We start from the raw sequence: 224,493 nt of genomic DNA, 5'->3' as shown, positions 1-224,493 counted from the left end.
CAGGAAAGAAAGCACACTGACATATATGTATAGAATCTTTTCCTGAATATAGAAGTCTTTTTTCTGAATATTTTATCTTTTAGAAAACACTGGTAATCAAATTAACATTGGAAATCTAACAGAACTAAAGAAGTATTGTGAACTTTTTGACTCTGAAACTGAAAAATAAGACTGACCAAGATAACTGCTGTAGGTAACCCCTAACATCTTAAAATTCACCATTCAACATGTTTGCTCTGTGGCTGCCATGATTCATTTTACACATCACTTGAGTAGGAAGGTGTGACTATTATGACTCTTCTGTTGAATTTCTAAGTTTTCTTTTATCCTACATGCTCTTTGGAATTCATGGAACAATATATAACCATGAGTTTTAAGGGCAAAAAGTTAGGTAAAAATAGCTGTAGCTAAGGAGTGACTTTAACAGATTCTGCCTTCTCAGATGGTCCTAAATAAAATCCAGTGAATCATCAAATTTGTTTAAGAAATAAAATTGAGTATTTCCTAAGTTTAAATCTCTTTATTAAGTGCAATAAAAAAAGGATGTTTTAAAAGACCACAAAATCCAGTATAACAAGAGAAACTTAAATATATGACAGGGACAATAGTTTTTTGATTAATATTCCCAGCTTTGCCCCATTACCACTCCATCCCTCCTTTTAAGACATTTTTCTTCAGTTCCACTCTAATGAGAATTTACTTTTTGCTCGGCTGATTCCAAGGCGTTTTGTAACACAGAATTGAGAGACTAGATACACAGGTTAGAGTGATGAGGAAAAGGAAGATTTTTAAATAAAGAATCAATGCCAAAGTGTTCTTTCTTGGGAATAAACCAGGTAATGATTCAAACAGACCAAAAAAAAAAAATTTTAAGCTAACATGTTTAAGTCAACTTGCATAATTAAGAGCTAAGAATTAGAGGGAGGATTTAAAAAAAAGCAGTGAAATGAGATTCTTAAAAAAAGTTTGACAAGTAAGTAGCTTAAATGAAAAAGAATGAAACAGAATTGCAATGGAGACAAAATAATCTTTTTATAGGTTCTGAACTAGATCTTCTTTAATATCCTTAAAAAGACAAAAGTAAACACTAGGAATCCTTTTCAATTATTTCTAGTTGTTAGAGGAGACTTTTCTGAATTAGACTCCATACAAAGACAAGTCCCCATGGGACCCTAAAGTTTGTTAAAGAATATTCATTTGGTCGTGCATGCAGTGGCTCACTCCTGTAATCCTAGCACTCTGGGAGACTGAGGTGGAAGGATCATATGAGCTCAGGAGCTCGAGACCACACTGAGCAAGAGTGAGACCCCATCTCCACTAAAAATAGAGAGAAGTTAGCTGAACAACTAAAAATATACATAAAAAATTAGCCGGGCATGGTGGTGCATGCCTGTAGTCCCAGCTAATTGGGAGGCTGAGGCAGGAGGATGACTTGAGCCCAGGAGTTTGAGGTTGCTGTGAGCTAGGCTGACACCACGGCACTCTAGCCTGGGCAACAGAGCAAGACTCTGTCTCAAAAAAAAAAAAAAAAAAAAAGAATATTCATTTAATAGAAATAACACAAGTACATATATATCTAGAATGAATGTCTGAAAATGATAAGCAGTAATAGATGATCATGGCACATCCCATAGAGACAGATTCTGGGGAGGAATATCACTTTACAGGAAATACTATAGAGAAGAATGCACTGAAATTATATTTTGAAATATTTATTGATTTATTGATAAAAAATCATTTTATTTATATAATAATAATTTTTATTTTATTTATATTTATATAAGAATATACATTAATAATATGCATAATTATTGTATTTATATTTATATAATTATTATATAAATATAATTTATATTAATATAATTATAAATCAATAAATATTGACTTATTGATAAATATTTATTCATATGTATTAATAATATTAATAAATTAAATATTTCAATTTATATATTGAAATATATTTTAAAATATTTATTTTATTACAAAATTATATTTTGAAATATTTTGAAATATTCTCTTTCATTGAAGAAAGAGAAATTAGGCATTCTACATTAAAAAAAAACATAGACTAAGGTGCAAGGGCAGGAAAACATAAGATCATATTTTGATAAACAATCCTGGTTAGCTAGAGCACAGTACATAAGCGTTGAGTCAGAGGAGAGACCCTGTGCCAGGTGGAGGAGTGGAAATACAAGACCTTACAGAGGACGACCTGGAAGCTCCAAAGCTGATGACAGGCAGTGAGGATTTGAGGCTCTGCCTGACGTAGTCCAGCAGCGGCTGGCAGGCCTGCTCCAAGAGATCAGTCCGGGTCAAGAGTGTGAACATCTTGGAATGAGCCCCCTGAGCCACAGATGAGGTCCATGTAAGGAGCCTGACATAGAAGCGGAAGAATTCCCAAAGTAAGGGTTACATTTTGAAGGTAAGGCAAAGCGCTCGAGATGAAAGCAGACATAGGACTTGTTTCAAGGTTAAAAATTCAGCAGCTGAAAAAGCCAAAGGGCTGTCAGAAAATGAGAAATGGCTGAGATGCATACACCCAGGCAAAGACAGGATTCTTTCCGGCAGAGCAGCTGCTGATGTCCTTCATCCACACTTTCTCTTCGTGCCCTGATCCACCTCTCAGTTTTTAAAGGTGCCATGCCATATGTCAACACTGGCAACGTGAGGTTCAAGTACAAGAAAAAATTTTCTTTTTAATGTAACACCATAGGAAGAGAGTAGAAGAATCCATTGTATTTCTTAAGGGTAATAGTAATATTGTGTGCTGAACATGTATCACATGATTATATTACCTCTATTTTCATAATTACTCTGGACTATGAATATACTTATTTCCTTTTAAATGAACAATCCAAGATTCAGCAAGGTAAAGTAGCTTATCCAAGGCCATGAAGTTTTTCTATTGCAAAGCTAGGGAAGAAACTTATGTTTATCTTCTCTGATGACAATTCCCATGTTCTTTCAAGTGCACAAGAGCTGTCCAGCAGAAGAATAACATAAGCCAAACATGTACTTTTACATTTTCTAGTAGCCACATTAAAATTTTACAAAGCATTAAAATAACTCAATATATTTAAAATCTTATTTAGTATACATAATCAATACAAAAATTATTGATACATTCTTTTCCCTTACTGGCATGTCTTCAAAATCCAGTGTCTGTTTCACACGTATATCCCAATCCGGACTAGCCAAATTTCAAATATTCTGCCTACCATATTGCACAGCACAGAATGATACATCGTATTCTGCTTTCCAAGGATTAAGCAGAAAAACATTTCAGTCTGGGTGATGGAGTGTTCAGTGTAGATGTGTATATATAGTTCTTTCTCAGTGATTCTCAACTTTAGCTTTCTGTCAGAATCAGCTGGAAAACTTTTTAGAGATTAAGAACCGATCCAAATCTCCACAGATTTTCATTTTATTGTAGGTTGAGACACAGACATTAGAATTTTGTAAACTTTGTCTTAAAGTATAATAAATATTTAAAAGTGCACATAAGTGTACAATTTTATGGATTTTCCTAAAGTAAACACACTCAAATAACCAACATCCAGATAAGGATCTGAATATCCCAACACCCTAGAAGACCCTGTCATGTTCCCTCTAGTCACTGCTCTCTGAAAAATGCTATACCCACTGGGACTGGTAAATGGCAAATCCCCATCTGTCCTTCCAGAGCAAACTCTAGCATTCAGACAAGAATCGTTCCCTACTGCATTAATGTCCATTACAGGTTGCCCTTTCTGTAGAGTTCTATTGTCATGCTTCTCAGGTCAACCTGAAGCCCCAGAAATCATAACTCATTTGTCAACCTGCTTATCTTTTAGAGGTATCCACCAAGACAACATAGGTGCTTCAAACTGCTACATTCCCTGCTCCATGCAGGTCTAATCTCCATTCAGTCCTGGACCATCAAGCCGGCTCCATCTCCATTCAACTCTTCTTAGTTGCATGATCCCAGGAATTTGGTCCTCTACTCACCTTTCCTGAACTACAGATCTACTTATTTTCCCACCTGAGTTTTACCTCCTTAATTATCAACAGATCAGATGACAACTTTGTGAAGCCAATAACAAAGATTCAGTTTTCTACTGCACAAGCTTTGCTTTAAATCCCAGGCTTGCTCCCTTTTCCTTGGTACATAATTCCCCAACTTTTTGCTTTCACCCTGCTCATTACCACACAAATCCTCTGGTCCCATAAACTAAATTCTGTAGAAACAGCATTTGTTCTTTCTGTTGGTTATTTACTCCCCCCCAGTTTCATGTGATTTAAAATACATTTACTAAGAAAATTCAGAATTGCTGTCTTCAATGAGTGTTTCCTCATTGACATAAGGAGAAAATAATCATCAATTATGACACTTCCCAACTCTAATTAACCTGAGAAAATATAAAAGTAGATTGAATCCTTGAGCCCTATGCTACAGTAAGTCCTGAGTAAACAACTTCTAAATATATTAAATACCCAGCAATATTTTTCCCATTTGTTGGAATTACAATTGTCTCACAGTGTTGGTTTTTTCTCTGTTCTCGGAACAATGCTTTGTTATATGTTCAGCCCATACAAGAATATTTTGAATGAGTCTGATTCTGCAAAGACAGCATTCGCAGTTGAAAAAAGGAAAACATGACCATCTGTTCCCTTTCTTCATAGCTCAGTCTGGCAATATCTTAATACAACTGTCTTCTTCCTTCTTAAGTCCATCCTACTCAGCCCACCTGCCTCGTGCCACCAGTTTCCCGCTTGAGCTTCCTCACTTACATTGTGTCTCTCCATATTCCTGCCCTCCTACACACATATCACTACTTTCCTTCATTTTATGTCTTCATGATTCTTATAATCCTCAAACATCCCCAACCAGTTGCTCTCTGTTCTTCATCCTCCGAAGCCCAGCTTCCTTCCTCAATCCTTCTGCTTAGCCCTTTCTGCACTCTGCTCAGCCACTGCCCAACTTTATGAGGGAGAAAGAGTAAAAAAGGAAAGGTGATCCATACATAAGCTTCTAAGATATGATTCAATCTGAAGTCTGTTGGAAGTATGGAAATAACTCCTAGCTATTGGCAAAGACTGAGGGTATAAGGTAAAGTAGGAGATGAAGGATGCATAATTAGCATCGGTTGTAAGAATAATTTTTACCTGTATTATTATAGATTTCCACTGAGTCATTTATCAACTATGAGAGAGGTGGTAGGTGGTACTCAGTCTCAGTGCCACCAACTGTCACCACCACCAGAATCAGAACTTGTGCAATTTCCCCAAGCTTCAAAGAGACACCTTGATTTCTCCTCTGTCCATTTGGGGGAGCTCTAAATGACTGGCAATTTTAGAAAACACTTGGCAAAAAATTATATATATGTGTGTGTGTGTGTGTGTGTGTGTGTGTGTGTGTGTGTGTGTGTGTGTGTGTGTGTGTGAGAAGCTGAATTAAACAGCATGGGTTTAGAACTCACACTCCCTATTCATTAAATGTATGACTTTGGGCAATTTACTTAATCCGATTCTCAGTTTTTTATCTGTAAAAGAAAACAGTGATGGTATCTTTTAGGGATGTCCCTAAAAAAAACATTGAAAGAATGAGATTAATCAATATACATGTAAAGTTATTGAGAACAATGCCTGATACTTAGTGTAAATAAATATTAGCTGCTACTGTGGTTTTGTTATTATTTGAGCTATGTAGATTATAGTCTTAAATGATTCAGAGATCATATTCAAATGTCTGCACAGCAGTTTTACTCATTCATTTATTGAGCAAATATGAATGAGCTCCTTCCATGTCCCAGACCCTTTCAGGATGCTGACTATCCAGTGATTTAAACATAGGCATAAAACTTGTTTTAGTTGCATCCCACCAAACCAAATATTTAAATTAGAGGATTTCTTCTAGTCTATTCTTGGAAAGCCAAATTTTGAGGAGCAGAATGTTACTAATGATTTGAATCAGGAGTTGACAGAGGAAAGAAGAGAGAGGCAGAAACAGAGACAAAGCAAAGAGACAGAAAGAGAGGCAGAGAGAGGGAAACTACTTCAGGGCTATATTAGGGTCAACGTAAATTCAGCCCTAACTTTTTTTTTTTTTTGTACAACTGTTACCTTCACAGTTTCACAATGTTACTGGGTAGTAGAAGGGGACATAATGATATAAAATATAAAGCCATTGGGGAGTAACGTGGAAAGGACTGGGAAAAGCACTGGACAAACTTAGTCATTTGATGACATTGCTTTGGCGCCTCTGAGAGCTTCTTTCTTGTTCTTCCTCTGATTCTACTGCGGATAAAAATCCCATTCTCTTGGTTCCCCTGAGTAAAACTGAGACCAAGTAAAGAGTCTGGTAATCACCAAGGAGAACAAAAGGAAGAAAACCAGAGAGGGTATAGATTGATACTGACTGACTAAAGGAAAGTTTCTCATTTTTAATCTAGCTAATTTAGGCCCAGGATCTCCAGGCCCTAATATTATTCATGAGATCCTCTGGAAGATGAGATGCTACTTAGAAAATTTTCTGATTTTATCTATAGGTTCTTCCCCTCGTTTCACTTTCTAAACTAAGAGAGACTCTTCTTCCACTAGTTAGATACATCATGAAAAATATCTTTAAATAAATATCTACTTTCATATACAGCATTAATTATATGATCAACATAACACATGTTGTTCATACACAGAGAAGAAGTATTAATACTTTCTTGCCGATTTAAAAAGATGATCTCAAAGCCCTTATAATCTCAACCAAGATATATAGAGGTTATAATGCTTATCAATCTATTTACTTAATTAGAAAAGCTAACTTTTAAAATTGTTTATATCAATAGTAAAATAAAAAATATTTTCTTCTTAGCCCTAACAAAATTCCATATAACAGACATTCTGGTTGATCATATATTTACTATAATTGTCCTTGAATAAATATTTCTGTGCTAAATAAAGCACTTTTCTTAGATAGGAAAACTAAGTTATTTAATAATAATTAAACATGTCTTTTATATATTACAAGTGAAAGATAAAAATATACCTTCATATATTTCTACATTTCTGTATTTTCCATAGTTCTAGTTTTTAATCTGTATTTCTATGAATACTAACAAATGATAAGTAATAGATATCTGCCTCCTGGTGGCCATATGCACTTCTAAAAGGAAAAAATACCCCGTGTCTCTTAAAACACAACAAAAGGATTTTGTTTTAGAAAACTGCTTACTCTGAAAAGCAATGGGAGGTTGACTTGATACCAACAAGAGAAAAAGTCAACAGTGGCAGCCGATGTGACTGTCTTCCAAGGACATTGTGGGACACAACAGGTCCCCTTTTCATTTGATTGATGTGTAAACTATAAATTGCATGCACAAAAGCTTCAAAGAGTTCTCAGGAAAACCAGTTTGGAATGAATTAAAATGCATGCCAGGCAATTTTAATACATTTATTACAAATGTTTTTCCCTAATTCCCAAAGTCCTAAGACCATAGTTCAACTTGCCTTTATTACCTTTAGCCAAATGGAATGTGCTTCACATATGTTCTCTTTATCTAAAGTCTCTTTGGTCAGTCAGTTATGGCCAAACAAATGTATCCTTCTTTGTTCAGTTAAGTGTCTCTGTTTGGCAATAGAGTAAACTTCTTGGGAAGTACCAAACATGCCTTGACAGGAACATAGCATTGCTTACTAAAGCTACATGTGACAAATGCAGGAGGCTTTGCCAAAGTAATAATTTACTGAGGAGATTTTTTTAAAGTAAGAATAATCAAAATCTCAGTCAACTTTTGAAGCGTTGCCTCAGTAGAAAAAAATAGTAAAATATATTGCATTTGATGTAACTAATAGATATTTAACTTAAATACTTTGAGCTTTATCATATAGAGTGATTTTTCAATAGAAGAAACACATTTTGATAGATAATAAAAATAACTAAGATTATTATGTAATTTTGAGAATGCTAGATGAATTAATTCAAATCTAATTAAGCACTCAAATCACTTTTGATTGTAATATGAGGATTTCATAGGGGAAGTGGTACAGAAAATATTTATATTTTATTCCAAACATCTTACAATATTCCATTGGTTCGTGCTGGTCTGCAAATGGGAGAGGATTAAATGGACATTATTTTAATATAACTAATAAACATAACAAACAACTTAACCCAGATCAGTAACCTGAACATAACTAGTTATACAAGATATTTTGTTAAATTCTATCAGAAATGTTTCTTTCTTTTTTTTTAACTACTGTTTTGAGAATACAGTAGGGTTGTATTATCATACATGAATGCCCACTTAAACAACTGAAGAAACAATTGACAAGAAGAAATACTATATTTATAGAAATTATATATATACAGTCAGAGCTCCTTAGGCTCTTCTTGCCTATGGCAGTTTTTCACTTTCCTTGTTTTTAATGACTTGATAGTTTTCATGAGTATTGGGTTAAGTGTTTTGTAGGATGTCCCTCAATTCAATTTGTTTGATGTTTTTCTCATGATTGACTGAGGTTATGGGTTTGGGGGAAGAAGACTGAAAAATAAAGTGCTATTTTTATTATATCATATTAAGGATACATGCTATCACCATGACTTAGCACTCTTGACACTGACCTTGATCACCTGGCAGAAGTCATTTTTGTCAGGTTTCTCCCCTGTAAAGTTATTCTTTTTATTTTTCCCTTTTCTATACTGTACCCTTTAGAAAGAAGACATGATGTACAGCTCACACTAAGCTGTGGGGAGTTATGCAATGTCTCCTTTGGGCTAGAGTTTCTACATAATTTATTTGGCATTCTTATGCATGGGAGATTTGTCTCTTCTATTTATTTATTCAGTCATTTAAGGACTCATAGATATTTATTTTATACTTTAGGGTTATAATCCAGTACTACTTTATTTTGTTACACAAATAGTTACAACAGCTTTGGTCATTGGGAACTCTTTCAGTTGGCTCTTGTGCCCCTTTGACATATCCTAACTAGATGTGGGATGTTTTGTTTTTTTTTTTTTTTTACATTTTCTTACTCTCTGGTACTACAAAAAAATCCAGGCCCATCTTGAATGAATATTTCTTGCCCAGTCTTAGAATCAGGAAATGTCCTCCAAGGAGCCCTGGTTCTTTAATTAGAGAATAGTATTAGAAATCAAGATCTGAGTACTAGATGAACTTATTGCTACTGTGATCTTATTTATTTTAGGCCCTCTTTGCTGACACAACAGAGCAATATATGTAGGTGTATTGCTGGTTAATCACTAAGCTATATACACACGCACAGTTGAGTATCCCTTATCTGAAATGCTTGGGACCAGGAGTATTTTGAATTTTGGATATTTTTGGATTTTGTAATATTTGCATATGAATAATGAGATATCTTGGCGGTGAGACCCAAGTCTAAACATGAAATTCATTTATGTTTCATGTACACTTATATGCATTTCCTGAAGGTAATTTTATACAATATTTTTAATAATTTTGTTCATGAAATATACTTTTGATTGTGTTTCGACTGCAACCCATCACATAGGGTCAGATTTAGAATTTTCTACTTGTAGAGTTATGTCAGTGCTCAAAAAGTTTTGGATCTCTTAGGGATGTTCAACCTGTAAATATTTCTATATGTTATCATCTGTATCTATATTGCATTAAAAGTAAGTTCATACTGGTGTCTCCAACTCTAAACCTTTACTACATGGATCATTCTAGCCCCCTCCCCTGACTTATATATAAATTCCCATTTCCTCAATGAGAAACTTGGCTGCCACTATCCATCATCCATTTATTTAACTGTCCCATTCCAATTTACATATATAGTGGTATTAGAATTATTAGCCTGTTCCTACATGGAACACAAATTTACTAACTAAAGTATAGTACTTGTGTGTGCTATTTCTTTTGCCTTTAGTCTTTTAGACTCCATTTATTTCCAAAGTTACTAAAGTCAACACCACTACATACAGTGAGGTTGTATTGTGTATTTGTAATTCACCCAGATTTTCTTGTTACAATCTGCACTCTTCCTTGAGATCCCCTGACTCATTAAGTAAACTTTTAAAATTTGCATACATGAAAGCTCACTCTTTGGGCTGTAAAGTCCTGTGGGTTTTAACAAATTCATAATGATGTGTATGCATCCTTAAAGTATAATGCAGAATAATTTCACCAGCCTAAAAATCACCTATGCTTCACCTATTTACCAAGTCCCCCTACCCCAAGTCCTAGACAACCACTGATGTTTTGACTGTCTCATAGTTTTACCTTTTCCAGAATGACATATAATAGGAATTATATAGTATGTAGACTTTTCAGACTGGCTTCTTTCACTTGGCAATATGCATTTAAGTAATATGTACTTGTCCATGTATTTTATGACTTCATAGCTAATTTTTTATGGCTGAGTAATATTCTATCGTATGGATGTACCACAGTTTGTTTTTTCATTCACTTAGTGAAGGACATGTTGGTTGCTTTCAGTTTTTGGCAATTATGAAGAAAACCCCAGCAAATATTTGTATGAAGCTTTTGTGTAGACAAAAGTTTTCAACTCAATTGGGTAAATACCTAGGATCACGATTGCTAGAATATATGGTAAGACTATGTTTAGCTTTGAAAGAAGTTTCCAAGCTGCCTCCAAAGTGGTTGTACCATTGTGTCTTCCTACCAAAAATGAGTGAGAGTACCTGATACTCTATATTCTCACCAGCATTTGGTATTCTAAGTTTTTTTGGATTTTAGTCATTTTAATAGGTGTGTAGCCTTATCTCATTATTGTATACCATAAATTAATATTGTATATCATAGGTTACTATTCACATTTGAAACTTAGAACTATAGTGTTTCATTTAACTTCTTTGACAGTTGTATCTCTTCTCTTTTAAACTGAAGTTTTTTCCTTAATGACATTTCATATACGGTGTGTCAAAGAAAATAATTTATTATGCTATTTATATATTTAGAATATACACAGGCATATCAGGCAAATGATGTATGCTCACAAATACAAACATATATATATATATATATATATACAATATGATGAAAACAATGTTAGATTATGCAAATCTTTTTATTCTTAGACTACAACTTACTATGAATGTACAATTAAATATATCTTATAAAATCACTCAACTTCATACACAATTAGGTTCATTTATGTTGCTTTAATTTCAATTTAGCATTTATTAATATTGTGGGTGTTTCCAAAACAAAGTACAGTCCTCTCTCAGCATTCATGGGGAGATTGGTTTCAGCACCTGCCACAGATAACAAAATCTGTGGATGCTCAAGTCCATTATATATTTTTAAATGGTGTAGTATGTATATTTAGAAAAATTATTTCTATGTTTATGCCCTGATAAAACTTCCTCCCTTCCTCAAACACAACCATGGTATTATTTCATATTTTTTTCAATTACTGTCTGTTTTGAATTCATATATTTGAAATGCTACCACTAGCTTATATTAAATATTTATTTGCAGTTGAGTCTATTTCTGGAGCTTGTTTTTGGTTCTATTTTTGGTATGTCAAGCAAGGACACCATACTCTTTTAAAATTACTGAGATCTTACAATATGCTTTAATGTCTGCTAAGGTGAGTAGTCTATTACCTGCATTATTGCAACCCCTCCACAAGTTTTTTCTTAACTACTTGTTGCTTATTTATTCTCCCCAATTAATGTTACAATCAATTTTTCAGCTCCAGAAAAAAAAATCTGATGGTATTTTTATTGGAATCATGTAAAATTTTTAAGTTAACTTAGAAGAAGTTGACATCACTTTGATGCTGAGTTTTTCTTTCAGGGACATAATTTGTTTTCCATTTATTTAATTCTACTTTTGCATCTTACAGCAGTATTTTATAGTTTTTGTCAAATAGGTGTGGGGAATTTCTTTTCAAACTTTTAAGCCAAGTTTGAAATTTTTTTTAGTGTTGTTTGAATGGCTTTTGGTTTTTACTGCAGTAAATGGGATCTTTTATTCCATCAATTTCTAACTGGTTTTGTGTATGAAGACTACTGATGGTTACATATTGGCTCATTGTTTGTTGTACTTTTTGCACTGACACTTTTGAGTTTTTCTGATATATGATTGTACAATATTCAAATATAGATAGCTTTAACTCTTCTTTTCAAAATTTTTGCTACTACTTTTTTTCTATTTAATTGGCTACTATTTACAACTAAATAAAATAATAGTAAAGATAATGGACATCCTTATCCAGCATTTTCCTAGAAAGTCTCTACTACTTTCCCAATAACTAAGATGTTGGCTTTTGAGCTAATGTCTATATAAATTATCATGTTAAAGAGGTGTCCATCAATTCCTATTTAAGTATTAATATTTTTAACATGCATTGGAATTTCATGTCTTTCTTTATCTAGGAAGATGCTAGTATTATCTTCCTCAAGCTCTCTTTGGATTGATAGGTTTTAATTTACAGCTTCCTAATATAGAATTTCCCTTAGGTCCTTATAATACCGGTAAATCCTACTTTGCCATGGTTTTTGACTTTTTTCCACTCTTTGAATTTTTTTTAATTTTTAATTTTTATGGATACATAATAGTTGTACATATTGACTAGGCACATGTTGTATTTGGATACAAGTATATAATGTGTAATGATCTAATTAGGACATCCATTACCTGAAACATTTACATTTCTTTGTTGTAGGAACATTCCAATTCCACTCTTTTAAGTTATTTTGTAATATATAATAAATTATTGTTAACTATAGTCACTCTATTGTGCTACTGAACACTAGATCTCATCCCTTCTATTTTACTATATTTTTTTATCCATTAACCATCCCCTATTTACCTGTCAATCCCCTCTTTGCTTCCCAGTCTCTGGTAACCAGAGACTCTACTCTACTCTCTATCTCCACAAGTTAAACATTTTTAGCTACCACATATGAGTGAGAACATGTAATATTTGTCTTTCTGTGCCTGGCTTATTTCACTTAACATAATGTCCTCCAGTTACATCTATGCTGTTGTAAATGACAAGATTTCATTCTTTTATATGACTAAATAATATTCCATTGTATATATGTACCACATTGTCCATTCGTCCACTAATGGACACTTAGGCTGATTCTATATCTTGCCTACTATGAATAGTGCTGCGATAAACATGGCAGTGCAGATAACTTTTAGATATACTGATGTTCTTTCTTTTGGGTATATATCCAGCAGTGGAGTTGATGGATGCTAGATCATATAATAGTTGTGCTTTTAGGCTTTTGTTTTATTTTATTTTGTTTTGTTTTGTTTTTTGTTGTTTTTTTTTTGGAGACAGGGTCTTGCTCTGTCACCTGGGCTAGAGTGTAATGGCATCACCACAGAGCTCACTGCAATCTCAAACTCCTGGGCTCAAGCGATCCTCTTGACTAAGCCTCTTGAGTAGCTGGGACTACAGGTGCATGCCACCACACTTGGATAACTTTTCTATTTTCTGTAGAGACAGAGTCTCACTCTTACTCAGGCTGGTCTCAAACTCCTGGCCTCAAGAAATCCTCCCACTTCAGCCTAACAGTGCTAAGATTACAGGCGTGAGCCACCATGCCCCGATATTTTTAGTTTTTTGAGGAATCTCCATACTGTTCTCCACAGTGGTTGTCCTAATTTACATTCCTAACAGCAGCATACAAGGGTTCCCTTTTCTCCACTTTTCAAGAGCATCCATTACTGCCCATCTTTTTAATAAAAGTCATTTTAACTGGGGTGAGATATCTCATTATAGTTTAAATTTGCATTTCTCTGATGGTTAGTGGTGTTGAACATTTTTTCATATGCCTGTTGGCCATTTGTATGTCTTAAGAAATGTCTATTCAGATTTTTTACCAATTTTTAATTGAATTATTTCATTTTTTGCTACAGAGTTTGAGCTCCTTATATATTCTGGATATTCATCCCTTTTACAATGGATAATTAGAATATTTTTCTCCCATCCATAGGAATAAACTTGACCAAAGAAGTGAAAAATCTCTATAATGAAACTATATAACATTGATAAAAGAAATTGAAGAAGACACAAAAAAATTAAAAGATATTATGCTCATGGGTTGGAAGAATCAATATTGATAAAATGTCCATACTACCCAAAGCAGTCTACAGATTAAATGAAATCCCCATCAAAATACCAATGACATTCTACACAGAAAAAGTAGCAGTAATCCTAAAATATTTATGAAACTATAAAAGATTCAGAATAGCCAAAGCAATCCTGAGCAAAAAGAATAAATCTAGAGGCATTATATTATCTGATTTCAAATTATATTACAAATCTATAGTAACCAAAACAGCATAATATTGCCATAAAAACACACACATAGACCAATGAAACAGAATGGAGAACCAACAAAAAAAAATCCATGCATTTACAGTCAACTCATTTTCAACAAAGGCACCAAGAACATACATTGGGGAAAGGACAATCTCTGTAGTAAATGGTGCTGGGAAAACTAGATATCCACATGAAGAAGAAGGACAGTAAACCCCTGTCTCTCCCTACATACAAAAATCAAATCAAACCTAAACAAAGTATCTAAAAAACACATCATGCCTCCTTCAATCAGACCTGGATTTTATGTCATTGGAGAAGCGAAGGCGTTCCTCCTCTGAGGTCAAGAAAGATTCCCATGTCCAGGCTCTGGTTCTTGTTTTGAGAGGCTATATATCCCATTTAAAATTCTAAAGAATATTGATGTTTTATCTTTCAGAAAATATAAATAAGAATAAATTATGATTTAGCATTTGGTAAGGCCTTCTTGAAAAATAAATTGTATGAGAAATGCAGCTCCATGGTCTCATTGAAATAGTCACTTCTTATGACCTAAAAGCTTTGGCTCTTTATGAAATTAAATATTCAAAATGCAATATATTTGAGCCATATCACACAATATCCCATTTAAAAAATGCCTTCCCAGAGTTAGGATTATCTTTCAATGCTCAGCATTGAAAGGAGGTAAGTATTAAAAGAATTACCCATGATAAAAATATTTCTGTATTTTTAACTAGAATCATAGTTGAAGACATTGGGCAATGTCCCTTACACATGAGTCTATAGAATAAATTCCTTTTAAAGTTAATGTGAGGTCATAAAGAATGCATCATTTGAAGACATTACATGTAGTGTCAACTCCCTAGAAATTCTAGCCTGAGAAATAGGTGAGACATATAAGTTTTGAATTAAACAAAACAAATCAAACCAAGGAGTCACACAGAACGAAAGAGAATTGTGAAACTCAAGGGACATCTCTGACCACCCAAATTCTCCTGACTCCAACATTCAAACAACTTCTTTCCCTAACAGGATTCTAGAGTTCACAGATATACTTAGTGACTACCATTAACCTTAACCCTAACCCCACTGAGTGTAAATTTTTTGGCATCTCCTAGGTGCTCAATAAAGTTTTGTTTTTATCTTTGCTGCCAATTATACCTTTATATTCCACTTGATTTTCCACTTCACAGCATTTGTGCTCATGCAGCCAACATAATTATAGCCCATAGCTCTTGAATGACCAAATTATTTTCACAGGCACAGACTTGGAAAGGTTTAAAGTTGTGGACAGCTAGAGAAATCTGCATGAAATTTTTAGTCTAAGATTCATGAGATGTATACACTCAAATTTTAACATAAGGGATAGTATTTTTTGATTGTTCTCATCTACCATTTTTGCCAAGTTTAAGAAGAATAACAACTATCCATAATTTCTCTTCTCTTCACCTACCATACTGTATTCATATCACCTTCAAAGCAACAGAACTGGCAAATCTCACATTTCTGAATCTGCCTTCTGCTAACTCAAAAATGGACACTGCTGTACTACTGAAATAGTTCATTCTTTTCAAGTGCCAGGGTAAACTCTGGCTGATTCTGATAAAGTGATCTGAATTTTCAAGTATTGCACATGTCAGCATTCCAGTGAACAGCAAGCACAGAAGGGAGTTGTTTCCATTCACCAGAAAAACCCGCAGACTTGAGCTGACTTGTCTTGTGTGCTTAAGGAAACCACAAGTGGTGCTACTGTGCTGAGAACCAAAATACTTGCTGCTATTCCTAATAGAATTTAAATTTGTCTTCTGGCTGCCTTGCAGTTGTCGTTGTCTGTTAAGCAAGACACCAAATGGCCCCTTCATGTCCCAGGTTGCCTATCAAGACATTCTATTTGCTTCTGGGATAGAAAGCAACTTAATTTGAAGAATAACAGAATTATTATTCTTTCCTAATTTTGGCTGAAAATAACCACATTTATTTCATAAAAAAAATAGAAAACATATGATTGAGAATAATATGAGGTTTAGTAGTGAAGCTTTTGTTACAAGTGCCACAGATAACATTCCTCCTAGGAAAAAAAAAACTAGTATCTACAGTTGCCTTAAAAGATTTATTATCCTGAAGATATGGGGAAAAATAACATTAAACCTCTGTGGCAATTATTTTGATTTCAGTTGTGGTTGACTCTACCCTGCCACATTGCTCTGAAATTGTTCATAGACTAAATATTTTGCAAGTTTTATGGGCTATAAAATCTGACTATAATAAGAGGCACATACTGAGTATTGCTGCATATATACTATGGAGTATATTCTCCTTCTTAGCCCCTAAAATTGTGCAGATAAAATCAGTCTAAAGGAAATATCAATGGCAACCTTAAGAGAATAAGTTGTGTTACAAATGGATAATTTGGAAAGTCAGGAAGTAGGGATGGGATCAACATATGTTGAAGGTCTTCTCTGCACCTGGTCCTCATAGTAGCTTTGGGTGTTGAATGCTTTTATCCATTTTTTATATGAGAGGAGACTAAGATATTAAAAAATTAGTTCATTCCCAAACCTCTTATCAACTATAAATGGCCTATTGAATATTCAAATTCAATTCATTCTGTTAGAAACATTCTTTTACATGCTCCACAGAAAGGAATTAAACAGCTACCTCTATCTACCCTTGGTTATAATGGTTGTACAAGCATCGGGTTTATATTTAGCACCAACTGTTAACCATTGTTTCTTCAAGTCAATTCCATCACCATGCCTCCCCACCAGTCTCAGGCCCTATAAAATAGGATCCAAGGAGGACAATTAAACACCCTATGATAGAACAATAATTTTGGTAATAAGAAACTGATATATTATCCAATTTATGATATGTTTCTTATTCACAAAATATTCAGATTTTTGTGGCAGATATATCTTGCTTGGACAATCTAAATCATGTTAGGACCCCTCTGCTTCCCACCATCAGCCTCTGTTCATTCCTTTGTGTCTTTGTGTATACATCCATCGATTTTAAGTTATTTTGCACACAGCAACTATAATGTCTAATTTTATGTTCCTTCTGCTGGAAAGACCATCTTTTAGCATACTGTTTTGCATATATATATATAAGACATTTTTGATATTTGTTCTGATTTCATTAAATAAGACTATATGAGTAGCTCTGTTGTAAACAGCTAATAGTTTTGGTAATTTCAACTTCCATTACTTCAAAAGTTTTGATATTCAGCTTTATACATACTTTGTTGAGTATAACATATGGGCTGAAGTAAAAAAAAATGTACTAATTTTATGTCCTCTCTGGTCTCTGACCAATGTGTGACATCATGCTTGTTGATAAGCCCTGACAGAGGTACAAATGAGAATCTAAACATGATCCCTGGCCTACATTCACCACCAGTGAGTGATCAACATAGAAAGATCATATTCTAGGGATGCAACTATTTCAGCCTAAAGAGTTCAAGAGAAGACATGGCTGGAGGATATGGAGTTTAAGTATATATTACAAAATTCAGAACTGTAAATATAACATGAACAGAGAGTGAATATGATTCAGATTTGTTTTGCATATTCTGAGTAAGTCTTGAATTTGTGACATGATCAACGAAGCCTAGTAACAAACTTTGGGAGAGATGTTGGAAGCCAGTATTTATTCACGGGTGGTGTGATGAATGATGCAGCATCATGAATAAAGATATAACCAGATTTTTAAAATTGTATTTGGAAAGCATAGTGGAGACAAAATCTTTTTACTTTGTTCTTAATATGAACAGTTTTCCAAGAGCCATGGCATTATAATAACAGATACCTTTTTATTGTGATGGGAGGTATGTCATTAATCAAGAATGACACACTTGACAATAAAGAACATGAAGACATGGTTCTGTAACATGCACAGAATATATGGGGTCTAGATACTGCAAAGAAAATTCATGTGCACTGGCTGCACATTAAACAAAAGATAAGGGCCCCATTTACTACCTATTACCGTAAACTTAGATGAATAAATCTCTATGTATCACATGGGCCCATGAAATTTGTTACACGGTTTTTAAAAATAGAATTATTAATCTAGACCTCGCTTTTGACCTAGATGGAGGTAGCAACAGAAACTAGATTTTCCCTCATATCTTGTATGTACTGACAAAAAATTGGTAGCTATTTTTATCTGTGAATATGATGGATAGGATAAAATGTGAAAGAATAAGCAACTGAATACAATTTGGCATCGTCATCCTCATCATACTCTCCTATAAGGCATATTGTGTTCTCTTTTTCCTTTCTGTGGCAGCATAATCCTCAATTTGTTGTTTTTTTTCTCTTGCTTAGACTTTTCAGTGTCAAACCTATTCAGATTCATTTGATTCTTCTGATATTTTCTTGAGTAAAAGTTCCCAAAACTATCCTCAGAGCTACGCTTATGGCATATATGATTAAGAGAGGAAAAATTCCTGTAGGGAGGAAAACCTCCAAATATGTCATGTCATTCTAAATGGGCTGTCCCCTGGTTTTCTCCATGTGTCTGAAGAAGGAAATTATTAAAATATAATTAAGATGTTTGTGTTTCGATTTTTGACACACAACTTTGACTATTCATGTACCAAACAAGTTTCCTCTCCCCTTATGAATTTTACTGCTAGTCACAGTGTTCCCTAGAAATTCATATTAATTTATGTTTCTCAAAGGCTTTTGAATTATTCCTAAAAACAATTTTACACATAGGAAAAAAAACCAAAAAGCCTTCTTTTTATACATTTTATACATTTTTGTCAAGCTGGACTTTAAAATCTTTTCAAAACACTTAACAGGTTCAAAAATTGATTTGCAAAGTAATTTTACCACAAGGAAAAAAATAAAAATACATTGAAGTTGTTTATGGTTTCTTGTTCTCGAGAATGATACTAATCATGGATAGAAATTGGGGAATCTCATAAAAGAGATATTTGGGGGATTCTGATGCATTTCATTTTGAGTATCTTTTTAGGATCATGATAAAATATTTAAGAGAAAATATTCTACAGTCTATCAGAAATGAGGATACATAGAGTTCTAACTCAGCAACTATGTTGACATTATAGTTCCTCTTAGACCTAACCCTAAGATCTGGGCTTATGTCATTTTGAAAGTTTTAAAGATTACACTTTTTAAATGCCTTCTGTACTACCAATGGATTTCTGTACTAAGAATGAAGTACAGGACATATTTCTAAGACCGATCCATATTCTTGTTAGACCCAGGTTCCACTCTCCTTTCTCTAAAGTAAACAACAATAGATAGAATAATGCTCTACCTAGAGCATGTACATAACTTTCCCACTTTCTTTCTTTTATTGCAACTATTGGCAAAGGTCACATACTACAGTATTTACACTTTATCCAACTTCTACAATCTTCCATCCTTCCTTCAAACACTGTTTTTTGCCAAACCTCTATTTCATAGAAAGTTCCCAAATTTTGGAACACCGGAGTATTTTTACAGACCTTGGAAGCTCTAAATCATGACAAACAGGACATGAAAGTTGTCTACTTTATATGTATCTTTCATAACGCTTTCTGGGCGTATGCTAAACAATACTAATTTAAAAATAAAAATTAAATAATTAAAGAACAAAACAAACCTGTTCTCTTACAAAAGAGCTAAGCTGATGCTAATACGGATAGGAATGCATTTAGGAAAAAAAAAATCCTAAAATTACCTTTTGAGCATTTGTTAAGAGATTTATTTTATCATTTGCTTCTCAGAAGATATGCATTTCTGTTTTAGATGAGGACACAGACACAGAGAGGTATATATGTTATTGTTATTTGCCTCAAATCATATTAATAAGTAGGCACAACAGGGTTCAAAAACCAGACCTACAGTTTTTACTTAATTTCCGAATTATTTTAGCCATGTCTTATACCTTGATCAGAATCAAGAAAAATTTAAGAAATGTGAAATTTAAATATACACGTATAATATGGTACTGAAAATTATATATTTGTCAGAGACATCATGCAAAATAGATCTAGAAAATAATAACAGCATCTACTCTGGTTTTATTATTAAAATATAAACAGGTATTTCTAAACATATTCATTGTTAATAAGAAAAATGAAATAAAACGAACAGTCTCTAATACTCATAAATTTAGAATAAGGTTATCTTCTCCATGGGTAGAGATATTACCGTGTTTCCCCGAAAATAAGACAGGGTCTTATATTTATTTTTCCTCAAGAAGACACCCTAGGGTTTATTTTCAGGGGATGTGTTACTTTTTTTAAGTACAGTACAACAGTCTACATTTATTCAAATATAGTTAAGTCGTCTTCTTCTGGAACATCATCATAACTCTCCAATTCCCAAATTCCATCCTGAATTTCTTGCGACTCTATTTCCTTTAGAACTGTTGGCCCCAATCCCTCATGTGGAGCAATAGAGCTCTCATGGGGCAGATGAGAAGGGCTGCTCATCTTCTGTACTGCTCAGCCACGAAATGCGTGGGTTGTGCAGATATGCTGCGTAGCCACGCCATCACTAGGTCTTATTTTCAGGGTAGGGTTTATATTGCTTAGAAATGCTTAGAAATCCTGCTAGGGCTTATTTTATGGGTCGATCTTATTTTTGGGGAAACACAATAAATATGTTTAATTTCCTTTATTTAAAAGAATTTCCTGTGGTAAATATGTTTTATTTATTTTATTTAAAAGAAAAGTCAAATTAACTTTTTTTTTTGAGATAAAGTTTTGCTCTGTTGCCCAGGCTAGAGTGCCCTGGCATCAGCCTAGCTCACAGCAACCTCTAACTCCTGGGCTTAAGCAATCCTACTGCCTCAGCCTCTCGAGTAGCTGGGACTACAGGCATGCACCACTATGCCTGGCTAATTTTTTCTATATATATATATATTTTATTTTTTTTGAGACAGAGTCTGGCTTTGTTGCCCAGGCTAGAGTGAGTGCCATGGCATCATCCTAGCTCACAGCAACCTCAAACTCCTGGGCTCAAGCAATCCTCCTGCCTCAGCCTCCCGAGTAGCTGGGACTACAGGCATGCGCCACCATGCCCGGCTAATTTTTTCTATATATATTAGTTGGCCAATTAATTTCTTTCTATTTATAGTAGAGATGGGGTCTCGCTCTTGCTCAGGATGGTTTCGAACTCCTGACCTTGAGCAATCCGCCAGCCTCAGCCTCCCAGAGTGCTAGGATTACAGGCGTGAGCCACCGCGCCCGGCCTATATATTTTTAATTGTACAGCTAATTTCTTTCTAATTTTAGTAGAGACAGGGTCTCGCTCTTGCTCAGGCTGGTCTGAACTCCTGACTTTGGGCAAGCCTCCTGCCTCGGCCTCCCAGAGTGCTAGGATTACAGGTGTGAGGCACCTCGCCAGGCCAAGTTAAATTAACTTTTGATAAAATTCTATTTTTGTTATCTACTTCTACAGTGGTTTACCTATATTCCAGAAGATGATGCTAATTTATATGTAATCAGCTAGTCCCCAAAACTGTAATTATTTTAATAAAAGAAATTTTGCACATAAGTTTTTCTTCTTGTGTGTGGTTTCTCTCCTACTGCAGTTTCTCTTCCTAGTTAATTCCTAATGAAAAACCACTAGGGGGTAGCCAAGCATCATTTCTTTTTCTTCTCTTGTTCTGGTTACTAATATTATTTAGATTATATTAACATTGTACATATGTTTTAATATAAATTAATTCATTGCTATTCTTGAAGATTTTCCATTACTAGAATTGTTAGAACTGTTTGGATTCAATATAAATTAGTCACAAGAAATGGAAATATTTCTAAATCTCCCATTTTGCTTAGTCTTCAAGCATTTATTTGATTAAGCATTTGCAATCCTCTTAAAATTTAAATGAGGGTCAAATGTGAACTATGAATTGTTTACTTCACCAGAAGTATATTAGTGAGAGTTCTCTGGAGACACACAACCAAAGGATATATATTCTGGAAGAGATTTATTATAAATAATTGGCTCATGCTGGTTCTTATATTAACGGAGGTGATTATGGAGGCCAAGAAATTCCACAATTTGCCGCCTCTGCTAACTGGACATCCTGGAGAGCTAGTGATGTAATTCAGTGCAAATTCAATGCCTGAGAACAAGAAACCCCAGTGGCAAGGCAGGAGAATATAGCTATATGTCCGAGCTCTAGCAATTAGGCAAGAAGGGAAAAGTGGTGAATTCTTCCTTCCTCTAATTTTTTTTTTTCACATTCTCTTTGGGACTTCAATGAAGTAGATGATGCCCATTCACATTGGAGAGGACCATCTACTTTACTGTCTCCACTTATTCAAAAGCTAATCTCATTTGGAAACACCCTCATAGACACGCCAGAAATAACATATAATCTGGGCATCCCTTGGCATAGTAGTCAAGTCGATACATAAAATTGACCCTCACATGAAGTAAATTTTCTATTCCCTCTGGATTATGTATTATCTAAACACAATTTTGAAAATAAAATATGTAATTCTGAAAACAATGAGTTTTAGAATTTCTTAGCATTTAAAACACCATGTGCTAACATTAAAATAATTATAATAACAAGCAGTAGGTCTACTTTTAAAAAAGTAATTAATTAACTGATGGGCATACAGTTAAATTTCTGTTTTAATTTACTTTTTCCTAAAAATTTATCCTGAGTAATTCTAATAAAATAAAAATTATAATAGTATAATTTTATAGTACAATTATGAGAATTTAAAAGGAAAGAGTTTTTAATCCCAAGGGTCTGAAGTTTAAGAAACTTGAGAAAATGCAAATTAAATTATAGATTGACATTACTAAAACAATGAGGAACTGTACAAAAAAGAAGTATTTTATTTACAAAAATTGCATTAATATTAATTATTTAGACCAATAACAAAAGAAAGAGAAGTGGTTAAAAAAAAAGTACTTGCCTATCAATTCTCCCAGTTTGTACCATGAAGCAGGCTAATTATTAATAAAATCAATGTTTTCTTCTTATTTTTCAGACAAAGTGCGTATCTGGAGTCAAACTACAGAGTTTTGTCTGAATTTGGACTCTGTTATTTGCTAATTTTTGTGACCTTGAGAAAACTAGCTCACCTCTCTGAGCTACAGTTACCTTTACTCTCATATTGGGAGAATAAATAGTTCCTATCTCAGGGGATTGCTCAGTGAATTAGCTGTGATAATGTGTATGACACATTATGCAGCATGCCTGGCACAGAATTCTTACTCATAAATGTAGAATTATTATCACAGGATGAGCTCTGCATGTTGATGAGTGGGATGGACAAAACACATCATCTTTGTAGTACTTCTACCATTGTTTCACCCACAGATTAGTTACTGCTTTGTACTATTCCTTCTTCACTTTCAAATTCTCCCTCACAGGGTCTTCAAATGATCCCATTTCAAGGATTTTGGATGTTTAATTTAATTTAACAAATGTTTATGGAATTATAAATAATAATTGCAATGATTATAAACCCAAGCTTAGGGTATGGCATTATGCTGGATTCAATGAGGAATTGAAATAAAATATAAAAATATGGTCTCTATCCTCAAAGGTGAGAGGAGAGTGAGCTAGAGCAGTTGAGAGGAGAAAAAGGAGGGAAAGAAGGGGAGGAGGATAGAGGAGAGGAGGTGAGAGGAGAGGAGAGTGGAGAGGAGGTGATGGAAGGGGAGCAGGACAGAGGAGAGGAGGGGAGAGGAGGGAAGGGGAGAAGGACAAAGGTAGGAGGGAAGCGAAGGGAGCTAAAGTTTCCTCATTCAGGCAGTTTAAAGAGGTCATAAGATTATAGGCATGCGTAGTATACAGTAGCACTACCTATCATAGTACTCTCTATATTATACTGTAGTCACCTGCTTAATGCCTGTATTCACTAATGATCTTGAGGCCAACTATAAAAGACCTGAATTCAGGAGTATTCTTTACTCCTGAATCTTCCTGGCAATAGAAAGGATACAAAAATATTTGTTAAAGTAATAAATGAGAACCACCTTCTCTTCTTCAGGTGACATTATTTGATAAATTTTATTTTTAGCACAGTTCAAGTTTACAAAACAATTGGGCAGATAGTATAGAGAGTTTCCATATACCCCACATCAAATTTCCCCCATTATTAACATCTTGCATTAGTGTGGAACATTTGTTACAATTAATAAATCAATATTGATGTACTAATATTAACTAAAGTCTATACTTTTCCCAGATGTTTTTTTAGTTTTCATCTAATCTCTTTTCTGTGTTCTAGAATATCATCCAGGAAACCACATACCACTTAGTCCTCATGTCTCCTTAGGTGCTCTTCTCTGTGATAGTTTCTCAGACTTTCCTCGTTTTTGATAACCTAGAAAGTCTGAGGAATACAGGTCAGGTATTTTATAGAATTTCCTTCAATTGGAATCTGTCTGATGTTTTTCTTATGATTAGTCTTGGATTATGGGTTATGGGTCTGGACAAGAAAGATCACAGAGGTAAAGTGCCATTTTCATCACATCAAGGTATATACTATTGACGTGACTTATCGCTGTTGATGTTGACCTTGACATTAACCTTGGCTGTGGAGTGTTTATCAAGTTTTTCCACTGTAAAGTTACTTTTTTTAAAGTGCTAGTTTATATTATTTTATATTTATATTTTGTATATATGGTCAGATCCACTTTGTGTTGATCTTTCATTTCACTTCTCAAAAAAAATATTAGTTTTCTCATTTGTATGTTTTTTGAATCACTCTAATATAAATTTCTTCATGGCTGTAGGATGATTAAAATCAACAAAGGGCTAGTGACCCTGATCACTCACCATTATTTTTTTTAGACTATGTTTGCCCATCCTAGCCTTTGGAAATCTGATAATTTCTCCCTGATCATTCACTTAAATTTTTTATGAGATGGAAGAATTGATGGTGGTGGAGAAAAGAGAGGAAGTAGGAGAAGAACATGAGAGGTAAAAGAATACAGCCTAAAGGAGAGACACTACAGCTGAAAGACAACCACTGATAAAATGCAATTTTCAGGGTATGGGAGCTGAATCATGACAGCCAAAAAATAAGACCACATTCTAATCCTTGGAACCTGTGAACTTTACCTTATTTGGAAAAAGACTCTATGTAGGCTGGGCGCGGTGGCTCACGCCTATAATCCTAGCACTCGGGGAGGCCTAGGCGGGTGGATTGCTCAAGGTCAGGAATTTGAAACCAGCCTGAGCAAGAGCAAGACCCTGTCTCTACTAACAATAGAAAGAAATTAATTGGCCAACTAAAAATATATAGAAAAAATTAACTGGGCATGGTGGTGCATGCTTGTAGTCTCAGCTACTTGGGAGGCTGAGGCAGGAGGATTGCTTAAGCCAAAGAGTTTGAGGTTGCTGTGAGCTAGGCTGATGCCACAACACTTTAGCCAGGACAACAGAGTGAGACTCTGTCTCAAAAAAAAAAAAAAAGACTCTATGTAGATGTAATTAATGTAAGAGTTTTGATATGAGAAGATCATCCTAGATTATCTGACTGGGCCCTAAATCCAGTGATAAATATCAGTATAAGAGACACACAGAGGAGAAGGCCATGTTAAGACAGAGGCAGAGACTGGAGCAATGGTAGAAATAGAATCTCCATAGGGGCTCCAGAGAGAGTGTAACCCTGCAGAATTCCTGACTTCTGTCCTCCAGAATGGTGAGAAAATGAATTTCTGTTGTTTTAGCCAGCTAGTTTGTGCTAATTTTTTATGGCAACCCTAGGAAATTAAAACAGGAGGACTTCTTTTCAAATCATCAGTAACTGAGAAAGAATAAATAAGTGATTATTGACGGAAAACTGAAAGATTCATGTAAGAAATGTGTGTACTGAGTAACCCAGTTTTACATTAGGATAGAGACGGTCTCATCGAAGTGTCAGTGACATTTTAGATTTCAAAAGTACTCCTAGATTTTCTTTGGTTTTGTTTTCATGTTCGTTGTTGGTGCTACAGAACAGGTGAAGCTGACTTATGTATCACAGTTTAAGGAATTGGTTTCTTCTTCATCATTTTTTTTCACAATTGCAGCAGATTTCTGACAAATAAACTTTTTCTGGCCCCGTCCTCCCACCTAACTAGGGGTTGGCAGTACGTTTGCTTCCAGATGACATTCAGATGCTACACTTATCACTCCTGTGTACTGAAAACACATACCGTTCAGTGCCCCATTATTTTATTTCACGAAAAATCAGAAATTGGAGTTTATAAGACTCTAACAGTAATAAATTATTATTTGTCAGACATTTTGGTAGGTATGTTCATGTACTGTGAGATTTATTCCTCACAACAACCTTTCAAAGTGCTATTACTATCCCTTTCTTGCAGACGGACAAACTGAAGCCAATGAACTCGTTAAAAGCCATACAGCTGACAGGGGATAGGATTATAATTTTAACAGGGATCTGTCATTGTTCAGAGACACAGCATTTAATCAAAACAGGCCTTTTAAGCTGATAATCCACCCTATCTTAACAGTCTGGCACAGAGCCAATGCATAACTAATAGCATTTGAGATAGATTTATACTAACTGATGTAGCAATAAATCAAGTGATTAATACATAGGCCTTCAAAAATATGTCTGGGGATAAAACTACCCAAAGCTATTCCTTCTGAAAATGGCCACAGAGGACGACTAGAATCACAAAATGTTGATATTTTCAGATAGAATGGGTCTTGGAGTTAGTGCAAGATCTGTGTTTTATGAAAGAGGAAACTGAAAGCAGAGATCACAATTTGCTATTTTGTTTTGCCATCATAATTTTCAAAAGTTTACATGCAGTAAAGCAGGTTTTTTTTTTCTTTTTGGTATTTAGATCTTTGGCTTTTAAAACATGTATAGAGTCATATTGTCACCATAACAATCAGGATACACATTTCTATCACCACAAAATACTTCCTTGTGCTATCTCTTTATAGTCATACTCTCTCTCCCCTCCTACTCTTACTTCATAGCAACCACTGGTATGTTCTCTATCCCTGCAGGCTTGCCTTTTCTGTCATATAAATGAAATAATATGGAATGTAGCCTCTGCGGAATGGCTTCTTTCACTCAGCGAAATGCTTTTGCATTTGTTCATGTTGTTGACTGTATCAATAATTCTGTTATATCGCTGAGTAGTATTCCATTGTATGGCTACGCCACAGTTTATCTATTCAACTGTTGAAGAATGTTAGCGTTATGACAAAACTGTTATAACCAATTATGACAAAACTGTTATAAACATTCATGTATAGTTGTGGTCCCCAATCCCTGGGTTGGAGACTAGTACTGGTCCATGGCCTGTTAGGAACCCGGCCTAAGTGAACGAAGCTTCATCTGTATTTACAGCTGCTCCCCATCATTTATCATTTCTGCCCACCACCCTCTGGTCCTTAGAATAATTGTCTTCCATGAAACCAGTCCCTGGTGCCAAAAAGGTTGGAGACCGCTGATGTACAGGATTTTGTGTAAACATAAGTTTTCATTTATCTAGTATAAATAAACACTTAGGAGCATAATTGCTAGGTTAATTAGTTAGCTCTATATTCAACAGCAAAAGAGACCTCCAAACTATCTTGGAGTGGCTGTCACATTTTGCATTCACAATAACAAAATATTAGGTTTCTGGTTGCTCTGTATCCTTGCCAGCCCTTGGTATTATCAACTTGTTTGTTTTCATTTTAGCCATTCTAAAATGTGTATAATGGTGTGTAGTGGTATCTCATTGTGGTTTTATTTTGCATTTGCCCCATGAGCTATTCAGAACTGTGTTTGATTTTCAACTATTCCAGATGTGGGAATGGAATTTCCATATATCTTTTTTTATTGATTTCTAGTTTAATGCCATTATGTATAGGTAACTCACTGATTTTTTTTTACTGATGTTTTTTAATTCCTTTCAATTTGTTAACATTATCATTTATTTTGGTGATTGTTCCATGTGCCTTTGAAATAATTGACATTTCTGCTATTGTCGAATGGAATGTCCGTAAATGTCAATTACTTCTAGTTGATCGATGGTGTTTAATTTTTCAACATTTTTGATGAATGTTTTGTCTACTCATTCTATTAATTGCTTAGAGAAGAGAGTTGAAATCTGCAATTCTTATTTTGAATTTCTCTATATCTCCTTTCAGTTTCATCAGCATTTGCATCATGCATTTTGAAGCTCTATTGTTAGTTACATAATCTAATTGTTATATCTTCTTGGTGAATTGATGATTTTAATTATTATGTAAGATCACTCTTAATCTCTCATAGTTTTCCTTGCTGTGAAGTCTACATTGTCTATTGTTGATTAGTACTCAAGATTTCTTGTGATTAGTCTTTGCATGGTTTATGTTTCTCTACCCTTTTACTTTTAAACTACCAATTATATTCAAAGTGGGTTTCTTGGGAACAGCACATAGTTGGTTCTTTTTTAATCTATTTTACAGTACATCTTTTAAGTGGTGTATTGAAACCACATTTAAGGTAATTATTAATATGTTTGGAATTATGTCTAACATTTGTTTTATGTTGGTCTCTTCTGTTTTTTATTTCTCTGTTTCCCATTTCTTTCTTTTGGATTACCTGAATATTTTTTAGTAATTCATTTTAATTTATTATTTAGTTTTACCTATAACTATTTGTATAGTTACTTTAGTTGTTGTTCTAAGAATGCCAATGTACATACTTAACTTTTTGCATTATACTTAATATTAGTATTTTACCACTGCAAGTGGAATGTAATAATATTACTACCATAGAATCACCCTCCCCTTTATGTTGTGATCATCCTCTACTATACCTACAAAGTGAAGACCCTGTCATAATTGTTATTTATTTACTTATTTATTCATTTTTAAAACATTTTTTTTAGAGATGGTGGTCTTGCTAGTTGCCTCAGCTGTCCTTGAACTGGACTGAAGCAATCTTGCCACCTCAAGCTTCCCAAGTAGCTGGGACTATAGGTGTGCTCCACCATGCCCAGCCTAATTTTTGTTTTTAACTATCGTATGATATTAACATAGCATATTTTTTAAAAATTAAGAGGTGAAAGTTGCTCTATTATCTATACCCAGATATTTATTATATCTGTTATCTTCCCTGCATTCCTGATCTTCTAACTTATCCTCTGGTATCATTTTCCTTTCTCTTGAAAAACTTCCTTTAATATTTAAAGCAAGTCTGTTGGCAACAAATTCTCTTAGATTTTCTTTATGTATGCATGTGTTTTATTTTTGTTTTATTCCTGAATAAGAATATTTTCACTGAATGTGGAATTTTAGGTTGGCAGTTTTACTTCTTTTAACACTTTAAAATTGTTTTCCTACTGCCTTATATCTTCTGTTATTTCTGATGGAAACCCAGCCCATTGAAATCATTCCCCTCCCCCCACCTCCCCATATGTTATTTCATCTTTTTCTCTGGCTGCTTTCAAGATTCATTCTTGGTCTGGTTTTTTAGCAGTTTAATTATGATTAGTTTGGTTTTCTGTTTTAAAATGTCCATTTGATTCTTTTCTATGGCTTCTGTTTCTCTACTGAGAATTTCTATTTGACAGTACTTTTCCTCATTTCTTCAAGCATAGTTAATAATAGTTGCTTTAAAGTCTTTGATATTTTCAACATATGAGATATCTCAGCTTAATGCCTTCTAAGTGAACTTTCTCTTCAATTTCTTGAGATTTTCCCATGTGTTTTATGTTACATAACTTTGGCTTTAGTCTTCCCACTACCATGCACTCCCTGTCCCTGGGTCAGCCTCCAGGCAAGAGGATAGAGAGAAAAAATTAAAAGCAATGGAGATTCCCCCCATACTCTTCCAAACACAGTTCCCCTGTCAGAGAGAAAGATTCCCCTGCTTCAGAGATGGAGGTGCTTTCCTGGCCTGTGCTATTGCTCCACCATCATGGAATATATCTTTAGCACTGGAGCTTGAAGCATCTCCATACTGTTTTCCATAGAGGCTGTACTAATTTGCAGTCCCACCAACAGTGCATAAGCATTCCTTTCTTTCTGCATCCATGCCAGCATCTATCGTTTTTTAAATTTTTAATAATGCCCATTCTGACAGGGGTAAGGTGGCATCTCACTGTAGTTTTCATTTGCATTTCCCTGATGATTATGAGGTTAAGCATTTTTTACATGTTTGTTCTCTCATTTCTCTACCTTCATTTGAAAAACTTCTATTCATAGCTTTTGCCCATTTTTTTATGGAGTTGTTTGTTTTTTTTTTTTGCTGATTTCTTTGAGTTCCTTGTGCAATCTGATTATTAGTCCTTTGTTGTATGTATAGTATACAAATATATCTATTCAGTAGGTTGTCTATTCACTCTATTGATTATTTCCTTTGCTGTGCAAAAGCTTTTTATTAATAATTTAATAAAGTTCCATTTATTTATTTTTGTTGTTGTTACAAATCTACTATACATACAGGTTATATGGGAGTGGCATTTAGGGAATCAAAGAGAAGAGTCTGACTCTCATACTGGGATTACCATGGAGCATCGGAAAGGGACCAAGCACCAGTATAAGGCTGATAATTCAGCAGGACTGTGTTTTTGGAGTCAGTTGTGATGAAGAGAGTATAAGTCTGTAAGCTGGCAAAAACATCAAACTTCCCACATAAGAGACTGTTCAATTTAAAGGAACTTTCAAAGGACAAATTGACCTCAGGTGGGTCAATTCTGTTCTGAAATTATATAAAAGCTATGATGATACTGTAATTTTCAGCTAGACTCCACAGAATTACTGGGCAATTTTCTCATCATTTAGTTAGAGTGCAAAAGTAATTATGTAAGTTCTTTCTATTGTTGTCTCCGAGGAAGAACTATGAAGTAGTTGTTATGAAATTGTTTCACTCTTTGTAAAGAAAACAAATAGTGAAAATTCTAAGAGAAACATAGAAAATTCCTTTCCATTTTTGTATTTCTAACATCCATTTGTAAAAAATAAATCAATATACTTTATTTTTAATTTGAAAAAAATTTAACTTACTTTAAACTTCTTGGCTATGTTGGAATTACTAAGATATCTTTGAAAATAAAGATAATAATAAAGACATTTGAACCCCATAATATTTAGACTTCAGGTGTATATTCTATATGCCCAAATCTAGATCTAATTTTGTTTTCTTTTTTACTGCATGTATATAGAAAGTGTAAACCCTATAGTACCTATTTCAACTCTAGATGAAACATTCCTGAAGCCAGAATCCACATGCCTCAGTTAGGAATTTAATGAAAAATCTTGAAAGAATGAAGGACTATTGTCATTGTTTTTAAGCAAAACAGAGCTCACTATTATGTTATGCTAGATAGATAAGAAAAAGTTTATTGGATATCTACATACTCAAACTAGAAAATTTAGGTTATGCCTATTTTAATCTATATCTTTCTGTCCTCAAATTTAATTTTATCTGTTTATTTGCGAAGAAGAAGTCAAAATAGTACGACACAGTTTATAGTTCTAAGGAATTTTTACTTGTAACTTTGAGGCAATAACTATTGTAGGAACATACTTTTGTTTCTAAATCCTGTGTTTGTTCACTTAAAGTTGAATCCTATGTTGTAAAAGGTTATTAAGTTTGCCTACCAATGTTGTGATAATTAACTCAGTATCATTATTATTCTGTAATTTTCCATATACAAGTGGTTTGATTTTTAGAAAACATGAAAACTTTTAATTTTTCATATCTTGCTATAGTAATATCTGTAAAAACATGACTTTAATAATTCACTTCTAAAGAGCAACATAAATCTAAGTTTTTCTTTATCAAATACATCTCATATATTATTGAAACATGAATATTTAATATTAGTCTTCATTTTTAAGATTTCATCGTATTAATTAGCACATATATATTTTTTGTTTCAGCTTAACTTCTTTGCCAATTTTCTTATTTCTCCTAGTAGAATTGCTATTCTTTTGATTATATGTAGTGTAAAATATGAATTCATCTTGCTTTTCTAATTTGCCTTCAATCCAATTCTCATGTCTCTCCATAAATTGCTTTTATAAATTAGTTTTAGGAGAAAATTTCCTGAAGAATCAGAAAACTTCCTGATATCCGATCAAGAAATCTTATGACTCAGTGTATGTCTTCTCAATTGGAACAACTTTAACTGCCAGAAAGCATGGAGTTATGATTAACCCTCGATTATTATAGCCTTTTATTCTAAGTTAGGTAAAATTAGAAAATAAGCATTTAGCCAACAAGTATTTATTGAGCATGTATCATATGTGGTTGATTAAATCTAGTTTTTATTATATAATTTTATTTCTACATCTGAAGTTTTTAATAGTAAAATATATTTTAATGATGCTATTAGAAGTTTTCTCATATACTTCTGGGAGTAGGAAATCCATAAAGACAACATTAAAAAAATACATCTGACCCATTAACAAGTCCTGTGAATTCTTTCTCTTAAAGACTTATTATATTCTTTTGATTTCTAGTTATCTCAGGGAAGGTCTCACTCTGTCTCTGCCTTAGTCTTTTACACACACATTCTTTTTGTGTGACATTGAATACTAAGAGAAGTCATTGTGAATTATAATGACCTACACATTTTATGTCACTTTTAAATTCTCCAATAGTATGTCAGAAATAAATTCTGCTATGGATCAATCTGTGCTTTCACCCCAAATTCCTATGTTAAAACCCTAACCCCCAATGTGACTATATTTGGAGATAGGGCTTTTAGGATGTAATTTAAGGTTAAATGATGTCATAAGGGTAGGATACTAATCCAGTGTGATTGTTGGCATCATAGGAAGAGAAAGAGGGAGTAATCTCTCTTTCACTCTTTAGCATATAAAAACACAGCAAGAAGGTGGCCTTCAGCAAGCCATCAACAGATCTCTAGCCAGAAACTGGCTGTATTAACATGCTGATCTCAGACTTCAAGTCTCCAGAACTGTGAGAAAATAAATTACTGTTGTTTAAGTCACCTAGTCTATGGGATTTAGTTATAGCAGTCCAGGCTAATACAAAGCTTATGCTATGGAGTACAATCAAACTTTATTGCAGTGTTCCAATGGTGGTATCGGTACATCCAATAATAAAGTGGCACTTTGTTGTATATTTTGTTGTTTTTCATGGATAATCTACTTAAGATACCGCATTGATGGCTGGAGTTATTGGCAAGGGAAGATTTGTCTACTTGTCCTGGAGCATGATAATGTTACAGCAAATATTACAAACCACATTGTGGAATCTACCAACTTCGTTATCAATGATAGGCCAGCTCATGCTCATGTTAGACTTGAGTCATTTCTGTGTCCTTTTAAATAGTCACTCTGCTCCCTGTCTCTATCAGATATAGTAATCTGAAATGATACACTTTTAAAACTATTTCACTCTGTTAAAAAAATCATCAAGGCTGAAGGCCTATCATTCTCTATGAAATAAATTTTAATCTGAAGGCCTAACACTCATGATCCTCTGTAGTTTGGGTTTAATTTAAATTTCCCACATATAATAAATACTCTGTAAAAGCTTATATAATTAATTTTCCATTTTCAACATGTATTCATTATCCTCTGAACTTGCCATTATCCTGCCTGATTGTTTGCCTTTGTTCATCCTGTGATCAATCCTCAGCCCAAAATGCCTGTCATAATTCTACATGTCCTTTAAGAACAAAATACAAAATCTATCTCCTATAAGAAACTATTCCAATTCCAAACCATGTGGACATTTATTTCCCTATAACTCTTTTGTCTCTTCTCCTTTGACCTAAACTTTTCATTCTAGCATTTTTGTGTATTCGGTGCATGGGCTTTATTTCTAGCAAAAATGCTCCTGCTTGAGGAGGGCAATTCTTTGAAGAAGGAAGTATTTATGGATCATCAGCCAATGTTCTTAAAAGTGGGGGTAGATGTAACTTCCATAAAGGGAATTTTGGAAAGGCAATAACCATCTCCATTATGAAGGGACATTGATGTTTATGATAATAACTGAAGCACTAAAAAAGTTTTAAGAGCTGTCTTAAGATAGTTCAAGGAATTTTTCAAAGAAAGACTGACTGATATCCACTCTAATCTTTTATAATATCCAAATTCTTTGACAATTAGTGTTTCTTAAATTATATGTAAATTGTTTCTATGCATTAATTTACATATAATTTTGAAAATGGAATATTTATAGATAATATTTTATTATCTAGAATTTCTTTTTCTTCTAAAAAGATAAACCTTTTATGTTTTAAAAACAGAGCCAAAAGAGATTCTTATTTATGTTTTGTTGATTATCCATTAGCTGCTAAGAAACATAAATGTACATAGGCTTAAGAAACTCCACGTATCTTAGAAACAGCAAGCAAACAATTGTTGGAGTCATGTGAAAAACTCAGACAGACAATATATTAACACCAAACACATACTTTTGGTATCTATTCTATGTAAGAAGTAAAAAGTAAATAGAATGATGTATTTTCAATGTAAAAAATTCAAACAAGTCATTTATCTAGAAAGATACATTTGCAAACATGGACATTTGCATAAATAGTTAATGGCAGGTAATGCTAATTACATATGTAGCCACAATGAAAAATAGAACTTTAGCTTTTTACTTTTACTTATCTGTTCTTAAACAAAACCAAGTAAACAATTATAATAGTAATTAGCATATGTTTATAGGGTGAATTCGCATATACTTCTTTCCATTAAAAGGCAGCTGCAAAAACTAGAGTATCTAATGTTTGTTTTAAGAAAAAAAGCCATAAAGCTTTTAAAACCATGAAGAAATGCCAAGACATTCATTTAAGTGATTTGTAATAGGGTAATTTTTCTTCTTTGCTTTTAGTATAAATATCCTCACATCATTATCAACATTATATAATATTTATATGTAATACTTTATAACATTTTAAAGTAAGTTTTAAAGGCGTTAGGACTCTGCTATGATTAATGAAAACGATTCATAAAGGGAAAATGATTCTTGATATTTTTCTTTTTTTTCTGTTTCTCTTTTTCTAGGTAGGAAAAGGAACATCTGAAAACACTTGGCTATCCTGGAGAAAATAGGCAAAATTGGATAAAGCTAAAGTTCACAACTTCTCAAAACAGTTCTGGGCATTGATACCTATTCAAATTTTTATAACTACCTAGCAACATAAAAGAAACTAGGAAAAAAAGTTTTTGTTGTCCTCTCCCCTCTGTATCTAAATCATCTCTGTTTTCTTGTGATTAGTTTGGCTACAAATGCAGAACCACCCTTTCTTACCTCTTTCCCCTTTTAAAAAAATTGCTCAAGACAAAAATATTTCTGTCTCCTGTATGAGTTTAAATATTGATGATACAGATGCTAATAATCCAGTCTTCCTCTGTCTTTTAGCTCTCCTATGAATGGACTCTATTCCCAAAGTTACCTTATTGTCCAAGATGGCTATTCCAGCTCCAGCTACGATTTCCAAATGACATCCAAACAGAGAGACAAAAAAGAATGGCATATACTCTTTTTTTTTTTAAGACACTTAAAAATTACCCACAGGGAAGTTGCCAATCTTTAGTCACCTGGACTACTTAACTGCAAGAGAAGTTGAGGAATAGTTAATGAAGTTTAGTCATTATTCTACAAGTATATGCTCAGCTAAAATATTAGTGGTACTATTATGAGAAAAATAGGATAAAAATATAGAGGAAGGGTATCACAGAACAGCCAGCAGTCTCTGCACCTTCTCCAAATCTGCTGTTTCCCCTATTTTTTAGGCCTCCAGTGGACTCATCCTGTGTCCTGGTCATGCAAATCAAAGCCCTTCCTCTGCAACAACTTAACTAACTGCACCTCTTCCTCTAGTTCTGCTGCCAATCAGTATACCTACTTCTGCGGCAGTTGTCAGTTGCACCAAAAATCTAGTTAGAAGATAAATGTGTTTCTAATCAAGGTATGAACACCTAAATATGTAAAATCGTCCAAGGGAGAATTTTGTCTTTAAAACTAGAAACACATTTTATCTTTTGTCTACCCACTCACCATCCCAGCTGGTTAGTTTCCTAAAGAGAATACAATTAATAAAAGAGCATTACTGCAAATTCTCTAGACACTACATTTTCTCATTAGCATTAACACTCTTCCATCTACCAGTCCTAATTCATATATACACATCGCTGGTGAATTCAGCCATGCAAAGAACAATGCAACTTGCCACTGGAACGTATCTCGAAAGATTTCAAATACTGAATTGTTCTGATTGATTAAACAGAAAACAAAAGAAAAAAAAAGTAAAATGTATGCTATTTTTCCTGATGTTAAACTAGAATAGACCTTATTCCTAGACCTTATTCCTTGTTCCTAGAATAGACCTTATTTGATAATGATTTGGTTGGCTATCATTTTATTTAAGACTTTTGCATATATTGTTAGAAGGGAGACAATCTTATATTTTTTCACATATTGCTCTTACATTGCTTAGAATCAAGGTTACACTAGTCTTAGGAAATAAATTATGAGCCTTTCCTCTTTTTTTAATTTTATGGAACAACCTGGATACAACAGAGATTATCTTTGTCTTGAAATTTTGCTAAAACTCACCTGTAAATTATTCCCCATCTGGGGCATTAAAATGAAGAGATGTCTTTACCATTTCAATTTCATTAACAGTTTTCATTCTACTCAAGTTTAATTTTTGTTTCAATTTTTTTTATTTTAGCCAGAAAGATATTCAATTTCTCTGAGTTTTTGCATTTATGAGTATGAAAGTGTTCATAATATTATCTTATTTGTAAATCTGTTATGTCTGAATTTACTTCCTCAGTTTTGAGATGGTTTTGTGAAAACTGACTCATTATAAGGAGAAAAACAACATTGTATTCCTAATACATATCATATAAAAAGGTGATCTCCTGATGGAATAAAAACCTAATTAGAAAAGCTAACATTTATAACACTAATAGAAAAAGACAAGCAAATAGAAGTGAAATGAAATTCATTATAAACTCTGATGCATAATTTATAAAGAAAATATACTGATGGGCTTGACAGAATTAAAGTTAAGGCCTTCTGTTTAATGAAAGGCATCATAGACAAAATTATCAAATATTTGACAAACTAAATATTGAGAAAATATTTTTTAATAATTTGAAATCAGCAAGGGGTTAATATATAGAATATACAAGATACTTACACAAGCATAAGAAAAAGATGAGATTCCCAACATACAAATGAATAAAACTAGGCAATTTATTGAAAGTCAAATCTGAATTAGCAAGTATATGAAGAGATGAGCAACTTTTGACTCTCAATAAATTGGCAAAAATTAGAGGTAAGCCAACTATTAATAAGACATTGGAAGATGGGTAGTCTGTGTATTGCTGATGAGTGTGTACACTGGTACAGCAATTTAAGAGAGCAGTCTGGGTGAACTCAGCAGAAATCAATATGATCCAGTAACCTATTCCAGGGATGCATCCCAGAGAAACTTGAGCCTAGGTTCATAAGGGGACAGGCACAAAGATGTTCATTGTACCAGCAGGTTAGTGGCAACTGGGTGTGCACATCACTCCAGGAATTGGTAAGCAAAATGTGGTGGATGCATACTAAAATATTAACACTATCATTCATAAGCAATAAAGTTGTGTTACATACAGCAGCATGGGTGATTGAATGAATATTAAAATGTTAAAATAAGATTAAAATGAAATTTAAAAATTAAAATTAATTAAAAATTACAAACAGAATGAAGGGCATAGTATAATGCCATTTACATAAATTAAAAATGGATGCATACATAAAACACATCATGTACATCTCAAAGAATCACACATATCCAAAAACATCTGTAACAGAATGGTGCCTATCATGAGGAGGCTGGTAAATAGAGTTAAAATGGAAGATGAAGGGCAAAATAATAAAAAGGAAAAGAAAAAGGATACTTTTGCATGCACAGCTGAGGTATGTGCTGTGCACTGAGGAGTATCATTAACACAACACACTGCACTGAAGATTAAAAATATATAAATTATACAGCCATAATGCCTGTACTCTGTAACATAAACAGGAAAGAATGTTACACGTAAACCAAAGTATACACGCATACTCTCCTGCTTCTTTACTGACTGTCCCAGAACATGCCAGGATGGCATCATTTTCTTTGGGAAGCGTATGCCATCACCCCCTGGTCCACAGTGATCTCTACCTATCTGATAACATTCTTTCAAGATACAGTTTAAGTTTTACTTCTTTATAAAACCTTTTAAAGTTTTCCATTCATGTAAATGTCTTCCTAAAACCAATTGCATTTGAAAACTGTACCATAACATCTAAGACTTAAGAATTTATAGTCCTCTATTGCTCTGTATTATGTCTTACCCATGGCTTCCTTTACTAGATGTTAACTTCCTAGAAATCATACAAACTTCTTTGATGTTCTCTGTTCTGCCTAGAACAGTGTAACATACATAGGATCTTAACAAACATTTCAATTAATAGATTTTCAATTAGGATTTGGAATTGTGGTACAAAGGGATGGATAGGCAGGATCATAACTGAAGGTTGAAAAAAATTACCTTTTTCCAGTTGGAATTAAGTTTTAAAAGTGGAGAACAGAAATAGAATAATTGCTATCACACTGTGAATGGAGTAGCTCTCTAATCAATGAGAGAGATGAACTTTGTTTTAGTTTCTTTTCCTTTAAAGATCCCCTTTCCTTTTCTTGGTGTTTCTTGTGTAGGACATCTTTCCCTCAACAAATCTTCATATTTGACAGCAACCTATTTTTGCTTTCTGATTATCCCAGGCCATGATGAACTATCACAACTGTTCCCTTGAATTCTTAAAGAATTTTAACTGAAGTCTAAAAAATGAAACTAGTAATAGCCAACTCAGCCTTCCTCAATCTAGAACACTTTTAAGGGAAATAAATGTTTCTTTTTGATGAAAATTATCATTTTTTATGATTACCAAATGTATAAATTTATTTTTATATGTTAAATTGTGGCAGGTCATCCCTCTGGTAGACATGGAGGGGAAAAATGCCCAACATAGTAGAGTTGATAAACTAAGTTGTATTCTATCTGAGATTCAGAATCTCACTTAGCTGTGCTTGGCAAATGGTCTGAGTGAAAACCAAAGGTTTTCGCTGAAAAGGAACTTGAATTTTGTGCAAGATCCAACAAGAACTTGGAGCTTTGAAAGAAGACATATGTAGCTTGCTCAGCTTTTAGGAAGGGAATGATAGCTGAAGGGAACATAATGCAAAGTGGAAAGAATCATAAATATGATGTAATATGCCATGGGTTCCACATCTATTTTAGTTACTTACTGGTTTTGTAATCTCAACCAGGTCAAAAATATCTTTCAATTCTTTTCCTTTTTGTGTGATAAGGGGATGGGAAGATCTCTAATTCTTTTTGATTTATGAATATTTTTATCAGCTAAGAAGATTACTTTGCAGAAAAAAATAATTATGTACAGATAGGTATTTAAGAACATGAGAGAAGAAGTCGAACTTCATACATTTTAGTAACTGACTAGTGATGAAATAGACTTGAAGCAGAGAAATACAAAAAAAAAATTTGTATTTGTATTCAACAAATATTTCTTAAAGGAATGCACCAGAAAAATGGAATAGTCCAGAGAGTAAGTAAAACCAGAAGAGAGCACCAAGACCAAGGAAATTCTTAGGCCAAGCATATAGGAAGCAGAGGAAGGAACTTACAAAGGCAGATAGGAGATATCTTCTCTACCCAGGGATTAGTACCAGGGAAAACTACAGAGTCAGGTTAGCTGTAGCATAAAAGCGAAGACCAAGTATGTTCTAGAGGATTAAGATTCACAGTAGAAATGCCTATGCAATTATACATTAAACAACATGTCTGAACACTTAGGTGAGGCAAAGAAGGAGAGTGAGGAGCTCAATGAAATCATCATAGCCTTTTAGAATTAGACAGAAAAGAGTTTATATCTAAGCTTTACCATTCACTAACAGTATAAATATTAACAAGAAATTAATAATTTTTCTCCGAGACATCTGAAAATGAAAATTTTAATTCTGAAAAATAAAAATTACAGTATCTGCTTTCTAGAATTGTCTTGAAGATTAAACAAGTGAATATATGAAAAGGACCTAAAACATGCCTAACATGATTTATTCTTTATTGCTATTGTTATCATTATTATTGTAGATTTTCTGTCCAATAAGATGTGTATAAACAAACTCAGTATTTGTCCTGACTTCAGTTCAAGAACTTGTAATTTGTAAAGTAAATGACTGCCTTATTTTTGTATATTCTTCTATATGTGTTTTTTTTTCTCTTTAATGTTCTTTTAAAATCCTCCTCCCTACCACCAAATTCTAACTTTGTTTTAGCAGAAAGAAGGAAAAAAAGACCTTTTCATACTCAGTCCAGGATAGCTAAGTTGGCTGCCCAGGGTTTCAGATGAGCAGAAGTGTTAGCACAGAACCAGGAGCGGGGCAGAAGGAGGACATTCAGGCATGGTCGAAAGTGTTCTTTACGTTACTCCATACAAGACATGCACTCTACCGCATTCAAATGCACTTGGAGCACCTTCCCAGTTAAAGACTATGTCCTCCTCAAGTGTTCACTTTTTTAAACAATACCTTCATTTGAGTGGAGAGTAAGGATGAATATTGCTTTCTAAAAGTCACTGGTTTGGAAGATGAATCATTTTAACAGTAAAGTTAGATATGATGACCAAACTTTTCAATTAAAAAGATCAACGAGAAAATTAAGATTTGTTATGGGCAATACATTAATACTTATAAATTTTCAGTAGGCATACTCGAGTCAACAAACCACGCGGCTTGTTTATCACTGCTAAATCAAATTTTCAAAAAGAAATTTAGGTCTGGTGAAATGTGTTAGACTGTTAAGAAAAACTGTTAAAATAATTTGATTTAGTTTTGAAATTACCTTCACCCCCTAGGAGGTTTCGACTCCGTCAGGAACGGGCCTCATTCTGTTATGCGTAGGTTAGTTCTCCAGCTTAACACTCCCTGATCAAACATAGTTTTGAGGATACCTCATTCGTTATCAGGCCAGCAGACTATTTCAGTTTAAGGATGGTGAAGTATAGCTCTGGCCAGTGCAGGCCCACAGTAGCAAAAGGTGGAGGAAGGGCTAGGTTTCACTTCTAATTTTTGACACAAGCTTTCCCAGCAATCTCAGTTCCACAATCCCAGATAGAAAGTATGATTTCTCTAAGAAAAAGATGTCTTAACTGTGAAGCTGTGTGTGAAGTGGAAACTCAGGTAAAGCCGTGTGGCCAAACAGCAGAAAATGGAGTGGGTGCTGCACACAAGTGTGCACGACGTTTGTTTGGGTTGCTTGTTTGTTTAAGGAATCCGTTGAGAGGGATTGGTGAGGAGACAGACTTGCACTGACTGATCCAGGGACTGGTGATGGGGGAACCCGTAAGGCGCTGAGATACTGAGATAGGAGAATGAGGTGTGAGGGAAAACAAGGCTGGAGACGAACAAAGGCGCTGTTCGGTAGCAGACTGCAATTTGAAGCGGCTCAGGGATCCCGGGAGGACAAGCCCCAGAGCCGAGAGCCGGCAGGGACCGGCAGAGACCCCGGGAGGCAAGCCTCCGCCGCGGCCCCGCCCCCGGAGCCCCGCCCCAGCCCGGGCTCGGCCAATGGGAGCCCAGGATGTTAGCGGGTGGGAGGCGCGGCCGGGTAGCTACAGCCAGAGCTGGGCGGTGGCGGGCGCAGCCTGAGGAGTCTCGCTGAGCCCGAGGCGGTGGCGCAATGGACGGACTGGAAGGTGAGCGTTTGAAGGGATGCGGGTCGGGCGTCTAGAGCGGGCCCGGAGCAGCTGGGGAGTCCTGGACATCAGTACCAGGGAGGCAAGGGCAGGTCCGGAGCGGCGGACTCCGCCGCGCCTCCGGAGGCCCGGGCTGGCGGGAGCGGGGAGTCCCCGACGCGGTGGAGCGAATGACTCCCAGGCTGCCCCGCCTTAGACGGTCTTCAGCCGGGCTTGCCCACCCGAGCCTGAGCCTGCCTCTGGCACACGTCGGCAAGTCCCTTCCTACCATTTTCTGATCTTGCCTGACTACTGAGCCTCCTTTTGGTAATCTCAGTCTCCGGCCAGATTTTAATTCCCCTTGCAAACTGGACTCTCCATTAATGTCCACCGCCTCTCCAGCACCAGGCCAGCCTTTTCTGGGGCCCCGGGGTGTGTCTCCAACCTCAAGCTCCTGACACATTCCTTGGCCAATTTCCCTGGATAACCGTTTTTTACATTTCGACGGCATCTTTTATCAGAGGAATGCTAGAGCATCTCCTAAGGAAGTGTCACCGGCTAGCTTTAGAGCCCGTACAATAGATCGCCAGAAGGATTTAATGGCTTATTCACGACCGTTGTGTAAGGCAGAGCCAGCATTGGTTCCTTATCTTTGGGTTTATCCTTGTGCTGTAACCATGACTCCAGATTTTGCTTTGTTCCCAGTTCTTTCACTTTTTCTCTATTCTGTTTACTCGTTTTATCCTGTGTAATGACCGCATTCGCCTAAAAACAAAGGAAGAAAAAAGCCAACTAGCGTTGTCAACAACAGTTTCCAGGTTTTTTGATGAAGAACAAACCTTCAGAACTGATTAGCTCTTTTTTCCCCCTTCCTAATTTACGTGGATTCAGGTGGAATTAAGAATGAGCAGAGGCATTTAGCCCTGTCTAATGTTGCATACTAGAGAGTGAAATATTGTAGGTTGTGTTATGAAGTGAAAAGTGGTGGAGGTAACATTTTCAGCGTCCCAAGGTCACCCAAAAGCAAATGTAATAACTGAGGTGAGTTTATTTCACACTTTTGCTCCCTGTTAAAGCTTTCATAGTAAACACCTTGAGGATTATAAAGAATTTTGATAATTATGCATAGCTGCAGTATGCTTGGACCTGTGAAGTTCTTGTTCTTTGCTTACTTTATTAGGAAGATAATTCAAATTCCCATGAAATAAGAGATTGTAATGATAGTACAATTCCTTACTTTCAAGATACTTTTGTTTAGGGGACTTCTCAGGAGGCAACTTATTTTGTATTTTAATTATTTTAAAAATGTAGTATTATGGTCATAGTGGGTAGGTGCATTGTTTCTGAAATTCTCATAAGGTTATCATTATATATAATATGAATGAATATATATAAAGTGCTTTTGAGCAGTGTGCATATTATTATTTTATTCAACATTTGTTATTAAGGCAAAGATCTGATTTTTCACTTATGTATCCTAAGCAACTAACACAGTGTCTAACACAAAATACTCAATACATATTTGTTGTTAAATAAATACTTTGTCTATGATGGGCATCATTCTAGGCCCTGAGGATGCAGTAAAGGATCATAGCAGTCAAAGCGCCACACTCAATGAACCAGTATTTTAGTGGACCTTACATTTTAGCAGTGCTATGACATTACTATTGAAACCTTACTAAGAATGCTTTTAAAATATAGTGGAAACCTATTATAATACTCAGTTACATAGGTGGAGAAATACATGGATTCCATATGTATGGTCCTGTTTTATGCATGGACCCAGCTTTTGTTATAGCATGTTAAACAGTACTTGCTCTTTACTCTTTGGCTTTTTATTCCCTTACAAAATGAAATGCTATCATTAACGATAATGTGTTTAATTGTAATGAATTAGGCTGAAAAAACGAAGTTGCCCTTTTTGTAGGGCAAAACATTTGAATATTGGTAATTTCAACTTGTTCATCCGAATAAAGTAAAAGCTCTGAGAGTTTGCTATTAAACACAGTGTCTTTCTCCACACTCCTCCCACTTCCCCTAATAGATTACACTTCGTAAAGACCAAAACTTTGAATCTTAAGGTTACCGTTCATTGATTTATTTATTCATGCCTTCATTTAATAAACATTAATATAGTGACAAAATTTCTTACCTGTGTTGGAAGTTAAAGTCTAGTACTTTGAAAGTGTGTAATAAACATTATTTTTATATATTTAGTAAAAAAAATTCTTCAAAAGTTTGCTTAATGTGTTTGCTATTTGACATTAGATTGATGGTTCTAGTTGTAACCACTTACCAGACTTACCTTGGTTGTAAAACCAGAAAATATATGGATTTTTAAAAAATTCTATTGACAATATGTTACTCTTTCTTATAGCTTTTACATCATTTGCATATAGATCATATACAACTTGTATTATTTTTGGTCTTCTGGATCTTTTTTGCTTCCTGAATTCTCAAGGAATGTGCTATTAGGCCGAACACTATATTTTGAAATCAAATATAAGTTATTGCTCATGATTCTGTATTATCTATATCTGTGCACTTTTGAATTATGTGGGTAATTACAGTAAAGCCTTTAATTTCTTTTCATCTAAGGCTCATGCCCTACAGATCTATGTACAGGCAATAGAAGTATTTCTAGACTTGAGAAAGTTCCAATATCTTATCTTTTTCATCTGTGAAATGAAGAGGGAATAAAGTCTAAGCAGATTTTATCCTTATCTATAGTATTGTCATTCCCTTCTTAACACCCTGATAAATAGTTATAACAATTGTGGCAGGCCAGGCACTGTGGCTCACTTGTAATCCTAGCACTCTGGGAGGCCTAGGCAGGCGGATCGCTCCAGGTCAAGAGTTCGAAACCAGCCTGAGCAAGAGCGAGACCCCGTCTCTACTAAAAATAGAAAGAAAATTAATTGGACAACTAGAATATATAGAAAAAATTAGCCGAGCATGGTGGTGCATGCCTGTAGTCCCAGCTACTCGGAGGCTGAGGCAGAAGGATTGCTTGAGCCTAGGAGCTTGAGGTTGCTGTGAACTAGGCTGACACCACAGCACTCTGGCCTGGGCAACAGAGTGAGACTCTGTCTCAAAAAAAAACACAAAAAACCAAACCAAAAAAACAATTGTGGCAGAGATCAGCTCTCCATTCCTTTTAGACTGCTGAAATTATCAGACCTTAGTACTTCTCTCTAAAGTTTGTCTAGAAGTCTGATTGCTCTTCTGCTTTATTCTTCATCTAGTTGAAGACAGCCATCATGTCCCATCAAGGTTTCTGTTTTATTTTTCCCTAATGTCAACATGTACTAGTTTATGAATAATACTTCATCTTTTTTAACTTATCTAGCATTTATTGCTTTTCGGTACTAAGTTGGATGCCAGATATTTTAATAGCCAGTATATTGGAGAGGCCTGTATTCAAATCCTTCTTTAGTTTCCTTTTAGCTCTATGATTTAGGCAGTTTATTTAATCTGAACCTCAGTTTTCTCAGCTATAAAAAAATGGAGCTGTTAAATACTAAACTAACTGAACTGTATTAAGTATTAAATAATGTTACATATATAAAGCATCTAGCTAAGTGCCTAGTATATAGGAAACCCCCTCAGTACGTGCTTATTGGATTGATAAGGGAGCTTAAGAGTTGACCAATATAGGTAAAATATCGCATGCTTGGGAGGAGAGAAAGGACTTTACAGGTGGAAGAGCTTTATCAGCAGTGCCTTATACTGTTGAAAGGTCGAGCACGATGAGGATTTAAGAGGGGGCTTCTAATTGGACTAATGATAGATTAATGGTGATAAGTTACTTCCTTTTCTTGAGATCTTTACTCAATATCTCCTTACTAATGAAGCTTTCCCTGATTCCAGCCAGCCACTTCTCAAAGACTGTCCTCTCCCCTTCCTCTCTTTCTTGATTGTTCTTGGGATTCCTCTCCTTTCTTGATTGTGCTTATCACCACCAGACATTTTATACATTTGTTTTTATTCAGTTTTTCCCTATTAGAACAGTAAAAGCTCCGTAAGATCAGAGTCTTTGGTTTTTTTGATCCCTATATCTCTACCAAGAACAGTTTCTGTCTCACGCTAGGTACTCAACAAATACTTAACAACCAACGAATGGACCTGTTTTAATACAGTGATTGGCCTGATAAAGTTTGTGTGCAATTCAGATAGCAAGTGAATGAAAGATAGGAAGGGCCTAAGCAGAAAATGTAAGTCAGTGTTTTAAAAAATGTGCTATTTTAGGACATTGGTCCTAAATATCTCTTGAGGGTAGAAAGGATTTCTGATGAAATAAGTTTGGGGAAATAAAGGTAAACTAAACTGTCTTTTAAGACTGAGGAAGTTCTGCTTTACGAAGACCCATTTAACTTAGTTTTATATTGCATTTTCCACACATTTGACCATGGAGCAAGGGATTTGAGAGTGATTAGTAGTAGAAATGACAGGTCATGTTCAGTCTGGGTAGGAAGAGAAGTGCAGCCAGGAATGGAAATGCAAGTCATTCTGAGATAAAGATAGTGACTTAAAGGTAGAAGGTAGAAGTCTGTGGTTAGAAAAGGAACTTGAGTATTTTAAAAGTCCAGAGGTGGACTCTAAGATGTTTTGGCAGTAGTTTTGCTAAAGTAGAGTTCAGGTAACTAAAGTGCAGTGGTGGGTGAACGTTGTGTGTTGAGTAGGTTAATGTGAATGTTGAAAGGTTGAAGTCTCCCGGGATGAGCTAAAAAAGAAAAATCTTTTGAGATAGTGGATATTGTTGCACTGAAAGTAGATAGATTTTGGAAAGAATCTTGGGAAGAAAGTGGTATAACAGATGTGCTTCAAAAGAGAGGTTTCTTGAGCATTAAAGCTTAGATTCAGATTAGCTGTGATAGAATATAAGATTGACAGCAGTGAGGAGATAGACATTCTACAATGGAGGCCAAAAGTGTTAATTTCCAAGATTTCTTTTGAAAATATTCTCTCCTATTTCTTAAATATATACCTTTTAGAATGTCACAACTATTTTATATATTGTTTCACCTCACTTATATAGTTGTATTATATAAGGACATCATTTCAAGTCTTACTATTGTGCAGGCTTTGAAGTTGTGAAATACAGCAACTCAGTGTGGAATCGTGTGCTGGTTAAATTTTGTAAGGAGAGATTGGCTTCTTGAGAATTCTAGAATATTGAAGTACTTTATTGATTTGGTTCTGTCCATCAGTTTGAATGCTTCTTTCATCAGTGTTGGCTTTCTGCTACAATCTTCACTCATCTGAATATCATATCTCTACTGTAATTTTATAAGCTGCAAGATTTGCTAGTTTTTGCCACTTGGGTGAGGTTAGTGGAGTTTGCCTGCATGCCTGGGAAAGTAGTGTTTTTATTTCTATAGGTTGTGAATCCTCTCAAATTTTAAGGTAGATTGAGCAGATATTATCTTCACTTAACAGATATTAGCCTGAGTGTGCCAATATGATTGGTCATACATTTACTTCTAATTCATGTAGTGAAGACTTTTCCAACAAGAAAAGAGATGTCATGTCCTTTGCTGTAGGTCCTCTATGTAGACAACTGGAAATAATTTCCTCAACATAATCCATACTACGTGAAACATTCAATCTATCACCTGCAATTAATTTAATCATTCTTATATATGAACATCAAAAAAAATTTTTAACACCAGAAAGAAAAGTATCTTGTCATCCGCGTATTTTTCTTGCTAATATGGTCTTAAGGTAGATTTTGGTGAATTATAATACATTATAGATAAAAGGGAACCACTTGTGTCATTTAATCTAACTTCCTTATTTTATAGGAGCAGAATCTGAACTTTAGGTTAAATATTTCGCCCAGGGACTCATGGTTCTCAGTGATAGGGCTAGGACTTGAGCTTAGATAGTATAAGACAAATTCCAGTGCTGCTTCTACTACACTGTCATGTCTTTTAATGAATACCATTAGAATAAAGTGTAGCTTTTGACTCTAAGGCCTAAACTATTTATCATGACCTGGGTAGAAGTTCCCATTAATAAGGTTTTTCAGAATCATTTTATTAATAACATTTGATTTATCCAGGCACATGATGATTATATTGCTTTTAATCAAGTAAAAGTTATAGCTACCTCATCATTATTTAGTTAATTGTGCATGGGAGGTCAGAATACCTCAATTTACTGATCCAGTGACTCTTAATATAAATATCATATGTATAAAATAATTAACAATTCACATAATACATACAGTCTATATAACTAAGTGATCTTATCCATAAACCATTATACCTTCTATTATCTGGTGATAAACAAAACAAGATTTTTTTTTATTTCATATGCCTCAGATCATCTCAGGAAGTCGTTTAACCCATCACCAATGATAGTTCTTCATGCCTGGGAGATTAGTAAGGTAAATTTGGTTTTTAAAGTTTAGTAATTTACAATAGAGATAGTGCATACATTAAGATGATATGACAAATTGATTTCCTTGAAATAATTACAAAAAACCTATATTTCCAACAATATCAACTTGGTTATCCTTAAATCCTGACTTTTCTATATTTATCCTGGTCTTTTTGGCTTTGGTAACTAAGTCTTGTTCTCATTTTAATTGATAATTTTGCTTATTTCAAAATGAAATGAGACATTTTCACAAGAACTGATGACTTACCTATGAAACTGAGAGAAAACATTAAAATGTTAAGTTTTACAATTGACTTATAGAAATTATTTTAAATTCTTTTTTTTAAATTTTAGCATATTATGGGGGTACAAGTGTTAAGGTTACTTATATTGCCCATGCCCCTCTTCCCCCTCAGTTGTTACCTTGCTACTGAGTAGAAGTTCCTTCAGTAGGTCGTGCCATCGCAATGCATGCCCATGCCGTATTTTGTGAATTATAGGACGGTGTTCTATGACCAGCTCATATAAGAGGAAATTATAAGTTTATATGTATATATCTCATATACTTTATTTACTTTGGGTGAATAAATTCTATTTTAAAAAACTTATATTGAGATAATTACTTTTAAGTGCATTCTCTTTAATGGTAATTTATCTTGTTTTATACCTCCTAGTGATAATAATTTTCCTTTAAAGACATTTTAAACATGTTTGATAATTTGTGGGAATTAATTCCAAGAATTGAATTTTATTGTATTGTAATATTCTGGTTGCTGTTAAGTTTTAATTTTTTGTATAAAAATAGGAGATGATTTGGTTCTTAGATACAGTGAATAAATAAATCATATAGATTGTTAGCTTTATGAGAGTAATGATGATTGTGTTATTCCACCCTTCTGTTACTATTACTTGGTACAATGCTTGGCAAGTAGTAAGTGCTCAAGTAGGCACTCAGATTATTTCCATGTGTTAAATTGATTTTTCTCAATAGTTAATTTTTATAAGATTTTGCTTTGCCATCTATTTAACATATAGATAATGAAATATACTTTTAATTAATAAAATATGGTACATTTTAATATTTTATGTTCGTGAATTTTTAAATCATTGTTTGGTAGTTAAAAGAATATGTGGAAACTGTAAGCAAGCTTAGTAGGCTATTTAATAGCATGAGGTCTCACTCTATCATGTTGAAGACATTCTTAATGAACCTCGTGGATCCCACATAGCAACTGTGTCAACTTTCTGGATCATTAGCAAAGTTAAATGATCCCGATAAATGATATTGCCCTCTCTAAATTGTTTAGGTTCTGGACTAACCAGGCACATTTTTGCTTTTGTAGTGTCCACTACTTCACTTAAGCCACTATGGAACATTACCTTCTGAGATGACAAGTAGTCAGCATCTACCAGTAAACTAGGGCAATAGAGTACTAGGAGAATGAGAGAACAAAAACAGTTCTTCTCTTACTGTATTTGAATATATTCTAGCCAGTGTCTATTTTGGTTCACCTGATTAGTTTTCTTTGAACTCACTAAATGCCTTGAAATAGATTATGTGGAGTCATAGTATACTTTTTATGAGTTTGTTTATGTTACTTCTGAAGGGAAATGCTTTTCTACTTTCATATGATAAAATAATTTTAACAATCTATAAAATAATTCAGAAAATATGGGAAAGATATTTTTTTTAGAACATAAGTATGAAAATAAATGTAGGTTTGGTATTTAGCTAGAAAATAAAATGACAAATTGGCTCAGTTTTAGAATCCCAAAGAATTTAGTTATTTTTTTCTTAAAAAATTATTTTATTACTAACATTTGTTAAATCCAAGTACATGATGGTTATAATTTTAATCGAGTGAATGTTGTAGCCATCTCTTCATTAATTAATTAGTTAATTAATTGTGCTTGTCAGAATATCTCAATTTACTGGACCAATGATTCTTAATGTAAGTTTTATATGTATAAAATAATGAACAGTTCACACAATACTTGCAGTTTGCATTACTAGGAGATCTTATCCATAAAGCATTATCCCTTTTATCTGGTGATAAACAGACTGTCCTTTTTATTCTAGACTCCTCAGATCATCTCAGGATGCCACTTGACCCATTAACAATGGTATTTCTTTATGCCTTGAAGATTAATAAGATAAATTTGGTTTTTAAGTTTAGTAATTTAGAGTAGCGATAGCCTGCAAGAGGATATGACAAATTGATTTGGTTAAAATAGTTACAGGAAAACTAAGTATTTCCAGCAGTATCAACTCGATTATCTTGTGGGTTTTCTTTGTTTTGTTTTGTTTGTTTGCTTTTTGGAGACAGGGTCTTACTTTGTTGCTCAGGCTGAGGTACAGTGGCCCAGTCCTAGCTCATTGTAACCCTAAATTCCTGGGCTCCAGTGGTCTTACTGCCTCAGCCTCCCAAGTAACTGGGACTACAAACGTGTGCCACCATGTGTGGCTAATTCTTTAAAAATTTTTATTGGGGGGGTGGGTCTCGCCATATTTCCCACGCTGATCTGGAACTTCTGGCCTCCAGTGATCCTCTGGCCTTGCCTCCCAATGTGCTGGGATTACAAGTGTGAGCCATCATGACCAGCCCAACTTGGTTATCCTTAAATCATGACTCTTCTGTATTTATCCTGTTTTTTTTTTCCCCACCACTTTTTGACTTTGATAACTCTAAGTTTTGTGCCCATTTTAATGATAATTTTACTTCAAAAGGAAATGACATTTTCCACAAAAATTGACAATTTACCTATGAAACTATGAGAAAATGTTAACATTTGAAGTTTCATGATTTGAACTACAGAAATTATTTTAAATTCTTTTCTGTTTTAGAAAATGGAAGTATTGTCCAAGTTGGAGAATTGTTACCTTGCAAAATTTGTGGAAGAACATTCTTTCCAGTAGCATTGGTGAGTAGACTGATTTTGTACCTTTTCTCTTTGCAGTTTAAGGCATCTGTGATTTTTCAATACTTTAGGACAACTCTCGTGGGAAGAGCTTATGTGGAAATATTTGAAGAGTTATTGGGTCGTGTTCTTTGTTCTAGAGTCGTGGTTCCAACTATGTGGAACCAAGAATGTTCAACTCATTCTTCCAGAGTTCTCTTTCCTTTAGAGTTTGATTGGACTTCAGAACTCCTCTATTAAATTGTTAAATTATTCCTAGTTTTGTGGGACTATTACCAACCACAAACAAAAACACAAAAACAAAATAAAATACCTCTAGAAATAAGTATTAATGTATTTACAAATACAAAATTATATAATGTTTGGGGTTTGTTTTATAGTATTTCAGGACAAAAGCAGGGATAGATGAAACAAAATTGCTAAAATGTTGGTAATTTAGTTGTTGAAGCTGGATCATGACTTAAATGGGAGTTAATTATACTAGTATGTTTGAAGTATTCCAGAAAGTATTCCAAAGTATTTGAAGTATTCCAAAGTTTGAAGTATTCTAAAAGTTTTTTTCGGTATAAGAGTGTACCTAAAATTTATTATGCATTCTTCAGATACTTTTAGATACTTAGTATGTACAAATATTGAAACCCTTTTAACTGATCTTAATAAAAATTAGCCAATTATAATACATAGGGAATAATAAAAATCATGCTGATGTACCTTAAAGATGGTAGCTTCAAACAAAAATGCACATTTAGTGCTTGCTTCAGCAGTACATATACTAAAAATATACATTTATTAATAATTTTCAGGATAAAGAATTTTTCTATGAATATGGATCTGCTGAGTAGAGTTCTGCCACAATCCACTGTTCATCCTCTTACTAATTTCAGTTTATTTCTGTAAAGCAAAGTGAGGAATTAATTATACAAAGTGGCCTTCTGACTGCAAGCACCTATTAAATGATGACTTTTCTGTAATCCTTTAAAAACATCTTTTCTACACATTCAGTGATTTTTTTTTCTTATTAGTTTATTATTTTTGAAAGCATTCTGTTGAGTTTCACAGGCAAAAAATGCCCATTTTTGCCCTCATTTGTCTAGTATTTGATTTAGTGAAGTTATCACTTTAACAGCTACAACTTGAATTAATCAGGTTTGTAAACAAGGAGCACTTACACTTGACATATGCCAGAACATTTGTACAGGGGTCTACTGCCTGCTAACCTCATTTTTTTGAATACTTAAAGATTTTATTCTCATATTTATAATTACAGTGCTTGTTTGTTGAAATGAAAACTGAAAACAAGTATATAAAACAGTTGATTCCTGATTGTTTCTGAAAGCAAAAGAGTCTCTATGACATCAAATAAATCAGTTTTGGGGCTTCTTTTTTCCTAAAGTTTAATAATTCCATTTTGTTCAGCGTTTACCAAAACACAAAAGAAAGGAAGTGTGTTTAGCGCACTGATGTCATCAGTCAACATGCTTTATCTAGTAGTGGGAGAATGTTTGTTTATCTAATTGGTTAACTGGAGGTCAGTTAAGAGAGCTTCCATTGGAATCTCCTTAAAATGAATGAATGAATGATTGAGTTGGCAATTCTACTAAAAAACAAACAAATAAACAAAAATAAGAGGAGTGGAACAGTAGGTAACTCAAGAAATATACTAGGTGAAGAAAGGTAGAAAATTTGACTTCTAGAATGGAGAAAAGGGATTATTATGGGGGAAGAACACAGATCTGACCACTTTGCCCTATTATTTTGTATAAAGTTTATATTAGCATACTACTGTTATGTTAACTTTAGTAATCCAAACTACTATTAACTTTTGTAAATTTAACCATAATGGATTCTTCTCCATTTATATTGTTTTCTGGTATCTATGTTCAGGTATTTAGTAAAGACCCCCCGCCCCCTCACTGGATTAGCTTTGACTTGGTTACACTACTTTTCTTAGCAATGTGAAAACTGGAAGATATTGAATAACTGTTAATAAAATTTTACAAGACTGTCTTATGAGAAAGGTATAACATTTGGCATGTATTATATATATGTTTTAAAAGTTAATTTTAATTAAGGCAAGGTATATCTTTTATCTTCAGATTTTTAAATTGATCTCAGATTTTTAAAATGGTCTCAATTTAAAGTTTTATAATTTTCTGTAAGAAGAGAAAATGATACATTACATTTTTTCACTTAACAGAAAAAACATGGACCCATTTGCCAGAAAACCGCCACTAAAAAACGGAAGACTTTTGATTCAAGCAGACAAAGAGCTGAAGGAACTGATATTCCAACAGTAAAACCTCTTAAACCAAGGGTAAATATGAACAATATGAACCTTGCTATTATATATAGAAAAAAATTGTAATTACCTGTTATACTAAGATTAAAGAATAAACACAATTCTGTGTTATGTATTCAGTTTAGGAATTATCAAAAGCTTATAAAATAAGTTTTATTCTAAATAAAATTTTAAACTTCTGCAAAGTAGGAGTAGACCAAGGTGCCATCTCAAATTCCATTAATGACAGTGAGGTTTGTGTACCATTGGACCAACAATTGCTGTCACATGTGCTTTCTAAGTCATTGTTAAAAACTTTAGGTATAACTTAAGTTTTGAACTACTACTATCTCTTACCAGTAGTATAATTCCTATATACAGAATGTACAGCTATTATTTATAGACATTTTAGCATAATAGATATTGATTATCTTGACTTATTGACTGCCAGTATTTGTCATCTATATTTTGCCTTCTGGGGAAAAATTTTACCAGTTGTTCAGTTGTCCACATACAGCTGTTGTCAGCCCATTTTCTTTCTTGGAACCAAGGCAATGATAATCTCTTCTTAATACCTGTCAGATAGTCATCCCTTGATGTCTGTGGGGGATTGGTTCTAGGACCCACCCTTGGATTATCAAAATCTGTGGATTCTCAAATTCCTTATATAAAATGGTATAGTATTTGGATATAACTTACACATATCCTGTGTATACTTTATATTATCTCTAGATAACTTATAATACACAATACAATGGAAATGCTATGTAAACAGTTGTCATACTGCATTTTTTAAATTATTATTTTTGATCATTACTTTTTTCCTCATTTTTTTTACCCATGGTTGGTTGAACCCATGGATACCAAACCCACAGATATGGAAGGTTGACTGTATATTGCTAAGAATAAATTATTTGAATACTTCATCTGACATACCGTGTTTCCCCGAAAATAAGATAGGGTCTTATATTAATTTTTCCTCAAGAAGACACCCTAGGGCTTATTTTCAGGGGATGTGTTATTTTCCCTTCAAAGCCTCAGCTTGCAGCATGCACAGAATGGCTGGGACCTGACAGAAGGAGCCGACCTTGTTGGTGGGGCTGCCTGCACCTTTTGGGTCACCTCTAGGATGGTAGCTGTCATGATGGGGCTGATGAGAAGGGCTCCTCATCTTCTTTACTGCTCTGCAACGAAATGTATGGGTTGAGCAGATATGCTGTGTAGCCACGCCCATCACTAGGTTTTATTTTCAGGGTAGGGCTTATATTGTGCAAATGCTTAGAAATCCTGCTAGGGCTTATTTTATGGGTAGGTTTTATTTTCGGGGAAGCACAGTAGTTATAAAGAGTCATTTCAGGGAAATTATTGAAGATAAGTGCCTGATTGAATAGATTTTGAAACAAAACCCTACTTTTAATGGTAATAACGTCTTCCAGTTTTACAGGAAAACATTTCCCTATAGGGAAATTAATCTTACTAATAAAATCATTTGATGATAGAAAAATCAGATGTTCATCTTTAATTTTCAGTCTGTGAATATGTAAGGGAAGGATGATAAAATTTGAATAAGGTACATAAACCAATATTTCAATTTGTTTTTTAGTAACTTGGCAAATATATGATTATGTTAACTTAAGTTAGCTTAGGTAGTTAAACTAGCCCAATGGTTGGAGGCAGTATAATATAGTGGGTATGAAAACTGGCTCAAGAGTCAGAATGCCTGGATTTAACCCTGAGTCTGCTACATTCTATGTTATTTGGGGCAAGTTACTTAATCTAATTATCCTTCTATTTATGGGGTAAAATGGTAATAGTGGTAGTATTTATCTTGTGGGGTTATTGTGGGAATTACATTAGATCTCATAGTGGTGATCACAATAAACGTTATTCTTTTCTTTTATAATGAAGGGGGTTTGAATACTTAAAAATTAATTTCCAGAAAAAAAGTAAAAACCATGGCTTTACATTAAGTGATTTATTGCCTTGCTATTTAAAGTATGGTCCATATAGCAGTAATATCTGTTATTAGAGAACGTTTTAGAAATACAGAATCTCAGGTTCTTCCTAGACATACTGAATCTTCATTTCAACAAAATCCCTGGTGAGTCATATTTACATTAAAGTTTGAGAAGCAGTGTCTTAGAAAATTTGAACATTGTAGTGTAGTTCTCAATATATTTACCTTTATCAAAAAATCCTTCAAAATCACAAGCAGAGTGAGGGTAAAGCAACTACAAACTCCATTTTTGGAAAGACAGAAGGCAGGCATAATCCACAGATTACCAAATATATGTAAGGACTGCCCAAAGCAGTTGAGATCCAGGAGAAATTACCCATAAGAGGAAGTACAGGAAGTTGCTGGGTGTGGGCCATGGCTCAGATTCTGGAAATCTGCCACTTTAAAAGTGATTCCTTAAAGGCGAGAGGTCTCATCGGAGAATCTATTTCTCTTGTTTACTACAGCCAAGGTGGGAACTGGGATGAGCTGTAGGAATTTGGGTAGCCAGGAACTGGAATGAACAGGGATGAAATTGGATAAAAGCCAGGAGTGGGTAAAGGAGAGAAAAGGAACAGAGTCAAGGAGGCCTATTGGTAGAGGCCCTTGGAAAGCACTATAAAAATGCCCTACCTAAGATGAAGGGCATAACCTAAAAGGCTGTGTCCTTTTTTTGAAGTGGTTCTTGAGGGATTTAAAGGTAGCAGTAGCCCTCCTGGGCCAGTATTGTTTTAGAGAACCAGAAGAGGCAGGTGTACGTAATCACACAAAGACCCTTTATTTGCAGGAAATAGTCCGTATCTTGTGCAACTGAGAAGAGAGCTGCCGGTTTGTGTAGCCTGGAAGGCTATGCTGGGCCTCTCCTCCCTCAAGTCTCTTGCAAATACCTGTACCAGGAAAACTTAACTTATTCAGTAATGAATAATAAAACTCTTCTTAGCTCAGCACTGATAAAAGATACTATGGGCAAAAAGAGAAAAGAGCAGCAAAACTTACCAGTAGATGAGTAATACCATTGTGGAGCAGATTAATATTGTGATCAGATATTTTGCTATAGAATAAGAAACTTCAAAGAGTCACTTCAAACATCTAAATTTGCTATTTACTATTTCTACATCCATATTCATTATAGAAGTGGGTCTATAATTTTTCCTTTTTTCAAAGTTTTGCTGCTCTCAGAAAACTAGCTAGAAAGTTGTTTTCTTGTTTTCTATTCTCTGAATGAGTTTATATAAGCGTCATGCTATTTTTTCCTTAAATGTTTGCAAGAATTAAAAAATAAAGGCAGCTGAGCCAGCAGGTTTCTTTGTGGGGAGGAATAGATTTATTTTTTACAATAAATATAACACTTGTGATTTTCTATTTATTTTGGTATCTGTTTTGTTGTGTTTTCCAAGTAAATTGCCTGTTTCATTTTAATTATCAAATTGATTGAGATAAAGTTTCTTTATACTATCTTCTTTATTATGTTTGTATGAACTGTATGGCGTATTTCTATTCCCTAATAATTTGTGTTCTCTTTTTTCTTGATTAGTCTTGCATTATTGTGTTTTTAAAGAGCCATCTTTTGACTTTGTTGATTCAACACTTATTCTTGATATAAAAAATAAAGGCTTAATAGATATAGTTGGATATTTCAATAATATGACAAAATAAATCTTTGTAGCACATGAGCCAGCATGATGTTTAATGGAAAGACAATAGAGGTAGTCCTGTTAAAGTCAGGAACAAGATTAAGCTGCAACCAACACAGTACACGCCAGCTGATCCAGTTCAATAAGAACAAGAAATTACATGCATAAAGATGGAGGAAAAGAATGGGTAAAATGGTTATTATTAGAAGATGTGATATACCTGGAAAACCTAAGAAAATCAACTGAGAAATTACTGCAAACAATAAGGGAAAGGTGAAATAATGTGGTATAATGTTACTATCCATAAAGTACTAGGCATCATATATTCAGCAAACAACCTATTAACACATAAAAATGAGAAAAGACCTTATATTAAAGGACGAGACAAAATCTCGAATACTTAGGAATAAACCTTATGATAAAGATACAGGACTTTCACAAAGAATACTCAGAAAACCTACCAAAAGATACAAATGACCACTTCAAGTGGAAATATGGCCTAGGTGCTTGTATAGGTAGAATCAACATCATAAAGATTTTAAGTTTCCTAACTTGTTTATGAATGAAATGTTTAATTTTTCTAGTTAAAATATTTTTTAAAATTAGACAAGCTGATTCTAATGTTCCTATGGAAAATATATGTATGTGAATAACCAGGAAAAGATTGAAAAAGTAGCAGAGTAAAATAGGATTACTCTATCAGATATTAAAATATAAAGTTTCAATATTTGAAACACTGATACTGACACGGATAGTCAGAACAATGGAACAGAACATTAACAGAAATAGGCCCAAATCCATGAAGGAGTTTGGGGTGTGATAAAGGTAGTTATCTCAGTTCTGTGGGAGGTTGGGGAGTCAATAAAGGATAGTGGGACAACTGTATAGCTATGTTAAAAAACAAAGTAAAGTTAAATCATTTGTCTCATCATACACCAGGGTAAATTCCATATGAATAAAAATTTAAAATTTTTAAAACAACATTGTGGAAGTTCTAGAAGAAAACATGGGAGAATTTCATTTTTCTATCATGTGAGTTTGAGCATGGCTAAATATGACTGCAAATCTAGAGACCATAAAAGAAAAGATCTGAAAATTAAACCATATTTTAAAAATAATGCTGCATTTCAAAAGACTCATAGGCAAGGTCAAAAGACAAATTGTTGGTAGGAGGAAGGGGATAGTTCCTATAAAGAGTTACTATCAATAGAAATTGTGACAAGAAAGACCAATAACCCAATAAATGTTAATCAGGAACATAAACAGTTCACAAAAGAGGCAATACAAATGGTTCTTAACAATATGAAAAGATGCTCAATCTCACTAATTAGAAAAGAAAATCCAATTAAATCCACAGAGAGAGGACTATTTTTCACCTTTTTAGTGAGTTAATAACCCAAAAGTTTGATAACGTACTCTATTAGAGAGTCTATAGGAAAATAGGGACATATTCTTATCTTAGTCTGTTTTCTGCTGCTATAACAATATTGCAAACTGGTTAATCTCTGAAGAAAAGAAATGTATTCCTTACAGTTCTGGAGGCTGGGAAGTCTAAGAGCATGGCACTGGCATCTGGTGAGGACTTTCTTGCTGCATCATCCCGTGGTGGAAGAGCAAGCATGCATATGAGACAGAGAAAATAGGGGCCAAAAGTATCTTTTTATCAGGAGCCTACTTCTGTAATAACGAACCCACTCCTGGCATAAAAGCATTAATCCATTTGTTAGGGCAGAGCCCTTATGGCCTAATCACCTCTTAAATGCCCCTACATCTTAATATTGTATTCATGGTAATTAAATTTCAATGAGTTTTGGAGGGAGCATTCAAACCATAGCAGCACTCTTAGTAGCAGTCTAAATAGATGTAACACTTCAGAAAGCACTTAGCAGTGTTTGTCATGATAAGAATTGCATAAAAGATTGCATATGATACAATGCAATCACATAATGTTTCTCTTTAATATTATAAATTTGGAAAGGAATTCATTTAAGGACTCCTGATAAGAGAATATTCAAAATAATATGGCATTACTTCAAGTTTTATTTCAATTTACTAAAAAAATTGTGATACTTTTTTTTATTATTATTTATTTATAGCCAGAACCACCAAAGAAACCATCTAATTGGAGAAGAAAACATGAAGAATTCATTGCCACCATAAGAGCAGCTAAAGGCCTTGATCAGGCACTTAAAGAGGGTGGCAAACTTCCTCCTCCTCCTCCACCTTCTTATGATCCTGGTATATGGAATATTGTTGACAGAAATGTTCCTGTTGAGAGAAAATAATGATAGAGTTTTTGCATTTTAACTTATTATTAAACTTAATTTATAATGGTGAAACCTGATGAAGTATAATCTTTAAATGCTTTGGTATAAAATAATGTTGATAATCCAGGCATCTAGGTTTATAAAAACACATTAGAGCATAGAAGTGTGTTATCTTTTTATTTCAATATTCTTATTTAAATATAAAGCATTGTATGTCATTTAAAAATTATTTATAACTATTAAACGTTAATATTCCAGGAAATACTTTAACTGTGCTCAGATTGAAATGTAGTCATTCAGTAGGATTCATATAGTTATGTTACCTGGTTCTTTGGTATCTTTTCATTTGGGAAGGAAAAAAAAATCATAATGTTATTTCTAGAATGTATGTGGGAAGACTACAGTATAGATTGGTAGACCTAAATTATGCCTTAAATTCCTGCATTATTATATTTTCTTCAATTAGCAGATAAAAACAGTGAACGAAGCAGTTCATTGTTACCAAAAGCAAACCAAGACTTTGGTAACCCAGTATAAGATACTGAAAGACTTAAAGTAGCACTGATGGTGCTTTGATGTTGGTTATTAAGGCAGCTTATAGAGAGGTTGTTAATGTAATAAGATAGCTACATTAAAATTATGTTAGTTTTCTAGATTAAAGTTTATTTTCTAGAAAAGAGAAAGTTCTTTAGCAAATCGAGATATAATCATTTTTACATTTTATTATAGAAGAGAGGTTACAAAATTATTTCTATAAAGGGCCAGATAGTAAATATCTTAGGCTTTGTAGGTCACAGGGTCCACTATTACAACTACTCAGCTCTGTCACTATTCTACCAAAGAAGCAAGTTGTTTTTGTCAGGCCCAAGAGATTAAAACATTTTTTAAGTCCAAATTATACCAAAGAACTGGTACCTGGCCATAGACAGTATGTAAATACAGAACTGGCCATAGACAGTATGTAAATAAATAGGCATGGCTGTGTTTCCATAGAACTTTATAAAAACAGGCAGCAGGCAGGCAGGATTTGGCCCAGGGGCCATAGTTTGCCCACCCTTGTTCTAGAGTATTAGTAATTAAGCTTAATGTATGAATGTTTCCGGGATGCTCCAACTGGTCTTGGGTCTCCTCTGTTACTACCTTTATTTTCCCCATGAACTTGAGTTCTCTTTCTCTCTGCTTTGGAGGTATTTAGATATTGCATCTTACTCTACAGAATTATATTTCTTACGCCTAATATAAGTCAGAATAGGTACCAGTTCTTCGGTATAATTTGGACTTAAAAATTTTTTTAATCTCTTGGGCCTGGCAAAAACAACTTGCTTCTTTGGTAGAGGTTTTGGACCTACAGAGGACAAATTTCTGAGCTTCTGATGAATAAATGCAAAAGGGCAAACTCCTTATCAAAAAATAAACCTGTCAAAATAAATTAAGGATTTTTTTTTTTACACTACTAAATTTGACATCTATTCCCAGTGTCTCATTTAGTTCAGATCTCCTACAGTGCTACAAAATTTGGTTTAGGATAATTTTAAAAGAAGTTTAATTCACAGTATACTTTGTATTTTGGGAGAACATTTCATCTAGGAAACATTTGCTGTGTCTTAAATTTGAATTAATTATGTAGTGAGGTGTATTTTTATCACTTCTCCATCTGTTGGGAAGTTTAAGAGAAAATAACACTGTTTAAAGATGACTAAACTATTTCTTGACAGTTTTCAATTAGACGAAAGATTTTAATAGATGAGCCCATATTTTAAAAATGTATTTTAATGTTATGTGTTATTATTGCTCAACTAGTCTACACATATAAATGTGTATTTATTATGAAAACATATAGAAGCAAAAAAGAAATAACATTTTTCCTATACTTATTTTTTTGTACTGATGATTTATCTTATGTTCTTTTTTTCCCCTCCTCAAATTTGATTCAAAGCCAGGAGAAAATTGAAATTTATCATGTACTAGCAGACCTTTTCTTAAAATTCTTTACTAAATTCAGTCAGTCTAGGTGGTTATAAGGAAACAGAAGTTTTTGCTTTTCAGATGTTATTACTTATGTTATATATCTCAAATGATGTGTCTATAAAAACTTCTGATTTTTAGTGTACATTTCAAGTATTATGTTTTTAATATGTTTCTGTTTTTATCTATTTTAGATTATATCCAATGTCCATATTGCCAGAGGAGATTCAATGAAAATGCAGCTGATAGACATATAAATTTCTGTAAAGAACAGGCAGCACGTATTAGTAATAAAGGCAAATTTTCTGCTGATACCAAAGGAAAACCGACTTCTCGGACACAGGTGATGTGCTCAATTTTGGTTATTTCTACAAATAAATGAGAAAATGGCTCTTTCAAATGTATAGTTTTGTGCTTATAACACAGGACATTAAAATACCATTGTCCTGCTATACACACACACACACACACACACACACATATATATAAACACCTTTTTATAGGTTATCTGTTTAGTGGAAGAGCTTGGTACATAGTTTTTGTATTTTTCTGGTGTATATTAGAAATATTTTCTCCCATTCGGTGACTTGACTTTTTATTTTCTTTAAAGGTGTCTTTTGTAGAGGATATGTTTTAAAATTCAATCAGGTCTAATTTATTATTTCTTTTATAATACATTCTTTTTTGTGTTGTATCAAAGAAATCTTCTATATCAAGGTTGCAAAGATTTTTTTCCCTTATGTTTTCTAGAAGTTTATAGTTTTAGTTCTTGTATCTATGAATCATTTCAAGCTGACATCTGTGTATAGTATAATATTATATAAAGGGCAATTGTTAATTTTTTTATATGTGGATATTCTATTGTTTCAGCACCATTTGTTGAAAAGATTCTAAATTGCAAATAAATTTTCTAGGAATTTTGGTTGAAAATCAGTTAAATATATATGCATGGGTTTATTTCAGGACATACTGTTCTGTTGCATTGATTTATATGTCCTTTAATCAATACCAGCCTATTGCTATACCGAATATTGTACCTTAAGTCTTAAATCAGGTAATCTAAATTTTCCAACTTGAATTCCTTTTAAAAATTGCTTTGGCTATTCTAGGTTTATATTTATAGATAAATTTTATAAATGATGAAAAATTCTACAAAAAATGACTGCTAGTATTTGAGATTATATTATATCCATAAATCAATTTGGGAAGGATTATCATTTTAATAATACTGAATAGTCCAAATAATGAACTTGTTATATTTTCTACTTATTTGAGTGTTCTTTATTTTAACAATGTTTTATAGTTTTCAGTATAAGTCATATATTTATTGTATTAAATCTTTCCCTGAGTAGTCATGTATTTGGATGCTCTTGTAAGTGGAATTATATTTTATCTCACTTCCATTGTTAATTGCTTGTTTAGTCTGATATTTATAAAACTGGGTTTTTATATATTGATCTTGTACCATGCTATTTTGCTAAATTCACTTATTAATATAATATCTTTCTTACAGATTTCTTAGGAATTTTCTATGTATACAATCATGTCACCTGTAAATAAGGACAGTTCTATTTTCTCCTCTCCAGCCTTTTTTATTTTTTTGTGTGATTTACTGTATTATCTAGAACTTCTAGTGCAGTGTTGAATAGAAGTGATGGGAGCATACATTCTTGCCTTGTTTCTATGCTTAGGTGAAAAGCATTCTGTTTTTTACCATTGAGTATGTTGTTAGCTGTGGGTTTTTGTCTGTGTTCTTTGTCAAGTTAAGAAAGTTTTCTTCTCTTCTCTGGGACTTTTTTTTTCCTTCTGAACTATTGGTGGGTTTTGAATTTGTTGAATGCTCATTCTTTATGTGTTAAAATGAAGTATGTTTATTTTCCCTTATTCTATTAATATGATGTATTGCACTGATTGGTTTTCAGATATTAAGCCAAATTTGCATTCCATTAATACATTTCATTTCCTTATGAATTGTTATCCTTTTTATATAAGTTGATATATTGTTGGATTTGATATGCCAAAATTTTATTAATAATTTTTGCATCTATTGTCATGAGGAATACTGGTCTAGTTTGGCTAGTTTTGGTGTCAGGGTAATACTGGCCTCATAATGGGTTTGTGTTTATTTCCTCCTGTATTTTTTCAAAAAGTATTTGCAGTATTAGTATTATTCCTTTTTTGTATGTTTCCAACACTTCATCATTGAAGCCACCTAAGCATGGAATTTTCTTTTTTCTAAGTGTTTTAACTATTATATCAATTTCTTTGTAGATTCTTCTTGGTGTCAGTTTTGGCAGTTGCCATCATTCACATAATTTGTCTCTTTCCTGTATGTAGTTGAATTTATTGACTTGAAAATATTCTCTTTTAATGCCTCTAGAATTTTCAGTGACATCCTTTTACATTCCTGCTGCTAGTATTTTGTCTTTTGTTTTGTTCTCACTGATCAGTTTTTTTTTTCCTTGATCAGTTTAGCTAGAGGTTTATCAATTTTATTACATGTTTTCAAACAAAAAGCTTTTGGCTTCATTGCTCTAGCTGCATCTCACAGATCTTAATGTTTATTTTTATTATCATTCAATTCAAAATATTCTCTAATTTGTGGTTTCTTCTTTTACTCATAGTTTATTTCAAAATGAGTAATTTATTTCCAGATATTTGAGGCTTTTCTAGATGTTTTATTATTTATTTTTAATTCAATTTTGTTGTGGTCTGGAAACTTACTTGGTAAGATTTCCATCTTATTGAGATTTGTTTTATTGCCTAGCATATGGTCCTTTTTGGTGAATGTTACATGGTATTTGGGAAAAAAAGTCTCTTATGCAGTTGCTGAGTTTTGAGTTTTGTAATGTCACTTAGGTTAAAGTGGCTGATCTTTTATGTCCTTTCTGACTTTTTGTCTAGATGTTCCATCAGTTACTGAGGGGTATATGTTAAAATCTTCAACTATGATTGTGGGTTTTTTCTGTGTTTCTCATTATATTTGCCAGTTTTTGCTTCAGATATTTTGAATTTATCTTCTTATTTGTATTTACATTTTTAATTTGTCATCTTCATTTATTGACTTTTTTTTATTTCGGCATATTATAGGGGTACAGATTTTAAGATTTCAATAAATGCCCTTTCCCCCCCTCCCCCCACAAGTCTGAGTTTCCAGCATGACCATCCCCCCCAGATGGTGCACATCTCAGGCCGGAGTGGTGGCTCACGCCTGTAATCCTAGCACTCTGGGAGGCTGAGGTGGGCGGATTGCTGGAGGTCAGGAGTTCGAAAGGAGACTCTTTTATTATTATGAAATGCCCCTTTTTGCCTGTGGCAATTTTTCTTATGTTAAAGTGTATATCATCTGATAAGAATATAACCATTTCATCTTATGCTCATGTATTTTCTTTCTGTTCTCTAATTTAAATTTGTGTTTTTGTATCACTTGCAGGCAGCCTGTAATTGGTTCTTGATTTTCTTTGTGTGTGTTTTTTTTAAAATCTGATCTGATAACCTCATCTTATTGGTGGAAGTGCTTAGGCATTTACATTGGATGCAATTATTACTGATTTGGTTATGCTTAGGTCTGCTATGTTGCTGTCTGTTTTCTGTTTTGTCATTAATTTTTTTTTTTTTTATTCTTCCGTTACTTGTTTCTTATCCCTTTTGTCTTCATAAAATAAATTTTATTTTCTTTATTGGCTTTCTAGCTATAACTTTTTGTGTTTTTTTAAAATGTTCACTGTAGGAATAACAATGCATCTTTAACTTATCCCTATCTATGGGTATTTTTATTTACGTATCATCATCCTTAGTGCTACTGTTAAATGTATGTAATTCTGTAGTCATTATAAACGGATCAGTATTTTTGATGTGTATTGCTATACTTATTGCTTTATTTTTATTTACGTATTTATTTTACATTGTAAATTGGCAGATTATAGCTGTATATATTCATGGGGTACAAAGTGATATTATGATTTATGAATACAATGTAGAATAATGAAATCAAGCTAATTATCATATCCATTACCTCAAATCCTTATCCTTTTTGTGGTAAGAACATTTGAAATTTATTTTAATTTATTTATTTAATTTATTTATTTTAGATACTTCGAAATGTATGGTACATTATTATTTACTGCATTTGCCATGCTATAGAATTTATTTCAAAGTAAAAAAAAATAATAAAACTATTCCTCCTGTCTCATTGAGGATTATACCATTTAACCATAATTTCCCCACTTCCCCACATTCCCAGCCTCTGGTAACATTCTATTCTCTGCTTCTTTGAGTTACAGTGTTTTAGATTCCACATATAAGTTAGAACATGTAGTATCTGTATTTCCATGCCTGGCTTATTTCACTTAGCATAATATTCTCCATTCTATCCATATAGTTGGGTCCATGGGTACATAATATGTTATATCAATTCTTGTTTCTATTTGGTTCTTCTGCAAAGTGTTATTTCTTCTTTCTTTCTTTCTTTTTTTTTTTTTTTTGAAGGGAGGTTTCAGTAGGCAGTTAAACACAGCTGTGAGTTTTCCATGGTTTCTTGTCTCTTAAAATCATTTAAAAACAATCCTTTTGTTGTAATTGTTATCTGTAGGAGGGCTATATAGCCACTTCACTTTTCTACCATTATGTTTGTAATTTCTTATTTTGTTTTTAAATTCTTAAAGTTGGCTATTTTTCTAATTTATTGTTTCTTATAGTTTCCAATTTCCTGTTAACATTTTCATGGTTGTCTTTTATTTTTTTAAGTGTAGTAAGCATAATTGTATTTTAATATGTGTCTTATAATTGTAGTGTCAGGTGACTTTTATGGATGTGTCCCTGCTGTCTTCCCCCCCCCCATTCATGGTTCTTTGTATCCTTCCCTCCGTGATTATTATTGACTTTTGCTGCTTGTTACTCTTAAAATATTATTCATGATGATTATTCATGTGACATGCCTTTTTTCAGAGATTTGCACTTGTTCCTTTTAGGTATCTAAGAGTACTCACAGTCTGGAAATGTTTAAATTAAATTATTGGCTTTAGGCCGGGCGTGGTGGCTCACGCTTGTAATCCTAGCACTCTGGGAGGCCGAGGCGGGCGGATTGCTCAAGGTCAGGAGTTCAAAACCAGCCTGAGCGAGACCCCGTCTCTACTATAAAAATAGAAAGAAATCAATTGGCCAACTAATATATATATATATAAAAATTAGCCGGGCATGGTGGCTCGTGCCTGTAGTCCCAGCAACTCGGGAGGCTGAGGCAGCAGGATTGCTTGAGCCCAGGAGTTTGAGGTTGCTGTGAGCTAGGCTGATGCCATGGCACTCACTCTAGCCTAGGCAAGAAAGCGAGACTCTGTCTCAAAAAAAAAAAAAAAAAAAAAAAAAAATTATTGGCTTTAGTTTGTTTGACCAGCCTAATAACAAATTTATACAGCAAATCCATATGATAGCCAGGTTTTTATTACAATCTCACATGGTTTGGCTTGGCAATTCCTTCTTTCTCTCATCTGACATTCAGTGCTTTTACAGTGATATTTTTATACTTTCCTGAGCATTTTTAGTTGAAAGGTTGGTCTAAATAGTCCATTCTACCATTTAATCAGAAATGGATGTCCTAAACTTAGTTCTTTAAACTTTTTCCAATTTCAGTAAATAGTCTTTGTAAGTATAAATATTTTACTAATGAAATCTGTTAGATGTGATGAGTATAAATATACCAAGAAAACCCCTAACAAATATTATAATATGTATATGAATTTAATTGTATACATAGGCAATTTAGTTCTTTTGATTATTAAAATGGATTTATATAGAATTGTTGATTGATAGAGTCATCCTGAAAATCTTCATAATACCAACAGACTATTGTGGAATGGAAAGAATTCAGCTCAGAAGGAAAGAAGTAAGATTATCTAGGTAGCAGAGCAGCAAGATACTGAGAGGCGGGTGATTATGTTTTAAACAAGAGGCATTCAGTAAGAAAACTAACATGACTAGTTCTTGTTGAAAGTAATGGGAAATATTATAAGATATAAAGATAAGATTGGTCTAGGTTCTGCATATATCAGAGATCCCTGACAATAAAATTATTCTTAGTAAAACAGTGGGAAGACCTCATGTATAGAGGGGAGAAGCAAAGCACCTTTTGAAAGAAATATTCTGCCTTTTTATAAGTATTTTTAGGCCAGTAAGTGAATAATAATTTCTATTGTGTGCATAAAAATCTTTAGTCTCCAGTATGTGATGTTACTAGAGCCCTTTTTGCCCATGCCCTGCCTAAAGACTTGACCTCTCCATGTGTAATAGGCCACACCAGCACCCTTCGTTTATACTAATCATTTTGTTCCTTTTTGGTAGTTGACAGCACACAGTTGGAGCATGTCACCAGTCCTGGATCCTAATCTAATTTTATTGACTATGTTTAGTAGACATACCCTCTGGTAGCTTGACAAGTCTTTGTTAGGTCTTTTTTCCGTATTGCTATTAATTATAAAGTCTTTTCTAATGTCTTCATTGGTTTTTTAGTGGGAGAGACTGATATTACCAGATGCCTTTTTAGAGCAGAAACATGTCTAATGCTTTAAAGTACAGTATCTTTATGCAGTTCATACTTCTCCCAAAGTCTTCTAGTCATTGTTCATTTGAAAGACATTTACTGAAAAGTTTTGGTTTTCTTTTTTTCAAATGCTTAAGAGATTTCAGTTTCTGGCATAATAGTGCAAAATGTGCATGGCACTTTTTTTGTGACCCTTTATCAAGATTTAATTCTTTAAAAGTACATGTACTGAATTTGAAGGGTTAAAATTGGTTTTAGCTGGCTGTGCATGGTAGTAGTGCATCTTAAATTTCATACTGATTATTGTTTATAAAATATGATTTGATTTTGAAAATTAGGTTTAAAAGTCTATTTTTCACATAACATTTTAAGCAATTTAAATACTGTATTGTGCTAAATCCCAAGCACACATGCAAGTATAGTTGTCACGTTATATAGTTGAAGCATCAGGTTGGAACTAAGGTGGCATGAATTTTAAATTCCTGTGTTAAGTTGGGGCAAATTCATTTCTTTCTATTGGAGCAAGTAATCGATAAGATGTTTTTGTATTCAGGGAACTGAGCAAAGTTGGACTCAAAAAGAGGTAGTAAAATTAAATTAATAGTAATATCCATCTAGAGAGTAGAGAAAAAAATAAGATAAACCGAAATATCCAATCTTATTTCAGCCTGTACTCCATTCATCTGACATTCATTTTCTGGTGAGGATAGTGAAGTCAGAATTAGCTTGCTCTTTTCACATTGAAGAAATACATAGGCAGCTATAGCAAAACTTGTCCAGACTAGTATGTAATCTTATGAATTTTTATTAGTAGGAAATAGGGCTAAATTCTATATATGAAATATAAAACCATACTCGGGAGCAGGTAAAAATCTTGACCTTTAAAGGTGTACCATCAAGTGAGCATCATTAGGTGTTTCTAAGTTTTTCTAATGTTTTTTTGGTGTTTAAAATCTTATCATTGAGGAAATTTTTTCCCATTAGACTGTTTATTTATTATTTGTGTGCATGTGTGTCAATTGGGAAAAGTTGCTCTGAGTTTAACTTTTAGTACACCAGTTTTCAGAAGGAGCATATTTTGGGAAACCTCTCTCTAGGTGACATATTTCTCAATTTGGGTAATTGGGTAGCTAATAAAAAGACTGTTCATTTAAGGGGATATGAGCTTCTTTTTTTCCAATTTTTTTATTCTGGTATAATACACTTAACATAAAATTTACCATCTTAACCATTTTGGGTTGTGCAATTCAGTGGTATTAAATACATTAATAATGTTGTGCAACCATCACCACCATCCATTTCCATAAGTCTTTTCATCTTGTAAAACTGAAATTCTATACTAAACGAATGTTAGTTTTTGAACTACTATTAGTTTATAATCTATAATCAAAGATGATAAAATATCTTATTTTCATTATTTTAGTATAAGCCGCCTGCACTTAAAAAGTCAAATTCTCCTGGAACCACATCTTCAGGATCTTCACGATTACCACAGCCGAGTGGTGCTAGCAAAACTGTCATAGGTAATGAAATCCATAAAATAACTTGATTTGTTTTTAAAAACATGTTGGTGGAAAAGGAAATGATAATGGTAGTCTGTTTGGATTAATGAAATAGATTTATAATTAAGAGATGTGAAGGATAAATAATTATTTCTAGGTAAAAATAAAGTAATTTGGGTATTTTATTTTTTTAGCTTAAATGTCTATCCCTGATGTTATTGATGTATCATCTGTTCATAATAGTCCACCAAGTTCTTTTCTTGATTCTTTGACCATAGTATTTTCCCTTCCTTTTTACTTTAGCTTTTTATACCTTTCTGAACTTGACAGGTGTTTTTAATAGACAAATATTTAGTGGTTTGAAGAAGATGTTGGCCAATGAAGTATACCGTTGTCTGTATGTAAATTTAAAGAGAGAAATTTAGAAATTCTCAATGAAGGATGGTATATGTTCCCAGCAAATGTCATTTTTCAAAAAATTTTTTTCTTCATTGATAACTTTTGACTTATAGGCATAAAGAATATTACTAAAGCTTTGTTTTCTTTGTCAGATGATCAGTTTTATGTGATTTTTCTTTTTTAAAGTATTGTTAAAACTAATACCTTTTTTATTATAAGGTGTGCCTTCAGGTAAAGTGTCCTCAGTTAGCAGCTCTTTGGGAAACAAACTTCAGACCTTATCTCCCTCTCATAAAGGGATAGCAGTCCCTCAGGCAGGGTAAGTCTTCATTGAATTTAATTTATTAGTGATATGTATTTAAATGATATTAAGGTTTTATTTTGTTTAGGTAATTGGGTTTTTCATTGAACTTAATTTTCTAAGTTAGCATATTACTGATCAGGAGCATACTCATTGCTGTTGAGGATCTAAATTATAAACATTTTGGAAAATAATCTGGTGGTACTTATCAGGAGCCTTAAAAAATTTATATTTTTCAATGAATAATTTTACTTCTGAGAATCTAGTCTAAGGAAATAATTTGAAATATGAAAGGGTTTTATAGTAACTATAATTTGCTAAGCCCTATGTATCAGGCACTGTGCTAGACTTTTTGCATATATTTTTATTAAAACCACCCATGACCATAGAATAATAGAGTCAGAGAAGCAAAATAAAATCATATAGCTATTAAAAGTTAGAAACAGAATATAAATTAAGGTCTTTTGGGCTCTAAGCATTGTACTCTTTTCACATGTTTTTATTGTAACGTAAAAAAGAAAAAGTAAAATCACCTAAATGTCTAGCTTTGTTTGAAGAATAAATTATGAAAATCTACACAGGAATATTTTGCAACCATAAAATATATATACGTTTTAATAAGATGATTCTATAACGAGAGAAAGATATAGATACAAAACTCCATGTATAGAATGATGGAAACTATAAAAATATATGCAGACAAAAAAGATAAAATATCTTGAAATGTGAATAGTGGGGTGCTTCTTTTCATTTAATAAACTTTTTAAATATTTTCTTTCTACAGTTTTATATATAAGACTTTTAATGAAATAGCATAATTAAACTTTAATAATATATTTTAATATGGGAAAAGTTAATAACACTAGAGAATTTAATATAAAGCCACCAATTTCTAGAAACTCACTTTCTCTTCTATTTTGATAAATCAGAAAATGAAGGGATTGCCACAGGACCATTAGAATGAAGAATTATGTCTATATCTTCACATATACTGATATAATTGATGAAGGAAATATAGCTCATGTTATTTTCAAGTATAGGTCTTTTGTGGCTCACATTCACTTTGGTTTTTATGTGGGAAATATATATATATGGGTATCTGTGATATGAGAGTAACTACCAAAGTTTCTCAATTCAGACTACATAGAAAAAGCAAGACCTAAAAGGAATTTAAAGTAATTATCACTCATGGGAAAAAATGAACTAGCAAGATCTGATGAGTTAAATTTTTTTTCTTATTATTGTGCCTCCAGAAAGAAGAGATAGGCTATCTGTAAGAAAGAGACAGGTTATCAGTAGACTAGGTAGTTGAAAAGTAAAAGATTCACAAATTCCAGTGGTAACAAACTAATTTGATTTTTTTTCTTCTCTGGAATTGACTCATTGGATAGTTAAGTGAACTACAGATACAGCCGTACTTTAATTTTACAAAGCCTTTTAACCATTTACCAGGAAGAATTGCCTTCCATGCTAGGTTATAGTGTGTGTTTTTAGTATTGTTTATAGTTTTATTTACAGTTGATTATGAATTAAAAGCTGCTATTTTTCATACCTCTCCTGTCATACTGGTGATTTTATCAGTTGGCAATATTAAGTTGAACTGACACACTTTATTCTTAGATAGGGCATATGAAGCTGGCTGGTGTAATGAAAAGAAGTGCTGACTTGGAGTCAGAAAGCCAGGCTTCTATATCCTATGGTGCCATAAATATCTATATGACTTATATGATTTTGGACATATCTCTTTCTGTCTCACGTTGAAAACATTCTGTCCTTCTGCTTAAATGTTGAAAACTGATCTAAGAAAATCTGACCATCATATATATGATCCCTATGGGAAAATATGCTTTTACTAAGTTAGAGATTTTGAGCACAATAATTTTGTGAGGTGTGGACTGCTTATAATACCATTAAGATTAAAAATTTTTGGTTGTCCTATATCATGTAAAACTGTCAATCATATTTGTTCAGATTTTGATTGTCCATTTTATATAGAATCCTTACATGTTAAAAGAGGTTTTCCAACTATTTGTGTTTGCTTCTGGCCAAAATATTACTATACTAACTGGAACATTACTATATTAGTGTATTAAATTAGAACCATTCTCTGTCTCTATGGTTATCAGTTAAATAAAAAATAAATAAACAGGAAAGAGAGAAGGAAAGAAAGAAAGAACCATTCATGGCTGTTTAGTGGCCGAGTTTGTTCCTTTTTTTTTTTTTTTTTTTTTTAGAATTATTGAAGTAATGATTTATTTGTTTCCCTTACTATGTTGTAAGCTTCATGATGGCACAGACCATGTCTGCCTTGCTTCCAGACTCAACTATAAAGTCTAGCAGAATGCTTCGAATATAGGCCCACAATTATATTTTGGTGAATAAGTGAAAGAAAAGAAATTAAATCTCCCTCATCTGTAAACCTGTTGGCAGGTCATAGAATTACGGGTCCTGATACAAGTGAAAGAATTACTTGAAGTTGGTATGGCAACCATTATTTCAGTTTATACAGATGATGCAGGATTGAGTAAAGGTGTAGTTAAGACATCTGGTTAGCTGTAACATTCAAGAAATTTCTCAGCTTCTACTGAGATTAGTAAATGACATGTCAGTGACTTGTGATTATTTAAAACCTGGTGTATTAATATATAATCTTTATTGTGGTCCACTTTTATCTGTCATAGGAGTGATCTGTAATGTATTAGAGTCATGTCACATAAAAATTTCTTTTTATACTTGGAAAAATTCTTATGTTTGGTAGTTGACTTCTAGAAAACCTGTGGGTTAACTTTAACAGATTTTTTTTAAAAGAAAATACATGCAAGTGGAAAAATATTCCCTTCTTCTAAAAGATGATTGTCTTTATTTCTAGGAAATTCTAGAAGTAGAATGAAACACAGAGCTTTAAATAAATATTGTCCCATTTCAATTGTGTCATAGAGTTTACACAATCGTACCCTGAAAATTGTGTTTTCTTAACAGTTTACTACCAGTTTAAATGGATATTTAGTTAATAATTTTCAGTAGCTAAAATATTAGATTTCAGAGGTTTAGTTCTGTTCAGTAACTATGAAAACCATAATTTGGAGATCAACTATAATAGATGTGATAAAATTAGAAGAACATAATGCATGTGCAGAGCATTTTTTTAACTAAGTGAATTTGGTTTTTCATAAGTTCTTACATAAAAATGTTAAGAAGTAAATATCTTTAGTTTTTAAGTACATTTTTGTGTGAGTGCGAACATGTTTTTCTCATAAGCCGATATGTTGATTTGTGGGAATTGAGTATGTGTGGAGCATTATTTAAATTTTTATGAACATTTTTATCTTTTTTTTTTTTCTGTCCCTTCGCCAATTTTTTTTTTTTTTGGCATATTATGGGGGTAGAGATTTTAAAGTTTCAATAAATGCCCATTTGCCCCCTCCCCCCACAAGTCTGAGTCTCCATCATGACCATCCCCCAGATGGTGCACATCTCACTCATTATGTATGTATATACTCGCCCCCTCCCCCCTCCCACCTGCCCAATACCCTATTACTGTAGTATCTATGTGTCCACTTAGGTGCTACTCAGTTAATAACAGTTTGCTGGAGAATATATCTGGTGCTTGTTTCTCCATTCTGGGGATACTTCACTTAGTAGTATCGGTTCCAGCTCTAACCAGGAAAATATAAGATGTGCTATATCACCATTGTTTCTTAGAGCTGAATAGTACTCCATGGTATACATATACCACATTTTATTAATCCATTCTTGGATTGATGGGCACTTGGGCTGTTTCCACAGCCTTGCAATTATGAATTGTGCTGCTATAAACATTCGAGTGCAGGTGTCTTTTTTGTAGAGTGTCATTGGATCATTTGGGTAGATGCCCAGCAATGGGATTGCTGGATCAAATGGTAGATTCACTTGTATCGCTTTAAGGTATCTCCATATTGCTTTCCACAGAGGTTGAACTAGTTTGCAGTCCCACCAGCAGTGTAGGAGTGTTCCTCTCTCTCCGCAACCACGCCAGCATTTATTGTTTGGAGATTTTTTGATAAAGGCCATTCTCACTGGGGTTAAGTGATATCTCATTGTGGTTTTGATTTGCATTTCCCTGATGATTAGAGATGTTGAGCATTTTTTCATATGTTTGTTGGCCATTCTTCTGTCTTCTTTAGAAAAGTTTCTGTTCAAGTCCTTTGCCCACTTTTTAATGGGGTTATTTGATTTTTTCTTCCTGATTTTCGTGAGTTCTAAGTATATTCTAGTTATCAGTCCCTTATCGGATGCATAGGATGCAAAAATTTTCTCCCATTCTGTAGATTGTCTGTTAACGTTCACGACTATTTCTTTGGCGGTGCAGAAGCTTTGTAGTTTGATCATGTCCCATTTATTTATTTTTGTTGCTGCTGTGATTGCCTTTCGTGACTTCTTCATAAACTCTTTGCCCAGGCTGATGTCTAGGAGAGTGTTTCCAACTTTTTCCTCTAGAGTTCTAATAGTTTCATACCTTAGGTTTAAGTCTGTTATCCAGCGTGAGTTGGTTTTTGTGAGAGGTGAAAGGTGTGGGTCCTGTTTTAGCCTTCTATAGGTGGCTATCCAGTTTTCCCAGCACCATTTATTGAAAAGGGATTATTTTCCCCAGTGTATGTTTTTGTCTGCTTTGTCAAAGATTAGATGGCTATATGAGGATGGTTTTATATCAGGATTCTCAGATCTGTTCCACTGGTCAATATTCCTATTTTTGTGCCAATACCATATTGTTTTAATTACTACAGCTTTGTAGTATAGTTTGCTATCTGGCATATTAATGCCTCCCATTTTGTTTTTGTTGCCTAGAATTGCTCTTGATATTCGGGGTTTTCTCTGGTTCCATACGAAGCGTAAAATTATTTTTTCTATATCTGTGAAGAATGCTGATGGGATTTGAATAGGTATGGCATTGAATCTGTAGATCAGTTTGGGTAGTATAGACATTTTGATGATATTGAGTCTGCCGATCCATGAGCATGGTATGGATTTCCATCTGTTTACATCCTCTGCTATTTCCTTCCTCAGTGTTTCATAGTTCTCCCTGTAGAGGTCTTTTACATCCTTGGTTAAGTATATCCCTAGATACTTTAATTTCTTTGTTGCTATTGTGAAGGGAATTGAGTCTTTGATTTGGTTCTCAATTAGATTGTTGTTGGCGTATATGAATGCCTCTGATTTCTGTGTATTGATTTTGTATCCTGAGACTTTACTAAATTCATTGATCAGTTCCAGGAGATTCTTCGTTGAATCTTTGGGGTTTTCTAGATACAATATCATATCATCAGCAAACAGTGAAAGTTTGATCTCTTCTGTCCCTATTTGGATACCTTTGATTCCATTTTCCTGTCTGATTGCTGTAGCCAAGACTTCCAGCACTATGTTGAACAGAAGTGGAGATAGTGGGCAGCCTTGTCTGGTTCCAGTTCTAAGTGGGAATGATTTCAATTTTTCCCCATTCAGTATGATGTTGGCTATGGGTCTGTCATATATGGCTTGTATCATTTTTAGGTATGTCCCTTCTATGCCTATTTTCTTAAGTGTTCGTATCATGAAAAGGTGTTGAATTTTGTCAAAAGCTTTTTCTACATCTATTGAAAAAATCATGTGGTCTTTGTTTTTGCTTCTGTTTATGTAGTGAATTGAATTTATAGATTTACGTATGTTGAACCATCCCTGCATCCCTGGGATGAAGCTCACTTGATCATGGTGGATTATTTTTTTGATAAGTGTCTGGATTCGGTTAGCTAAGATTTTGTTGAAAATTTTTGCATCTATATTCATTAGGGATATTGGTCTGTAGTTTTCTTTTTTTGTTGCATCCTTTCCTGGTTTTGGTATCAGAGTAATATTCGCTTCATAAAAGGTGTCGGGGAGGTTTCCGTTCTTCTCGATGTTGTGGAATAATTTCTGCAAGATAGGTACTAGTTCTTCTTTGTAAGTATGGTAAAATTCAGGTGTGAAGCCATCTGGACCGGGACTTTTCTTTTTAGGGAGATTTTTAATTGCTGTTTCGATTTCAGCTGTTGAGATTGGTCTGTTCAGGGAATCTATTTCTTCCTGGTTGAGCCTAGGGAGGCTGTGTGTTTCTAGAAATTTGTCCGTTTCCTCCACATTTTCTAGTTTGTGTGCATAAGGATTTTTGTAGTATTCATAAATTGTATCTTGTATCTCTTTGGGATCAGTTGTGATATCTCCTTTTTTATTCCTGATGGAGCTTATTAGAGATTTCTCTTTTCTGCTTTTCGTTAGCTTAGCCAATGGTGTGTCAATTTTGTTTATTTTTTCAAAGAACCAACTTTTTGTTTTATTAATCTCCTGAATAGCTTCCTTGTTTTCAATTTCGTTTAGTTCTGATTTGATCTTGTTGATTTCACTTCTTCTGCTGGGTTTGGGGTTGGTCTGTTCTTCTTTTTCCAGCTCTTTGAGTCGTTTCATTAGATTGTCTATTTGTGATCTTTTTGTCTTTTGGTTATAGGCATTTATGGAGATAAACTTTCCTCTCAGAACTGCTTTAGCTGTGTCCCAGAGGAGTTGATAACTTGTCTCTCCATTGTCGTTTTCTTCATAGAATTTTTTTATTTCCGTCTTGATTTCTTCATTTATGAAGTAATCATTTAGTAGAAGGTTGTTTAATTTCCACGTTTTTGTGTAGAAATGTGAGTTTCTGTTAGGGTTGATTTCTACTTTTATTCCACAGTGATCTGAGAAGGTACATGGTATGATTTCTATTTTTTTAAATTTCTTGAGATTTTCTTTGTGTCCTAGGATATGGTCAATCTTAGAGAATGTCCCGTGAGCTGATGAGAAGAACGTATATTCAGTGGATTTTGGGTAGAATGTTCTGTAGATGTCAGTCATACCCAATTGTTCTAGAGTTTTGTTTAAGTCTATTATTTCTTTATTAATTTTCTGTTTGGAGGATCTGTCTCGTGCTGTCAGTGGGGTGTTGAAATCTCCGGCGATTATGGAGTTGCTATTAATCCATTTGCTTAGCTCCAGTAAGGTTTGCTTTATGAATCTGGGTGCACCTAAGTTGGGTGCATATATATTTAAAATTGTTATCTCTTCTTGTTGGACTGTGCCCTTCACCATTATATAATGACCCTCTTTGTCTTTTACTACTTTTGTTGGTTTAAAAACTAAATCGTCTGAAATTAGAACTGCCACACCAGCCTTCTTTTGGCTTCTATTTGCTTGGAATATTGATCTCCACTCTTTTATGTTTAGTCTATATGCATCCTTGCAGGTTAGATGTGTTTCCTGAAGACAGCATATACTTGGCCTGTATTTTCTTATCCATTCAGCTAGCCTATGTCTCTTGAGTGGAGAGTTTAAGCCATTCACATTTATTGAGAGAACTGATAGGTAAGGTAGATTACTGTTCATTCTTTTGGGTTGGATGTTGTTGCTATGATTTCTGTCTTGAGCCATTGTGATATCTGGCCTTTAATATCTTTGGGTTTTGGTTGTTTTTATATTCGTGGGTTATTATTATGATGTTCTGTGCGTAATGCTGTTTTAAGTACTTCTTGTAGGGCTGGTCTTGTCGTGGTGAATTCTCTGTTCCTTGGCTTGTCTGAGAATGTTTTTATTTCTCCTTCATATACGAAGCTTAGTTTTGCAGGGAATAATATTCTAGGCTGGGCATTGTTTTGTTTCAAAAGAGTGAGAATGGGGCCTCAGTCTCTCCTTGCTTGTAAAGGCTCATTAGAGAAGTCTGATGTTATTCGAATTGGCTTTCCCTTGTATGTTACTTGCTTCTTTTGTCTTACAGCTCTTAGAAGGGCCTCTTTAGTTGATACTTTGGTCATTCTGATGACTGCATGTCGTGACGTCTTCCTGTTTGCGTTGAATCTCCCAGGGGTCCTCTGAGCTTCTTGAACTTGTATATCAAGATTTTGAGCAAGGCCTGGGAAATTTTCCTCTATTATATCTTCAAACAGCTTGTCCAACCCTTGAGTGTTGTCTTCTTCCCCTTCTGGTAACCCTGTGACCCTCACATTAGGTTTCTTCACATAATCCCACAGCTCTTGTAGGCTTTGCTCTTTTCTCTTGTTTCTCTGCTGTATTTCTGGGACTGATTTATTTAATTGGAGGTGTTATCTTCAAGCTCTGAGATTCTTTCTTCTGTTTGATCTACCCTGTTCTTGAGACTTTCCACTGCATTTTGTAGTTCCTTGAATTGATTCTTCATTTCCAGGAGTTCGGTTACACTTTTCTTCATTGTGTCTATTTCTTTTCCCATATCCTGGAGGCTTTTTGTGGTTTCTTTGTGTTGGTTATTGAGTTGTTGTTGCAGCTGGGTGAGTGTTCTTATGATCCACATACGAAATTCCTCTTCTGTCATATTGGTTGCCTGATTTTGGTTGGTGTCTGTTTCTATGGGGCTGGTGCTCCTCTTTGGGGGTGTGTGTTCCGTTTGGTTCTTCATATTTCTGAGTTCTTTCGCTGATTTCTTCCCATGTCGATCAGTTGTTGTTTCTTTCCTTAAGTTATTGTTTGGGTATTCACACACCTTGCTTAGTTTCTGAGGCGTTAGGTGGTGTCTGTGGGTGAAATTGGACCACTCCCTGTATATTGAGTCAGTGGGTGCCATGAAAAGGCTGTGCAGGATGCCGTCCCTGTCAGTAGGTGGCGTTTGCTTGGAGGAACAGGCTATGCTGTTGATTTTTTGTAAGCCTGCCCTCAGGCCGTTAGCAGGGGTCAAAGTTCTGTTCTCTGCTTCCAGGGAAAGTTGTCAGGGCGGGGCTGGAATGGTCCCGCTCAGCCAGAAAGTCTGGGTGTGGGGGCGGGGCTGTCTGAGACCTGCAGTCTGGAGCGGGCCTCGCTTCTTTCCACCGTCCCCAAGTCTGCAGCTATTCCTGGGCCTCTGCCAGCAGGCCAGACCACAAGCCACCAGGCCTCCCAGGACTGTGATGTCGGCGGGGAGGTTCCCTGCACAGGAAAGCCACCTGGGTTGGGCGCACGGCCTCCTCCTGGGAGGTGGGTTGCCCTGTAGGATGCTGATCCGCCCCTGGAGGCACACACACCTCAGTAGGCTGTTCACGTATAACCCTTCTGTGCCCTGGGCAATGCTAGCCCTCGGTGCTGGGGATCTGGTCTGCAGGTCCCACCTCTAGATCCTAGAGTTCAAACTGTATCCCCACCAGGGAGAGGATTTCTGGTCCCAATTCACCCACAGGGAGCCCAAGCTGGGTCTATGTCTCTCAGCCTCTGAGTCGGCACCGTTCTCCTGGGAACACCGTGCCAGCAGCAACTGGGAGGGCGGGCGGGTAGGGAGCTCACAGTCTGAGTTCCCCTGAGTCAGCTGTAGGGTCCCAAAAGGGAAGGTCCTGTTCCCTGGAGGTGCGTCTGGCTGGTGGCTGTATTGTCTCTTTGGGCAGCCGTGGGTAGGGTCGGCGGAGGGGAGGAGGAGGCAATATGGCGCCTGCCGCGCGGCTGGGGTCTGTTCACACAGAGGTGCCTGGAGGAAGTTGGGAACCTGGTGCCACGTCTGCTACAGGCTCACTGCTGGCTGGCGGTGTCAGTCTCTGGGCTGGCGTCCGCAGGTCTCTCCACCCTCTGGGGAGCCCACCAGCAGTCCCATATGCAGGGGAGGGGAAACAGCAAATCCACCTACCCTTGCCGCTGGTCTCAGGGCTGCTCCGGTGGTCTCAGCCTCCAGTTCTCCCATTTTTATCTTTTATTATCAATCTAGAAATGCCTAAAACAACCTACAATTGCTACACAGCTTAGCTTATGTGGATAACACTGATAGAAACCATTGGATTAGGGAGCTAACTTTGCCATGGAATTGAGATACTAAATTACCTGTGCAGGATTGATGAATTTAGGATCAAAAGTAGAGGCATGACATGTTTCAAAACTCTGAATGCCTCAGAGCATCATTACTATAGAGGTCTACTAAGATACAAAATATCATCTGGTCAATTTTTTTCCCATTATTTCAGAAATCATATTTTTATTATATCTCAATCTGCTATGCTTGCTATAGTCTTACAAAATACTTTACAAGCTAGACTTATTTCCTAAGTGAATTCAGTCTCTTGATATCAACAGTAAACAATGACCTTTTCAAGGTTGAAGTTTATTTCAAGTCAGGAATAGGTTGATATCAATGCCAAATATTTCTTTAAAAGCTCACTCAGCCATGAGTATTTTGAAAGCCTGTAAAAGTATTATATATATAAAATTTTGATCATTATGAGATTTATAGATTTTGGTTTTGATTCATAGCCTAACCGTAGCAAATTAAGACAGAACATAAATTTAAGTGCTTTAAGCCTAAGAACAGCATTTCTAAATCTTAGCCTAAGGAACATTAGAATTGTATGTGTGGGTGTGTATATTATATATACATTTATATGAATTGAGTTGAATTTTATAATTTAAGTAATTGGTACAAATTATCATTGGAACATTTCCTTTAATTAGGTTTTTAAAGTGTGAAAATATTAGCAGTTCTCTCATGTGTGACATATGTAATATTTCCATTAGATAATTACCTTTAGATTTTTATTAGATTTTACACGTCTCCTTTATCAAATTTTAGTTTTTTTATATCACATGTAGAATTTGAGCACTTACAGTATTAGAGGAATCAGTTTTTAAAATATGGTATAAAATTTTCTAAATTTTAATTTCAGTAACTTTTTTTCTGAGAAAGAAAATAAGATCTTTCTCTTAGTCCTTTTTCCCCAAACCATGGTTGCTTTTTGTAAGGTAACCACTGTTTAGAACAAAAATGCTCTGATAAATTGTTTGAGGATTTAAAGAAAAATCTGATTAAAATTCTAAATAATTGAATTTTTAGTCTTTTACAAATTAAAAACAAATTTTAATTTCAAATGTTTTAGAAATTATGTCTAATATATTTATTTAATGAAGGCAGTTTTTAAAAATTTTAAAACCTAAGGTTAACACTACCATCTGCAAGGTATTAATATCAACTTTTATAACAAAATGCCTGCTATGTGTAGGATACTGAAAGGCCATAAAAATGAATAAGATGTGTGTGTCCTCGTAGACCCTTATAATCCAGAGAGATCAACAAATTCTTTTAGATACTAAGCTCCATAAGAGCAAACATCAAGTATTTTATAATTCGAGCATATCATACACTATGTCACAGAAGGTAGTACAGTGCCTGACACATAGTAGGTGCTCAGAGTTTATAGAAAAAGTGAATGAGTGAAGAAACGAGAGAATAAGCAAGTATCTCTTTAAATAGACTTTTAAAGTTAACAAGCAGTGATATGTTATTCCATAGTCATTTAAAATATTAATAGTTTCCTTGTTTCCTAATTTTCCCTGCTCCCTACTACGAATGGATGTTGGTTGCTGATAGTCTATATGATTCAATTATTTGTTGATATATTAATAAAACAGCAAATAAACCTGCAGTTTGACCTATTATCCTCTAGGTGGAGATCCTTTATAATTTTGGTTTAAAAAATGTATGTATGTTGTATTTAGACGAGAGAGAGAGAGAGAGAGAGAGAGAGAGAGAGAGAGAGAGAGAGAGAGAGAGAGAGAGGGAGGAGAGAAGAGAGAGAAAGAGCTTCAGATGGCATAGTCCATTAACATTTACATGTGAATTTTATAATTTCCATTCATGTTTTTTCACATAGGGTCAAGTTTTACTTTTCTCCAGATAAATTTCAGAAATTAAGTCATTCTTTGTTAGAAAACCATATGGGGTTATAAAGTCATATTGGATAAATATTATTCAGTTCTTTATTTCATATTTGGAATTTTAAAATGCAGGAAAATCATGAAAATAATAATGAAAAAGAAAATTTCTGTGAATTGAGGGAGGGGGCAAAGTTACATTATTTGTTAATAACAGCTTTCAGTTCACTTGTAGCTTCATGAAATTTCTTTGAAAGTTGTCCTTCCTTCCTTTATTGATTCCATTGCTCCACTGTGTATAAATGTGGCATTGTTTGGATGTACAGAGTAGACTACATAGTCAGAATTTTCCAATCTAATAATGGACATTGTATGAACTCTCTGAGGATTCTTTTGGACATTAGTTCTTATCCTGGAAGTCAGATAATTAAGGACTTGGGGAGTAGATTTCTGATGAACCAGAATAATGTCTTAAAAAAATTCTTTATATAGAGAAACAAACAGTAGCAATCTCCTTATGGGTACACCTTTATATATTTTAATAGTAAGATGGACAAGTTAGGCCCTCCACTTCGAACTGGAAGACATGTGCAAAGGTTGTATGACAGTGATACAAAATCATACAGTGCCATCAAAAGACATGAGTTATTACCCATTTACAAGTAAGTATTTGTAACTCAGTTGCTATTTTTCGAGATATTTCCTTAAAGGCTTTATATAATGGAGTACAATAACTTTTACTTTCCTATACTTTAAAAAATCTTAGTTTAATAATTTTTAAGCCAAAATGAGCTAAATAATCTTCTAAGTTTTAAATCATTTTGATTTTTGGTGAGCATTTTATTGTCCTAAATAAAACTTTTTATATCATACATTTTATTCCATTAAATATTAAAATCTTTAGGGAGTTTAAATTGTCACATTTATTAGTTGGTTTTTATGTTTTTAGGAATAATTAGTAGGCGATTTTTAGTAATTCAAAAGAAGAGTTTGAGCAAAACTGCCTATATAGCATATAGAATTGTTAGATTATCTTGTAGTTAAGCAGGTGATTAATTTATTATAAAAAGTCAGAAAAATATCTTAGGAAACATTCAGCTAGGGATCCTTAGGCTTTTTGTAAATTCCACATAAAACAGGTAAAGGATATGATACTGCCAGATACTCCTCTTTCAATGCTTGCCTTCCTGACTAAGAAGAGAGAGTATGGCTGTGGGAGTCATTTTGAAACTCCACTGCATGAGTATTCAAGGTTTACTAATTTAACTTATTAATTTAAAAACTAATGCCTATTACAACAATGTGCTTACTGTACATGTATGAAAAAAATAATAAATTTAACTAGATAAACAATAATATGGGAGAAAAAGTATTTAAGAAGAGAGAAAGAGGCTGGGTGTGGTGGCTCACGCCTATAATCCTAGCACTCTGGGAGGCGGAGGCCGGTGGATCGCTCAAGGTCAGGAGTTCAAAACCAGCCTGAGCAAGAGTGAGATGCTGTCTCTACTAAAAATAGAAAGAAATTAATTGGCCAACTAAAAACAATATATAGAAAAATTTAGCCAGGCATGGTGGCATATGCCTGTAGTCCCAGCTACTCAGGAGGTTGAGTGAAGCAGGAGGATCGCTTGAGCCCAGGAGTTTGAGGTTGCTGTGAGCTAGGCTGATGCCATGGCACTCTAGCTTGGGCAACAAAGTGAGACTCTGTCTCAAAAATAAAAAAAAAAAAAAAAAAAAAAAAAAAGAAGGGAGAAAGATGGGAGAAGTCTTTAAGATACTAGCAGCAGTCATGTTTTGTTTTTAAGTGATTCGTGATAAATCCTAGAAGGAAGGACTTTGCCATTTTGTTGTTGTTGTTGTTGTTGTTCTACTACCGCTCAAGCAAATATCTATACCTTCTGAAGCATATCTGAAAGAAAGAGTGACTAGCAGTAAGATAAAATCCAATTCTAAAATTAAATTTCCTTTTACTATTTGTTTGATCCATAGCAGGTGGGTTCTACAGCTAGGCTAAGAGTAAGTCTTTAGATTCTGTCCAGGAAGAAAAATGTACTGATTATGTGAGACTGAGGCAACCTATTTTAAGTACTAATCAAGAAAGGCAGCTCTTCACAATCTCTTGAATGGTTCTTGACATTGAGATTCTACCTTTTACATGATATTGCTAAAAATAAATGATAGGCATTTAAATAATGACGGTTATTAATGTTGATAACCTCTCTATTTTGCCCTAAATGTAAACATTTTGAACAATTTAAAATTCTTAATATGATGCAATTATGTGTGTATATTCATGAGTATGTTTGTGTCATCTGTACATCTCAGGTACTTTTTATATGAAGGTGATGGGATTTCTTAAAGACTGTTCTAGAGCTCCTGCCCCACACAAGTATCCTTCTCATTCAGATGCCATTCTTTGACAATGATTTTTTAGTGATTGAATTCCTAGAAAGGAACTATAGTAGTTTTACAACATCCCCAGAAGGGCTACACAAGGAATAGAGTAAACCTCATGGATAGACTTGGAGTGACCATTTGAGGAGGTCTAGGGCATTCCATTCATGTACCAAGTTGATTGTTTGCTTTTTGAAGTTTAGAAATAATTTAAAGAAGTAACTACTCAAAACAACCTCTATTTAAATGGCAGCACTGCATATCAAATGTGAGATTTGTAATATAAATCACTTGAGTTCAAGTTCAAGTACTACTCTGGCTACATAATAGCTTTGCAATTTACATAATCTCTTTGCACATACATTTCTTCAACTTTAAAATGGGAATAATATCTTCTGAAAGATTTGGGAGAAGTTATATAAAATGAAGTATGTATAGTGCCTGGCTTCATATTTGGCATGTAGTGGGTGTTTGAAAAATAGTAGATGTTGTTATTACCTGCATGTATTTTGGAAGCAGCTATTTAAAATTTTAGTGTACTCTCTCCTACTTTGCCATATAAGTAGAGTAAGAAGAAATTCAGCCAAAAGTTTAAGAACTTCTAATATGAAGGTATTTTTAAAAATATTCTACTTGTTCATATAACACAACATTGCCTACCTGTGAAATGAAAAGATTTAACTAAATCTTTGAAGAGTGGGAGGGAACTAATGCTTTACTGAACATCTAAACCCTAGCTCTGCAACATATGAGCGGCATCACCTTGGGTAAGTTACTTAAGGGCTCTTTTCCTCAGTTGCTTCATCTGTAAAATGGAGTTACTAATCCTATCTATTTCTAAGGATTAAATATATTTATGAATGCAAAATAATTAGAAATGTATGTGACATGTAAGCACTATCATATAGAAGTGTTAACTTATAGTAACAATAGCAGTAGTAACAGTATTGTTATCAACTACACTAAATGTTTATATAAATTGTCATTTATATCTCATAACCTTTCTGTAAGATAAAGATCATTTTATAAATGAGGGAACTCAACCTCAAGACTTACTTATCACAAAGCTGGTCAGTAGCAGTTGGCACTTGAATCTAGATTTATCTGAATCCTAAGAACTATACTTTTAGTGTTCAATCATCATTTAGCTTTCTAAGTTTTCTTTGATTCCTGAAGTTTCAAAATGGGGATTCAGGAATGATCCAACCAAAAGTTTTCTTCATACCAGATAGCCCAGGCTGTGTTGTTGGTCAAATTAAATCTTTAAAGGGAAAATTATATTAACCCATTTATTTTATTTGCTGTATCTAAGAATTTTTGTAAATTGAATATTATCCTTTAAAGTGACTATTTAATGATTCATTTTTTACCATAACCCATATGCTTAGAATAATAATAAAACTTGTGTTTTATTATTACTTGTGTAATATTAAAATATTATTTAACAGTTTATCCATAAGCATTTAACAGAATATATCTGTGTTTTGAGAGAACTATAAATTTAGACTTTAAAAAAAAAAGCTTGAAGCCTTCAGAAGGATTAACTTATAAATTTCATGTAAAGCATACATATATATATCTTCACCGATTCTACATACTATCAGGATAGTGTTAGTAAATGCAAAATCCTTTGGTGTATCCTTAGCATTAACTACTATTCGTTTTCAGATTTAAAGTAATTATTTGGACTTTAATCTTTTGAACTTCTCTGCGGCTTCTAATTATTTTTCTAATCATTCAAATAGGCAATTTGAGAAATAAATTGTTACTATTCAATACTTTTTAATTATTCCATCTCTTTCCCTCTTCTAGAACTAACATCAAATCTCGAAATTCCACACCACCCAGTTTGGCAAGAAATCCTGGTACATCAAGTGTGCTTACAAGCAAAAGAAAAACATATACTGAGAGCTACATAGCCAGGTATGTTTAGCTCTGCTATCCTAATAATTAAAATAAAACGTAAGTGCATATAGTTTTCTAAGGATCATATACAAAAGTAGGTAACGAGCTATTCATAAAAAAGCTGATTTTTCCTTTCCTATATATATGATTTAATCTGGCTTTTAAGTGGTACACTAGAGAAATACTTTGGGCATAAATAGTGTTTGCCTATATCTTGTTATCATTATTGTAGTAATTGTTCAAAGACAATTTGTTGAGTTCTGGATTCATTTGGGCTTTTGTTGTATTAATTTTAACTGCAACATGGTTATTTTTACCTGTACAAATGGAATAATAGACCCGTTGAACCACTGCTATTATTAATTTTGCACAATATTTTAATATTTAAATCTATTCACTGAAGTGATCATTTAGATACTTACCTTTCTAATCTGTTATGATATTTACTCAACTTTGGCATTCACTGTTTTTAGACATATAATGAACTCATCTCAATTATAAATATTTGGTTTTTGTATGTATATCCCAACTTATTCCAGAAAGTTTTAAGGCAGGGTACATAAATCCATGAAGTACAATACAACTTGAGAAGCAAAGACAATAAAATCTTACAAACAGCCGGAGAAAAAAATAGCATTACTTAGATAATGTGAAGATTACCTATACAGTACAGAGCTCACTTGTGCCACTAGGAGCCAAAAGATAATAGAATAAACATGTTGAGAGTATGGAGGGAGAATAACTGCAGATCTTGGATTGTATACTAGCTATACCATTAGTTCTCAAACTGTAATGTGTATCAGAGTCACCTGGAGGGATAATGAAAACAAACCCCACCCCAAGATTTCTGATTCAATAGGTCAGGAGTAGGTCAGAACATTTTGCATTTATAGCAAGTTTTCAGATGATGCTGATTCTACCAGATAGAAGATATCATTTTGTGAATCACTGACTTAAATTATTCCAAAAATGAAAGTGAAATAAAAATATTTTCAGAGAACAAGTATTGAGAAAATTAATGATCTGTATACTCCATTAAAGAAACATCCAAAGGCTGAATCTTAGGAAAGAGAAAAGTGACCAGAGGAGGAGGAAGAAATTTAAAAGGAGGAATATGAGCAAAGAAATTGGTAATATCTAAGCTCCTACTGAGTGTATGAAATAATAAAGATAAAACGGAATTAATGAAATAAAAAGATAATAAAGAGCACAAATTCCTAGAAAAATATCACTTATTAAAACTAATTTCAAATGAACTAGAAAACTAAACAAACTTATCATAATTAAAGAAATTGAATCCATAAATGACTACTCCTGTCTCCTCACAGTACATATGTGCACATGCATATAAAGTAATGTAATGATGGTTTTTCATGGTCAGTTATGCCAAACTTTTTCAGGAGAGAGCAGTAAGAAATAACAATCATCAACTTCTTTCAAAAGGTTAGTAAAATCTTGATACCCAGACTAATAAGAGGGAGTAAAGTTATAATTAATCACATGTATGAACTTGAAAATATATGAGAAAAACCTCTAAAAATTATAGCAAACCCAATCCATAAGCTTATGAAATTCATGAAACTTTAGATTTATCCTAGAAAATAAGATTGACATAACATTAGGAAATCTATTAATATAATTCATAACTGATTAAAGAATTAAAATATATTGGTCATTTCAATAGGGTATGGAAAAGGTATTCAATAAGATTCATCATCTATTCTTTTTTTTTTTTTTTTTTTTTTTGGCATATTATGGGGGTACAGATTTTAAGGTTTCAATAAATGCCCATTTCCCCCCCTCCCCCCAAAAGTCTGAGTCTCCATCATGACCATCCCCCAGATGGTGCACATCCCACTCACCATGTATGTATATACCCGCCCCCCTCCCCCCTCCCACCTGCCCAATACCCTATTACTGTAGCACCTATGTGTCCATTTAGGTGCTACTCAGTTAATACCAGTTTGCTGGAGAATATATCTGGTGCTTGTTTTTCCAATCTTGGGATACTTCACTTAGTAGTATGGGTTCCAGCTCTAACCAGGAAAATATAAGGTGTGCTATATCACCATTGTTTCTTAGAGCTGAATAGTACTCCATGGTGTACATATACCACATTTTATTAATCCATTCTTTGATTGATGGGCACTTGGGCTGTTTCCACAGCCTTGCAATTATGAATTGTGCTGCTATAAACATTCGAGTGCAGGTGTCTTTTTTGTAGAGTGTCACTGGATCATTTGGGTAGATGCCCAGCAATGGGATTGCTGGATCAAATGGTAGATTCACTTGTATCGCTTTAAGGTATCTCCATATTGCTTTCCACAGAGGTTGAACTAGTTTGCAGTCCCACCAGCAGTGTAGGAGTGTTCCTCTCTCTCCGCAACCACGCCAGCATTTATTGTTTGGAGATTTTTTGATAAAGGCCATTCTCACTGGGGTTAAGTGATATCTCATTGTGGTTTTGATTTGCATTTCCCTGATGATTAGAGATGTTGAGCATTTCTTCATATGTTTGTTGGCCATTCTTCTGTCTTCTTTAGAAAAATTTCTGTTCAAGTCCTTTGCCCACTTTTTAATGGGGTTATTTGATTTTTTCTTCCTAATTTTCGTGAGTTCTAAGTAGATTCTAGTTATCAGTCCCTTATCGGATGCATAGGATGCAAAAATTTTCTCCCATTCTGTAGGTTGTCTGTTTACTTTCATGACTATTTCTTTGGCTGTGCAGAAGCTTTGTAGTTTGATCATGTCCCATTTATTTATTTTTGTTGCTGCTGTGATTGCCTTTGGGGACTTCTTCATAAACTCTTTGCCCAGGCCGATGTCTAGGAGAGTGTTTCCAACTTTTTCCTCTAGAGTTCTAATAGTTTCATACCTTAGGTTTAAGTCTGTTATCCAGCGTGAGTTGGTTTTTGTGAGAGGTGAAAGGTGTGGGTCCTGTTTTAGCCTTCTACAGGTGGCTATCCAGTTTTCCCAGCACCATTTATTGAAGAGGGATTCTTTTCCCCAGCGTATGTTTTTGTCTGCTTTGTCAAAGATGAGATGGCTATATGAGGATGGTTTTATATCAGGATTCTCACATCTGTTCCACTGGTCTATATTCCTGTTTTTGTGCCAATACCATATTGTTTTAATTACTACAGCTTTGTAGTATAGTTTGATATCTGGCATATTAATGCCTCCCATTTTGTTTTTGTTGCCTAGAATTCCTCTTGATATTCGGGGTCTTCTTTGGTTCCATACAAAGCGTAAAATTATTTTTTCTATATCTGTGAAGAATGCTGATGGGATTTTAATAGGTATTGCATTGAATCTGTAGATCAGTTTGGGTAGTATAGACATTTTGATGATATTGAGTCTGCCGATCCACGAGCATGGTATGGATTTATTCTTAATAAGAACAAAAGCTTTTAAGAAATTACAAATGGAAGGGAATGTCATTAAAATGACAAAATATATTTGTTGCAACATATTAATACATTAATGTTCTTATTTAATGCTGACATATAACAAATATTTTCTATAAAAGCAGAAATAATACAAAAATGTCAGCTATAATCATTGCTATTTTATGAAGATATAGAAAATGTAGTAGGATAGTAAAAAACTAAAATTAGAAGATTTGGAAATAAAGGCACAAAAAACTATTTTTATGATAAAGCGATTATATATATATGTACATAAAACTTCCCTCAAAAGACAAATTATTAGTAAATAATAATGAAGTTTTAGTAAATTTTCTGGATATAAAGTCAGTATAATGAATGTTATTACAGTCTGTTTCTCAGCAACAAACAGAAAAAGCAGTTTTTGGAAAAATATAAACACATAAACATGCAAATTTAAGATTTCATAGGAATCAGTTTAAAGGCCAAGCAAGAACTTTAATTTTGATGGAAGAAATTACAAAACGTTCAAGATTTTTAAGAAAATCTAAATAGAGATAATAGAGATACCTCATTTTGTTCTGGGCTTCACATATATTGCATTTTTTACAAATTGAAGATTTGTGGCAAGCCTGTCTGGAGTAAATCTATAACACCATTTTTCTAACAGCATATGCTTACTTCGTGTCTTTTTGTCACATTTTGGTAATTCTGGCAATACTTCCAACTTTTTATTATTATTATACCTGTTAAGGTGATTTGTGATCAGTGACCTTTGATGTTACTATTGTCATTGTTTTGGGTCATCACAAAACCATGCCTATACAAGACATCAAACATAATTGATACATGTTGTGGGTGTTCTGACTGTTCCACGGACCAGTTGTTACATCATCTCCCTCACTTTCCTCTGGCTTCCCTATTTCCTGAGATACAATAATATTGAAATTGGCCCAGTAAATAACCCTACAATGGCGAATGGCCTCTATGTGTTCAAGTGAAAGGAGGAGTCACACCTCTCTCACTTTAAATTGAAAACTAGAAGTGATTAAGCTTAGTGAGGAAAGTATGTCAAAAGCCGAGATAGGCTGAAAGCTAGGTCCCTTGCACTAAACAGACTTTCAAATCTCATTATTCAAGAAATATATTTTGTGGCCCTATACCTGTCAAACACTGTGATTCTTCTGATGGATCTGGGCAAAGTAAATTAAAAACCTTTTGGAGGGGATTCACCATTCTTAATGCCATTTAGAACATTCGTGATTCATGAGAGAAAGTCAAAATATCAACAATAACAGGAGGTTGGAAGAAGTTGATTCCAGCCCTCATTGATGACTTTGAGAAATTCAAGCCTTTAGTGGACCGTGGACCAAGTAACTGCAGATATGTGAGGGAAACAGCAAGAGAACTAGAATTAGAAGTGGAGCCTGAAGGTATGACTGAATTGCTACCATCTCAGAATAAAATTTGAATGGATGAGGAGTTGCTTCTTATGTGTGAGCAAAAAAAAAGTGGTTTCTTTAAATGGAATCTACTCCTGGTGAAGATGCTGGGAACATGGTTGAAATGACAACTAAGGATTTATAATATTACATGAACTTAGTTGATAATGCACGGCATGGTATGAGAGGATTGACTCCAATTTTGGAAGAAGTTCTATTGAGGGTAAAATACTATCAGGCAGCTTCGTATGCTACCAAAAAATCTTTTGTGAAAGAAAGAGTAAATCTGTGCAGCAAACTTCGCTGTTGTCTTATTTGAAGAAATTGCCATGACTACCCCAGCCTTTAGCAGCCACCACTCTGATCCGTCAGCAGCCAACATCATAATTAATTAGTTGTAGTAATTAAGACAGTATGATACTGATTCAAGGATAGACAGATATCCTAATATAACAATCTACTGTTGTATAACAATAGAGCTGAAGGAAGCAGTTAAAAGAAGACCCTAGCCCCACAAATAATTGTAAATGTGCCACATTTCAGAGGTAGTGATGCAGATTTGGGAATTGGGGAGTGCTGGGACTATTGCACATGTGTATACTGAGAAAAACTATGTATTTATCTCACATCAAATATAGAAAAATCAGTTACATGTAAATTAAAGGCCTAAATATGGAAAGGAAAGCTATATCCACATTTTAGAATAAAATATAAGGAAGTCTCATTATTATCTAAGTTAGAAAAGGATTTCTTGAATAACTTAGCAAACACAAATAGTATAACAAAATATTGATACATTTGATCCTATTACACTGAAAAATTAGTGCTCCAAAAGACTCCAGGGATAAAATGATAGAGCATGACAGGTTGAGACTATACCTACTACATGCATAACCAACCAATTAATTTCCAGGATTTCTGGGGAATTTCTACAATAAAAATTTTAAAATGAACTCAGAGCTAGGTATTTTATCTGTAGCTATTATGAATGGGATTACTTTCTTGGTTTCTTTTCCAGATGGCTAGCTGTTGGTGTATAGAAATGCTACTGATTCTGTGTGTTGATTTTTATATCCTGCAACTTTACTGAATTTGTTTATCAGTTCTAATAGGTTTTTTTTTTTTTGGAGTCTTTAGATATCTCTAAATATAAGAAGATCATATTGTCTGCAAACAAAGATAATTTGACTACTTCCTTTCCAATTTAGATGCCCTTTATTTTTTTCTCTTGTCTGAGTGCTCAGCTTGAACTTCCAGTACTATGTTGAATAACAGTGGTGAAAGTATGTATCTTTGTCTTGTTCCACATCTCAGAGGAAAGGCTTTCAGTTTTTCTCTATTCAGTACGATAGTAGCTATGGGTCTGTCATATATGACTTTATTGTATTAAGTTTTTCTAAAAGTAACCAGAGAAGTGAAAGATCTCTATAATGAAAACTATAAAATATTGATGAAAGAAATTAAAGAGGACACAAATAAATGGAAAACTATTCCATGCTCATGGATTGGAAGAATCAATATTGTTGAAATGCCCATACTATCCAAAGCAATCTACAGATTCAGTGAAATCCCCATCAATATGACAATGACATTCTTCACAGAAATAAAAAAAATATCCCAAAATTTATGTGGAACTATAAAAGACCCTGAATACTCAAAGCCATCCTGAGCAAAAAGAACAAAACTGGAGGAAACACATTACCCAACTTCAAATTATACTACAGAGCTATAGCAACCCAAACAGCAGGTACTGATATAAAAACAGACACGTAGACCAATGGAACAGAATAGAGAACCCAGAAATAAATCCACACATCTGTAGTGAATTTATCTTGGATAAAATTGCCAAGAACATACATTGGGGAAAGGGTAGTCTCTTCAACAATTAGTGCTGGGAAAACTGGATATCCATATGCAGAAGAATGAAACTGGACCCTTATCTTTTACCATATACAAAAATGAAATCAAGGTGGACCAAAGACTTAAATCTAAGACCTAAAACTATGAAACTACTAAAAGAAAATATTGAAATAACACTTCAAGACCTTGATCTGGGCAAGGACATCTTGAGTAATATCCCCAAAGCACAGGCAACCTAAGCAAAATGAGACAAATGGGATCATATCAAGCCCAAAACCTTCTGCACAGTGAAGGAAACAATCAACAAAGTGAAGAGAACCCACAGAATGGGAGAAAATATTTACAAACTACCCATTTGACAAGAAATGAACTACAATATATAAGGAGCTCTAACAACTCAATAGGAAAAAATCAAATAATCTGAATAAAAAATGTGCAAAGTGTCTGTATAGACATTTCTCAAAACAAGACATACACCTGGCCAATAGGTATATAAAAAATGCTTGACATCATTATTCATCAAAGAAATGCAAATCAAAACTACAATGAGACATCCTCTCACCACAGTTAAAATGTCTTTTTATCAAAAAGACAGGTAGTAATGGATACTGGAGAGAATGTGAAGAAAGGGAAAACCTTGTACACTGTTGGTGGAAGTATAAATTAGTGTAAACACTATGGAGAACAGTACGGAGGTTCATCAAGAAACTAAGAATAGAACTACCATATGACCCAGTAATCCCACTGCTGGGTATATATCCCAAAGAAAGGAAATCAGTATATTGAAAATTTATCTGCACTCCCATGATTATTGTAGCACTACTCACATCTACTCACAAGATTTGGAATCAACCTAAGTGTCCATCAATGGATGAATAGATAAAGAAATTGTGGTATATATACATAATGATATATTATGTAGCCACAAAAAAGAATGAAATTTTGTTGTTTGCAACAACATAGATGGAACTGGATACCATTATGTTAAGTGAAATAAGCCAAGTACAGAAAGACAAATCTCACGTTTTCACTCATATGTGGGAGCTATATATTGAAAACAATTGATCTCAGGGAGACAGAGAATAGAATCATGGTTACCAGAGGCTGGAAGGGGTAGCCGAGAGGTGAGATGAAGTGAGATGGTTAATGGGTTCAAAAATATAGTTGAACAGAATGAACAATATTTGATAGCATGACAAAGTGATTAAAATCAACAATAAGTTAAGGTATACTTTAAAATAACTAAAACAGTGGAATTGAAATGTTCTTAACACAAAGAAATGATAAATTCCTGAGGTGACAGATACCGCACTTTCCCTGATTTTATTAATTCAAATTGTATGCCTGTATCAAAATATCACATATACTCATATAATTAAAAATTTTAAAAATGAACCCATATAGTAGAAAATGGCTTTGGATTTTGGTGGGGGTGAGGGATAGGTAACAGTTAATATACAGTTGGAATCCAAATGGCAAAAAACAAAAGAAAAACCAACATACGAAAAGATGTAGATGTTCAGCTTCACAAACAATGAGAAAAATATATATTAAATTCATGGCAGACTACCATTTCACTCAGCAAAAATGAAAAAACTCTTGACAATACATATGATATTGAGAAATCTCATATACTCTCAGTAAGGTTATAAATTTGCCAATCACTAGAGACATTAGGCAATATCTAGTTAAGTTGAAGTTTTGATATTTTGTTCAATATGTGTAAATGTTTAGATGAGAGTTGATTTCCTTAAATGTGCATACTGTAGTGTTGAAACGATCTTTTAATCTTTTAAAGTAGTTCTTATATATTTCATTGGCAATAAAACTGGTTTATTTTCCCTCGGCATTCTCTCTTTATTGGGGTTATGTCATCTAATTCATTAGTATCTTCTTTGTGGTTTAACCCTTTGCACTTGGATGTCGAGTGTGGATAATGTCAAGTGGATGATGAGAAAAAAGCAAGGGAGTGCAAAGGGTTAAAGGGATTATGCTGATGCTATAAATTTGCTCTCAATATCTAAGAGTATGTTTCTTTTTCTTCCTTTTTTTTTTTTAGCCACCACAACAGAAGGGTGTATGTTTATTAATGCAGGAGATTGTAGTAGTTCTACAAGCTCTCTCTAGTGGGGATGATAATAAAAAAGTAATATAAATTCTGACATTTTGTCTTATTTTTATCTCTGTGACTTTTAGATTGCCTAGTGGCTTTTACTAGAAAGTCTAGTGATTTTTTTTTTTTTTTTTTTTTTATCACCACTAACCTTCTTGTGTGAAAGAAGCACCCAAATTGGGGAACACCTAGAATTCTTTAAGAATTACCTCTGTGGAAAAAATAACTTTTTTCCTGATAATGTCATTCTTAAAATCCCTCCAGCTATTAAGAGTTCCCTTTCTGGTAACTTTAAAGTGAGTATCATGTTTTCAGAAGAATACATGCCAGGAGGGAATGTAAAGATGTTCTTACTGGATTCAAATAGCTGTTCCTCTAATTAATGTTTTATCAGTAGAATATGAATTTTTTCAATGGCTTCTATGATGAAACCTGTTATAATCTCAATCATTTTGCTCTAAACTTTTGTTACAGTGTATACTTTTTCTAGCATATAATTTACCTTTATTACTCAGTTATGTTAGTAAAGCCCACCCTGCCAGGGCATGCAGAGGAACTTGTTAAGTGTTCATTGCATTATAGTAATTTAATATTGAATAATATTAAATATTGGATAATATTGAAATTAATAAATACAGAAGTATCACCCCATAATCCCCTGACCAAGGAGAGAGAACTTGAACCAGAAGATCTTCATCTTTCCTCAGGCCTGGGTTCCAGTTTTGTCTTTATAGATAGTTTTGCAGAAGGGACTTTATAAATTTTCACTCTGTTCCCAGGATAGTAAATACCACAAAGAACAGATGGGAAGCATGGATGCTTCTGGTCATGATAAATTCTCCTAATGGGGTGAATTATAATGTTGGAACATTTGGAATTATAGCAACAGGGATTCCTTTTTTATTTGAACTAGAAGAATATTAAAATGAGATTAAGCAAGCTTTTAGTTATACTTACTATGTCCCGTTTCTCAAGGATTATGTGTTGAAACTACTGATGAGAACTTTGTTTTTCCATTCTTTCTGTACTTCTTCAGACCAGATGGAGACTATGCATCTTCACTTAATGGTGGAAATATTAAAAGCATTGAAGGAAATTCTTCTGGACACTTACCAAAGTTCTGCCATGAGTGTGGGACTAAATACCCTGTAGAATGGGCCAAGTTCTGCTGTGAATGTGGCATTCGAAGAATGATTCTGTGAACAAAATCCCAAAAGAAAAAGAGCCAAGTTCAGAGTTTTATGGTTATTGCTGCTTGAACAGCTAGAGCACTTCCTCTAGTTATTTTCTGCTAAAAATATTCAAAATACCTTTTTCAGTAATTTTTGGAGCATAATCTTTTGGCTATGTAATGTGTGTGTGTATATATGTGTACATATATTGTATATAATAAATACCTGATACCCCTCCTTGACTGTGCCCTTCAAGGAAATATTCACTTAACTGTCAGAAATAAATGGAATCATTAATTTAGGTATTATTAATACTTTTCTGTTGTTTCAAAGCACATTAAGTGTACTTCCATAATCTTTCATATTCTAGTGCTTAGTCCTTCAAGCTTTAGGATAATCATAACTTTGAACAAAAATTTGAGTAAATATTTCTATTGTGCCTGTCTTCAGGTACTATCATAGTAGATGGATGGTGGGAATTTTGTAAATGAAAAGAATGTTTTTAGTTACTATTAGGGATGAGAGGTCATTTTCCTGTTGAACTCTTTAAAACTTGTTTTATGAATCCTAAAAAATAAGAGAGAATAAAAACCCCTATTATACAATTTAAAGATCTTTGCTCATTCTGTGAAAATGTAATTATGCCATTTCCTTTTGAGAAACATACGCATAAGACTAAAAACAAATATATCCTATTTATAATGAAATGTTTTCATTTTATCTCTATGTATGAGTTGAACATATATTCTTTCTACTTCTAATTATGTTTTCAGGTTTCACTTTTTTTCCCATAACCTATCTGAAGAGTAGTTTTAATTAGCTACTTCATTTTTTGTGGTATTTGAAAATGTAATTATTTAGCATAAAATGCCCAAAATCCCTTGCAAAATTTTACATGTTTTTGTATCTGAATTTAGAAGAAATTATTTTAATTCATTTTAAAGCAAACCACCTCACTTAATAAATAGTGGTTGTGGTAATTATTAGTACAGAGCATGCAAGTAAAAAATATTTGAATTTTGGTTCACTGAAGTAGTTAAATGTAGTTATGATAGGTTAAGAGAATATCTAACTTTCCTACTCAGTTTCTTCTTCAGTGTTTAATGTTGAAACACCATTCACGTCACAATAAAAAACCACTGATAATGTATTATGCATAGCTGACTTATTATGTATACAAACATACACAAAAATTTAATTATTTTTTCTCTTTAACTTGACCAAAATACATCTTTTCATCATCATTGTCATCTTCAATGTAATAATATTTAATAGTAGATCTCCTTGATGGCTTGTGCAGCCATATTCAGTAATACTGTAGTGTTTTCTTTCTTTTGTACCTGAGAGAGCTTTGATCTTATTATAAAATTACAAGCAAATCTTTTAGATTCTATGTAATTTTTAGCTTTTTGCTTTTGATTATGGTCAACTGTAAGGATCAATGTAAAGATTTTTGGCTTGTAATTTCTCTGACATTTATTTATTTAGCTTTTTTCCGTTATTTTTTGTTTGATTTGGGGATGTAAATTTAGTAGTAATAGGAATTATCATTGTACTTACAGTTTCTTACTTATTTTTTATTAGTTTTTTCCCAGTTATCTTTATTCAGTCATATTGGTGAAAAAAATAGTTCAACTAGAATAAACTGTAGCAAATTTAGAAGACTAATGTAAATATTAAATTTCCATTTTAATAACTTCTGTCCTAATTGTTATAAATCATATGAAGAAGAACTTTAATCACTTGTTTTATCTAGGACTGAGCACTATTTTCTTTCAAATATTTTCTAGGACCACATAATTTTTTGTCTGCTCAAGGAAGGGGTAGATAAATGAGTTTAAATTAAATAATTGGCACATATTTGTTTCTCACTGAATTTTACAATAGCAAATAAATGCTATACCACATGGAAATGAGATGGTAAGAAATCATCCAATTCCAGAGCTCCAATTTTTACAAACAGTAGGTAAAATAAATTTATGACTTATGAAACATGTTGTGACAATGTATTTAAATATATTGCATATTTTATTTTCACATTGACTTGTGCAATAGTTTGGTTTTTAAGTAATCTTCCTATGCATCATTATTTTATTTTTATTTATTTTCACAAGTTTTCAACTGTGGTATAATAAAAAATGATTGTAATCTTAAATTAAAAATGTAAAAATTGCTAAAATGTTCCAAAAGTTATTAGCTTGAAAAAGTAAGTTTATTGTGGCTACTATTGTTTCTTGTCCACTATATGTTTTTTTATTGCAAATGACATTTTCACTTTTGAAGCTATTCAATAAAGACTTGAAGCATAAAAATACTAGTTGGTATTCACTGATGTCTTTTAGCCAGACATAGATATAAAGGATAGGAACCCACTGAAATATAAAGAAAGTATGCGCCATCAAAAATACAGATTTTTAGGCCGGGCGCAGTGGCTCACGCCTGTAATCCTAGCTCTCTGGGAGGCCGAGGCGGGCGGATCGCTCAAGGTCAGGAGTTCAAAACCAGCCTGAGCAAGAGCGAGACCCTGTCTCTACTATAAAAAATAGAAAGAAATTAATTGGCCAACTGATATGTATATAAAAAAATTAGCCGGGCATGGTGGCGCATGCCTGTAGTCCCAGCTACTCGGGAGGCTGAGGCAGAAGGATCGCTCGAGCCCAGGAGTTTGAGGTTGCTGTGAGCTAGGCTGACGCCACGGCACTCACTCTAGCCTGGACAACAAAGTGAGACTCTGTCTCAAAAAAAAAAAAATACAGATTTTTTAAAATGAGAAATCTGTATTTTTATACTGTCAACTTTTAAAAAATGTATTATCTTTTTAGATTGAAGTGTTTCATGACTTCAAGGTATTATAAATATGTTTTCATTAAAGATTTTTGAGGCATAGAAACATTTTCTTCATGGCCAATAAAGTTTAGCAATTGAAAACATTAATGATGTCAATTTTAATAGGAAACGTGGATATTTCTGCTTAAGTACTTATAAAGTTTAATGGCTATTTGTGATGGATTTAATGATTTAAATCATCTCCATATTTAGAACATTAAAAAGGAGTTACCTAGTGAAAATATCAGATTAGACATGTTTAATTTGTACTCAATTTTCCTTTGTTTAGAGGTGAACACTTACGTTGAAGTTCAGGAAATGAAAAAATAACAGACGTATACTGATACAGAGTCAACAGAACTTTTGGGTATTTATTTTCATTCCATGTATGTATGTATGTATTTTATATGGTAAGTATATTTTTAGTACTAAAGTAGGTGTTTTTTTTTTTTCCAACTCACTATATTATTGAATAGAGCAATGGATATTTATTAAAACAAAGTTAATGATAGCCAAACTCATTTTCATTTAGAAAATTTGTAGTTAAATATTCAGGATGCTCCTTATTTAACACATTGACTGCCACACTAGAAAAAAGTTTTTTTTGCCTTGGGGCCACAGTGTTTTGTTACAAAAATAGAATAAAAACTTTGGAAACAAAATGATCCTTTCTAATTTAATGAAAAATTTGTTACTTTTTATTGTTTTCTGTGCATGAGTTAAATGCAACTTGAAAAATAGTTCTCATGGCTCCCAAGGTGAAGAGATATGTGAGTTACATATGCTTCACAATGCCCTGGGCTCAAAACCAGTGTGAGTTAAATAGAACTCATATGGCAGTTAATGTGTTAAGTACAGTTTTGCTTAGTTTATATGTGAATTGCTTTTTTGCCACTAGAGGGTGCTTTTGGATAATTTAATACTACTAGCTTCCAATTATTTTAAAAGCCTCTCAGCAATATAGATAGGTATGATTTTTTTTTTTTTTTTGACCATATGAAATTGCAGAGGCAAAGGGTAGATTTTGGGGGATTTTAATAATACATATGTTGATATCTTAAAAACCTAGTTGAGCTTATTTGGGGCACCAGCATTGTAATAATTGATAAAAATATTTAATAGTTACACTTCACAATATTTTGTTAGCAAAATTACACATCTAAAGCATGCCATATTCACAGCACAATTCACAATTGCAAAGATAGGTAACAAACCTAAGTGCTCGTCAACTGATGAGTCAATAAAGAAAATGTGATATACGTATAACGTGGAATACGACTCAGCCATTAAAAAGAATGAAGTAATGTCTTTTGGAGCAACTTGGATGGAACTGGAGGCCATTATTTTAAGTGAAGTAACTCAGGAACAAAAAAACCAAACATCACATGTTCTCATAAGTGGGAGCTAAGGAATCATGGTTATACAGAGTGACTTAATGGACATTGGAGACTCAGAAGGGGGAAGGTGGGGGAGTCGGGATGAAAAATTACCTATTAACTACAATGTACACTATTCAGGTGACAGGTACACTTAAAGCCCAGACTTCACTTTACAATTCATTCATGTAACCGAAAACCATTTGTACCCCTTCAAGCTATTAGAATTTTTAAAAAGCATATCACTCATGTACAAATACTCCTTTAAATATTACTTTACACTAATATTTATGCATCTAAAGCATATCATATTTTCAGCACAATTTATCTTTTGAAAATCCTATGTTTGGTGAATTTTCTGTTTTAAACTTCACTGCTTCAAAATCATAGAGTTTAGTTTTCCATCCTTTATTACAGCTAGAATAGTCATGTGACTTGGGGCTACTGATCAGACTTGAATTCTGAAACAAGTAACGTGGAGCAGATACTGTGCAGTCTGCGCTTCCTAGTGAGTACTAGGAAATGTTAGTTGTACAACAGTTAAGTAAGTTACAATCTCCTCTAAGATACTAATATTTCATCTTAGTTGTACAACCATTTAATAAGTTTTAATCTTTTAAGGATACTAATATTTCGTCTTAGTTGTACAACTTAGTGATAATTTTATTTAAGATAAAGATCTTTTTTTTTTCCCTAATGCTCTAGATTAACTTAACATTACCTAACATATGAGAGTGGGAACTATTTAAATAGTAGCTAATAAGTGGACCAGCTAATGTGAAGTGCACAAAGCTAAAGCTTTATGCCTACCTTTAAAAAATGCTTCATATACTCTTCATGCTATGAAATGCTGGGGATCAAGAGAATAAATAACATGTGATTAAGTCCCTGCCCTCAAGTTGATATAACTTATTTGGAGGGAATGATATATAAACAGGTAATTACAACTTAGGAAAGAAAGAAGTGGTTTATTTTAATGGAACTTTTCTTTATTATGAAGGTACCAACAAAGTGCTGCAGAAGTATTGAAGAAGGACACGAGTTATACAGCTGACCATTTTCTGTTTTTTTTTTCTTTTTTTCTTCTCTGTTTCAATGCTTAGGCAGAGACCTGAAAGAATATGAACAAGAACCGCATTACCTTTTAGTGGGGAAAAGGGAAGTGGCAGTGGAAAGAATGTGTGTGTGGTAGGACCTGTTGGATTTGTAAAATGTGAATAGCTTCTACAGTCCTGAAGACTGAGGAAAAGCAACATTGAGTAAAAGTTATTGATGATTCCATCAGTTCAATCTTATATCCCATAACATAATCCTCCCCTCCTTTCCCTCTTCACAAACACCTCTATTTCTTTGCTTATTTTGAATTTACAGCAATTAGGCTGGGAATAGGAGATAGCCAGTGGTGCTGAGTACTGTTGCATACACTTGACAATGAAATGCTGATTTTTCACTAATCAAATCAGCAGTATTAATTTATTATAAAACTAAAAGCCCTCCATGGGGCATTAAGATGAAATTTAAGGTAGAATATATTTCCACCTTATTTAGTTATGGTAGAAATATAAATTTATAATAATTTTTGAAAAGATTGGCTAAATTTACTTTAAAAACCTTTAAAATATTGATGCCTTATAACCTAGTAATTTTATTTCTACAACACATTTCTTCTTAGGGAAACAATCTGAAATACAGAAGAATATTTATGCAGAACATGATTAATAATGCTATCTAGTGATAAAAATTGAAGTAAGTTTAGTAAATTAGTCATAAAAGCAATTGTGAATAATTTTAATGGCATAACAAGGCTATGCTTTATTGCTAGGAGGAAAAATTAAAATAGTGCATGTGTATAAAATATGATTCCAATTATATAAAAAAGTATACAGATAAAGGCTGGAAATATATTCTAATATATTGTGCTTATTTTTACTAAATGACAGTAAGTTAATTTTCTTTAAAGTTTTTATATTTTCAATTTTTAAAGGAATGCATGTTTTATAGTCTTTAAAAAGCAAAGAGTGGTTTTTCAGAATTGATCACTATCATGTGACAGTATTTTATCTAAAATTGCTACCTCTTCCATTGTTTTCTTTTTTTTTTTTTTTTTTTTTTTGAGCCAGAGTCTCACTTTGTTGCCCAGGCTAGAGTGAGTGCCGTGGCATCAGCCTAGCTCACAGCAACCTCAAACTCCTGGGCTCAGCAATCCTACTGCCTCAGCCTCTCGAGTAGCTGGGACTACAGGCATGCGTCACCATGCCCGGCTAATTTTTTGTATATATATATTTTTAGTTGGTCAATTAATTTCTTTCTATTTTTGGTAGAGACGGGTCTCACTCAGGCTGGTTTCGAACTCCTGACCTTGAGCAATCCGCCCGCCTCAGCCTCCCAGAGTGCTAGGATTACAGGCGTGAGCCACCGCGCCCGGCTGTCTTCCATTGTTTTCTAACATTCACAGATATAGATGATACCCTTGTATCATTTAAGCTAGGTTCTTGTTATAATACCTTTATTGCTGAAAGTGGTCTTGTCAAGTCTAGGTATAATTTTAAATGAAATTATTTTTCCTAAATTTCATTTAAGAGAACACTCTAAAACAGGGTTTTGGGTTTTATAATATTCTTGCCCTTTTTATCACCTATGATTTGAGGAGTCCAAAAATCAAGTAAATTTTTACTTCATAAAACATAAAATAAAAATTAAACTTGATCTAAATATTTACAAGGTGTTTTGCCATGCTGTTGTTGAGCTGGGGGAAAATATATGTGTATCTCTATATATCCATATCTATATCTATGTATTAAACATTTAGATCTGTTTTCACATATTTACCTATTTAAAACTTAAAAAAAAGTCTTCTTATTTTCTTCTATTATTTTAGTCAAGAAGAATTCTTTAAGAACCAGAAAAGTTTTTAAAAGTATATATATTTTACTACTTTTCCCAAACTTATGGTCCTTATAGGGAAAACTCATATAAACTCTGCAAGAAATATTAGGAATTTAAAAGTTTGTTTTAAACACTAATTATTGAACTGTGACATGCTATTCAATTAACTATTAATTTGAAATTTTAAAACAATAGGTTTTTCAATAATGTCTTAATAAAGACAAAATCAGAGCATCATTTGAATGAGCAACATGTGCTAGACTAGTCTGTACCCTCCCTGAGGCACCAAAGGTAGCAGTGGCAGAGAGTCAAGAAGTGACACCCTTATTGCAAGATGTAGCCTGTTCCCCATGACAGCACTTTAGCTGACTATACTCCGCTGGAGTAGTCAGTGATTATAATTTGCCATTGTGTCTGTCTGAACAGCCTCCAAACTTGACTATCTGGCTCTCCCAGGGATTCTGTGAATTTCCCAATAGCTTTTAATAAAGTCCTTTTTGTTTAAATAAACTATACTGGGATCTGCTATTTGCACTCAAAAATTCTTCAACAAATAAATTTGGTATAATCTCATGCTTCCCTTTTAAAATGTCTGTGTAATCGGGGAAATGTTAAAACCATATTCTACCAGAGGGAATCTTCAATATACCGAGTTAAGACACATTTCTTATCCCAATCATATAGTGTTAGATAATCACAAACTGAGTTTTAAGAAATATGCTTTGAGTAGGATTATACCTATCTTGTGGAACTAATTAAAGGATTATCAGAAATACATATAAAATCTTTGACATAATGTCTGATACTTAATAGACTCTCAGTAAAAAATATCAAGTATTATATAATTTTAGTTATATGTGCATATTATATGTTGATCAAATATTTAATTTCTGCCAGGCAGTGAATTATTCTAGGTGCAGTGAACAAAGCAGTCAAAAATCCCCGCCCTTTTGAAGTTCACATTCTAGTGGAGGAAGATTGAAAATAAAGACAATGAATAAGTAAATGTGCTTTATATTAGACTGTAACAATGCTATTGAAAAAAGTGGGGGAGGGGGCATTAAATGAGTGACATGACGAAGAATGGAAGTGAGTTACAACTTTAGGTAAGGTGTTTAGGAATGATTTTATTGAGAAAGTGATATTGAGGATAGACCTGAAAAAGTGAGTGAACCATTATTATTTATCTTTTTTGTCTCCTACACTTAATTGTTTATTGGATTATTTCCCCTTAACTTGTAGTGCTTTCTGTTAAAGAGTATTCAATATGGCTGAAATGTGCAAGTGGATAAGAAAGTATTTCATGCAGAGGATAAAATAAGTGCAAAGGCTCCGAGGTGGTAGCCTCGTACCTCTGGAATGGTATGTACATGGAGATGAGTTAAAAATTAAGTCAGGTAACCAGGCAGCCAGATTGTGTCTGCTGTAGAGGCCGTTAATTACTTTGGCTTACTCAGGGTAAGATAGGAATTGATCCAGCTTGAACATATGATCTGAATGTATGTTCTTTGGCCCCTAAATTAGTGAGATAAAAGCAAGAGAAAATGGTTGTCTCTCACTCTTCCCTAAAGTGGCCACATGTATTGATCAAATTAAGTATTCTTAGCACTCAGCTTTCAGAAAAGTATTAATATTACACTATCTAATGTAGAGTTGGAGCCACTGGAAACTTCCTTCCCACCTGAGTATAACACAAAAGGAGCAGTTTCCTAACTTCGCAACAGGTGCCCTCCAGTCTAATCTTCCATCCTTACACCCGCTTATTAAAAATAAAGCCCTATTTTCTATTGACTCATCTACTTTGTCTTGCTAAGAAGGCAAAGTTAGTCATTAATTCTACTTTCTTAATATAGTACCTAGTGTTCATAAACAAACTTATCTTTCATTCTTATTTGCTCATTCATCAGTGTTAAATAGTAGAACCTTTATATATAAGGGACAGAGATTCTTCTAAGTAATCTTGAGAAAAGGGATTTGACAGAAGGTGCATGTGGTTTAGAACTGGAAGGTCATTAGGTCCTAAGAAATGTCCAAACATCAGTCTATCTGTCAGCCTCTATGCTTCTCTTAGCTCATCTGTCCATTTTCTGTTATCTGACTTCTTCACTCACTACTCTGTATCTCTTTTGCTACTCTACTCCTTCAGCTTGCCAGTGTCCAACTTAATTAAATTTTATAACTTCCTATTTCAAGCTGATAAATACGTATCAAAATTTTCTGATGATAGTGTGATGAGTAGTTTAAAAAGGCAAATTCAATGCACCTATTATTTGCATAATACCAACTTCAGAAAGTAAGTTGATAGAAGCTTGGCTAGCTGAGTTACACAGAAGATAAATTAAGAATTTTAAAGGTGAGATTTCAAAAGTTTCTACATTCACAGAAGACATGATCTCTATTTTGCAGATGTCATTACTATGTAGAAAATCTCCATCTACAAAAAGCTAGAACAAGTGAGTTTAGTACAATCATAGGATACAAGGACAAGATACAAAAGTCAGTCATTCTTATATGCCAGCAATGAACTGTACAGATTTGAATTTTAAAATACTGTTTCTAATGGCACATATGTACATACACATCAAAATAAATAGTTATGCATATATCTGACAAATCATGTGTAGGATGTATATGCTTAAAACTATATAAAACACTAATGAGAGAAGCTAAAGAAGATCTAAATAGAGAAATATACCATGTTTCTTTTTTTTTTTCTTTTTTTTTTTCTTTGCCTGCAGAAAATGGACTTTTCTTTTTTTTTTATTTTTTTTTTATATACCATGTTTCTTAATGCAAAGGATAAACATAGTGAAGGTATCAATTCTTTCCCAATTTAATTTATAGACTTGAGGTAATTTGTCGAAATTCCAACAGGCATTTTTACTGATTTCACAGGCTGATTCTAAAGTATATATGGAAGGCAGAAGAATTGGAATAGCCAAAATAACTCTGAAAATGAAAAAAAAAATTGGAGGACTCTAATGACCCAATTTCTAGACATATAAAGCTATAGTATTCAAGACAGTGTGGTATTGGACAAAGGACAGACCCATAGATCACTGGAAGCATGTAGAGCACCCATAAATACACCTACACAAATACGGTCAACCAAATTTTACCGAAGTGCAAAGGCAATTTAGTTGGGAAAGCATAATCTTTTCAACACATGGTGCTGAAACAATTGGATGTACATATGCAAAAAAATGAAGCTTGATACATACCTTATGTTTTACACAAAAATAACTCACAATGAGTCATAGACCTAAATGTAAAATATTAATAAAAACTATAAAACTTCTAGAACAGTGATTTCAACTGGAGATGCTTTTGTCATCTCTTGGGACGGTATTCTACTAGTGTCTTGTGCCTAGAGACCAGGAATGCTGGTAAATATCCTACAGCGCAGCTACCTGCACAAAAAAGAATGTTAGTTTCTTAGTTTGGGTAAAAATACCATGGTTATCTACATTTCCCTTAAAGGAAAGGAAACTTGGTAAAGGGTATATGGAAATACTCTGTACTGTCTTTGTAACTCTTTTGTACATCTAAAATTATTTCAAAATAAAAAAGTTAAAACTTGTTTATCACCACTTTAGGGCAGTAGAGTACTTCATAGTCAAACATTTTGTGATAATTTCATAATTTATTTCTCTGAAGACTTCATGTACTTTAGCTGAAGTATTGTTTTGATGTCTTGCAAAATCACTTTAATTCTTTGATTAAATTTATGAAATGTGATAATATTGCCAGTCATGGCTATATGTTGAAAAATTGAGAACAGTAAAATATTTTCAAGTGTCTCCTCTTTGAAGGGGTTTCATCTTTTATCTAACTTATAATATTTTTCCACCAATCTTTCTGATTTCTCATAGAACTTGTTTTCTGAAATAATTTTGTTCCCTTGTCATTGACTGTTTCCGCTTCTGGAGTATCTGCTCCGTGAAGGCAGGGACTTCGTTGTAGCCCTGGGACCTGAACTGGCACATTAGAGATGGATGCTTAAATTCTTGTTAAGTAAATGAATTATCTGTATTTGCGTTGCATCTTCCTATTAAGTAATCTGTATTCAAAAGCTGGAGCTTCTTTAAACACCCACTTGGCTGTGAACAGATTAGTCCCAATCCTGGTATCAGATAATTTACTCAGAGTGAAACTAACACCTGTTTCTTAAGCAGAAAGATGTACTGGCTTACACATTAAGATTTTTCATGGCAAAAGACAAATTCATACTTTTTCAAAAGAAAAGATAGAATGGAAATATATTTGTCTTTTGCCATGAAAAATTTTATACTTTTGTGATAGATCATTCTTGTTCTACTAGAAGGCTTTTACCACACCTGATTGAATGCTCTGCAAAGTGAGCTGTTTCCATTTATGATAATATTTGAACCACTTCCAGAATATATTATAAGTTTTTCTGTCCAATTGAATTTTGGGGTAAAATGTTTTCATATGAATCAGATTATTTCAAATGTAAGAAAATTTGTGATGAGCATTGAAGGTGGAAATTGGCAAGCATATGTCCACCTCTTACATGGTAGCACATGGCAGGTTTTATTAAGAGTTACTTACTGCTCAGTTGAGCTGAGCAGTGGAGACACACATGAAGGAATGATAAGCTCCACCTGGGAAGGTATGAGAAGGCTTCAGAAAGGATGGGACCCTTAGACTGTGTCTTGAAGAAAAAGGAATAAATCATCAAGCAAGAGTAGCAAACCCTAAATTGTAAATGTTTCCACTTGTCTTAACTCTCTTCATGAATAATATGTATAGAAATTAATTCACTTTTAAAGTAGTATCTTATAGAACACTAACCTCTCCCCAACTTAGAAAATTTCTGCCTTCTACAGAAAAATCCACTTTCTCACTGTTTTTTATGTGGAGGATGAAAAACAAACCCTTCCTTATTCCACAAACAAAATAATGATTTAGCATCTTTCTCAAATATTTAGCTAATTTTGTGGGTCTAGGTGAACAAATATATTTTTATATTTAGACATTAAAAACTGTTAGAATTGACAATTATCAATGCACCTACTTATTTTATTGTCCTAAAATATTTTCATAGATTCTGTTATTTGGTCAGAATTGAAGCTGAGAGATGTTCACAACAAATAAAATTTAGAAATCAAAGAAAATTTCATGGATATTTTGAAAACACAAAGCTGTGGGGTCTGTCTTAAATAAGGTGTGTTTTATTTTCCTATCATATCTTTAAGTAAATTATATTTCAGTGTAGAAATGTATTTCCTAGACTATTTGAATGGAGTTTGATAATAGAATGGCATAATGCAATTCATCTTTACTAATTTACTGCCATATGTCTAGGTTTTCCCATTAGGAGCTGAAGGGAAGATAAAATATCATACATTCCTTTTAGGGAGAGAAAACATTTTAAATAAATTACTTAAATAATAACTATATTTAAAATAAAGTACTAAGATGAATCCGGTCAAATAATAATGCATGATACAGGGAATTAAGTGCTATGGGCAATCAAGGGAACCAATATTAACAACATCTAGAATTACCATGGAAGTCATAGAAAATGAGGAAAAAGGAATTGAGATGCCCCTGGAAATGTGAGCAGGATATGCATAAAATTGGAAGAACTTTCTAAGCAATAAGAACATAATAAAATTGTGAAGACTGCATTATAGAGCACCATAAAGACTGTCTGACTGAGAGCACAAGATGTGTGTTTCTGGAGAAATATTAATATAGTGTAGAAGGGCTGACACAATATACTTAAGCTGGCTGTCCGTGAAACTATGGCCTAATGCAAAGAAAGTAAGGCCTAGTTCAGGTTTCCCATGGATGAACTTTTAAAAAAATTATCTCAACCTTGAAAAGAGTATTTCTTTTAGCATATTCCTTGAAAGCATTTTTTAAAAGACTTTTAACTGAAACCCTTTGTATAAAGCAATATTCCCCTTGCTATTATATGAACCTTCTATTAATTATATTAACCTTTTGTTAGTATAGTGGTTTTTACGTAAAAGTGTGTTCTGTAGTCAAATAAGTTTTGGAAATGCTAAATTAATGTTAAATTTTTTTGAAGCTATATGAATGAATTTTCAGAGCCTTTAATATGCTTATATGATTTGTGAATCTCCAAGAGAAAATTTAGCTGATCTCAGAATTTAAAATCTTTCCTCTTATTTCTTTTTTCCTTTCTGTAGCATTGGTAAGGATTAGGGTTTCTTGGAACAAACTTTAGAAAATGATGATTTAAAGCATCTGTATACATACTGGAAATAAAATGTTCACTGAAACAAGTCTCTAATTGAGGAGTAGAGATACTAAAAATATAATATCCAAGATCATTATTAGCCAGCCTACTTTGCTAGTGGCTAGGAAACAAAGAAGGGAAATATAACCATAAATATGTGGGTAATTTAATGCAATTCATCTTTACTAATTTACTGCCATATGTAAATTCACAAGCATTTGGCACACAGAATCTGTTGCATAAACTTTTTTTGTAAGAATTTTCTCTAAAATTCAAATTTATCTTAACCAAATGATAAAAACCAAGGAAGAAAATTTTAACTCTTTTAACAAGATTTCAAAAAATATTGCCTCTTATTTTGCCACAATCTCAGAATTTTTTTTTAAACAATGTTACAGATAGCCTCCAAGGAAATACTTTCAAGGACAGTTTCAAGAGTTTACCTTTAGAAACAATTTCCTCATTTCTCTACCTGATGCTTTACCAATAGCATCATGAGGATAAAGCTGTACCACATACTTGACCATATTTTATGGTTTATGGTGGAAAGAACACAGCTTACTTAGAAAAGTCCATCTGAAGAAAGAAAGAAAGAAAACTTGGTAAAGAATCATTTGCTCCTAAAAAGTGCTAGTCAGCTCCTCTTCTGGAGTTAGCAGTGATAATTAAACAGAAATAATACTGGTGGACTCAAAGCTCCATTAATGGGGCAGTCCAGTGAATGCAGCTATCTGCACCAATGAGGATGAAATGCCATTTGAGTTGGGGAAAGTGAGAAGGAGCAGGAAGGTGTCACCACCACACATTGAGGGTGCCACCGGAGCATCTTCTGTAGATCAAATAAAGCAAGTCAGCATATAACTAAGCAAAAACGCAAACTGGGAGATGTTTTAGGGCTTTGGTCTTTCTAGAATAGTGTTTCCATTTCCCTTTATGAGTAAAACCTTTTTTTTAATTTAAGAATTTAACATAGAAAGTAGTGGTCCTGCTCTTACATAGTTTTGGGCCCCTGGTGTTGTGGTAATAAGGTATTAAAGGTCATATATTAAATGGAAGATCAAGTAGTGGTGTAGCATTAAAAATCTTGTCTTAAAAATTCTGGGATTTCATTAAATGGATCTGGCGGTATTAATACATAGGTAATTTATTTTATCAAAGGAGAAATGTTATCCAAAGTAAGCAATTTGAAGTACTGTATGAAAATATTTTTATATACAGATATAGTGTCAAAATTAAATATACACATTCCATTCATTGAAAGGCTAATATATATTATTCTCTTAAAATATACCTCCCAAATTGCAAAATCATTTAGACACGTTTTATTATACATAAATGACAAAAGTAACTCAGAACTAAGGTTTAACATCCATAGACTAGGTGGATTTCTATTTTTTTTAAAAAAGTGTCCCTTTTTTTTCATTTTAAAACATTTGCTATACCATGTATTGAAGGCATTTTGTTATATATTCATGTTCAATTACATCTCTTGATATCTCTCTTAAGTATCTTGGACGTCTTTATGCTCTTGCTTCTTTAACGTGCATGACTGTCTTGTTCTCATGGGCATTGTCCAGAGGCCACTGTTAACCCTAAACATCTCCAGCACAGCAGATGAGAATTTCTGTTCTTAATACAGTATATTGATTCATAGTGGACCATAAAATTATTTTAATAAGAAAGCAGTGTAAATTTTGAATTCTGTAACCTTTACATACTTCATAGATTTGATGTCTTCTCCTGAAATATTTAAACAGGTTTGAAAAGTATTATTGCAACTGATAACTTACATGAATTGTCTTATAAAACTCAGTAAAGAATTAATACCGATTGATATACGTCCACATACATATGAAATAGTTTGTTGATTGCAGCATTCAGTTTCCATTGCTTGTATCCATTTTCTAGTAATATAATATGGATTTCTTAATTTCTCTAATCCATTTTACCAGGATGCATTCAGTAACTTCCAGAAGGCATTCCACTCCAAAAAAAATTTCATAAGCAGATAGATTCTTGGAGGATGCAAGTAAAGTTCATATGTTTTTATATTGCCACTCCATATTTTTCAGTGTTCTTTAGTGCCCCTCAAAATTTTATTCCAACAAGTTTTTATCTTTTGTATTAGTCTCTTTAGGAAACACAAGCCATTCTGTTTTTTCTGTTCCTTTAAAGATTTATTTTCTTCCTGGAAAAATAGATTTTAAAAAGTTTTTTAACTTCACATTTTTATAAAAATGCACATTTTTAAAGATTCAATCTTTAATTTCCATCATGTTATGTTACACAGAAAATTTGGTATAATGAAAAAGGAGAATGATGCATGATATTTTTAAAACTATGATTTCTAATTGTGATAATTGATATGTAGAAAATTCAAGGTTGATATGGTTTAAGATTTAGGATTTATCAAAGAGCTATGTAAGCTAGCTGCTATATTCATACTATAACAATGGACATAATAATACTATTTAAACTTTAATGATAAAGATAGCTGTATATTACTCGAATTTATTTTTAATATGGAAAATGTATTTTTAGTGGAAGGAATAAATTACACAACAATATTCAGATTACTTTAGCAAAGATAAGGAGGACATACCTGATTGAGCTTGTGTCCTAAAGTCTACCCCAATAATCAAGCTTTCACTGGAGTATGGCAGATAACTGCCTCATAAGCTAGTTTTTAGCACCTGACAAGAATCTTAAAGAGAGCTACCTATACAATCTTTAGAAAATGGAGAAAAAGATATGTTACGTAGAAAAGACATATAAGGGATTAGCTCTGCATAGACTCAGCTATATTCCTCTGAGCCCTCTGACCTGGGGGAGTGGGATTCTACAGGGTAGGGTAATTCTTGATTTAGATAACAATCAGTTATTAGGTATTTTCTAGGTCAGGTATTGTGCTCAATACTTTAAATACAGAGCATCATTTTATCTGCTTAATAACCCTATGAACATGATGATTTCTCATTTCACAGATGAGGGAACTGGTCTACAAAGAGGATAAATAAACTGTTAGGGTCACACGTCAAGTAAGTATAATGACTGAGTCTTGAACTCATCTGTCCTATGTTCATTTTAGTCACAAACTTGGATCTCTTAGTTATATATTTAGTAACATTAGCACATACCTTTTGAATAATACATTTCAAAAATTAAACAACAGATTTCAAAGATAAATATGTGCAACAAAATTCATATATTACTTTTAGTGAAGGTTCCAGGATGTTTTAAAAGTACAAATTGAAGTTGAACTTGACTAAGCAGATTTTTAATATATAGATGTAAAAATTTCATATTTTCCTCAGAGGCAAAGAATGAGCACTCATTAAAAGGACAAAAATAAGGAGTCTTGATTTTATTTCTGTAATCCTGGGAACATAGATATTATTTCCTTTTGCTAAACTTTCTTTCCAAATTCTTCAAATTCTTTTAGTCAGAAGCCATCAGTACATTTATATTGCTTTTACATCATGTGTTCATTTTCATTCATTCCAAATCTTCCATTTCATATGGAATTCCTAGGGTTTCCCGAGTCCCAGGGTGTGCAGCCTCACCCTACTTCTCTAAAAGGATTAAGGAATTTCCATGCTCCATATATATATTAGTCAAATAACATAAATAATAATGAAAATATTAAAGAAGAAGCCATCACTCTCATGAACCAGATGGGCTCATTTTTTTATGCTCCACCTTAGTTAATACATACCTCATTTTAAAGATTAATCAGATTCAATTAGGTGTTCTACCTTTTTAATTCGTATTTTCCATATTGCTATATGATTTTAATAATATCTGATAGTTTGTATATGAATATATGTAAATACTTAAAAATTATATATTATTTACACTATACAATCCATACTAATAAGTGTAAGATAGATCCTCCTTGTTTAATTTTTATTTCTTTACAAATGATCAAAGATTTTTTTTCTTTTTTTTTTTTTTTTTTTTGAGACAGAGTCTCGCTTTCTTGCCTAGGCTAGTGTGAGTGCCGTGGCGTCAGCCTAGCTCACAGCAACCTCAAACTCCTGGGCTCAAGCAATCCTACTGCCTCAGCCTCCCGAGTTGCTGGGACTACAGGCACAAGCCACCATGCCCGGCTAATTTTTTATATATATATATTAGTTGGCCAATTAATTTCTTTCTATTTTTATAGTAGAGACGGGGTCTCGCTCAGGCTGGTTTTGAACTCCTGACCTTGAGCAATCCGCCTGCCTCAGCCTCCCAGAGTGCTAGGATTACAAGCGTGAGCCACCGCGCCCGGCCTTGGATTTTTTTTCTTTATGTACTTGTTTTCTAGTTTATTTTCAACTATATAAATTGTTCATTTCTTTTGCCCATTCTCTATTAATGTTTTAATGTTGTTTCTTTTTAAGAAAATAATACTCTGATATTTACCCTGGCTTCTTCTATTTTAAAATTGTGTTTTGTTTTTTTTTTAATGTAGTTTAAAGGAGTCCAGAGGTACCTCCCTTCTCCTTTTGTTAACATTATACTGAATATTTTCAAAACTAACCATAGTAAAGAAACAATTTAAAGAGAAACATTATGGAATTAAGTTGAGTGAAAAGTTGATGAGCCATAAAGAAAATTATAGTTACTCTTACCAAATTCTTTGTTGGTTGGGCTTCACTCAGGGAAGGAGATTTTCTTCCTTTAACCTTAAAAATAAAGTCACATTTAGAATATGGAATAGTAATCTTTTATTGCTCCTCTCATTGTTTGTAATTGCTAATTTTCATATTATTTTCAGCTCATCTAATTTATATGAGAACCTACTTTAAGTTTCTATTGTTAAGATAGTAGAATACTAATTTCATTTGTAAATATAATGTCAGGGAAAAGGAAGGAGTGAGAGAGGTTAATCTGAATACCTTGGGTCTATAATTTTGTAGGTATGCTTAGCAGTGCATTCATTGCCGTGAGGTCTAAAAAATTAACACAGAAGGGTATACTGACAGACAAAAAACTTGAATTTAAATCAACACGAAAATAATGTTTTCTTGAAATTGTCAAATTCTGGCCATATATTTTTACTAAGCTTCACTCAGCAGAAGCAAAATGAAATAAAACAATAGTCAAAAGTTCATAGCACATCTGGCTCATGGAGCAAATTCAGTGTAGCTGACTGTCTTTAACATCTTGCCTTATCATTTCAAGAAAGGGTGAACTGTATTGTTATTTTATGTTGTAACTTAATTTTATGTCAAGATTTAAATTATTCATGCATTTCCTTTCTGTACAGTTAGTTGATTTTGGAACCTGGTGATTCACACACAGCTCAACATATATGAGAAGGAGTTGCAAAAATATAGCATACTTATGACCTTTATTCTTTCCTAGGCCATAGGTGTTATCAATCAATCATCTGTTTTACACTCTTTTTAGCTGAGCCCAGACTCAAGGCTTATAATCAACATAGTATTTCCAATAGTCATAACTAATCAACTGAAGGTGCAAGCAACATTAAACCTATCAGCCATTCTTGCATTAGACAGAACTTTGAAATCACTATAAGTAGGATGTATTTCTGGTAGACTAGAGTTTAAAGTCTTCATGAATCTTGAGCTGAGACTTGAAGGATGCATAGAACAAGATAGATCAGATTTACTAAAAAAAAAAAAAAAAAAAAAAAGCCTAAAAATTCCCTTTAGGGGACAAATCTAAAAAGGGCCCAAAATTTAGAAATAAGGCTGGCAAATCTAGCACACTAAAAGAAGACTGGCTCCCATGAAGTATGTAAGGCAATGATAAATAAAGCTAAGTTATATAATCTCTATTTCAATCACTGTCAACAGAGTTCAAAGATAATCTTACCATTTTACCTTCTATGGGAAACTACTGGTACTCAAAGCAAAACAAAATTATTTTTTAAATTATAAAAATGTTTTTTAAACCACTTTGAAACCATAAGAAACCTTTTGACTTAGGGTGACAGCTGGTAAAATCTCTAAGAGGGGAATAATAATAATAAAAAAATAATAAAACATCACATTAAATACTGAAAACTTTTTAGAACTAAGTCCTTTACTTGAATTATGCCATTTAATCTTTTCTGCATTTTTCAGTGTAGCTCAAGACAATGCCTTCCAAATTTTGTTTTGTTGTTTTTAGTTAATAACTGCTAGTAGAATAGTAAGAAAAAATAGTTCTATATGTATCAAAATTATTAAAGCAAAAAAAAAAAAACTATTGGACATATATATACCCAGTTTTACCAAATAAAGATGTATGTTAAATACACTAGAATTCCTGTTTTATCGACTAGGAGTTCTTATAAATGTGTACATATATAGATTAAAACTAGTAATAAGTTTTACAGATAAAAATTTGCCATTCCTCACCCAATATATCACCTTAGACTCCTTGGAAGTTATTATGGCAACGAAGTATTCAGTCACTTATTTTTTACTCCCCTTTCACAAACTGTTAATTCACGGTAGCCAAGAATGAATAGATACTTTCCAAGTTCAGACTTTCCTCTTCTAGAATTGACTAAATATATCTCAACTTTAAGTAATAACAAGCACTTAGAATTCTATGATGATGGATATGATCTTAGTACAGGAATAGTTTATATATTTGTTTAAAGTAAACATTCCTTAGCTTACCTTGCTGGTGCAGTTCAACAGTTGTAATGTGCCTTGTGAAACCATTGATAAGTGGTGATCGAAATTGTCACTGTTATTCATTTTACGAAATTGCTTCAATTTGCGAGCAGCACGATATAGAAACGTACCTTCCTATTATAGGAAAAAGTCAGAAGGGCTGTGGTTCATATAAAATATTAAGAAATGATAAGCTTTCTTAAGGAGCCTAAAGCCAGAGCTGTTTTGCTAAGTAAATGCCCCACCTCTGCCCCAGCCTTCTATTCCAGTTAATCACGTGACTGACAAATAACAGAACAAAAACTGTTTAGCTCCTAGGTGACAGCATGGTGTGCCTAGAACTTGGTTTAATGATTATCTGACTCTTAAAGTCTTGTCTTTATTATGTATATGTGTTCTTATCTCTTAAGAGTGAATATATTACAAGATTATTCCATTTTAAACCAGATAAGCAAAAATGAAGGCTTTTGGAAGCAATAATGATGAAAGATAGGCATGATTTTTCTTAAATGTTATTGCTTGTACCTTTTGAGCTATGGGTGAATAGCTGGTAATAAGAAAATAGAGGGCCATAGTCACCTAAAACATGTTTGTTTGTTTTTTCAGATATTTAAAGTAAGAAATTATGAATAAAGACTTTATGGTTGTATTTTGAGATGCCATGAAGTTGACTCAGCTATTGTGAGTTTTAAAATAGCACACTAGTTTCTGTAGGAAGAAATGACTCAAACTTTTGGAGGTTCTGTAAATTGTAATATTATATCAACTAGAAATGGTAATCACTTAAAGATAAGCAAATATTGAAAAAAAAATTTCAAAATGCCCGCAACTAAATTATACCAATGACTAATGTTTGCATATGTGCAAGCAATCACTTTAACAAGTATTTTTCTATGTAAGAAATTCAGAAATAAATGATATGTGTATCTTTGACTTTAACAGTTCTAGTATTTTCAAGGTGAAAAATGGAATGGTAAAGCAGAAAAAAATTACCTAATAGGGTTTAGGGTTATTTGTAAAACAAAAGTATAAAGACCATAGTATAACTTAATAGATCGATGGGAATTGTGCGGTTACACCCAGAAGAATATGTTATTAATGTAATTAATATATTTGTCTAACAGAGGCACAAATATATAAGCTTCTATAAAAATCAAGCCTGAGTGACAAACAAACTCCAAATAATTATCATTACCTTATTATCATCACATAAATGTTTTTTAAAAAAGTTAGATTCATTATTCAGGCAATTGCTACCAATTTCTTTCATGCTGTCCTGTAATAAATAATATAAAATAATATGGTTAAAACTGAGGACTTTTCTAATATGTAGTAATTATAAAAATAATAATCTTATAATAGCTGACATTTATATGTAAATTTTAAGAAAAATAACTTTTGCCTAACACAGCTAACTAGGCACGAATAGTTTTATATAGTTGAAGAATAAACAAGTATATACACAAACCCTCACATATTTAGAGTACCTCCCAGACTTCATAATTGAATCCTAAAATTCACTAAGATAATCTGGCTTATTTAGGGAAATAAAAGTACCTATTTTAGAAGTTATACATATGAACAAAATACTGTAAAATTTGAAATCTTTAAGTTGAGATGGTTGTAAGAGGTTATTTGGTCCAATTTCCTGCCCCCATGAAAGAACAAGGAAGGGAATTTACACTAGAATGAATGGAAAAGCTCTTGACAGTGAGAGTTATGGTTGAATGAATTTCATTCTACAGCATTTTTAACAATTCAATGTGTCTGAGATGGTTGAGGTAGAAGTTTGCTGAAAAACAGTAGAATGGATTGTGTATGTATTGTAAATGTAGGCATAGAAAGCAGACTGGTACACACTCATTTTTCATTCTTTTTCTAAGAATGTAGTATAAGAAGGTGGAGATTACCTGAATCAAGAATTTAGTTGACATATTAGGAAGAACTTCGTAAGGATTGAGATTCTTTTTGTTGGACATAAGCTCTGTCCAACAAACTAGCAATCCCATGCTATCAGAGCTTCTAGAAGGACTTCAAGCAATCTTAGCATATATGATGTCACCAAAGAAACTAGATAAAAGGTGAAGCAATGTCAAAATTTGGTCATGGGTGTCTAATCTTCATCTGACTCTCAGAAAAATGTGCACTACTCTTATTACCTCTGAAAAACAAAAATGGTTTCTGGGTTTATCCTGTCTTTAAAATGTATATACTCTCTGTTTTACCTGCAGGAAGCAGTGTCTGAATATATAATAATTCATTTAACCATTCGACACTTACTTGGGACCAATGTTCAAGGTAACAAGCTCTCCATGGAAACAAAAATATGAAAACATGGTCCCAGTTTCCTGTTCCAGTTGATATAAAAGATGGATGCTGTATCCCTTGAACAAATTTATAACACTTCTTATCTTTGAAAAAGTATGCTTTTCAAAACAAGTTTTATTAGTGCCAACTACCCAAGTCATACTGCAAACATCTTGTGTAAAACATAAATTTTCTATAACTATCTTCACGTTGCCATTACACACATTCCTGAAAAAGTAGTGGAGAATTATTTGCCTATTAAGTCATTTTCCTACTGATGTCCATTTAATCTCAAGGACAAGAAATCATACATAAATTTTTCTTTCATAAAACATAGAACATTTAACTTTTGTCATGTCATCTTTTGAAAAAGAAAATAGACAAGTATGCAGCTAATCTATATGATATTTTCCAATTCACCATAAATGTTATATGAAAATATGTCACATAAGTAGTGCCAATTTTATGGAAGATTTTAACAAATTGCATGACACAGGAATATTTAAAAAGCCATATTGGTTAGGCCATTGTTCCAGGTAATTAGTAAAGCTAATTTTTTGGCAGATCTACAGAAAGATAATGTTATACCTATTGCTTTCTTTGCTAAATGTTTGATGCAGAATGTAAAGGTATTACTATACCCTTAAGACATTGACTCCTATAGAGGTGACAATTATTACTAACTAGTTGGCTTTAGTATATTTATAAAACATCTAATATAGGTCAATATTATAGGTCAATATAGGCCAATTACAGATGCTTTCTGAAATTGTTTTCATTCAAGCCCAATCAGAAGAGCTACTCAGAGTAAGAATTACACAATCAGAGAATTAGAAAGAACCTTAGATATCCATCTCTTGATTTAACAAAGAGTAGAATTACTTGACCAAGGTCATAATAATAGTTTCTCATATGCATCTTTACATATGTAAAACTTTCTTCAAATTTATTATGAATATGGAAAATCAAAAGAGAGAATCCAAGATCACATTGATGGAACTGCATTATTTTCTGGTATAAAACATCATTTTGTACAGTTGTTCCTATAATACATAATATCTGTTCAGGATGTAGAATCTGATCTTCTTTCATTTCAGCATAGTTTTCTTCTATCTTTGAATTTTTTTCTATTACATTTTAACTTTCTTATTTACAAACACTAATTACACATAAAATGGATTTTCATTTTTTCTTTTGTATACTTATCTTTTTAAAAAAATTTCATTTTCTGTGATTTTGTGATTTTCTGTGATTTTCTTTGATTTTGTCTACCATGTCTTTCATATATCTGTTTTAATAGGGCACTCATTTCTGGTTTTTATTTTATTCTCCATTTTTCCCCTAAATCTAAAGAGCTCACCTTTATTCTGTTATATCTTCTCTGATACTGTATTGTTTCTGCCTCTTTTTACTTTGGTTTCTTAGAGAAGGTTGAGAAAATTTTTGACATTTTCTACTGTTTTCATGGATAATCTTTTGATCTAAATTCTTCATTTTCCCTTTGCTTATTTATGCATTTATGTATTCATTCATTTGTTAATTTATTTTGGTAGTATCAATGCAGTGTCTCCTTTTTGATTTTCTGGTTATTTTCTGAAGGGATGCTAAAGTAGAGTAGATTATTGTTCACCCAATAAACAACATCTCCATCTACTCCATGGGAGGAGATACTAGTTTTCCAGGGCTGCTGTAACAAATTGCCAAAAATTTGGTGGCTCAAAACAATAAAAATTTATTCTCTCACATTTCTAGAGGCCAGACATCCCAAATCAACATGTCAGCTGGAGGCTCTGAAGAAGAATTCATTGCTTCTTTTGTCTTCCGGTGACTGCCGGCATTAGTGTTCATTAGCTTGTGACCTTATGGCTCCAGTCTCTGTCGCCATCTTCACATTCCCTTCTTTGTGTGTGTGTGTCATGTCTCCCCCTGCCTCTCTCTTATAAGGACACTTGTGATGGCATTTAGGGCCCACCTGGATAATCCATGATAATCTCACCACTTCAGAATCCTTAATTTAATCCTATCTGCAAAGACTTTTTTACTTTCTAAATTGTAAGAGATTAGAATTTGGTATCTGTGGGTGGTCAATATTTAGCCTACTACAGAAAACTATGTTCCTCTGCCCATTTATGTTATTTGACCAAAAGGCTTGCTTTACATAGTAGATATTAGTAAATTGGACAAAAGCATAGACTTCAAACATATCGCACAACTGTGTTTGACCCCTTGTGCTCTTGACTTTTAACATGAGGAGAAAAGCATCTGGTACCAACTTCTGTTTATTATCTATTACTACATAATAAATTGCCATAGAAGGTAGCTTGAAACAATAAACATTTATTATTGTGCAGTTTCTGAGGGTCAGAAATTTGGGGATGCTTAACTAGTAGCTTTTGGCTATACATCTTCCAGGAGGATGTTGGCCATGTTTATAGTCACCTGGGCTTGAATAGGACTGGAGCATCTATTCCCAAGGTGCCTCATTCCATACAGCTATTGGCAGGAGACCTCAGCCTCTCCACAGGCTTTCTTGAGTGTCCTCATAAGACGGCAGCTAATTTTCCTTCAAGCTTGCAATGCAAGCCAGAGCAAGGAAGAAGCCATATGCCTTTTATGACTTAGTCTTGGAAATCATACACTACCATCTCCACCATATTCTATTGGTTTGAAGTGAGCCACTAATTCCAGTCTACATTTGAGGGGAGAGAAATTAAGCTCCACCTCTTGAAAGAAGAAGTGTCAAAGAATTTGTGGGCATATGTTAAACTCCCTCATAGCTACTCCTCCATCTAGTGACCCAGAATGAAATATGTAGAGGTGATCAAACCCAAATGACCTGCATACCTTGAATCTAAGATGAATGTATATTGCTATATGCCTCTGTAGTTGTTTATTCTGTAGTAGAAGATGACTCACAGAGAAGTATTACTTTTTAGAACAATTAATTGTCTAAAAGGTGAGAAGGGGCAAAGGTAATGAACTGGGTCAGCTATTCATTCTTACCCAATTGCTATATCTCTGTCATAGTTCTCTTTTAAATTTTTATTTTTATGTTTTTCTCTTTAAGAAAGTTAATATGGCTCACAGTGAGTCTTCATGATTACCTTGGATAGAGCTAAGGAACTAATGTCTACTTATTGCTCAGAGTTGATTGCTACTCACTTTCTCTCCTCCTTCCATTCATTTTGTAGGGCCAGTTCTAAGGACTGGAAACTTTTGGCATAGAAAAGAAAGATTCAGTCTCAAGTCTCTTGCCAGTTTTTAAAAAATAATTTGGTTCTTACAGAAATATTCTTCATTTTTAATCATCACTATCACAACCCAGCCATGCCCCAAAGCTTGTACCACATGAAGGCTCATTTGGGGAACCTTTAAAAATATGCTGCTAATTTTTAGAGAATTAGTACTCAGTATGAAATTTGAAAATGGTATATATTGTTCTTGGAATCTTATTTGAATTGCTACAAATTTTGCCATTTGTCAAGGATATTAGCAGATTACAATATGAATTGGTACTTAATTACTAGTTTAAATGAAAAGTCATTTACTCTTTGATCATATACTTGTTAGGCATCTACCATGTGTCATTTAGTAGTGGAGCTACAACTATATTAAAAATCATATATGGCTCCTTCCCTCAAGAAGTTTCTGTTTGATGCTAAAGACAAACATTAATCCAATAACCATAATCAAAGACCAACATGATAACTCTTATAAATTAAATATATATATACTACCATGAAAGCCTATATAAGAAGATTTTACTTAGGGACCACAGAGAAGACTTCCCTGTAAGGGGACACTTCAACTGAAATCTGACACATGGGTAAAAGAGAATAGGGAATAATAGCTTAGGGAAAAAGAGAATAAAGGAGGATTAAAGATGTAGAAACCAGTATGCATGACTGCCTTGAAGTGAGAGGGAACTGGGCGGGTATGAGCCTGAAAAGAAGGGAATGGGAGAATGCAGGAATATGGCTGAGAGAGCAAGAAAAATCTCTGGTTCCACATGAAGCCAGGGGCAGTGGAAGAGACCAAGTTATGCATGGCCTTAAAGACATGTTGAGGAGGTTTGTCTTGATCTTAAAAGCAATAATTAATGATTGAATGTATTTCTATTTACAAACAGGGGATTGATAATCTCAGATTTACCTTTTTCAAAGATCATTATTGATAGCGGCATTCTGGGTGGTTTGGAAGTGTTCAAGAAAATATATGAGTGAATCTTTATGAGGCTATTATATAGTTAGTGCTCAACATAATAGTTTATTGGACTTGGTTGTAGGAGAGAATTTAGAGAAGTATGACTAGATTTGAGATGTATTTAGGAAGCAAATTTAAAGTGATTTGGAAATAGAAATTAAGAAAGACTGAGATTTCAAGGATGATTCCTGGGTTTTCTGGTTAGGCAATACAATAGTCAGATGGTCCTCAACTTACAGTAAGGCCACATCCCAATAAATCCATTATAAAGTCAAAAAATTGTTAAGTCAAACCATGGTAAGTTGGGGACTGGCTGTACCATATGCCATTCACTGAGACAGGGAATAGTAGAAGTGGAATGAATAAATTATATGTTTGGTTTTACACAGATTATGTTTAAGCTGACTTTCAAAGATCCAAGAGCAGATGTAACATAGATACATAGTGAATCTGAGGAGATTAAGAAGGAAAACCAAGGGAATTGACCGTTTTGAAGAGGTGGTAGTTCACAGTGTAAATGCCAACTAAAAGCCAATGTCAAGTAAGTTGAGGTTGTTCAGAATTTATCTATATAAAGAAAAAAACTAAAGTATGAAAAAAGCTAATAATAGAATGGTAAAATTAATGATAGAACATAAAAATGAAATATTAAGCAGATATTATGATGTTTGTTCTGAGGTTATATTTATAAAGAATATACCTGTATTAAAATATTAAGAGAAAAATATACTGTGTAGAAGCATATATTCAATTATGTATGTATATGTACATATATGAACACAAATTTGTAAGAGAAGCTCCTACAAATGGAGGTTAATTAACCTCCATTTAATTGACAGGTTAGGGATGATCAATATTCTCTATTCCTTTTATAAAAACATACTAGATTGGGCATGGTGGCTCATGCCTGTAATCTTGGCACTCTGGGAGGCTGAGGCAGAGGATCGCTTGAGGTCAGGAGTTGGGGACCAGCCTGAGCAAGAGCAAGACCCTGTCTCTACTAAAAATAGAAAAATTAGCCAGATGTTGTGAAGCATACATGTAGTCCTAGCTACTTGGGAGGCTGAAGCAGAAGAATCACTTACAACCCAGGAGTTTGAGGTTTCTGTGAGCTATCATGACGTCACTACACTCTATTCTGAGAGACAGAGAAAGACTCCATCTCAAAAAAAACCCCAAACCAAACCAAAACAAAGAAACCAAAACACCATACTAACTGATGCGTACAGAACATCGAACACTTCCAATTAGTAGTCTAGTTTCTGATATGCTTGTGTACTTTTGCTCTCACTATTTCAGTTGCATATGTACTAAGTCAATTTCTTAAACCAAATTATAATTATTACTTAATTATAATAATTAAATACTATATGAACCAATGAAGATTAGTATGAAAATAGAGTTGTTTTGAGGACTTCTAGTTTCCAGTCCAGCACGTAAGGAGCTTAGAAGTTGCCTCTCTATACTAACAAGTAAAAAATTGAACCCAATAAAACATCAACAACTCTTCTTAGTTCTGAGAAGTGAAGTTACAAGGCAAACTGCTTTCCTAAAGTTGAGAGACAGAGGAGTGGAGACAGAGAGGACCCCAAATTGGTGACAGAATCACAACTCAGTGAAGCAAAGACCTATGAGCAAGTCCTTCCACAAGAATCAGTATGCGGGTAGAAAAACTTCAACTATAATTGACAAATTACCAAATGCTCCGTGTGGGACAACTCTGAAAGTTAAAAACTACAGGGGAATCCAGTCATAGGGGGCCACACACTTTTGTGCATTTTACCTACAAGACCTGCTAGGTCCTAACTGTGAATATCAGAGAAAAAAAAAAATCCCCTTATGCTTCTGGCAGAACAGGAAACATTATGAAATAAGCCAGAGTATTCTTTATAAACTTTTAAAAAATTTTAATTATTATGGGTACATTATAGTTGTATGTATTTATAAGGTGCATGTGATGTTTTGATGCAGGCATATGTTCTATTTAACAAGGCCTACTCTCACGAGAAGTTATTTTACCAGAGCCTAGGTTTCTTCTGAGGTTTCCTCAGAACCTGACCTGCCTTGGGGGAGGTCCCTTCAGGTCCCTCTAGCTTTCCATGTGTTGGAAGGCCATCCTATTCCACCTAAGGGAGGGAAAAAACTGAGAAGCACTGGTAAAGTTCGCAGTCCTCATCAAAAGATGAACATATACAGGACTTCAGAACATTTCTCTTCCCTCTACACTTTACCATGACATCACTAAAGGCCTGTTTATCACAGTTCCTTTTACCCAGAACATCATAATAATGTTTTTAGTATGTCTTTTTAGGCAGACTAAAAAACCACACAGTTTGAAGAGACAGAGCAAGCATCATAACATAGATATGACAAGGATGTTGGAATGATCAGACCAAGTATTTTTAAAAATATATGATTAATATGTTAAGGGCTTTAATGACTAAAAAGTAGACAACAGGCAAGAACAGATGGATAGAGAGATGATAATTCTAAGAAAGAATCAGAACTGCTAGAGATCAAAAACACTGTCATGTAAGTGAAGTAAGCCTTTGATGGACTACTTAGTAGACTTTACATAGATGAGAAAAGATTCTTTGAGATTGAAGATAGGACAATAGAAACTTCCAAAACTGCATAGCAAGGAGGAAAAAGACTGGGAAAAAAAATCTCAATATGTGAGAACTATAGGACAACTATAAGACATTGAAAATATATATAATGGGAATATAAGAAAGGGAAGAAAGAGAGAAAGATAAACCAAAAGATAAAGAAAAAATCTGGGAAGAAACCAGAGAGGTGGGAAACAACTTACCTACAGAGGAATGAAGATAGGAATTTCCCTATTTAATAAATGATTGCTGGGAAAATTGGATAGCCACATGTAAAAGACTGAAACAGAATACACACCTCTCACCACTTACAAAAATCAACTCTCGATTGATAACAGACTTAAACCTAAGCCATGAAACTATAAGAATTCTAGACGAAAATATTGAAAAAACTCTTATAGACATCGGCTAAGGCAAAGAATTTATGAAGAAGACCCAAAAGCAATCACAGCAATAATAAAAATAAATAAATGGGACCTGAACAAATTAAAAAGCTTCTGCACACGTAAGGAAACTAAGTGAATAGACAATCTAAAAAATGGGAAAGAGTGAATAGACAATCTAAAGAATGGGAAAAAGTGAATAGACAATCTAAAGAATGGGAAAGAGTGAATAGACAATCTAAAGAATGGGAGAAAATATTTGCATGCTATACATCCAATAAAGGACTGATAACTAGAATCTATGAAGAACTCAAGCAAATCAGGGAGAAAAAAAAATCAAACAACTCCATTAAAAATTGGGCAAAAGACATGAACAGAAACTTTTCAAAAGAAGATAGACTAATGGCCAACAAACATGAAAAACGTTCAACATCTCTAATCATCAGGGAAATGCAAATCAAAACCACAATGAGATATCACTTTTCTCCAGTGAGAGTGGAGTCAAAAATTCCCTCCAAAAACCCACAAATGCTGGCATGGATGTGGAGACAGGAACACTCATATACGGTTGGTGGGACTACAAACTAGAACAAGTTCTATGGAAAGTAATTTGGAGATTCCTTAAAGAATTAAAAGTAGACCTACAATTTGATCCAGTAATCCTACTACTGTGTATTTACCCAATGGAAAAAAAGACATTTTATAAAAAAGACACTTGCATGTGAATATTTATAGCAGCACAATTCACAATTGCAACAGTGTGGAAACAACCCAAGTGCCCACCAATATATGAGTGGATTAATAAAATGTGGTATATATGTACCATGGAGTACTACTCAGCCATAAAAACTACCTCTTGTAGTTGAAGAGGTAGTTGGTGAACTACCTCTTGTATTATCCTGGATGGAACTGGAGACCATTCTAAGTGAAGTATCACAAGAATGGAAGAACATACCACCATATGTACTCACCATTAATATGGAACTAATTGATCAACACTTATGTGTGCATATGGAAATATTAATAACATTCATTAGTAATGGAGCAGGTGGAGGGGAGGAGGGAATGGGTAAATTCACACCTCCTGGGTACAATGCACATTATCTGGGTGATGGGCACACTTATAACTTTTACTCAAATAGTACAAAAGCAATTTATGTAACCAAAACTTTTGTACCCCCATAATATTCTGAAATAAAGAAAAATTACATCTGATTTCCCCTCAGAAATTATGCAAGTCAGAAGAGAGTAGAGTGAAATATTTAAAGTGTTAAGATTAAAAATTGCCACCTAGAATTCCATGCCCTTTGAAATTATCCTTCAAAAGTGAAGGAGAAATAAAGTTTTTCTCAGACAAACAAAATTTGAGAGAATTTGTTACCAGTAAACCTACCTGGCAAGAAATGTTAAAAGGAGTTCTTCGGGGAGAAGGAAAATTATTTAAGTCAGAAACATGTATCTATATAAAGAAAGGAAGAGTATCAGAGAATGAGTAAGTGAAGGTAAAATAGTTTCATTCTCTTTTTCCTTTTTTCCTTTTATTTTTAGTTGACACATAACAATTGTACATATTTATAGGAGTTAGAGTGAGATTTTAAAATATGATGTACAATGTGTAATAACCAAATCAGGATTATTAGTATAGGCATCCCCTCATTTATCACTTCTTTCTGTGGTGACATTGAAAATCCTCTCTTCCAGCTTTTTGGGAATATTCAATAAATTATACTTAACCATATTGACTCTACAGAGCTGCAGAACACCAGAATTCCCTTTTTCCAAATCAGCTATAATTTTGTATGAGTTAACCAATCTCTCCCCAACCTTCTCTCCACCAATCCGTACCCAGCCTCTAACACCCACATTTCTGCACTCTACTTCCATGAGCTCAATTATTTTTTTGGCTCCCACATGAGTGATAAAATGCAGTATGTACCTTTCTGTGCCTGACTTATTTTGCTTAATATAATTTCCTCCAGGTTCATCCATGTTGCTGTGAATGATGAAAGATTTCATTTTTCATCAGTATTTCATTCTGTTTTATGGCTGAATAATATTCTACTGGATATATACCATATTTTCTTGATCCATTCATTTGTTGAAAAACATTTAGGTAGATTCCGTATCTAGTTATTATAAACAGTACTACAGGAAACATTGGGGCACAGGTATCCCTTTGATATACTGATTTCATTTCCTTTTCATAAATAATAGTGGGATTGCTAGATAGCACAGTAGTTCTATTTTTAGTTTTTTTTTTTTTTCAAAACCTCTATACTGTTTTTCATAATGGCTGTACTAATTTACATTCCCAACAACAGTGTATAAGAGTTCCCTTTTGTCCACATCCCTACCAACATTTGTTATTTTTTTTTTGTCTTTCTGATAATCCATCCTAACTGGAGTGAGGTGAAATCTCACTCTAGTTTTGATTTGCATTTCCCTGATGATTAGGGATATTGTGTACTTTTTCGTATATGGTGGCCATTTATATATCTTCCTTTAAGAAATATCTATTCAAATCTTTGAACCTTTTTTTAAATCAGTTTATTATTATATTTTTGGTGGTGAACTATTTGAGTTCTTCATATATTCTCGATATTAATCCTTTGTTGAATAAATAGTTTTGTAAATATTTTCTACCATTCTACAGGTTGTCTCTTCATTCTTGTTGATTGTTTCCTTTGCTGTGAGAAACTTTTTAGTTTAATATAGTCTCATTTGTCTATTTTTGGTTTTTTTGTCTGTACTGTTGAAGTCTTAGTCATAAAAATCTTTGCCTGGACCAATGTCCTGAAGCATTTTCCTTATGTTTTCTTCTGGTGGTTTTATAGTTCCAGGTCTTACAGTTAAGTCTTTAATCCATTTTGAGTTTCTGTATATGATGAGAGATAGGGATGTAGTTTTATTCTTTTACATATGAATATCCAGTTTTCCCAGAATAATTTATTGAAGAACGTGTCATTTCTCCAATGTATGTTTTTGATGTCTTTTGAAAATATCAGTTGGCTGTAAATAAGGAGATTTATTTCTGGTTTCTCTATTCTGTCCTATTGCTCTGTGTGTCTGTCTGTATACCAATATCACGCTGTTTGGGATAATACAGTTTTTTAATATATTTTGAGTCAGATAGTGTGATGCTTGCAGCTTTTTATTTCTTTCTCAGTATATTTTGGCTATTTAGGCTCTTTTGTGGTTCCATACGAATTTTAGGATTTTTAAAAAAAATTTAAAAAATTTTAAAAAGAATGTCATTGATATTGTGATAGGGATTCCATTGAATCTGTAGATTACTTTGTGTAGTATGGTCATTTTAACAATTTAGTTCTTCCAATCCATGAACATGGGATGTCCTTTCATTTATTTGTGTTATCTTCAATTTCTTTCATCAGTTTTTTGTAGTTTTCATTGTAGAGGTTTTTTTTTTTTTTTTTTTTTTTTTTTACCTCTACAATGGTTAAATTTATTGCTAGGCTTTTTGATTTTGTTTCTTGGTTTGGATGTCTATACTTCTTGTAAGACTGGAGAATTGTTAAGTATTATTTAATTAAATAAGTTCTCTATGTCTTTTCCCATCTGTGTCTCTGGACTTATAAAATTCAAATATTTGTCTGTGGTATGGTATCTTATATATCAAGTAGGTTTTCTTCATTCTTTTTTAAAATTCTTTTTTCTATAGTTTTGTCTGAGTTATTTAAAAAGACCTATTTTCAAGTTGAGAAATTCTTTCTTCTGCTTGATCTGATCTATTGATGAAGCCCCTGGATGGCACAAGTGGCTGCTGGTATTGGCTGGCAGGGAAGGCTGAGCCTTAGGCTCCAGTATGGCCCATATGGGTTCTGGTTGCAGTGACAGTTGACTGATTGTCAGGTCCATAGGTGGTGTATGTGCTGCTGGTGGCAGTGGGCAGAGTGTACTGGTTCTCAGGCCCCTAGATGTCATGCACAAACACCAGCCCTGGCACCAGGCCTACCTACCCTTAGAACCCCAGATTGCATGCATACCTGACATGAAGGGCAGCCCTGTCCCCCAGCTCCCTAATGATATGCAGGGACATGAGGGTGGTGGAGCATGCAGACCTGTCCTCTGGCTCCCGAATGATACATGGTTGTGGGTAGGGGTGGCTTGTCCTCAGGCCCGAGCTTATGTTTCTTCTTCTTAATTGATCTAGCAGTTAAAGCAACAATGTATTTGATTATGTAGTCATATATATATATATATATATATATATATATATATATATATATATTTATGTGTAAGTAAAATTAATGACAGTAATTATAGAAAAGATGGGAGGGAGTAATTAGTAGGCTTTTAAAATTATAATGTACTTGCACTACAGGAGAAGTGGTATAGTGTTATTTGCCAGTATATGTTGGTTAGTTGTCTGTGTATACTATATTACAAATTCTAGGGCAATGAATAAAAAAGTAAAAAAAAGTATGATTAATATTTTGAGAAATAATAGATATTAAATTAATATAAAATGCTTAATGAAAACTACAAAAGAAGAAAAAGTTTGGGAGACAAAACATTTAAGGAAAAAATTATATTGATTATCTACAATAGCTTCTAAAAGACAGAAGCAGAAGAGACACTTCCTAATGTATTCTATAATGCAAGCATTATTCTAATACCAAAATCAGACAAAGATATTACTAGAAAAGAAACCTACAGATCAGAATCTCTTATGAACATAGATGCAAAAATCCTCAATAAAATCTTAGCAACTCAAAGCTTAACAATGTGTAAAGGTATACACCACAGCCATGTGGGATTTTCACATGGTATGCAAGGCTGGTTCAATATTTGAATATCAATTTATGCCATCCATCCATCACCTCAATAGGATAATGAAGAAAAATTACATTATCATATCAATAGATGATAAAAAGCATTTGACAAAATCCAGCACCCATTCTTTTGGTCTCCACAACTTGCCATCATGATTTGCCTCTCAAGAAGATGACCCTCATGCAATCACCACTTTCCTGGGTAAAGCTGTTTCTCTAATGAGAACCACTAATATTACCACTCCAGTTGTGGATAGCGGGCAGATCTTATTATGTCAAAAGGGTTTCTTTGGCTATTGCCTGGTTGTTAGAGCTCCCAAACTCTCATTGTAATGGACATTGTGGTTTTCATTCCATATCTATCTATCCCCCTCCTTCGTTCTTTGGCATTCATGTGTTTTTTAATGGAAGTTAATCCCACTCCCAACTCTAGGTTGGGATTCAATTGGTTTAAGACTTAGATACTAAATCAATAAGGATTATCTCATCTCCCTAACCAGGAGAATTTGCTCAACTAAACAAGGTCTGATGCAATTAGTACATAAGTATTATTTCATAGGTAATCTAAGCAGAGTATAGCTAGGACCGTAGTTAATTATAGACAAGGAAATAGATAATCCTTCTGGATATGACAGAAGGAAGAGGTCCTGGTGGCTAATGGTAAGCCACAGCATGAAGCTGAATGATACATGGAAAAAGGCAGAGCCCAAAGAATTGCAAAGAAATAAAGCTGAATTCCTAAGACACGATTGAAAGGATTCAGCTGCTTGACTTTCAGTTACGCAGACCAATAAATACTTTTTAATGTTTAAGCACATTTATGTTCTGTTTTCTACTACTTACATGTGAAACCATACTGACATTTATGAGAACTTAGACATACTGATGAAGCACACCTCTTCAGCTTGGAGGATCCATAACTGATGCCCTGAGTCTGGCTGCTCTAAAATCTATCTGCCTTTCTAATGCAGCCACTGTCACAAATGAATACCTATGGCTTGTTCTTGCCACCCCTTCACAAGGTCAGGGGGAGTTCACCATAAGATAAGAGCAGCTCTAGTTTTCTCTTAACTGAGATTTCTCAATCACGTCATTTCTAGCCCCAAAGAGAGGAGGGTGCTCCTCCTCCTGTGAAAAAGAAAAGTCAGACTTTCTATCCCAGGAATTGCTCTTCCCAGAATGAATGATGGTGCAAGCAAGATCTAAAAGTATCACCACTACCATTACACTCCACAATACCAGACAAAGCAGGTTCACAAACAGACTAAGTGGGAAAGCCAATGATCTGCAGAGCTAGCATGCAAACAGTTACAGAGCCCATGCAGTTACAAAGCCCATGCTTTTTTCTACTGCACCCAATTTTCCATACAAGTAATGTGAGCTTGATTCAAAAGTTTCAATCAACAGCGTTTAATATTTTTAAATTATTAATATGAATATAATATAAATATATATGTATAATAAAATATAAATATTTAAATTAATATTTTCTCATCAACATTATAATGAGCAATGTTGAATGAGAAGACATTATTCAAGGACCTACTGGACTTAAATTTCAGTATGTGACTATCTGAGGAGAAAGCCGGGGGAAATAGGAAATTTCAGAATGTAAAAACACAGAGCAAAGGAACTGTGGTAATAAGTAATTCCGTTTCGGTGTGATGTTGGGAGTGTGAAGGGCAATACAGAGTAATAATGAGGCTGTAAATGCAGACAGAGAAAAGATTATGATTCCCAAATGCCCAGTTAAGGAATTAGTCTGGCAATAGATAATGAGTAGTGTGGGGCGCGGTGACAACGCCATTACAAGATGGCGCCGATTTCCGGTGGCCCGCCTGTAGTAAACAAGTTCAGCGCATGCGCAGAGTAAGTCCTGGCCTGTTCTATAAGTATGCATATGAAGGATCTTAGCTTGGCCTATCAGTAATAACCCTCGCGCGCTCTTAACCTATCCCCATCACTTCCCTCCTTCCTTAGAGTATATAAGTGTGTGAGAGCTTGTGCTCAGGGTCTTCCGCATCATGTAAGTCTAAAGGGAACCCCATTAAAGCACTGTCAGAAGAACTCCAGTTGCCGCGTCTTCCTTGCTGGCGAGGCGGGCGCGACAAGTGGTGCCGAAACCTGGGAACCGAAACAACTTTGAGGCACCACTTGTCGCGCCCGCCTCGCCAGCAAGGAAAACGCGGCAACCGGAGTTCTTCTGACAGCGCTTTAATGGGGATTGCTTAACTGGTTACATGCGGAAGACGCCGAGGCGTTCTCAGCGGCTGCTTATAAAGGCAGTAAGTACACTGGGCATTGTCTGATTGGATAAGGCACTTGGAAGGGAGGAGACAAACTCTGCACATGCGCTGAGCACTTGTTTGTCAGACTAACAGCAGGGTTTGACCAGGAAGCGGGTGCCATCTTGGAATGGCGTTGCCACCGCGCCCCACAGAGTAGTAACCTACGGAAAGTTGTGAGCAGGGATATCACATGATCTTAGCCCTGCTTTTTGATGATTAGTACATGTTTGGGAAGTATTCATAATGTATTTCTGACTGAAATGCTTATCCACTTTGCCTGTAGAGGTGAATTACATGGTGGGTAGATGTGAATTATGGGAGAAATACAGAGTGAGGAGGAAGAAAGGCATAAGAATAAGAAGGAAGGCTATTTGTAAGAATTATGCCTCCCTGGAAATGTCAAACTGGGGTAAGTCCAGCTGAACTAGTCTAAAATTCACTATATTCTCAAATATGGTGTTTCAGAATAATATCCCCATGAAAGTGCCCTCCTTTTCCTGAAGATGAATATATATTTTCTATTTGTGAGATGCCTTTCCAACTTTACCAACACATTTTAGATACACATCTAAAATGGTATTTAATCTATTTGTGTTAATCAAGGTGTGTTTATGTAAGGTTGGGGACAAGAAATGGTGTTCCAGGAATTATGATTCAACAATTGGCAGAGTTCCCTAGATATCAATGTTCACGCCAAATATAGACACTGCATGATTGTTGAAAAACCTGGCAGCAAATTCACCTGTACTTAGAACAGTGCCACAGATCATTAAAGTATGCATATCCTACTCTGAATGTACAGAAAGGTTATTATGAAGTTCATCCAGGTCATCTATTCTCTGGGCATTGTGAATAGACTGCAATCCTACATCATTACAATGGAAAGAACTCTGAACCAGAGTTTGGATGACTGTGTCCACTATTGGCATTAAATAATTTTACAGCAGAAATGGAGCTCAGAGATCATACAAATCAAAATCTTAACTTTATGAATTAGAAAAAAGAGTCTCTAAAGCAGTTAACTGACTAGTCCAGAGTCTCATTGCCAAAGTGGCAAAGCTGGGTCTTTGACCCAAGCATTTTCACACCCAGTTCAGTGTTCTTCCTAGAGCATTGTGCTGACTTGATGCAGTCATTCCTTGAATTTCCTCATACGTAATATGAGTATGTCAGACTAGAGCTGTGGTTTTCATGTGTCATATTCCATACAGCTTTGGGGCTTCCCAAGGTGACTTGGGAGCCACTTAGAAGTGGACATAAGATAATGCAGGGTAGCCAGGGCTTGGGACCTCATTGGTGTTCTATGTAGGATTTTATTTCACAAAAGTTCATAGCTAAATAAAAATTTGAAAACCATAGGTATTAAAGACCTACTTATAAGTTTTATATAGTAGCCCCCCCCTTATCCTTGAGGGATATATTCCAAGACTCCCAGTGGATGACTGAAACTGTGAACCATACCAAACCCTACATACACAGTAATATGTGTTTCCTATACACACATACCTATGATAAAGTTTAATTTGTAAATTAGGCACAGTAAGAGATTAACAAAAATAGCTAACAATAAAATAGAACAATTATAACACTATGCCAGCATTACTACTCTTGTGTTTTGGGGCCATTATGAAGTAAAATATGGGTTACTTAAACACAAGCACTATAATACCATGACAATGGATCTAATAACTGAGACTGCTACTGACTATAATGTGGAGATGCTGAATGAAGGAATGATTCATGTCTCTAGCTAGATAGAGCAGGACAGAGCAAGATTTCATCATACTACTCACAATGGTGAGCAATTAAAAACTTATGAACTGTTTATTTCTGGAATTGTACAGTTAATATTTTTGGACCTTGGTTGAATGTGGGTAGCTGAAACTATGGAAAATAAAACCTTAATAAAGGAGGACTACCATAAAGGCAAAATCATCTTGAATATGTTTGAATTTTAGTAAAATTTTGCATTCATAAATCAAGCAATTTATAGCCAATTAAAAATATTATAGGTTTTTATTTGCATCTGTTCTTAAATATAGGAGATAGGACATTTAGAAAGCATTGCTGCTGACATTATTTCTAATATGAATAATTTTATAAGAACTATCACTTGTTGAATACCTAAGTTGCAGGCACTGTTCCATGACCTTTACATATATCAACTCATTACAATCCTTGTAATAACCCCATGAAGTGTGGGTACTTATTTTGCCCCTACTTTAGAAATAAAGCTAAAGCACAGAAAGATTAATTTATCCAATGTCACACAGGTAGCAAGTGGAAAATTCAGGCTCAATATTGACATAGGGTCCACTGGGTCATGACATAAATAGGTGCACCATAAATTACTCACTGGCAGATTAAAACATATCTGTGATCTTCATGGTAAACAGAAACCTTTCACCTACATAAGTTATACTTCTACCCTCATATTTCTCAACATCAATGACCATCTTTGAATTAATAACCTTGATAAATAATCATCATTAGTATAAAAACAACTAGAGAATAGTATTATTATTACAGGATCTATAAAATCTTGATTGGTTGTCTGGCTGAGATTCCTCTCTATGTGCACATATTTAAAAAGCCAGATTCAATAAAACTTATAATATTTAATGCTGACATAGATGTGGGTTCAAAACAAATAAAAAGTTACCAATATAGTAATTTTCACAAAATATCTGTTAAAGCATGGGAGTACTATGCACATTATTGTCCTCAAAGATGAACGTACTGCCTTAATAGAGGGCTAGCCAGGTATGAGTAAAATAAGTCTTGAAAATAATTTAAGGCACTAACTATAAAGGGAATTCTGAAGGGGTTTTATCCTTCACTAGGAGAGACTGTGCAATCATACTGTGGCTTTAGCATTCATCTCATTGTCCTAACTTAGGAAAGCTTCCTCTTTTCCTCCCCAGGGGCCATTTAAGTCCCACTACTCCCTGTGGGAACCTTCCTTTGAGAACTCCATCCTCTCACTTAGTATTTACTGCTTTTTATTTACTTGTTTCTAGTTCAACTACATTTTATCAATCTTCAAGATTTCCATTGTATTTTAATGAAGTAAAAAACTATTGTTTTAATGAGAATATTATTAGTCAGATACTCCTAAATTTTCGGAGGACATCACTTGCCTTCTGTAATATTTCACTATGGTTTTTAAAAAGTAACATGCCAACCAGCACAGCAGCTCAGGCCTGTAAGCCCAGCACTTTGGGAGGCCCAGGCAGGAGGAGGGATGATCGCTTCAACCCAGGATTTTGAGGCAGCAGTGAGCTATGATTGCACCACTGCACCCCAGCCTGGGTGACAGAGATCCTGTCAAAAAAAAAAAAAAAAAAAAAAAAAGGAACAGGGTGTAATCGACAGTGCCTATATTAATCTGTGGATGCTGAAAAAAAAAAAACAACCTAGATTTTTTAATGCTTTCCATCTCCAATTTATTTTATATGATCCACGTGAGTTAACTTTCTAAAGCTCAGATGTAATTCTACCACTCTGCAGTTAAAATACCTTCAAGGGCTCCCTATTACTATACCTAGCCTAAGAAGATAAAGTCCACATTCCTCAGCCTGGCATGTAAGGCCTTCCAAGATCTCATTATACCTAATTTCCAAATTTTCTACATTCAAATATCCATGTGAGTTTTAAGCCACAAGAGGCTAATAACTTTTAAAGCCCCCAGGTCAAATTAGTTGTTTTCCTTAAACATTTTAACTATAATTAGCAGCATTATCCCACTGTGTTGCAATTCTGTATTTAAGAGTCTAGCTCTCTGTCAAAACTTCACAGGATGGGGTAAGCAGTCTGGTAGACTGGTCTTTTTTTTTTATACCCATGTTCATTATTTAACAGCTTGCATACAAACATTAACAGGCGCTTCATACATGTATGCAAAGTTGAATTAAAAATATAGGATTCCAAGCTTTGAATCAAGTAATCCTCTCTGATGAAATTGCATTCTCTTTCATTTTTGCCCCTTTAAGACGTACCTATTCCTCAAAGTCCCATTCCTATTAGTTCCTAAAATTAAAATTGCAATTTTCCCCTTAGTCACTGGAGTTATTGGAGAAGGAAGCATATCACTAATCTTTGAATCGGCAGATTACAATTAGCAGATGCTTAATGAACCATAAGGAAACAGATTTTACAGGGATCTGGAAAAACTGATTGCGAACCTGCCAATGTCTGCACACTGATCATTTTAGGAGATTTTACTCACTCATCAGTCTTAAGATTAACATACAGTAATGGTTATATATTATCTTACAAGTGGCAATCTAATCAGCAATTAACAAATGTGCCAAATATGAATCTGTAATCACAAGTGATTATATGTTCTACTTTCTAACTGCCTTAGTACTTGCATAAATTTTATATATTGATTTCAACTTTAGGATCCATAGGATTTAATTAATGAGATGATGTGAGGGGCCAAGAACTAGATAGAATATATTCAAAGATTCTGGTGAGGTGATCACAAGTAGAACACAGATAAAGATTTACTAAAGAAAGATGTCAAGGAAAGCAACATAATCAAACATGGCAGACAAAACTGTCATGCAGAATCAGAAGAGAGCACTTTGTTCTGAGAACATAACTCTAAACACTATCTGTCTAGTCCAGTAACAATAAGCCATTGGGTAGGCTGTGAATATTTGTATTAGTAGCACATAAACCAGTAGTGGTGAGAAGTCATTGATATAACCAATATGGTAAAGACTACAAGTCACATAATGATTTTACAGTGTTATGCACTAAATATTTATGTCCCCCCTCCCCAAAATGCATATGTTGAAATCCTAACCATCAATGGTAAGAGGAGGTGAGGAAATTTGGAGGTAACTGAGTCATGAGAGTGGACCTCTCATGAATGGGATTAGTGCTCTTATAGAAAAGACAGTGTAGAGCTCTCTAGCCCATTTTCTGCCACATAAGAATATGAGAAATTGGCAGTTTGCAACTTGGAAGAGGTCCCTTACCAGAACTGACCACAGGACTTCGAGCATCCAAAACTGTGAGTAAAAAATTTCTGTTGTTTACAAGCCAGCTAGTCTATGAATTTTAATATAGCAGCCATAAATATCTAAGACAGTCACTTATGTATAGCAATACTTTTACATCATAATTTTGTTACATTGTATATATAATATATAATTTTATATTAAAGTATGATTTTATAATTTTTAAATTACATTTAAGTTTTTTAATGTAAATATGATAAAATATGTTCATTCATTCAGTCAATGAATATTTATGAGGGGTCTAGTCTATACCAGGTGATGTTCTAGATGTTGGTGACATAATGATTACCAATACAGAGCCTCTGCCCTCACAAGTATGATAATTTCAGATAGTAGTAGGAGCCATGAGGAAAACAAAAGAATATAATAAATTTGGGGGAGGCCACTCTAATTCTAGAAGGAGATGGATTTTATTCTTATCAATTGACCTTTTACTACAATGTGTGCCTTTTTCTCTTGGTTGCTTGGATTTGGTGTCAAGTAGTTCCCCTCCTCTCCATCTCCTCCTCCTCCTCGAAAAGGCTCACAAGCATTCTATTGCCTAAATTAACTTACGTAAGTTACTATCTGTGTACTTTATATTTGAGCAATAATTTGTATAGGTATAATTTTTTTTTAGTTACATTGTAATTCCCTAAGAATTATGTAGACATTATTCCTTTATTGTTTGCATTTAAATGTGGAAAATCTGAAGCCATTCTGATTCTTCCCAAAATGACTTGACCTTTAGAATTATTTTTCCTTTATCTTGAAATTCAGTCACTTCTCCAAGATATAACTTACTAACAATCGTTTTGCATCTATTTTTTTAATAGTACATGATGTTTCTTTATTCTGTTCATTCCATTTTTCCTTCATTTGGGAGAAAATTTTCTTCTATCATAGGTTATTTTCCTTTTCCATTTAATGGGTTCTCTTTTGTAGAAACAATTATCCATAAACTGGGATAATTGTCTCTCCTTATCTATTATTACTTCGACAAATGTTTTGTATTTATATTTTTACTTTGCATTTGTGGTGATTATGGCAAATCTATTTTGTTTTTCTTGTTTATTCTTCTCATTATTGCTAATGTTTTTGTAGGTCTAAAATGTGGGGAGAGCATACTTTTTGGATTTCAGTGCATCCTTGACTGAAACGTTGTTATGCAGTACATGACTGTATATGTTTGGTTTTTGTTCCTATTTCCTTACATACAACTCCTAAAGTTCTTAATCTGCAAAGTGATATCTTTTTATATGCTAATGAATTCATCAATGACGGGCACCATCTAGGTACCTTTAGGATGGGGACTGGTCGCTGGAAAAAATAAGGCAGGATTAGAGAGTTGGGACTTTCAGCCCATCTTCCAACCTGCAGGGAGGGGAGAGGGGTTGAAGGTTAAGTTGATCACCAATGGCCAGTTATTTAATCAATCATGCCTAACCCTTCAGATAGCTTCCAGATAGCTGAACATGTGGAAGTTCCTAGAGTGTGCTGTGCTCCTTCCCATTTATCACCCTATGCATCTCTTCACCTGTGCCCTTTGTGATATCTGTAACAATAAACAGGTAAGTGTAAGTGTTTCCTTGAGTTCTGTGGGCTGCTCTAGGAAATTAATTGAACCCAAAGAGGAGGGCATGGGATCCCCAATTTATAGCTGGTCAGAAACACAGGTAAAACAACCTGGGGCTTTTGATTGGCATCTGAAGTGGTGGGGGGAGAAGTCATGGGGACTGAGCCCTCAACTTAGGAATTTAAGGCTATTCCCCAGTAGACAGTGTCATAACTGAACTGAATTAGAAGCCACCCAGCTGGCATCCTCTGCAGAATAGGTTGTTTGCGTGGTATGTGGGGGAAAAATTCCCACACATTTCATCGCAGAAGGCTTCTACATTGATTGTTGTTCAGTGAGAGAATACAAAAGACAGTTTGCTTTGTTCTACAGGTACTGCCGGGCCCCCACATATGCATAGCCTTCCCCATTATCAACATTGCTATCTTTTAAACAGTTTGTTTTTTAAGTGCATCACAGGGTGTGGTGAGCCAATTTCTATGGGGTGAGAGTGATCATTTTGCCTTTGATGTTCCTGCCAATTGAGAGTGAAGTGTTTTCCTTTTGATAGAGACTATCCTGTTTCCTCACTTCCCTTGCCTTTCTCCAGCCAACATTTCCACTGCCTCTCTCCAAAGGGAAGTATCAATGAGGATTTTTTTTTTAGGATGTTGCCCATTTTGTCACCATTTATATGAGTTTCCTGGGACTGGTATAACAAATTTCCATGAATGGAGTGGCTTAAAAGAACAGAAATGTACTCTCTCACAGCTACAGAGACCAGAAGTCTGAAATCAAGGAGTCGGCAGAGTTGGTTCCCCTGGAGGTTCTGAGGTGACTCCATGGCTCTCTTCTAGCTTTTAGTGGCTGCTAGCAATCCTTGGTGTTCCTTGGTTTAGCCAAGTTGACACATAAAATTAACCACCAAAATAATATTTCTTTATTATTCTTTTACTATCCATGGGATCTGTAGTGATGGCTCCTTTTTCATTTCTGATATTAGTTGTTTGTGCCTTTTTTCTTATTTTCTTGGTTAGCATTGCTGGAGGCCTATCCATTTCTTTGTTGTTTTTGTTTTTCAAAGAATCAGCTTTTGGTTTTATTGAATTTTCTCTATTCATTTCTTGTTTTCAATTTCATCTCTAATTTTCATTGTTTCTTTTCTTCTGATTAATTGAGTTTTAATTTGGTCTCTTCTATTTTCCTAAAGTGAAAGCTTGGCCTATTGATTTTACATCTTTCTTCTTTTCTGACATGCGTATTTAATGCCGGAAGTGCTGCTTTCACTGTGTCCCACAAATTCTGCTAATATGTATTTTGTTTTCATTTAGTCAAAATATTTAAAAAATTTCCTTTGAGAATTCTTGTTTGACTCATATATTACCTAAAAGTCTGTTGTTTAACCTCCAAATATTTGGGGATTTTCCATGAATCTTTCTTATTTTATTGATTTCTAGTTTAATTACATTTTGGTTTGAGAGCATACTTTGCATGACTTCTACTTTATAAAACTTTATTAAAGTGTATATAATGGCTCAGAAGATATCCAATTTTGGCAAATATCTCATGTGACTTTGTGAAAACTGTGTATTATGCCATTGCAGAATGAAGTATTTATAAATGTCTATTAGATCTAGTTGATTTATGGTGCTTTTAAGTTCAACTATAGCCTTATTGATTTTTTGCCTGATGAATCCCAATTACTGATAAAAGGGTGTGGAAGTTTACAACTGTAAGAGTTTTATCTATTTCTTCTTACATTTTATCAGTTTTTGCCTCACAGGTTTTGACGCTGTTGTTAAGCACATATACAGTACGGATTCTTATATCTTCTTAGAGACATGACCACTTTATTATTATGTAACATACCCTCTATCCCTGTTATTCTTCCTTGCTCTGAAGTTGGCTTTGTCTGAAATAAATATAGCTACTCACACTTTGATTAGTGTTAATATGGCAGATCATTCCTCACCCCCTCACTTTTAATTTGTGTGTACCTTTATAATTAAAGTGGGTTTCTTATAGACAATGTATAGTGGTTCTTTCTTTTAAATCTGTTCAGTCTCTGTCTTTTAATTAATGTATTTTAATTTCATTTTTATAAATAGAAAGAAGGTTATTCATAAAACAAAAAGGTCTGCCTCTTAAAAAACAACTTCTCTTGTTAAATTACAACTGATGTAGTTATGCTGCTAAGTTAGTACTCAGGAAATTTGTTGTTTACCTAAGCATAACTTGATATAATGAAAAAACTAACCTTTACTGTAGTCAATTTACATCTTTTCTCTGTTAATTATAATCATTTAAACATAGTATATTTAGATATATTTTTAAAGCAATATTTGATTAGATTTTGATCCTTCTTTGGTTACTTCTGTTAGCAAATCAATCAAATGGAAGACCAAATCCTGACAGGTATTGGGGGAGTGAGACTTTAAAGTATTCAATAGTTTTTAAAAAGGAGAAAGTTGGTATCAGATTTGAATTTGGGACAGATAAATCAAAGTGTCAGTAAGGAGGTCAGATGCACATGGGAGGCAGGTCAGATGTACAAGATCAGCCAGAGGCCTAATGAAGGCTACAGAAGTGGTCCCATGAGATCTGACAACTACCTGAACTAAGACTTAGTAGTGGAACTCATTATATAGGTGTTAAAGATATGTATTAAACTATAGGATTTGGTGATGGATGAGATGAAGGGGCAAGGCTATCAGGGATGATTCCAGGCTTTGGGGATTGAAAGACTGGGAAAGTGCTAGTGTCATTACCTAAGATAGAGAATATAGGAGCAGGAATAGACCAAAAGTGATGATAATTATTTCACTATTATGCATGATGTGCCACAGTATATAGGGGTAGAGATTTCTAGTTGACATTTGAATTAAACAGTTTTAAATTTCATGAGAGAGATGTAGACCTGAGGCTATGGAGAGCTCTTAATATCAGTGAAAGACAGAAGCTAAATCTGTAAGGGTCCCTAGAATAGAGTCAGAGTAAATGATATTGAAAGTTATTTTATAAAAGTCTATTATAACTTATTAGTCATTAGATCTTATAAGCTCATAACATAAATGCAGGGCAGCCTGTTTGTACCTACAATTAGCCTAGATTATTCCTAGAAACTGGCCATTTCTAGCAGCCTTTATATTTAAACACAGTCTCTGTTCTGGTGACTAAGAGTTACACCGTTTATGCTATCCTGGATTAAGCTTAAGCCCATTATCCAAAGTGAGGCGACACAAGATCTGGAAAATGGGCTCCACATCTACTCGCCATCAAATTGGTACTGACTGACTAAAACTATGTTGCTCAAATGGTGGTAGTGTGCACAAGGGTTTCGGGGTGGGGAGGCCACATCTTAAGGATGTGGCGAGCATTGTGGAGGGGAAGGGAATACCTCTAACCCTTCTTAGGGAGAGGCAAAGAAATACAATGTAACCAAAATGTCAAAAAAACAACAAACCTTTTATCGAGTAGGGGTCAGGTGGGAGGGGGGAGGAGGGATGGGGGTATACTTACATAATGGGTGTGGTGTGCACCAACTGGGGGTTGGACACGCTTGAAGCGCTGGCACAGAGGGGACGAGGGGTGGCAGGGGCAATATATGTAACCCCAACAATATTTGTACCCCCATACTATAATGAAATAAAAGGAGGAAAATAAGATAAAATAAAAAGCAATTACCACAAAAGATTTAAAAAAAAAAGAGTTACATAGTTCATCCATATGAGTTATCTTAGATAAAATAATATTTATGAATAAAATAATATTGTATAACATACAAAACAGGTTCACATGAGATATCAGAAAGTACTTGACACTTGATTCATAATAAATTTCCAAAGAAATGTGTTCAAGAAAAAAATGACTTCCTAGCCTATTTGAAATGAGTTCTGGGTTCTCATTAGTTTATGGTTTTAATTATGATTCATATATAATTTATCAAATATTTGAAACACTACTATGTGTACAATACTGTGCTAATATTTTGTGAGATACAGAGATGAATCAAACATAAAATCTGTCCTTCATATGCTTACAGACTAATATAGGGAAATAAGACAACTACCTGTGTAAATGTACAAGGAGTACAGAGTTAGGAATAATACATAATTTTAAAATAAAATTAAGAATACAATTCCATTAACAAAAGCATTAAAGAGACATAAAATACTTAGGAACAAATTTAACAAAACAAGGGCAAAATTTATAGCTTGAAAACTACAAAACATTGTTGAAAGAAATTTAAAAAGATCTAAATAAATGGAAAAGCATCCATGTTCATGGATCAGAAGCATTTTAGGCATTATTAAGAAGATTATAATCCTAATTAATTTACAGGTACAACACAATCCCTATCAGAATCCCAGTTAACTTCTTTGTAGAAATTGATAAGCTAATTATAAAATTCATTTGGAATTTAAAGGGACCTGAACAACCAAAAAAAACTCAAAAAGGAAAGAACAAAATAGAAGGATTCAAACTTCCTTATTTCAAAACTCATTCCAAAACAATTGTAATAAAGACAGTTTGGTACTGGTATAGATATATAGTACTGGTATAGATATATCAACAGAGTAGGATTGAAGAGTCCAGAGATAGACCCCTACATCTCTGGTCAACTGATGTTTGATGTGTGTGCCAGGACTATTCCAAGGGCAAAGACTAGTTTTTTATTCTTCAAGTATGGCTTATGTATGGTGTTATAGAATAATTATTTCTCAATAAATTTCACACCAGCTCTTGACCACTCCCACCTTTGTGGACACATTTTACCCTGTGCAATTCTATTATATGGATGTGTCTACATAAAAAGAAAATATATATGCCAAAAGTAAGAGAAAAAAGTAAATGGCAATTGAAATATGTTTTCAACAAGTGAGATAATTATAAAATTATACTTAATATATAGCCTGTTCTTATCAAATGATAGGAATATCAATAAAATCCAATGGGAGAATGAGAAAGGATCTTTGGAGCTATAAGACAGGTGATATGCTGAAGCTCCTCACCAATTCTGTACAGTCTGTTGTTGTTTCTGTCATGCCACTCACTGGACCATGCTTATTTATGTGTGGAGTCACATGGTTTAATGATTGCACAATGACAGAACATCACCATGGAGCTTTATATTGTATTTGATTCTAAAGCTATTTAACACCAGAATCCCTAAAAAAAAATAGTAGGCAATCCATTGAATAAGTATCTGTAATTGAATCAATATAAAAGATCTTTAAAAACAGAGTTTAAGGACCAAACTTCTGATTTCAAAACTAAATACAAAGCTACAGTAATTAAGACTGTGTGATCCTGGCATAAGAATTTTAGATGAATGGATTTGGTTTCAATTGATTTTCAACAAGTATGCCAAGACAATTTAATGGGAAAATAGACTTTTCAATAAAAGATGCCAGAATGACTGGATAGTCACATGAAAAAGAATGAAGTTGGAGGCCTACTTCACATCATATACTAAAATTAACTCAAAATGTAAGACTCTTAGAAAAAAATATGGGTGTAATTCTTTGTGACCTTGAATTGAGTAATGGTTTCCTTGATATGACACCAAAAGCATGAGCAAAAAAGAAAGAATAAATGAATCGAACTTCATCAAAATTAAAAATGTTTGTGCTTCAAAAGACACTATCCAGAAAGTAAAAAAACAAACAAACAAAAAAAAACCAAAATAAGGCAAGAGGACAGAGCAAGTTGGCAAAATAGAAATGTCTGAGGATTGTCCCTACACATGAACACCAAATTCAACTATCCACTCAAGGAGGCACCTTCAGGGAGCCAAAAATAAAGTGAGAGAGATCACTAGACCCAGTTTTAACATTGTATCATGGAAAGAGGCACTGAAAAGGGTAGAAAATACAGTCTTACATTGCCTACACTATCCCTCCCTCACCCTCCAGTAGTATCCTGCCTGCCAGAGTGGAGAGAGACTCTGTGTGTGTTTGTGGGGGAGGTGCAGGTATGTGGTGGTGGAGAGTGGAGTGATTGTGGGACATTGCATTGGAACTCAGGGCTGCCCTATCACAGGGGAACACAGCAGCACTGGGCAATTCAAGTCCTGAATAGAATAAATGTTCACTGAATGAACAGACTATCACACCAGGATTGCTACTGGGAGGCAGAAGCTTGTGGGTAGAGAGCATAAGCAAAGATTTGGCTCTGCCTTTACAGACTAAGTAGCCCTGGGCCTCAGATTTTTCTCATAGGAGTGTTCACACATGGAAGGCACTTAGAAAATAAGAAGCACTAATACTAAATACTGATATTTAGAGAATATTAGTATTATTATGATCTCCCTGAGACTTAAACACTGTAATGTCTGTAAAGCATCTAGTACACAATGAGTGAGTAACTAAATTTTCTCTACCAATCATGTTGATATGAATAATTGATCGTGACTTTTTCTCCTCCCCTCAAATTTATCACCTCCTATTTACAGAAAACATTTGTAAGATTATCATGGCACTACTCAATTGGATTTATTAGCTGTATACTCTTCCACGTCTTGTGAATTAATCTCCTTAAAAAGAGTAGATGTGTTTTGTTTTTTAAAAATAGTATCATTGTTGCTGCTGTTGTTCCTGTTCTTGTTGTATATATTAATGAGATAAGTTCCTTTATATTTAAAAAAATGTGCCATAAATTTGTTGCATAAACTACTTCTTTTGCATTTCCAATAGCATCTTTTTTGTTTTTTTGGCAGAGCTTTACACACGTATATTTATTTATAAAAGTTGTTGACCTAATATTAGTTGGTTCTTTACCCAGATAATAAAATTAAATGGGAAACATCTTGACTCAAAAGATTAGTTCAGTTTCATCATAATGTATACCATGTCAAAAATAGCAAGGAATGTAAATGAGGCAATTATCATTTATTGTGTGCTTTTTTTCTTTTCAATTAGCAAAATCAGGGACCTCTGTGTTACAGTGTTCAATATCAACTTGAATTTCCCATATCACTCTAAAAGGTACAATACTGAATTCCCCAAGGCATCATGCCACTTCAGCATAAGTGTATGGAGGAGATAGTGGAATGAAAGGAGAAGACAGATTAGAAAATTTCTCTCATTTTTTTTCAGCATTTGAGAGAATTTTCCTTTGTCATTTGGGGCTTCATGCTGATTGAAAAAGGCTGGTTACTTATTACACCAATACATCACATTGTATTGACATCACATTGTATCTTAAAACTTAAATAACTTTGGTAGGTGACATGATTGTCTACGTAGAAAATACCAAAGAACCAACAACACAGCAAACTTCTAGAACTAATAAGTGATTATACTAAGGTTGCAGGATAAAAGTTAACATACAAAATCAATTGATTTTCTATATGCCAGCAATAAACCACTGGAATTCAAAATTGAAACACATTACTTATAATAACATTAAAAATATAAAATATTTAGTTATAAATTTAACAATACATGCACAGGATTCATTTAAGGAAAAGTACAAAACTCTGATGAAAGAAATCAAAGAGAGATCTAAATAATGGAGACATATTTCATGATAATGGGTAGGAAAACCCTATATTGTTAAAGATGTCAGCTAAGATGTGAGTTCAGACATCTCACTAAAGCCTACATACAGATGGAAATAAGTGTCTTAAAAGATGATCAACATCATATATTACTTGGTAATTAAAAATTAAAACAATAATGAGATACTACAAGACACCTATTAGAATGGCCAAAATGTAAAACACTGACAACATCAAATGCTGGCAGGGATGGAAGGCATTGAGATCTCATTCATTGCTGGTTAGAATGCAGAATGATAAAGCAACTTTGCAAGATAGTTTGGCAGTTTTATACAAAGCTAAACATAGACTTACCATATGATCCAGAAATTGTGTTCCTAATTGCTTACCCAAGATGAAAAGTTATGTGCACACAAAACCCTGCACATGCATGTTTCTAGCAGCTTTATACATAATTGCCGAAAATTGAAAGCAACCAAGACACATCCATCAATCCGCGAATAGATAAGCTGTAATATAGCCATTCGATGGAACATTATTTAGCAATAAGAAAAAATAAGGTATCAAGCCACAAAAAGTCATAGAAGAACCTTTGATGCACATTGATAAGTGAAAGAATTCAGTCTAAAAAGGCTACACACTGCATGATTTCAACTACATGACATTCTAGAAAAGTAAAAAATACGGAAATATAAACAGATCAGTAGTTACCAGGAATTCAGGGCAAGAAAAGGAAGGATGAATCAGTGGAACACAGGAGATTTTTAAGGCAGTAAAACTATTCTGTATGATGCAGTAATCATAGATACATGGCTTTTTAAAATTTCTTTTCTTCTGGCTTTAGCTTTGGTTTGCTCTTCCTTTTCTAGTTCCTTGAGAGGTGTCATTAGATTGGTAATTTGTGATCTTTCTGTCTTTTTGATATAGGCATTTAAGGCTATGAATTTTCACCTTAGGACTACTTTTGCTAAATCTCATTGATTTTGGTAGCTTGTGTCTCCTTTGTTCAATATGAGGAATCTTTTGATCTCCGTCTTAATTTCATTAGTGACTCAATAATCGTTCAGCAGCAGGTTGTGTATTTCCAAGACTTTGTGGAGAACTGAGTGTTTCTTTTGTAGTTGGTTTCTAGTTTTATTCCACTGTCATCTGAGAATGTACATAGGATGATTTTTACTTTTTTTAATTTATTGAGACATGTTTTGTGGCCTAAAATATGACCAATCTTGGAGAAGTTTCCATGTGCTGATGAGAAGAATGTATATTCAGTAGTTTTTGAGTAAAATGTTCTATAAATATCTGTTAGGCCCATTTTTTCTAGAGTCTCATTGAAGTACAGTGTTTTTTATTTATTTTCTGCTTGGATGATCTGTCAAGTTTTGTCAGTGAGGTGTTAAAGTCCTCAGCCATTACGATGCTGCTATGTATCTCTTTGCTTAGAACTAGTACGGTTTGCTTTATGAATGTGAGCACTCCTGTCTTGGGTGCATAAATATTTAGGATTGTTATGTCTTCTTTTTTAATTGTTTCCTTTACCATTATGTAATGACCATCTTTGTCTGTCTTTATTATTGCTGACTTAAAGTCAATTTTATATGATATGAGAATGGCTACACCTACTTTCTTTTGGTTTCCACTTGCATGGAATTTTTTTCCCATCCCTTCACCTTGAATCTGTGTGTTAGATGTGTTTTCTGGAGATAGCAGATACTTGGGTTGTATTTTTTCATTCATTCAACCATCCTGTGGCTCTTGAGGGGAGGCATTCAGACTGTTCACGTTGATTGATAGAATTGATATGTGAGATGTTGTCCTCTTCATCCCATTGGGTAGAACCTTATGGCTTTGTTTTACCTCTTGTGCTATTGCTTAATATGAGCACTGAGCTTTAGCTTTTGGGTGGTTTTACTCTGGGTTTGTAGAGGGGTGTCTATTGTGCTGTTCCATGTATAATTCAGTTCTGAGTATTTCCTTCAGGGCAGGTCTAGTCTCAAAAAATTCCCTCAGTGTTTATTTGTCTAGAAAGTCTTTATTTCTTCTTCATATATGAAACTTACTTTTGCAGGATACAAAATTCTAGGCTGGCAGTTGTTCTGTTTAAGAAGACAGAGGATGGGGCTCTAATCACTTCTGGCTTGTAAGGTCTCTATTGGGAAGTCTGCAGTTAGCCTGATAGGTTTTCCTTTGTAAGTTACTTGATGATTTTGCCTCACAGCTCACAGGAGTTCCTCCTTCATGTTGACTTTGGCCAACCTAATGGCTATGTGTCTTGGTGATTGCCTCTTTGCAGTAAATCTCCTGGGTGTTCATTGAGCTTTTTATATCTTGATGTGTAAATCCCTAGCAAGACCAGGGAAGTGTTCCTTAATTATTTCCTCAAATAAGTTTTCCAGCCCTTGTGCATTATTTTCTTCACCCTCAGGGATGTCTATGATTCTTATATTTGGCTGTTTTACATAATACCATATGTCCTGTAGGCCTTGTTCATTCCTCATAATTTTCAGTTCTTCATTTTGGACTGACTTAGTTAATTCAAAAGCATTGTTTTCAAGCTCTTAGATTATTTCTTCTGTTAGTCTATTCTTAAAATTTTACACCGTGCTTTCATTTCCAGAAGTTCCATTTGTTTTTTGTTTTTTTAATGTATTGATATCTTCAGTAAATTTTTCCTTCATTTCCTGAATTGTTTTTCTGATTTCTTTGAGTTGGTTTTCCATTTTCTCTTGGATTTCATTGAGCTTCCTTACATTCCATATTTGGAATTCTTTTTCTGTCATTTCAATATTTTCATCCATTACTGGAGAGCTGGTGTTCCCTTTTGAGTGTGTCCTTTTGCTTTGATTTTTCATACTTCTGGAGTTCTCTACTGATTCTTTCTCATCTAGGGAAACTGTCATTTCTTATTTTTGGACTTTCTTTTGTTTAGATGGGGCTTTCTTTTTCTTTCCCCCTCACTGGTAAGGGACTGTCTGTAGCATACGTTGGTTAAGAACCCTAGGCTTTGCTTGTGGGTGCTTTGATAGGGGTCTAGGTTCTGGATGGATGCCCTGGCTATAGATATCCTTAGTATGATGGTTTTCTCAGTTGCTAGTTGTATGTATGCTATAGGCCATTATGTTATACATTTATCAAAATTCATAAAACTCTACAACACAAAGAATGAACCTAATGTCAACTAATAACTTTAATAATGGTGTATCAGTATTGGTTCATCAATTGTAACAAGTATGGCACATCACTACAAGATCATGATAATAGGGGAAACTGCAGAGGGCTAGGGAGTATATGGGAATTCTGCACTTTCTACTCAAGTCTTTTGTAAACCTAAAACTTCTCTAAAATGTTAAGTATATTACTTAAAAAATTTGTCCATTGCAAATAAAAAAATTAACTTGGAAAATTATCTATTACACATAGGTATAAAATATGCACACATATACATATATATGCATGTACACACATTCAAATAAAATATCAGTAACTACACATCTCTTTTTACCATAATTCTTAAGTGTTACACTCTGTTATTTTCCCTCTCCTAATGTAATGTTTCTACATGGACTAATACGATATACAGGAGGTAAGGAAATAGAGGCATTGAAGCTGAATTATGCTTACAATAAATTTGGTAGTGAAGGGAAATAGGACTGAAATGAATAGCTGTGGGAGTCTTAGGGTCTAGGAAAGAAAGAATTATTTGTAAAGGACATAATGATACCAACTATAGATATATACAATTGGTGGCTTAATAAATTGTATTCTGTAGTTATTTCACTTCCTTGTCAAGAAATATGGACAGATAATTGATTATAAAACTGCATACCAAAAGTATATTTAACATTTTCCCAATGCATGAAATGTTTGGAAAACAAACAAACAAATACATACCAGTAGCTCATCGATGCTGATCATTAGGACGCTTTCATATTCTTTGCCATCTTGACCTTCAATATCACAATCAGATGATGCTACTGGCAACAGAACAAGGATCAATGGAGGAATTCCAAAGATATACCTAAAAGAAACTAAATTTAAAAGCAAATAAGAATGAGTTAAATGTGATGTCATATTACATTTGATTGCAGTGTTTCAATGGACTTGATCACTTATTTCTAATAATTTTTAGAATGCAGCTCAGTTTTGGAGTAGTGTAGGAAGAGCCCAAAAAGTTGAAATTATGTAACAAAGAAAGTGGAACGGCATTTTGGCATAGATTTCTTTCACTTTTTTAATTTTAAAATTACTCTTTGGGAAAGACGAAAAGGGATGTGATGAAATCAGAGACTCCTTGCTTCTGAAAAACACTTCAGGGTGTAATGACAATTTGTTCTACTGGGTTTGTGTTGGACATCACTGTAAGAAAATACATCTACAGGTCTAGAAGTGTACTACAATTTAAAGAGTTACATGTTGTTTGAAATTTCATGGTGTAGATGCAATGGTCCCCCAACCTTTATGGAACCAGGGACTGGTTTCATGGAAGACAATTTTTCCATGCATGGCATAGGAGGGGGCTGGAGGCAGAGGTAAGATGGTGATGTGAGCAAGCGGGATTGAGGTGGTGCACTGGAGCTCTGCAGCCCAGTCCCTAGCAGGTATGGGTCCTCGGCCCAGGGATTGGGGACCACAGGTGTATGGTTTATGATTGTATATTTTTGTGAAACGTGATGGTAGTCCATGTGTCCAGTTACTTCATGGAGGCAACACTGTGGGAGGTTAATCTTCATGGTACTGCATGGTGATTATGTTCTTTCTTTCTAAACCTTAAAGGGTTTACAGTTCCCAAAACTCTTATAAAGTCTACATTTGCATTTGGGGACTTCTCTCCCTGTTCTTTCACTATTTTCTGTTTCTAAATGCTCACAGACCCATATTCTTTTCAAACACAGTTCTGTCCAGCTTCTTGCCATGTAAGAGAAGCTCAATAAATATATTCACATCCTGGTAACCAATGATTTATATCTGTTTTTTTATAACCCTTCCCAATGAAGGGCAATTGTCCAATCAAAAGAAATGAAATTATAAATGGTATCATTTGGGGCAGTTATGATGGCCTGTGATTCCCAGAAACATTAAAGTCTGGTTATATAGGGACCTATTTCTTCATAAGCCTGCCATAGTGTCTTGTTTGCATCATTCTGTAAATTCCTGAGTTACAGTGATAATTTATTTTCTCTGAATTTCCCAAATGAACTTTAACTGTACTTGTTGAGTGCAAGATGTTTCACTTCCATGTCTTCTCTGATTATGAGTACAAACAATACTCCTTCTAACCTAAGGAACTAATATTGTGACAACAGCCTAACAACTCTTAAGGATATCATAAAGTTCTCAATAACATTGTCATCTATTATATCGTTATCTGCCATATAAAAATTCAGTAGCACTCACCAATAAATTAACTGACCCATATTTTTACGATTAGAGAATGTTGGCTCGGTAGCAGTTATGGGAACAAAGATAAAGCCTGCTTTTCCTTTTCATATGTGACTGACACTTGACATGGTAAGAGAACAAAAATAATCTAGAAATGAGACAAAATTGTCAAAATCTATTCATAGCTCTGCCACTAAATGTCTATATGAATGATGAGCAAGAATTCACTTAGGAGATTAATAATGATGATGCTAGTTACCTTAATTGAGTACCTACCACGTGCCAGGGACTGTTTATATACATGTATACACACATAAAATATGTGATCTCTAAATGTCAAAAGAGTCCTTCAAGTTAATCTCATTATAACACAGAGAGAGTAGGTGCCAGGTCTGGATGCTAACCTGATTTGTTGTCTCACCAAGATTTGATCAGAAATGGTCACAATCTATTGAGAATATGTAATTACATTGGTCTTCTGAATGAAAAACACTTCCGTGTAATATTATTCAATTTTGCCTCTCTCTTTTACTGCTGTTCCTTTATCCTAAAGATTCTCAAATAATGATCAACCGCTAATTATTTGCAAGGTCTGACCTTGTAATCAGATTTGTATAAATTGTTTAGAAACAAACTTTTTATTTTCTCTGTCACCTTACAGGCGTTCAAAAGGTATACTTTGAGAGGAGTAGGTGATGATAAAGGAAAAATTATGTGGCATTTGACTTGAAATGAGCTTATAGGAGAATATACAAAAATAATTAAATACTAAAGAGATATTTTTGCCATTATCCTAAATGTTATTTCAAAAGTCAACCTTATATGTTTTAATAAGTGTGATTGTTTTATTTTTTATGAGCATTATCTGTCCTCTTCTCCCCAATTTTCAACAATTAGTGTACCTCAAATTCACATCAACCTATTTATTCACTGGATGATATTTTGTCAATTCTTTCCAAAGATGGATTGGTGAAAAATTCAGTCTTTTTGTTTGTGTATTACAACTGGTATATTCTGTTGTTAAGTACCATTGTTGTTGTTGAATAATTAGTCCCAAACCGACTAGGGCAATGCAAAGCACAAAGGGTTTGCAATACGGGATACATGAGGTTTTTGTCTTGGTATGACAATGGGCTGTGTGACTGAGAGAATGACAGAGCATCTTTTAAGCTTCATTTACCTGATTTCTAAAATTAAAACTTTAGACTACATGATCTCTTGATATTGCTTTCAGCTATTAGGCACTTTAATTCTAAGAATCTGCCTGGCCATCTCAAAACTCCAGAAACTCTTTAGATTTGAAATGACTGCAGGGACAATGCTGCATATACACCCAGCACCTGGGACTCATGTCTCTTAGGTTCTTGGCTTTCTCATTAATGATATGTAGTTTGGTCTGTAATTGAAGTCCTTTCTGTCACACCACATAGAGAGTAACATATTAAGATTGCCTGGGTTGAAAGTGCTTTTGACACTGTTGTCACACTCAACGCTGAACTTTTCATTAGGTTACAGAAAAGATAAACCATAAGGAACAATGCAAGGCAAGTGTGGGCTTGTGGAATTCTTTAGATCTCCTGAAGGGATTGAAACTGGAGAATTTGTTTTCAGTAGGGAATTTGGTTAAACCAGAATGATGGCTGTCTAAAAATTCTTGTTGGTTTTTAATTTAAGCCAAATAATACATTCAATCCTCAGCTGCTTAAGTTATGGGGTGAAAGTGAACATAAATAAATTGTTTTACACAGTCCATCAAATCCAGCCTTTTATCAGTCTTTAAGATCGATGTTTACTGAATGTTCATGACATGGACCTATTTTCACTGGGAATTTAATTCTATAACCATTTCATATAATCAATTCATAAGGTAAATACTATAAGTTATTTACATTTTACAGATAGAAACTCTGTGGCACAAAGAAACTTTTTCCTATATATAATTTATCTAGTAAGAGCCAAGATCCAAATCCAGGTTTGTCAGATTGAAGAGTCTAGAAACTCAGCTTTCAGCTGCTGTACTATACTGCTTCCTATAAAAATAACTGTGTATGTGTAGTCAAGAGGAATGCACAAAAACACCATCTTCCTCTGCATGAACTGCAATAAGATACTTCCTGACCAAGCTATGAAACTGCATCATGAGCTCTTATTTCAGAAAAAAAAAAGGACGCTAAATGTTTGCTCTCATTATTGTAGGTTAGGTGTCAGAGGTGAAACCATAAAAAAAAAAAAAAATCTCACACACAAGTGTGATTATAACATTTAAGTTGGTCCTATGAAATAACCTTTTCCATTTTTAGGATATTTAAACATTGATGTGGTACAGTTTGCAATTCTCCTTTTTACCTGTCCGGGCTTTCTAATTTTTCTCAGTCCCCTCTCCCTCTCTTTTTCTTTCTTTTATTAATAACTATTCTACTTTTCGGTCCTCAAATATGATGAAATTAACCAAGCCAGATAGCATAGGTGAAGAACACATAGTAAGTCCTCAACTACTTCAACTCCCAAAAAGAAAGGGGAAAAAAATTGTAAAGAGTAGCCTTATTCACCCTCTTGATGGAGCTTAATCTTCTAGAGAAATCTCTTGAGACAAAATGCAGAAAGACACTCATTATAATCATTACTATTAGAATTTTAATATATTGTCTGCTAATAACTTATGGTGAATGATTAATATAGACATACTGTAGAACATAAAGGCTCTTTGTTAAGAATGCACACTCTAGCTTCCAGTTCTTGTTTTATCTTTCTACTTGGGATCGGAGGTTGCAACTCAAGGCTTAGGACCAGAAGTGATCCAGAAAGAAGTAATTGCAAGAGAACCACAGACATTACAAGAAAACAGGGATGTGTTCAATTTCTAATTTTATATTAAGCTGCTACAAATCGTCTCCCAAAATTGTCTTGGGTTATCTTCCTCCTCCCCCTCCTCCCCTACCGTTATTTTGTTACAGATCCAGTACTCCTTGGTTATATCAATTCTTGTTTTTCTAATACCTATGGTAGGGAAAAAGACCACTTTTGATCTAACGGAGTAGGCAGGAAAGCGCACAGGGAAGAGCAGTCAGTTCCCTATTCCCGCACCCTCCCCCACTGTCCTCTTTGGCTTGAGGAAGTACTTACTGTAAAACATTCCAATTTCCTAAGCAGATCCTCTCCCCTCACATCCCTTTTCCCCCTTTTTTCCTTCCAGTAATTTTTTTGGGGAGAGAGGGGACCTTAACATTGGCCACAAGGCTGCCAACGGAATCCAGCCCACCTCGACTCTGCCCTTGTACATTTTAAATCCGTATCAGCGCAAATAAAATATAAGAGATCTCAGCAAGAGTCTAGAGTTTAAACTCATGACTATTTAATACTGCCTGCATCAAGGAGCGAGCGTGTAACAGGCAAAAAATAGAAGCTGGCTTTTCTCCGTGCCAGCCCCAGGGCTTGGGTTCCCAGCAAACGGCACAGGGTACAGCCCCAGTCGGAAACTCCCAACCTTACTCAGGGGGAAAAACGGGGTTTTCCGGAGACCTGTCCCTTTAGGGTTTAAAAGCGCGTCCCGTGGGAGCTTCGCTTTCACTTCTCTAGGGAGTTCGGAGCGGTAAGAGCCCAGCTGCTCGCCAAACCCCGCGGCCGCCCGCGTGAGTGACTTGGCGCAGCCAGAAACGAGGTAAGGGCGCGTCGGGCGCAGCGCTGGCTGGGGGCAGACACACAGACAGGCTAACAGAGACCCATTGGCTACCTCTGAGACCCAGGTGTAGGCTGCCGCCGCTGAGCGACGCGGAGGCTGCAGCGCTCGGTCTCGGGACAGAAAGCCGGCGTCGGGGACTGCTTCTCACAGCCTGCCAGGCGCAGCAGCCAGAGGTGTGCCTGTGGGCCACAGGACTCCGGCGCAGCTGGCAGCTGCCCGTGGGAGAGCCAGCGCTCTCGGCAGGTCCAAAGTGCAAGGCCGGGCTATTCCCGGACGTGCCTTGCAGCGGGGGCCAGCGGCGCGTCCCGCAGTGTCCCAGCGCGCAGGGCGCGCGAACTTGTGCGCCGCGCGAGAGAGGAGCGCTTACCATGGAACATGGTCCGCAGGAGGGGGGCGTAGTCATGATGACCGCAACTGTAGCAGGAGCAAGTTCTCGCCGCCCATAGTCACTCCCAGGACCCTGGTCTTCCGTGGAGTTGCCGAGAGTGGTTGCCCAGCAGGGCGATCTCTGCAGCTGGTTCCTCTCACCCACGCCGCGCCTGCTGTTTCATCCATCCCAGGGGGGGCGGCACACACCACGGCCAGGCTCTGCGCTTTGCCTTTTCCATAACTTCCGTAGGATCCGCCGGCGGTGTACTTTCAGTTTCTACTTTGCACTTGGTCTGCAGGTTCAGTCTTTGGGTTTATCACCGGCGCGCCTACACCGCCTCCTTTCCTAGGCACCTGCTTCCCATGCACCTGGACCTGGACCAGAGGAGGGCGCGAATTTCCAAAGCACCGCAGGAGAAACGAGCCGGCTTTCTGAATCAGAGCGATTTGGGGTAAAAAGCCTTGTCAGATGACCTCCAAGGGCCTTGGCAAACGCTGGGCGATTGGATTGCTAATAAGTCCACAGAAGCCACAAATGTGCAAGACGCAAGCTGGACTATTGCAAGTGGAGGCGTCCACCGAGGAGGCGTCTCAGCTCCTGCCGCGGATGTGGTGGACGTTGCCAAGTCGTCTTGTAAAAAAAGGAAGTGAAAAATGATTAAGAGGGTCACGCCCTCTGCCCCTCCAACCTCTCTAATCAGTCTCTTTCAGCTCTGTCTTCTGTACATGCACCTGCTCAGGTGGAACCTCAAGGAAAAATATCCTGTGGGTCCACCTAATCTGGTAAGTGGTATCTTTGGAAAATTAAGCTCCAATTTTAGTGGAGGACATGGAAACTGACTATAATAGTTAATAACTGAGACTTCCACTTGCATGTTTATCTTAATTGGCTAATAAATCACACTGTCTGTCTTGACTGTGTGTCTCTGAGGTGTTAATTTTTTCCTAGGTCTGAATTATCTAGGTCTTTTCTGCGTTATTTGGGTTTCTGATATTCTGCGGAAACCCTGAAGGTGGATAATGTAAACCAGTAACAACAGAGATAATAATAATGGCTATCATTTATCTCGCATTTGCTCTCTGCCAGTATTGTGCTAAGCATTCTACACATACCGTCTCATGCAAAACTTTCTATGAGGTAGACCGTTTTCTTATCTGCACTTTACAGATGTAAGAATTTAGACTTCTCTAAGTGACTTTTCAGAGTCTACTTAGCTAACAGAGTTTGGATACAAACCTGCTGCATTTTGGCCCTAGAGTCCATGCTTGGAAATCCTGTTAGAAGTCCTTGTGAATAATGCAATAATGTAGACATTGCCGCCAAGAGGGAGGCATCAGCACGTGGGTGTGCTTATGCCTGGGTGTGGCGACCTCAGGAAAGGTTTCTGGAATCTGTGATTTCTAAATTGCTACCTGAACAGGAATGAACGGGGCGCTGATGAAGAGCATTCTACTTTCTGTCATGGTGTGAACCAAGAAGAGGAAAAGAGGAGGCAGGGAGGAAGAAAAAGAATAACAATGAATTAGAGAGTGAGACAGAGTTACTCAAGCCTGAACCTTGGATCTCTGTTTGCTCTTTTAGTCTTACTTATCACGTCCAATCCATAGGCAAGTCCTGCTTGCTCTGCCTCCAAAATAAACCCTGCAGGGTGACTACAGAAGCTGTCTAAGGGATCTTGCAGCTTTCACTCTTGCCAATAACCTCCTCATTTTCCTCAGAGCAGTGGGATATCTGATTACAATTCCCACTCTTTTTGGTCACTTCCCACTGGGTACCAGGCCCTCAAGGCCCTGCTGCCTTCTCTGACCGCTGGCCCCTCATACCCATCTCACTGTGTTCCAGCAGCACTGGCCTTTTTCTTCTAGCCCAGCTTACTTCCACTTAGGATGATCTCCAACACATGGCTGGCATTCGGTAAGTATTGCTCAGTGAAAGAGTAAGAGAGAACAAGTGAATGAGAATGCATGAATGAATATGTGTGAAGGCAGAAGGGAAATAGAAGGAAAGAGGAAGAGAATGAGGGGAGCAAATGAAAACAGGAGAGAGAATAGAGTGGGAAAAGCCAAATATTTCCATTTGACTAAAACCTGGAGTGAAAGGTGGGGAGGAGAGAGACATGGGCCTGGAGTGGCTTTTATAAATGAATTATAAACTAAACACACCTAGCTTGAGGATTTATTTATTTCAAATCCCCAACAGCAGCATTGAGGTATGTAACTGCTCATAGCCTGTACATTTTTATTTTAACTTTTCAGGGACAAAATAAAAGAGCATTTATTAATAACTTAAGAGGAAATTCATCTTCCTTTTTGTTAAAATCACCATAACGCCTGGAAGATTAAGGGCTTGTGCATACCTGAACTTTGGGAGAGCATTGGGGGAAATTAGAGTCCTGGGGGAGGAAATGTAAATTTCTCACTGGATTCTTCCTGTAAATTAAAGCATTTCAAGTCTTTATGGTTATGTGAAAATGGGCATATTCTAACTACGTCAAGTTATTATTTTTCTAAAAGAGAATAAATATCATTTGGAAAAAATTCCAAAATGAAGTCCTAAATTAGCTTTTGACATTTTGATAATCTGAATGTTATTTTTTATAAGACAGATGGACAAGGAAAATGTTTCATAACTTTTTTAAATGCTAATTTTTCATGATTAAATAAATGCAGTGATTACTATTATGTTTGCTCATAGACTCAATGATTTGTGCAGAAAAGCTAACAAGGAGAAAAAACAGTATATAAATTCTATGAATTATAATAAAAATATTAAAAGAGAAGACAACATTCTCAGAATGATCAATGAATATATGATGTCAACTTAATTAGAAAATTTTTGTATGACCAGTGTCTTAATGATCTATAGTCTTCAATCAAATAGTCAATCATTGCTAGCCTATAAATATTTTCTTGATTAATTATCTGAACTATTTTTACTCGACTAAATATGACTACTCCTTATAGTCTGTGATCTGAATTTTATCTATTACTGTATCTACAGATAGTTTCTGAATTCCTATGGTTTAACGTTCGAGGCATAATATTCAACATATTTCAAACACACGCTCATAGATACACAGATGGACACACACACACACAGAATCAGTTTTAGGACAATGTGATCTGTGCATCTGTGCAGTTTCTCAGGGGCCTATATTTAGAATGGCCAGTTTTTGGTTTGATGCTCTTTTGTCAATGCCTTGAAATTCTTAACTATTTTTGGAACAGGAGATGCTTATTTTCACATTACACTGGGTATCACAAATTCTGCAATTTGTCGTGGACATTCATACATGCTAAGTTAAACATTGTAGATATCAATCTATGTCTTTAAGGTGGTTTCAGTCTGGTTGGGAAAACAGATGTTAAATGTCTAATTTCAAAGAGGAAGAATACTACGAAGCTTTTTAATTTAATCAAGTCTCATTTATTTATTTATTTATTTATTTTTATAGTTGCTGTAATTGCCTTTGGGGTCTTAGTCATAAATTCTTTGCCTAGGCTAACATCTAGAAGAGTTTTTCCTATATTCTTTTCTAGAATTTTTATGATTCCATGCCTTACATTTAAATCTTTTATCCATCTTGAATTAATTTTTGTAAGTATGAGAGATAAGGGTCCTGTTTCATTCTTTTGCATGTGACTATTCAATCTTCCCAGCACCATTTATTGAACAGGAATTCTTTTCCACAGTGTACGTTGTTGTTTGCTTTGTTGAAGATCAGTTGGTTGTAGGTAGTCGATGTCGTATTTGGGCTCTCCCTTCTGTTCTATTAGTCTGTCTCTATTTTTGTACCAATAACCTGCTGTTTTGGTTATTTTAGCCTTGTAGTATAGTTTAAAGTCTGGTAATGTGATGCCTTCAGATTTGTTCTTTTTACTTAAGATTGCTTTTGCTATTCAGGTAATGTTTTGATTCCAAAAAAAGCATAGAATTATTTTTTCTAGATCTGTAAAATATGACATTGGTATTTTGTTGAGGATTGCATTGAATCTGTAAATCATTTTGGACAGTATGGACATTTTAACAATGTTGATTCTATTGATCCATGAGCATGACATATTCATCCATTTGTTTGTATTATCTGTGATTTCTGTTATAAGTGTTTCGTAGTTTTCTTTATAGAGATTTTTCACCTCCTTTGTTTAGTAAGTTCCTAAGTATTTTATTTTTTTGTCGCTATTGTGAATGGTATTGAGTCTTTGATTTGACTCTCAGCTTGACTGTTATTAGCATATAGAAATACTACTGATTTGTGTACAATGATTTTGTAACATGACACTTAGCTGAGATAATTTATCAATTCCAAGAGTCTCTTGGTGGAGTCTTTGGGATTTTCTGGATACAAGATCATATCATCAACGAAAAGCAATAATTTGACCTCCTCCTTCCCAACTTGTATATCCTTTATTTCATTCTTTCGTCTGATTGCTCTGGCTAGAACTTCCAGTACTATGTCGAATAGAAGTGGTGAAAGTGTGCACCTTTGCCCTGTGCCAGTTCTTAGGGGAAATGCTTTCAACTTTTCACCATTCAGTATGATATTGGCTATGGGTTTGTCATATATAGCTTTCATAATTTTTAGATATGTTCCTTCTATGCCTACTTTGTTGAGGGTTTTTATCATGAAAGGGTGCTGGATTCTGTTGAATGCTTTTTCTGCATCTATTGTGAAGATCATATAGCTTCTGCACAGCAAAGAAAATAATCAATGGAGCACAAAGACAGCCTACAGAATGAGAGAAAATATTTGCAAACTATGCATATGATAAAAGGCTAATATCCAGAATCGACAAGGAACGACCCTTTTAAAAAGTGAGCAGAATACACGAACAGAAGCTTTTCAAAAGAAGATAGACAAATGACTAGCAAATATGTGAAAAAATGCTCAATGTCACCAATCATCAGGGAAATGCAAATTAAAGCCACAAGATACCACCTTATTCCTGTCAGAATGGCTATTATTAAAAAGTCCCAAAACAATAGATGCTGGCATTGATATAGAGAGAAAGGAATGCTTATACACTTCTGGTGGAATTGCAAATTAATATAACCTCTATGTAAAACAGTACAGAGATTTTTCTCAAAGAACTAAAAGTAGACCTACCATTCAATCCAGCAATATTACTACTGGGTAGCTATCTAAAGGAAAAGAAGTCATTTTATCAAAATGACTCCTGTACTTGAATATTTATTACAGCACAATTATATATTTGTATGTGTATATATATATATATATATATATATATATATATATATCTCATGGAATACTACTGAGCTGTAAAAAGACATGAATTAAAGTCTTTTGCAGCAATTTGGATGGAACTGGAGACCATTCTGAGTGAAGTATCTCAAGAATAGAAAAACAAACACCACACGTACTTCCAGTAAGTTGGAAATAATTGATGGGCACAGAGAGAAATAAAAATTATTAGAAATCAAGAATGAGGAGATAGAAGGAGAATGCTAAAAACTTACCTAACAGGCAAAATGAACACTATTCAAGTGATGGGCACGCTTATAGCCCTGACTTAACCATTACAAAAGCTATTCATGTAACAAAACATTTGTACCCCATTAATATTTTGAAATAAAAAATATTATGAAATGAAAAACAATGATATGCTATGATATGCTAATGAAAAGCAATGATATACAGGAGTTTAAAGTACTCTAGATCCATTTTTATAGTGAAATGAGGGTACTAAAAAGGTCAATTTATCTGGCAAGGGAAAGCACTGCTACAACTGTAATTCTAAATCAGAACTGTTTAATTTTCAAGCCAGAGCTTAAGATAGGAATGAGTTTTGAATTGTATCAAGTGACTACTGAGCATCTATTTACATTTACAAAGTCATATTTTTTTCTTGTTGCATTTCTGAATTAACCACAAATTTAACATAATGCAAAATTCGGTTGCTAATATTTAACTTGAAATTTTGTAATTATATTCATGATCAAGATATATTTGGTTTTGCTACCTTCATAAAAGGAATTAGGAATTCTATTGTTTTCCAAAACTGTTAATTATTTAAGCTTTATATGAACTATTGGTTTCTAGAAGATTTACTAGAATTCAACAGTAAAACTTACTTAATTTCATGAAATGAAGCCAAGGAATAGGATGAGACTGTCAGTTTTTTGAAAATAAAAAGATTTATTTTGAAGTACGAATCAAAATGGCCATGTCAGAATGTCAGGAACTATGCTGGAGATAAGTATGTTGGCATATCAGTGATGGCCAGAGCCATGGAAATGAATGAATTTATTCAACCTGTACATTAGAAAAGAGAAGAAAGGACTAATGTCAAAATGGCCTATGAGGCATGAACACTAAGGAGTAGATGGAGAAAGGGGAGCCCATGTACAAAGCCAGCAAATATTAATACATAGTGGGCAGCAAAGTAGGACAGTCTGTGTCCCAGAAGGCAACGGAGGATACTTTCAAAATAGAGTAAGTAGTCGGTATTCACAAGCATCACAAAGAGGTTGAGCAAGGTGAAGATTGAAAAGTATGTTCAATGTATGAACATATTGTATTGAAAAGTATGTTCAAAATATGTTCACTGAATTTGGCATAGCAGAGATGATCCTCATGGCCTCAGTTTGAGAAGAGCAGTGTAGATAGAAACAATATTCTAGTTCGGGGGTGGGTGAGAGAAGGAGGAAATAAAATGAGAGGGGACAACTTTGTAAATATATTAGTAATGATAAAAGGAATAGAGTAATAGTTTAAAAGGCATATCAGACATAATGATGGGGTTCATTTTCACATAGTGAGAAGTATTTGATCATATTTATATATTAACTGATAAAATTAGGTTCTGCAGAAGTGGGGAGGGATGGAACCAAGAAACCCAATTTTTAATTGTTTTTCTGCTCTCTTAATGTCTCTATCTTCTTTAATTTCAGCCCTAAAATTCTACAATTTCAAACAATCAGAATCTATATATCTGGTGCCTAATTTCATTCCTTATGAAATGAAATGTTCATTTCATTGAAATGTTCCCTGTGGCACTCACTTGTGTACGTCTGCTTTGAATATTGGCTGTTATAGAGAGAAATCTTTTTTATTATTTCTATAAATTTCAGGGGTACAAGTGCAATTTTGTCACATGCATATATTGTGTAGTGGTGAAGTCTGGGCTTTTATCCATCTCCCAAATAATGTACATTGTACCCATTAAGAAATTGCTTATCATCCACTCCCCAACTAGTCCCCTACCCTTTCAAGTCTCCAATGTCTATTGTTCTATGCTAAGAGAGAAATCTATTATCTCCCAAATCACTTTTCAGGGGGGCAGCTATAGCTTTTATGTAGTTTGCATTATCCAATCCTCTTGTATGCTAATGATTGTGTTGTTGGTCATCAGGGGTTTCTTTTATATGCAATCATATATCGCTTAATGATATATTCTGAGAAATAATAAATTAACCTTAGTTTACTGTAACTTTTTTACTTTATGAACTTTTTTTAACTTTTTACTCTTTTGTAATAATAGCTTAAAACACAAACACATTGAATGGTTGTACAAAATATTTTCTTTCTTTTAATCCTTATTCTGTTTTTTTATTTTTAATTTTTTTTAACTTTGAAATTTTTTTTTTGTTAAAAACTAAGACACAAACACACACATTATCCTGCCATATACATATACAGGGTCAGGATCATCAATATCATTGTTTTCCACCTCCACATCTTGTCCCACTGGAAGGTCTTCAAGGACAATAATACCTGTGGAACTGTCATTTTCTATGATAACAATGCCTCTGAAATACCTCCTGAAGAGCCTGCCTGAGGCTGTTTTAGTTAATTTTTTAATGTAAATACACAGAGTACACTCTAAAATAATGATAAAAAGTTTAATATAGTAAATACATCAAGGAGTAACATAGTTATTTATTATCAAGTAGTATATAATGTATATAATTGTATTGTTTATTTACAACACACAGGAAGTTTATTTACAACAGATCCACCACAAACACATGAATAATGAGTTGTGATATGACATTATCATGGCTACAACATCACCAGGTGTTAGGAATTTTTCAGCTCTATTATAATCTCAGGGGACCACTGTCCTATATGTGGCCCTTTGTTATGTGGTTCATTAGACTTTGGAGGAACTATGCTCTTAACCACTGACTTTATTGAAGATTAATCAGGAAGATTATTGAAGATTAATTAATTAATTAATTAATATTGAAGATTAATTAATTAAGCAAAATTAATTAATTTTGCTTAAATCATTGGATGGATTTCCTTCTGTGATCCAGTTGTTATATGAGTAAGTTAGGTTTGTCTTACGAGCTTTTGGATAGCAGTGACTGTATCTTAGTCAACCTAGAATTCTCTGCAGTTAACAGAATGCCTTTCAAGTTACAGATTCTACCCAAGTATCAGACTGCACAAGTCTTGACTTGCTGTAATGACAGAGAACCAGTGCTCAGAGCAAACTTGTGTTAACAGTTTGGAATGTTACAATACCAACTACCGATTGACATTGATATGTCTAAGTTTCTGGTAAGCTTGTCAAAATTCTAATATTTAATAGAATTTTGGACTTCTTTTCCTAATATGGCATGCTATCTTATTTAAATCCCTTTATTGTTAGATCAGAAAATTAACTCAATCTACCTTTCCTTCAGGCAAGCCTGATATATTCCAGCATATTTGTTATTGTCTTGGACTATGATCATTCTCTCAGTACATCTATTAATTCTTGTATAACATGGAATGATTATGTGTATTTCAACAGTAATGAAGTAAATAAATAGTAATCCATTAATAAAAATATCGTGTAGGTCCCTGAGTTCCTAAGGTATTGATCATTGCTCTATGCTAATAGCGTGTCAACTGACATCACAAAAGCCTGGAACTACCATTAACATGGTCTCCAAAGAATTTAAGATATTAGTTGGCAGTGAAATATATACTTCAGTGAGAAGAGCACAAAAATTGAAATGTACAAGAGACCAAAACATTGAGTTTGGTGTGTCAATGATTTCTTCAAACCACAGAGCAGTGTCATATATTTCTTGAGCAACACGTCCTATGAAATGGCAGCTGTATGCTTTGATTTCCTTGTTTCTTTTTCTATGCTAGGAATTGTCCCTAATGTTTAAATGTTTAATAGTTTTAATTTAATTTTTTACGTTGAAAGATAAAAGTGATTATTTAAAAATATGTACATATTGTGAAATGATTAATCTAGTTAATTACTATATACATTACCTCACATAGTTATCATTTTTGTGGTGAGAACACTTTCCACTCTCTCAGCGTTTGTCAAGACCGTGATATATCAACTATTTAATAGATCTCTTGAACTTATTCCTCCTAACTGAAATTTAGTATCCTTTGACCAACATCTTGCCAATCCTCCTCCTTACCTCGCACCCCCAAACTCTGGAAACCACCATTTATTTTCAGTCTATATGTGTTCCTACATGCGAAGTAAATCTCCTCTAGACAATATTTACTTAGATCTTGATCTTTTATGCATTCAGCCACTCTATGCCTTTTTTAATTAAAGAAGTTAATCCATTTACACTTAAGTTAATTATTGATAGGCAAGGATTTATTGTTGCCATTCTGTTAATTGTTTTCTAGTTTGTAGATCTTTGGTCCTCTCTTTCTTTCTTGCTGTCTTTCTTGTGGCTAAGTAATTTTCTCTAGTCACATGTCTTGATTTCTTGCTTTTTATTTTTTGTGTATATCTGCTACTAAGTTTTGTTTTGTGGTTTCCATGAGGCTTACAAAAAACCCTCTTGTAGTTATAATGGTTGTTTTAAACTTATGACAACCTAACATTGATCACAAAAAATAAATAAAACTCTAAACTTTTACTCCCATTATCACTCTACATTTTGAATGTTTTATGTTGCAATTTATATCTTTTCATATTGTGTATCATTTGACAAATTATTATAGCTACTATGATTTTAATAGTTTCCTCTTTTAACCTTCATACTAAATATATACATAATTTACACACCATTATTACAGTATTAGGGTCTTCTGGATTTGAGTGCATTATTACCAGTGAGTTTTATACTTTTAGATGTTTTCATGTTACTCATCAGTATGTTTTCCTTTCAGATCGAAGAACTCCCTTTAGCATTTCTTTTAAGACAGATCTGGTGGCGATAAACCCCTTCAGCTTTTGTTCATCTGGGAAATTTTTGTCTTTCCTTTATCTCTGAAAGACAGATTTTCTGGGTACAGTATTTTTGGCTGACAAGATTGGTTTTGTTTTCTTTGTTTGTTTTGTTTTTTTTCCCTCCAGCACTTTGTATAAATCACTACACTGTCTCCTGGCCTATAAGGTTTCAGCCAAAAAGTCTTCTGCTAGCTTTATTAAAACTTACTCATATGTTATTTGATCCTTTTTCTCTTGCTATATACAAAATCCATTATTTATCATAGATCTTTCATAATTTGATCATATGTGTGGGGTAGTCTTATTAGGATGGAATCTTATTCAAAACCATCAATCTTCCTGTACCTAGATATTTATATCTTTCCCCAGTTTTGGAATATTTTTCTGCTAATATTTCTTTTAAAAAGCTTTCCACCTCTCTGTTTTTCTTTTCTGTCTCTTAAACTCTAATACTCAAACTTTTGCTGCTCTTTTGATGTTCCATAAATCTTGTATGCTTTACTCATTTATTTTTATTCATTTTTTCTTTTTTTCCCTGTGACTATATATTTTCAAATAACTTGTCTTTGAGTTTACGTATTCTTTGTTCTGCCTAATGAATTCTGCTGTTATGCTCTCCATTTCATTTTTTTTTTTTCATTTTGTTCACTGTATTTTTTAGCTCTAGAATTTCTGGGTTTTTTTTTTTATTATTTTGATTTCTTTGCTAAATTTCTCATTTGGGTCACATTGCTTTCCTCATTTCATTAAATTGTGTTTCTATATTTTTCTGAAGTTTTTTGAGCTTCCTTAAAATAGTTATTTTTAATTCTTCATTGGGAAATTAATACATTTCTTTAGCATTTGTTACTGGCACCATATTTTGTCTGGTGATATCATGTTTCCCTGATTGTTCTTGATCCCTGTGATTGTACATCAAAGGCTGTGCATTTGAAGAAATAGGTACTTATTTCAGCCTTTAGAGACTGTCTTTTTGTAGGAAATCCCTGCAGCAGGCACAGTGCTGAGATGTGCCTGAGAGCTTGGGCAGTTGAAACCAGCAAGCCAGGGGCAGATAAGGACAGCCCAGTGCTGGGACACACCAGGAGCCCGATGCAGCTGTGGCTGGTGTGGCTCTGCTAGAAACCTGCAAAGTGCAATGGCAAGTGCAATGGTAGAATAGGATAGAAGTTCAGGGCTACCTGCTGCTGATGGTTGTCCAAAGTCTGGGTTTACTGATATAATGCCAATGGTCATGTGGGTTCAAGATCCAGTTTGCTACATAAGCCTGAAGCTTGAGGCTGTGTGGTCTCACCTGGCATTGGGGCAGGTCTAGACATTCAGTCTGTGAGTATTGGTCTGGAATATGGGGCTATATGTGTCTGCCAAGTACTGTAGCAGGCCCAGTGTTGGGGTTCAAGGCAAAGTCTTCTGCTCACTTTCCTGGCTTTCCTTCAAGTGTATAGTATTTTTTTACATGCTGTGATGCCTGGTGTTGGGGCAGGGGTGATGGAACTGTTGTAAAACTATGCTCAACTATCCTTTCTAGCCTCTTCAATGTATATTTTCTTATTATTGTGCTACAGCCAGGTACTATGATCTTCCACCTTACTTTTCTAGCTCTTGTGAAGGTAATTTTGTGAATGGCTAGTTATTCAAATTGATGTGTCTGAGGATGGCTAATTGCTGGAGAGTCCTACACTATCATCTTGCTCCCTATCTGGTTATATTATAAATAATTATGAGGCCATAGAAAGTCAGTCAGAAGAATATGATTATGTAGGCTGAGAAATCCCACAATTGGTCACCTGTTTGAGAGAACCAGAGAAGCCAGTATCATGGCTCAGTCTAAATCTGAAAGCCTCACCACCAAGGAAGCTGATGGTGTAAGTCTCAGTACAAAATCAAAGGCCTGAGAACCTGGGGTCCACTGGTCCTGGATTCTCAGTCCTGGGGACCAGAGTTCAAAGAACTTATAGTTCTTACGTCCAAGGGCATGGAAAGAAGAATGTCCCAGCCTCAGAAAAGAGAAATAATTTTCCTTTCCTCTAAATTTTACTTTTTGACCAATTAGTTTGTTTTTTCTCCTGATCTTCATTGGTATGTATCGCTGTAACCAGTAAAATGTAAATTTTTATATTTCCTGTTATTTTCCTCCTTTTAAAATGATATTTTGTATTATTTTTATTCTCTGAGACCGTAAAACATTCATCTAGATTAGAAAAGTGAGATCATTTTGATTCTAATTATAAACTGACCCCTATTATAACTTTTCCATTCTAAAGTAAACTTTATGAAATTAGGGCTATTTATCCAATGCAAATATGTTTCTACATATTAAACTATTTCAGTTTTGTTCTTAAGCTTTCTCTCTCTCTCGCTCTCTGTATGTATATATATGTGTGTGTGTGTGTGTGTTGTATGTGTGTATGTTTCCCTTTATTTACATGGTCTTACAGCCTACAATGAGATCTAACAACAACAAAAAATCAAAATGCAAGTATTATGTATATAGGTGTTTTGATCAATTAAGAATTATCCAATGATTGAAACTAGAGGTTTTTGCAGGCATTCTCCAATAATAACCAGATTTAAGTCAGTAGTACTAAAATAAAATCTAACAATAACCAAACCAAACCAAAACAATAAAATTGAGGACTTTTAAGAGCCACACAGATGAGTGTCAAGAGGCAAATAAATAAATAAATAGAGATCCAAAGACATCTCTGGTTGTCAAATCTATAAAAGCATCAGGAAATATCAAACAGGACAAACTTATAGTTTTCTTGCTGTTGCTGTTTTAATCTCGATTAGGACTAATATATTCTTTATGATTTTAATTTTTTCTGGGTCTTTTTAAACCCTTGATACCCTTAATAAATATTTGTTTTATTTGACTTAACACAATTCCTTCTTTTCTTCATTCTGTAAATATTTATTGAATTTTACTGTAAAAGGAAATAAATAAACTTCATGGCAAACCTGTTCTTGCAAGTACATACCTTTGGCAGTTCTCTTTTAGTACTTCCCATTGTTTAGGTAAAGTTAAATCAATATAACATATCAGTAAATGGAATTAACTGAAACTTTGCTTTTCCATGACTGTAGTAAGTATTGGCCAAAACAATGTGTGTTTCTGAAATATTGTTGCCAAGGCATTGAGTTTCTTCCACTGAAAAAGCACCACCAAAATTTTTGCATACCTGTTTGTTCTAGTAGTGCGTTTTATGTTACTAGAAATAAAGGCCAAATGACAAGGACACAATGGTAATCAGTTTCACTTTTCACTGAAGCCCTATAAGATTCCCTGAAAAGCTTTTATCTGCTCACTACTATACATGTACTGTATACTCTCTATGAAGATACAAAAAGAATTTTATAAAGGTTGCTCTGCCATCTTGTGCTTCATTTGATCAGGCTCATAGTTCTGCCTAGGAACAGTTAAGGTCAGCCCATAAATGTGCTCCGTTCTCTCCTACCCTGAATAATCCTGCTTTTAATTCAACATACAGTTATCAAGTAACACTATGTGCCATACATTGTTCTAGGTACTCAGGATATATCAGTGTATGAAAAACAAAAATATTTGTTTGAAATTGAGTTTACGTATTAGTGAAACAGCTAGATAATGTATAATAAAGAAGTAGAAATTATATAAAATTTTAGAAATTTATGAAATTCTATAGCAAAAAAGTAGAATCAGGAAAGGAAATGTATCTATGGGGGTTGGGAGAAGAGTGTTATGATTTTAAATAAGCCTCAGTGGGAAAGTGACATTTGAGCAAAGACTTGGAGGAGATTGAGTCATGTGGATGTGTAAGAAGTGCCTTCTGGAGAGAGAAAGGCTAGTACCAAAGCTCGAGGACAGGCATATGCCTGGAGACTTCAAACTGTCTGCTTCTAGTTACTTTAATTTCTCCTTCCTTTCTTACATACTGGGCTCATTCTGAGTGGTTTATATTTATTGTTTTTACTCCTATTTATTTTATTTATTTATTTTCGAGACAGAGTCTCACTATGTTGCCCAGGCTAGAGTGCCGTGGCGTCAGCCTAGCTCACAGCAATCTCAAACTCCTGGGCTCAAGCAATCCTCCTGCCTCAGTCTCCCAAGTAGCTGGAATTATAGGCATGCGCCACCATGTCCGGCTAATTTTTTCTATTTTTTAGCAGAGACAGGGTCTCACTCTTGCTCAGGCTGGTCTTGAACTTTTGAGTTCAAACGATCCGCCCATCTCAGCCTCTCAGAGTGGTAGGATTACAGGCGTGAGCCACTGTGCCCTGCCTTCTCTTATTTATTTTTCACTCCTCTGCACCTTGGTTTCTGTCTACTGCACCCAAGGTCACCAATGAACTCATTGGCTAGTTGTTTCTTTTTAATAATGTTAGTACTTAAATCGTCTTTTTGAAATTATAAAATAGAACATGTGAAATATAAACACTTAATAAATGAAAATAAGCAAAATTTTAAAAACTAAAACTTGACAGAACATATATGATGGTGATCACATAAGATTATACTGCCATGTTTACTATAATCTGTACTTAGTCTATGTTTAAATATGTTCAGATACACAAATACTTACCATTGTGTTACAGTTGCCTACAGTATTCAGTATAGTAACATGCTGTACAGGTTTGTAGCCTAGGAGAAATAGGCTCTAACATATAGCCTAGGCGTGTAGTAGGCTACACCATCTAGGTTTGTGTAAGTAACTCTATGATGTTCGGACAATGACAAAATCATCTAAAGAGGCATTTCTCAGAATATATCCTTGTCGTTAAGTGATACTTGACTGTATATACATGTTTTTAACACAAATGAGAACATACTACTAATATTGTTCTATAGCATGGTTTGTTTTCAGTCAATGATCTCCACATTTATATTTCATTAAATTCTTTATCTAATATCCAGATATTTAAATTTCTACAATTGTTCTGAAAATGTCCATTACATTGGCGCTCTGGTTTCTTTTAGTGGATTGTTATATTAACAACCACAGTCTGGGTGCTAGAAGTATTAAATGCCACTAGGCAATTTCAGTTGTGATAGCTGCAAAAAATCATGAATTTGTATTCATCTTTTCAATTACATTTTAATAGTTTAGCTTTTTTAAACTTAATTTCTTCAAATTTATAATTTTATCTATTTTCTCTTTTCTTTGAAAATATTGATTTAATTACTTATTTTTAATAGTAATTATAAATAAAGTTATAAAATATCAATACTGATATTACATAAAACAGTATAACTTCTGAGGGAAGTGTAAACTGTTCTCATAGTTCTTTTTGTTACTTGAATATATCCTTCTAGGGACATATGTAACATCAAAATGCTATATTCTAAAGTGACTTAAAATCAAGTATTTTATTAATGGTTATTTTACCAACTTAATATCTGATTAGGTTCATTTGTTTCCATTTGTTTTCAATGGTATTTTTAAAAACTTTAGTTATGTAGAAAGTCATACTACAAGTTTGTGTGTTCCGATTTACCTGTTTTATACCTTGTATCTCTTTTTCTCTTCTCCAGAGAGGTAAATATTTTCTCCATACCAGAACACATAGATTTTTCTGTTTGTTTTGTAATAGCTCTATTATATATGAACGGCCCATAAATTTTAAACCAATACCTTATTACTAGCCACTTGGTTTGGGTATAGTCTTGCAAAAACACTTTGGGTACATTTCAACACTTAATTTACTTGGCATTTTTTAAACATTTGACATTTTCTGTCTCTTGAATTTTTTTCCATCCTTTGTTTGCCCTGACATCATTCTTCTAATTCTCATTCTACAGACTTAATCTTTCCTTCTTATTCTTTGGATTTTCTCCCTTTGCCTATCTATTATAATATTTCCATTACCTAGGGTTCTTGCCTTGGCATTATCCTCTCATGATGTATTTCCTGTGTCAACTCATCCATACCAATGGTTTTAACCACAGTGTTACACTTACTGCCTGTCTGCTATATTTCCAACCTAGTCGTCCATGACCTCAAGTTCCAAACCTATAATCCAACAGACTATGGAGCATCTCTACTTGAATGTCTCAAAGATATGTCAAGCCCAACATACAAAAAACATGTTATGATTTTCTATCTCATTTTTTCCCACTCTGTATCCTCCCTGAACATGTACTTTATCCATTTATTACCCAGGCTGTAGAACTTGGAATAATAAAATTAATCATTAAATACTATAGATACCACCTGCTTGCTAGAACTGCCCTCTCTCATCCATTCCTGTTGTCTTTGTTTAGGTTCTTTTTCTTTCTTTCCTTGAGTAGAAAACTTTAACAGATGTTTTTGAGAAAATTATCTGTCACCCTCTGCTTAAAGTTTATCAATGGCTTCCTGATTCCTAAGGGTACTGTTTATGGACACGCTACATGGAATACAAGGTTCTTCATGATTTAACACCACTCTTCTGCCATCCTCAAATTGCTTTGATGTCCCACTGGGCACCTTGAACCCTTAGTTATTTCACACTTCCCTCTCTCTGCACATGCTGTCATTTCAGCCTAGAGTGACCTTTCCCACTCCATCCTTCAAATGGAGCTCAGGTTTTATTTTCTCAGTGGTGTTCTGTCTAATGTCACTTGTATCGATTGGGTCTTTATTCTATGAAATGCTTATCAGCTATATTGTAATCATTTTGATGACTTTATCCCCACAATGTGTGGTCCTTGAAGGCACAGACTTGATTTTTCTTTGTGGTACCTTTTGAACCTAAGACAGTGCCTGTCTTGCCTTAGGTGTTTGTTGAAAGTTTGTTGAATAAATGGATGGATACTATTGCATATGTCACATTATTATACCTTTGCAATTTCCTGAAGGCAGATACTTATCTTGTTTGTGGTTGAATTCTCAATGTTTAGCACAGCCACTGGACATGACAAGCACTCAATATTGGTTTAACCAATATCACATTAGAGAGAGAAGTATTAATTTATTGTGTTATCATCAGCTATCAACTAGGATATAGATAGATTAGAATACCTCTTTCCTCAGAAATTCTAGATATAGACTGACCCCACCTTTTAGACATATTTACTTAATCATACACTTAAACAACACATCTACTATTATGATTACATCATGCGTATCTGATCTTGACAGTGGCATCTAGCTATATATGGCTATGTTCAAAATACAGCTCTAAGTATAAGGGATAGTTCCTGTCCTGGGATTCTTAATATCTAGAGATCTCATATAATCTAGACATGATAGTACCATAAAGGTGAAATAAAACTTTATTTTTAAAAATGGTTTCCAAATGGATTTAATGCCAGCCAAACGTGTGTGTGTGTGTGTGTGTGTGTGTGTGTGTGTGTGTTGTGTGATCTATAGTGAGAAATAGATATAAGGGAACAAGCCTGTGAAGAGGACTATAATTTAGCTAAGTATAAAATGGCTTCTTATGTTAATCATTTATTTGAATATTTCTCTTTAAATAGTAACATTAAATTGAAAATATTTTTATTTTAGTTGTATGATCATTAGTTATTTTATTTTCCTCCTATTCCTTCTTACAAATAAACCAACCATTTCAAAGTGAGGAGCCTGACTCTAGAAAGTATTCTAGAATCACTTGTTTTTATTTGCAACATGTGGTTTGTGGGAGTTATTTGGTTATAGCAATATTTATGATGACTAACAGTGGTTCCTAGGCAGCATTGTAAATGGAATTTTTTAAGTGTCTTGGCAGATGCAAGGTTATGTTGCATAAACTGAATCCATAAAATATGTTTTATAAACTAGTGCAGTTGTTGGTTTTACTGTTGACTTTGAAGTTTGTTTGTATTTTAGGCTTGTGAAATAAAAAATTATCTAAATGTAATACAATAATACCAGGGGACTTCAAAACCCCACTTTCAACAGTGGACAGATCATCTAGACAGAAAATCAACAAAGAAACATGGACTTAAACTATACCCAAGACTAACTGGACCTAACTGACATTGACATTTACAGAACATTTCATCCAACAGCTATATAGTATGCATTCTTCTCAAAAGCACATGGAATGTTCTCAATCATAGGTCATATATTAGACTACAAAAAAAGTCTTAACAAATTTAAGAAGATAGGGACCATATCAAGTATCTCTTCTGACCACAGTGGTACAACATTAGAAATCAATAACAGGAGTAATTTCAGAAACTTTATAAATACATGGAAATTAAACAACATGCTTATGAATAAGCAAAGGGCAAATGAAGAAATTAAAAGCGCTACTAAAAATTTTTTTTGAGACAAATGAAATTGGAAACACAATATATCAAAAGCTATGGGATACAGAAAAATCAGTTCTAAAAGAGAAATTTGTAGCGATAAATGCCTACTGCTAAAAAGAAGAATGATTTTGAATAAACAACCTAACATTGCACCTCAATGAACTAGAAAAACAAACTTAACCCAAAATGATCAAAGGAAGGAAACGATAAAGATAAGAGCAGAAATAAACAAAGTAGAGCCTAAAAAACATACAAAAGATCAACAAAACAAAGAGTTGTTTTTTAAAATAAAATTGATAAACTTTAGTTAGACTAAGAAAGAGATGATTCAAATAAATAGAGAGATAAAAAAAAGACATTACAAGTAATACAACAGAAATACAAAGGATTGTAAGAGACTACGATTAACAAATATATCCCAATAAATTTGATAACCCAGAAGAAATGTATAAATTCCTGAGCACATACAACCTACCAAGATTAAATTATAAAGAAGTAGAAAATATGAACAGATCAGTAATGAGAGAGGAAGTTTGAATTAGTACTAAAAAATCTCCCATCAAAGAAAGACCCAGGAACTGATGGAATCACTATGGAATTATATTAAATATTTAAAGACGAATAAATATCAATATTCTCAAACTATTCTAGAAAACTGAAGAGAAGGGTATACTTCCAAATTCATTTAACAAGGCCAGCACTAACCTAATACAAAAACCAGACAAGGACACTACAAAAAAGAAAACTACAAGTCAGTATCCGTGATAAACATAGAAGCAAAAGTCCTAAACAAACTGCTAATAAACCAAATTCCGCAGCTCATTAAAAAGATCATCCACTATGATCAAGTGTGATTCATCTCATGGATGTAAGGATGATCCAACGTAAGCAAATCAATAAATATGATGTAACACATTAACAGCAAAAAGAACAAAACCACATGATCATTTGAATAAACAGAGGAAGCACTGGACAAAATTCGATATCATTTCATAACAAAAACTCTAAACAAATTTTGTGTACATACTTCAACACAATAATGGTCACATATGAGAAACCCACAGCTAGCATCACAGTCAGTGGAGAAAAAAGTCTAAAGCTTTTCCCCTAAGATCAGGAAGAAAACAAGGATGTCTGCTTTCATCACTTCCATTCAACATAGTACTGGAGGTTCTATTCAGTGCAATTAGGTAAGAAAAAGAAGTAAAGAGCATCCAAATTGGAAAAAAACAAGGTCAAGTTATTGCCATTTGCAGATGACATGATCTTATGTATATAAAACTCTAAAAATATGTATAGTATGTTATATATGATAAAATCAATATAGTTGCAGAATAAAAAGTCAACATATAAAAATCAGTAGCTTTTCTATACATTAATAGTGAACAATATGAAAAAAAATCAAGGAAACAATTCTATTGACAATAGGTATAAAAAAAAATAAAATACCTAGGAATAAATTTAACTAAGGAGATGAAAGATCTCTGCACTGAGAACTATAAAATACTGTTGAAAGAATTTGAGAAAAACACAAATAAATGGAAACATACCCTGCGTTCATGGATTGAAAGAATTAATATTGTTAAAGTGTCTATACTACCCAAAGTAATCCACAGATTCAATGTAATCTCTATCAAAATACCACTGACATTCTTCACAGAAATAGAAAAAAAATCCTTAAAATTCATTTGAAACCACAAAAGACCCCAAATAGCCAAGCAATCCTGAGCAAAAAGAATTAAACAAATCACACTACTTGACTTCAAAATATATTACAAAACTATAGTCATAAATAACATGTTGCCATCATAAAAACAGACATAAAGACTAATGGAATAGAACAGAGTGTCCAGAAATAAATCCACATGCCTACAGCTACTTTTTTTCAACAGAGGTGCCAACAGCACACATGGGGTAAGGACAGTATCTTCAGTAAATGGTACTGAAAAAATAGGCTATCCACCTAAGACTAGACTCCTACCATTCACCCTATACAAAAATCAACCCATGATGGATTAAAGACATAAATGTACAACCAGAAACTATGAAACTACTAATGAAAACATAGGGAAAACACTTTATAACACTGCCCTGGGCAAGGATTTTTTGAATAAGACTTCAAAGGCACAGGCAACAAAAGCAAAAAATAGACAAATAGATTACATCACAGCAAAAAGCTATTCCACAGCAAACAGTCAATGGGATGAAGAGACAACTTACAGATTGAGAGAAAATATTTGCAAACTATATATCTGACAAGGGTTAATATCTATAATATAAAAGGAACTCAAACTCTACAGCAAAAATAAACAAATAAGCAAAACAAACAACAAAAAAAAGACTCAACCCAATATAAAAATAGGCAAAAGATCTTAAGAGACATTTCCCAAAAGAAGACATTAAAATTGCCAACAGGTATTTGGAAAAATGCTCAATGTCATTAAACATCAAAGGAATGCAAATCAAAACCACAGTGAGATTTCACCTCGCTTCAGTAAGAATGGCTATTATCAAAAAGACAAAAAAAAGTGTTGACAAGGATGTGAAGAAAAGGGAATACTTTCACACTGTTGGTGGGAATGCAGAATGGTGCAGCTGCTATTGAAAACAGTATGGCAAGTTTTCAAAAAATTAAAAATAGAAGTAACATATAATCCACCAATCCCTGTACTGTGTACATACCTGAATAAAATGAAATCAGAATGTTGAAAAGACAGCTGCACCTCCATGTGCATTGCAGCACTATTTCCAATAGGCAAAATATAGCATCAAATTAAGTGTCCAATAATAGATAAATAAATTTTAAAAATATGGTATGTATATATACAATGAAATGCTAATCAGCCAAAAAATAAAATCTTGTCATTTGAGACAACATAGATGAACTTGGAGGGCATTACATTAAATGAAATAAGCCAGACATAGAAAGAAAATATCACATGTTCTCATAAATCTAAATCTAAAACAGTTAATTTCATAGAAATAATGAATAGAACAATGGCTACCAGGGACTGGGGAACATAAAGTAAGAGGGGTGGGGAGAGGTTGGTTAGTGGGTACAAAGTTACAATTAGAAAAGAAAAATAAGTTCTGGCATCCTATAACACAGTAGGATGACTACAGTCAATGATATGGTATTGTATATCTTAAAATAGCCAGAAGAAAGGATTTCAAATGTTCCCACTACAAATAAATGGTAAATGTTTGAAATGATATATATGTTAATGACCCTGATTTGATTATTGTACAAAGTATACGTGTATTAAAACATCACATTGTGCCCTATAAATATGTACAATTATTATGTGCTATTTAAAAAGAAATGTTCTATTCAAATTGAATGAATTATTATTTGATAATTTTTGTATCACATTCATTGATGAATAAATAATTTGCATTATTTGTAATTTAGTCATGTTCCTTCATTATGTCCAATACATATCAAATATTTTCAAAGTATGCTATGTGTTTCATATTTCATTTTATTTCAGGAATGCTGATAGTAGAGTGATCACAAGAAGAAATCACTCTAAAATGAACAATTTATGTTGGTATAAACATACATTGAACAATAACATAAGGATCTGTGTAAAATATATCTCAATTATTATTGTAAGTTATTACACATATTTTAACACACTGGAAAATTTACTTCATGATACAGTTTTTTCCCTTCAAACTGGTTATCTTGTGAATTTATACACCTTTTTATACTCATGCCACCATCCTCAAAACATTTCTTGGAAACCTCTGATAGAATAGAGCCTCCAGTACATTATTTTTTAAATTTTTGGAATTTGATGATGCATTTGATTTTTGAAAACACTGAAAAAAACAATTGAGAAATAAAAAGAAATATAGAATTCTGAAAAAATTAATTATGAATTAGTTTTGGTAGGGTCACAAATTTAAATACCTGTAGGGGCTAGGGAGGTAAGAAAAGTGAGTACAGACAGCCGGCTGGAGACTGTAGTGACTGCAGAGCTCAGGCCAGGCATTGTCTAAAGGATGCTGGAACGCAGGATCAATTTTGCCTGGTTTTCCAGTCTTGTAGGCTAGGCTAAAAATTTGCATATTTACTGGATCTTCCCAATTTTTAATTTTTGGCTCAGTTCTTTTGAACACTTGATTTGCAGTTTCTGCTTTACAATAATATCTTTTCATATTGCTTATACTCTTTTCAGGTTCTGCTTAAACTTTTCAGGAATATAAATTTCTTCATACCAACTATTTATCTGACTAATTTATCAATGGCATATAGCAAAGAGTGAGAGCAAAATGGAAACATGTCATATAAAATAGCATTTTCCCCCACCTTACCTCCACATATTTTTCACCATAGCATTTACCAACATTTGGTAGATTGTATATTTACTTATTTATTTAATGTCTTTTTCTCTCTACTATAACATAAATCCCATGAAGACATTTTTTATTGTTGTTCATTGATTTATCCTTAGCTCTTAGAACATTTATTGGCAAATAATAGGCTCTTAATTACTAATGATTGAATGAATAAATATTCCACAGAGAGCCAACTACATGGAAGAAATAACTAAAGAATTATGGATATTTAACTTTGACAAGAAAAGACACAACAATTAGGAATACAATCAATGGTGTGCTGGAGGTGGCTCATATCTCTCACTGGCCCATGAGAAATTATTGTTTACATCTCTTCTCAACTTTACATTCAGTGACACTGCATTGATCATTTGAAGTCAGACATTGTGAAATTAATTCCACCTCAAAAATCAGCAAATGATATAAATATTGGATCAAGAATTGTGAATTATTGGCTTACCCAAAGGAGGAACATTTTTATATCTAGAGCTATCCAAAAATGAAATGGCCTATCTCATAGGGAGTATTTAGTCCTGTATTAAATATTCACTTTTTGAGACTAAACATTATAAAACTTATTCATGCTTATAGAATTGATGAGACATAGGCTATGTTGCTCCTTTGAAAATAATCTCCCATTTTTTCCCTATGGCTGTTTTTAAAATGTTTCCTATAGCCTTTAGTTTTTCTAAAGTTTTACTATGGTGTGTCTACATTTGGATTTATTTTTATTTATAGTGCTTTAGAGTCATGGAGCTTCTTGAACTTGTGGCATGATATCTTTTCCACTTCTAGAAAATCTCAGCTATTATTTATTTAAATATTTTCTCTGCCACATTCTCTGTATTCTATTTCTGAGAGATGTTATACTTTCTTATTTTACCCTCAAAGTCTCTTCACCTTTCCTCTATATTTTCCATTCCCTTGTCTTTCGATGCATTATACTGTTTAGTTTCTTCTACTCTTTCTTCCAGTTTATTAATTCTTTCTTCAACCATGTCCAATCAAATGATAACTCTCATAGAAAAATTTTTTCAAAGTTATCACATTTTCCTGTTCTTGATTTTTCTATTTGATTATTTTTTAAATCTTCTATGACACTTTTTGTATTTTATAGTACCCTGATGAAATATTTAAACTTGGTCTCTTATTTTTTATTGAATAAATATGTATGCTTTATAACTTTATTATTTTTTTAAAGACAAGGTCTTTCTATCTGTGTCACCTAGGCTGTAGTGCAGTGGTATGATCATAGCTCACTGTAATCTCAAACTCAAGTGATCCTCCCACCTCAGTTTCCGGAGTAGCTAGCATTACAGGTAAGTACCACTATACTTGGACAATTGGTCTTATGCTTTATTTATGATAAAAATAGTATATCAAGCATTTGTGTTTATGTTTCTATCTCCTCTTGTTTCTGCTTATTTTCACTCATGCGTTCTTGTTTCCTGTGTACCAGGTGGTGGTTATAACACACTGTGTCCTGGATATTATTTTGAAATTTTATTTGTGAAAATAATTGGAAATCCATGATGATGGGGATATTCTTCCAGAGAGGTTTTTTGTTTGCTTTTTCCAAGTAACTGGAGAGACTTCCAGGCTGGGACCATATTAATCTGAGTTCAGCTTTGAGCTATCCTGGACCATCCAGATAGTAAATATCAGGCCAAAAATCTATGCAAGGATTGGTTTACTTATAGTTACTGCTTGTGATGAAGGTATAACTTTTTGGTGCCTCAGTTTAAAACAGTAAGTGGTTAATTAATTTGGTGGAAACTAGGCTTTGACTTTTGCACAATGAGTCCTTCAGGTTGCAGAAAGCTCAGCCAGCCTTAGAGCCTGTTCTTAGAAGCATTAGGATTTACCTCTTGACTTCCTGTCTTCTCACTGGTTTTGTTCTAATTCCCCAATCTCTTTTAACTTAGAAGTGCTTTTAAGATTTTATTTTTATTTCACTTAACTTTTTAGTTTTCCTCATTTTAAGAGTTTTCTGATTTCCTGAGTCTCTATTACTCTTAGTCAAACATAGATTAGCACTTTGAAAATTTGCACATCTTAAAATATTCTTATCCTTATGCTCATATCTCATCTTTATACTCTTCTACTTAATGGATAGTTTGGTTGAGTCTAGATTTCTACGTTAAAAATAATTTTTCTTAGTTTTCTTGAAAGCTTTTCTGTTGTCTTCTAGATTCCAGTGTTGGTGTTGTGAAGTCTAATTCTAATCTTACTTCCAATACGTTGGATATGACTATTTCTTCTCAGTGAAAGCTATTAGGATCATCTGTTTATCCTCAATATTTTGTAAAATTTCACAGTGATGTGCCATTCTATGGATTTTATTTCATTCAATACAGCAAAGTCTCTCTGAGTCATTTGTGTTCTATAATTGTGGCAAGCTTTCTTCAATAATTTCTTGCTCTCCATTTTCTACCTCACCTTTCCTAAATCCCCCATTAATCAGATAATGGAACTAACAGGCAAATTTTCTTTCTTATGCTTTCTCTTCTATTGTCCATACTTCTCTTTTTTGTTTTTAATATATGAGAGTGTTTATCTGATTTTATTTTCTAATTCTCCTATGAAATTTGAAATTCTGATGTATATTTTTAATTTTCTAGAGGTCTTATTCTCTGTTTCTGTTTTTGTATAGCATCCTGCTCTGAGCATTTAGTAGCTGCAATATTTTCTTTTATGTTGAGAGACAGAGATATTTAAGCGCCCCTTTTCTCCCTTGTATTATCTCCACTTATTTGAGTATTTTTTTTTCTGTGTCTTTATTTTGTTCTCTGCTTCTGTTGTTAAAAGCAGAGAATATTTTTTCTACTCTTAGAAGGGGATATTCGGGATAAGCCTGGCTACCCGTGGTAGAAGAAAAGTCTCAAGGTCTTCTTTTCAATACGCAGACTTTTCCTTAACCCCCTTGATTTCTTGTCTTCACTAGCTTATCTTTGCTTGGTAGGGTCACCAGGATGGAATCAAACTGCATATTTGTCTCCAATGAGTTGATTTTTAGCCATACTCCTTACTCTCACCTTCCGTAAAACCTGAAATGAAGCTTTCTGTTAAGAAGAACCCATTTTCTCTAATTTATATCATCTCTGAAGGCACTTAAATAGCATTTACTAAATGCCAACCATTCTTCTAAGCACTTGATATATGCTAACTTGTTTAAACCTCAACCCTGTAAAATAGTGCATCAATTATCTATTGCCATGATGATGCTGTATCACAAACCATGCTAAAACTTAAAAATCTAAAAAAAATTACAACAATAGCCATTTATTATTTTTCACAAGTTACTGTTTCTGCTGATCTGGGCCAAGTTCAAAAGACAATGGCTTGGCTCGCTCATCTGTGTGCAGTCAGCTGCCTTGCTAGATGGGAGCTGGGGGTGTGGGTTGGCCTCAGATAGGGACTGCTTGGCCTTTGTCTAGTGGGTCTCCCATTTTTCAGAAGGCTAGTCTGGACTTATTCCCATGGCTACAGCAGGGTTACAGGAGGGAAAGAGTGGAAGCAGGCAATGCTTCTTGAAGCCCAGGCTCAGACTGCCCACCATCACTTCTTACATACTCTATGCCACAAAGCAAGTCAAAACACCCAGGTTCAAGGGCAAGAGAAGAAACTCTGCTTTTAGATGAAAAAAGCTGCAAAGTCAAAGCGCTAAACATATGGATCCATGAAGGAGTAAAGAACTGGAACTATTTTTGCAAATGTTCCCACAGATAAGTATTATTATTGTCCTCATTTTAGAAGAAACTGAGATATGGTGTGGCTAAGTAACTTGTTCAAGGTTATGAACTAATGAAACAATGGCACTAGTATTTAGGTATAGGCGGTCTGGTTTCAGCCTGTGCTTTTAACTCCTACACTGTACTCTGTCTCAGGTAGGATATTATATCAGTTGAAAGAATGAAAGAGGAAAAAAGGCAAAAGATAACAAAGGTGGCTTTGAAGAAACCCTATGGAGATAAAGAATAAAAAAGCCACACAAAAGATGGAAAAAGAATGTTACTTCAAGAAGATGACACTAAGAATTCCACTCTCTTTGTAAAATCAGAAAAGGTTTGCATGTAGCCTGTGGAGCCTTGAAAGAGGGAAAGCAGACAGTTGAAGGCAGCTGCCTTACTGGAAGTTGCAGCTTATGAGAACCCATCTCATCACAGTAACTGGCAGCAAGCTACAGTCTCAAAAAAAAAAAAAAAAAAAAAATAACGCATAGGATAATACTGTGGTGGATGCAAAAGAGTTTTTGCAACCTTGTGTTCCAGCTACAATATTGACTTTATAAATATTGTAGTTTGGTTGATTAAGTTAGTGATAAGACGTAAGGTTTTGTTAGACGTGTACATGGGAATATGTACACCCCCCCCTGACTTAACATAATAGACATCCCCCCGGTGTGTTGTGTAGTTGGCATTCTTCATTTTTAATGTATAATTTTATTGCTCCCTGCAATAGCATCTTCCTCAATCCCTCAGCCCCAGTTTTTCCATCTCCATTTTTTTTCTTACAGCAGCCAGAGTAATCCATCAAAATGCATATTTGATCACAGCACTCTTCTGCTTATAAGTCTTTAGTAATTGCCATTGTCTTCAGTGTGATGCTTCAACACTTTCAGGATCTTTATCAGGTGGCCTCTCTTTACCTCCTCAACCTATTTCTTGCCACCCTTTCTCTCCTAGCCAAATATCTTGCAGAATTCCAAATATGCTATCCACTTTCATGTCTCTTTCCCTTTGCTCACTGCTCTTTACAAAGGGTACAATGTTTTGGCTACATGGATTGCTTTTGCAATGCTTGAGTCAGGGTTTTAAGTGTGCCCATCTCTGTCACCTAGATAATGCTTATTCTACCCATTAGGTAGGTCTACACCCATCCCCTTCTCCCACCTCCCTTCTCTTTGATTTCCATTGAGTTCCCTTTATGCACATATGTGCTCATCAGTTCCAATTTAATAGAGAGAGAGTACATGTGGTGTTTGTAAAGTATCTAGAGAGTGGAAAAACAATCACCTGCTTTTTGACAAGAAATATCTTAATCAAAATTTTCTTTCTTTCTTTCTCTTTCTTTCTTTTTTTCTTTCTTTCTTCCTTCCTTCCTTCCTCCCTCCCTCCCTCCCTCCCTCCCTCCCTCCCTCCCTCCCTCCCTCCCTCCCTCCCTCCCTCCCTTCCTTCCTTCCTTCCTTCCTTCCTTCCTTCCTTCCTTCCTTCCTTCCTTCCTTCCTTCCTCCTTCCCTCCTTCTTTCCTTCCCTTTCTCCCTCGTTCCTTCTTTCCTTCCTTCCTTTCATTTCTGCCTTCTAATCTTTGCCAATTTGAGAGATTCACAGGGAAAGCAATGCTGGAATAGGAAAGGCATATGACTGGTACTAGCCAAGGTAATTGTGAGCAAAAGTGACATGTATTCCTTCCGGGCCAAGGCAGAGAAAATATTACATGTGATTCTCTGACCTCTTCTCATACTACATTGGCTAAAAAGGGCGCAAGCCCCTGCTGGAACAGCTGTAAGTTGGTGGGGCTTCCTCAGTCTGGATCCCTAAGCAGATAATGTGAACACAGCCCTCTAGCCTGTAATAAACTTGTAGTACAAGTGAAAAATCAAATTTCTTGTGCTATGATTTTGGGATTAATGTAGTGATATATCCTAACTCAGGCTATCATAAAAAATATTGCAATGTTATTTGTAATATTCATTTTTGTCATTATTAGTGAGTTTAAACTTTCATATATTTACTAAACATTTATATGTTGTTTATCATCTTTAGTTTTTTGGTTGTTTTTTTTTTAATAAAATACCTGTTCATGTCCTTTGCCTATTTTTCTTCTAGGCTATTCATATTGATTTATAAAACATTCTCACATACTAGGCTACATTACCCTTTTAACATTATTAGTGCTAAAATAATTTTTTCCAGTTTATTAATTGCCTTTTAATTTTATGATGGATTTTCATGTCCAAATATATAAAATAATATACAGTGTAATCTGTAGATCTCTTTTTTTTTAGTATTTTTTTTTCTTTTTTTTTTTATTTCAGCATATTATGGGGGTACAGATTTTAAGGTTTCAATAAATGCCCATTTCCCCCCTCCCCCCACAAGTCTGAGTCTCCATCATGACCATCCCCCAGATGGTGCACATCTCACTCATTATGTATGTATATATCCGCCCCCCACCCCCTCCCACCTGCCCAATACCCTATTACTGTAGTACCTATGTGTCCACTTAGGTGCTACTCAGTTAATACCAGTTTGCTGGAGAATATATCTGGTGCTTGTTTTTCCATTCTTGGGATACTTCACTTAGTAGTATGGGTTCCAGCTCTAACCAGAAAAATATAAGATGTGCTATATCACCATTGTTTCTTAGAGCTGAATAGTACTCCATGGTATACATATACCACATTTTATTAATCCATTCTTGGATTGATGGGCACTTGGGCTGTTTCCACAGCCTTGCAATTATGAATTGTGCTGCTATAAACATTCGAGTGCAGGTGTCTTTTTTGTAGAGTGTCATTGGATCATTTGGGTAGATGCCCAGCAATGGGATTGCTGGATCAAATGGTAGATTCACTTGTATCGCTTTAAGGTATCTCCATATTGTTTTCCACAGAGGTTGAACTAGTTTGCAGTCCCACCAGCAGTGTAGGAGTGTTCCTCTCTCTCCGCAACCACGCCAGCATTTATTGTTTGGAGACTTTTTGATAAAGGGCATTCTCACTGGGGTTAAGTGATATCTCATTGTGGTTTTGATTTGCATTTCCCTGATGATTAGAGATGTTGAGCATCTTTTCATATGTTTGTTGGCTATTCTTCTGTCTTCTTTAGAAAAGTTTCTGTTCAAGTCCTTTGCCCATTTTTAATGGGGTTATTTGATTTTTTCTTCCTGATTTTCGTGAGTTCTAAGTATATTCTAGTTTTCAGTCCCTTATTGGATGCATAGGATGCAAAAATTTTCTGTAAGTTGTTTGTTTACTTTCATGACTATTTCTTTAGCTGTGCAGAAGCTTTGTAGTTTGATCATGTCCCATTTATTTATTTTTGTTGCTGCTGTGATTGCCTTTGGGGACTTATTCATAAACTCTTTGCCCAGGCCGATGTCTAGGAAAGTGTTTCCAACTTTTTTCTCTAGAGTTCTAATAGTTTCATACCTTAGGTTTAAGTCTGTTATCCAGCGTGAGTTGGTTTTTGTGAGAGGTGAAAGGTGTGGGTCCTGTTTTAGCCTTCTACAGGTGGCTATCCAGTTTTCCCAGCACCATTTATTGAAAAGGGATTCTTTTCCCCAGTGTACGTTTTTGTCTGCTTTGTCAAAGATTAGATGGCTATATGAGGATGGTTTTATATCAGGATTCTCACATCTGTTCCACTGGTCAATATTCCTGTTTTTGTGCCAATACCATATTGATTTAATTACTACAGCTTTGTAGTATAGTTTGCTATCTGGCATATTGATGCCTCCCATTTTGTTTTTGTTGCCTAGAAATGCTCTTGATATTCGGGGTCTTCTTTGGTTCCATACAAAGCGTAAAATTATTTTTTCTATATCTGTGAAGAATGCTGATGGGATTTTAATAGGTATTGCATTGAATCTGTAGATCAGTTTGGGTAGTATAGACATTTTGATGATATTGAGTCTGCCGATCCACAAGCATGGTATGGATTTCCATCTGTTTACATCCTCTGCTATTTCCTTCCTCAGTGTTTCATAGTTCTCCCTGTAGAGGTCTTTTACCTCCTTGGTTAAGTATATTCCTAGGTACTTTAATTTCTTTGTTGCTATTGTGAAGGGAATTGAGTCTTTGATTTGGTTCTCAATGAGATTGTTGTTGGCGTATATGAATGCCTCTGATTTCTGTGTATTGATTTTGTATCCTGAGACTTTACTAAATTCATTGATCAGTTCCAGGAGTTTCTTGGTTGAATCTTTGGTGTTTTCTAGATACAATATCATATCATCAGCAAACAGTGGAAGTTTGATCTCTTCTGCCCCTATTTGGATACCTTTGATTCCATTTTCCTGTCTGATTGCTGTAGCCAAGACTTCCAGCACTATGTTGAACAGAAGTGGAGATAGTGGGCAGCCTTGTCTGGTTCCAGTTCTAAGTGGGAATGATTTCAATTTTTCCCCATTCAGTATGATGTTGGCTATGGGTCTGTCATATATGGCTTGTATCATTTTTAGGTATGTCCCTTCTATGCCTATTTTCTTAAATGTTCGTATCATGAAAAGGTGTTGAATTTTGTCAAAAGCTTTTTCTGCATCTATTGAAAGAATCATGTGGGCTTTGTTTTTGCTTCTGTTTATGTGGTGAATTGCATTTATAGATTTACATATGTTGAACCATCCCTGCATCCCTGGGATGAAGCCCACTTGGTCGTGGTGGATTATTTTTTTCATAAGTGTCTGGATTCGGTTAGCTAAGATTTTGTTGAAAATTTTTGCATCTATATTCATTAGGGATATTGGTCTGTAGTTTTCTTTTTTTGTTGCATCCTTTCCTGGTTTTGGTATCAGAGTAATATTCGCTTCATAAAAGGTGTCGGGAGGTTTCCGTTCTTCTCGATGTTGTGGAATAGTTTCTGCAAGATAGGTACTAGTTCTTCTTTGTAAGTATGGTAAAATTCAGGTGTGAAGCCATCTGGACCGGGACTTTTCTTTTTAGGGAGCTTTTTAATTGCTGTTTCTATTTCAGCTGTTGAGATTGGTCTATTCAGGGAATCTATTTCTTCCTGGTTGAGCCTAGGGAGGCTGTGTGTTTCTAGAAATTTGTCCATTTCCTCCACATTTTCTAGTTTGTGTGCATAAAGATTTTTGTAGTATTCATAAATTGTATCTTGTATCTCTTTGGGATCAGTTGTGATATCTCCTTTTTTATTCCTGATGGGGCTTATTCGAGATTTCTCTTTTCTGCTTTTCGTTAGCTTAGCCAATGGTGTGTCAATTTTGTTTATTCTTTCAAAGAACCAACTTTTTGTTTTATTAATCTCCTGAATAGCTTCCCTGTTTTCAATTTCATTTATTTCTGATTTGATCTTGTTGATTTCACTTCTTTTGCTGGGTTTGGGGTTGGCCTGTTCTTCTTTTTCCAGCTCTTTGAGTCGTTTCATTAGATTGTCTATCTGTGATCTTTTTGTCTTTTGTTTATAGGCATTTATGGAGATAAACTTTCCTCTCAGAACTGCTTTAGCTGTGTCCCAGAGTAGTTGATAACTTGTCTCTCCATTGTCGTTTTCTTCATAGAATTTTTTTATTTCCGTCTTGATTTCTTCATTTATGAAGTAATCATTTAGTAGGAGGTTGTTTAATTTCCATGTTTTTGTGTAGAAATGTGAGTTTCTGTTAGGGTTGATTTCTACTTTTAATCCACTGTGATCTGAGAAGGTACATGGTATGATTTCTATTTTTTTAAATTTCTTGAGATTTTCTTTGTGTCCTAGGATATGGTCAATCTTAGAGAATGTCCCGTGAGCTGATGAGAAGAACGTATATTCAGTGGATTTTGGGTAGAATGTTCTGTAAATGTCAGTCAGACCCAGTTGTTCTAGAGTTTTGTTTAAGTCCATTATTTCTTTATTAATTTTCTGTTTGGAGGATCTGTCTCGTGCCGTCAGTGGGGTGTTGAAATCTCCGGCGATTATGGAGTTGCTATTAATCCATTTGCTTAGCTCCAGTAAGGTTCGCTTTATGAATCTGGGTGCACCTAAGTTCAGTGCATATATATTTAAAATTGTAATCTCTTCTTGTTGGACTGTGCCCTTCACCATTATAAAATGATCCTCTTTTCTTTTACTACTTTTGTTGGTTTAAAAACTAAATCGTCTGAAATTAGAACTGCCACACCAGCCTTCTTTTGGCTTCTATTTGCTTGGAATATTGATCTCCATCCTTTTATTTTTAGTCTATATGCATCCTTGCAGGTTAGATGTGTTTCCTGAAGACAGCATATACTTGGCCTGTATTTTCTTATCCATTCAGCCAGCCTATGTCTCTTGAGTGGAGAGTTTAAGCCATTCACATTTATTGAGAGAACTGATAGGTAAGGTAGATTACTGATCATTCTGTTGGTTTGGATGTTGTTGCTATGATTTCTGTCTTGAGCCATTGTAATATCTGGCCTTTAATATCTTTGGGTTTTGGTTGTTTTTATATTTGTGGGTTATTATTATGATGTTCCCTGCGTAATGCTGTTTTAAGTACTTCTTGTAGGGCTGGTCTTGTCTTGGTGAATTTTCTGAGACTTTGCTTGTCTGAGAATGTCTTTATTTCTCCTTCATATATGAAGCTTAGTTTTGTAGGGAATAATATTCTAGGCTGGGCATTGTTTTGTTTCAAAAGAGTGAGAATGGGGCCCCAGTCTCTCCTTGCTTGTAAAGTCTCATTAGAGAAGTCTGATGTTATTCGAATTGGCTTTCCCTTGTATGTTACTTGCTTCTTTTGTCTTACAGCTCTTAGAAGGGCCTCTTTAGTTGATACTTTGGTCAGTCTGATGACTGCATGTTGTGACGTCTTCCTGTTTACGTTGAATCTCCCAGGGGTCCTCTGAGCTTCCTGAACTTGTATATGAAGATTTTGAGCAAGGCCTGGGAAATATTCCTGTATTATATCTTCAAAGAGCTTGTCCAACCCTTGAGTGTTGTCTTCTTCCCCTTCTTGTAACCCTATGACCCTCACATTAGGTTTCTTCACATAATCCCAGAGCTCTTGTAGGCTTTGCTCTTTTCTCTTGTTTCTCTGCTCTATTTCTGTGACTGATTTATTTAATTGGAGGGTGTTATCTTCAAGCTCTGAGATTCTTTCTTCTGTTTGATCTACCCTGTTCTTGAGACTTTCCACTGTATTTTGTAGTTCCTTGAATTGATTCTTCATTTCCAGGAGTTCGGTTACACTTTTCTTCATTGTGTCTATTTCTTTTTCCATATCCTGGAGGCTTTTTGTGGTTTCTTTGTGTTGGTTATTGAGTTGTTGTTTCGGCTCGGTGAGTGTTCTTATGATCCACATATGAAATTCCTCTTCTGTCATATTGGTTGCCTGATTTTGGTTGGTGTCCGTTTTTAGGGGGCTGGTGCTCCTCTTTGGGGGTGTGTTTTCCGTTTGGTTCTTCATATTTCCTGAGTTCTTTCGCTGATTTCTTCCCATGTTGATCAGTTGTTGTTTCTTTCCTTAAGTTATTGTTTGTATTCACACACTTTGTTTAGTTTCTGAGGCGTTAGGTGGTGTCTGATGGTGAAATTGGACCACTCCATGTATATTGAGTCAGTGGTTGCCGTGAAAAGGCTGTGCAGGATGCCGTCCCTGTCAGTAGGTGGCGTTTGCTTGGAGGAACAGGCTATGATGTTGATTTTTTGTAAGCCTGCCCTCAGGCCGTTATCAGGGGTCAAAGTTCTGTTCTCTGCTTCCAGGGAAAGCTGTCAGGGCGGGGCTGGAATGGTCCCACTCAGCCAGAAAGTCTGAGTGTGGGGGCGGGGCTGTCTGAGACCCGCAGTCTGGAGCGGGCCTTGCTTCTTTCCACCTTCCCCAACTCCGCAGCTACTCCTGGGCCTCTGCCAGCAGGCCAGACCACAAGCCACCAGGCCTCCCGGGACTGTGATGTCGGCGGGGAGGTTCCCTGCAGGAACGCCACCTGGGTTGGGCACACGGCCTCCTCCTGGGAGGAGGGTTGCCCTCTGGGATGTCAATCCACCCCTGGAGGCACAGACACCCAGTAGGCTGTTCACGTATAACCCTTCTAGCCCCGGGCAATGCTAACCCTCGGTGCAGGGGATCTGGTCTGCAGGTCCGACCTCTGGGTCCCAGAGTTCAAACTGTATCCCCACCAGGGAGAGGATTTCTGGTCCCAATTCATTCACAGGGAGCCCAAGCTAGGTCTATGTCTCTCAGCCTCTGAGTTGGCACCGTTCTCCTGGGAACACCGAGCCAGCAGCACCTTGGAGGGCGGGCGGATAGGGAGCTCGCAGTCTGAGTTCCTCTGAGTCAGCTGTAGGGTCCCAAAAGGGAAGGTCCCGTTCCCTGGAGGTGCCTCTGGCTGGTGGCTGTATTGTCTCTCTGGGCAGCTGCAGGTAGGGTTGGTGGAGGGGAGGAGGAGGCAATATGGCGCCTGCCGCGGGGCTCGGGTCTGTGCACACGGAGGTGCCCGGAGGAAGTTGTGAACCTGGTGCCACGTCTGCTACAGGCTCACCGCTGGCTGGCGGCGGCGGTCTCTAGGCTGGTGTCCGCAGGTCTCTCCACCCGCTGGGGAGCCCACCAGCAGTCCCAAATGCAGGGGAGGGGAAACAGCAAATCCACCTACCCTTGCCGCTGGTCGCCGGGCTGCTCTGGTGGTCTCAGCCTCCATTTCTCCTCCGCAGCCTCCTCCCGTGGAGTCTCCCGGGGTCTCAGGTATCCCTCCTTCTGGCCCTTGTCCGCTGTATGCTCATCTTCTTGCTTCTTTCCTCTAATTTCTGCTAGAATCTGTCTTTTCTGCAGAGAAACTCTGTCTGGTGGTGTTATTCATCCGCCATCTTGACTCTCTCCCCTATAGATCTCTTAACATTATTTCTTTTCCCATTTTTATTATGTGGCAGGCCTTCTAAAATATGATAGGTTGATTTTTCTCTAGTTTTATTTCCTATTTTTTAAAACATGAGATTCTATAATTTATTGTGATTTATATTGTCACACGCTGTTTGGTGGGGATATAGCTTTGTAATGAATACATTCATTCTGAAACTTACTTTGCTCTTTCTCTTAAATTAAGAAGATAATTTTGGTGGTATTCTCTTGAGTTATTCCTTAAACTCTCTTCTCATGATGTTAAATATGCATTCGGAGCATTCAGGACAAGCTGGCCTTATGGCTCCTGAAGGTATGTCCACTCCAGGGATGCAGCACTCACCAGAGGAGGCAGGCAGGAAGCAGGGACCTTTGGGGAAGTCACAGGGGGAAATGTCTACCTCAGTGCTGCAAGTGGGCCTGTCACTAGAACGGGAAGTAGCTCTCTTCCTCAGCAGCTCTTTAGTTAGCAATTTATTTCTTAAGTTAGTCATTCTGCATTTTATGTGGTAATAAAATAGATTGAAGATTGAGAAGCATTTTTCCAGGCTAATGGGAAACACCCTTGTTATATTTTGCATTTGTATAAGAGAAATTATCCAGGAATTTACAATCACGGAGACTTTCACTATGGTTGGAGACAAATACATTATAGATAGTGAGAACTTACCTTGCTTTTTTTTCTCAGTTGCATATCGTGTGTTCCAAAATTTATATTAGTATGTAATTGATTGGCATTAGCTCCAGCAGTTTCCTTGTGTTTTAAGATCTGGATGAAGGTGAAAAAAATCCACACAAGCATAAACGATGTTTTGTACTTTAAAGACAGGTCCTCCAAATATTGACAGAGTTACATTTTTAAACGTCTCAAGACACAGACCAATTCTTCAAATAACCTTGTCTTATGTGTCTGATTTTATATCTTTGAAGACTAATCATTGATTATCTATGTGCCAGGTATATTTCTAGACAGTGGGGATAAAGCAGTGAACAAAACACCAAACATCTTTATCAATATCAAAAGCCTTCATGGAGCTTCTGTTCTAGTATGGGGAGTTAGATAATAAGACGTAGTAAATGATTAAGTTGCAGGATATGTAAGAAGATTATAAGTACTAAGAAGAAAAATAAAGCAAAGTCAGGGGGTCAGGCAGTACCCAGAGGGTTATAGGTTGTCGAGGGCAGGCTTCATCAGTACAGTGATTCGTGAGCAAATGGTGAGCCCTGTGGATATTTGGGTAAAAAGTATGAAAACATTTTTGTGTTAAGAAGCAGTCAGATTCTGGAATTAACTGAAGATAGGGCCATCAGGATTTGTTAACAGATTTGGATGTAGGATGTAGAACAACAGCAAATACAGAAGCCTTGATGTAAAAGACTCCTTATTTCTTCCAAGAACACCAGGAAAATCATGGTAGGTGAAGCAGAATGTTCAAGGGGAAGAAAAAATAGGAGAGGAGCTCAGAGAGGTCATGGCATGGCTAGACACGTAGGGCTTTGCAGACAATTGAAAAGATTTGGCTTTTGTCAAAGTGGGGAGGTATTTATGGCAGGTATTTAACCAGAAGAATGACATGATATGACTTACATCTTAAAATAATCACTCTGGCTGCCTTTCTGGAAGCAGACTGGGGTGGGTTAAGGGTGAAAGCAGGAAAACCAGTTTGGAAGATTTTGTAATAATCCAGGTAAGAGAAGTTAGCACTTAGTCCAAGGTGGTAACAATGAAGGTGCCAGGGAGAGGCTAGATCATACATACTACCTGAAGGTAGAGTCATCCCAATTTGTCAACAGATGGGACACAGGGTGTGAAGAAAAGAGAGGAGTCAAGGATAAGTTCAAGGTTTTATATATGAGCACCTGAGTGAAAGGTAGGTCCATTAATTGAGATGAGAGAGGGGAGCAGCATCTAGGATAATAAAATGCTCTGGTTTGGGTGTGTTCATCTAACATGTAGGTGTCATGGTAGATCCTCATATATATGGATGTGGAGTTCGGGGAGGAATTGTGAGCTACAGATGCAAGTTGGAGGGTTGTCCATGAATGAGTGATACTGAAAGCCATGAGTCAGGATAAAATCACCAATGAAGGTAGTTAGAGAAGAGGTTAGATGACTGGGCTGTGAGGTACTTAGACATTAAAAAGTCTGGGAGAAGAAGAAGGGCTAGCCAAAGAATGGAATGGGAGTGGAGGGAGGAAGAAAATCAGGAGTGTGTCTTGAAAGCCAAGGGAAGAGCCATTTTAAATGCCTCTAGCTGATTAAATAAAGTGAAAACTGGGAATTTGCGTGTGGTTGTGCAATGTGGAGGTCAATGGAGACTTTGATCCAAACATGGTTCAGTGAACTGGGAAAACTAGGAGAAAGAGAGGAATGGGATATGTTAATATAATACAAGGAGTGGAGAGAGAGGGCAGAGTCTGAGGGGAAACATGGGTCCAGAGAGGTGAATGAGTTGAATGTGTGTTCTTTCTTTTTTTTTTTTTTTTTTTCCCAAAAAGAAGTAACAGCATACTTGTACACTAATGGAAATGATCAAGTATAGAGGAGGGACATTGATGATGCAGAAGAAAGAAGAAAGATTTGGGGAATTGTTTCTTTGAGAGGGTAGGTTGAAGGCAACAAGTACATAAATGAGGAGTTACTGAATAGAGGTAGTTTGAATAGAGGTAGATATGAATAGAGGTAGTTTATAACAGAGGAAAACAGAGTGCATGAGGGTAGTTATTAGGGGTAAATATGGCAGTGGGGGCCTGTGAAGGTGTCTTCTGATTGCTTCATTTTTTTTTTTTTTTTTCAGCTAAGCAGGAGCACAGCCCTCAGCAGAGAGTGACCACAGGAGAGGTGTTGGGCACAAGGAGGGAGAGAGACACTTATGAAAAGAGCCATCCAGGACAATGGATTAGATAATTAGCCTGTACAAGTAGTGGGGGGCAGTTGAGGTTCTTGGGAGGTATCCTTCTAACCACTGTAGCTCAGGGCGGTTTGGCAGTCTAGGCTGCTCTGAATTTCCTGAAGTTCTCCCCTTAGCTGTCTCCGTATCTGCTTCCGCTTCCTGTGGAGTACAGCCAGAATCGCTGTCCCTTTGCCTGCCTACTCTGCACTGCTTGCACTCTTGTGATTTATATACTATCCTCATCCTTACTTGTTCACACCTTGTAACTTTGTCCACTATATTAATAATTAATATTGACCATGGAGGTTATGTTTGGCTAAGCTTGAACTTATAACTAGATTTAAAAGGAGGGCATTTTTGTTTCTTGAATCAAGTTTGTGGATTGGAATTATGGAAGCATGATTATAAATTGGTATAACCATTTTGTTAATAAAGCAATATCTAGCATCTGACCATAAGACCTTTTATTGTGGATAGATTTATGAATGGGCAAGGAGGATATGTACCTTTGTGATGGCATAGGGAATGTATCCTTTATTTCTGTTCTTGGACGAATGGGAAAGAGAGTGGGGTTCACAGAAGCCACTGGAAAGGGGAACATTTTCCCATTTTTACTTTCATCCACTTAGCAGAAAATAAGCATCTTATGGGGGTAGCACAATGGTCAGTATCAGATGAGAAAAGATACAGGCAAGACTTTTCAATGCCAGCCTAGATTGAATCCCTAAATCTCCAAGATTTAGATTTTGATTCCAACTTCAAAGTATTAATGTGAGTTAAAAGAGTATTTTATTAATACTCTAAAATCTAAGCCAAATTAAAAAAGATCATTAATAGCTCAGAATTACTATTCGTAGCATAACGAACAGTGGAATGGATAAGAGAAATTGGGAAAATTAAAGAAAAATTATGGACTTAATTTTTAAGTCAAAAGTCCTGAGTTTTAATCCTGGGGTTGCCATTGACTGGAAACCTTAAACATGTCCTGTGACCATTGAGGCCCTAAAACTTCTTATTTGAAAATGCCGGTTGGAGTTAGATATCTTTTGAAGACTTTTCCAGCACTAAAAATAAATCTATGAAGTGAGTCCTTACTAAATTATATCAGCTACTAAAATATAATGGTAAAATTTGCTGGTGTTTATCCTAATGCATTTTATTCTTTTAATTTTTAAAGAGAATATATCTTTAGTTTTTGGTAGTAAAATTAATCCATTTTTAAAGCAGTGGAAAAAACTAAAAATAAAGAAAGTGGGATAAAAGCACATGCAAATCCATTTATCACTAATAACATTTTGATGTCTATAAGGCTATTGGATAACAATAGCTATGAATATAACATCTTTTTGTTATTTTAATTAGTTATTTACTTATTTAGGAAAGCTACATTTAAAAGTATTAATTTCTTAACCAATGCCTTGGCTGAACTTTTAAAAGTTATTTTTAGTCAATATTCTTGTTTTCTTCCTGTAGAAAACTATTTTGTCTGCAAATAAAAATTATTTAACAAATTGTGAGCCCTTATTATATAATTCCTCCTTTTGATTATCTATACTTAATATTCTTAAAAAACATTTTTCAATAATTCCTTTGGCTAGCATTCCTAGAACAATATTAATGTTGATAGAGAAAAATTTCCAGCTGTTAGTTTAGTTCAAGCTTTTTAAAAAATTTCATATTAAAGATCTTTATTAAGAAGTTTTCTTAAAAGTATAATAGGTGTTTGATGACTTTTTAGCACCCATGACGATTACAGACTATTAATTCCCTTAATGCTGTAGTCTTTCTTTGATCTATTGGTCAGTAAAAAGCATGTTAACAAATCTTTAGCATTAAACTATTTTTTTTAGTTCTGAGAATGAGCATCAGTTGGTCATATAATAGTAGACTTTCAATACAGCAACAGATTACAAATGTTAACATATTCTTACAGATTTTGGGTATAGAATTTATGTTGAGATGGGTCTGTGGTTTTACTACTTATAGGCTGTTTTGGTTGGGTTTTGCTTCAGGGTTACGTTAACTTTGCATAAAATAGTGGGAAGCTTTTCTTCTTCCTCTGTGTTCGTAGAAATAAACTCTTCCTTGAAATCTGAAAGAATTCTCCTGTTACACATCGTCAGTATATAAGTCTGTCAGTGCTTTCTTTTATTATTGATTTATTTTGAGACAATTTGGTTCACTTATATTTTTCCAGGAAAAATGTCTTTCAAATAGATTTTCAAACATATAAGCACAGAGTCAAACATTTTATATAAAGTTAATAAATTTTCTCAGAACGTGAAAAAAAGGGGGAATTATCTGTACATAAAGGTTTATATTATTTTATAGATTTATGATTGCCTTAATACTCTAGTCTTTCTTTAAGATTGTCTGCTCATTCCTGAAGTAAATATTTTTACAAAGAATATGCTTAGTCTATATTTTGCAGGCTGTGCACTCTGCCATATTTTTTTAAACAAACTTATTTCTTGTACTCATCTTTGACCAAAGACTGTGCAAGACAGCTTTTGCTCCCAAAATAGTGTGGACAGATGATTCATGGTTTCCTCTTCTGTTTTCTTCTGTTTACCTGTCATTTTAATTCATCCTTCAAATTTAAATATAAATTCAGTTGTACTGCACCTGAGGCAGGTAGAAAAAGAACTGTGGCTATGAGATAGTTTATTTCTGTATTTTTCCCCTCTATATATGTGCTGGGGGAAAAGCACATTACATTTCAGTTCTAGTGTGTTGTATGAGTTCTAATGTATGTGCATATTGGTGGGGAAGGGTGAGGGGAGGAGAGGGAAGTGGGTTATGTGTGGCTGCATTGAAGGTAAGAAGGAAGACCCCTTTACTTTGGATTATTTACCTACATTCATTATATAGGTGAAAGATCAAGTTGAATAAAATCCCCAAGGCCTAAGGGCTTTTAGTTTGGTGAGGCTATATTTTTCCTACCTGTTTCTTGCACAATCACCTTTACACCTGTGAAAATCGTTCACACTAAGTTCTAGAGTCTCTAGATTAGAAGATGCCTTCCCCACTGTCTTCTTGGAGAAAATATGTTACTTTTAAGAAGAGTGGAACCATTGAACAAACAATAACAGTATACTGAGGAGTGGCTGTTCATTTTTCTGCATTTGCTTAGCTTGGGGCAGGGACAGTCTATGGCAAAAGCCCATTTCTCCCAAGACCATCTATGCTTCCACCCCTGTTCTCCAATTACTCACTATTAGTGAGAATTGACAGAGTATGCTTTACTTATGTGTAGTTTTCAGGAAGAGAAGTTGCACATCAAGCTTTGATTTTTTTTTTTCACGCTGATTCAAATTTGCTGTATTTGGCAGTAGTTCTGGCCAAAAGTTGTGAGACAGGTTGAATATCCTTTATCCAAAATGCTTGGGACCAGACTGTTTCAGAATTTGGATATTTTTTAGATTTTGAAATATTTCCATATACATAATGAGATATCTTGGGGATGTGACCCAAGTCTAAACACCAAATTCAGTTGTGTTTCATATACATCTTATGCACCTAGCCTGGAGTTAATTTTATACAATATTTTTATTACTTTTTAGGTGAAACATAGTTTGTGTACATTGAATCAATCACCAGAAAGCAAAGGTGTTACTATCTCAGCCACCAGTGTGGACAATTTGTGGTATTTGCTATTACTGTCATGCTGTGCTTGGAAAAAATATATCCTATTTGAAAGAGAGCTAGGAGGGTCTTTTTTCCCCTATAGAGACTGTGTGGTGTGCCTGCATTTCAACTGTGACTCATCGCATGAGGTCAGGTGTGGAATTATCCACTTGTGGCATCATAATGGTGCTCAAAAAGTGTCAGATTTTGGAGCATTTCAGATTTTCAAGTTTTTGGATTAGGAATGTTCAACCTGTATATCATTGGCAGTATTTACTAGTACCAGACTGATAAACATTTTCTTTCTCAGTTGTATTTATTTTTGGTTATATTTCTCAGTTTCTAAGAAGAGGCCTTTATAAGGGGTCCTCATAAGAATTCACCCATTTTTTTTCTTTCATATAAAAACAAATGAGTAAAACATCTATAGGGCACTTGATTATTTGAACCATGAGATAGTTAACATCTCACATGGCAGTTCTCAAAGAGTGTTTCTCAGAAAACGGTTCCAAGTCATGTTAATAGCAGTTACAGGAAAAAAAGATTTCCATGATCAAATACATGTTAATAACATAAGTGAGACAAGATTAAACACGATTCTTTACTACAGGACCTTTCAACACCATTAATATGCAAAAGAACCTTGTGACTCTACAAGATAGACATTATATGCAGTATTTCCCAGAACTTATTTGAATTAAGTACCTTTATTTTTTCTATAAAGCATCACAAAGAAAAAATAAGTTAGTGGATCAGACTCTAGAAAATACTGGTATAACAGCATCATTTCCTAATTATAGGTGAAGCAGTTAAGAAAAAAGGAAAAGTCTTCTAAATGTTAGCCTTACAAATTAATTATAAAAATCGTTCCTCCCTCCCTTCTTCTCCCCAGCTTGCAGCAAGTGCTTGCCCACTGTGAGCAACACAGAACCACTTGCTTGACTTACGATCTCATATATGTGTGAAAGAAACTCTTAACACAAGGGAAATAACATCTTCATCTTCTACTTTCCAAGAATATTGTGAGAATTGAATGAAGACTGCTATAAAAATCCTGTTGCCATGCAATGAAACCTTATAGACCAACACTTTTAAAACATGCTCTTATAACACACTAGTATAATGAGATTCATTGTGACATATGTCGCAAGTTTCCAATATTTCCAAGTTAGCGATATTACAGAGTGTTTTTTCAAACAGAACATAGTGTATTCCAGGTTATCTTTATAATATCATTGTTATTGCTCATTTGATTTCTGACATAATCACTTAAATGGGAAAGAAAGGAAACACTTTTAGTTAACTTGTTGGAAATTGCCTGGAAATGGACTATCTTTGACATTACTTTTTGGCATATGCTATGGTTTGAAAGTGTCCCTCAAAGAGCATGTGTTGGAAACTTAATCCCCAATGCAACAGTGTTGAAAAGTGGGATTTTTAAGACATGATTAGGTCATGAATTCATGGTGTTATTGTTGAAGTGGGTTCCTTATATAACAAAAGGAGTTTGGGCCCCCTTCCCTGTCTCTCGCCAAACTGCTCTTTTTCCCTACTTCCATGGAATGATACAGCAAGAAGGCTCTCAGAAGATGCCAGCCCCTTGACCTTGGATTTCCCAACCTTCAGAACTGTGAGGAAATACATTTCTGTTCATTGTGAATTACCTCGTCTCAAGCTAATCTCAAGTATTCTGTAATATTAATAGCAGCACAAAATGGACTAAGACAGTGTATGAACTGTAGCCCCTATGGTTGAGAATTAAAGAAGCAGACGCTGTACCTTGGAATAGCAAACATTCATGTTTTCTATAAATCAAGAGCACCCCCAAAGTGCATGATATGGTGACTTGTAATGTCACCGAGACATGGATTCAAGAGTCACATGTGCTGTGAGCCTGCATTAGTAGGGAATGAGTCATTTGGCGATGACTGAATTTAGTGGCTCTTGGCAGCTATGTGCTTTGAAAGAAAGTCTGAAGGTTGTGCCAATAATCCTGTGAAGGCACTCGTTTGGCTACCACAATTTTCCTGTGAATTAGACATAAAAATTTTAAGGAGAAGTTGTACTTGCATAAGTTGATGTTCACAGAAAACATTAGGCCACTTTTTCCACAGAAGCTTTTTCTTTTGGAGCTAAAGAATTTCATTTGAGACAAGAGTTATAAGGCAACTGAAGCTAATGGTCTGTGAGGATGAAATCAGACAATACTGAAAAATAGATGCGAACACACATATGTGGTGAGGAGACACCAATCTTAGCATTTAATGGGATAAAGGCACACTGACTTTTCTATTTAGTTGCAGTATAGCACATTTTGTCATTAAAGGTAGACTTGTTCTTTTCTTTGCATAGCCTAAGGGCATCTGGCAACAAGAACAAGAGCATGGTGCTTGCATAATGGCTGCTCAGTATATAAAATTGTGACGTGACATAAACCCTTTGGACAGATTTCATTAGGGCAAATTCTCTTGCAGACGGCATCAGAAACACAAAGCTAATTAGAGTTCAGTGTGCCAATTCTCAATACTGAATTACCCTTATTTTGATTGGCAGATATTCTTTTAGATACAGTAAAAATATGAAAAAAATAACAGGGTCTTGTTATTTCAAGCATCCTCTTTGGGAAACACATTGCCAAGAAAGCACCTTTTACCTATATCTTCCAAGGGCTACTGACTTTATAGTTTAACTAGCTATTTGGGGAGTAAACCCTGCCAAAGAATGATTTAGATGCATTTTGTTTGAGAAATAATTCTTTAGTCATGATATTCAACATCTCAGTAAGACTCACAAATCCTATTTAATACATAGTGTACTATTATATTAATGGAAATGCTAAGCTAATTGCTATTAATATGCTAGGAGCATGGGTTTTACAGTTTATAGAGGGTTTTTCTCACACTTAATTCTCAATGCTTTTTTGTGGTAGAAAGAATTCAGAGATAAATGCTGGGATGCAGGTATCACAAATGGGGATCTGGCATTAGGCCTACTGAGATCTTATTGAAAAGCTGGGGAGTAAGACAGAGCTGGGGTTGGGGACACTGACCTCATGGCCAAAGCTGGCTCATTGGAGGATGGTCAGGTGATGACAGGAGTGAGTGAAGTACCGAATTCCTCACATTCCTTATACTGTAGGTGTGCATACCAAGTGACAGTCCTACAGTCCAGCAGGTAGGGTGACACAAGTGTGATTCAGATATGGTAGGAAAGTTGGAGCCAGGTAGTCAGTGTTTCCTAGAGAACCAAGCCTTGGCAGCAGGTCCCTCATTACAAGGCACAGACACATAAAAGAAGAGACTGACAAGAACTACATATGATCTCTGGACTCAGACACATGACCAGGGGTTCAGAAAAGCCTTCAAGTCCAAAAGGGAAATCTAAAAACTTATCAGAGAGACAGGGAAGACTATAGAGTGGGAATCAGCATTTCAGGAGACAATCAGATCCTCTGTCTTAGGGAGATCAAACACTAGGGAACAGCCAGGGCAAATGCTTCCTGGCATCACTGAGTGCGTGTACAGCCCCAGTGTCCAGTAGTCATGGTGAAGCCCTATAGAAGAGTGTCTTAGAGACAGGACCTGATCCATTTGAAGGACAGAGACTTCACAGGAGCACATAAGCATCTCCCCAGGAGATTTCAATCTTAAGAAATATATCTCTGTAATATCACATTCTGCTTGCTGATCTCAGAGCTGACCAAGAAGCTGAGATTGCATATGGAAATCACTGGAGGAATCATGTGAGGGCTTGTGACCCTGGCTAGTGTTGACAGTGTGGAACACCTGTCTTTCCCAGTGTGGTCCCAACGATGGATTTTGGGATTCCCTGTGTCCACCCATTCCGCCCACATTCATGCACAGAAAACAGTGGGAACAGGAATGTTCCCACCGCCAAACCTTCCTCTTACTTTTCCCCTTTCATTCTTCCTCTCTCCCTCAAATTTAGTTTAAAAAATTAGATAATCCCCATTTAAATGATAATGCTAGATCTGGCACACAGAGCTCAGGGCAAAGTTAAACTGATTTTCAGAGAAGCACTGAGGTATTTTGCCAGAAGATTAAGCATAAGAGCACTATGGGATGGACATTAGTCCAGAAGAGCAACTGCGTCTCTCCTGTGTCCCCTTGTTTTTACTTCTTTTTGTTGCCATTACTGTTGCCCCTTTAAACTAGTTTTTAGTGAAGGAAAGGAATGGTGAATTTTCCTCAACAACAGTGTAGGGCAAGAAGGGGAGGGAGGATGGGAAGAAAACCAAGGAGCTATAACTCAGAAGGAAGGAGGAATTCTTTGACTATTTGTCTTGGGTTTGCAACTTCTGACTACCTGAATGCTTCTAAATGTATCAGTGTTTGAATCTCACACAAAAACATTATTATAAAAATCTGTGTGTGAGGTCCAGACATTATTATTATTTTTTAAAGCTCCTCAAATGATTATAATATGCAGCCAGAGTTGAGAGCTAGTAAAAATCTATCAATAGGCCATTACAAATACGTGTAAGAATTGTAAATTAGGTACAAGCAACCACCTGAATAGTGTGTGTGTGTGTGTATGTATATACAGGTGTACTCTTGTTAGTTGCTCACTTAGCTGCTACATTTATCTGAATTCTATTATGGAGCTTTCCCCAAAGTATGCTGTGTTAAATACTAGTTCCACAGAGTGTTTATAGGCTGGGAGAATGAGAAAGATGGGTGTTACCGTCAAATGAGTTTGAGAAATTCTAGGTGAAACCATTACCTATGTTGCTTCTTCTTCTTCCTCTTCTTCTTCCCCTCCCCCTCTCGCCTCTCTTCTCTCCCTCCTCCTTCTCCCCTCTTTCCTGCCTTCCTTTTCCCCTCTTCCTCATCCTCCTCCTTCTCCTTCATCCCCAATGGGGAACATAATATGAACCATGGCCCAAACCTAGTTGCTCTGAGAATGAATTGTGTTATTCCTAGGACCACTGCTCTACAGGTGTCCTGTGGACGCATGTGTGGAAGGTAACACTGTAGGTGTAGGCTGGACAGTGGATGGAAATCGCTGTTTGGAGGGTGGACCTTGCTGCCTATGAATGCCTCCTTGCAGTCTGCCAAACTTCAATCACAGGAGTGCTTCTTAATTTCAATATTACTCTAAAAATTTCTCCCTGATTATGTAATCAATTGCTCAATGAATAGCTCCTAAGATTTTTATCAGACAGTTCTGTTAATAGCTCACTAGAGTTTTCAAGCACAGGAGGAGCTTAAGGTAACATGGTCTTGTGAAACAAACACCCTTTCATCTTTTTGCTGTGTTTGCCCTAAAAATGGCCGGGGCTATGTAAAGATGATACACGTGTATAAATATATATAGTCTCAGACGTAAGGGGCAAACATGGTTTACTCATAGGACAGACAGTCTTTGATGCTCAATTCTGAAAGCTGATCCTATAAACTTGAAATAATAGTTTTGTTTTTTTATATTTGAGACTTTTTATTCTGTCCTTTTTTTTTTTTTAGTTCTTAGAGTATGATAAAAATTCATTTCAATCAGGTACAGAAGAGGAGATTAATGTGACTTATTTTACTCATGGTATCCCTGAGGATGCCATTTGTGAAAAAGAAGCATAGATAAGTTAGTGAGGACTGGAATGATGGGAGGAGTTGATGGTCTTCACATTTCCAGAAGATTTTCCAGAAATAGAAACCCTTCCGTCTATACTTCCAGAGCACACACATGCTACCACATTTAATGTGATTTATGTCATCAGCCGAGAAAATGTACTTGATAAAAACCCTGAAGATGGCAAGAACTTCTGCTGATCCCTACAGCTTCAGCCGAAGAAAAATTTCATGTTCATTCTCCCCTGTTCCAGCAGTTAGAGCTCTCCCCACTGTCTGAAGGAAACTGGTGAAAAAACCCTTCACTGCTCAGTGGAAAGGGAAGTGGCTGAGGAAGAGCAGGAAAAAAAAAATAGTCCCATTCTTTTATAAGAACTAGGAAAGAATGAGAGAGAGAGAGAAATAAATTCTTCTATCAAATAGACTTTCAAGTGATCATTTCTCTACTAAAGCAATTTTATCTTTGCTCTGGATTAATGGATAAAATAGCTCAAATAATAAAGTTGTTGAGACATATAGTCATTATAATAATGAAAATGTTATTATGTAGTATCTTTATTGTTCTTGGTGCTTTGTTTGTTGATATTTTGAATTTTTTGTACTGTTTGGGAACTCCAGAATGTTGCCTCCATTTCCAATTTGCTTTCTAGAATTTCGTTTATTTTTAAATTTTGTGCTTTTGAAAAATGTATACTCTGATTTTAACTAATTTTGCCTTCTCTGCTTATTCTTGACAGGTTGTTGTCAACCACATCATCCATGACCGTCGCAATCAATAAAAGTCAAATAGTTCAATAGAATATTTTTCCTCCTCCTCCTCCTCTTCCTCCTCCTCATCATCGTCATCACTGTCATCACCACACCACAACGGGTAGAATATCTTAACAATCAAAATACTTTAATATTCTACGGGAAATTATTTCAATGTAGATGACAGCTTTTTATTTAAAATTTTTTAGCATTGCTAATATAAACATTATATTTTATTCAGCCACCAGAGGGAGCCCCCAAATATATGGATTCTAGAAGAGAATGAGAGCAAAATAAATAAGTAGGAAACTTTATATGTTTTATGGATAAAATAAAATATTTAATCATCTGTGTTTCATGGTATTGTGGACTCATGTGTTGGGTCTATTGCACATCAAATGTCTAAAATCTTGTTCTACTGCAGATGCCGTATCATTTTAATGAATAGTTATTAAGTAATACTCTATGGGTTTATGTTTTTATTCATTTATTTTTTTTGGTTCGGATCATTGTGTTATTTTAACTTTATATTTTAGTTTTAGACAACATTGATTGATTCCCTGCTTCAAAAATATAATTATATGTCCCCTTCCTTCTCTTTTTTAGGTCCCAATTTTTCTTAAGTTGAACTTTTATGTTATCACATTTACAATACTTACATTCTTTTCTGTAGCCATAAATTCACTGTTTACCACATCTTCTACTTTCCTTACTTCTTTATTTCTAACCATGTCTTGACTTGCTAGATTTTTGCCGTCAACTATTTAATTCAAGAAGGGTCTTTGAGTCCTTGTATCCTTGATGTCGTCCACGTTTGGGAAGGGCTGCTTGTTGCCTTACCATGTATGACATATAGGGTGAGGATGATACTGTCAGGTCATATTTTCTTTTCCATATCTATGGCTTTATTTTCCCCTAAGCAGAATCAAGTGTTTCCTTTTTTCCCCACAAATATTATGTGGGTGTGGAACAGGGAAGGAAATTATCCAACTGTTTCCTGCAGCCCTTGCAGAGCTGGCTGTCCCCAGTAATGATGGGTCCTGGATCTCCCAGAACATCATTTTGTTAAATGTCTACCATCTTGTAAATAAGCCTCCCAGTCACATTTACTTTCTGGGTTTTCTCTCTCTCTTTCTTTCTTTCTTTATCTCTCTCTCTCTTTCTCTCTGTGGCTTTATTGAGGTATAATTGATGTACAGAAAAACTGCCCATGTTTAGTATATACAATTTGATAAGTTTGGACATATGCATACACTGGTGATACTGTCACCACGATCAAGATAATAAACATATCTGCCATCTCCAAAAGTTTACTTGTGTTCACGTCTCCCACTCTAGGAACACTTTGTAGGACAATCCTGGGGCGGGGGGCAGTTCCTGGATGCGCTCTGTGTTTATCTGTTGCCTACTCTGTACCCTACTTTAAAGCATTCCAAAATTTTCTCACGCAGTAACATGATCAACTCTATTTTGTGGCTGTGGAAACTGTCATGCAAGAGGTTAAGCAAATTACCCAAGGCCATGGAGCAGATGAGTGAGAGAGCTGGGAGCGGATCCAGGACTCTGCACTGCCTAGTTGACACATTGCGTTCCATTGTCTCACCAGGCTGCAAGCCGGCCTACTTCTTCCCATCGCACTTAACTAAAATCAGGTATCGCAATTAGCATTTCTGAGCAATAGTCAATGGTATTTCACCACCAAAAACAGAATGTTGTCTCAATAGAAAAACAAATTATAAGCAATGAATAAAGGTGAAATATATTCATTCAGAGCAGTGTTGATATGTTCAATCCTTCTTCACATCCTTTAACCTCTTATCCTCTCCAGGCTGCTTATAAATATATTCAATGTGTCAACAAAAAGTTTTAATACAGATACTGCCAGAATATCAGCATTTTGGACAAAGAAAAAAACTTTCTACTTGATGTTAACATAACTCTGCATTTGAACTAGGTATATCTCTCTCTCTCTGTGGATAATTAAAAAGCTATTTGTAAATGAAATAAAATATTAAATACATAAAGGCACCACGTTGAGTTACATTTTTCCACAAAGCACAGCCACTCTCTAACAAATACATATTTACCATTTCAATCAACTATGCTCTTCGACAAGCCAAATGAATTCACTTCCCTTAAAACCTAAAAAGCCTAAGCAATAATATGGTCTTTGAGACACAAAGGAGAAACAGTGTCCCATCATGATTGTTTCCTGGACCAGCTATAGGACAGTTGCCCATGCAATAGGCCATAGCCAGGCCCTGCAATGCAGTAGCTCCCTTCAGGGGGCACTCAGAGTGCTATTTTCCCCTTCCTGGGTCCCCCACTGCCCCTACCACACCTCCTAAGAATGCTCCAGGGCTGGTTCTGTGCTGAAGTGCAGGGTCCCTCATCGCACACTGTAACCTGCAGTACCCTAGACTGCTGCCTCCTCGGCTTACCACAGGGGGCAGACGCTGACTGAGAAAGTGGTTGAAGAAACAAATTCCTAAGGAAAAGCAGGGAAATGCAAAAAATGTAATAAATGAATAAAATAAAAATAAAATAAATTTTAAAACATGTTTTCTGGTTTCACCTTCAATAGTACAATACATCTCATGAGATATGGTTTATCTCACATATTTAAAAAATAAACAGCTCTTCATTAATGCTGAGGATGTATGAACTTAAGGTTTAAAGCTAGGGTGATTTAAAGTTTTTTTGCAGGAAACCACTTCTTGGTGGTGTGCTTCTTTTTATGTCAAATTTAATAATTCTATGAATATGTTTCACTCAAATGTCCCAGCTTTGTTATAATCCCCCAGATGAATAATGCATTTCTCAGAAAGTATCCTTCCCAAAGCAGAAAGCACTATGAACATTCTTTATAACTTCCTTTGCCAGTCCATGGTTTTTCATCCTTTGCTACACATTTTTCAAAACCTGAGCAAAGGCACATAAATTATTGTTATTCTTAATCAGCTGAGCTATTGTACATGCAAAATTCAAAAATCTCAACCTGTGGAAAGCATTAGGAAGAGATATCACTACTGATTATTGCTCTGTACAGACTTTCTCGTGTTGTTATCCTAACTTTATTTTAGTGTGGTGGTGTCAAGCATGGACTCTGGGGCTTGCCTGCTGGGATCTGAAATTTTGCTTCACCACTTACTGAGTTATCGTGAACATGTTACTTGATTTTTGTGCCTCAGTTTTCTCATCTATAAAATGGACATCTATAAATAATGGTCCTTATCACATTGTTTGGAAGATTAAACGAGTTAATATTTGTAAATTATGCATATTTATTAAAAACAGAATGCTGCTTGATAGGGTGTTTTATACATAAAAGAAAGCATATATTTTTTATAGCATCATGCAGCTCCACATCAATATGTCCATATTAATGATTGGGTCTCTTTTCTCTACCTGTCCAGAATGCTTGACATATGACAGTGGGATACATTAGGGAACTGCCTGGGTGCCAGTATTTTCATCTAAAAAATGGTGATGATGATCTTGCCTTGGAGGTCTGATGTGCAATAAAGGGAGGCAGCACACATAAAGTGCTTAGCAAAAGATCTTATTGGGAATCCATAAATGCTCATTGACAAATAGAAATAACTACATGCAAAGTCATCATATAAGTTCAAACCACATAAAGATTCTAGAAGATAAAATTACTATCATAGAAACAAAACAATTGTTTATTGAAAGGGTCAGGTCATTTTGTCTTTTTATTATCAGAGTCAAATTAGAAATTTTCAATCCACAATTTCCAAAGAAAATATTCAGAGAGAATTTCAAGAAAATTTCATCCCTTCAGGGTTTTATAGCCTTTTTAAAAACTTAAACACAATAAAAATGTCAATATTTTAACACTACATTTCTACTTACTGGAAAAGCCTTGTAGAAATACTATTAAAGTTTACTTAGAAGCAAACAAGGCAAATTGGGATACTTGTAAGTTTCTTGCTTCTTTGTGCTACTCCATGGTGGAGGAATAACCATTCATAGTTTCCTTTGTAAGGATGATCAAAGAGGAAAATGGAAATCACTTGTGTAAGTACAAGTCAATTATTTACATGTGAAAAAGAGGTAAAATCGGTGGTCTGGAGTAGGCACAATCTTTATTTTAATGAACGGCATTTTAGTTTTAGATGACTGGGAATCTTAACTCCCCCACCCCTATACATTATGGCATATTCAGTAAATATCTTTACAAAATTTGTTGCTGCTGCATAAGACTTTACTCACCTGTGGGCAATTCCAGATAATTGAAAATTGCATTAGTTTTGGTGAAAAATAAGCATGATATTAGAACTGGGTCTTCGGTGGATGGTAGGACAGGTTGGACTTAGGAATGTAGGTTCTTAGGAACACAAAGGCCAATTGAATTATAACAGAGTATCTGGGAAAGCTCTTGGAGTGTGGGCAATTAGAAGAAAATGAGCAGGTTTCAGTGAAGACTACAGTCAATGAGCAAGAGATGAAAAGAGAATATGAGGCTGAGAAGTACTGGGAGGGAAGAGCTTATATCAGGGCAGTCTTTCTAGCACCAGATAGAAACCATTCTGTCACTATGTTGAATAGAAATGGTGATATTGGGTAACCTTGCCTGGTTCTAGTTGTAAGAAGGAATGTTTTCAATTGTTCCCTGTTCAGAATGATGTTGGCCGTGGGTTTGTCATATAGTGCTTTTAACATTTTGAGGTAAGTCCCGTCTATGCCTGTTTTGTTAAGCATTCTTATGATAGAAGGGTGCTGAATTTTGTCAACTGCTTTTTCTGCATCTATTGAGAGGACCATCTATCAAGGTCTTTGTTTTTACTTCTATTTATGTGGTGAATTACATTTATAGATTTGTATATGTTGAACCATCCCTGCATCTCTGGGATGAAGCCCACTTGGTGGTGATGAATTATTTTCTTGATGAGCAGCTGGATTCAGTTTGCTAGGATTTTATTGAGAATTTTTGCATCTATATTCATAAGGGATATTGGTTTGTAGTTTTCTTTTTTTGTTGAGTCCTTTCTTGGCTTTGGTATCAATGTGATGTTGGCTTTATAAAACATGTTGAGAAAGATTAGTCCCTTCTTGATGTTATGGAATGGGATCTGGAGTCTACGGACTCCAGTAATTCCTAGGAAAACTGATAAGGACAACATAGAACAAAAGACCTCCTGGGAAAGATAAAGTTTTAATAAAGCAGCACTCAGACTTAAACTGAGCTGCCAGACAGTAGTCTACATTTGAGGTTTAAGATATATCATGAGAATAAGATTTAAACTTTCTCTGGTTAGGGAAAAGATGGGTTTTAAAAGCTAGGTTAAGACTGAATCTACAGGTGACAGCCTTATAGTGTACATAATTAATACTGTGTTCACCAATATCTTATAGCAAATAAATTTATGAGTTTCATACAAGAGTGTCTTTTAATATCCTTCACAAAGGCAGATGGTACAGAAAACCAAAGTGTAGTCCAGTAAAAGCAGGGTCATTTAGTAGATATTCCATAGAACCCTATGATTTGCTTTCACACAAAGGAGTTTTTGCTTTGTGCAGTGGTGCCAATACTAAAGAGTCAGGGTAATACATTTCTCTTTATGAAACCAAAGTTGGATTCAGAAGAGTGAATGAATATGGAAGGCTGGGATGGTGAATAAAATAAATTTCATTACCTCTATCAGAAGGTGAATGATGAAGGCAAAGCAGACTTGTGGCCTTTGGAGAGCACGCCATTTGGATTGCTTTTATCTTTTTTGAACAAACTATTTTGGGCTCCACCAGTAGAATTAAAGGGCTGCAGGATTTGCTCCCAGCATGGACAGTTCAAACCCAGCAGAGAGTTGACAGCATGAAGGATGCTCCTGATATAGGTGGCCCTACCGGCACCATGCCTTCTCTCTGGTGGGGGCAGCTAGGCAAATGGTAAAGCCCTCATCCTGTGAAGGCTTGCTTCTGCTTTTGGAGAAGATGGCACAGAAGAAATGAAAGAGACGCAAAGGCCCTATTTGAATAATGCAGGTTTCTCATACTCTCACTATGTCCCCTAAAACAACTGTATTTCTGATCGTATTTTTTAAATGAAATTTAAATATGAAATTATTTAAACCTTGACATCAGAATTGTTCCTGAAGTACTAAATTCCTGCTAGAAAAAAAATAGAATAGTTTTTTTTTTTTTTTTGAGGGAAAATGTTACCACTGAAAAACTCTATACTCAGCCAAATTATTGGTAATGTGCTTTGGCAACAGAAAGTCCTTTTCCCATATGCAAAATCTCAGAAAATACACTACCCACATTCACTTTAAAAAATTTTTTTACCAATCAAATAAGAGATTAATTAAAATAGAAATCACAAAAAAGAGGAAGTTATGGTGTAAAATGGCAGCCGGTAGGCATTGAAACTATTTGAACATTGTTTTGTTTAATCAACAATTGTAAAAATTCATGTCAATATAAAAAAATTCTTTAAAGGGAAGATAAGTAGCATGTATTAAAATTAAATTGGACCTAAGAAGCCAGATTATCTTTTATTAAAATTAACAAGTGGGGTGGGGTAGATAGCTAGAAGAGAGGAAGTAACGCATGCTTCATTTCTCATCCTTCACAGGAGGCATTCAATGGATAACATTTTGCAACGATGTAGAAAATTTTAATGTATATATTACAGTACATTTAAAATATATTAATTTTCAGTAGAAACAGAAAAAACAGGTGGCTTTTAAATCACTATAGAATTAAGCAAACAAACAAAATATCCATATAGGGACATGCAAGTGAAAGGAAAAAGAAAGAAAGCACAAAATAAACAGAGCATGAACACAGTGATATTCATATGATTAATTATTTTATGTACAAACTATAATGCAAAAAGGTTAAACTCACTATTATAACACAAAAATTTGGTCCCTCCAAAATATCTGAATGTGCACAATACACAAAAGTTACTCTAAAACAAACTAGCAAAAAAGTAAACAGCAAAAGGATGGGCAAGGGTATATTTAGCAAACAACATCTAAATAAAGGAATGGGATTATTAATATCCATTAAAATAGAATTCCAAAACAACATCAGCAAATGGAAGAAAGATAAATGTTACTGTCCACACTAAAGATGTAATAGAACCAAACTCAATGGAGCAACTAACATGGTATACATATACAGGGCAAAGACTGCTAAAGAAAAAGGAAACAAATTATTTCTAGACATTTTTCACTACTTTCAATTTTTGACAGGTGATTAAGTATAAAATAAATTAGGATATAGAGTACTGTAACTAATAGGTTTAAGTTATCCTGAGTAAAGTATGTCAGAAACAGAAAAACAAATACCACATGTGCTCATTTATAAGTGAGAGCTAAACGATGGGTATACATTAATATACGCAGTGGTATAATGGACTTTAGAGACCCAGAAGAGGGCAGGATGAAAGGGAGTAAGGGATCAAAATTACCTATTGGGCATAATGTACACTATTCGGGTGATGGGTACACTAAAAGCCCTGACTTCACCACTATACGATTCATTCATGTAACAAAAAACCACTTGTATCCCCTAAATCTATTGAAATACAAAAAAAAGTTAAATTTCAGGGTTTCTATTTCTGCCAATAATGCAGAAAATGTGCCTTGAAAAGCTTCCCAACAATGTATATTTCTATATGAATAAAATATAACAAATTTTAAATGTGTTCACTATACTGTAAGGGAATTCTTGGGGGTAAAAACATGGATAGTTAGAAAACTGATTGAGAAATACAACTGAAATCTATAACTCCCCTGAAGAATAGTTCCAGAAAAATAGAAAGCTTTCCCAGGAGACCAGGCCTTGTAAGCAAGGGGAGAGGTTAGAAATAAGGCTACTGAAAAAAGTTGAATAACAAAAAGGCTAAAATGTTAATACAAGAGTAGATGGAAAAAGCAAAATAAAACAAACAAACAAACAAAAAACAACAAAGAAAAACATCTTGTGAATAAAGGTAGAGGACAAAGAAGCATATTTGTTTTGGCTGGTACTTTAAGTGGGCAAACAAGCAGCAAACAAAAAGGTTTCCACTGAGAATGTGTAACCACATTGATTTGGAGTTCAAATTTAAACTACTCATGTAGTTTAGGAAACCGCAAGCTGAGAAATGAACTTGATCCAAAAGCAAACAAAATATATAACATGCATATCAAAAGACAAGTAAAATGAAACAAAAAGAAAGGACAGTATAAACAGCATCAAACACAATGCTAAATTACATTGGAAGAAAATATAAATCCTCTAAAGAGGGATGTTATCTTTATTCCAGGCCAGATGAATATGCTACAGAAAAAGTCTACTGAATATAAATTCACAATCAAAATTAAAAGAAACACAAAAAAAATCAGTCATAGTGATTGAGAACAATTGTAATGGAAAATATGGGAAAGAAAAATATATACTAAAAAGAACAAGTATTTTAAAAGGAAACAAAAAATAACTTCTAATGAAAAAATATAATCAAACGTGTCTCATAGCACTTTTAGAAGAAGAGAACTGAGATGATGAGAGACAGGATCTATTTAAAGAAATAAAACCTAAGATTTTCCCTTATTGATTAAAGACATGAATCCTTGTATTCAAGAAGCACACACACATGAATCTTAAGCAGAAAAAACAAAGATGAAATCAATACTTAAATTCATCATAGTTTCCTAACCGATCTTTTCTACTAAAGGTAGAGAGATCTTTAAAAAGCCATAGAAAATAAAACTACACATGAATAAAATTGACAGCAAATATCTTAATAATGGAAGGCAGAGGAGAGTGGAGAAATATTTTCAAAGTGCTGAGAGAAAATATCTTGGCATTTTTACCCTCTTGCAAGAATGAGGGTGAAAAAGTTAGGACAAATAAAACACATACTAAGGAACTTGGAAAGAATATACTTCAAAATGAATGAAATTGTCCTAGAAAGAGTATAAGATGCAATATTAAATGGAGGAAAAAAGCTTCACATACTGAACATGTGAGTAAATATAAATAAAGATATTGAACATTTTTATATTGAACATATAAAATAATAATGTTGACATTTTGCAGTAAATAAATCAAATATGAAATGCTGCACAACAATAGTATTAAAGATGAGATGGCCGGGCGTGGTGGCTCACGCCTGTAATCCTAGCACTCTGGGAGGCCGAGGCGGGCGGATTGCTCGAGGTCAGGAGTTCAAAACCAGCCTGAGCAAGAGCGAGACCCCATCTCTACTATAAATAGAAAGAAATTAATTGGCCAACTAATATATATAGAAAAAATCAGCCGGGCATGGTGGTGCATGCATGTAGTCCCAGCTACTCGGGAGGCTGAGACAGGAGGATTGCTTGAGCCCAGGAGTTTGAGGTTGCTGTGAGCTAGGCTGACGCCACGGCACTCACTCTAGCCTGGGCAACAAAGTGAGACTCTGTCTCAAAAAAAAATAAAAATAAAAATAAAAAAAAAATAAAGATGAGATGAAGTCAATCAGAGTTAAAATGTTTTAAGATCTCTTTTGTTGTTTGAAAAAAACAGTAGAGCAATGAAATATTAACTTTTAATTTTAATATTAAAATTTTTAGAATAACCATTAGAAAAATAGAAATAGGGTATATAAATTATAAAATAATAGGGAAAAGAAATGAAATAAGAAAAATTTAGCCTTAAATAGGGATAAAAAGAAAAAAAGAGGCCATTAACACAAGACAAATAGCAAGCACAAAATGATAGAAAGAATTCCAAATATTTTCATAATGACAATAATATAAATGGATCATGCTCACCAGTGAAAATAGATTGACAGATTATATTTTAAAATATCAACTATATGCAATTTAGATACAACTTAAGGTTACAGAGAGATGGCAAAAGGAAAAGGTACCCAGAAGATATTAACCAAAAGAATCTATTATTAATATATTAATATCAGCAAATTACATTTTAAGATAAAAAATAAGAAATAAAAGGTCTACGACTTAAAGATTAAGTACTCAATCAGATTACCATATATTTGCTGCCCAGTTCCCTGTGTACACCTGGCAGTTAATCTTCCTTTGCCTAGTTTCTCTTGTGTTGTTGGCCTTTCTCTGATTAATTGTAGAAATCCTTTTTTATATTATAGATATTAATCATTTATATTTAAAGCATTGCAAATATCTTATCCCAGTACGTGTTTGCCTTTTCAGACATTTGTGTTGTATTTAGAGATTTGGTTCAGTTTTCTCCTTGGACTAACCTTGAATGCAGTGCTGAGATACATACTGAAAGGAAATGTGATCCAAGTAAGTCAATACACAGTGGCATAGTATTAGCAAACTTACCACACACATTTAATTATGATGAAGTGCCCAGTGATACAAGTGTTAGGAAGACTGAATGGCTGCTGTGTTGAACTCTTGTGGCTCCTCAGCATAATGGAGCACTTTTAGAGAGAAAATGATACATCAAGTCTTTAAATTTCTAAGTGATGGGATGCTCAGTCAGGTCACATTCATAGAACCAGAGAATTGCTATGGTAAACCTAAAATCGTTTTGGAGTACAAGCTATTTCTTTCCAAGTCACTTAGTACATATACCCCTGGAGCATGTTGAAAGTTGAGACTAGTTATAAGATGTTTAAAGTGAATCTTGAGAAGAAGCATCTCCTTGTTAGACAATTCCACCACAAAACATAATTAAAGAATCTTTAATAAGAAAAAGCTTATGTCTTCAAACACATGAAGAAAGGCTGCTTCCACTAGCACAGGAAGTTCAGAGTGATTGCTTATTTCTTGAAGTTCTATGATAATATCTCTGAAAAATAAGAAACAAAATTTAATTGTATGGTTTGCAGAGGGTGAATTTATAGTATCATTAAGTATCTCGCATGAAAATTAGGGCATTGATTGGGAAGAAGTGGGACCCTGAGACATGGGATGGAGATATTTGGGAAGACTTGGATGATGCTAAGAGTGTTGAATTTCTAAATCACTCTGAACTTTTCCATGAAAGACCTCAAATATGTAAGGCAGTGAAGTTGTTTACATACCCATCTTCCTGTTGACCTGTACAGAATGTGATAGATCTTTGAAAAGGATTGCATTTTTTTAAACTTTATTAGATGGTAACTCCAATTGCAGCTTCTGTTCTAGATAAGGATTTTTTTCCTAAGCTTTTCCCTCAGAAATTGTAATCAGCCACCATTTTGAAAAATCTGTTATAGGATGAAGTGGTCTTAATGCGTGATGGGAATGAATCTGAGAAATGCAAGGCTTGGACTAAAGTGGAAAACTTAGATACTCTGCCAAGATCACCTTAGATTTTTCTTTAAATTGTTATTTTATTTCATTATTTTATTTCAGAATATTATGGTAGTACATAAATTGCTTTGGTACAATTTGAGTCAAAGTTATAAGTGTGCCTATCAGCCAGATAGTGTGCGTTTTACCCATTAGGTGTGAATTTACCCATCCCCTTCTTCTCCTCCCACCTTCTTGATTTCCAATAAACATTATTTCCATATGTGAACATAGTGTTGATTGATTAGTACCAATTTAATGGTGAATGCATGTGGTGTTTGTTTCTTCATTCTTGTAATACTTTACTTAAAAGAATGGTTTCCTGTTCCATACAAGAGATATTAGTTCATCAGTTTTTTGTGTGTGGCTGAGTAGTACTCCATAGTATACATATACAACATTTTATTAATCCACTTATGTATTGATGAGCATGTGAGTTGCTTCCACATCTTTGTCATCTTTGCGCTGCTGTAAACATTTGAGTGCACGTGTCTTTTTTTATAATTTTATTTTTTTACCTTTGGGCAAATACCTAGCAGTGGGATTCCTAGATCAAATAGTAGGTCTACTTTTAGTTCTTTGAGGTATCTCCATACTACTTTCCATAGAGGTATTAGTAGTTTGTAGTTCCACCAACAGCATATTAGTGTTACTAACTTCTCTGTATTCACACCAGCATTTGTCATTTTATGATTTTTTGATAAAAACCATTCTCACTGAAGTTAAGTGGTATCGCATTGTGGTTTTGGTTTGCATTTCCCTGATGATTACAGTTGAGCATTTTTTTCATATGTTTGTTGGTAATTAGTCTGTCTTCCTTTGAAAAGTTTCTGTTCATATTTTTGTCCATTTTTTAATGGGGTTTGATTTTTTCTTACTGATTTGCTTGAGTTCTCCATAGATTCTAGTTTTCAGCCCATTATTGTATGTATATACTGCAAATATTTTCTGCCATTCTGTAGGTTTTCTACTCAATCTAATGATTGTTTCCTTGGCTATGCAGAAACTTTTTAATTTGATCAGGTCCTATTTATTTATTTTTGTTGTTGCTGTGATTGCTTTGAGGATCTTCTTCATAAGTTCTTTGCCTAGGCTGATGTCTATAAGAGTTTTTCCAACATTTTCTTCTAGAATTCTTATAGTTTCATGCGTTAAGTTTAAGTATGTTATCCTTCGTGAGTTAATTTTTGTGAGTGGTGAGAGGTGCGGATCCTGTTTCAGTCTTCTACATGTGGATATCCAATTTTCCCAGCACTATTTATAGAATAAGGATTCTTTTCCCCAGTGTATATTTTTGTCAGCTTTGTCAAAGATCAGATGGCAATATGAGGATGGTTTCATATCTGGGTTCTCTGTTCTGATCCATTGGTCTATGTCTCTGTTCTTGTGCCAGTATCATGCTATTTTGGTTACTATAGCCTTGTAGTATAGCTTGAGGTCTGGTAAATTGGTGCCTGCAAGTTTGTTCTTTTTGCTTAAGGTTGCTTTGGCTATATGGGTTCTGTAAAAAGTGTAGAGCTATTTTTTCTAGCTCTGCAAAAAATAATCTTGGCATTTTAATAGGGATTGTATTGAATCTGTAGATCACTTTGGATAGCATAGACATTATAACAATGTCTATTTAACATTTGACAATGTTGATCATGCTGATCCATGAGAATATTATGTTTTTCATCTGTTTAAGTCCTCTGATATCTCTTTCCTCAGTGTTTCATAGTTCTCCATGGAGAACTATGGTTAGTTAAATATATTCCCCTTAGTTAAATATATTCCTAAGTAGACCAACATCTGTTATAGGTATAGATGCAAAAATTCTAAATAAAATCCTAGCAAACCAAATTCAGATACTTATTAAAAAATAATCCATCATGACCAAGTTGGCTTCATCCAGAGCTGCAGGGTTAGTTCAATATAAAAAACTATAAATTCAATTCACCACATAAATAGAAGTAAAAACAAGGACCATACAATCCTCTCAATAGATGCAGAAAAAGCATTTGACAAAATTCAGCATCCATTTATGATAAGAATGCCTAACAAAAGAGGCATAGGTGTGACTTACCTCAAAATGATAAAAGCCCTATATGACAAACTCACAGCCAACATCATACTGAACAGGGAAAAATTGAAAACATTTCTTTTTAGAAGAGGAACCAGACAAGGTTGCCCTCTGTCACCACTTCTATTCAATGTAGTGCTGGAAGTCCTAGCCAGAGCAATCAGACAAGAGAAGGAAATCAAGGATATCCAGATAGGGGTAGTAGAGGTCAAACTACTGCTCTTTCCTAATGACATGGTCTTATATCTAGAAAACCCCAAAGATTCTGTCAAGAGACTCCTGGAACTGATAAACAAATTCAGCAAAGTGTAAGGTTACAAAATCCATGTACACATATCAGTATCATTCATATATGCCAAAACAGTCAAGCTGAGAACTAAGCCAAAGACTCAATACCTTTCATGGTAGCAACAAAGAAAAAAAAAATATATATATATATATATATATATATATATATATTACTATTTATATATGCCATGCTTTAGTGTGCTTTTGCTCTAATAGCGAGCACTCGTGACACTTGTTTTTGTGTAAGTTCTTTCAGGCTAATGGTGTCTAGTTTGCCTAAATGAACATCCATATGTGCCTGGGAATTTATATGTCCTGAGAGTATCTATTTACCACTGACTGACACATATTGAGGTATGAAAATTCTAGATTCCTTGTGATGATTCTCAGCATACATCCCACAGCTGTAGGATCAAGTGGAAGCTGCCTTTTGCAGGGCTTAGTCTGAGATTGTGACCTTGCTTGTCCTTGACCCTTCCCTGACTTCCTTCTCTCCTCACCCTTACTGATTTTACCTGAGAATACTCACTTACTAAATTACTTTTTAAGTAACTTGTTCAAGGTCTTACAGGTAGACATTTGGTAGAGTTGAGACTTAAACACAAGTATTAATATTTTTGACTCAGATTCTATGTTCTTAGACACTTTACAATGTGTACATATAAGCTAACAATATATTACCAAAACAGTAAGAATTAGTATTCACCACAAATAGGTAACCATGGAAAAGGCATATCTCTACTAAAAGAGGTTTCTCAAAATTATTTTGAACAACGACAATTATAGAAAATATTGTGTATCTTCTCAAAGTGATTACCCTAAGACATGGCACTCACATGGATGTAGGGACAGGACTCGATGGAATGTATAATTTTGGGTTCATTGAAACGTCTATCTCAGGCTCATGTGCCATGCCATTTGTATTTCTATCTTCAGCTGCCATTCATGCAGGGTCAGTCCTCCATACGCATTTAAAATATTAGAATGATGGTTATTCTTTCTTCTTCTTCATCTTCTACTTTGTCTTTTACAGTGTCTAGCAGCACTGAAAAAATATTTATTGATTTACTAAAACTTTGGGCAAATAGCAGGTTACAGGTGTCTTATTGAAAAATCTCTCCTGCAGTTTCACTCAGATCCAGAAGTATAGCCGCCACAAAAATATTTCCATTTCCTCTGTTATGCTGTATGCCTCATTGTCACGGTGGGTAGTTGTATGACCTACAGAATTATCATGGAAATTTAACCTGCACCTAACATTTAGCCCATCAAGTGCTGAAATGAAATGAGTGTTGATATGAAGCCTATGTTAGACTCAGTTATAAAATTTTAGCACCTTTCTTGATAGCCTTTTTAATCATATTTTTCCAAAAGGTAACACTGAAGAAAAGTATGTTTTTATTTGAGACATAACCATGGTTCTAGTCCTATTAATATAACATTTTTCTTTTAAATATATTTGATACCAGATATTACTTATATTTTGCTTATTATTATTTCTTTTAATATCTTTTATCCTAAGTGTTAAAAAATTAGATCATCTTTAAGCATATGTATTCTTGATGAAAATAATGGCTATAACAATTTTAGTGATATTAATTGACCATAAAATTTATACTTATTAGCACATATAATGTCTTCCATGGGTACAGTGTTATGTCAGTTTGCCGAGATCAAATGTTTTTTTAATATTAGTATGGTATTTTCTTCCACATAACTTACGAAAATAAATTGACAGTTAATAATTTTATCTTTTGAGAGATTGATTTTGTTTTAATATGTCAGTAGGAAGACCAGCTATTAATATCTTGTACGTGTTCTTTTAATTTGATTATCTTAAACTTGAAGCCTGATTTGCTAAAAAGTGAGAAGAATGGAGTTAAATACAGCAACAAAAATAAATATGTTTTTCATTTTGTACGGTGGAGGATTACCAATGAGCATGATGATTGTGTATCTCCACTGATGAAAAATGACTGACTGGTAAGCAGTGAACATTCTGGCAGGAAACAGAAAGCAGACACATAATTCACAAACCAGACAGTGAAAGAGAAGCCCCTGAATAAAAATAAGCTTGGACATTATGTGTGGATGGCGGAGTGCAGTGATGGAGGCTGCTGCCCCTGTAGGAAGGGCAATGACATTGAACTTAGAGCACATTGCATCTGCAGATAGTAAAAAGCAACATAAACTGTAAAAGAATATTTGGCTGTAGAAAAGTGATGGGATTATTGACAGGAAGAATAATTATGAGGTACTTTAAATTGGGGAAATATAGCTTCACTTTCTCCCCATGCATACTTAATACAGTTTGGGCTTAGCCTGACATTTGATATGAATAAAACTTGGAGAACTCATCTAATCTGTGTGCTTATGGACAACATTAGACATAGTGGATAACTGAGGCCCAGAGAAGCTAACTGTCTTTCCAAGGTCCTGAAACTCAGGCCGAGCTGAGACTAATGCCAACACTTTTCAGATATCAGATTATGTACTTGTGTTTGTACTTGAATTTTAATGTTCCATTTCCACCTTTTAATGCAAATTAGAAATGTTTCAATTAGCAGGCACATTTATAATATTTGCTCTACTTTATGTTCCTCAATTCAATTCAACTTCAAACATTTATTGCATGCCCAATATGTGTGCAGGCAGTATGTTAGAAAATGCAAAGTTGAAAGAGACACTGTCCTTGCACTTGAAAAGAGCTCATAAATTATTAAGAGAATCTAATATGGAAGCACAGTCATAGGTTGCTTAATGACCAGGATGTGTTCTGATAATTGCATTGTTAGGCAATGTTGTTGTTATGCCAACATAATAGAGTGTACTTATACAGACCTAGGTGCTATAGCCTACTACACACCCAAGCTATATGGAATAGCTTATTGCTCCTAGGCTATAAACCTGTACAGCATATTACTGTACTTAATACTGTAGGCTATTGTAACACAATGGTTAGTATTTGTGTATCTAAACATAAAAAATACAGTAAAAATATGATATTATAAACTCATGGAACCACCGTTGTTTATACGTATATGAAATGTCCTTATGAGGCACATGGCTGTACATCCAATATGCCAATAGTGCATTTCCCAGCCTACTTGATCATGAGGTTCACTTGTGGCACATTAAAATAGACATTCATGTGTCTCTGTCTGGATATTAAGATACTTTGGTCTGGAGTACACACTGTTTTAGTTATTTAATAAACATTCTAGGTGATACTTATAATCAAACAGTTTGGGGAGACACTATTGCCATAGTTTTAAAATTCATCTGCACAATGGAATCACCTGGGGAACTTCAAAAATTACAAATGCCTCTGTCCCACCTACCTTCCACCCCAGAGACTGTGATTTGATTAATTGTTTTGGGGCATATCCTTGGATGTGGATTTTTTGATTCTAAGATATAAACTAATTTGGAAACTAGTACTTCACTATGCTGTGGAGATTTGGTATTCCAGGAAGGTGTTGAGAAGTAAATGCCACCCAAAAAAGTCTTAGACTAATATATATTGAAAACCTACAGTGTTACTAATATTTTTCATCTATTATCTCTTTTAATCTTCAAAATAAGCCTATGGGGTTAACATGATTATTATCCATATTTTATAGATAAAAAATTCGAAGTCTAGAAAACTTATTCAAGCTCATAGAGTTTGAAAGTGGTGGAGCAGGTATTTAAAATTAGATTTGTCTGAATTTTGAGCCTGAGCCTTTGTCACTTGGCCAGACTGACTTTCAGATACAGCTTGAAGGATAGAAAGGTTTGCAACTGACAGAAATTGGGATGCAAGACATTCCAGGAGAGACATCAATGTCAGGAAAGGAAGAAGTGTGATAAGTCAAGTTGGAAAGCTTGGTTGCAGAAAAGGAGGCCTTGAATTCATTGACTGCTTGGCTAATCATCGGATGATTGCTTGATTGACGCATCATTCAACACTTTGCTATTTTATAATGACAAACATTACATATTAACATGTACAAAAAGAACTACCTTTGGATTGAATTTCCTAAGTTAAATATTTACCTGCATTTTAGAGATTAAACTTGTTTCAATTTTTATTTGCTTATTTCTGTTACCGTAGTACCTCACATTATATATATATATAATTGAGGTCTGTGCTATAATTGTAGGCAGGGTGCTGAATAATCACTTTTGCTGAGATTTTAAAAGACCAATGATACATAGTTTTAAAATAATACAGGTATCACATTTGTCTTTCCTAGCAAGTGGGACTTTTTTAGACTAGGCAAATTGTATTAACATTTATTACCAAATTTCTTTCTTTGCTTCCAGGTAGGTAACTACCTTCTATCCAGAGTCCTCTTTTTTCCAGTATAATTTGAGTTCTTCTGATTATCAAAGAGAAAATATAGTGGGGTGTTTGTTGTCTAAAAATAGCTAATTTTTCTTTTTGCAGAAACGGATCATCATTAAACCAGTAGACAAAAGGAGCCATTAGAAAACAGAGACTATTTGGGTAGTGGAAAGAAGAGTATCTTAAAAGCTCTTTTTCTTAGACTTGAATATTTGAGTGAGAAGAGTTTCCTGGACACAGACTTACATTTTTTGCTATTGATTATTAAGTTGCTGTCATGTACATCAGTCATGTTTATAGAGGGCCTATACTTTATCAATATCAACAAGCAAGCACTAAAATCTATGACACAACAGAGTGACGCTACATGATGATTCTTTCGCCAATTGTTTTTTCCATATAAAGGAATGAAATGCTTGTGGCATGATGATTTTAATATTTGGTATCACCTTATTTAGAATTTAGAAATTTGTATGTGCATTTTATCATTGTTAATTTATCAAATATATGTTTTAAGTATCTATAATATAATGTTCCAGGCAGTGTACTATGTGTACAATGTAATGAGGACAAAGAGCAAGCAATGTCCTCATTGATCTTCCAGTCTAGTGGGAAAAATAATCGAACAATCATACAAACATATAATTGATACACATTGAATGTCATTTATTACATTATGTAATCAATATAATAGTGTGCACATTAGTACACATTAAGAAATTCCCAATTTAGTAGGAGGAATATATTTCAAATGAACAGTTTTTTATTGTCACAAAAAGAGACAACTACATGAATGGTTCATATTAGAGACTTAAATTCAAATCTGTGTGTCTTCAGTTCTAATAAGGGTAGAATTATCATCTAGTAGGGAAATGTTATTTCATTTACTAAAATGTTTTTGATACACTTGCATGTTAAAATTTTATAAAAATATTAGAAAATTATTTAGGAATATATATATATGTAGAGAGAGAGTATGTGTGTGTGTACATATATGTGTGTGTGTATATATATATATAAAACCAGCAAAAGTTTGGCGACCTGAAAGGTCATGGTAAGAGAATAATGAATAGTCTGAAATAGTTCCTTCCACAGGCATGTAGGAGGTTTTAATTAGAGTTGCAGGCCATATGAAGAAAAGATAGTTAGGGGCCAGAATTTATAAGGCATGAAATAAGATACCAAGGAGTCTGGAATTTATTCCTTAGGCATTGGCATATCATACAACCTTTTGAGTAGAGAATAGCAGGATCGTATCTTCAGTTTTATATAGACAACTCTGGCATTATAGAGGTAAGGTTGAAGTTGATTGCAGAGATGGATGAGAAGGCAAGACTGTAGGTGCACGCACCAGTTTGGCAGCTATTGTACTAAGGCAGGTGAGAAATAAACAAGGTGACCTCATTACTGAGAGGCACCGAAAACAAAAAGACCAACATTTTTAAAAAGTAAAGTAGAAAGGTTTAATAAATTTATTTGAGTAGGAGGGTGGATAAGAAAGGGGAAGAAAATAAAAAGACTCTGAGCCTCCTAATATAAATCAAGGGCAAATTTGTCATAATTTCAGTAAAAGTCTGGAATTTGAGCCTGGAGCTCTGATACAATAAAAAGATCATTGGTTAAATATCTGTTAGAAAGTATTCAAGTATGCATAGAATATAAATTAATCTATGCACTCTATGTAATGTATAAGCTATAATGTAATATATGTCTTAATGTTGCATATAAAATATCAGTAAACTTAAAAATATGCATGAGGTAAGTCAAATTACCTATTTATATAAGGTAACATGCAGGGCTGTCATTTTAGCAGGTTGTCTGGTATAGATTAACCAGCTCTGTAGATAAGCTGTGAGTATGAGAAGAGCTCTGACAAAGAAAATGCTTTGTCAAGTCTTTCTGTCAGTATCTCTATTAGATATTTGATTCATTTATTTTATAGAGAAGAATAATGAGAAGAAAATTTGAGAAGAGCTATTTTTTATTATGCTAGATATAGACCATTTGTTACATGGCACTAGTGAACTTAGTCAATACTAAATGGATTTATTACTTGCAAACAACTAGAAATAGTTTGACCATGCCAAGGATATATGTTAGATTTGTAGTTTTTTTTAGATCAACTTTAGAAAAAAAATCTAACTTGTCTCTTCAACCTAAAAAGAACAGTGTATGTAATTATAATAAAAACCTCTTCATAAAAGGTCCTATCTGTATGTTATTTGGAATCTGGTTAAATTAGACTTAGTGACTAATGAAACTGCATTTTGTTTGTCTGAGGCTTTGCAAGACACAGTTGAAAACCAAGTTTCACTGTGGCTTTCAAAGGAGTTGTAGTTGCCGCAAAGCAATCTCCCTCAAAAATCTTTCAGCCAAGTTCTATAATGTCAAGTGTAGCAGACTCCATAA

At 34.5% G+C, this 224,493-nt stretch overlaps 2 protein-coding genes and 1 long non-coding RNA gene across 5 annotated transcripts; 2 read left to right on the top strand and 1 right to left on the bottom strand.

Annotated features, from left to right (window-relative positions):
* Nucleotides 1-41,848: 41,848 nt before the first annotated feature.
* On the top strand, nucleotides 41,849-98,333 carry ZC2HC1A (zinc finger C2HC-type containing 1A). Of its 3 annotated transcripts, XM_012740023.2 has the most exons (10): nucleotides 41,849-41,941; nucleotides 51,150-51,226; nucleotides 53,421-53,537; nucleotides 59,228-59,369; nucleotides 61,558-61,706; nucleotides 69,322-69,421; nucleotides 70,019-70,118; nucleotides 82,295-82,411; nucleotides 85,956-86,066; nucleotides 95,886-98,333. In XM_012740023.2, exons 1-10 carry the CDS (start codon nucleotides 41,926-41,928, stop codon nucleotides 96,049-96,051), a joined length of 1,095 nt encoding a protein of 364 aa, XP_012595477.1. In that variant the 5' UTR covers nucleotides 41,849-41,925; the 3' UTR covers nucleotides 96,052-98,333. The 3 variants fall into 3 exon arrangements, with proteins under 3 accessions (XP_012595477.1, XP_012595478.1, XP_075861319.1); XM_012740024.2 differs by lacking the exon at nucleotides 82,295-82,411; XM_076005204.1 differs by lacking the exon at nucleotides 82,295-82,411 and having other exon boundaries at nucleotides 95,891-96,065.
* Nucleotides 98,334-110,202: 11,869 nt separating this feature from the next.
* On the bottom strand, nucleotides 110,203-156,334 carry IL7 (interleukin 7). Its single transcript, XM_012740020.2, has 6 exons — nucleotides 156,029-156,334; nucleotides 150,495-150,631; nucleotides 117,154-117,234; nucleotides 115,962-116,093; nucleotides 113,958-114,011; nucleotides 110,203-111,529 (listed from the first exon to the last, which is right to left on the bottom strand). Exons 1-6 carry the CDS (start codon nucleotides 156,036-156,038, stop codon nucleotides 111,410-111,412), a joined length of 534 nt encoding a protein of 177 aa, XP_012595474.1. The 5' UTR covers nucleotides 156,039-156,334; the 3' UTR covers nucleotides 110,203-111,409.
* LOC105857581 (uncharacterized) lies at nucleotides 155,430-156,946 on the top strand. The gene is made up of 2 exons (XR_002224429.2): nucleotides 155,430-155,640; nucleotides 156,330-156,946. It is a non-coding gene; the product is annotated as an uncharacterized LOC105857581 (long non-coding RNA).
* Nucleotides 156,947-224,493: the final 67,547 nt, after the last annotated feature.

The sequence above is a fragment of the Microcebus murinus genome, chromosome 7 (assembly GCF_040939455.1).
Source record: "Microcebus murinus isolate Inina chromosome 7, M.murinus_Inina_mat1.0, whole genome shotgun sequence".
Lineage (NCBI taxonomy): Eukaryota > Metazoa > Chordata > Mammalia > Primates > Cheirogaleidae > Microcebus > Microcebus murinus.
The sequence above is the reverse complement of the archived record's forward strand: the minus strand, read 5'-3'. Positions and strand labels throughout refer to the sequence as shown.

Coding starts and splice junctions, on each gene's coding strand:
- ZC2HC1A (XM_012740023.2), top strand. Junction 53,538..59,227: donor TAAAACCTCTTAAACCAAGG/GTAAATATGAAC, acceptor ATTTATTTATAG/CCAGAACCACCAAAGAAACC. Junction 59,370..61,557: donor TCCACCTTCTTATGATCCTG/GTATATGGAATA, acceptor TATCTATTTTAG/ATTATATCCAATGTCCATAT.
- IL7 (XM_012740020.2), bottom strand. Junction 116,094..117,153: donor ATTTATGTGATGATAATAAG/GTAATGATAATT, acceptor TTCCTATAATAG/GAAGGTACGTTTCTATATCG. Junction 111,530..113,957: donor CCCAACCAACAAAGAATTTG/GTAAGAGTAACT, acceptor CTATTTTTCCAG/GAAGAAAATAAATCTTTAAA.